The 268,856-nt window shown below is 40.3% G+C and overlaps 4 protein-coding genes across 7 annotated transcripts; 1 reads left to right on the top strand and 3 right to left on the bottom strand.

Moving 5' to 3' along the window:
* Positions 1-42,707: 42,707 nt before the first annotated feature.
* Positions 42,708-66,994, top strand: ALG11 (ALG11 alpha-1,2-mannosyltransferase). 2 transcript variants are annotated; one of them, XM_036250001.1, is made up of 4 exons: positions 42,708-42,789; positions 47,784-48,014; positions 52,556-53,487; positions 66,933-66,994. In XM_036250001.1, the coding sequence occupies exons 1-4, from the start codon at positions 42,746-42,748 to the stop codon at positions 66,971-66,973; spliced, it is 1,248 nt and encodes a 415-aa protein (XP_036105894.1). In that variant the 5' UTR covers positions 42,708-42,745; the 3' UTR covers positions 66,974-66,994. The 2 variants fall into 2 exon arrangements, with proteins under 2 accessions (XP_036105894.1, XP_036105893.1); XM_036250000.1 differs by lacking the exon at positions 66,933-66,994 and adding an exon at positions 56,355-56,713.
* On the bottom strand, positions 65,039-180,295 carry NEK5 (NIMA related kinase 5). The gene is made up of 24 exons (XM_036249999.1): positions 180,245-180,295; positions 173,125-173,263; positions 153,516-153,612; positions 148,782-148,879; positions 144,759-144,842; positions 144,600-144,670; positions 142,705-142,791; positions 134,679-134,733; positions 132,064-132,264; positions 131,903-131,984; positions 130,400-130,533; positions 128,090-128,274; positions 124,910-124,976; positions 123,623-123,736; positions 122,565-122,651; positions 120,944-121,036; positions 118,366-118,446; positions 118,080-118,148; positions 116,062-116,205; positions 105,680-105,803; positions 103,975-104,112; positions 102,863-102,865; positions 80,430-80,541; positions 65,039-65,303 (listed from the first exon to the last, which is right to left on the bottom strand). The coding sequence occupies exons 2-24, from the start codon at positions 173,239-173,241 to the stop codon at positions 65,039-65,041; spliced, it is 2,508 nt and encodes an 835-aa protein (XP_036105892.1). The 5' UTR covers positions 173,242-173,263; positions 180,245-180,295.
* On the bottom strand, positions 180,281-209,150 carry NEK3 (NIMA related kinase 3). Its single transcript, XM_036250002.1, has 15 exons — positions 209,028-209,150; positions 206,771-206,864; positions 206,586-206,683; positions 205,075-205,158; positions 204,521-204,588; positions 204,337-204,423; positions 201,672-201,726; positions 196,211-196,411; positions 189,680-189,752; positions 187,752-187,801; positions 184,419-184,521; positions 183,239-183,381; positions 182,871-183,006; positions 180,780-180,906; positions 180,281-180,371 (listed from the first exon to the last, which is right to left on the bottom strand). Exons 1-15 carry the CDS (start codon positions 209,142-209,144, stop codon positions 180,296-180,298), a joined length of 1,512 nt encoding a protein of 503 aa, XP_036105895.1. The 5' UTR covers positions 209,145-209,150; the 3' UTR covers positions 180,281-180,295.
* Positions 209,151-226,502: 17,352 nt separating this feature from the next.
* CKAP2 (cytoskeleton associated protein 2) lies at positions 226,503-245,621 on the bottom strand. Of its 3 annotated transcripts, none has more exons than XM_036250401.1 (9): positions 245,518-245,613; positions 244,532-244,637; positions 241,285-241,363; positions 240,295-241,169; positions 239,387-239,591; positions 237,855-238,025; positions 236,342-236,411; positions 227,457-227,712; positions 226,503-226,965 (listed from the first exon to the last, which is right to left on the bottom strand). In XM_036250401.1, the coding sequence occupies exons 1-9, from the start codon at positions 245,585-245,587 to the stop codon at positions 226,710-226,712; spliced, it is 2,088 nt and encodes a 695-aa protein (XP_036106294.1). In that variant the 5' UTR covers positions 245,588-245,613; the 3' UTR covers positions 226,503-226,709. The 3 variants fall into 3 exon arrangements, with proteins under 3 accessions (XP_036106294.1, XP_036106293.1, XP_036106292.1); XM_036250400.1 differs by having other exon boundaries at positions 226,504-226,965; positions 241,285-241,360; positions 244,537-244,621; positions 245,518-245,621; XM_036250399.1 differs by having other exon boundaries at positions 226,504-226,965; positions 244,537-244,621; positions 245,518-245,621.
* Positions 245,622-268,856: the final 23,235 nt, after the last annotated feature.

A 268,856-nucleotide genomic window follows, 5' to 3' on the forward strand; every position in this document is an offset into this window, starting at 1 on the left:
GTTACAAGCACAGAACAATCATGCAGGCCTACGACAGGGGCAGTGAGCATAGCAGCCACAGGTGTCCCAAGACAGCCTCCCCCTGCACTGGCCGACACTTAAAACCACCTCCCCACCCCGAATTTGGTCCTTTTAGCTCTAAGTTTAGGGATCCTGCTGCAATGCAAATACAAAAATTAGGTAACACCTTAATTCTGTATGTCCTTCTAGGTGTGTTTGTCTCAATCTTTTAGCAGGGCTTAACTATCCTGAAAAAGCACAGGGTACATCTTCCAAATGCAGACCTTCCAGGCCCAATGGGGTCAGACCACATATGCCAGTGACAAAGACCTGGAATTATGCTCCCTGATTCAGGGCGGCCGAGCTGGGCCAAGAGGGGCAGGAGGGGAAAGCTGGAAGAACAGAAAACTGAATTTAACAAGGAACTTCTCAGTTCTGCCTTCGCCAAGTGTCACAGCCCTTCCATGTTCAGGACAGCTGTAGTTTTATATAAAATTACAAGTGGTCACCAAATTAAATAGACCCATTTTCTTAACGTACTGAGTATAAGTGTAATTTCCTGATTTCTTCTCATAATAATGTCGTCTCAGCCATTCTATTAACGCGACATAATTTTCTTTCACAGGGTCCCAGCCTCAGCACTCCCTTAGCTATAGTTTTTATACCAGTACTATTACATATTTCAGAAATTTGGGAACAGGCCTTTATATATGGTACATGATTCAAAAAGCAAGTCACTTTCCTACACAACCCTACTTATTATCTTCCGAGGACTCCCAGTTACATGGATGGATCTCTGAAACCCCATGCAGAAAATGCATTATCTTTCCAACTTCAGCTTTTGAGCAGCTTAACAAAATGAAAGTTTAGTTTTAAAAGGCTATATAGCCCTGGCCAGTGTGGCTCAGTGATTAGAACATCAGTCCACGAACCAAAGGTTCTCGGGTTCAATTCTCAATCGAGGGTGTGCACCTGGGTCACAGGTTTGATCCTGGCTCCAGCTGGAGTGGGTTTGAGAGGCAACCAATTGATGTGTTTCTCTCACATCCATGTTTCTCTCTTCCCCTCCATCCCTCCCACTATCTCTAAAAAATCAATGGAAAAAATATCCTCAGATGAGGATTAGCAAAAAAAAAGGCAACTCCGTAAATATTGAACCTAATATATCATTCACTGAAAAAAGCAAGGCACAGAAAGAGTATATAGTACTTCAGTCAACTGTTGCTGCATGACAAACCAAATTTAGTAGCTGATAGCAAATGCTCACAGTTTTTCAATTTGGACAGGGCTTGGTATGGAAAGCTCACTCTCTGTGCTGCATGGCATCTTTGGCAGTGGACTGCCCAGGGCTGGAGGTTCTACTTCCAAGAGGGTTCATTCTTCATATGACTGGCAAGTTGATGCTAGCTGCTGTCTGGAAGCTGTCAGCAAGGACCTCAGTTCTCTTCCATGTAGCCCCTCCACTGGCTAGGTTGGGTACACCTCACAATTGGTCGTTTGTGGGTTCTAAGGGGGAGTGTCACAATAGTGAGCATTCCCAGAGAACGGGTCTCGCTGTGCAAGCACACACCAAGCTGTCCTTGCATTATACTTACTAGTTCACCATTGGTCAAATCCAGTCACATGGCCAGGTTCAATCAATATGGGAGGGAATTACATATGGACTTCAAACACAGGGAGGTGTAGTTCATTGGGAGGGCCACCAAAATGAGTCTATCACAGTTTGCTAGCATTATTTGTGTGAAAAAAAAGACTATTATACACACAGATTCTTACATATGCATGGATTATCTCTGGGAGAATATGTAAGAAACCAGTGCAGAGTTTGAGGAGGATTGGGTAGCTGGAGGGATCAATGACTGGGGTACAAGTTTGGGAAATAAGAATTACTCTTCATTGTACAACTTACTGCGTAATGTGTTGCCAAGTTCTAATAATTAATTTAAAAATTAAGATAAAATAACATGAGCATAAAGGAGATCCAGAACAGTGACTTGATTGTAATTGGTATTACTTAAATATTTGTTTAACTGAAAAAGATGAGGGAAAAACTAAGAAAATATGCAAGGATATTCACTTTAATATATTATCTTAGTAAGCGGAAATTGCCTCCTTATAATAAGACATATCTCTCAACCACCCAGTCTGTTGGAAAAATAAATCCCTACCCAACTTCATTTTCTTGGTCTTAGTTCTAGCTACAATTCACCAATCCCAAATCATGATGCTGGCTCTTAATCCCTGGATTACTGATTCTACATTTCTGCCAAAAGTGTAGGAAGCTATTTGTTTGTAGCAAACAATACCCAGAGGCCCCATTTCCTGACAGGCAGGTTTCTAAGGACAAGCAGTTATGAAGGACAAAGCTTTGCAAATAACCAACTTTACAAAACACCAGAGTATCCACAGGTTTATGAGCAAGCTCCTAATAGTTGTCAGGTGTTTGGATAGTTCATAAGTGTACACACATGGTGTGTGTGTGTGTGCGTGTGCACTTTTATTCCACTCTGAAGATAACCTTTGCTGGTGAAAAAACTCTCATGTAATGAGTTCTAACAAACAAGTCTAGGTGTAAGGTGTCTTCAAACAATCATGGACTTTGGAGAGTGGGCCCAGGGTACAAAGTCTATGTCCAGGTGCGGCAGGTTAGTAAGAAGCTAGGAAAATTCCTTGGCAAGTGGAATGGGGAAACTGAGACAGACAGCTGAATAAACTGGCCGAACAATTTACAGACAGAGACATAAGGTCACACCCTAGAGATGACATCGAGGCCTCAGTTGTATTTTAGCTCCAGGAGGCGCCGCTGCCGACCTCAGGACTAGCTGCATACATTAATGAATCCTGCCCTGGCACCTACCAATCAGTGGAGACCCTGAAAGAACTCTCCTGGAAAGCTGATGAATATTCTGCTGAGACTCTCCCCTGACACCTCCTCTAAGATCTCCACACTTAAAAATTTTTTTTTAGGATGGAGAATCCCTTGAGGCTTGCAACCAGGGCAACAATGGGCAAAGGCAGTTCACTCCAGGCAAACCCCTTGAACCTTCCGCAAGGCCTCCTTCTCTCTAACTCTGAGCCAAAGCAGCCCAGCCTGGGCTCATTCCCCCGCCCTTCCTTGTTTCACTGCCCCAAGCTTTAATAGACGTCCTCTAAAATTCACCCGGACTCTGGTGAAACTTCCTGCACGAAGTCAAGAACCCACACACACTACCGGCTGGCCCTAGGCAGACCCCTCGGGCAAGGTCTCCTTTCCGGTAACACAGGGAAAACCTGTGGAAGCCTTAGTGTTGTTCAGTTCTCACTAAATTATATACTCCTTGAACACAAACACCTGGGACTTCTGCAGGCCCAGCACCAGTTTGGGGAAGAACTTTTGCTAGCTTTTGAATTTTTAATAAACTATTAGTATGATGGGCATTAGGATTAGAAGGGACTAGAAACACAAGAGGAGAGAGGGATTTCACAGAGGAAAATCCAAAATGAATTTCTATTCTTTGCTACCTCTCAAGGCACCCAGGTCACACAGAATTTGCTGAGAGTGCCAGGTCTTTTTAAAAAAAAAAAAAACATAGGTAAAGGAATATAAAGTGTTGATTCACCAAGATGGGGCCAGGAAAGGAAAATAAGAGCTTCAGAAAGGCCAATCTGGTATGAATAAACTGGAAATGGGGTGGCATGTTTTGATGAAAGTTTTCAAAGCCAGGCTGAAATTAAAAAGCCCAGAAATGACATGCCTTATAAAAAAGAACTATGATTACAAATCAAAGAGCAAAACTACCACGTGTACAATGGGAGAACCACTAGCCACTTTTGAGAGTTCTAGTTGCACCTGGACCCCCATCACCCTTAGGTAGAGTACCACTTGCCCATCTATCCTTGAGACATCTTTTACTTTGAAGGATATGTAACACCCTTAACCACTATAAGCCAAAAATGTTATGCATGTGTGCAATTTTTCTAATACATAACCTCCATCCCACACAACTCTATATTCCTAAACTTTTTTTTTTCAATCCTTACCCAAAGACATTTTTCCATTTATCTTCAGATAGAGTAGGAAGCAGGGAGAGAGAGACAGACAGAGAGAGAACCATCAATGTGAGAGGGACACATTGACTGGTTGCCTCCAACACGACCCCAACCAGGGCCAGAGATGAACCACAACCAAGGTATGTGACCCTGCCCAGATCGAACCCTCGACTCACTTGTCCGCGGGCCGACACTCTAACCACTGAACAACCGGCCAGGGCTATATTCCTAAACTTTCACTAATTCAAAATACAAAAAAAGTCCTGATTTTTTTATATGTACACAGACACAATGATAGCAAATAGTTAATGATTCTCAGTGTTATTCTATGAGGATGACATTCTATATCCCTAATACTCAAGTAGGTATTCTTATCACCATTTTACTGTTGAAACAGACTCAGAGATTTATCCAAGGCTACAAATCCATTTAAATAACAGAGCTGAGATTAAAATCCAGCTCAAAAGTCTAGCAGGCTCTATTTTTTTTAAAACAACTTTTTGGTACATGCCCCTAGCAGGAACCGAACCTGGGACTCTGGTCCGCAGGCCAATGCTCCAACCGGTGAGCCAAACCAACTAGGGCTAAAACAACTTTTGAGGTTACTTTTTCTTTTTAGCCATGTTAGTTATAGGAAGAGACCACAATGCAGAAAAGCAGGATGAAAGAAACGAAAAAATAGCCTAAAGAGCAGTACAGTTAATGTAGTAGGGAGCTAAGGGTGTGGCCAGAACCATTGAGCCCAGCTGCCTGAGGCAAAGCCTGGCCTTAGTCCCTTAGTATCTGTCACCCCTGGCTATCTCTAGCACTTCAGAAAAACTACAGCAGAGTATCAGTACTCTTTCTGCTTTCTTCAATATTTCTAACTCCAAATACACTCAAGGCAACCACACTTAGGAGGAGGCAGGACACAAGCAGAGGTGGCAATGGTTACGGGACCCTGTATATCCTCCTGAATACACGTGACATAATCCCTGCATGGCTCTATTGTTATCTGATAATTCAATGGACATCAGATATTCATAGAGGAGGAAGGACCATAAAAGACTATTTGAAAAGATCATACCCTGCCGGGCTGGTGCCACTCAGTGGCTTGAGCATCCTCCGTGGATTGAGAGGTTCTGGTTCAATTTCCAGTCAGGGCACATGGCCGGGTTTGGGGCTCGATCCCCAGTAGGGGGCGTGCAGGAGGCAGCCCAGTAATGTTTCTCTCTCTCCCTAAAAAAAAAAAAAAAATCAATAAATTTTTTTTTTTTAAAAATAAAAGAAAAAGATTGTACCCAACCAGGCAGCTGGGTGTCATCTCTAAAACTCCCTCTGAGGGAAATTAATGTCCCCATGTTACACCTTTATGCATACAGACTTACAAGAGTTTATACTTACATAATACATAAAATTGCAGATATTTATGAGTAAGCTATGAAATTCTGATTTTTTTACTATCTGTATATACAGGGTGGGGCAAAAGTAGGTTTATAGTTGGTAATAATACAGTAATTAATAAATAGAAATACAAGAATAAACTCTGGCCCTGGCCAGTTTGTCTCAGGTTCGATTCTAAGTCAAGGGTACATACTTGGGTTGGAGGTTCAATCGCTAGCCCCAGGTTCGATTCCAGGTCAAGGGTACATACTTGGGTTGCAGGTCTGATCCCTCGCCCCAGTCAGGGTCATGTGGGAGGGAACCAATAGATATGTCTCTCTCACAATGATGTTTCTCCCTCTCTCCCCATCTCTCTCCTCCACCCTCCCTCCCTTCCACTCTATCTAAAACTCAATGGAGCCCTAGCCGGTTTGGCTCAGCAGTTAGAGCGTCAGCCGGCAGGACAAAGATTATCGGTATCGATTCTGGCCAAGGGCACGTACCTCAGTGGCAGTTCAGTCCCTGGCCCTGGTCTGGATGTGTGGGAGGCAGCCTATCGAGGTGTCTCTTTCGCGTCGATGTCTCTCTCTCTCTCCCTCTCTTCCTCTCTCTCCCTCCTTCCCCCTCTGTCTGAAGATAAATGGAAAAATATCCTCAATGAGGATTAAACAATAAATAAAATAAAACTCAATGGAAAAAAAATCCTTGGGTGAGGATTAACCAAAAAAATATATATATAAACGCTGTGTTTCATGTTCTCATCATTGTAAACCTATTTTTTTTTGCCCCATCCACCCTGTATTTTCCAATTTTTAAAATTTAAATTAAACAGGTATGACTTTCATACCAGAAAACAAATGTGGTTTTCCAGTGTATCTAAGGCAAGGAAGAAAATGTTTTTTTAAACCATACTAATATAAGCAAGAATAATATTAGTTATTGTCATAAAGGTGACAACAATGAACTGATGACACAGACTTGTACACACCATTATACAATGAAGGACATTTCCATGTATGTCTGTTTAAATATGTCTTTCCTACTTGTAAATTTCTTGAGGGTATGTCTGACAGTCTTGGGTGTGAGTAAATCTGAGCTCAGTTTCCTCAGGTGTAAAATGGGGTAATGATGCCCTCCCTGTAGGGAGTTTTGTAGGGAGGCCTAAAAGCTAAGGGGAGTTAAAAAGGCTAACATCATACATATTTGAAAATGAGTGACTATGAAGACAAACATGGTCTCATTTGATTTTTAAAAGCAGCTCAGGGAGGTAGGCAGAGAACTTATTTTCTACAATTTTACTGATGAGGAACACTAATCATTAAAAAATAGTGTCCATTTCCCCCACCCCCACTTTAACCCCTTCAAACTGTTCTTTAACATGGTTTCACAAAGGTCCAGAAAGCTTCCAATGATTATAAATTTTAGCTACTAAAAAAAACAAACTAACCAAACCTTAGGCATTAATTCAAACAGAGATGAGGGTCCACTATGTGCCTGGGCTGTATGCAGAACAACCTGCTCTCTGCCCTTGAGGCCCAACCCCAGCCCTGCTGCTGACCGTACACTTTCTGGAAACGTCTACACATGACCAGTTGTAGCCTGCAAGAAAAAACATTAACCCTGCCCTGGCCACCGTGGCTCAATGGTTAGAGCATCAGCCAGTGTTTCTCTTTCCCACTTTCTCCCCTGCCCTCCTTCCCTTCCACTCTCTAAAAATCAATGGTGAGGATTAAAGAGGAAAAAAAAGAATGAAAGAAAGAAAAAACAACAGTAACTGGATTCAGCAAATCCACTATTTGCCCAGGAGAAAAAAAGTAAGTAAACAAACCTCAATACATATATACAAACATATTGTTTTCCACATAAAACAAAATAAAATTTAGACATTTACAAACTGTAAGATCTCTCCCACGAAGCACTTCACAATCTTACCTCAGAAACCTATTCGCACTCTCATTTCACCATTTTTCTATCAACCGTTTCAGAGAATTCCACTACTTTTAACATATATGTATCATAACATTGTTTCATCAGACTTTTATCAATCAACAGCATTTTTTTCCTGCTTCAGAATCTTCTCTGATAACACTCTATATTATATTCAAGGCTCTCCCAGAGAAAGAAAACTGTTTTTTCTTTATTGAGTTTAGAGAGAGGAAGGGAGAGAGAGAGAGATAGAAACATAGACGAGAGAGAACATCGACTGGCCACCTCCTGCTTGTCCCCCACTGGGGATCAGGCCCACAACCTGGGCATGTTCCCTGACCCAACATCAAACCGGCAACCTCTGAGCCACACTGGCCAGGCCAAACAAAGAAATTTTAGCCCTGGATGGTGTGGCTCAGCAGTAGAGCGTCAGCCCGCAGACCAACGAGTTGCAGGTTCGATTCTGGCCAAGGGCACGTGCCTCGGTTGCAGTTCATTCCTGGCCCGTGTGAGAGGCAACCAGTCAATGTGTCCCTCTCACGTTGATATCTCTCTCTCTCTCCCCCCCCCCCCCTTTTTACTCCCTCTCACTCCCTCCTGCTCTATCTGAAGATAAACAGAAAAATATCCTCAGGTGAGGATAAAAAAACAAAAAAAAGAAATTTTAAATGGGTCTGACACTATTAAGCAACTGTCAGTATCTTGGAATCTTTTTTACATTTGAAAAAAATAGTTTAAGTCAGAAGCATAGGATCATAATTTCCTAATGCCATTTCCCAGAATTATGAAAAGATTACAATCTAAAAGACCTACATTAGACACATGCAATATTATCACTGGTTAGAAGAAATGTCACACCAATGATATTAATTAAGGTAATTCACATCTTTACATTATATGACAGAAGTCACTGATTTGAGATTATTTCTGTTATTATTATTATTGAAAAAATTTCATATGGTTGCCAGATTTGATGAAATAATGCAGTTAGTATTTTATTTTATCACACAAAAATGTACACTACTGTGGCTAATGAATGAAGCGGTTTATGCCTAGAATTATAGGTATGACCAGCTATACATTAAAATATATATATTCCTTTGAAAGACTTAAGTATAAACCTAATGTTTATAATTTATGCTACTCTGTAAATGCATGTTAGGAAATTCCTACTTAAAATAATCATCAAAAATGAAATGCAAGTGGTTGATAAATCTTTTTAAAAATAATAATATATGCTCAAATAATATTTGACAAGGGAGCCAAGAATACTTGGAGAAAAGGCAGTCCCTTCAATAAAAGGTGCTGGGGAAATAGGATATTTGCATGTAAGAGAATGAAACTAGACCCCTATCTTATACCACTTTCAAAACTGAACTCTAATGGTTTACAGACTTAAATGTAAGAATGGCAACCATAGCACTGCTATAAGGAAACACAGGGAAAAGCTCCTTGACAGGGTCTTGGAGTAATTCTTTTGGGTGTGACACCTGAAGCACAATCGACAAAAAATAAACAAGTGGGACTACATCAAACTAAAAGCTTCTGCAGAGCTAAAGAAACAACAAAATGAAAACAACTGCCCTGGCCAGTTTGGCTCAGCAGTTAGAGCGTCAGCCTGCGGACTGGAGAGTCCCAGTTCAGTTCCCGCTATGGGCAAGTACCTCGGTAGCAGTTTGTCCCCGGCCTCGGTTGGGGTTGTATGGGTGGCAACCAATGTGTCTCTCTCACATCGATGTTTCTCTCTCTCTCTTCCCTTTCCCTCCCACTCTATCTGAAGATAAATGCAAAAATGTCCTCAGGTGAGGATAAAAAAAAAAAAAAGACAACCAACAAAAGGGAAAAAATATTTATAAAACATATATTTGATAAGGGGTTAATATCCAAAATATTTAAAGAATTTGTACAACTCAGTAGCAAACAATCTCACACAAATAATTCAATTTAAAATGGGCAGAGGAACTGAATAGACATGTTTCCAAAGACATACAAATGGTCCATATGTAGGTGTTAAAGATGCTCAACATCACTAATTGTCAGGGAAGGGCAAATGAAAACCGCAAAAATATATCACCTTACACCTATTAGAAAGCCTATTATCAAGAAGATAACAAATGCTAGTGAGGATGTGGAGAAAAGGGAACCTATGCATACTGTTGAGGGGAATGTAAGTTGGTGCAGCCACTATGAAAAACTGTATGGCATTTCCTTAGAAAATTAAAAATAGAACTACCATATGATTCAGCAATCCCACTTCTGGGTATTTATCTGAAGGAAATGAAAACACTATATTGGAGATATATCTGTACCCCCATGTTCACCACAGCATTATTTACAATATCCAAGTCATGGAAACAACCTAAGTGTCCATTGATGGATGAAAGGATAATGAAAAGGTGATACACACACACACATACACACACCCTGAGAGAGAGGAATATTTACTATTCAGCCATAAAAAATAAAATATAAAAAAAATCCAGCCATTTGCAACAACACAGATGGACCTTGAAGGCATTATGCTAAGTAAAATAAGTCAGACAAAGAAGACAAATACTGTATAATCTCACTTATATGTGAAATCTAAATCAAAAAGAAAAAATTAAACTCATAGAAAGAGATGAGATTGTGGTTACCAGAGGCAGCCAGTGGGGGAAAAGGGGAACTGAATGAAGATGGTCCAATGGTACAAACTTCCAATAGTAAGACAAATAAGTACTAGGGATATAATGTACAACATGGTGACTATAGTTAACATTATTACATGTATATATGTAGGCTGTTAAGAGACTAAATCCTGAGTCCTCATCACAAGGAAAGAAAACATTTTTTTTTTCCTTTTTTGTATATCTATATGAGATGATGGATGTTCACTAAACTTATTGTGGTAATCATTTCACAGTATATGTAAGTAAAATCATTATGTTGTACACCTTAAACTTATACAGTACTGCAATTGTATTTCAATAAAAAGAATAATAAAGAAAGAAAAACAAGCAGCAACAACAAAAGAAGTGGTGTGGTTAAAATAATAATAATAATAAATACAAATGTAATAAGATCACTTTGGCAAAATTTAAAGTCTGATACACTTAAGCAAGAGTATAGGGAAAAATAATTCTCAACCACTGTTTCTGGAAAAATAAATTTATACAATCTTCCTGGAGAGCAGTTAAGCAGTATCTATCAAAATATTAAATGTCCATTGCCTTTGCCCCAGTAATTCTACTTCTGAGACTTTCATCATATACATAACTACATAAGAATGTTCATTGTTACATTTGGATACTGAAAACCTGGAAACCATCTAAATATTCTTCTATAGAGAACTGGCTATGTAAAGTATCCATCCAAAAAATTTTATGTAAAGTCTTTTTTTTGACGGCCTGGCCGATGTGACTCAGTTGGTTGGGTGCCCTCCTGTGTACCAAAAGGTTGCTGGTTCGATTCCCCGGTAGGTAGGCAGCCAAACAATGTTCCGCTTTTATATAAATGTTTCTCTTTCCTTTTCCTTTCCCTTCCCTCTCTAAAAATCAATAAAAAAATATATTTTTTAACAGTAAGGTTTAAAAAAATTTACATTTATTGACATGGAAAGATATCCATGACAGATTAAAGGGAGAAAGGTGTAGAAATGTATGAGTATACAGTATACGTACTCTATTTCTCTAGAGGGGAAAACAAATCCACACTAAAAGCTGCTGTGAACTGCATAAAGGCACATTAATCTATCTCTTCACAAAATTTCTCTTAGTTTTGAGGGCTTTAAAAATAACTAACACTAGAGCCCGGCCAGTGTAGCTTAGTGGACTGAGCATGGACTGAGAGGTCCCAGTTCGATTCCCGGTCAGGGCACAGGCCCAAGTTGCAGGCTCAGGCCCCAGTAGGGGTTGTACAGGAGGCAGCCGGTCGATGTTTCTCTCTCACATCGATGTTTCTCTCTCTCTCTCTCTCCCTTCCTCTCTCTCTAAAAATCAATAAAAACATATTTTAAAAAATATATTTAAAAAATAAACAACACCAGAAAAAACAAAAATAACTTATGAAAGTTTTCCTTTGTATCTAACATCTTTTTTCCCTCCCACCTACCTAGGGCAATGAAAAAGACCTCCTAGAGACCATCAGTCCCACTCAGAATTCCTACTAAAAGACATCATTTTTATAAAATGTTACACTGCCTTATTTTTTAATATCACCAGACCTTTGGGTTAACAAAACTTTCACTTTCTTAAAAGCAGCTTCATATTCCAGAAACATTTTCAAAATGTTTTACTGAATCAAAATGTGAAGGTTAACAACATAAGGAACATCTTTGTAAAAAAGAGAGGGGGGAGATCCATTTTTGTCTGATTTGCATTTTGGAAAATGTTTGCTCTACAAAGGCTTATACGATGTCCTAAAAATAAGAAGCAATTAAAGTCAAGATTTATGCACCATCTCTGGAAAATTCACCTTGACTGCTGGGTCTCAATGTGATATTCATACTCTTATCCACCACCCCCAGACCTGCACCCCAGACCCGTCATATGTAAGACATGGAAGAAACGGCCATCTGTAAACTGGATCCAGCCCCCTCTTGACTTGTTAGCCCTTCTCCAATTGTACTGACCTGACTGGAACTGATTTCCTGTGTTCCATTCAAAACCTTCTGGGAAAATTCTCCTTCCTCTGATGGGGGAGAGCCTTCCTCCTCCATAGGCATCGGCCTGTTGGAGGCTCTGGCTCCAGGGCTCCTCCTGAAGGACCACCACTTGTGGACAGACAGCAAAGTCACCTGTGAGTCCTGCAGAGTGGCCAGGAAGGCCTGGTCAGGGCTCGCGGGCAACTCACCTCCAAGCTTTCTCTGTTACTGTGTCTAAGGTCACACCTTCACCTCCACTAAAGCAGTTCACCTTCACCAGTCTACTGGATCACCTTAGATGGAAATGCTTTAAAAGTGTCCCCCTAACTAGCAACGGGAAGGCACCTCCTGTGCCCAGCCCTCAGGTTTCCGCTATGCTCCTGAGCAGCTCAGGACAGGCTGCCGCGAGGCTTCAGTCTGGCAGGCAGCAAGCCTCAGGAATTCGAGCAGACTGCACACTGCTTACATGTTTGCTCATTTATCTCATTCATGACACTGCATTCGGCACTAGGACTCTTTGCACACGGCCCACACACACCCTCATCCATGGCTGCTGGGACACTTGGAGGCAGGTACAGGAGCCCAGGACAATCCTCTCCCAAGGCTGAGCAAGGTTTCCTTTTGGCCATGTGCACCTCCCAAAACCCAGCCTACAGGCAGGGAAGAAAGGCCACTTTTTATTACCAAACTTTCAGCACGTTCTTGGAATAACTTCGCTGCCTCTTCCATAGCTCCAGTGCTGGTGGTGTGCAGATCACCAAGGGAGAGAAGTATTTCCTAGGCAACACGACTTGTATTTTCAAGGCATAAGAAAGTTCCATGTTTCCTGTAGCTTTGTTTTCCTGTTGCTTGGACCAATGAATGGCTTGACTTCAGTAAGAACTGACCGCAGAAACTCACTGGACAACAAGGCTTACCGGTGTTTTGTATGTGGCAGAACAGCCAAGAACTAAGACACAATTCAGGCTTCTCAGGCTACCCTCTGTTCCTCCACAGGATTAAGAGGAGACACGACAGTGTGGTAATCCAGCAGCCTCCTGCTCTGTGAGCAGCACTGCCTCCCTCCCAACCCCCACCCCATCTCACCCCACCCCTTCACAGACAAAGGGAAGAGGTGACCTCATCCCTCCATGGGAAGAACAGCTACACCACCTCCTGGGGCAAGTTCGTGTGGAGTGTCCACATGAGGACTGAATGGAGCTGGTTGGTAAGATAGTCACGCTGTGTCTTCTACATTACTCTTCCCCACACAATGTGCTGCTGGGCAGAAGGAGGAGGGCGTTCCATAGGGGTGTGCTCCCAATGAAGACATTCAGAACACATCCTGTACTGCTCAAGGTCACTAGAGTCTTCCTCTTTTTTTTTTTTTTTTACTATTTTAAAATCATTTTTTATTTATCAGTTATAGTTGACATACAATATTTTATCAGTTTCAGGTGTATACTCCAATGATTAGACATTATAAAACTTATTAAGTGATCATCCTGAAAAATCTCATACCCATCTGACACCATACATAATTATTAGAATACTATTGACTATATTCCCTATGCTGTACTTTAGACCCTCATGGCTACACTATAACTACTAATTTGTACTTCTAAATCCCTTCACCTTTTTCACCCATCCATGCAAATCCCCTCACATCTGGCTACCATCAAAATGCTCTCTGTATCTATGAGTCTGTTTCTATTCTGCTTGTTTATTTGATTTTCAGATCAGTTATTGATAGACATGTATTTATTGACACTTTATTATTCATAGTTTCTATCTTTTTTTTTTCTTCTTCTTCTTCTTAAAGAAGATCCTTTAACATTTCATGCAATACTGGTTTGGTGGTGATGAACTCCTTTCGTTTTTTCTTGTCTGGGAAGCTTTTTAACTGACCTTCAATTCTAAGTGACAGTTTTGCTGGGTAAAGTAATCTTGGTTGTAGGTCTTTGCATTTAATCACTTTCAATATTTCTTGCCACTCCCTTCTGGCCTTCAAAGTTCCTGCTGAGAAATCAGCTGGCAGTCTTATGGGTGCTCCCTTGTAGGTAACTAACTGCTTTTCTCTTGCTGCTTTTAAGATTCTCTCTTTGTCTTTAACCTCTGGCATTTTAGTTATGATGTGTCTTGCTGTGAGCCTCTTTGGATTCATCTTGTTTGGGACTCCTTTGGGTTTCCTGGACCTGTATGTCTATTTCTTTCATCAGGTAAGGGAAATTTTCTGTCATTATTTTTTCAAATAGGTTTTCAATTTCTTGGTCCCATCCTTCTCCTTCTGGCACCCCCATGATGCAAATGTTGGTATGCTTGAAGTTGTCCCAGAGTCTCCTTACACTATCTTCATATTTTTGGATTCTTTTTTTCTTTTTGATGTTCCAATTGGGTGTTTTTTGTTTCCTCAAATTCCAAATCTTTGATTTGGTTCCCGGGGTCCTCTATTCTACTATTGATTCCCTGTGAATTATTCTTCATTTCAGTTAGTGTATCCTTTATTTCTGACTGGTCCTTTTTTGACCCGTCCCGCAGGTCGAGCAACGAGGACTCTAGAGGGGGAGTGAGGATGAGGAGGGACAAGAGACACGAGAAATGGAGACAAGACAGGGCTCTGATCAAGTCTCATTTACTCAGGGGTAATTCACACAATATATAGGGCAAGAAGCACCTGTTGCCAAGCACCAGGCTTGCCCGAAGCAATTCTAGGAAATACTACAAAAGGAACAAAAGGTCGGTAAAGACTGGCTGATGAGTAAATGGTTACTTAGAGAAATGCAAAATACAGAGATAAAGAAATGCAGAATGCAGAGATATCCTGCCTTGGGGCAGGTGATGGCTGAGCAGATTATAACAAAATTGACGCCATGCAAAATGTCTCCCACACTTTTTCATGTTGCTGATGTTCTCACTAAGTCCCTTGAAGTTCTAAGTTCCTTGAGCATCCTTATAACCATTGTTTTGAACTCTGTATCTGATAGTTTGCTTGCTTCCATTTCATTTAGTCCTTTTTCTGGAGATTTCTTGTTTTTTCATGTGTGGCATGTTTCTTTGTGTCTGCATTTTGGCTGTGTTCCTGTGTTTGTTTCTATGTATTAGATAAAGCTGCTATGTCTCCCAGATTTGGTAGAGTGACTTTGTGTGGTAGGGCCCAGTGGCTCAGCCTCCCTAGTCACCTGAGCTGGGCACTTCAGGTACACCCCTGTGTGGGCTGTGTGCACTGTCCTATTGAAATCGAGCCTTGACTGTTGTTGGCATCACTGGGAGGGAATGATATCCAAGCCAACAGCCTGTGAGGACCAGCTGCAACTACAGTGAAAGAGATGCTGTGCCAGGAGCCAACCCTGTGGAGCAGGACTTGCTTCAGTGGGGTTTTGTGCTCACTGAGTCCGTGCTCTGAGCATGTTACTTGTGGAGGTGGTAAGGTTGTAATCTGGCGGGGTCTGAAGCTGATCACAGGGTGCACTGGTTCTGGGTCTCCTGGGAAGTGCAAAATCAGCCACTGCCAGTGCCCTGCCTGGGGCCACCTGGCACTAGCTACAGAGCGATGTGCAGATGGCTGCTACTTGTGTTGGGCTTGGAAGTGCTCAGGACAGACCAAGCTGTGAGCCAAGGCTGGCACCAAGGCAGCCAACCACTAGTGCTGGGCCTGGGGTTGCTTATCGAGACGTATGGGGCACACTGACGCCAGCTGCTATATGTTTGAGAGATTTTAAGGAAAGTCTGAAGCATGAGCTGAGACAGGCCATTCATATGGAAAAGCCACTGGTAACAGCTTGGATGAGCCTGCAAGTTGGGTGGGGTGGGGTCTCAGGGAATCACCAGGGTGGGGAGAAGAGGGTGAGCCAGTTTGATGGAAACTCAGATATGGTGCCTGTCAGTGGGCTCTGTCGGGGGAGGGCTCCACAAAGGAACAATGGTCTCTGCCAGCACTTCTGTCTGGGAGAAATCTGACCCCTGCCCCAGCTCTTGCGCTATTGCCAGAGAAGTTAGTTCCTCCCCATATGTCCCTGGTTCATTTCAAGCTGCTGCTCAGAGTGAGTGAGTCTGAGTAAGCCTGTGTGTGGGTCCTTTAAGAGGAACTGCCTGAAACTCCAGCAGCCTCCCTATCACTCAGCCACAATCCCTGGGACTTCTCTTCCCCGCACTGGAACCATGAAGAGTCTGGTGTGGGGCTGGGACTCCTCACTCCTCAGGAGGACCTCCACAGCCAAGATATCCCTCCTGATTAAAAACTGCCACACAGGCTGAGGGAATAGCCTGTTTCTTGCCTCCTCCCCTCCTACCAGTCTTGATGTGGCTTCTTCTTTAATTCCCTAATTGTAGGACTTCCATTCAGCCAGATTTCAGGTGGTTCTGAATGATGGTTGTTCTGTAATTTAGTTGTAATTTTGATGTGATTATGGGAGAAGGCGAGTACTGCTTTAACCTACCACTGGTCCATTCAACACGGGCCCAGGGTGACTCTTCCATGTTCTCTGCCTCCCATTGACTCCATGGGAATGTGATCACTTGTTTGCTCCACTTCTGGAACACACTCAAGGCAGCCAACTCCAAAATGCGTGTAGGTTGGCTTCCTATCTTCCATGTGGCTCAGCCAAAAAAGAACCTGCCTCCATTTCCAAGAAATGCCATGTAAATCAGTGACCCAAAAGGGATATTTGAAGCTAAGGGTCTCAGGCCCTAATCCCACACAGAAGCCAGCAGAGATGAGCCTGGTGTGTGTGTGTGTGTGTGTGTGTGATTTCTTTCTTGCGATCACTCATCTCCCGCTTGCTTACCTATGACCTTCCTGTTTCCTGATAAGATGTCAGGTTTATGGATGCCTGCTGACCACCTCACATTTCCCTGACTAGGCATAATAAGTAGGTCTTCCAGATACCCGAGTCTTATCTCTTTAAGCACCCGATTTTTTTTAAAAACTGCCACTTTGAGTGGAAACCTCCCCAAAGGTGTCTTTTACCTTTCTAGTGCCTTTTAAAATATGAGTTACTATCCTTATTTCAACTTTTCCTTGGTGATATGATATCATTTTAAATAAAAATGCTTCTTACGTGCTGTAGCCGTGAACACTATAAGGAAAGTATGCTGGCACCATATATCCTAAGTACTTTTGAAGAGTCTATCCTGTGAGCCCTCAGAATTAGGGAAAATAAAAATTCTTTACTGTAAAATACTTTTACTTCTCCTAAATGGTCACTCAGACCCAGAACACATCCAGAAAAAAGGAGGCAGGGGCCAGATTATAAAGGGTATGATGTTTAGACTTTATCCTGTGGACAGTAGAGAATTTTCAGTTTTTAAGCAGAGGATTTACAATATTATATTTGTGATTTAGAAACAACAGTTTGGGCAGGCAGGAGAATGAAAACTCAGGGGAATAGGGATTATAGGGTTATAAGGAGCAAAGAAATTAATAGTAGAGTGGGATTAAACAAATGAGGAGGTCCTCCAGACTCAGCATCAACTGATCACAGCAGGTGACACAAAGAGAGGACCTGAGGATGACAAGGCCATTTCCAGTTTGGCAGAAATGAGGAGAAATGGGGGTGGGGGGCATGTCTGGGGGTGAAAATGGTGGGTTCTTCTTTGTTCACATAGAACCCTACGAGACAGCCAGGGCTCCAGTCACTTTGCCAGGCTTGAGAATCAAATCCAAACTCCTTTCTGGCACCTTCTCCTTTCCTCACATCTGACCACTAGGCTTCCGCCCCCTGCCCATCTAATCCTCCTATCCTTTAAGTCCCGCCTCTTAGAGGCGCCTCCACCCTAACAGGGCTGTCTCCCAGTCTGGACTCCAGTGTTACAAACTTCAAGGCTGCAGGCTAGCAGCCTTTATGGATGCTGGAGGATAAGTCTTCTCCCTCCATTGAAGCTCCCTCAAGATGCCTAGCATGCACCCAGCAGCCGGAACCTGAAAAGCTACCTAGACACTCTCGGTGCTTCTAGTCCCCCTTATCACGATGCAAGGGCAAACTCCAGTCGTCTCCCACATACTCCTCCAAGAACTGCAAGTCTTCAGTGTCTCGTTGCACTAAATTATTTTGCTTCCCACATGTGCAAATTTTATTTTCCAAAATAAAACTCATTTTATTTATCTCCTACCCACCTTCTCAGTCTCTGAAACTTTTCTGTATAAAAATAAAAATCTCTTTGGTGTCCTAAATAATCCTGTTGCCACCTGAGAAGCCTGAGCCTAAGGCAGATGGGCAGCTCATGTTACCATGAACCTCTAGGACAAAGGATTCTATTTGGAGGGGAGGACATCTCATTCAAATACTTCAACACTCACAAATATTACCTGCTCAACCCAGCTAGAGGCTAACACCAGGCAGGGCTTCTCAGAAAACACTGGGCCAGTCCTCCCAAGACAGGCAGAGGAGTCTCGGATCCTGTGACAGGACAGAATGGTAGAACCTGACACTAAGCTGCACGCTGGGAAGCAGTGGCCCAGAAGGTTCCCAGAGAACATGAGCAGTATGAACAGCCCATCCCTTACAACAGGGCAGAATATTAATAAATGAATATAATTTAGAGGCTGAGAGCCAAATATTTAAGTGTTATGCACAAAAGATGATACTTTCTGCACTCAGGAATTTATTAGCAATTTAGGAGAGAGGAACGGTAGAGGACAGTATTAAAATACTGAAAAACCATTCAAACATTAGGTGCTGGGGTATAGGAGGCGCTGCTGCAGGCCAGAGTTACCCTGGAAGACTTGGCAGGTGCAGGGCTGGTGGACCTGGAGTTGTGCGTGGCCCCTCCTTGCACCCCCAGGACCTGGTGACTTCAAGATTGGAACTGTCAGCTCTGCATGCCTTTCACTTGACACGAGTGTGTTATCAGGACATACAGAGCACACCTGGCAAGCTCAGCAGCTGGAGTGTGCTGAAATAAAACTGCACTTGGCTGAACAGCCGAGAGTAAAAAAAAATTCCAATGGTTCTAAATTATGAAGAGACTTGAGAGGTCCACAAAAAGAAACTGAGATCATCAAAGAGTAAAAACCAATGCTGCAATTCCAGTTACTCATGTACATTCAGCCACCTTGGCTGCCCTCTGCAGCTGGTGCCCACCTGGCACAACACCAACATGGTCACATTCCAAGGGCTCCAAACTTGTCTCCCTGCGGGAACAATGAGGAGACGGAACACATCAGGCTGGCTGGCTGTCCATACTGGTGCATGACTACTAATCTGGAGAGGGCCCTGGTGCCACCAGAAGCCCAACTACCTCTGCCTAGTCCTCTTCTCTCTCCTGGACGACAATCCAATGCCTCTCTGCTCCTCAGACCCCCACTCCCCCTACCCCTCAATCTGCCCTGATGAGCCTGCTGTACTGAAATAACAGAAACAACCAGAAGAGCTTGAGCCTGGCCAGTGTGGCTCAATGGATTGGGCGTCATCCCATGGACTGGGAGGTCCGGGTTCAATTCCCAGTCAGGGCACATGCCCGGGTTTTGGGCTCAATCCCTAGGGGGTGTGCAGGAGGTAGCCGATAGATATTTCTCTCTCATTGATGTTTCCATCTCTCTCCGCACCTTCCCCTCTCTAAAAACAAAAGAACAATCAATAAAAACATACCAAAAAAAAAAAAGAGCTGGCAAACATCTCAAACACCACCTGAGTGAGTGTCTCTCATTGCCCAGGGAACTGTCCCTGCTCTCAAAGTCAGTCTCCATGAACCCACCCCTCCTAATTTTCCTCCTGCCCTCCTGAAAGCTCCTTCTCAAGTCTTCACAAGAGCCTTCTAGTCCCCACACCGCTGAGTGGCTCTGGCCCAGCCCTTGGATCTAATTCTTCCCTCTCTATACTAATTCTTTGGTGATCTCCTTCAGTTCAGTAGAAATACCGCCTACAGCCAACTGTTGTAGCTCACTGTCCTTAGAATCCAACTTGTCTTTAAGCTGCCCTAATTAACAACCTCAGAGACGGCAAGATGAACAATGGGGAATGTTATAGAGGGCTTTAGCCCCATAAAAATTAACCAGAGTTTGACCTTCACTGGGAATTTGAAAAGCAACATCTTTCAAGAAAAGGGAGGACAGAAACGGCCCCAAGGCCAGAGTGTCCTGCATGCTCTGTAAAGAAACTGATAGGGAGAAACTGAAGCTCCCTTTACCCCATAAAACTGTAACTGTTCAACATGTGTGTATTGCACCTGACTGACTGCTGATATCCGTCTCGAATTTGTTAGTTTTTAAAACTTGGATAATGGAATGAATAGCAGGACAGATGTATGCTGACCCAGTTTACCCAGTTCCCTTTCGCCTCAGCTCCCTCCCACCTCCGTTCCCTCCTGCTTATCGCTAACTGCCTCCGCTTCTGTACACGCAGCTTGCTTGCTCTGCTAAACTCTTGAATGACCCCTGCCCTATATAAGCAACCTTCCCCCTGAGCTCGGGGCTGCAGTTCTCCTCTGTGTAGGTTGGCTGCAGTCCCTGCGCAGGTAATAAAACATCCCCAAAAACTGAAAAATGGAGTCTGAGTGTGGTCGATCTCCTGGGTTACAACACAACAACTCCCAAACTTCACACTTTTAGACCCAAATGCTTAAACAATGTCTCCTGTTGGATATTTAACATGCATCTTAAACATTAACTTGTCTACAAGTGAGCTCCCAATATTCTACTTCTTCCCTGCTTCTTCTTCATCTTGGGAAATGTTAACTCCTCCCATGCATTTGCCCAGAATAAAAAGTCTTGGATTCATCCTTGATAAGAATCATCTCCTTTCATCCCTGGCCAGTTTGGCTCAGCTGTTAAGAGCATCAGCCTGCGGACTGGAGGGCTGAGGGTCCGATTCCTGGTCAAGGGCATGTACCTGGGTTGCAGGTTCGATCCCTGACCCTGGTCAGGGTTGTGCGGGAGACAACCAATCGATGAGTTTCTCTTACATCAATGTTTCCCTCTCTCTATCCCTCCCTCTCTTCCACTCTATCTAAAAATCAATGGAAAAATACCCCGGGTGAGGATTAACAACAACAAAAAAGGAAACATCTCTTTTCAAACCACATGTAAGTGTCCAGCAAATCTTATCAGTTCTAGCTTCAAAATATATCCAGCATCCAGCCACTTTTCAGTACTTCCACTGTAACAGTGGTCCAAGCCATCAGGACATCTCGCCTGTATTATTAAAATAATCTTCTAAGTGACCCCCTGGCTTCTGCTCTTACCCCTAAAATGTATTCTCAACACAAAAGCCAGAGGAATGCCCTTAAAGAGAAAGTCAGATGAGGACAATCCTCTAAAAACCCTCCAGAGAATGTCCTTATTTTAGAGTTAAACCTAAATTCCTTAAAATGACCTACAGAACCTTATAGAGTCTGGCCCATCATTACCCATCAACCCATCCTCACATTCCTCATCCTCACTCAGCCACTAAAACCATTCTGATCCTGCTGCTCCTGGAACAAAGTAAGGCATGCTCCTGCCTCAGGGTCTTTGTACTAGCTGCTCCCTGGTTTAGAAATATTTTCCCCCCATATGTATCTGGCTCACTTTCTCACCTCCTTGAGGTCTTTGCTCAAATCTCAGTTGCTTCCCCCCAATTATCCTGTTTACATTTCAAAAATTCCCCACTCCTACCCTGGCCAGTTTGGCTCAGCAGTAGAGTCAGCCCTCGGACCAAAGAGTACAGGGTTCGATTCTGGTCAAGGACACATACCTTGGTTGTGGTTTAGTCCCTGGCCCTGGTCAGGGTTATGTGAGAGGCAACCAATCCATGTGTCTCTCTCACGTCTATGTTTCTCTTTCTCTCTCTCTCTCATTCCATCTGAAGATAAAAATGGAAAAGAGTATCCTCCAGTGAGGATTAAAAAAAAAAAAAATTCCCCACTCCCTATTGTATCCTTTCCTGCTTATTTTTCTCCAGAACACTCAACTACCATCTGACACTATATATATTTTACCTATTTGTTTACTGGCTCCCAATTAGGATGTAAGTTTCACTTGTGCAGGAACTGGGTCTATTTCCTTCACTCCCAGCTGTATTCCCAACACTAAAATAGTGCTGATACTTAAGTTTCTCAATAAATACTTATTGATTGAATCAATGACAGAGAATACCCAATGAAAACTTACTTGCTTGCTATGTGACCTGTGCTATAAAACTAAACTTTCAGATAAATATTTAACATTTGGAAAATGCCCCATGCAAAGCTGGCTCTTTCCTCCTCTGCTTCCTCATTCCTTTTTCCCTCCAAGCCAGGAATCTAAGCTCAAATACTGTCAAGAGCAGACACTCTGAATTAAATGACCATAATAGATAAGAACTTATAACAACTTTAATATCGCAACCTGTGACCCAACATTTCTGGATTTTTGCAGCTTGAGCTCTGAAACTGTTTGCAAAGCATGACTTTGCCCTTTTGGGATCCAAAACCCCCTGCAGAACAGGCTGATTGTACTATTTGATAAATCATACCCCTTGTATGGTTGACAATAAATTAACTATCCCTGTACTATAATTGTGTAATCTAAAAAAAAACAACACCTTTTTGTTCTAAAGGTATGGGCTGAAGCTAATGTTTAATCATGTATTTACCCACTGTTCTCATCTTACAACCCCACTTGCTTGACCTCTGAGTCTGCCAAGTGTGTGGTCTTGTTTCCCCTAGAAACCCCTCTCTTTGATCATCAGCTCCCAGCAATCTGTGCCTTTAAAAACCTTGCCCTATCCCTTCCACTTTGGAGCATATTCTTGGTTCATACCAGGGGTTCATTCCCTAGTTTGCAAATCATTATCTGAATAAACTCTTTAATTTCTTAAAAGGATCCTCTGGACTTTACATAGGTTGGGGTAGGGTTTGTGGCCATGTGAAGAGCTCCAGCTCCACCCAACAGAGATAGCTATGCCTGGGTTCCAGCCACTGTTGTCAAATGTCCTAGAGTCACCAGAATTTTGTGGACAAAAAAGGGGTCATACATACTAACCCTGTCAAGCTCAGGGGAGGTCTGCATGGCGAGCCTTACAAACTCAGAGACCTAAAGTAACCACACAGGATGGTCTGGAATGAGAACTTCTTAACGAAAAGGGAGTCATGGTGGGTAGTTATGTCCTAGGCCAGTGTCTTCCTTGACAAAGGTCAATCTTTACCTTAACTGAGCCCTGTCTTTTTGCATCTATGATAACATACATTTGGAATGTCAGAGTAATCCCCCTTTTTCCAGACCCCTTGAGGCATAATCTCCCAACAGACCAAGGAACCTCTCATTGTTATCTTATTGCCCAAATACCATCTCTATGTGCTATAAATGTTAACTGTGAACTATCCTATACCCACCAATGTAAAATAAGTATATGTCTCCTCGCTTTACCCAATATATCTCCTAATTTTATTTATTTATTTTTAAAATATGTTTTTATTTATTTTTTAGAGAGAAGAAGAAGGGAGAGAGAGATAGAAACATCTATGTGAGAAACACCTATTGGCTGCCTCTGTGCCCTGACTGGGAATTGAACCAGGACCTCTCAGTCCATAGGATGACTCTCAATCCACTGAGCTATACAAGCTGGGCAAGTCTTCTAATTTTAAAATGTTGAAAACTGCTGCAAAGTCCTGACCAATTAAATATAAGGAAAAGTTGTATGTCAAGGGTCCTGAGATGGCTCCTTAAAAGAGAGACCGAATAAGCCAGTCAGGAAAAGACAAATACCACATGATCTCACTTATTTGTGGAATATAATGAACAAGGTGGGCTGATGAACGAAACAGACCCAGAGACATAGAGAGGAGTATGGTCCAGACTGACAAACCTCAGAGTAGGGGGGCGGGGGAGAATGGATGAGATGAACCAAAGAACTTATATGGATGTATGCATAACCAATGGACATAGACAACAATGCTGGAGGCTGGGAGGGCGGGATGGGGAGGCGGGTATCTGGGTGGGGGGAACATCTGTAACAAAAATAAATTAATAAAAATTGAAGAAAAAAAGAGAGAGAGAGAGAGACCGAATTTGTCCTTACGCCTTCCTCATTTCTGCTGTGTGCAACACGAATTAGATGGCTAGAGCCCTAGCAGCCATCTTAAGGCCATGAGGTATCAAGATGGAGTTGTGTCCTTGCTAAAGCAGAGAGAGATGAAAGTGGAGGTGCCACATCAGTCTTGGACGCAAACCTCCAGACTTCACCAACAGCCACGTTGTTTGGGGTTTTCTGTTATACACAGCCAAATATAATTTTAAATAATACAAGCTGAATGCAGAGGAGGGGTAGAGACTTCTGGTACAACAATAGGAGTAGCTCTGCAGACCAGGTCCCAGTGAAACTGGTGCAAATTATTCAAAAAAACAAAAACATGGCTATCTCTGGAAATGGTCCTAAAGACATACAGCAAATGACAAAACATTTATTCATGAAAACCTACTACAGTTTGGTAAGAATAAGGCAGGAAAGTAAGAAACTAGGAAAATTCCGTGGCAAGTGGAATGGGAAAACTGAGACAAGATAATTCAACAAGGCCAAAAAATCTGACCAACTTAACAGCCAGCTGGTGAATTGTGAAACCTTATCTTCCCTGACCAAGCATACTTGAAAGCAAATGATTTATACCTCTCCTCTCTAACCAAATAACAGCTTAAATCACCCTGGTCGGCAATTAGGTAACAGAGACACAATTAGTGCCATTTGTCCAAGGACGATGAAGGCAGGGAAACAAATAACAAAACAAAACAACAACAAGAAACTGATTATAGAGCCTGTGGACGAAATGCGGCCACATGCTCACCTGACAGCTCAGGGGAGGCCTGCGTGGCGGCCTTGTAAACTCAGAGACCTAAAGTAACCACAGAGGATGGCCTAAAATTAAAACTTTTTAACTAAAAGCAGTTTATGGCAGGTAGTCATGTCCTAGGCTGGCATCTTCCCTAACAAAGGTCAATCTTTACCTTCACTGAGCCTGTCTATTGCCTTTTTGCATCTACAATAACATATCTTTGGAATGTCAAAGTAATTTTCCTTTACCCGGACCCCTCAAAGCACAGGCAGCACTCTGTGGAGGTCACAAATCCCCTCATTGTTATTGAGTTAATTGTTGACTGTTAACTATCCTGTACCCACCTATGTAAAAGGTATATGTGTCTATCATTTTACTTTTCATCCAATCCCAGAGGTTTGCCCGCTTCGCTTTCTCCCGCCTCCCTAATCTATCACCAACGGATTTTATGTAACTCACTTGCATCTTCTCTTTTGATTATAATGTATAAATAAGGTGCCAAACTGTAATTCTCTGGACCATTATCTCAATCCCTTGAGATTCTGTTTCCCAGCAACTAACATCAGTTTTGAATGAAATAAACTCACAAAAAATCTTCATAGGTTTGATTGTTTCTTACCTTGACTAGCCAGACAGAGCCAAGCTAAAAGTAAAGCAGTGAAACTAACCAGAGAATGACCCCAAACTGCCCTATATGCTCATTTTGATGAATCAACATATTGAAAGACTAATGAATATTCTATTAAGACCCTCCTCTGAGACCTTCCCTCGGATTCCCACCTGCAGAAGGGAGATAAAACCCTCAAGACACAGGATGCCAGCGAGGGCTCTCTCTCTCTTTGGAGCCCACCCATGCCTTTCTTCCCTCTCAGGCGTGCGTCTTTATTTTTCCCTCCTAAACTCTAAGGGTCTCCATGAGACTTGCAACCAGGGAAGCAGCAGGCAGCTGCAGCTTGTCCTGGGTCACCCCTGATCTGTCTCTAAGGCCCCCTTTTCTCCGACTTCCCAGTGAGTTAACAGCAGGTCCACTGTGCTCACCTCTTTCCTATAACATTTCTAGGAGCCAAAGCAAAGCACCACCCAGGCTCTCTCTTGTTGCTTCTTCTACCCTAAGTCCTTCCTTGTTTCACTGTCCCCAGCTTTAATACACGTACTCTCAAAATCACCTGGACTCGTTTTGTGAAATCTTTCCTGCATGAAGTCAAGAACACACACACTACAGGCTAGCCAAAGGCAAACCCACTCCAAGCCCAGTCCCAGTCTGATGACAAGGACAACGACAGTCTTTAACATTTGAACCATGACTCTACTCCCTCCCCTCAGAAATTCCACTCCAGCCCTGGACAAGTAGCTTTGGTTATAGTGTCACCCCAATACGCCAAGGTTGCAGGTTTGATTCTCAGTCAGGGCACATACTAGAATCAATCAATGAATGCAACAAATCAACCTCTCTCTCTCCCTTCCTCTCTCTCTCTCTCTAAAAGCAATTTAAAAAAAGAAAAGAATAAGAAATTCCACTCCAGACTGGTGTTCCCTCTCCCCCCAGCTCCCAGAGGGTTTTCTTCCCATCAACCAATGAATGCATAAGAAAGTGGAACAACACATCAACCTCTCTCCTCCTTCCTCTATCTCTCTAATGTCAATTTTAAAAAAAGAAAAGAATAAGAAATTCCTCTCCCTGTCCCCTCAGCTCCCAGTCAGAGGGCTTTCTTCCCAAGGGGGACAAGACATCAGCATTTCTCATGCTGCCCATCTCATCCTGATGCTAAGGCTCAGTTGCAGGCAAAGCAGCCAGGAGTGGGGCTCCCTTCCTCCATCCAGCCCCACTGGTAGAAAGAAGACAATACCTTGGGCACAGTGCACCAGAATATGGGGTTCGACTGCCCTTGCCTTCTATACAGAGAGGAAAACTGAGCAGAAATGCCAACACCACCCCCTCCCCCAGCACACAGCATCTAAAGTGGGGAGTAACTCTAGAGAGAATTGTGCTATCATCCTCATCCCATCCCTAGAGCCATGGCTCAGCAGAAAGGCAACGGGGAAGAAACTGGTAGACTATAGGCTAAACTACATGCTGCCTAGTTTGCTGGAGTGAACCAGGGAGAAATGACAGCTAGGGAAAGCCCACCTGGGGTCAGAATAAATCTCAAAATACAGATCCCAAATCCTGTCAGATATTTGGATGCATTAGTCTGTGGAGCAATTTCCGCCCCAGGGATGTATTGGAAACAACAGATCAGCATGCAATTAGTGGAGCTTAAAAGCTGCTTGTGGTCAGGAAAAAAGTCAAAAGCAAAATAATGTCATCACAAGGTGACTGTGAGTATACACAAGGCTGTGCCCACTAAGGAGCAACATCAAATCAGTATCAGAGGCTTAATAAGGGAAGGAGATAGATTCTACTAAAGTAACCTAGTCAGTCAATAAACAATAAAAAGCAAATAACAGTAACAAACTCCTTGGTTCTTGGGCAGGTGGGGGTGAGGGAGTAGTGTTAGACAGGACAAGGGTCTCAAGGTCTGGGGTACCTCCTAAATGCTATTCTTGCTAAATGTTAAAAATGTAGCACAGTAATTCACAGATGCAGCTGTAAACAGGATGAGCTTGACAGGAACTCAACCAGGTAAGTGTAGCCAACTGCAAAGAAGAAAGCAACATGTAACTGACCAAACAGTGTGTGTGTGTGTGTGTGTGTGTGTGTGTGTGTGTGTGTAAATATATATATAAGCAATTTTTCCTTGGGAGACAGAGTTTTGGATGTAAATTCTCCATCTCCTTTACTTGCTTCAAGTAAATAAAACCACCTGTGACAACTACATGTCACTCTTGAATGGAACATCTCAAGGGGTTCAGTAACCCCATCTGAGTTTAGTAACAGTAGCAGTACCCAGTTTTTAAATTGTTCAGTTTCTAAAAAAACTTGAGCCCTGGCCGGTTTAGCTCAGCAGTTAGAGGGTCGGCCTGCGGTCCAGAGAGACCCAGGTTCGGTTCCCACTAAGGGCACATACCTTGGTTGCAGTTTGTCCCCGGCCCTGGTTGGGTTGTGTGAGTGGCAACCACTTGATCTGTTCCTTTCACATCGATGTTTCTCTCTCTCTCCCCCTCCCACTCTATCTGAACAACAACAACAACAACAACAAAAATGTCCTCGGGTGAGGATAAAAAAAAAAGTTGAAACATGCAAAAACAAAACAAAACAACAGGAAAGTATGACCCATACACCAAGGGGGCAAAAGCAGTTAAACTGGCTGTGATTGCAACCAGATGTAGGATTTAATATACAAAGACAGAAACCACTAAAACCATTTTAAAGGAAGAGAGGATGACAATGTCACATCAAATATAGAATACCAATAAGGAAATATAAATTATAAAAAAAAGAACCACATGGTAATTCTGGGGTTGAAAAGTACAGTAACTGAAATGAAAAATTCATTAGTGGGATTCAACAGTAAATTCAAACTGACAGAAGATTAGCAAACATGAAGAGAGATCAAAGAGATTATATAATCTAACAGCAGAGAGAGAAAAAGAATAAAGAAAAGGGAAGAGAACCTCATAAAATGTGAGACACAGCTACGCATACCAATATATGTGTAATGGGGATATTAGAAGAAGAAAGGAAAGTGGGAAATACCCCAGTATTGACTGAAAACTTCACAAATTTAGTAAAAACAAAACTACATATCCAGAAAGCTTGATGAACTTTAGATTCAAAAACACAAATAGAGCCTGGCTGGTGTGGCTCAGTGGATTGAGTGTCCTCCCGTGGACTGAGAGATCCTGGTCCGTTCCCAGTCAGGGCACATTCCTGGGTTTCAGGCTTGATCCCCAGTAGGGGGCGTGCAGGAGGCAGCCAATCAATGTTTCTTTCTCCCACTAATGTTTCTCTCTCTTCCTTCCTCTCTCTCTAAAAAATCAATAAAAACATACTTAAAAACACATACACAAACAGACTCAAAATAATTAAGAAAGATATATCACATGTGGGGGTTCAGAACAAGTCTCACCTCAAGATGTTCCCCTGTGGTATGTGGATTGCTATGAGCTAAAAGCAGTTTTAACAGTGGGCTCAAGAGAAACTTCTGCCTCTCCTTTAACTACCTAGAAAAACTTGAATTAGGGGCCTTCCCACAGAAAGAGTTTAGCAATCTTTACCTACCTATATGGCAGAGGAAACTCCTATTTACTAAACATCTGTTCTTCTTATCATCCTACAATGACCCTTTGATGTCCCCAAGGTAACTTACTTCATCCCTAAATCAGAATGTTATATATACCCAAGTTCCCGTTCTGTCTCTGAACCTCTCGTGCGGGGTCTTTGACTCTGTTGTAGGCAGAGTTCCCACATATGTATGTAATTAAACCTGATTATTTTCTCATGCTAAGCTGTCTATGTCTATTTGATTATTAGACCAGCCAAAAGAACCCTGAAAGTAGAGGAAAGTTTCCTCCTCCCCCCCATACCTGCAAACGGCAACTACAAGAAAACTGCTGTGGCTATGATATCAAACAAAATAGACCTGAAAACAAAAAATGTTACCAGAAACAAAGAAGTACACCTTATAATGATGAAAGTCAATCTATCAGAAAGATGTAATAATAATAAGCATACACATCTAATAACAACACAAAAATATATAAAGCAAAAACTGATGAAAAGAAAAAAAAAACAATTCAACAGTAATAGTTAGAGACTTCAATACCCACGTTCAATAATGAACAAAACCCAGGCAGAAGATCAACAAGGAAATATGTGATATTGTGATTCATAATAAGTATATATTTGGTCTTCCATTTCTGGCATAGAGCTCCTAAAACCCTAGGAATTTCTGAGCCAGGAGAGTGACTGAGGTGTTTTTTTGTTATGTTAACGAAGTGACTTTTTAAAAGCCAGTGGCCAATAATTTAATCAATCACACCTTTGCAGCCTCCATAAAAACCCAAAACAACAAGGTTCAGAGAGCTTCCAGTTTGGTGAACATGTACATTCTGGAGAGTGGTTAACCCTGAAAGACCATGGAAGCTTTATGCAGCTTCCCACATAGCTTGACCATCTATCTGGCTGTTCCTGAGTATTATATCCTTTACAAACACACTGGTAATCTAATAAGTAAAATGTTTCTCTGAGTTCCTTGAGCCCCTCTAGCAAACTAATCAAACCCAAGGAGGTCATTGTTGAAACCTACAGCTGGTTAAGTCAGAAAGAAGCACAGGAGACAACCTGGACTTGTGACTGGTGTCTGATGTGGAGGGGGACAGTTTTGTAGAACTGAGCCCTTAACCTGGGGGATCTGATGCTATCTCCAGATAGATAGTGTCAGAATTGAGTTAAATTATAAGGCACCCAGATGGTGTCCGAGAATTACTTGGTGTAAGGAAAAAAAAAACCCACACGTAGCAACTGGTATCAGTATAGCAAAATAGAGGACTTGAACACTGTAAACCAACTAGACATAACTGACACCTACACAGCCCTCCACCTAATAACAGCATGATACACACTCTTTTCAAGTGCACGTGGCATATTCTTTTCAAGTGCACGTGGGATATAACATGCTAGGCCATAAAATAAACCTCAATAAATTTAAAAGAATAGTAATAATGCAAAGTATATTCTCTGACCACAATAGAATCAGAAATCAATAACAGAAAGAAATTTGGGGAACTAACAAATATGTGGAAATTAAACAATGTTACCTTTGTAATTAGCTAGTTATTAATATTAATAATAGGAAGAAGCAAAAGGAGGGCCAAACATTATAAATATGGCTACCTAGGCAGCTTCACCAGGAAGCCCCAGGGAACCACCGAGTCCATTCCATGCAGATCACTAGGGGAAGGAGTCCAACAAAAGGAAGTTGTACACATATGTAGTCAAGTCAGGGTGATGTAGGGAAGGTGCCTATCAGTCAAACCTGGGAACAGAGATTGTGGGCTAGAGGAGGCAGAGCCACTGCAAGCATGTGGAATCTTAGAAGGTTAAAATTTTTCAGACAAAGGAATTTGCTCTCTTAGCACTTGGCTCTCTTGTTCCTCTGGCTTTACTATGCCTGTAATCCCCCCATAGTTAGGTGGCCCTGTGGACCCCAAATGCAATGAACTGATGGACTACAGCTGAGAACACAAATTAAGCTAGCTTGATGCTGGACTGGATTATGCAGACATGGAATGGAAACTCTGGGCAATGGCTTTAATCCTAGCCCTAGCCCTGTTAAAGGCACAGCTGGACTTCTTCCTTGGAAGGATGAAGGGAAATGAGACCTTAGAAACTCAGAGATTTAAGTTCACACAAATAAATGCCACTCATTCTCCTGTGTGAGTCTCAGAAAATTCTTTTTCTTGTGACATCACAAGAAGCCCACTTTGACCAGCAACTGGTGGAGTCGTGGAAAGCTCCCCACCAAGACAAATATACTCCTAAATAACCAATGGGTCAAAGAAGAAATCAAAAGGGATATTAAAATGAGATGAATGAAAAATGAAGACACAATATACCAGTTTATAGGATGCAGCTAAAGTAGTATATAGAGGGAAATTTATAGCTGTAAATGCCTATTTAAAAAAGGATCTCAAATCAATAACCTAACCTTCTGCCTTAAATACTAGAAAAAGAGTGAACTTAAAGCAAACAGAAGTAAAGTATATCAGTGTCCTATGACTACTGTAACAAAATCCCACAAATTGAGTTTTAGAAATTTATTCTCTCACAGTTCTGGAGGCTAGAAATCAAGGTTTTCCTTTTTGGGGTTCTGAAGGAGAATCTGTTCCTTTACTCTCTCCTACATTCCTGGCAATCCTTAGCATTTCTTGCTTTATAGAAGCATCACTACAATCTCTGTTTCTGAAATCATGTGGCTTTTCCTTCTCTGTGTCTTCACATAATATTCTTATAGGAACATCAATGATTGGATTTAGGATCCACCATAATACAGTATGACCTCATTATAATTTAACTAATTAAATCTGCAAAGGCCCAATTTCCTTATAAGATCATATTCACAGGTACCAGGGTTTAAAACTTCAACATATTTTTTAGAAGACAAAATTCAACCCACAAAGAAAATAAAGATTAGTGGGGGATAGGGAGGTGGTGGCTGGTGTGGCTCTGTGGCTAAGCGTCAACCCATGAACCAAAGGATCGTAGGTTCAATTCCTAGTCAAGGGTACGTACCTGGGTTGCATGTTTAACCCCTGGCCCTAGTTGGGGCACATGCAGAAGGCAACCAATCAATGAACCTCTCACACTGATGTTTCTTTCTCTCTCTTCCCTCCCTCCCTTCCACTTTATCTAAAAATCAATGGGAAAAGTATCCTTAGGTGTGGATTAACACACACACACACACACACACACAAAGATTAGGGGGAAAACAGATTAACAAAAATATTTAATTTAAAAAATTAAATAAATAACAATGCATTCAATATCCAAAAAAAAATCCATAAGAAAAAGACATTGTTTGTAGTCCGTGCCCATTGTACAGACAGAAGAGGTTAAACTAATTATTGGGAATAGATGCTGGGTTCTAGTCCAGCTCCATAATGGGCAAGGTGCTTTATGCTTCAATTTTTTCACTGCCTTGAGGACAATGGTGTCCAGCACATGGTAGATGACAAGACATACCATATCAATTGTTTGCTAATATTATAGAGATAAGGAATCTGAAGTGCTTGCAGTGGCTTTTTAAGTTTGAAGAAGCAGAGCTAGGCTTCAATCCCAATTCTGTTTGACATACCACTGCATTTTCCTTCTGTAGGTTTTTCTGCTCTCTATAATGTCAAGAACAGGGGCACAGGAGTCGTCAGCTGTTAACCCTTCCCTTTAGCCATCCCATATTTCTGTAATGTGCCCACTGGGCATTTCTCTGCTTCCCAGGTTCATGTCCTTCAGGGACAAGGAGCAATCTGTGTCAGAAGAATGTGCTTTCCCAACTTGACCTGAGGAGCAAAGAGGATCCACTGGTGAGCCCTTCCTATGGCTGTGGCAGCAGTGGGATCTTCTCACTGAACTTCTAAAACAGGACATGCTACTTGACCACAAAAAAGAAAAAGAAGAAAGAAAAAGACATGGTCCAGAAGGAAACACATTGGGAAATTACTGCAGTGCAATGGGAGATGGACACAGAGGGGGAGCAACATTTTTTTTAAAAAATAGAGTAGAAATGAATGAAATAAAGAATAGAAAAGAAAACAAAACCAAAAGCTGATTCTTTGAGAAGATCAACACAATTGACAAACCATTAGCTAGAAAGAATAAGAAAAAAGAGAGAAGACTCAAATTATTAGTATCAGAAATGAAAGCAGAATTATCATTACTTATATTACAGAAATAAGGAGTATAAAGGAATACTGTGAACAACTGTATGCCAACAATTTAGATACTTAGAAGAAATGGACAAATTCCTAGAAGGACACACACTACCAAAACTGCCTCAAGAAGAAACAGACAATCTGAACTAACCCATAACAAGTAAAGACACTGAGTTAGCAATCAAAATAACTTCCCAAAAGAAAAGTCCAAGTTCAGGTGGCTTCAACAATGGATTCTATCAAACATTTACTAAGAAGAATGCCAATTTTTAATAAAGTCTTCAGAAAAACAGAAGAGAGGGGAGCACTTCTCAACTCATTCTATCAGGCCAGTATCACCCTACACCCAAAGCAGACAATGACATCTCAAGAAAACTACAGAGCAGTGTTTTATAAATATTCAAGCAAATTACAAAATTTCTTAACAAAATAGTAGAAAGCCAAATTCATCAACATATAAAAATATTTTATGCCCAAGTGGGATTTGTCCCAGGAATGCAAGTTTGGTTCAACATCCAAAAACTAAGTAATAGAATACACCATGTCAAAAAACAAAAGACACATAGTCATCTCATTAGACACACACACAAAAAACATTTGACAAAATCCAAAATCCTTTCATGATAAAAACACTCAACAAGCTAGAAATTAGAGGGCAACTATAAAAACTCAACAGCTAACATGGTACTTAATGGTTCAAGGCCAGAAGCTTGCCCCCTAAGATCAGGAATAAGACAAAGATGTCATTTATATGAAATGTTCACAATAAGCAAATCTATAAAGACAGAAAGTAGATTAGAGGTTGCTTAGGCATGGAGGTTGTGGGGAGATGGGGAGTAGTAATTAAGGGATACAGGGTTCCTTTTTCAGGTAATAAACATTCTAAAACTGATTGTGGTGATGACTGCACACATTTGTGAATTGTATGGTATGTGAATTATATCTCGATAAAGCCGGTTTGTTTTTCTAATGTGGTAGACCATTAAAATAAGAATTAGAGAGGATATGCCTTTGGCATTCATGGAAACCTAAACAAGAGGTTTCAGGAAAGTGGTGAAGCAACTGGAAAAAGTGGACAGACTGCTAGTGTATGCCAGGAGACTGCCTGAACAGCAAAAACCCACAAACCACCCAACATCCTTCAAGGAGAATAAACAAACTGCTATATTTCCAAACTGGCTTGATGTACAGCAATCAATCTTAGAAATGTAATGTCTAGTGAGAAAAGCTAGTCCCAGAAGATTAAATACACTATGGTATCATTTTTATTAAGCTCAGAAACAAACACAACTAAATAATGTATTATTCGGGCATTCACATATATGTGATAAGACTTTAGGTTAGAACAAACACAAAATTGAGAATGGTGGTCACCTCCAGAGTGAGTCTTCTACGGTGACGCAAGAAGATGAGGAAGAACAGTGGAAAGATGCCATGGCACTGATGATATTCTCATTCTTGGATCAGGCGGTGTGCTCAAAGACGTTCTCTATTTCATTATGCTTTATTACTGGGGGTGTGTGTGTGGCATATGTTTATATATATTTCCTTTATAGCCAATAAATCAATAAAATAATGAAGGAGAAATCGTAAAATGAATGAGGAGTGGAGACACAAATGCAGAGGTTCTTTCTGGAAAACTAAAGGAGAAGGAGAGGGGAGAAACAGTACAACAGCTACTGGGAGACACGAGGTAGTGGAAGAGACAGTAGAATGAAGACAAATCACGTGGTTTTATAGGCTGAAGGGGAGAAGTCTGAAGAGAGAGGGAAAGATTAGAGGTACAGAGAAGAGAAGAGAGAACCAATAATGGCTCCTGAGCAGGCAGAGAGGAAGGGGAGGGAAAGAAGGACACTAGTAGAAAAGATGACCTTAAACAGAAGGCAGGCCTGAGACTAGAGATAAGGAAGTGAAATTAGTGTGTACATCTAAATGAAAATTGGGGAGAAGGTGGCCAGAGATAGGCAGCAGGTTGAAGAAAATCATACACAATGGTGTCAATTTTCTCACGGGTAAGAATTAAGATCACTGTCGAGAATAAAGGAAGGTAGGAATTGAGCACAGGGCTGGCTACAAGTGGTGATGGTTTGTAAGAGTCACAGAAAGTTGACAAGGAACAAGTGAAAGGCATTTGCACAGACAGTAAGAAACAAGAAATTGCTAACAGTACCAATGACATGAATGCCTGAATTTCCTTAGCAATGCTGTCCCTCTGATGGAAGAGCAGAGAGGCCGTCTGCAGCCCAGATGCTGGCATAGCAGGATGGAAGACACGGGAATCCAGGGGCAGGGAAAAGACAGGCTGGACCAAAGACGTTCATTTTGATTATCTTTGAATTGCAAGAATAAATTTTTTATTTCTAAAAATTAATAACTAGACACAGAAAAAGCAAACAAAAAAGGAAGTTTACAAATATGCTAACAACACTCATCCTAAGAGTGGAAATAAATTTCCCCACTTTGGTCTTTATTTTCAATTTTTTTTTTAAATTAATTAATTAATTTTTGTTACATACAGATGTTTCTCCTTTTTCCCCCACTGATTCCCCCCTCCACTTCCCTCGCCACCCTGTCCCCACCTTTGTTGTCCATGTTCATTGTTCATGCATACATGCATATAAGTTCTGTGGTTTATCTCTCCCCCACCACCTCCTCTTCAGGGGATTGTCAGTCTGTACCCCACTTCCACATCTCTGGGACTACCCTGTTCCTCAGACTGTTATGTTCATTATATTCCACATATAAGTGAGATCATGTGATATTTGTCTTTCTCTGTTTGGCTTGTTTCACTTAGGATAATACTTTCCAGGTCCCTCCACGTCATCTCAAAGGATAAGAGATCTTTCTTTCTTACAGCTGCATAGTACTCCATTGTGTATATGTACCACTGCTTTTTTATCCATTCGTCTATTGATGGACATTTGGGCTGTTTCCAGATCTTAGCTATTATAAATAGTGCTGCTACGAACATGGGGGTACACATATTCTTTCTAATTGGTGTTTCCGGCTTCTTAGGGTATATTCCTAGAAGTGGGATCACTGGGTTAAGTGGCAGTTCAATTTTTAACTTTTTGAGGTAACACCATAGTGTTTTCCACAGTGGCTGCACCAGTCTGCATTCCCACCAGCAGTGTACTAGAGTCCCCTTTTCTCCACACCCTCGCCAACACTTGTTGTTTCATGATTTGCTGATGGCGGCCATTCTAACAGGTGTGAGGTGATACCTCACTGTATTTTCAAATTTCTGTTTTGGAGTTAACTTGCTTTTATAATAATAATTTTTAAAAACAACTTTAAATGTTTCTAATGCCCAATGCAGTGTAATTTTTAGTTTCTGAAGGAAATGAGGCTTCAAAAAACTGCTATACTCTATCTGTCTGCTTGTGTGTGTGTTTTGGTCTTGTCTTCCACGTTAGAGGTTTCTTCAACAGAAACTTTTTTTTTGGTACGTGCCCCTAGTGGGAACCGAACCCGGGACTCTCTGGTCCGCAGGCCGATGCTCCAACCGCTAAGCCAAACCGGCCAGGGCTAAGACTGCTATACTCTAAAAGCACAGGCCCTGCCCTGGCCAGTTTTGCTCAGCGGTTAGAGCATCAGCCTGCAGCTCAGAGAGACCAGGGTTCGGTTCCCGCTAAGGGCACGTACCTCGGTTGCAGTTTGTTCCCAGCCCTGGTTGGGTTGTGCGGGTGGCAGCCACTCGATGTGTCCCTTTCACATCGAAGTTTCTCTCTCTCTCTCTCTCTCTCTCTCTCTCTCTCTCTCTCTCTCATTCCTACTCTATCTGAACAAAAAATGGAAAAATGTCCTCAGGTGAGGATAAAAAAAAAAAAATCAACCAATGAATGCACAAATAAGTGGAACAACAAATCTCTCTCTCTCTAAAATCAGTAAATAAAAATTAAAAAAAAAAAAAGCACAGGCCCAGCCGGTGTGGCTCAGTAGTTGAGCATCAACCCATGCACCAAGAGGTTGCCAGTTAGATTCCCAGTCAGGGCACATGCCCAGGTTGTGGGCCAAATCCCCAGTGGGGGGTATGCAGGAGGCGGCCAATCGATGTTCTCTCTCATCAATGTTTCTCTCTCTCTCCCCCTCTCCCTTCCTCTCTCTCTAAAATCAATAAAGAAAAAAAAATTTTAAAGCACAGATTTCACAATTGCTGCTGTTTTTTAAAGTATTATTTGCTATGTTAGTTACGTCACTCTCTGCTTTGCCTTCTACTTTATCTCAGCAACCTTTGATCTGTTCAGATTTTCTCCTTTAACTTAGTTAAAAAAAAAACAAAAAACCCACAGACATTCCAGAATTTCACTTGGCAATTATTCCAATCATATAGATGAAAATAATACTGGACACATTTGAACATAGACACTTCCTTGATACCTATGCTATGGTATCAGTGAAGGGGAATATATCACTGGGCTATCTCCGTCCTTGCAAAGAACATGTCAGGTAAAGAGGCATTTAAAATCTAGCTCTCTCACCCCCATAGCCTATCACCCAGTTACTCATGTACCAACTGTGCTCTGTGTTAGGACTACCACTGGCCTCTAACACCCTGGACACTGAAGAGGCTAGAGAGCCAACTCTCTATTGAGAAGACAACTAACTCCACGGGGAATAAGGCACAAAAGAATCAACCCCCAGTTCGTTTTTAGGTTTTCCCCCACCTTTGGTCTGATCAGGGTTGGTCACTGTCAAAGGTCTGTAGCAAGTTTCCAGCAGCCCCATTCTCAGTTTACCCTCTTCTTTGAAGGAGTACTTCAGACTGTTTTCCTATGCTCAAACTCTCCAGCCTGTAGGATAAAACCCAAACTCCTGGCCTGAAAAACAGAGCCTTCCACAGTCACTTTTTCAACCTTGTCAAGACACTCATAGCCTCCCATCCTTCCATGCATCTTTCCATTCCCACCCTCTGGGCCTTTGCACATGCTGGTCTCTGCTTGTACCTCCATTCTACTGTGGGCCCAGCCAATGCCTGTTCCTCCTTTAAGATCTCACTCAGGCACGATCTCCTTTTGAAGCTTTTTTGCATCCCTTCCTCCAAGATACGTGAACCAATCATTCATGCCTGTGGGTTCTATAAGGTGTAGACATACCTTTGCTTTAGCACATACAACTGTCAGCTCCAAGAGCATGGGGGCTGACCTCTATTCATTTTTGCATCCCCTGGTAGGCCCAGCACCAGGCACAGAAGGTGCTCCATAATGTTTGTGGACTGAAGGCTGAATGATCCAGGTCATGGACCACGACCCTTTCAGGATCACTGCTGCCCCACGGAGAGGCCAAGAGAAAAAAAAAATAATAGGGGAGTCATACTATAAATCACTCATTCAAGAACAATTATGGTGCATCAATTATGCACTACAGAGCATATTTTTTAAATTATGCAAACCTGGTCCCCACTTTTAAGAAATACAGAGTTAAAAAGAAAAGCTACACTGTATTCAGAAAAGATGGTAAGACCAAATATCAAGTAAGTTAAAATACAGAATTGAGAAAGTCAAGCCTAGCAAGGATCAATCTAAAATCTGTCTCTTATTAGCTGCAGGACTTTGGGCAAGTTACTTACTTTCTCTCTGCCCCAGTTTCCCCATCTATAGAGATGATTAACTCTAACCTCATATTCTCCCACCTCTTCCCTCACTTCCAGCTATTCAGGATTTCTTATTGTTCATCAAACATTCAGGTCACTCCTGACTTAGGACCCTGACATCTTCTGGTTCCTCAACCTGGAACACCTCCCCCAAATCTTAATCACACAGGTTTCTACTCAAATGCTACCTCCTCAAAGAATTTCCTGACTACCTGCTCAAAATAGTACTGCCCTATCCCATGTCATTCCTAATGCCCCACCCTGATTTTTACTTCATAGCACTTATCAGTCCCAGAAATAACATTATAGCATCTCCCCTTATCCAAGACCACCAGTGGATGATTGAAACCTTAGATAGTACTGAACCATATATGTATTATGTGTTTCCTATACATACATAGGTATGGTGAAGTTTATTTATTTTTTTAATCCTCATCCTAGGATACTTTTCCATTTATCTTCAGATATAATGAGAGGGAGGGAGAGAGAGAGAAAAAGAGTAAGAGAGAGAGAGAAAGAGAGAGAGAGAGAGAGAGAGAGAAAGAAACATTGACTGGTTGTCTTCTGCACAACCCAGACCGGGGCTGGGACCAAACCACAACTGAGGTACATCACAACTGAGGTACATGCCCTTGAACGGAATTGTACCCATGACCCTTTGGTCCACGGGCAGATGCTCTAACCACTGAGCGAAACCGGCCAGGGTGAAGTTTAATTTTTAAATTAGGCACAGAAAGAGATTAACAACAATAATAATAAAATAGAACAATTGTACCAATATACTGTAATAAAAGTTATGTGAATGTTCTCTCTCTCTCAAAATATCTTATTGCACTGCATTCAACTCTTCACTTAAAAGGAAGCACTTTAAGACTCCTCTTTTGCGTATCTGAATTGCCATAATCACTACTTTGGTGCTTTGAGTTCATTATTAAGTAAAATAAGGGTTAGTTGAACACAAGCACCAAAAACCAAGACTGCTACTAACTGACAAGTGAGTAAGTAGCAAATATAGCGTGGAGAGGCTGCGTAAAGGGATGATCCATGTCCAGGTGGGAGGAAGCAAGATGGTGTAAGATTTTTGTTTGGTTGGTTTTTGTTTTGTTTTGTTTTGTTTTTTTGGTACGTGCCCCTAGCGGGAACCGAACCCAGGACTCTCTATAGGGTCCACAGGCCGACACTCCAACCCCTGAGCCCAAATGGCCAGGGCAAGATGGTGTAAGATTTTATCACACTACTCAGAAAGGCTCATAATTTAAAAACTTAAAATTACTTCTGGCATTTTCCATTTTATGTTTTTGGACCTCAGTTGACCACAGGTGACCAACTGTGGAAAGTAAAACTGTGGATAAGGGGAGGCTACTGTATTTGTTTACTCTTTTTTCTGTATCTCTTACTAATATATAAACTCCTTGAGGGCAGGGTCTTGGTCTTGGTTGGATCCTCAGTGCTTAGAATTCCTAGTATATAGTAGATACTAAAAACGCATTGATTAACTGGTGACAACATGAAAATAATATCTACATCAAAGGGTTTTGTAAAGATTAAATGAGAGTGTACATAGAGGAAAATAAAATGCCGAGCACACAGTAAGCTCAGTAACGTTAGCTAATACTATTATCAAAGGAATCCAGAAGAGGGTGAGGTCAACATGGGCAGAGGCAGTTACAGAAAATTTCAAGAGGCAGGTCTTAAGCTTGATCTGGAAGGATAAAAATTTTTCTGAAGGGTAGAGAGGTGGGAACACTGTGGAGGTTGGAAAGCTCTCCCACTCTGTACAAGCCACCCCTCCCCCACACATGTTGTCCTCACACCTCCATTAAATGCAGAGTCATTACACTAAGAATCATCTATTTACCAGACAACCTACACAATCATCAATCCACTTCTTTCATTTCTATACCACCAAAGCCAGACAAATTTCACAATAGGACATGCAATAATGTTAAATTTATTTCAGAAATCCATAGAAAAGGCACAGCCTACTCTTTAGATTAGCAAACCAGGCTTAGGTGTCTATCCTAAAGTAATACTCAAGTGTCAGCATTAAAAAGCATGTACATGGATGTCTACTACAGCCTGACTCATGGGTGAAAAAAAAACAGAAGCAACCAGAATGTCCATTCACAGGGAAACAATAAAAACACTATAAGGCATTAATACTGTGTAGAGGTTAAACTGACTATGACAAATGCTTATGTACTAATGTGAAATAATCTCCAAAATATACTGTTACATTAGGGAGGGAAAGATTGGAGAATACACACTATGCGATCTCATTTATATAAAACAAAAATTTTAAAACCACATACACATAAAACCTAAATATTTCTCTATATACATATATACATAATATGTACTTAACCACTGTATTTTCAGCTCTTCAACACCTGAAACTTGGTAAGTTTACAATATTTGCTGAACGAATGAAAACAATGTACATGAATACAGAAGGATTAGAAAATGTATGTGCTTTTCATGCTAAATACGCCTGTACTGTTTGCATTTTAAGAATATTAATGCATTGCCCAGTCCCTGTGGCTCAGTGGATTGAGCGTCATTCCATTGAGAGGTTCCGGTTGGATTTTCGGTGGGGGCACATGCCCAGGCAGCAGGATCATCCCCAGTAGGGGGCGTGCAGGAGGCAGCCAAACGATGTTTCTTTATCCATGTCTCTCTCTTTCTCCCTTCCTTTCTCTCTAAAAAGTTAATTTTTAAAAAGTATTAATGCATTACTTGTATAATTAAAATGAATTAAAAACAGTTCTTTTAAAAAAGTTGCAGGACCTGGATAGACCACAAAGGGGTCTATACACCAACTCTGAATAACTTCTCCAGGTAATTAACTTAGTCTTGAACAATTAGGGCTCTTAAACAGCAACTCAACACTCACTTTACCTCTCCAGCATAAAGATGAATAGAAAAGTGCTGGGTTTTAAATTGTTCCTGAAAAAATCAGTTAATGTAATGGCATGCTCTTTCTAAAGCGTGCTCTTCTTACAAACCAAACTCTTCTGGGGGTCCGGCTCTCGCGCACCGCTTTCCCAGCGAACCCTCAGTAGCTGAGCAAGGAGTGCAGGTGAGCAGGTGGAAAGTCCTCCCGGTAGGTGTGCGCATACAGCGCTGGGGTAAGGAAACTTACCTTTCTACTGGTCCCTTCTCTGGCTGTAATCTGTCTCTCCTGTTCGGGCATCATGTCCCCAGGAAACCAATTTCTTCCGTGATCTGGTCCAGAGCCAAAAGATCACCTGGTTAGTGAAAAAGAAGCGCGGTGTTAAAACCCTGGGAGAAGAGAAGCGGAGTATGGATGGCATTTTTGAGGTTCGGCTCTAATCAGATCTAGGAACTGACCTCAGCATTGTGGACGCGGGGATCGGCTGCCCTCACCCCACCGACTAATTCAAAGTTGGGTGGTACCTCATCCTGGGCCCTTGGGGGAGCAGGCATGAGAGCGAGAGGGGCGGGTGGGCCTCGGACCCTCACCCTCGTCCCGGAGGCCGGCCTGCCGATGCCTCAGGATTATCGGTCGAGACGGGACCCCTAGAGGCGCCCATCCTCCCTCCCGGGTCTCCGCTACCTCGGGCCAGAGGGCTTCGGACTCAGTCTTCAGCTCCGACGCGCGCCGGCGAGGAAAGGAGGGAGAGAAATCGTGCAGACCCGGACGAGAGATGTAAATCCCAGGGCTCGCCCACCGCGGCGGGGGAGGTGAGATGTAGCCGGCGCCCGCGTGGGATCCGCTGTCCAGCTCTGCGCCTGACTTCGGGACACCGCGGTCCCCAGAGGCCGCAGCCGCCTCACTACTGAACTCCGCACCTGGAAAATCGATCCGAGAAGCGCAGGATCCTCCCATTGGTTTCCAACGGGTTGCAGGCTCTGGGCTGGGGGCCAGGAAGGTCCGAGTCGGGGCTTATAGTGGGGGAGGGGGCCAAGGGCGGGAGAATCGGCTGTCCATCACAGGCCACGCCCCCTCCAGCTGCCTCCCACTACAGCCCCGCCCATAAGCCGTGGAACCCATGTACCAAGCCGAAAAATTGTCTACGCCCCAGGAGATGCTATTGGCTGAAAGGCCGTGGGAAGCTACTATCATCAACCAATTGAAATGCAAAGTCGTCCCCGTAAAGGCGGGGAAACACCGCATGCTTCCTCAGCAACCAATAGAGAAGAGAAATAGCGAAACGCTTCCTGAGTTCCGGGGTCGACTGAAGATGGCGGCCGCCGAAAAGGAATGGTGGTTGTGCGAGTTACTGAGGTGAGGAGTCGGTGGTGTGGCCGCGCAGGTTTCTGTAGTATTGCGGTGGTGGTGTCCGCCCCAGAAACTGAAGTTCTCGGGGAAGGGCGAAATTTGTCACGAATCTACGCTATTTTTCTCAAGTTCAGTGAGCGGCTCTTTCACTTAGGTGTCTTCTCGAGGGACTGGAGCCGAGTGGGTTAAAGAATATTCATGCGAAATATTTAAGTTCACAGCCTTTTCTTCGCCTGCCCCACTGTTTGCTGAAGGGTCGAGTTTCCCTCCCTGTTTCATTCAGCTTTTTCTTGCTCTTGTTTGCACTCCTGTTTACCTGCCATAGATTATTCATGTTTCTTCCTTATTTTCCTTATCATTGGGCTACGGGTTGTTTTCCAATATGTTATGTCTGTCTTTTTGGTAGAAGAATCTGGATCTTATTTCTGACTCCATAGTTTCTCCTCTTTCACTCACCAAAACTGTCGTTGTTAACATGTCACTTAAATACAAAGTTTACGTTGAATCCTCTGCATCTTGATCGTCCATTGATTTTTATTTCTGATTAATGTAAGAAGAGTTATATAGAATTATTGCAGTTATCATTATTACATAAGTAATAAATTGTTCCTTATAGAAAAATTAGGAAGTAGATGAGCAAAAATGAAAATACGCCAAGAATGTTACCATCCAGTGATAAGTATTAACATTTTGGTGAAAAAACTCCCACAGGAGTCCTGCAACAGACTCTTTTCCCACAACTGTTGTTGAAGCAATACTGTGTTTTACTTGTCTTGCCCTACACTAATAAAACAGAAAGACCTAGTCTATTCTGACAAGTTCTTATAACACCTACATACAGGGTGTGGGAAAAGTAGGTTTACAGTTTGTATGGAAAAATAATACAATAAATAACAACACAAGAATAAACTCTGTTTTGTGTACTCACAACTCTAAACCTACTTTTGCTCCACCCTTTTAGTTCAGGTTTAAAATGTACAATTAACAAAAGAGCATCCTGCCCTGGCTATGGGCCTGTGGACCAAAGAGCCACGGGTTCAATTTCTGTTGAGGGCACGAATCTTGGTTGCAGTTGGTCCCAGGCCCTGTTGGAGGTCATGTGGGAGGCAACCAATCCATGTGACACATCTATGTTTCTCTCTGTCTCCCTCCCACTCTACCTGAAAGATCAATGAAAAAATATCCTTGTGTGAGGATTTTTTTTTAAAGTAACAAAATAGCATCCTGAATAGCAGTATTTATGTATTCTCTCCAAAATTCAGGTATTGTTAGATATTTTTGTCCCTTCTATTTCAAATTCTATAATGATTTTTTTTAAAACGTTTTAAACAGGAAAGTCTGTTATCAGAGACTTCATATTCTTCCCTGTCATTTGAAATAGCCATTGCTTTGCACATAGTAATGGCTAAGTAAATGTTTGCTGAATGAATGACTAATTTTTCCAGTTTGGTATAGTATCTAGTATCACACAAAAATATCCCCAACTATCAGAGAAGGCTATTAAAATACACTCCCTTTTCCTAGTATGTATCTCAGTGAGTCTGTGTTTACTTTATATACTTCAAATAAAACAACATGTCACTATAGTTTGAATGCCAAAGCAGATACAAGAAGCCACCACTATCTTCTTTAAGCTAGACGTCAAAGAGATTTGCAAAACTAAAAGTGACACCCTTACTAAGTTTCCTTACTAAATACAGGGTTATTTAAAATAAAAATATTATAGGCCCTGGCCGGGTAGCTCAGTGTGTTAAGAGTATCGTCCCTATACACCAGGGTTGTGGGTTTGATCCCCAGTCAGGTCATATACAAGAAGCAACCAACAAATGCAGAAATAAGTGGAACAACAAATAGATGTTTCTCTCTCTCTCTCTCTCCCCCTCTCGCTCCCCCCTCCCCCATCTATCCCTCTTCCTCTCCCCCAAAATCAATAAATAAAAAATTTAAAAATAATAAATTAATATGTTATAGGTTAACATGTAATGGGTTTATCATTTTATTTATTTATTTATTTTCTTTATTGATTTTAGAGAAAGAGGAAGGGAGAAAGAGATAGAAACATCAATGAGAGAGAATATCGATTGGCCGCCTCCTGCATGCCCCCCACTGGGGATTTGGCCCACAACCTGGGCATGTGCCCTGACCAGGAATCAAACCAGCAACCTCTTGGTGCATAGGTCAATGCTCAACTACTGAGCCACACCGGCCGGGCAGACTTGTCATTTTTTAATGAATTCATAAATATTTTTTTAATTCCTCAGCTTTCATTTCTAATATGCTAAATATTGGTAGATATAATCATTTTATTTATCCTCACCCGAGGACGTTTTTTTCCATTATTTTGTTCAGATAGAGTAGGAGGGAGAGAGAGGAAGAGAGAGATAGAGAGAGAGAGAGAGAAACATCAACGTGAAAGGGACACATCGAGTGGATGCCACCCACACGACCAACCAGGACTGGGGACAAACTGTAACCAAGGCATGCGCCCTTAGCGGGAACTGAACCCAGGTCTCTCTGGACCGCAGGCCGATGCTCTAACTGCTGAGCCAAACTGGCCAGGGCAATATAATCATTTTAAACCAGTGGTTCTCAATAGCGGTAATTTTGCCCCTTCGGGACATTTAGCCATGTCTAGAGATAATTTTGATTGGCAGAATGTTACTGGCATCCAGTGGATCAAGGCCAGGAGTATGGCTAAACATCCTATGATGCATAGGACAGCCTTTATAACAAAACGTTACCTGATCTGTAATGCTAAGGTTGGGAAAACCTGATGTAAACAAAAGCTGTAAGGGTCCTCAGTAATTTTTAAGAGTGTAAAGGTGTCCTGATACCAAATCATTTTTTTTAATCCTCACCCAAGAATATAGTTATTCATTTTGAGAGAGAGAGAGAGACACATCGATTGGTTGCCTCCTGTACATGTCTGGACTGGGATAGAACCCACAACCTTTTGGTGGTCAGGACGCTCCAACCAACTAAGCCATCCAGCCAGGGTGAGACCAAATCATTTTAATAAGTTAAATATCTCTTTAAGTAATGAGCTTGATCACAATTAGAAAATCCCACATGAGAAATTTATTTCAAAACTGAGTATCAGCGCCCTGGCCTGATAGCTCAGTTGGTCCGAACATTCTGATAAGCTAAGGTTGCAGGTTCCATGCCAGGGTCAGGGCACATAAAAGAATCAACCAATGAGAACATAAATAAGTGGAACAACAAATTGATCTCTCTCTCTCTCTCTCTCTCTCTCTCCCACCCTCCTTCCCCCTCTCCCTCCCTTCCTTCCTCTCTCTCTCTAAAATCAATCAATAAATAAAATTTTTGATGATTAAATAAAATTGTTTTAAAAACTGAGTAAGATTTATTTCCAAATAATTTGTGTGTTCTCTACTTAACAGACAGTGAAACTATGTAACTGTACAATATATGCCCACATTTGCTTTGGTTATTAAGGAGCCCAGAGCCCAAGTTGCTGTTCCGTACTGTATACAGACTTAGAGCTTGCATATCTATTCCAGCCTGTCTTCTCTTTCCCACAACATACTGTAACTCTGTATTTCCCCTGGTCCCTGACTTTTTATTATTTAAGTTTTAGTATTTTGTTGTTTTTATTACTTACAAACCCCTCAAATCCTTCATAAAGAATAGGCACAAACTCTAAGAGAAAACTATATGGGATATGTGGTGGTGAACAAGCCTTTGCAGAGAGAGCTTCAGCTGACATGGGAATAAATAGCAGAGAACCTTTTAGCAGTGAGTGTGGGAGTGAGTTTACTAATGTGCACGAGGTAGAACATTAGTGGGTTTTTGGCAACTCATTCAGAGGCAAATAAGTGAAGGCAGTGATTTTAAATTTTAGGGTCATGTAAACAAATCAAATGGAGAAATTAAAATTCTGTTTCTCTTACCCCAGATATTGTTCTTGACGTAAAGAGAGAGAATAAAAGTGACGTACTGCCCTGGCTGATGTGGCTCAGTTGATTGGGCAGCGTCCTGTGCATTAAAGGGTTGTTGGTCTGATTCCCAGTCAGGGCACATGTCAGATTTCCAGCTCGAGCCCTGGGTGGGGAATGTGCAGGAGACATCCCATTGAAGTATCAATGTTTCTCTCTCTCCCTCACCTTCCTTTCTTTCTCTCAAAATCAATTTTAAAAAAATATATTTTACAAAAGTGGCTTACACCTGGCCAATATGGCTCAGTGAATTGACCATCATCCCATGGACTGAGGGGTCCTAGTTCGATTCCTGGTCAGGGCACATGCTTGGGTTGCAAGTTCGATCCCCCGTAGGGGGCGTGCAGGAGGCAGTCGATCAATGTTGCTCTCTCTCCCTTCCTCTCTATAAGAAATCAATAAAGGAAAAGAATTTTTTTTAAATGGCTTACTGTCTCACCAAACTTTTAACTAATAGAATTTTCATTATTCAAGAATACATATTCTGCCCAGGACAGTATGGCTGTTGGTTGGGCACCAAAAGGTTGCTGGTTCAGTTCCTGGTAGAGGGTGTGCAGGAGGCAGCCAATGGATGTTTCTCTCTCACATAGATGTTTCTCTCTCCCTCTCCCTTCCTCTCTCTCTGAGAATCACTGAACTATTCTTTTTAAAAAAAGGAAGAAGAAGAAGACATACTTTTGGGAGTTACATATTGTCATTTTGAGGGTCAGATGCTATTGCTAATGTCTTGTTGAGATTAGTAATTAAATCTGTTTTAATCCTTTAACACATATATTGAGTTAGGAGAAAAGTGGCTCAGCATTGATTTTTATCACTAATTAAAAAGAAAAAATGCATTAAATTGCTAACATTACTGTGGATATTGGAATTAAAGAGGTCTTACAGTTTTGTCACTGGATATTTTGTAGCATTCGAATTTTAATAATTGAGTATTTTGTTAGCAGACTTGCAAGGTATAAAAATTTTCTCTGCTACTAATATATAAAGTGGGTATGTAAAGTAGATTTTACTTATATTCATTTTTGCCTTTTCCCTCTTTTTCAGGTTTTTTTATTTGTTATTCTTCCCTGGGCTAATTGTTTGTGGAACTTTATGTTTGTGTTTGGTCTTTATCCTTTGGGGAATCAGAAAACTGCTGCAAAGAAAGAAAAACTCAGCATCATCTGGCAAAAAAGGGAAAAATCAAATAGTGATTGCATTCTTTCACCCGTACTGCAATGCTGGCGGAGGAGGAGAGAGAGTTTTATGGTGTGCATTGAGGGCCCTGCAGAAAAAGTAGGTATGCATCTTCCTTAGCTAATTTGCTATATTAAACATTTTTTAAAAAATCATTACCCAGAATTCATCTTTCTTGAATACCTTATTCATAGCCAGGAATTTATTTTCTGACTGTTCTTCAACAAGGAAATACTTCTCTCGTATGCCAACCTGCCTCACAAGATTGTATTGAATTTTAGTTGCTCTGATGGAAAAATGGAAAGTATCTCCCCTTTTATGGCAGTTTAAACTAGTCATCTTGGGAGAGTGTGTGGAGAAGAAATTGATTAATAAACAGAAAGTACTATAGAACACTTTTAGTCAGTGGTGGTATACCAAAAATAATCTTTATGAAGCATTTATTTTATTCTAATTCTGATACCATTATCAGTTGGATAGTCTTCAGTAAATCACCATCTTAGAAAGAATATAATATTATGCATCATTTAATGTTTCAGGTTTTTTTTCTCCCCACCCCATCCCCAAAATATTTATGATTCCCTTTTAGAAAGGAAAAAGCATAGTAAAATGCAGGTTTCGATATTGTTTTATCATACGTGAAAAACGATTATCCTTCCATGGTTATTATGCTTCATGCCCTCCATCTAGTTCCAAAGCCTTCACAGGTCATTCCCTTAGCTCTACATTTCTTTATTCTTGTTCCATTCTGGCTTCCAGCCACCACCCCTGTATTTCCATCTTCCATAAGTGCCTAAATCCAAAGAATTTTCTTAAATCCCAGCTTAATTCCCACCTCCCTGCAGCCCTACCTACCTTAACCTGTACTATTCTTTTCTTCTCTTAACTCTGTGTATCACCTTTGTCTCTCTAATGAGAGTATCTAACTCTTGAGGGTAGTGGCAAAGTTCTATATCTGTACACATACTCCCTAGCAATCCCTATTATCCCTAACTCACCTACAAGAAAAAAATATCCAGCACATGCCTGGGTTGCGGGCGTGATCCCCAGAGGGGGACATGTGGGAGTCAGCTGATCGGTGTGTCTCTCTCATCTATGTTTCTATCTTTCTCTCCCTCTCCTTTCCTCTATGAAAATATATTTTTTAAAAAAAGAAAAAAATATCCAAATAATTGATTGGTATGACACAGAAGATACTTTTTCATCTTGTTTTTGCCACATTTTGTTTCTCATCTCTCTCTGCTCCTTCACATAGACTGTGCCCCAGCATATTGTACTAGGAGCATCATGCTTTCTCTAGGTTCCTTGCCTTTTCATATAGTGTTCCCTTTTTTCTGAAATAATCTTTTTCCCTTCAATTAATTTTCTACAAGTCTTTCCTGACTCCTCATAAGCTACAGTATACAGTGATACCTCGGTTCTCGAACACCTCAGTTTTCGACCAAATCGGGATTCGAGAAACTTTTGTCTCGGAATCCGAACAAATATTTGGAACTCGAACTTCCGAGATGAGCCGAGTTGAGCCAAATGGCGTTCATTCGGCCCAGCGTGCCTTGCTTGCGTCATCAGTGTGAGTGCAGAGAGAGAGTCACGCTTTCCTATTGGTTTCATTGCTTCGGTTCTCGAACAATTCGGTTCTCGACCGTCCTCCTGGAACGAATTATGTTCGAGAACCGAGGTATCACTGTACTTTGTTTTTTCTTTATTGATTTGAGAGAGAGAGAGAGAGAGAGAAAGGGAGAAGAGAGAGAGATGGAAACGGAAACATCAATGAGAGAGAACATTGATTGGCTACCTCCTACATGTCCCCCACTGAGGATTTGGCTCACAACCTGGGCATGTGCCCTGACCGGGAATTGAACCAGCAACCTCTTGGTGCATGGGTCAACGCTCAACCACTCAGCCACACCAGCTGGGCAGCTATAGTATACTTTTCATTTGATCTAGCAATATTTATTGGGGACCTACTCTGTTTCAGGCACTGTAAAGAGTTGAGAGTAAATGGTGAACAAAATAGAGAAAATCATTCTTGCAGACCTTAAATTTTAGTTAAGACAGACAAAATAGTAACAAGCAAAAAAAAAAAGTCAAATGGTGAGAAGTGCTATATAAGAAATTAAAATAGGCCTGGCTGGTGTGGTTCACTAGTTGAGCATCAACCTATGCGCCAAGAGGTCACCAGGGTGATTCCTGGCCAGGGCACATGCCCAGGTTGTGGGCCCGATCCGCAGTGGGGAGCATGCAGAAGGCGACCAATTGATGTTCTCTCTCACCGATGTTTCTATCTGTCTCTCTCTTTTCCTTTCTCTCTAAAATCAATGAAGAAAAAATATTTTTAAAAAAATTTTTTAAAGAAAATAAAAACAGGATGATATGAGTGTGACTTGATACTTTAGATTGAGCGATTAGGGAAATTCTTTAAGGAGATACTTTTGAATGACAGAAAAAGCTAACATTTGCTGAGCTTTTACTTATATGCCAGGCATTCTTTGAAGAGTATTTTACTTGTGTTAGCTCACTCAATCCTCGTAACCACCTTGTGATCCTCGTTTGACAGACAAGGAAACTGAGTTACTAGAGCCCCTGTTCTAAACCACATGCTATACTGCCTACCTTATGAAAAGACAGAAGATGAGAAAAAAGATTTCAAAGCAGGGGTAACAACTAGAGCAAGTCCCCCTCAGGCTGAGGGAGCCTTGGCTGTTCATAGAAAGGACTGCCAGCTTGGCTGAACCTTGGTGGGCAAGGGGGAAGTAAGAGGAGGTTTTGGAGAGAGGCAGGACCCAGGTTACATATGACTTGAGTGTACAGGGTAAGGAGTTTAGATTTTATTTTAAGTACTGTGGAAAACCATGTGAGGGTTGTCAAAATTTGAAACATCTAAACCTTTAGAGAATTTATGAGTTTATTTCAGTGAAACTGACAACATAAGCTGGGAAGCAAGATGTCAGTTGCTTCCAAGAAATGACAGTTTGCAGCTTCTTTTATGCATTTGGAATTAAGGGAGGACCTTAAGGAAGATTATATGAAGGTGGGAGAAAAGGAGGTACAGGGTAGTTAACAAGATTATATGCTCTCTTGAGGCTGGTTACCCTTTAGAAGAGGGGTCTGAAAAGAAGTATTAACCTAGATGCACAGAAACAATGGACAGGGCTCATTTAAGACAAAGATGAGATTTTTAGTAAAGAAGTTATATGCCTGGGGCATGACTGACTACCCACCATGACCTGTCCAGTTAGGAATTCTTAATCAGATCATCCTGTAAGGTTACTTTCCATAGAACCCCTTTTTCATATATAGCGTTTGAAGCAGAAAGGTGATAACTCTGATTATCTATTGCTTCATAACAAACTACCTCAACATTTAGTGGCTTAAAACAATAATTTATTATTTCTCATAGTTTGGGGGTTGATAGGCCCTGTTTGGAATCCTTCATACTCATATATTATAGTTAAATGGCAGCTGGGGTCGGAGTCATCTGAAGACTTTTTCACTCACATCTGGTACCTTGGCTGAGATGACTGGAACATCTGAGGGCTGTCTGGCATCTTTGTCACCTGCCAGCCTCTCCATGTGACCTCCTTGGGCTTGCACATAACATGTCAGTCTCAGGATAGTTGGACTTCTTATATGACAGCTAACTCCCCTAGAGTGAAATAGAAGCTGTATATCCAGGGTCTAGAAACGAACATTGTTCACTTTATCTATATTTCATTGGTAAAAGCAGTCCCTGAGCCCACTGTTATTCCAAGGGAAGGGACATAAATCCCACCTCTTAATGGAAACTTGTCCAAGACTTTGCAGCTTCTTTAAGCTACCAGAAATAACATTCCTTTTTACATTTAAAAAGCATTGTTCTGGAAGCTGGGAGGGGCTAGAGAGGAGCAGTGAGATGCTCCTCCTCTAGGCTTCCACAGCATGCTGTGGCTGAATTTATCAATACATATCACACGGTTTTGTGGTTTATATATCGTTTCTACACCGGACTGAGCTTTTTGAGGATAAAGACTCATCCTTGAATCCCCAGAATTTAGTAGCTCATACTAGGTAATAAATAACTGTTTTATGACTTAATATTTACAAACATAGTCAGAGGGAGGCCAAAGCATTAAAAGTCATAGTATAGTTTTACATATTTCCATTATAATTATATATCGAATTGCGATGCAGTCACAAGATCTAGCTTTTAAAACCTTTTCACATTTCTCAGATAACATTGAAAAGTGCTTTAGCATTTGCGATTCTATCTAAAGATGTCTTTTGAATTTTAACTCTTATTTATTTTATTAATATTTCATTGCCATTTTTATACTAAGAAAGTTGCCAAAATAAAATTTTTTAATATTTCTTGAAAATGAAAACATCTCATTTATAAATCCTTTTTTGTGTGTGTGTCTGCTCTCTGTGAAACTCTTAATGGAGGAGATAGCAAACAACTAGAAGTCTCTTTTGAAGGACTAACATTTTAGATGTAGGGCAGGAAAGAATGAGGTTAGTAGTCCAAATGCAATGAGTGGAAAACATTTTTTTTTTTTAGTCTAAAAATACATTTCTTACGATTGTGAGAAAAAATATATGCAACTTTTTGCTTGATTTTAACCTAAACTAATGAAATTGTTAACTATTGTATTTTATATTAGGTATCCTGCAGCTGTTTACGTTGTTTATACTGGTGATGTTAATGTTAGCAGTCAACAAATACTAGAAGGTGCTTTCAGAAGATTTAACATCAGATTGATTCACCCAGTGAAGTTTGTTTTCTTAAGGAAACGCTACCTTGTGGAAGATTCACTCTATCCTCACTTCACACTGCTGGGCCAGAGTCTAGGATCCATCTTTCTTGGCTGGGAAGCTCTGATGCAGTGTGTTCCTGATGTTTACATCGATTCAATGGGATATGCATTCACACTTCCTCTGTTTAAGTATTTGGGTGGTTGCCGAGTTGGAAGCTATGTTCATTATCCCACTATTAGCACTGACATGCTCTCTGTAGTGAAGAATCAAAATGTTGGATTTAATAATGCAGCCTTCATTACCAGGAATCCTTTTCTCAGCAAAGTAAAGCTCATCTACTACTATTTATTTGCTTTTATTTACGGACTTGTTGGTTCTTGCAGTGATGTAGTCATGGTCAATTCTTCTTGGACACTAAACCATATTCTCTCACTGTGGAAGGTTGGGCATTGTACTAACATTGTTTATCCACCTTGTGATGTGCAGACATTTCTGGACATTCCCTTACAGGAGAAAAAGATGACCCCAGGACATTTACTGGTTTCTGTTGGCCAGTTCAGGCCTGAAAAGAATCATCCTTTGCAAATCAGAGCCTTTGCTAAATTGTTGAATATGAAGAAGACTGAGTCACTTCCTTCACTTAAACTTGTCCTTATTGGAGGCTGTCGTAACCAAGATGATGAATTCAGGGTAAACCAACTAAGAAGGCTTTCTGAGGAGCTAGGAGTTCAAGAAAATGTGGAATTTAAAATAAATATTCCATTTGATGAATTAAAGAATTACTTGGCTGAAGGAACAATTGGTCTGCATACCATGTGGAATGAGCATTTTGGGATTGGTGAGTTTGTCCTTGAATTTGTTTGATGCTATGAGATACACATTTTAGGTTGTTTTGATAAAATAATAATACTCTGAAAGTTTTTCTATTTCATAAATAAACTCAGATACAGAGGAAGTTCAGTTACACAGTTAAGAGGTAGAGCCCATATTCTAACCCAGATAGTCCCTGCTCTTCACCACATTTTCCGTCTCTACCTACCCCCATCTACATCCTGGTACAGATTCCTGGGCCCTGCCCTAATCCCACATAAGGACCAAGTCAGAATCTCTGGGTGGGGCCCAGGGCTAGGTATTTTGGTCAAACTCCTTAGGGGGTTCTGTTTTGCATCAAAAGCTGAGAACCACTGTCTTCAGGTGATCTTCTCTAATTCTTTGGTTCTTTTATTGATTCTCTTCTTTTTATGGGAATGGCCTCTCCTTTTCTTTCTACCAAATCTCTTTATATGTGTTCAACTTAAATTTCCTTTCCCTAAGTTGAGCCTTATCTATTCCAGTACTAATTGCTCTCTCTTCTCTGATCTTTGTTATGCACACATTTTGGTATAACATCAAGTACTGTTTTGTGTCTGATTTGGTTCAACATATGTCTGAAGTGCCTACTTGTGCCTCATACTGCTTAGGTGTTGGTAAAACAGAAAAACATAAAAGTGAAGTCTCCTACGCTACGGCTGCCATTTCTTTTATACTCTTTTCCATCCCTGGTTAGTAGCACAGTACTAAGGTCAGATGTACAGCAAGAACTTGCTGATGCAAACTTTCTGCATGGAGTCTGACTTCCTGTGCTTCCTTCCACAGATGTTGATTGAGTATTTACTGTGCCAGGCACTGGGGTGGGTGCTGAGAATGACTGTGACATAGGAAACGCTCTTACCTGCAGAGGCTCAAGCTCTGTGAATGATACAAATTAGACAGTCATTAACTGCACAGTGTGCTGAGTGCTATGCTAGGGCAAGTGCAGAATGGTATGAAAGCACCTAAGAACACACCTAACACAGACTCATGGGGTCAGGGAATAATGGCCCAGGAAATGATATGACATGTGGGGATCCGAACAGTAAATAGAAGCTAGTTGTGCAAAAGAGGGAAGGGTAGCCAGCAAAAGGTAGGTACAGTGTGGTGACAGGCATCACAAAAGTAGCATTAGCAGGCACTCTCAAGGAATGGAGTTCACTATGGCTGGAGCATGATGGAGGAGTGGCCTGCGCTGATCACATAGCCATGTTAAGCCAGTGGGAAAAGATAGAAAGATTTTAAGTATTGGATATAAAAGCTTTCTGTGTCCTAAAGTTCACTGTGGCTGCAATATGGGGAATGGATTGGTGAGGTGAGAAGCAGGAAGAGCAAGACTAGAAAGGCAGGAAGATGAGTTGGGCTGCTGCAGCAACCTGGATGAGAGGTGCTGGTACTCTGAACTTGGTAGGCAAACACACCAGAGAGATTCCAAAGAAGGATGGAACAGGACTTGGTGATTAATTGGATGTGTTAAATGAGGGACAAAGAGGAGTAAGAGACAACTGCCTAGGGTTTTTAGTTTGGACAACTGTGTAAATGGTGATGGCTTTCACCTAGAGAGGGAATCCAAGAGGAGAGGCAGTTGATGAGCCAACTTTCGAGCATGTAGAATTTAAATTGTCTGAGGGGTAAGTGCATGTGTACATCCAGCAGGCATTTACATGCATTAGTCTGAGTACAGGAGAGGGATCTGATTTGGGAATACGGATGAGCTGTTTTCCAAGTAGGTACTGCGGGTCCGGTAGATGTGGATAAGATTGCCTAAGGCAGTGGTTCTCAACCTTCCTAATGCCACGATTCTTTAATACAGTTCCTTATGTTGTGGTGACCCCCAACCATAAAATTATTTTCATTGCTACTTCATAACTGTAATTTTGCTACTGTTGTGTCTTAGGCAACCCCTATGAAAGGATCGTTCGACCCCCAAAGGGGTCGCGACCCACAGGTTGAGAGCCACTGGCCTAGAGAAAGTGTGTAGAGAGGCCCGTAGTACGAACTGCTGAGGAACAGTAACAGCTCAGAAATGGGCAGAAGAGGGGCCAGCAAAGGTGAAAAGAAGAAATAGAGGAAGGAAGAAAACCAGTACAGTGCAATGTCTTGTAAATCAAAGGAAGAGTAAGGGCAGCAAGTTCCCATGCTTCCCAGACGCTGGGCCAGATAAGGAAGTCACGGGTAACCAGGGCAGGAGGGTGGGAGCAAGAGCTGAATTGTGGTAAATTGAGCATTGAGTATAGGTGAGCAAGTGGAGTAGTAGCAGTGTTTTTTGTTGTTTGTTTTTCACACAAGGCAAGTAGAGAGGAAGAGGTGGAAAATCCTGGAAGGAGGGGATAAAATTGATTAGATTGAAGTCTCTGAGAAAGTTTAGAGGAATGGTATCCAGCCTTGAACAGAATATTATGGTATAATCTATATTTTTCAAATAAGAATTCAAATTACAACACTAGCAGAAAATGTCTGTCCCATAGAGATTTTACGAGTGTTGAAGAAACTGTTGTAATGATTTCATTTCTTGTCTGTGCATCTAGAATATCAGTTCTGTAGTCAACTAAATTGCTTTCTTAAGGCTTAATTCTCTCTAGAAACATGGTTAAGAAATGCTGGCTAGAGTAACTTGCATCCTCGCCTACATTATTTGGCAGAAACTAACCAAACTTTCATTTAGTTCACTGCTGTTGGGCACACAGTAGTCTCACATTTGCCAGGAATCAGGCAGTTAACGTAATCATAAGCAATAGTATGCCTCACTGAGATGGCTTACTTTTTTCTTTTTTCTCCTAATGCTGTAATTTCATTCTTGTTCTTATGAACATGTTCAAAACCTTTAAAAACAACATGATTTTGTTTTTTCCTCAGGAGTTGTTGAGTGTATGGCTGCTGGCACAGTTGTCCTTGCACACAATTCAGGGGGCCCAAAGCTTGACATTGTCATTCCTCACCAAGGGGAAGTAACTGGATTTCTGGCTGAAAGTGAAGAAGGCTATGCCGAGACAATGGCACATATTCTTTCCATGTCTGAAGAAAAGAGACTCCAAATCAGAAATAATGCCCGTGCATCAGTTAGCAGATTCTCTGATCAGGAGTTTGAACTGACATTCCTGTCATCTGTGGAGAAGTTATTTAAATAATGCCATATCTGTACAAATTTAAGATATTTTATGTAAAATGGGTAAATACCTTCACATGTGAATATTTTTCTAAACTCATTTTCTCTTGTAATAAAGTCAGCCTAAGCAATGCTCTTTAGATATATAAGCAAGGTTATTTATTTCAAGGAAAAAAAGGCAAAATTACCTAAATAGAAAAGGTAACCTTATGTGTTTAAATGTAAAAAATTTAGATTAGTTCTTGGTCTCAAAATATGGATCTGAAAGAAAAAAAGTGAACCATCTTAATTTTGGTATAATCCATATGTTTCAAATCCCATTTGGCAAATCACTTTAGTAACCAGGAAAGAGAATTCCCTTTTAGAAAAAAAGGAAATGTTGAAAGAAAAATGGGTGGCTGATAATTGATTAGTACTTTAGAATTGTTCGACATTTTTGGAACACAGAAAAATTCTGGTACATTTAAATTTTAAACAATATTATAGAAGACCTTTTTTTTAATATGTCTAATGAGTTTCTTAAAAGAAAAAGAAACTTTAAGCAGGCTTAGCCATATTCTAAAAGCATGTCGTCAAGTCCGGCCGGTGTGGCTCACTGGTTGAGCGTTGACCCATGCACCAGTAGGTCACCCGTTCGATTCCCAGTTTTGGGCCCGATCCCCAGTGAGGGACATGCAGGAGGCGGCAGTCAGTGTCCTCTCTCATCGATGTTCCTGTCCCCCTCTCCCTCACCCTACCTCTCTCTCTCAAATCAATAAAGAAAAAAATTTTTTTTTGTACGTGCCCTTGGCGGGAACCAAACCCAGGACTCTCTGGTCCACAGGCCGACACTCCAACCACTGAGCCAAACCAGCCAGGGCAAGAAAAATATTTTTTAAAAATAATAATAAAAATTTTAAAAGTAGCCCTGGCCAGTTTGGCTCAGCGGTTAAAGCGTCGGCCTGCGGTCCGGAGAGACCCGGGTTCGGTTCCCGCTAAGGGCACGTACTTCGGTTACAGTTTGTCCCCGGCCCTGGTTGGTCGTGCGGGTGGCAGCCACTCGATGTGTCCCTTCACATCGATGTTTCTCTCTCTCTCTCCCTTCCTCTCTCTCCCTCCCACTCTATCTGTACAAAAAATGGAAAAATATCCTCGGGTGAGGATAAAAAAAAAAATTTTTTTAAATAAAAGCATGTAGTCAATAAACAAACTGACTATGATTGGTCTGTAGGTGCCCATAGGCACGAAGAGGTCAAGGTACTGCTGGTAATCTTTTCCATGACTAGGTATTTGTGAAAATAGTTTTTTGGCCCTGGCCGGTTTCGCTCAGTGTTTAGAGCATTGGCCTGCGGACCAGAGAGACCCGGATTTGGTTCCCACTAAGGGCATGTACCTCAGTTGCAGTTTGTCCCCGGCCCCGGTTGGGGTCGTGTGGGTGGAACCACTCAATGTTTTTCTTTTTTTCTTCCTTTCTCTCTCCCTCCCACCCTATCTGAAGATAAATGCAAAAAATCCTCGAGTGAGGATAAAAAAAATATAGTTTTTTGTTTAGTGCTGTCAGTACATTTTTATGAGCCTTGCATTATTCTTTAACATTTCCACATCTTAGAGTCAGCTTTAAGTCATTCTGAAGGTCTGAGTAACACCACCACAATTAGTTGTTTTTCTGACAGTGGTGATATAACATACAGATCCATGTGTCCATGTGCAGAGTCCCTATGATCAGCATCATGCATTGCTATATGACAGGGTATAATTCTGAAGAGAGCACTGGGCCTGACCTCAGCTTCATCATTTACAAATGTCTGATCTTTTTATTGTTCTTAATCCTCACCCGAGGATATTTTTTCCTTTAATTTTTTTAGAGAGTAGAAGGGAGGGAGGGAGGGGAAGAGAGAAAGAAATAGTAATGTGAGAGATACATCAATGTTGCCTGCTGCACACAGGATCAAACCTGCAACCTAGGTATGTATCCTTGACTGGGAATCGAACCCACAACCCTTCAGTGCACAGGCCGATGCTCTAACCACTGAGCAACATCAGCCAGGACAAACGTCTGATCTTTTGACACTAAAGCTTTTCTTAATCTTTCTGAGTCTAATCTATAATTCGTCTATAATCTGGACGTGGTAATGCCTGTCCTCACTGCCTTTTCAAGTTCTGATACTAAGATGGAAAGTATGTGAAAATTATAAAAGTTGCCTGGCCACTGTGGCTCAGTGGTTGAGCGTCATCCCATGCACCAAGAGGTCGCCAGTTCGATTCCCAGTCAGGGTACATGCCCAGGTTGTGGGCTTGATCCCCAGTGGGGAGCATGCAGGAGGCGGTCTGTTGATATTTCCTCTTATCGATGTTTCTCTCCCTTCTCTCCCTCTCCCTCTCTAAAATCAATAAAGAAAAAAATTTTAAAAGAAAATTATAATAGTTTAATTAAAGGTAACTGCCCTGGCCAGGTGGCTCAGTTGGAGTGTTGTACTGCACACCAAAAAGTTGCGGGTTCAATCCCCAGTCTGTATGCATATGGGAAGCAATAGTCAAAGTTTCTCACTTTGATGTTTCTCTCTGCCCCCTCTTCCTCTGTCTCTAAAATCAATTAAAAACAAAAAACATATCCTCAGCTGAGAATTAAAAAAAAAAAAAAAAAAAAACAGGAAAAAAGTAGCAATGTATAGTAAATATCTTCTGTAATTCTACCTTTATCACTGCATTAGGACCCTAAGTAGATTCTTGGTTGCTAAGCCAGTAGCTGGGAAATCGGTCTAATTTAGGAGGACTTCTATCCTGAATGACTAGCATGGAAAAGTGAATATATACATTTGTGCAGCATCGAAATAGAGACCTACAATTTACGGCATTTTCTGTGTATATAGTCAGTTCCTTCTAGTTCAGTGACTTGACCTCCTTCCCAGTATGATACCTCTTTGTGTTAGGGGCATGTTAAAGAGGTATGTTTTCCTTTTCAACTTTATCTCCGTTCATCAATCCAGCCATTTTATTATCTACTCCCAGTTATATTGTGATGTGTCTGTAGGCCATCTACTGACATCAGATCAAAAAGCAGCAAAACTGAGTCCCAGGATGTTCTGACACACTAACATAGCTTTGCGTTGGAGATGATTCAATTTAGAAAAGAAAAATGGGTAGAAATTGGAGCTGGAAAGAATGCTACCAATTCCCTAGTACAGTTTCCCTTTATTTTCAACTTTACAATTTAAAGAATTTAGACTTCTTCGGTATCACAAAGCTGTTTCATGACAAAACCGGGACAACTTGGGTGGTCCTAGCCCAGTGCTTTCTCTTACTTAAACCTAGTCTTTGAGGTAAGATTCATACCATTGTCCACTCAGCCTACCCAAAGAAAATCATGAGGCAAAGACAAACCGAAATCGAGCATAAGTATAGGATGTAGTAAAGAAGAAAAGGATTCTGAAATTCCATAAAACATTTTTAAGCTTGTTTCTTCAAAACATTTTTTATCACAAATATTGGAAAATATAATTTGCATATATATTTACTTTCATGTTCCTAATGTGGTATTACTACTTTTCTTTTTCCTGAATGTTTGGTACCATGAAAGTGTCAGAACAATAAGTCAGCTACTGTCTGGAGAAAGTCTGAGTAACTATTCCTATAAGATGTTGCTTTTGAGTGGGCTATGTTTTAAACCCACAACAGTAGTGATTCACATCCATATTTCCAGTTGTGCATGTTCTTTGTATAGTAATCTATTTATATCTAAATGAGATCTAAAGAAGTAATTTTCATTATCTTGAATACTTTTCCTAGTATGGTATGTTTATACCCTGCATGTAGTCTCCCAATTCTGTTTTTTTTATTATCTACTAATATTTCAAGTTTCACATGCCAAGATTTTTTTTTAAGAAAGGGGGAAATAAATTAAGGCAAAACAAAACCATTTTGTTTTTTAAATAACTTTTTAAAATGAATATTTCAGACATACAAAACATTCTGTGAAGCAGAGCTTCATATACTTTATTTTAATAATTTTCAGGGTACTTTACAAAATTATCTTATAGACAAAATTCTGAGATAGGAGCCAGTATGATTACCAATGCTTTCAGAATATTTGTGTTTAAGTATGTAAATGTATCTCAGACTCCAGAACTATGATATAGATAAATAAATGAGAGTGTGTCTGTGCTAAATTTGTTTGCAGGTACAAAAAAAGTTACTATTGAAGGGATTCAGAGCAGAACTCCCCAAAATGTGCTACTTTGGCATGTGAAGTATTTTGAGATGAAGGCATGCCAGACCCTTCAGGCTCAGGAGAAACTTTTACCTATCCCTTAAAGAACTTAAATGTGGGGCCTTGCCCATAATAGGAGTTATCACCAGAAATAACTTCTTATGACCTATCTATAGGGCAGGATAAACTTCCAATTACTAAACATTTGCTCATATGTCCTGCAGATGCTCTCCCCTCTGAAGCCCCTTAGCTCTGAATGCCATGTCTACCTTATTTTCCCTTTTTTGCTTCTGAAACTCTCCTGTATGTAGGGTTCCCATACATACATATGTAATTAAATTTGGTTATTTTCTCATGTTAATCTGTCTCATGTAGATTTAATCATTAGACCAACTGAAAGAACCTTTAAAGGTAAAGTTTTTCTCCCCACACTTGTGTTAAACCACAAGAAATTATGCAAATACTAGAATCAATTATACCCCTGCAATTTACCCTACCCTCTCCCACTGTTCCTATGCTACTTCTTTTTCCACTTCCCCACCCTAAATTTAAGGCCATCTTTGGTGTTGGAGAAGCATCAGCTCTAATGCTGTAGAGCTATGTGCTCAGGTGGACTATATGTAAATGTTACAAGACACTTAGAAGGGAAGTTAAGGCTTGATACACCTATTGGTGTGGCTCAGTGGACTGAGAGTCATCGTCCCATGGACTGAGAGGTCCTGGTTTGATTCCTGGTCAGGGCACATGCCCGATTTCGTGTTTGATCCCCAGTGGGGGACATGTAGGAGGCAGCTGATAGATGTGTTTTTCTCACATTGATGTTTCTCCCTCTCTAAAAAATCAATAAAAACATATTAAAAATAAAGAGTGATCAATTTAATAGCTATCATACATAAAAATGCATTTTTCTAATAAAATTTATTCTAAAAACACATGCAAGTTTGATTAATAGTTTCAATTTAATAGATGCAGCCAAGCCTAAACAGAAAAGTAATCAGAACTGTCTGTAGAACATGCTTTAGGTAGTGCTATGTGTAAGATGGGTAATGTGAATTAGGGGCTGAAGCAGGTATAAAAACCTTGCAGATATGTGTACTTATCACAATGAATGCTAATGTACAGCAAAGAACTCAAAATCTTAGAATGAATGACAATCAGACTTTATGCCTAATACCTAAAGGAGACATTAGCCAAGCATGTTGTCACTGGAGCAAACCTAATAAACTTACCCTTAAATATTGACCTTAAACATTCATTCCTTCTATTCTTCCTGCATACTATAATTGACTGATCTTTGGATTTGGGGGATATTTAGGAACTGTGTTGAATTTCCCATGTTTTCAAATACTGTTCAGACAGAAATGATCACCTAAAGACACCAGCAGATTGGATATGTCTGAACCAGATAATATCCCAAAAGTAAATTAAATATGTATACACTGACCACTAAAAGAGGTGTATAACCCGGCCGGTGTGGCTCAGTGATTGAGCATGGACCCATGCACCAGGAGGTTGCTGGTTCGATTTCCAGTCAGGGGACATGCCCAGGTTGTGGGGCCGATCCCCAGTGGGGGCATTCAAGAGGTGACCAATTGATGTTCTCTCTCATCGGTGTTTCTATCTCTCTCCTTCTTCCTTTCTCTCTCTCTCTCTAAAAAAAGCAATAAAGAAGAAAAAAAATTAAAATAAATAAAAGAGGTGTACAATCATTGATGCTTTAATACCTCAGGATATGTGTTACCTAGTTTGAAATTAACACAATGGTGAGAACATTTTAAATATTCCCAGCTTCATGATGTGACAATACTGAACACTCTCCCTAAAGAAGTAGACTCTAACTCTATATACCAAATTTAAAGAACAGTCCCTCAAACATCACCAGGAAATAAAGGCATTAAAGACTGGAAGCATCCCACAGTTAGAGGCATCCTGCTACATGTGTTCACCACAGTTAATAAAATTATACCAAATGGAAATACTAAGCTGACCTTACAAATAATCTGACGAACTCCTCCTCATCTTTGTTTTCTTGGTTCAGCAATGTATCAATGTGCAATTTTGGTTTTATTTTTATTATAGAGCAGTTATTTCAGGCAGAATTCTACTAAGAAATAGGATAACCCTGCCCAGCTGGTGTGGCTCAGTGGATTGAGCATCACCCCATGGAATGAAGGGTCCTGGTTTGATTTTTGGTCAGGGCACATGCCTGTTTCGGGCTCGATCCCCAGTGGAAGGCATGCAGGAGGCAGTTGATTGATGTTTCTCTCTCACATTGATGTTTTTCTCTCTAAAAAAGCAATAAAAACATTTTTAAAAATGCTGTCTTCCGTAGCAGCAGATTAATCAACAATATCTATTAAGCTCCAAGCACACGTTCAACAATGAGATTGCTACAATCAATACAAAAAAGTTTTGTTTCCTGACAAAAAGTTTACAGTCTTACTGAGGAAATTGTATTAGCATTTATTTACTCATTCAAGCAACATTTTTGGCATTATGCTAAGCACTATACATAAAAAGACTATTTCAAGAATTTATAACCTATACATTTGAAACTATCAGAAAGTAATTCAATAAAACATAATAAAATGATTATTTGGTGTATAATGAAAGACATGCCTTGTTCCTCTTTTGCTCAGTTGCCTTACTCCCATGTCAACATCAGCTTCAAAATAGTGTATTCAATATAACCAGAGATTTCAAAATCACGGTTTTATAAAATGGCAGATTCATTATTTTAAATGAATGAGTTTGTACCAGCTTTCTATCGCTGTCTTAACATGATCACAAACTAAGTTAAAACAACACACATTTATTATCTTAGAGTTCTGTAAGTCAGAAGTCTAAAGTGCAATGGACACAGAATAGTGTAGCGAAGGCAGGGGCGGGGCACAGAGGAGGGGATCATTGGGGGAAAGAAAGGGGCACATATGTAATATTTTCAGCAATAAAGATAAACTTTTAAAAGTCTGAAGTGGCGCCTGGCCAGTGTGGCTCAGTGGTTGAGCATCAACCCATGCACCAAGAGGTTGCCAGTTCAATTCCCAGTCAGGGGACATGCCCAGGTTGTGGGCCAAATCCCCAGTGGGGGCATGGAGGAGGTGGCCAATCAGTGTTCTCTCTCATCAGTTTCTATCTATCATCTATCTATCTATCTATCTATCTATCTATCTATCTATCATCTATCTATCTATCATCTATCTCCCTCTACCTTCCTCTCTTTCTAAAAATCAATAAAGAAAAAATAAAAAAATGTTTTAAAAAGTCTGAAGTGGATTTCACTGGACTAAATCAAGGTGTCAAAAGGGCTTTGGGCCCTGGCCAGTTTGGCTCAGAGTGCCACAAAAAAAAATAATTAATTAATTAATTTTTTTTAAAAAAGGCTTTGGCCATGTCCTCTGTCTTCAAAGACAGCAGCATCAGGCCATCTCCCTCTCTGGTGCCATCTCTCTGATTCTACTGTCTCCTTCTTCCACTTTTAAAGACTCTTTTGGCCCTGGCTGGTTTGGCTCAGCGGTTGGAGCATCAGCCTGCGGACCAGAGAGTCCCGGGTTTGGTTCCCGCTAGGGGCATGTACCAAAAAATAAATAAAAATAAAATAAAGACTCTTGTGATTATATTGGGCCCACCTGGGGCCCAATGATAACCTCCCTATTTTAAGGTCAGCTGATTAACAACCTCAATTCCATCTGCGAATTTAATTCCCCTTTGCATTTAAAATAATATATTCACATTTGGGAAGGAAGGAGGCACATTACTATGCATATCACATATACTATCTGAAAGATTTCTTAATAGAGGTTTTAAACAAAATATTAATTTCTACACACAAATTTTAGTTTTGCCCTGGCCAGTTTGGCTCAGCAGTTAGAGCGTCGGCCTGTGGACCAGAGAGGCCTGGGTTTGGTTTCCGCTAAGGGCACATACCTCGGTTGCAGTTTGTCTCTGTACCAGTTGGGGTGTGTGAGTGGCAACCAGTCGATGTGTCTCTCTCGCATCGATATTTCTCTCTTTCTCTTCCTCCCTCTCTTCCTCCTGCTCTGTCTGAAGATAAATGCAAAAATGTCCTCAGGTGAGGATAAAAATAAAAAATAAAATTAGTTCTGTTGTCTAAATTTAGAGAGAAAAATTAGTAAATCCTTGGGATTACTGGAAAAGCCTTATAATAAATGAGTATTTATGACTTGTACCCAAAAAGATACTACAGTTAATAGATACTAACTTACTGCTTAAGAAAAAGTACAATAATCACACTTGTGTATTTTGACTGGTTGTTGATGTTCCTTGGTCTTCATCAACAATAAAAAGTTTGCCTTTAGATGGAATAGAAATATTCTCCAAACCACCATTCAATTCTACATATTTCTGCATGCTTATCCCTTCTCCTAACTTTTCAGTGTCCTTAGAGGAACTGGAAGACTCTTCTTTTTTTTCCTTCTCTTTGGAAGTAGTGAGTTTTTCCAGGGATTCTACTACTTTGCTTCTCAACTCATCTTCAGATTCTTCAAAATTTCTGAAATAATAAACAGTAAAAATCAACTTCACGATATCAAAACACTGAAGAATACAATTGAAAATTAGTTTCCCTTCTAATGATCCACTCCTACTTCAGCAATACGAAAGCTGCATTTTCACCTAGGTAATAAATTATTTATCATACCAGTCTGGTTTTTCTAAGAAAGATAACCAATGTTAGGAGAATCAGTATTCTGACTGGCTGGACTTGTTTTCAACAAGCTTTATTATATTATTAATACCCATCTACTCTAATGTGTAAAAAGAGAAGCAAGAAGACAACAAAGAAAAAATATGCCATATATTGAGCACTCATTATATGCCAGTCACTGACCTAGAGCACTTTACACATACTCTGTTTCATCTAATGCTAACACAACTTGCAGCAGACATTGTCATCATCAATTTATAAAGAGTCGGGGCTCACAGAAGTAAAAAAAAAAAGTGCCCAAGGTCTCTCAGCTACTAATTAGTAGGAGTAGGAATTGAAATTATGTCTAAGACTGCAACACTGATACTTTAGAAGGGAAGAAGGCAACAGACTAAGAAAACCATTCTCAAAGATCATTAATATTTAAGTGGTGAAGAAGATTGACGAAAAACTTGTAAAAGCCAAGAATGTTTATCATGGAAGCCAAGCCAAGCCAGTGTGGCTCAGTGGTTGAGCATTGACCCATACACCAAGAGGTCACCCATTCGATTCCGGTCAGGGCACATGCCCAGGTCGTGGGCCTGATCCCCAGTGGGGGACATGCAGGAGGCGGCCAATCGATGTTCTCTCTCATCGATGTTTCTGTTCCTCTCCCTCTCCCTTCCTCTCTCTCTAAAATAAAATTTTTAAAAAAATTATAATGGAAGCCAAGAAACAGAGACTTTCCAGAAAGAGGGAACAGCAAAATAGAATGAGACTGAGAAATGACGATCCGATTTGGCAATGTCAAGATAATAAATGACTGCTGTGCTATGTGGCAGGAGCCATCAAGAAAGCAATAAGCTCTGGCTGGTTTGGCTCAGCGGTTAGAGCGTTGGCCTGCGGTCCAAAGAGACCCGGGTTCGGTTCCCGCTAAGGGTGCGTACCTCGGTTGCAGTTTGTCCCCAGCCCCGGTTGGTTGTGCGGGTGGCAGCCACTCGATGTGTCCCTTTCACGTCGATGTTTCTCTCTCTCTTTCTCTCTCTCTTCCTCTCTCTGTCTCTCTCTCTCCCACTCTATCTGAACAAAAAATGGAAAAATGTCCTTGGGTGAGGATTAAAAAAAAAAAGAAAGAAAGAAAGCAATAAGAGGTAAGAAGGCGGTAACAATGAGCTTAAACTCCATGAGGAGGAGCCTAGTTCTGCAAGGACAGTCTCATCTCCACAACATGGGGAGGAGTGGGAGGTTTTTTTTGGTGTTTATCAAAACGAGAGAGATTTGGGGATGTTTATATGCTGAGAGAAAGTAGGTAATAGACAATGAAAATATACAAAAAGGTCACTAAGGAAAAGGCTAGAAAAGGAAACAGTTTTTCCTCTAAGAAGGAAGACAGGAGAGAGAAGATAAGTGCTCATGTGAAGGCAGAGAAGTTATACAACTAGACGATTGAGATGATTCCACCAATAAACCACATACTGTACTATCTCTGTTAATTAGGAGGCACAGCAAGGTGGATGGGGATAAATGCGAAGTGCTGACGCTTTGGAAGGAAGCTGACCACTCATAGGATTACTAGATATTACAGAGGTCTGCAGTAATACTGGACATCACAAATTTGGTGTGGACCACGAATTACAGCTCTCATTTGTTAAGCTATCTTTATTGAGGTATATGGTTACACAGAACAAGGATGTGTCTAGGTGTGAATTTCTTTTCATTGTTCCTGCTTGGTTATTGTTTTATTTCCCAGATATGATGATTTATGCCTTTCAATAATTATAAAAAGTTCACAGCTATAATTGCTTTGAATGTTGCATTTCCCTATTTTCTCCTTCTGGAAATCTTTTTAGATATATATTGGAACTTCATGCCTCTTAACTCCTCTTTCACATTTTCTACCTTTTTGGTTCTCAGGTATATCTTCCAGTTACTAATTCCTTTGTTAACTGTACCTATTCTGTTTTTTATTTTCATTTTTTTATTTATTAATTTGTTTTTGTTACAGATGTTTCTCATTTCCCCCCCATTAACACCCTCCTCCCCTTCCCCCCAGCCCTATCCCCAGCTTTTTTGTCTATGTTCACTGGTCATGCATACATGCTTGTAAGTTCTGTGGTTTATCTTTTTGCCCCTCAAGCCCCCCTCCTCTAAGGCTTGTCAGTCTGTACCCCACCTCTATGTCTCTGGGTTAATTTTTTTCATCAGTTTGTTTAGTTCAATACATTCCACAAATAAGTGAGCTCATGTGATATTTGTCTTTCTCTGCTTGGCTTGTTTTGCTTAGCATAATACTCTCCAGGTCCTTCCATGCCATCTCAAAGGATAAGAGATCTTGCCCTGGCCGGTTTGGCTCAGCGGTTAGAGCGTCGGCCTGCGTCCTGAGAGACCCGGGTTCGGTTCCTGCTAAGGGCGCGTACCTCGGTTGCAGTTTGTCCCCGGCCCTGGTCGGTTGTGCAAGTGGCAACCACTCGATGTGTTCCTTTCACATCGATGTTTCTCTCTCTCTCTCTGTTCCTTTCTCTCCCTCCCACTCTACCTGAACAAAAAATGGAAAAATGTCCTCGGGTGAGGATAAAAAAAAAGGATAAGAGATCTTTCTTTTTTACAGCTGCATATTATTCCATTGTATACATGTACCACAGCTTTTTTATTCACTCATCTACTGATGGACACTTGGGTTGTTTCCAGATCTTAGCTATTGTAAATAGTGCTGCTATGAACATGGGGGTACATATATACTTTCTGATTAGTGTTTCATGTTTCTTAGGGTATATTCCTAGAAGTGGGATCACTGGATCAAATGGAAGTTTAATTTTTAATTTTTTGAGGTAACACCATAGTGTTTTCCATAGTGGCTGCACCAGTCTGCATTCCCACCAGCAGTGTACTAGAGTCCCCTTTTCTCCTCACCCTCACCAACACTTATTTGATGATTTGTTGATGGTGGCCATTCTGACAGGTGTGAGGTGATACCTCATTGTTGTTTTAATTGGCATCTCTCTGCTGATTAGTGATGTTGAGCATTTCTTCATATGTCTCTTGGCCATTTGTATGCCCTCTTTGGAGAAGTGTCTATTTAGGTCCTCTGCCCAATATTTAATTGGGTTCTTTGTCTTCCTTTTGTTGAGTTGTATGAGCACTCTATATATTTTGGAAATTAACCCCTTATCTGATGCATCATTGGTGACTATGGTCTCGCATATACTGAGATCCCTTTCTGTTTTGATGGTTGTTTCTTTTGCTGTTCAGAAGATTTTTAGTTTGATGTAGTCCCATGTGTTCATTTTTTTCTTTGTTTCTCTTGCCTTAGGTGTTGTATCAGTGAAAATTCTGCTGCACATGATGTCTGAGATTTTGTTGTCTGCATTTTCTTCTAAAATTTTTATGGATTCACTAGTTACATTTACATCTTTTATTCATTTTGAGTTTATTCTCATGTATGGTGTAAGTTGGTGTTCTAGATTTTTTTTTTGCAAGTAGCTGTTCAATTTTCCCAACCCCATTTATTGAAAAGACTGTCTTGAATCCACTGTATGCTCTTGCCATCTCTGTCAAATATTAATTGAGCATACTGTCTTGGATCAATTTCTGGGTTCTCTATTCTGTTTCATTGATCTGTATGCCCATTCTTGTGCCAGTACCAGGCTTTTTTTATTATAGTGGTTTTGTAGTATAACCTGAAATCTGGTAATGTGATCCCTCCTACTTTGTTCTTCTTTTTCAAGACTGCTGTGGCTATTCGGGGTCTTTTTTGGTTCCATATAAGCTTTTGGAGTGTTTGTTCTACTTGTGTTAAGTATGTCGTTGGTATTTTGATGGGTATTGCATTGAATTTATAGATTGCTTTGGGTAGTACTGACATTTTAATGATGTTAATTCTTCCAATCCATGAACAAGGTATGTGCTTCCACTTTTTTATATCTTCCTCTATTTCTTTTTTCAATGACCTGTAGTTTTCTGTGAAGAGATCCTTTTCTTCTGTGGTTAAATTTATTCCTAGGTATCTTAATTTTTTTTTTGCTGCGATGGTAAATGGGATTGTTTTTTAGTTTCTCTTTCTGTGATTTCATCATTGGTGTATAAGAATGCCGTCGATTTCTTGACATTGATTTTGTATCCTGCTACTCTGCCAAATTCATTTATTAAGTCTAGTAGATATTTGATGGAGTCTTTAGGGTTTTCTATGTACAATGTCATATCATCTTCAAATAATGACAGTTTCACTACCTCCTTTCCAATTTGAATCCCCTTTATTTTTTCTTCATGTCTAAGTGCTGTGGCTAAGACTTTCAGTACTATGTTAAATAAGAGTGGCAAAAGTGGGCATCCCTGTCTTGTTCCCGTTCTTAAGGGGAATGCTTTTAGTTTTTGCCCATTGAGTATGATGTTGGCTGTAGGTTTTTTATATATGGCCTTTATTACATTAAGATATGATCCCCTATTCCTACATTGCTGACTGTTTTTATCAGAAATTAGTGCTGGATTTTGTCGAATTCTTTTTCAGCATGTATTGATATGATCGTATGGTTTTTATCTTTTCTTTTGTATATGTGGTATATCACATTTATTAATTTGTGAATATCGTACCATCCTGCCATGCCTGGGATAAAACCCACTTGGTCATGGCGAGTAATTTTTTTGATGTATTGCTGGATTCGATTTGCTAATATTTTGTTAAGGATTTTGGCATCTGTGTTCATCAAGGATATTGGCCTGTAGTTTTTGTTCTTTGTAGTGTCTTTATCTGGTTTTGGAATTAGGATTGTGCTGGCCTCATAAAATGAGTTTGGAAGTGTTCCGTCTTCTTGGATTTTTTGGAATAGTTTTAGGAGAATGGGTATTAGATTTTTTCTTTGAATGTTCAGTAAAACTCCCCTGTGAAGCCCTCTGAGCCTGGGCTTTTGTTTGCTGGGAGGTTCTTAATTACATCTTCAATTTTCATTGTTGTTATCGGTCTGTTCAAGTTTTCTATCTCTTCCTGGTTCAGTTTTGGGAGGCTGTGTGTTTCTAGAAATTTGTCCATTTCTCCTAGATTGTCCAATTTGTTGGCATATAATTGTTCATGGTATGTTTTGATGATCCTTTGTATTTCTGTGATGTCAGTTGTTACTTCTCCTCTTTCATTTCTGATTTTGTTTATTTGGTTTCTCTCTGTTTGTTTCTTGGTGAGTCTGGCTAAAGGTCTATCAATCTTGTTTATCTTTTCAAAGAACCAGCTTTTTTGTTTCATTGATCTTTTGAATTGTTTTTTTAGTTTCTAGGTCATTTATTTCTGCTCTGACCTTTACTATTTCCTTCCTCCTACTAGCTCTGGGTTTTTCTTTTTGTTTACTTTCTAGTTCTTTATGTTGTAGGGTTATAAAATCAACGATAAATTTTTCTTGTTTCTTGAAGTAGGCCTGTAGTGCTATGAAATTCCCTCTCAGGACTACTTTCGCTGTGTCCCATAGAATTTGTGTTGTTGTGTGTTCATTTTCATTGGTTTCCAGGAATTTTTAAATATCTTTCTTGATCTCATTAGTAACCCATTTGTTGTTTAATAACATGCTATTTGATCTCAAAAATGTTTGAATGTTTTTGTGTGTTTTTTTATTGTAATTGAGTTCTAGTTTCATGCTACTGTGATCTGAGAAGATGCTTAATATGATTTCAATTTTCTTAAATTTGTAGAGACCTGCTTTGTGTCCTAACATGTAGTCTCTCTTTGAGAATGACCCATGTGCACTTGAGAAGGATGTATATTCTGCAGCTTTGGGGTGAAATGTTCTGTAAATATCAATGAAGTCCAACCGATCTACTTTGTCTTGTTAGGACTTTATGTCCTTGTTAATTTTTTTCTAGAAGATCTATCCAGTGGTGTCAATGGCATGTTAAAGTCACCCACTATAATCGTGTTGCTACTGATCTCTCCCTTAAAGTCCTCCAGAAGTTTTTAAATATATTTTGGTGCTCCCGTATTTGGTGCATATATGTTTACCAGGGTTATATCCTCTTGTTGGGTTGATCCTTTTAATATTATGTAGTAACTTTCTCTGTCTCTTATTATGGCCCTTGTTTTGAAATCCATCTTGTCAAATATGAGTATTGCTACACCAGCTTTTTTTTCATTTCCATTTGCTTGGAAATTTTTTTTTCATCCCTTCACTTTCATCCTGTGTGAGTCTTTTGTTGTGAGGTGGGTCTCTTGTAGATAACCTATATATGGGTTGTGTTTTCTTATTCAATCAGCTACCCTATGTCTTTTGATTGGAGCATTTAAGCCACTCACATTTAAGGTAATTATTGATAGATAGTTATTAGTTTCCATTTTAATTTTATGCCTGTGTTCCTCTCTCTCTCTCTCTCTCTCTCTCTCTCTCTCTCTCTCTCTCTCTCTTTCTCTGTTTCTTTTTCTTACAACAGTCCCTTCAGCATTACTTGGAGTGCTGGTTTGGTGGTGGTAAATTCCTTTAGCTTTTTTTCTTTTACCCATGAAGCTCTTTATTTATCCTTCAATTGTGAGTGATATACTTGCTGGATAGAGTAGTCTTGGATTCAGACCCTTGCCTTGCATTACACTTGCAGTACACTTCATGCCACTCCCTTGTGGCCTGCATCGTTTCTATTGAGAAATCAGCTGACAGTCTAATGGGAGCTCCCTTGTTGGTAACTTTCTGTCTCTCTCTTGTTTCCTTTAAGATTCTTTCTTTGTCTTTAATGTTTGCCATTTTTATTATGATGTGTCTAGCTGTGGGTCTTCTGGGGTTCATCTTGCTTGGGACTCTCTGTTTTTCCTGGACTTGTTGACTTTTTATTTCACCAGTTTAGGGATGTTTTCTGTCATTATTTCTTCAAACAGCCTCCCTATTCCTTTCTCTGATTCTTCTCCTTCCAGTACCCCTATAATGCGAATGTTGTTATGTTTTGTATTGTCCCACAGCTCCCTTAAACTTTCCTCCTGCTTTAAAATTTTTTTTCCCATTTGCTTCTCTATTTGAGTATTTTTCTCTACCTTGTCTTCTAAGTTGCTGGATTGGTCTTCAGCTTCTAATCTACCATTGAACCCTTGTAAGGCATTTTTCATAACTGCAATGTCATTCTTTATTTCCTCTTGGTTTTTATGCATAGCTTCACCCTCTTTTTTTAAGCTGAAGTAGTTCCCAGTGAGCTCTTCATAGTTCTTAAGTTGCTTGTAGTTCTCACCAAATTTTTTGAGCACCCTTAAAATGATTGCTTTGAATTCTTTATCTGACAAGTTGCTGTCTTCCATTTCCTATAGTTCCTTTTCTGGTGATTCCTCATTTTCTTTCCTTTGGGTGTTGTTTCTTTGTCTCCCCATTTTAGCCGTCTGGTAGCTCTATACCCGTTGAGGGATGTTTGGATGTGTATGCAGCTCACTGTATATTAAATAAGGCTACTGTGCCTCCCAGACTGTTTTGTTGCATGTCACCTCTTGCCTGCTGTGGATCCTGGAGGACTGATTACTGGGGGCTGGTATTGGTGTGTCCTGGTAGGTGCTGCAGCTGGATCACGTGGGCCACTCTGGAGCTGTGTTCCTAGCTGGTCAATGGTGCCATCTATAGCTGTATAGCTCAGGCCCTGTTGGAGTCTCGTTCCTTACCCATACTGTGGGCAGCTGGATCACACGGTCCCTTTGGAGACCTGACTCCACACCTATCTTGTGAGCAGCTGGGTCGCACAGGTCTCTCTGGTGCCCCAGCACCCCACAGGTCCCGCGGGCAGCTGGATTGCACTGGTCCCTCTTGGGCTCTGGCTTCCCACCACTCTTGTGGGCAGCTGGGTAGCACAGACCTCTGTGGAGCCCCAGGTCCTGTGGCTGGCAGCTAGGGAGTGCTGCTGCCCCATGAGGCTCAACTTCTGCTCAGCTTTTGCTGTAGTTTTTGGGGATGGGTGTCAGCTGCTGGTCTGTGCTTCTGTTGCCTGGGGATGGGTATCTGCTCCCCAGCCTCTGTTGCTGGGGGTATATCTTGACTCTGATCGGGCTGCTACCATAGGGGATGGTGCTGGGCTCCAGGCTGTCTGTGGCTTCCATGACCAGCACCTTGGGAGCTCCATTACTGTGCACCAATCTGTGTTGACACAGTGTCCACTGGTCCGATGGTGCCAGGTGCGCTGGTGGGCTCAGGTTGCTGGGCCCTAGCTGCTCCCACTGTCTCCTCACAGGGAAGACCCGGGATCTTCCAAAATGGTGGGACCTCCCCAGGGTGCAGGGAGAAGCACCCTGAAGGGCCGCTCACCGTGGTAGCCGGCTGCTCCCGTCCACAGCACAGGAGCCTTCTGCTCCGGGGCTCTGCACTGCTCGGGTTTGGTCGTCCACACTCACGTCCACTCACACTCTCTCACACACTCACCCTCCCTCCGGTCCTGCCCACCACCATCTTTTCTCCTATTCTGTTTTTTAAACTGTCCATCGAATTTTAATTTCTACTGGTAGATTTTCTCACTTCCCGAAGCTCTATTTGGCTATCAAATTTGCCTACTCTTTTTGATGGATCTGCTTTTTCTCATGTTTTCATTTATTTTAAATAAATAATTTTAAATATACATTATTATACAAATATTAAATATTTCTAAGATAATTATATTATCCAAAGTTCATTAAGGTCTAATTCAGCCATTTTCTATGTGCTATGTCATAGTGGATTCTGTTTTTACTTTATTTTAAATATGTTTTTATTTAATTTTTGTTTTTACAGACAGAAACATTGATGTGAGAGAGACACATGGATTGTCTGCCTCCTGCACGCCCCCTACTGGGGATCGAGCCAGCTACCCGGGCTTGTGCCCTGACTGGGAATTGAACCAGAATGTCTCAGTCCACGGGACGGCGCTCGATCCACTGAGCCACACTGACCAGGCTGGATTCTGTTTTTAAATTTTTGTGAGTAATCATCAGCAGTGCTTTAATGAGAAAACTCAGTGTCACATGTTCTGAAGTTTTAACTCTCTAGCGTTTTTTGTTTTTTCCTCAGCCAAGGATATTTTTCCATTTATCTTCAAATAGAGTCGGAGGGAGGAAGGGGTAGAGAGAGAGAGACATTGATGTGAGAGAAACGCATCAACTGGTTGCCTCTTGCACAACCCCGACCAGGGCCAGCGACCAATCTGAAACCAAGGTGCTTGCCCTTGACTAGAATCGAACCTGTGACTCTTTGGTCTGAGTGTTGACACTCTAACCGCGGAGCCAAAAAGACCAGGGCCACTTTTTTTTTAAAATGGAGTTTGGGAGTTTGGGATTGAAGATTATGGATGTGAATTTTGGATATAAGAAGAAAATAACTCTCCAATGTTTTTATATTTACTTCTTCTAGAGATCCCAGAGTATTGTGATCCCTCACTGTAAATTTTCTTTTCTTTTCTTTATTGATTTTAGGGAGAGAGGAAGGGACAGGGAGAGAGAGATGGGAACATCAATGAGAGAGAACATCGATTGGCCACCTCCTACATGCCCCCCACTGGGGATCAGGCCCACAACCTGGGCATGTGCACTGACTGGGAATCGAACTGGCAACCTCTTGGTGCATGAGTTGATGCTCAACCACTCAGCCACACCGGCTGGGCCCTCACTGTGAATTTTAATGTTTATTTCTCAACACACATGTTTCTAGACCATCAAGTATTATAAATTCAAACTCCAAACCAGAGTGTAGACAAATCCATCATTATAAATTTCTCAGGAAGAATTTTTCTCCCAGAGACTGAACCAACACAGACAAGCTATATTAGTGGAAATTTTTCTGAACAATAGTTTCAATAGATCACAGTGGGGAGGAGGATTTTGACAAAATTCTTAAAGTAAGTATGCTCGAAGAGATAAATTAAAGCACAGTACTCATTTTTTAATGTTTTTAAAGTAAGGGAAATTATGCAATAATGAAACAAGAACACATAAATATAAAAAATTATAAATCTTAGACATGAAATAGATCATAACAAATAAAAAACTTAATAGATACCCAGATAGGACTGAAAAGCAATATTCAAAAATTAACCTCAAATGGAACAAAGAGAAGAAGAAAAATATGAAAGTGCAATTAGATGTTACTGGGGACAAATTGAGAAGCTCTAGAGTATATCTAATTAGAGAACCAAAATAGAGGGAACAAAAAAATCAGTATTAGGAGATATAATACATAAAAATTTTCCAAAACTAAATAAATTAGAACTAAAGTTCTCAAATAAAGTGAAATTGTTAAGGGGACTTCTTTAAGAAGAAGGAAAAAAGATTTAAAAATATGAATGATCAAATAGCAATAACTGCATACTTATTAATAATTACTTTAAATGTAAATGGATTAAATGCTCCAATCAAAAGACATAGGGTAGCTAAATATATAAGAAGACAAGACCCATACATATGCTGCCTACAAGAGACCCACTTCAAATCAAAAGACACTCACAGACTAAAAGTAAAGGGATGAAAAAGATATTTCATGCAAATGGAAACAAAAAAACAAGATGGGGTACTTATATCAGACAATATAGACTTTAAAGACTATATAACAGGAGACAAAGAAAGACCCAGCAATTTCGCATCTAGGTATTTATCCGAAGATGCCTAGAGCACTGATTTGAGGAGTTGTGCACAACCCGATATTCTCTGCAGCAGTTTATAGTACTCGATATGTGGAGGCAACCCGGGTGTCAAATGGATGGAGAAGTTGTGAGATACACACACACACACACACACACACACACACACACACACACACACATATGTATGTATATATCTCTTTTTGTGGCAAAACAATATTCCATCATTAAAAGGAATGAGATCTTGCCATTTGCAACAGCATGGATAGACCTAGGTGGTGTTATGTTAAGTGACCAAAGACAGGCAAAGAAAGAGAAATACCATATAATTTCACTTATATGTGGAATCTAAATAACAAAATAAACAAGCAGAACAGAAACAAACTTACAGAGAACAAATGATGGATACCAGATGGGAAGTGGTTGGAGAGATGGGTAAAAGAATTAAGAAGTACAATTTGCCAGTTATAAAATTAGTCACAGGGATGTAAAGTACATCATAGGAAATATAGTGAATAATGTAATTAACTATGTATAGTGTCAGATGGCTACTAGACTTATCAGGGTGACCCTTCATAAAGTATATAAATGTCCAATCACTATGTTATACACCTGAAACTAATATAACATTGCATGTCAATTGTAATTGAAAACATTTTAATTATTTTTTAAATTGACTTGAAAGAAAGAGAGAGGAAGGGAGAGAAATAAAAAAAACATTGATTTATTGTTCTACTTATTTATACATTCATTGGTTGATTCTTGTATGTACCTTGACTGGGGATCAAACCTGCAACCTTGGCATAATGGGATGATACTCTAACTAATTGATCTATCCAGCTAGGGCTAAAAATTATTATTTTTAATTAAATTAATAAAAAAATATAGCCCTGGCCGGTTTGGCTCAGCGGATAGAGCATCAGCCTGCGGTCCAGAGCGACCCAGGTTCGGTTCCCGCTAAGGGCACGTACCTCGGTTGCAGTTTGTCCCCGGCCCTGGTTGGTCGTGTGGGTGACAGCCACTCAATGTGTCCCTTTCATGTCGATGTTTCTCTCTTTCTCTCTCTTCCTTCTCCCTCCCACTCTACCTGAACAAAAAATGGAAAAAAATGTCCTCAGGTGAGGATAAAAAAAAAAGAGAGAGAGAGAGAGTAAGAAAATATTGACAAGGTATATATCTGACAAAGGACTGTAGCAAGGATATATTTAAAAAATGCCTATAACTAAAAAACTACAAAGACACCATGTACCCCCTTTAAATTAGTTTAAAAAAATTTTAAACTGACCATAGCAAGTGTTGGTAAAGACGTAGAGCAAATAGAACTCCTACACACTGTTCATGGGAATGAAAAATGTCACCACACTTTGAAAAATAGTTTGGCATTTCTTAAAAAGTTAAACATTCACATACCATACAATTCAGTCATTGTATTCCATTCCATTCCTAGTTACTGATTCATAAGAAATTAAAGTTTATGTCTACACAAAGACACATACATTAATATTCATAACAGCTTTACAATAGCCTAAGACAAAGCAACCCAAATGCCCATCAACAGGTGAATGTATAAATCAGTGTGGTATATCCATATAATAGAATACTACTTAGCAGTAAAAAGAATGAACTATTGATATATGTAACAACATGGATGAATCTCAAAATTATTCTAAACCAGTAAAGTTTCTAGGAAGCTTAAGGGTGTTGTCATTCAGTAGGCTAAGCAAAAGCTCAAGATTGAGAATAGCTTATCTCAGAAAGATTTGTGGGGCTGGCCTTTGTCTAATGAAGTAAATCCAAGTAAGATTTGCAGAGACCCATAAGATTTCTGAGGAGGATATATATGCACAAACATAGCCAGGTTGCACCAAAAGGGACAGAGACTGTGCTAAATGAAAAGAGGCTGCTGGACTCTCCACAATTCTACAGGGAGGAAGCAGGATGAGAAAATCTTCCTTCTTCCCTCCCTCCCTTTTTTCCTTTCTTCCTTCCCTCCTTTATTTTCTAGACAGATTGATTCTAATGTTTACATATAATGTTTATATATACAAGACTAACCAGGAAAATCCTGAAAAATGAACTGTTTAGGGAAACCAGACCCCCAAAATGATAATCCATAGTATAAATAATACATTTATAATATAACAATTAGATTGCTAAGAATATAAATTGGATTCAAATGCATATATAAATGTAGTAGACCATCAACACCAAATCTTGATTTTCAATAAATGGTATTGTAATAGTAAGGACTTATTTGGGGAAAAAATTAAGTTGGAGCCACACTTTACAGTGTAATATGAATAAAATTTGAGATGAATAAAATAGTTTACTAAATAGAAAATTAAATATAAAAATTCTTTAAAAAATTCTAATATCACTTTTTATTAAATAACTGATAAACCTAACTAGATAAAAATAAGAAATTCCTACATGGCACAAGCCACTGTAAATAAAATCAAAAGGCAAACAAAACACTGGGGGAAATATTTTTGAATCATATTACAGATAAAAGACTAATTTCTCTAAAATAAAAAACGTTCCACAGCCCTGACCAGTTTTGCTCAATGGTTAAAGCATCGGCCCTTGGACCAAAGAGTCACGGGTTTGATTCCGGTCAAGGGCACATACCTCAGTTGTGGCTCAGTCTCTGGCCCTGGTCAGCAGGGTCGTGTAGAAGGCAACCAATCGATGTGTTCCTCTCACATCCATGTTTCTCTCTCTTTCTCTCTCTCTCTCTCCCTCCCTCCCTCCCTTCTTCCCTCCCTCCCACTATATCTGAAGATAAATGGAAAAATATCCTTGGATGAAGATTATTTAAAAAGTTCCACAAATCATTACAATGTCAATAGCCTACATTTTTTTTTAAATGGCTAAGGCCATTTAATAAATTTGTTCCCCCAGGAGGAAGTAAAGATGGGCATTAAGCACATGTGAAGACAATGACATTCATAAAAGGAAAGCTAATTAAAACTAACCTGAGCCCTGGATAGTTTGGCTCAGTGGTTGGAGCGTCCCAGGTTCGGTTCCCACTAGGGGCACATACAAAAAACAAAACAAAACAAAAAAAACTAGTCTGAGATGTCATTTTTTTAACCTATTAATTGTGTAATGATCCATAAGTCTGGTAACACACAGAGCAACAAAATGTGTGAGGAAATAGGCACTTCCATGTATCGGTGGAAGTGTTCATTGGTGCAACTTCTGCGAAGGGCAAAATTTCAAATGTACATACTCATAACCCAATAATTTGCTGGTCTGGGAATTTAAAAAATATATATATAACTATTTGTATATGATGATATGCATTCAAGATACATTGCTTAGAGAAAAATAGGAAGTTTCACAATATTATGTACATTATGAAACTGTTTTCATTAAAAAAAAGAATACACATATATACAAGATATACATATTTTCTTACATTTTAATAGACTTCCTCAGAAGTATGCACAACAAGATGAAATTGATGACTCTGGGAAGAGGAACTGTGTGGCTGAGGTAGAGATAGCAGGAAGACTGTGAAAAGAGTATACCTTTTGAATTTGGAACTACATGAATATTTTACCTATTTTTAAAGTAAATTATAATAAAACTTTAAAAATTCAAAGGACTCCAAATAAGAGAGTTCAGTAAAATCAAAGGATACAATATCAATAGTGTTCTATACACTAGTAGTAGCCAAACTGAAAACACAGAAGAAAAACTACGCCATTAATAATGGCAACAATTAAGTGGCACCTATACCATGAAGAAAACTACAAAAATACTGAAGAATATAAAAAAAAGAGGTAACAAATGGAGAGCTATACCATATTCACAGGTGTTAAGATTTACCATCACAGCCCAGCCAGTGTGGCTCAGTGGATTGAGCGTTGTCCCACAGGCTGAGAGGTCCTGGTTCAATTCCCAGTCAGGGCACATGCCAGGGTTTCGGGCTCCATCCCCAGTAGGGGTCGTGCAGGAGGCAGGCAATTGATGTTTCTCTCTCACATCAATGTTTCTATCTCTCACTCTAAAAAATAAAAACATATTTTTTAAAAATAAGATTTATAATCACAAAGATGTCAATTCCCATAAATTAACAAATGTAATGTCATTCTCATCAGAATCCCAACAAAATTTTCATGACACTTGACAAGAGAATGCAAAGATGTATATGTTGAGTAAAGGGCAACAACAGCTAAGATAAGTTTAAAGAAAAAGATGTGGAGACTAGAAGAAGGTGGGGACTAGCCCAACTAGATATCAAAAGCTATGATAAAGCCAAAGTAATTAAAACAGAACATTGATGTAGAGATAGAGAACAATGCCATTGGAAACTAATGGAGAGCCCAGAAACAAACCCAAAAATACAGTAAAACTTGATCTCCTTTGCTAGGTCTCTGAGGCTATCTTCTATGTCTTGGCAATAGCATTTGAACTTTCTAATTTCATTTAAGCATCTGGATATGACCTACTTACGTATCATCATCATCAGATCTTGGTTCTGGTTGTTCCTCATCTACTTCAATGCCAGAGGCTACTTCGACCTTCCCCTGATTTTCCTCAGGAAGCCATTGTTTTAATGTTCCCACTGTTAAAGAAATGACAGAACAATTAAAGCATTCCAATCTATATACCTGCTGGAGAGGTATGTACCAAAAATCCTATAATGAACATCAAACATAATGATAAAAATTTGAAAGGTTTTAAAACAAGACAAGGATGATAACTGACACCCCAATTATTTTCAGAATTCTATTGAAGCTATTAGGCAACACAATAAGACAAGAAAAATGAGAGGAATAAGGATCAGTGACAAAGAGGCAAAATACTCCCACTTTGGGGGTAGATGCTTTGATTGTATAAAAAAAAAATGTTTTAATCTTGTGTTGTAAAACCTTAAGAACTACCAACATTATTGTACTGCCCTATTCTTCACTGTTTCTAGAAAATGAGTATCCAGCTCATTGTTAGTCTTAATCATTAATATTTGAAAAGAAAACTCAAAGCACACACACATACACACACACACCTTTCTTTTTCTGTGGCAGGGATAAATTTATTGTTGGTATTTAAAATGTACTTTTTTTGCTCAAAGAATGCACCACTCAACTTTTTATTCATAAGCTAATGTTTTTAAAGTTATATTTAGAGTTTTTCTTTTTTGAAGCTACATTTGAAAATGATAGAATAAGAAAGTTTTAAGTAGCTACCACTTTTTATTCATTATAATGGCTCTTTTGAAAGTTCACAAACACAGCTAAGAATTCTTGCATAGACAGTTTGTGATGCTCAAGAGCCTAAAGCTATTTTCTCTGGTGCAGCTTCCACGGCACATGTTTGTTTTAGCATATTCTGGTGACTTGGTATATTTCATAGTGGCTAGAAATTAAAGATAAATAAATAAATAAATAAAATGTAGTTTTTTTCTCTTGGGACAAAGATCAGACTGAAAATAGTACAATAGTTTGTTTCCTTATAGCAATGCAGCATCCCCTCAACAACTCTAAGATTCCACTAATTATAAGATGTACTTCTATTTTATATACCAATAGCAAAGGAGATGTTCCTAATAAAATGACACAGTGTTTTTTTACCCTTAAAATTTATATTTTACAAAACTTCTGGTTAAGATGGCGGCATAGGTAAACATGATATCGCCTCCTCCCACAACCACATCAACCAGAACAAAAATCACTCAGAACCGCCTGAAATCGCGCTGAATGGAAGTCCTACAACTACGAAATTAAAGAAGCTGTCACATGGAGACTGGTAGGAGGAGAGGGGGGCAGATGGGCTGGTCCCACGCCCACGGATAGTGGATAAAAATCAGGAGGGACACCTTGGCTGGGAAGGTCCTCCCTGAGAAGTGAGGGGTCCCCGTTCCACACCAGGTTCCCAGCTCAGGATTCCAGTGCCAGGAAGAGAAGTCCCCATAACCTCTGGCTGAAAAATCAGTGGGAACTGAGGCTGAGGGAGACTGCGGCTTCTGGAGCCCCAGGCAGCTCCTCTTAAAGGGCTTGCACATGGACTTACTTGGACTCACTCCCTCCAGGCTCCAGGGTGGGGGAGGCAGGTTGAAAGGCACCAGAGACACACAGGAAAGAGTTGTTTGGCATGCAGGCGAGGGTTGGAAAGGCAGCTTTCCCCCAGAAAGACCTGCTGTCAGAGACCATTGTTCCTTTGGTGAGCCCTTCTCCCATGGGACCAGCAGATGGCCCCCATATCTGGGACTCCAGCAACCTGGTTCACACTGTTTGCCCCACCCTGGTGATTCCCTGAGGCCCTGCTCACCCAACTTTCAGGCCTACCCAGGCTATTTCCAGTGGCTTTACCATAGGATAAGCCTGTTTTGGCTCCTGCTTCAGATTTCTCTCAAACAAGCAGCTTCTGCCCTCAGTGAGCGCCATACTTCTCACTAAGTGGTCCCAGGCCTGGCACTAGAAGCAGCCAGGCTTGGTTCACAGCTTGGCTTTGCCTGGACACCTCTAAACCCAGCATAAGAAGCCAGCTAAAGCCATCTAAATCCATCAGCAAATCACTTTATAAGTTATGCCTGTGGCCCCAGGTAGAACACAGGCAGTGGCTGACCTTGCCCCAGAGTCAGCACACCCAGTGGACACCTTCAGAACATGTCTAAGCACCACCACCCAACCACCTCCACAAGTGACACACTCAAGGAATGGACTCAGTGAGTACCAGAGCTCTGCCGAAGTAAATCTTGTTCTGTGGTGGGCCCCTGCACAGCTGATCATCCACGGTATCAGAGGTTGGTTGTCAGTGGGCACAGCCAGTCCTTGCAACTTATCAACCTGAGTAAATTCCTCCCATTGATGTGCCAAAAACAATCAAGACTCATTTACAACAAAAAAGTATAAAGTCCACACAAGGAGTGCACCTTGAGGGCCCAGCTGGGGTGATCAGGAAGGCTGTGCCACTGGACCCTACAAGACACCTACTATAACAGGCCACCTTAGGAAGCCTAGGAGACATAGAAACTCTACCCGATACATAGAAACAAACACAGGGAGGCAGCCAAAATGAGGAGACAAAGAAACATGTCCCAAATGAAAGAATAGAACAAAACTGCAGGAGAAGAACTAAATGAAATGGAGAGAAGCAATCTAACAGATGTGGAGTTCAAAACTGCTTTTAAGGATGCTCAGTGAACTTAGTGAGAATTTCAAGGAACTTCATGAGAATGTCAAGGAAATTAATGAGGACCTCAAGAGCATGATAAAGGACCAGTCAGAAATGAAGGATGCACTAACTGAAATAAAGAATAATTTACAGGGAATCAATAGTAGTTAGTGTAGGTGAAGCCAAGCAACAAACCATCAATTGGGAATATAAGGACGCAAAAAACACCTAATCAGAATAACAAAAAGAAAAAAGAACCCCCCAAAATAAGGATAGTATAAAGAGCCTCTGGGACCACTTCAAGTGTACCAACATTTGCATCATGGTAGTGCCAGAAGGAGAAGACAGAATGCAAGAAATTGAAAACATATTTGAAACAATAATGACAGAAAACTTCCCTAATTTGGTGAAGGAAACAGAAATACAAGTCCATGAAGCACAGAGTCTTAAACAAGATGAAACCAAAGAGGTCCACACCAAGACACATCATCATCAAAATGCCAAAGGTTAAAGACAAAGAGAGAATCTTAAAAGCAGCAAGAGAAAAGCAGTTAGTTACCTACAATGGAGCTCCCATAAGACTGTCAGCTGATTTCTCAAAAGAAACTTTGCAGGCCAGAAGGGAGTAGCAAGAAATATTTAAAGTGATGAAAAGCAAGGGCCTACAACCAAGATTACTCTATCCTGCAAAGTTATTTAGAATTGATGGCCATATAGTTTTCCAGACAAGAAAAAGCTAAAGGAGTTCATCACCACCAAACCAGTATTATATGAAATATTAACAGGTCTTTTTGAAGAAGAAGAAGATAAAAAAATATAAACAAGCCCTGGCCAGTTTGGCTCAGTGGTTAGAGCATTGGCCTGCAGTCCAGAGAGACCCAGGTTTGGTTCCTGCTAAGGGCGTGTACCTCGGTTGCAGTTTGTCCCCGGCCCTGGTTGGATCGTGTAGGAGGCAGCCACTCGATGTGTCCCTTTAACGTCGATGTTTCTCTCTCTCTCTCCCTCCCACTCTATCTGAGGATAAAAAAAATATATATATGAACAATAAAATGTCAATAAATACATATCTATCAACAATTGAATCTATAAACAAAATGAACAAGCAGAACAGAAACAGACTCATAAATACAGAGAACTTTTTATTGGTTGTCAGATGGAAGAGGGGTTGGGGAGATGGGTGAAAAAGATGAAGACATGAGAAAGTACAAATGGGCGTGGCCAGTGTGGCTCAGTGGTTGAGCATTGACCCATGCACCAAGAGGCTGCCAATTCGATTCCCGGTCAGAGCACATGCCCAGGTTGTGGGCCCACTCCCCAGTGAGGGGCATGTTCTCTCTCATTGATGTTTCTATCTCTCTCTCCCTCTTCATTTCTCTCTAAAAATCAATAAAGAAAAAAAAACATTTTTTTAAATAAATAAAAGTACAAATGGGTTGTTAGACTGACAAACCTTAAAGGGAAGGGGAGAGGTGGGGTGGAAAGAGAGAAACCAAAGAACTTATATGCATTTATGCATAACCAATAAACAAGACAATAGTGTGGAAAAGGCAGGATGGGGGCAGGACTGGGGAGGACAGGGTCCAGGGGGGAAAAAGGAGGGACATCTGTAATACATTTAACAATAAAGATATATTTTAGAAGAAAAAATTTATATTTTACAGATATAAATTATAATAAGAATCTTTTAGTCCTTGTTATGTGTATATTTTTTCATCTTACATTACTTTTTTATACTCATAAAAAGGAAAATATAAGTAAAATTATTGGATAAGGTATAATTAAATTTCCTTGCATTCAGAGTCTTACACCTCTGAATTATTTCTTCTTTTACATATCAGTTAAACTTTTATGGATCCTGATTCAAAGAGATCATAATAAAACAATTAGACAAAGAATGTTGAATGACTTTTTAAGAAATTGATGTCTGTGGGTTGTTTTGTTTTTATTATGGTAAAAAATACATAACATAAATTTACCCACTCAATTTTAATTGACTTATTTATTTTTATTTTATCATTTTTTATTTATTTATTTGTTATTCCTCACCTGAGTATCTTTTTCCATTGATTTTTAGATAGAGTGAAAGGGAGGGAGGGAGGGAAAGAGACACAGAGAGAAACATCCATATGAGAGAGACATGTCAATTGGTTGTCTCCCACATGACCCCGACCAGGGCCTGGGATCAAACCTGCAACCCAGGTACGTGTCTTTGACCAGGAATTGAACCTGAGACCCTTTGGTCTATGGGCCAAGGCTCTAACCAATGAGCAAATCCAGCCAGGGCAACCCACCCAATTTCTAAGTTAACAACACAGTGTTATTCAATATATGCATATTGTTGTACCATCTTACATGACTGACACTTTATTCCCTTTGAACAATAATTCCCCATTTTTCCCTCCCTTCAGCCCTTGGAAACCACCATTCTACTTTCTGTTTCCAAGAATTTGACTATTTTAGATATCACATATAAGTGGAATCATGCAATATTGGTCATTTTGTGATTAATTTTACTTAGCATAATGTTCTGATGTTTCATCCATGTTGTAGCATGTGACGGGATTTTCTTTTCTTTTTTATTATTAGTTTATTTTTGTTACAAGTGTTTCTTCTTTTTCCCTCTTGACATCCTCCTCCAAATCCCACCTCCCACATTGCCCCCAACATTATTGTCCATGTCCATTGGTTACGCATACAGGCATATAAGTTGTTTGGTTTATCTCTCCCCACCTCCTGTTCTGAGGTTTGTCAGTCTGTACCCTACTACTATGTCTCCGGGTCTATTTTGTTCATTAGCTTATTTTGTTTATTATATTCCGCAAATAAGTGAGATCATGTGATATTTGTCTTTCTCTGATTGGTTAGCATAATATTCTCCAGGTCCCTCCATGTCATCTCAAAGGATAAGAAATCTTTCTTTCTTACAGCTGCTTAGTGTTCCATTGTGTATATGTACAACAGCTTTTTTATCCACTCATCTATTGATGGGCACTTGGGCTATTTCCAGATTTAAGCAATTGTAAATAGTGCTGCTATGAACATAGAGGTACATATATTCTTTCAGATTGGTGTTTCAGGCTTCTTAGGATATATTGCTAGAAGTGGGATCACTGGGTCAGATGGCAGTTCAATTTTTAATTTTTTGAGGAAACACCATATTGTTTTCTACAGTGGCTGCACCAGTCTGCATTCCCCCTAGCAGTGTACTAGAGTCCCCTTTTCTCCATACCCTCGCCAACACTTGTTGTTTTATGAATTGTTAATGGCAGCCATTCTGACAGGTGTGAGGTGATACATCATAGTCGTTTTAATTTGCATCTCTCTAATGATTAGTGATGTTGAGCATTTTTTTCATATGTCTCTGCCATTTGTATGTCCTGATTGGAGAGGCGTTTCTTTAGGTCCTCTGCCCATTTTTTAATTGGATTCTTTGTCTTCCTTTTGTTGAGTTTTATGAGTATTCAATACATTTTGGAAATTATCCCCTTATCTGATGTATCACTGGCAATTATGCTCTCCCATATAGTGAGTTACCTTTCCATTTTGATGCTTGTTTCTTTTGCTATACAGAAGCTTCTTAGCTTGATGTAGTCCTTTGTATTAATGTTTTCCTTTGTTTTTCTTGCCTTAGGCATTGTATCAGTAAAAATTCTGCTGCGTGTGATGTCTGAAATTTTGTTGCCTACACTTTCTTCTAGGATTTTTATGAATTCATGAGTCACATTTAAATCTGTTATCCATTTTGAGTTTATTCTTGTGTATGGTGTAAGTTGGTGGTCTAGCTTCAATTTTTTGCATGTAGCTGTCCAATTTTCCCAACACCATTTATTAAAGAAGCTGTTTTACTCCATTGTAAGCTCTTGCCACCTTTGTCAAATATTAATTGAGCATAATGTCTTCAGTCAATTTCTGGGTTCTCTATTCTGTTCCATTGATCTATATGCCTGTCCTTGTGCCAGTATCAGGCTGTTTTGATTACAATGGCTTTGTAGTATTTCCTGATATCTGGTATAGCGATCCCTCCTACTTCGTTATTCTTTTTCAAGATTGCTGTGGCTATTTGGGTTTTTTTTTTAGTTCCATATAAACTTCTGGAGTATTTGTTCTAGTTCCATGAAATATGTCATTGGTATATTAATGGGGATTGTGTTGAATCTATAGATTGCTTTGGGCAGTATGGACATTTAAATGATGTTACTTCTTCCAATCCATGGACAAGGTTATGCTTTCACTTTTGTATATCTTCCTCTATTTGTTTTTTTTAATATCTTGCAGTTTTCTGAAAACAGGTCCTTTACTTATTCACTTAGGTTTATACCTAGGTATCTTTTTCCTTTCTTTCTTTCTTTTTTTTTTTTCTGCAATGATAAATGGGATTTTTTAGTGTTTCTTTCTGTGAGTTCATCATTTGTATATAAGAATGCCATCAATTTCTCTCTGTTAATTTTGTATCCTGCAACTTTGCCAAATTCATTTATTAAATCTAATAGATTTTTTGCCCTGGCCAGTGTGGCTCAGCTGTAGAGCGTCGGCTGTGGACCAATGAGTCATGGGGTCAATTCCGGCCAAGAGCACACACCGCGGTTGCGGTTTGTCCCGGGCCTGGTCAGGGTCATGCGGGAGGCAACCAATCGATGTGTCACTTTCACATTGATGTTTCTCTCTCTCCCTTTCCCTCCCTTTATCACCCTCCCACTCTATCGAAAGATAAACAGAAGAATATCCTTGGGTGAGGATTAAAAAACAATAATAATCATAATGATAAATCCAGATTTTTTATGGAGTCTTTAGGATTTTCTATGTACAGTATCATGTCATCTGCAAATAATGACAGTTTCACTTCCCCCTTTTCCAACTGGATCCCTTTTACTTTTCCTTCTTGTCTAATTGCTGTGGCTAAGACTTCCAGTACTATGTTTAATAAGAGTGACAAAAGTGGGCATCCCTGTCTTGTTCCTGTGCTTAAGGGAAATGCTTTTCGTTTTCGCCCATTGAGTATGATGTTGACTGTAGGTTTTTCATATATAGCATTTATTTATTTACTTATCCTCCCCCGAGGAATTTTTCCATTTTTTTTTTTGTTCAGACAGAGTGGGAGGGAGAGAGAGAGAAACATCGACCGGAAAGGGACACATTGAGTGGCGGCTGCCTCCTGCACGACCCAACCAGGGCCAGCGACAAACTGCAACCGAGGTACATGCCCTTAGTGGGAACCGAACCCAGGCCTCTCTGGACCGCGGGCCAACGCTCTAACCGCTGAGTAAACCGGCCAGGGCCATAGATGGCTTTTATTATGTCAAGATATGATCCTCCTATTCCCACATTGCTGAGTGTTTTTATCAGAAATGGATGCTGGATTTTATTAAATGTTTTTTCAGTGTCTATTGATATGATCATATGGTTTTTATCTTTCATTTTGTTTGTGTGGTATATCACATTTATTGATTTGTGAATATTGTACCAGCCTTGCATCTCTGGGATGAATCCCACTTGGTCATTGTGAATCATTTTGTAATATATTGCTGGATCTGATTGGCTAATATTTAGTTCAGGATTTTGGCATCTATATTCATCAGAAATATCGACCTGTAGTATTTTTTTTTCTTTGTAGTGTCCCTTTCTGGTTTTGAAATTAGAATTATGCTGTCCTCATAAAATGTGTTTGGAAGTCTTCCTTCTTTTTGGATTTTTTGGAATAGTTTGAGGAGAATGGGTGTTAGATCTTCTTTGAATATTTCGTAAAACTCCCCTGAAGCTGTCTGAGCCTGGCTTTTGTTTGCTGGGAGTTTCTTGAACACATCTTGATTTCCTTATTGTTATTGGTCTGTTCAAGGTTTCTATCTCTTCCTGGTTCAGTTTTGGAAGACTGTACAGTTTCTAGAAATTTGTCCATTTTGCCTAGATTGTCCAATTTGTTGGTGTATAATTGTTCATAGTATTTTTAGTGATCCTTGTAATTTTTGGTGTCAGTGTTACTTCTCCTCTTTTGTTTCTTATTTTGTTTATTTGAGTCCTCTCTTTTTGTTTCTTGGTGAGTCTGGCTAAGGATCCATCAATCTTGTTTATCTTTTCAAAGAACCAGCTCTTTGTTTCATTGATCTTTTGAAATTTTTTTAGTTTCTGTGTCGTTTATTTCTGCTTTGACCTTTACTATTTCTCTCCTTCTACTTGGTCTGTTTTTGCTTGTTTGTTTGTTTACTTTCTAGTTCTTTAAGTTGTAGGGTTATAAAGTTAATGATAAATTTTTCTTCTTTCTTGAGGTAGGCCTGTAGTGCTATGAACTTCCCACTCAGGACTGCTTTCACTGTGTCCCATAGATTTTGTGTTGTGTGTTAATTTTCATTGGGTTCCAGGAAGTTTTTAATATCTTCCTTGATCTCCTTGGTAACCCATTCATTGTTCAATAACATGGTATTTAGCCTCCATGTGTTTGAATGTTTTTGTGTGTCTTTGTTGTAATTGATTTCTAGTTTCATGCCACTGTGATCTGAGAAGATGCTTGATATGATTTCAGTCTTCTTAAACTTGTAGAAACTTAGTTTGTGTCCTAACATGGGGTCTATATTTAAGAATTCCTCATGTGCACTTGTGAAAAATGTAAATTCTGCAGTTTTGGGGTGTAATTCACTGTGGATATCTATTAAGTCCATTTGATTTAGTGCATCATTTAGAGTCTCTGTTTCCTAGCTAGTTGTTTTGTCTAGAGGATCTATCCAGTAATGTCAGCAGGGTGTTGAAGTCTCCTGCTATGATTGTATTGCTATTGATTTCTCCTTTGAAGTCATCCTGAAGTTTTTAAATATATTTTGGTGGTCCTATGTTGGGTACATATATGTTTACCAAGGTTATATCTTCCTGTTGGATAGAGCCTTTCATATTATGTAGTGGCCTTCTTGTCTCTAGTTATGTCCTTCATTTTGAAATCTATTTTATTGGATATGAGTATTGCTACCCCAGCTTTCTTTTCCTTTCCATTTGTTTGGAAGATTTTTTTCCATCTCTTCACTTTCAACCTATGTGAGTCTTTTGTTGCGAGGTGGGTCTCTTGTAAACAACATATCGATGAGTCATGCTTTCTTATCCAATCAGCTACTCTGTGTCTTTTTATTGGAGCACTCAGTCCATTTACATTTAAGGTGATTATTGATGTGTACTTATTTATTGCCATTTTTGTTTAGTGTGGTTATATTTTTCTTACTGTTTCTTCTACTAATTACAACAGTCCTTTTAACATTACTTGCAGTGCTGGTTTGGTGCTAATATATTCCCTTAGCCTTTTTTGGTCTGGGAAGCTCTTTATTTGACGTTCTATTTTGAATGACAGCCTTGTTGGGTAGAGTAGTCTTGGATTCAGATCCTTGTTTTTCATGACCTTGAGTACCTCATGCTGTTCCCTTCTGTCCTGATGTGTATCTGTTGAGAAATCAGCTGAGAGCCTTATGGGGGTTCCTTTGTAGGTAACCTGTTGCTTATTTCTTGCTGCTTTTAGGATTCTCTCTTTGTCTTTAATTATTTTGCATTTTAATTGCTATGTGTCTTGGTGTGAGACTGTTTGGTTTTTTCTTACTTGGGGCTCTCTGTGCTTCTTGAACTTGAATGCCTTCTTCCTTCATCAAATTAGGGAAGTTTTCTGTCACTATTTCTTCAAATATGTTCTCATTCAAATATTGCTCATTTTCTTCTTCGGGGACTCCTATGATACGAATATTACTACGTTTCCAGTTGTCTCACAGTTCTCTTAAGCTGTCTTCCTGTCTTTTAATCATTTTTTCCTTTTGGTTTTCTGATTGGTTGATTTTTTTCTACCCTGTCTTCTAATTCACTGATCTGGTCCTCAGCTTCCTCTATTCTGCTGTTTAGACCTTCCAATGTGTTCTTTATTTTTGATATGTCATTCTTGATTTCTTCTTGGTGGTTTTTAATTTCCAATTGGTTGATTTTCAACATCTCTATGTCCTTACTCATGATATTGAGCTTCCTCAAGTTTGTGGTTCTGAATTCTAGCTCTGTTAACTTGTTGAACTGCTCCACATTTATCTCATCTTCGATAGAGGTCTCTTGTTCTTTCATTTGGCTTTTGTTTCTGTATTTCACCATTTTGGCTATCACAGTGGGCTTTGGAGCCAGCCAAATTTTCCATATGGGTGTTGATGTTCTGTTGTTTGTGGCTCCCTTTCCTGGCTTTGGATGAGCAAGGGAGGACCCATGTTAAACACAACTGTCAAGTCTTACTTTCCTGGTTAGAGTTGCTAGCCCAGTCATGGTACAGTTATCCTCTAGATTTTTGCCTGGAGGCTATCAGTAGCAGTTACTTGAAGAGCCTTGGGTTCTCAGTTGAATGAAAAACTCCCTCAGATGCTGAGCATAAGGGGTGGGGCAGATGCTGGTTGTTAGTGAACCTCAATTTGCATTTCAATGGCCCACCTGGGTGAGGTTGAATCTCTGAGGGGGGAGCCACCGCCTCTCCATAGACCCCGGCGAAGGAGTAAGATGGCCACCGTCCTGCGTGGCTGCAACTCAACAAAAGCTCTGAGCCCCCTCCAAATCCCGAGTGTCCCCACACAGTTCCAGTCCAGTCGGCCCTCCCTCTGCTGGAGCCCAAGGTGAGTGGCTGTGGCTATTTCAGCATCTGTTCCAGCTCTGGGCTGTGGAGCTGCTTGGGAGTGTAACCCAAGGGCGCTGCTCACAGCTAAGGCCGCTGCTGTCTGTGGGCTCCCAGCCCCCCTCTCACGCCTCCCCAATCATACCAGGATCGAGTCAGTGTCCCTGGTTATATGATCCTCGCAAGCTGCTTTTTTGTTGCTTTTTCCCATCGATTTGTCTTTATTTTAGTTGTAATTCCAGTTTGGACCTGGGAGGCAGTCTGTGTAGCTTCCGTTCACTCCGCCGCCATTTTGGAATTCTGATTTGGTGTTTTTTAAAGCCCCTGCTTTCTCAGCACAAAGTGCACTCAGCTAATGCAGCTCTCCACTGCTGTCCGTGGCTCCCAGCCAGCCCTTGCATGCCTCCACATTAACTTCCAGGTTCTATTTGGCGTCCTCTTTTTGTCCCTGGTTGTATGGGTTCTCTCTAGCTGCTTTTCAGTTGATTTTCCCTAAAGATTTGTCTTTATTGTAGTTGTGATTCCATTTTGGTCCTGGGAGACGGTCTGTGTAGCTTCCATTCATCTGGTGCCATTTTCCTTTATTCGGATTTGTTTTTTTTCCCCCAAGGCTGAATTGCATTTAACTGTATATGTACACCACATTTTCTTTATCCATTCATCTATTAATAAGCATTTAGATTGTTTCCACTTCTTGGCTATTAGGAATAATGCTACAATGTACATGGGTGTGCAAAAATATCTCTTTGAGATTGTTTTCAATTCTTTTGGATATATACCCAGAAGTAGAATTGCTGGATCATATGGTAGTACTATTTCTATTTATTTATTTATTTATTTATTTATTTATTTATTTATTTATTTATTTATTATTCATTCATTTATTTATTGTTAGGAACCTCCACACTGTTTTCTATAATAGCAGCACTATTTTATTTTATTTTTTTTTATTTCATTTTTACTTTTTGGAGGAATACCAAATTACCTCTTTGAAGTAATAGTACAAATGAAAGAATGTAAGGTTTATTTGTACAAGTAATAGAAAAGGTAAAGGTAACTCCAACATGTGCGTACTGCTTTGATGACCAGGAAGTCACCCCTGTGGCTGTGAAAAGCCAGCCTAACGCTTAGCTTTCATGACTGTCTCCCAGGGTGTGCTTGTCAAGGAGATACTCTGCCAAGCCAGACTGGGCAGGGGAGAGGGCATCTTGTACATGTTGGTTACATGGTCACACAATTCTTTGCTAGGTTTCACCTCCTTATTAAGGTAATGAGTCTCAATGAAGTCACACAAACAGGGGTCATTTTTGTCAGTGGCCAGTTTGTTCATGTCCAGTAGTGACTGAGTCTCACTTTTTCCCAAGTGTAATGCAGATCCCATGGCATTCAGTCCAGTCTCCCAGTCATCACAGTCTGGATTTTTTATATCCCGAAGGAAAATTCAGCCACCTTGTTGTTGGCTCTGCAGCTTCATCGGTTTCTCAGCATGTTCTCTCCTCTCCTCATGAGATTGGTAAAGAAAATATTTGGCAAAGTTATTCAAAGCCACATCATTACTATCAAAGTAGGAAGACAGAAACAGGTAGACATAGGAAGCACAGAGCTCCAGGTTGATCTGGTGGTTGATGGTGGCTTCCGGGTCCTGGTGGTAGTTCTGGTTTACCTGTGAGGGGGACACAGTCATCAAGGCAGGTGGATGAGGTGAGACAGCAGCAGAAGCAGCTGCTGAGTGTGCTGGGACAGCAGCCCTGGACTCTTAGGGCACCTGAGGGCTCTATGGAAGGCTGGGTTTGAGCGGCTGGCTGGGATGGTGGAAGAATACCGGTTCAGTCCAAGCACTGTTGCAGCAGGGAACCCCAATGACTCTCAGTGAAGATTGTATGGCTGCACTATTTTACTATTTCACCAACAGCACATACATAAGGTTTTCAATTATTCTACATCCTTGCCAACAGTTATTCTATTCTGGTTTTGACAGCAGCCATCTGAATAGGTGTGAGGTGATATCTCTTTGTGGTTTTGACTTAAATTTCCCTGATGATTAGTGATATTGAGCATCTTTTCATATGCTTGTCATTGATGTCTGTTTCTTTTTTCTACCTAATTTAAACCTGGTTGCAATCAAGAGCATTATTGAGACAGATTTTCTTAAAAGAATCCACAGAAGAACTATAAGAATTCACAAAAACGGAAAGTGCTAGTTTCCTAAGTGGCTTTAAAATGATGTAAAACTAGACTACTTTTAACTGCCACTTTGGGAATCTTGCTAAGTATGTCTACATTAGTTAGCTTTTGCAGAATAATAAACCACTACATAACTTAGTGGCTTATATTAAGGTTACAATTCTGCAGGTAGGCAACTTGGGCTGGGTTCAGTTGGTTGGCTCTTCTGGTATCAGCTGGGCCCATTCATGCATCTGCAGTCACTTGCCAGGCCAGCTGGTCTAGTCTGGCGTCATTTGGATGGCTTGTCTTTCTGTTCCACATGGTCTCTCATTACCCAGAAGGCCAACCCATGCTGGTTGAGAGCTGGATAGGGTTTCAAAAGCAAAGAGCATAAGTTCCTTGAATACTCAGACTTGGTATACCACCACTTTCATTACATTCTGCTTACCAAAGAAAATCACACCCTGGCCGGTTTGGCTCATCGGTTAGAGCATCGGCCTGTTGTCTGGAGAGACCCAGGTTCGGTTCCCACTAAGGGCACATACCTCGGTTGCAGTTTGTCCCCGGCCCTGGATGGGTTGTGTGGGTGGCAACCACTTGATGTGTCCCTTTCACGTTGATGTTTCTCTCTCTCTCTCTCCCTCCCACTCTATCTGAACAAAATATCAAAAAAAAAAAAAAATGTCCTCAGGTGAGGATGAAAAAAAAAAGCAAAAAGGGAAAGAAGATCACAAGGCCAGTTGTAATGAAATAGAAGAGGGGAAAAAATGTTAATGATGGAGGAGCTGCAAAGTCCTATGGATATAGGGAAGAGTTGATGGACTGTGCTCATTTTTGTAATCTACCATAATCTACCTCCCTCACATGCACTCTACAACCATCTGGTTGGTAAGGGTCAAAAGAATGTTTCATTTTAGTCTCCATGAAAAAAACCGTTACCCACTGACACCCATTGTATCAATTTTAATATTTACTGAAGCCCAGACAATAATATGTCAGAACTACTGCCTGGCCTACAGTGACTATAAAGCACCATTGACTGTATGCTGCATCCCAATATCAGAAACATTAAAAGGGGAAAGAGGCTGAATATGCATTCTCAGAATTGGTAAATTTAGGGAAACTGAGGCACAGAAGGGTTAAATGACTGGCCTAAGATCACATGGTAAGCAGTTGCAACCTGAATCAAAACCAGTATTGTTGGCCACTATTTTAAAAGCTGTAACTTATTAAGTACCTACTCAGGCAACTTACTAAACACTTTACATACAATATCCTTTGCAGTTGGTACCACCTTAATTCTGATTTTACAAAGGAGGACACTGAAGAAAGATTAGTTATCCTTTTTTTTCTTTTTAATCCTCACTCAAGAATATTTTTCTATTTATTTACTGATAGAGTGGGAGGGAGAGAGAAGGACAGAAGGAGAGAAGGAGAGAGAGAGAGAAACATCGACGTGAGAGGGACATATCAACTGGTTGCCTCCTGCACGACCCAAACCAGGGCTGGGGATGAACCGCAACCGAGGTACGTGCCCTTGACCGAAATCAAACCCATGACTCACTGGTTCGGGGCTGATGTTTTACCGCTAAACCAAACTGGCCAGAGCAAGATTGGTTATCTTATTGGGAGTATCAGAGCCAGAAATTATACCAGGTCTGTCTAGGTATAGAACGCATTCTTAACCATTATTCAATGCTGCCTGGCAATATACTACAGAGAGAATCTGATGTAAAAATAATCTTTATATATTCCTAATGCAAATGTAAACGTTTAGATTTTTTTTTTTGCCTTGTTTCCTCTTTATTAGCACAATACACCCTTCAAACATTTTTACAGGGGAAATTTTTACTATCACAGTATAAACAAAATCCTAAAAGAAAAATCAAACAATGATATGGGTATAGGGAATTATGTTTATGTATTAATAAAGAAGAAATAGCCTAGGAATGAATCTAAGTATATATAAGGATAAAGTAAAATGAATTTTGAGCCAATATGAAAATTTATTAGTCAATAAAGAGGTTTGGAAAGTTGGCAGTTTGGAGGAAAAATTAAAGCTAGTTCCTACAGTGCTGGCTGGTTTGACTCAGCGGTTAGAGTGTCAGCCTGCAGTCCAGAGAGACCCGGGTTCGGTTCCCGCTAAGGACACGTACCTCTGTTGCAGTTTGTCCCCGACCCTGGTTGGTCGTGCGGGAGGCAGCCACTCGATGTGTCCCTTTCACATCGATGTTTCTCTCTCTCTCTCTTCCTCCCACTCTATCTGAACAAAAGATGGAAAAATGTCCTTGGGTGAAGATAAAAAAAAAAAAGCTAGTTCCTACATTATACTATATACCAAAATAAATACAAATCACTATCATGAACAAAGGGGTGGGGAGAGAGAGCTGTGTTAATTTAAAAGAGACTTAAGTAAAATATTAATCGCGTGAAATACTGATCCTTGAGAGGATACTGCTTTGGACTATCATATGTCAAAACTATTTTTGGCACAACCGGGAAATTAGAACGTGGCCTGGGTATCAAGTGAGATGGAATGTACGGATAGAAGATGTTATGGCCCAATTTGGAAAAATACTGTTACATGTGTATTTTCTGCCACAGTAATGTTCTAAATATGTCAATCATGTCAAGTTTATTAATTCTGTTGTTCAAAGCTTCTCCATTCTGTCTGCCCTGGTGGGGTAGTTAGGTTGGTTAGAGGGTTGTCCCATACACCAAGCTTGTGGGTTTGATCCCTGGTCAGGGCACATACAAGAATCAACTAATGAATGCACAAATAAATGGAACAACAAATCGATGTTTCTCTACATATATATCTCTAAAAATCAATAAATATAAACACATTTTTTAAAATCTTCTATATCCTTAATGATTTTGTCTTTTCATTCACTACTGAGAAAGGTATGTTACATTTACCTTACCCACTAAGTGGTGGATTTGTCTATTTCTCCTATTAGATCTATCAACTTTTGCTTTATATATTTTGACACTACGTTATTAAGTACATACAAATTTAAGATCATTATATCTTTCTGATGTATTCACACTTATTTTATTATGAAAAGTTTTTCTTTATAGCTATGCTACTTGCCTTAAAATGAAGTTTTCTTGCCTGGCTGGTGTGTGCTCAGTGGATGTGGACTGAGCATTGTTCCATGGACTGAGAGGTTCCAGCTAGATTCCCAGTCAGGGCACATGCCTGGGTTGTGGGCTCGATACCCAGAAGGGGCGTGCAGGAGGCAGCCGATTGATGTTTCTCTCTCATATCACTGTTTCTCTCTCTCTCCCTTCCTCTCTCGCTAAAAAAATCAATAAAAATGTATTATTTTTTTAATGAAGTTTTTTTAGTTAATGTTTCCATGTTATATTTTTCCATCTATTTACCTTCCATTTTCTGTATATTTATATTTAAAGAGTGTCTTTTTAAAGCAGCATATAGTTGGGTCTTGTTGTTTTTTTTAAATCTAGTCTGAAACTCTGTCTTTCGATTGAAGTCTCTAGTCTATACACATTTAATGTAATTTTTAAATATACTTGAGTTTAAATCTATCATCTTAATATTTGTTTTCTATTTGACCCATCAATCCCATCTCCCTTTTTCTCTTTCTTCCCACTTTTTGGATTTATTATAATCTCAATTTTTTCTTCAGTCTGTATTATTTTATTGTAATATGATGTTTACCCCACATATTACCAAATGCATTCTTAAATTTTAAAGTATAATATAACTTTTGCCACTTCCCGGTGTATAAATGTAAAATATTATAACTACATTTACTACCTCCAAATTTATATCCTATGTCAGTTATGTATAATCCTCTCTCTATTTCCATCATTGAAAGTAAATTAACTCATTTGGTATATTTTCACATGGACAGTTTTACATTAGGCATAGATTAGAAATTTATTTAAGATGTTGGGGTTTGAAATAGAAATTTCTTACCCTGGCCGGTTTAGCTCAGCAGTTAGAACTTCGGCCTGCGGTCCGGAGAGACCCAGATTCAGTTCCCGCTAAGGGCACGTACCTCGGTTGCAGTTTGTCCCTGGCCTTGGTTGGGTGGTGTGGGTGGCAACCACTGGATGTGTCCCTTTCACGTTGATGTTTCTCTCTCTCTCTCTCCCTCCCACTCTATCTGAATAAAAATATGAAAAAAATGTCCTCGGGTGAGGATAAAAAAAGAAATTTCTTTTCCAAAGGTGAAATTAACACAAAGTGTGATGATTTTTTTTTTGTAAACTATTATGTGACCATCCATGTACACACCTACAAGAGGAAATTTCACCACTCTGTAATTAAATGTTTGCCTTTCCCCCCCAATCCTCACCTGAGGATATTTTTTCCATTGATTTTTTTAGAGAGAGTGAGAGGGAGGAAGAGAGAAACAGCGATGTGAGAGACTCATCAATTAGTTGCCTCCCACATGCACCCCAACCAGGGCCAAGGATCAAACCTGCAACCCAGGTACATGCCCTTGACTAGGAATAAAACCCACAACCCTTTGGTGCACAGGATCAACACTCTAACCACACCGGCCAGGGCATGTTTACCTATTTTTTAAAAATATGTTGTTACTGATTTTTAGAGAGAGAGGAGGAGAGAGGGGGAGAGAGATAGAAACATCAATGAGAGAGAAACATTGATTGGCTGCCTCCTGCATGCCCCCTACTAAAGATTGAACCCACAACCTGGGCATGTGCCCTGACTAAGAATCAAACTCATGACCTCTTGGTCAAGGCTCAGCCACTGAGCCACACCACTGGGGCATCTATTATTTATTTATTTTTTTAATCCTCACCTGAGGATATTTTTTCCATTTATCGTTAGATAGAGTTGGGGTGGAGAGAGGGAAACATTGATGTGAAAGAGACACATCAACTGGCTGCTTCCCGCACGACCCCGACCAGGGCTGGGGACGAACTGCAACCAAGGTACGTGCCCTTGTCCAGAACTGAACCCACGACTCTTTGGTCTGTGGGCCGGCACTCTAACCACTGAGCCAAACAGGCCAGGGCTGGGGCATCTATTTTTTAATTTTTTTTTTTTTATCCTCACCCAAGGACAGTTTTGCATTTATCTTCATCTTCAGAGAGAGCGGGAGGGAGGGAGGGAGGAAGAGAGAGAGAAACATCGATGTGAGAGACACATTGACTGGTTGCCACCCGCACGACCCCAACTGGGGCCAGGCACAAACTGCAACCGATGTACATGCCCTCAACAGGAACCAAACTTGGGACTCTCTGGTCTGCAGGCTGACGCTCTAACCACTGAGCCAAACAGGCCAGGGCTGGGGCATCTATTTTTAATCAACATAAGTTTCATCCGAAACCATAGCCCATATTATTTCCTAAAGCACATCAAATTGATGAGGTAGATTGATACATCTCATCTACGAGGTAGTCTGACTAATTAGAAGCAGCATAAGTATTCATTCCACTTGGTCTGGGAAGCTGATGGTCTTGTTTTCCTTTTTCAGGAAGATAATTTTAGGAGACTCTTGTTCTTGTTAAACAGAATTGAAGAAAGAATGAATGGCTAACTATAGAAATGTAAATCAGCTATTATTAGGACTTGCAACTTTGATGTTACCAAGGCAACTATGTGGCCTGAGAACTTGTACAAGAAAAATGGAGGTTACCTTCCCACCAAAGATTCCTTAGAGTAGTTAAACTATAAACAAAGTTACCTACCTGAATTAATTACACACATGTAAAAAACATACTTGTCCTTATTTAAGTAGTATAGCTTTTGCTTGTGAGATTTATTCCAAAGGATTTTAGAAAGTCTTGCTATTTAAACTTCTAAAATTAGGACCAATTAACATGTACTTGAAAAAGCCTCAAATATTTTTTTTAATCCTCACCCACAGATATGTTTATTATCTTTAGAGAAAGAGGAAGGGGGAGAGAGAGCAAGAAAGAAACACTGATGTAAGAGAAAAACATCAATCAGCTGCCTCCTGTCCACGCCCTGACTAGGGATTGAACCCACAACCTTTCTTTTGGAGCCACATGGCCAGGGTGAAAAGGCATATTTTTATTTTGTTTTTTTAGATCCTCAGCTAAAGCTATTTTTTCAATTTTTCTTCAGATAGAATGGGAAGGAGGGAGAGAGAGAGAAAGAAACATCAATGTGAGAGAGAGACATCGACTGGGTGCTTCCCGCACAACCCTGACCAGGGCTGGGTATGAACTGTAACCGAGGTACGTGCCCTTGGCTGGAATTGAACCCACAACTCTTTGTTCTGTGGGCCGACACTCTAACTGCTGATCCAAACTAGCCAGGGCTGTAAGAATTATTTTTAATGTAATTCCCCTATCCAACTTGATAGCAATACAAATATTGGCAATCACATGCCTTTGCATCAAGTAATACACTAAAAGTGTTCTATGGTGCCTTGGCCAGTTCACTCAGTGGTTTGAGTATCAACCCATAAACCTAAAGGTCTCGGGTTAGATTTCTGGTCAAGGGCATATACCTGGGTTGCAGATTCAGTCCCTGGCCCCAGTGGAGTGGTGCAGGAGACAACCAATTGATGTTTCTCTCTCTCTCTCTCTCTCTCTCTCCCCCTCCCACTCTCTCTATCTCTATAAAACATATAAAAAACATATAAAACTTTTATATATTACAAAAGTGTTCTGTGGCTGTGAGCCCATTCACTATGGCCACCTAGTGAGTTCTAGGCACTAAAGAGCAGACACTGGGGGCAGAGAGGCGAAGTGGGGTGGTGCGCAGGACGAAGCTCTCACAAGTCTAGTGAGGAAGAAAGATGTTAAACAAAAAATTAAAGTGACCTTTCTTGTTATAACTAGAGAATTAGTGTCCTGTGGAATATCAAGCAGGGGAACCAAGCCTAGAGGATTGCAAGGGCTGCAAGGAACACATGCCCGGTGCTCTCTCACCCCTAGGGCAGCAGTACACAGGCAGTTTCATTGAGATCCAGGTTATAGCAATGACAGAACGTTCACAATAAAATCACTACTGCATCTGTTTATGACCTGCAGTTGAATAAGTGTCCGTATTTCATGCATTTAACAAATGTCTGAGTGTGATGAACTGAAGTGTGAGACTGAATGAACGTGAAATCGTCAGAGGCAGCTAACAGAGAAGACAGTTGATAAACTTAAGGACTTATTAAAATTTTTTTGGATTAAAGAGAAGCATATTAATCAAGTTGCAGGCTCTTTCACTCATTCACATTCAAAAATAATTAATAATTGCCCTGGCCGGTTTGGCTCAGCGGTTGGAGTGTCAGCCTTCGGACCAAAGAGTCCTGGGTTTGGTTCCCACTAGGGACACATACCAAAAAAAATAAATAAATAAGAATCTACTGTATTCCAGACCCCTTTCACAGTCCTATCTGGCGGTATAGTGAAAAGTAGGAAGGGAAGGGTAACTTGCCAATAAAACATAATGACACATAAATTTAATTTCTTTACATTTAAAATAAAACATAATGACAGAAATGGGCACGAGGTTGCACCAGAGTGCAATATTGCAGGAGAGATTATTCTGGCAAAGGGAGGAAGGCATTCATTCTAAACGGAGGGAGGAATATTTGCTAATAGAGAAGAGCTGGTAGCTTTGGCATTGGGAGGGGCCTTCTGCTCTTTAAGGCGCTCAGAGTCTGCAGAGCCTGGAATTTATCCTGAGGGTAAGGGGGGTATATTTTGCAGGATTTTAAGCTAAGACATGATCCATTTAGGAGGGTTATATGGCAAGGGTGCAGAGGGTGAGCTGAAGGAAGAAAAGATGACAAGGGACAGGAAGTCAAAATTGCTGCACGGATAGGAAAGATGAGATGAGGCCATTAGAGTTAGAGGCTGAAAGAGCAAAGCAGAGCTGGAGTGGGAGGGGAAGTCAGCAGGTTACCAAAGAAAACATCTGCACTTTGCTCTAACTGCCGCCTCTTTCTAATCCCACTTGTTAGATAAATTGCCTGTGTATGCCTAATGTAAAACTTTCCATGGGAAAATACAAGTTCGTGCATTAACTAATTTGGCATAATAGATCAAAAGAAGAGTGTTCTGCGACTCTCTCCAAGAATGAGAGGGGAGAACATAAGAAGACACCATAGCCACCAAGTATGTCTCCATCTCAGTGCCACGGAAAATGGGAAGCATCCTCCCACTGGCCTGGAGCCCTAGTCTTTGGTTTCCAGACCCAGCCAGGCCTGTTCAATGCTTCCTCTGGCCCCCTCCAGCCCTATCCTTAGAGACAACACTTTGATCCCAGGACATAAGGGAAGGGAGTACATAAGCAGACAATGAACAGGCAGCTTGGACTTTGGAGGCACTGCTCTTTCCTCTGCAGTTTCAAACAGTAGTATGTCTGTCAGCTGGGATAAGCCATAACAGTGAGCCCCAGATTTTGGTCAGACAGGTTTCCTCAGTCTCCAACACAGGCCTGTATCTCCGCAAGGCTCCCCACCTGCAGTGTCCTTTCTTCTTGTCTGTCAAATCTTGTACATTGTTTAAGATCTCAGTTTTTATGTAGATTTCACAAAGATTTGGGCTTCGCAAGCTGGTAGATCCACTCTTCATTAATAATCAGGTAACTCTTGCATTATGTTTAGTGTTGTATACATTTCTGTGTTGTTCTTTAACTTCATAAGCATTTACTAGCCTCCCTTACTATCTGGTTTGTTTCTGTGTCTCCTTGCTACCTGAAGCTTGCATTTCTGCAACACCAGGCCCCAGACTTCACACCAGAGAAAATGGCCCCTTGTTTGCTACCTGCCTGCCTGCAATGGCTTCTCTTGTAACAGTTCACACCTGCATACCCGATAGAGGACAAATTCCCAGTGATAGGAATTCCCTCAAGATTTAGAAAACGATGATTGATTTCCTTAAATTAAACACAAGAATACACTTGCTAAAAATGGGGGGCAAAAACCCAAGAGCCAAAACACTATACATATTAAGATATATTTTTGTTGCCCATAGGATCATAATTGAGTCTGCTGAAAAGAAACTGACTCTGTCAGGCAAAGCTAAGCAATACTCGCTCATCATCTACAAAGCTGCTAGTCCTCCTTAATCAACTTTTCATCAATTGTCAATTGATCACTGAAAGGACAGAAAACAGGCCTCTCTTTCTTCCTTGTGGCCTTTCCACAGGTTATGAGAAGCACCTGTAATTAAACCCCGAGACAGCTGGCTCCTCTGATAGAAACAGCTCCTCTGCTCAGAGCAGGACAAGATAAGGCTGCACTCTTGCTCCCTGCTCCTCCCTGCTGTTTTAACAGCTTCAGGATGATTTGCACTCAAGTTGTCTCTGGTTAGTGAGAGGATCCCTCCTCCTCTATCCCCCATCTCTCCCCCTCCCCTTCATACAGGCCTCTCCTTTGAACTCTTCATAACTTTTGTTCTAAGCTTGTTTTACAGGCTTGGGAAATTGCAGATAAGATATGTCTTCAATACATCTGCCTTACCACCTCCTGGAAAACAAACTAACTTTTCAAGGTAACTCCTGGCATCTGGTTACAGCTAACTTAACACAACCCCCTCCCTTCCTTGTCACTTAGCAAGCCACTTTAAAAGTGTAAGCCACTTTTTTTTTCTTTATTGATTTTAGAGAGATAAGAAGAGAGAGGGAGAGAGAGACAGAAACATTGATGAGAGAGAACATCAATTGGCTGCCTCCTGCATGCCCCCACTGGGGATTGGGCCCACAACCTGGGCATATACCTTGACTGGAATCGAACCAGCAACCTCTTGGTGCATGGGTCAATGCTCAACCACTGAGCCACACCAGCTGGGCCAAGCCACTCTGTCTTCACCGTCCTATATTGTCTTATCAAGACTTGGCCCTTTCCTCCCTTGGAAAGTAAATGTCCTCCCTGCACTTCTTCTTGGGAATTCTTTCATGGCCTGCATCACTGGCCAAATCCTAACAATCACATTAAAATCACCCCACTCTTCCCCAAAGTTCAAGTCTTTTGTTAATGGCATCTGGAACATGCTTGTACAAAGCAAATTAGCTTCTGAAAAGGCTTAGACACCCTCCCAATTCTTTCTCTAGGCCAAAGGTATTTTTATCCCCTTTCTGCATCTACGAGTCTTTGACAGAATTCCCCAGGGGACTGGTTATGTTCTTAAAAGTAAACTACATACCAAATTCCCCTTCTTTGGCAAAAAATGAGCTACATGTTAGATGTGCTGTTGCCCAAACACTTATTATAGTTGCTGGAGCTTCATGCTGCCGCTGTTTCCTATTTTCTGGAATGCCATTGATCACCCTCGCTTGGTCATCTGAAGAGGAGACTATGTTACTAAAAATGCCTCTTCATTTGAGTTTTTATAAAATCACAGAATGTTAGAACCTTGGAGGTGAACTCATCCCAGCACTCATTAATAGTAAGAAAAGTTTAGTAACCTATTTTCATATAGATGATAGGTAGGAGAGTCACTTTTTGCTCTGTTAACTGTCTATTTTGGTGTGTTAAAATTTCTATTCTATTTGCTTATTTGAAATTAGGTTTCCCCTTTTATTGACTTAGAATTGATTAAATTGTACTACATTTGCAAGCCTTTTTTTGCAAGTTTGATGAGTTCAGCATTTTGTAATAGTATAAATATGTCAGTTCATACACTTATAATTACTAATTTCAGTGATATACTTACATACTTCAACTTATAACATGGTTATAAATTTTAGCTCTCCCCAGCCCCATGTTATCAAGAGGAACACAGGAAATAAGTAATAAAAATCTTCACTATCTCATCTATAAAGGTAACACCTGGATGTTGCTGTAAGCCTCTCCTAAGGAAAGACTATGCCAGAACTCAAATGTAAATGAAGGAATTTAGATAGAAAGTTTTATCACATACTAAACATTCCTAACATTTAAATAACATACTGAGCCCTGGCCAGTTTGGTTCAGCAGTTAAAGCATCAGACCAAGGACTAAAGGGTCAAGGATTCAATTCCCAGTCAAGAGCACATACCTGGGTTGCAGGTTGGTCTCCCAGCCCCTCGTCAGTGTCATGCCAGAGGCAGCCAATTCATGTGTCTCTTTCACATAGATGTTTCTCTCTCTCTCTCTCCCTCCATCCCTTCCACTCTATCTAAAAATCAATGAAAAAAATATCCTCAGGTGGGAATTAACAAAAAAATAATAAATAACTAAGTAACACATTGTTTTACAAAGCAATTTTAAATGTTATCTTTGCACTACTACTTCTCTACATCTTGTGGGATAGCTATTATTTTAATTCCAATTTTATTGATTTAAAAAACTGACCCTTCAAAAAATTGTAACAAAGTTATTGGGCTAGCATTTGAAGGCAAATCAAGTCAACTGCTCTTTCTTGTATATTCTCTCTCACTGTGAGGAAGGAGGAATATTGGATCCTTTACATTCTCATAGCAATGGTAGTCAATTGTCTAGGATAATAAACAGGCAAGTTTCTCTAGAGGTAGGGGAGGAACCTATACAGTATCTTTGGAAGGTACTTGATGGCAAATCTACAGGGATTGTACTGAAAAGTGAGAACTATCAGGTCATGGTGAGCACTAGCTGCATCTGGGGCTTTGGTGTCCTCTTGCTGGCGATTTATGATGACTGGTCTAAATTCGCCCTCCGGCCCAGCCATCGTGGCTCAGTGGATTGAGTGTCCTCCCATGGACTGAGAGGTCCTGGTTCAATGCCTGGTCAGGGCATATGCCCAGGTTTCAGGCTCAATCCAGTAGGGGGCGTGCAGGAGGCAGCCTATCAATGTTCTTTCTCACATTGATGTTTCTATCTCTCTCTCCCTTCCTCTCTCCTCTCTAAAAAGTCAATAAAAACATATTTTAAAAATAAATAAATAAACTCACCCTCAGGCCTGGTGGAGCAGGTGGAGATGACATCAACCGCTGCCATCATCTGCAGCAGAGTCTGAGGAGCTCCAGCATCCCACTGTCTCCTGTTTTCTGAAGCAGCAGCATCCTGAATGAACAACTCTAGGTATAAGAAAATAACTCGTTAATTTAAAAGCAGCCAAAGTGTGGCTAATTTCAACAAACAGTTCTCAGGAAACCTGGAGGCAGCCCGTAAGCTAGTACATTCAAAAACAGAGAAATCACCATTGCCATTCTAATATAGACTGCTATAGACTAAATGTTTGTGTTTCCCCCCCAAAATGCGTATGTTGAAACCTGATCCTCAATGTGATGGTATTAGGAGGTGGAACCTTTGGGAGGTGTTTAGGTCATGAGAGTGGAGCCCTCGTAAACAAAATTTGTGCCATTATAAAAGAGACCCTAGAGAGCTCCTTTACCCTTTATGCTATGTGTGGATATAGCAAAAAGATGGAATTGGGCCTTCACCAATCACCAAATCTACCAGCACCATGACCTTAGACTTTCCGCCTCCAGAACTGTGAAATAAATTTTGTTTATAGCCACCCAGTTCATGGTATTTTGCTACAGCAGCCTGGACTGACTAAAGCATAGATCATATTTATAAGGCAAAATTATAAACAGGTTTAAAATTGTTTCACTTTTACTAATAACATTTGATTGACTAGCCAATATATCTAAATGTTAAAGAAACATTAGTGACATGAATAGACAAATTCCTTGAGGCATTTATGAGAACGTTTACTTTACTCAGTTTTTAGGAAATGCACTCTGTTCCATTATCTCAATTTAAAAAATAACTTGTGTTAACCTTTTCTTTATTTATTCCCATAGTTCATTCTAGGAAATGTAACAATCAAATTAGTAAAAGATAATAAAAATTACCCATAATCCCACTGTCCAGAAACTATTGAAAGTTTAAAAGTTTCCCCCTGCATGTGGTTCTTGCTTTGTTTTGAAACAAAAAACACACCCTTTCACAACTTGCTGTTTTCAATGAGCACTTAGCAACGTATCATATCCAGACTGTTAAATATTCTTCTATGCAATCATTTTAGAGCAAACATAGTGTTCTCTCACATGTAATAATTTAACTAACTTTTTTTTTGCTGGATTTTTAGGTTGCTAGAGATTTTTCACTATTATAAATAATACTAAAATGACCCTGGGAGGTTTGGCTCAGCAGTTACAGTGGTAGCCTGTGGACCAAAGGGTCATGGGTTCAATTCCTGGTCAGGGCCATGTATCTCTCTCACATCGATGCTTCTCTCTCCCTTGTTTCCACTCTATCTAAAAATCAATGTAAATATATCCTCAGGTGAGGATTAACAACAAAAATTATTTTAATGAAAATAATACTATAATGATCTGATTTGTACCTAAATTTTTTGTGGACATTTGTGATTATTTACCTTAGGTAAACCATTGAAAATGACAATTTTAGCCTGGCTGGTGTGGCTCAGTGGATTGAGTGATGTCCCATGCACTGAGAGGTCCTGGTTCGATTCCCAGTCAGGCAGGGCACTTGCAGACCAACAAAGGGAAATATTTGCAATACATATTACAGTCAACGGTTTAACTTATATGTATTTTTTTTTAAACAGGAAATAGAGATGGTCAATAAGCATATGGAAAAATTGTTCAGCCTGATAATAATCAGGAATGCAGTCTACTTTTTTTATTTTCCATTAATTTTTAGATAAAGTAGAAGAAAGAGAGGGAGACAGAGAGAGAAACCTCGATGTGAGAGAGTCACATTGATTGGTTGCCTCCTGTACAACCCCAACTGGAACCTGCAACCCAAGGACATTCCCTTGACCAGGAACCAAACCTTTGACCTTCAGTCCTTGGGCCAACGTTGTAACCATTGAACCAAACTTGATAGGGCCAGCTTACCTGTTTTTTTTTTTTTTTTAAAGGGCAGCTATGTCTTTTGAGACATATAACCCACTCTCTTCTCTTCCCAGCAAACATGCAAAGAGTAACCTTTGAATACACCCTTTTCACTGAACTGCTTTCATTGAGTAGCACTAAGGGCTCCTGTTGGCCAAATCCCTGCTGTTGCGCAACCTGCTTCACTTGGCCTTTCTCTTCCAGTTCATGCTGCCAACCCCCTTACCTCCTTCTAGCCCAGGCTTAGGTCTTATGCTTTTTTTTTTTTTTTTACAAATTGAAGGTTTCTGCCAACCCTCAATCTAGCAAGCCTATTGGCACCATTTTCCAACAGCATTTGCTCACTGCATGTCTATGTGTCGGTAATTCACACAATATTTTGAACTTTTTCATTATTATTTGTTATGGTGATCTGTAATCATAACTTAAAAAAATGGAAGTGTAGTTGGTTTACAATATTATATTAGTTTCAGGTGTATAATATAGTGATTCAACATTTATAAACCTTAAAATGTGATCACCACACTAAGTAATCATCGGTTATCACGCAAACTTACAATATTATTGTATTCAGTGATCTTTGATGTTACTATTGTAGTTGTTTTGTAGTGCCACAAATTGTACCCAGATAAAGATGTGAACTTAATCAATAAATGTAGTATGTGTTCTGACTACTACACCTGACTGGTCATTCCCCCATCTCTCTCCCTCTCCTCAGGCCTCCCTATTCCCTGAGACACATCACTGAAATTAGGCCAATTAATAACCCTACAATGGCCTCTAGTGTTCAGGTGTAAGACTTGCCTATCTCCCACTTTAAATCAACAGCTAAAAATGACTAAGCTTAGTGAGGAAGACATGTCAAAAGCCAAGGTAGGCCAAAACTAGGCCTCTTATACCAAACAATTAGCCAAGTTATGATTGCAAAAGAAAAGTTCTTGAAGGAAATTAAAAGTGTTACTCAGAGAACACATGAATGATAAGAAACAGCCTTATTGCTGATGTGGAGAAAGTTTTAGTGGTCTGGATAGAAGATCAGCTATAACATTCCCTTAAGCCAAAGCCAAATCCAGAGCAAGGACCTAATGCTCTTCAATTCTACAAAGGCTGAGAGAGGGGAAGAAACTGCAGAAGAAAAGTCTGAAGCTAGCAGAGGTCGGTTCGTCCGGTATAAGGAAAGACGCCACCTTCATAGCATGAAAGTGCCAGGTGAAGCAGACTGATGTAGAAGCTGCAGCAAGTTATCCAGAATTCTAGTTAAGGTAATCAATGAAGGTGGCTACCCTAAGCAACAGATTTTCAATGTAGACTGAAAAGAAGACAAAACAAAACAAATCAATAAACAAAAAACAGCAAATGGCGTTGATGTTGTCCAGAGAACAATCTAAAATGGAGCTGGGAGATCTCTAGAAAACCTAGCTAACTCACTCCCTCCAAGTGAAACTGAACTTTTGAACTGGACTAAACCTCAACAGCTACATTCTGATACAGTTCCTGGAACTGGCTATGCACCACTAAACTCTATTAAAAAGTAAAGTTTTTACCTAGCAACAGACATAAGCAATTGATCACATACATATGAGTCATAGTATGAGTCTACTTGTCAGCAGCAACCACAGCTCTTTCAAAACAAATTTAGGTAATCCTTTTATTTTTTTATTAAAAAAATTTTTTTAAATCCTTCAGAGTTAAACACGTGCGAAGTTCTGGTGCCTTCAGAAAGGTTTGGGGGTACTCTGGCAAAGACAGCATGACACTGGGGGAACTGAATCTCTCCCAGCCTCAGGCGCCCCAATGCCAATGGGCTGGCCAAGGCCTGCAAGGTGCACCACCTTGCAGGCTAGGCGGTTTCCCTTTTCTACACTACCTGCCTGCAGAGCCCAGCCATTCCTACTGTTTCTTTAAGACAGCCTGCGCCAGGTCAGTGGAGAGGGAGCCTGTGGTTGCTGAGCCTTGGCGGACGTGGCTTCCGCGTGGAACTTTCCCCGCTTCCCCTCTCTCTTGATGTCGGTGCTTGGCATTCCCACCTGAGGCCCCAGTGAAACTGAGATGTTGTTTTAACTTCTCAGGTCGTTGCTAGTCTTCAACGCACTGTTACTCCTAATGCAGCCAGAAAAGTGCCAGGCACTCCTGAAACATCTGTAAACGCTGACATCTTGAACAATCATGATTAAGCCCAAATATTTATGAGGAGTTTATTGTGTGCAAGCCGTGTGGTAGGAGCTGGGATGGATATACAGACAAGGCTGGCTCCTCGCCTTGACAGGGCTTTTAGTCTGGGCGTACGCACTGTATTCAGACGCGCAGACAGGGGAACTTAGGGTCGGTGCAGCACCCAGAGCGGCCCCTCTCAAATGTACTCAGGGACTTGCAGCACCTGGGACACTGGGACACGGTAGAAATGCAAATTCTCGGGACTCCCAGACCTACTGCATCCGGAGCTCCGGGGGGTGGGGGGGGGTGGGGCCGAGCAATCTGGTTTTAACAAGCCCTCCAGGTGACAGGGTGCTCACTTAAGCTGGAGAACCTCTCTTGTGCAGGGAGGATGAGGTTTGCACTCCCTCGTTAGCAGTGAGGCTTTGGCCAAGAAATTGTGGGAAGCTCAGCTGGGGTGGGAGGAGGACAGGGAGGGCAGTGGGGATCGGGGAAACTGGCCTTCACCAGGTGAGGAGGACAAGGGGAATCACCAGCCCTCTGTCCTCCTCAACAGGGCATCCATCGGGTCAGAGGCCGAATTTCTCAGCGGGCTGGACCCCTGGGCTCGACCCGATTCGGGGAGGTCAGAAAGGCAGGCGTTTCTGATCTCGCCCACCCTGATATGAACGCTGTAAACCCTGGGTTCAGGCCACCTCTGTCTCTTTGAGGCTGCCTGCCTTTGGGGCACTCTAGCCTTCCCCGGCCTCGATTTCCCCAATCTCGCGGGATCGCTGCGGCTCAGATGAGGCTGGAATCTGGAGAGGCGCCTAGGAAGCTCCAGACCCCTTTCCGGCCCTGCTCAGGACAGTGTTCCATAGGGAGTTCCTCTCGGGAAGGGTCCGCGGCTGAGCGAGAGTGGACTCGGGCACGCGCTGGGAGGGGCTGCGGATCTGGCGCTGGCGCGGTTCCGAGAGCACTCCACGTACGGGGACGGGGCATGCGAGCCGGGGGTGAGGTCCATCTCCAGGCTTTTCAACAAAGCCTCCGGGAAGTATCCAGCGAACAACACGAGTGTGTCTGTCTGTAAAGCTAATCAGCTGCACAGGGAACTGAGCGTGGGGACTTGGACCGAGGGGCCTTCCCTACGCGCCCGGTCCCTAAACGCCCAGCGGTGCACAGGCGGTCCGCGCACAGGAGCGCAGAGCACACAGCAACCCACATGGCGTGGGGAAATAATCCTTTTATTAAAAAAAAATTTTTATCCTCATCCGAGGACTTTTTTTTTTTTTCAGATAGAGTGGGAGGGAGAGAGAGGAAGAGAGAAAGAAAGAAACATCGAGGTGAAAGGGACACATCTAATGGCTGCCTCCCCCACAACCCAACCAGGGCAAGGGACAAACTGCAACCGAGGTACATGCCCTTAGCGGGAACGAACCGGGTCTCTCTGGACCGCAGGTGGACGCTCTAACCGCTGAGCCAAACCGGCCAGGGCAGGTGATCCTTTTAAAAGCCCCCCATTTTTCTGTCCTTATAAACTCTGACCTTTCTTTTCTCCTACCATTGGAACAGAGTTGGGAGTTTCTACCCAAATGTGTGTCTCCTGGATTACAACTCCTAAAAAAGACCCCCAGATAAAGCTTTTGTTTGCCTTGCAGTTCTTAGTTAAAATTGACTGACAAGACAAAAGAGCTTTATATTGGAAGAAGATTCCATCTAGGAGTTTTATAGCTAGAGAGAAGTCAATGCCTCAAAGGACAGGCTGACTTCTCTTGTTAGAGGCTAACACAGCTGGTGACTAGGTTGAAGCATTCAATGCCCATTTACCATTCCAAAAATCCTAGGGCCCTTAAGAATTATGCTAAACATACTCTGCCTGTGCTCTATAAATACAGCAACAAAGCCTGATGACAACACATCTGTTTACAACATGGTGGACAGAATATTTTAAGTTCGATATTGAAACTTACTGCACAGAAAAAAAGATTTCTTTCAAAATATTACTGCTCATTGATTACACACCTGTCACCCAAGAGTTCTGATGGAGATTTATGAGATTAGTGTTGTTTTCATGCCAGCTAACACAACATCCATTCTGCAATCCATGCATTAAGGAGTAATTTTTACTTTCAAGACTTATTATTTAAGAAATACATTTCATAAAGCTATAGCTGCCATAAACAGCAATTCCTTTGCTAGATCTGGGCAAAGTAAACTGAAAACCTTCTGGAAGGAATTCACCATTCAAGATACCATTAAAAACATTTGTGATTCATGGGAAAATGTCAAAATATCAACATTAACAGGAGTTTGGAAGAGGTTGATTTCAACAATTATGGATGACTTCAAGGCTTTAGTGGAAGAAGTATCTGCACATGTCATAGAAATAGCAAGAGAACTAGAATTAGAAGTGGAACCTGAAGATGTGACTGAACTGCTGCAATCTCATGATAAAATGTTAATGGATAAGAAGTTGCTTCTTATGGATGAGCAAAGAAAGCGGTTTCTTGAGACGGAATCCACTGCTGCTAATGAAGATGCTGCAAAGACTATTGAAATGACAACACAAGATCTAGAATATCACATAAACTTAGTTGATGATAAAGCAGCAGCAGGGTCTGAGAGGATTGACTCCATTTTTTTTTTTTTTTTGGTTAATCCTCCCCCAAAGATATTTTTTCTATTGATTTTCAGGTAGAGTGGAAGAGAAGGGAGGAGGAAGGGAGAGAGACATGGATGTGAGAGAGACACATTGACTGGTTGTCTCCCGCATGGCCCTGACTAGGGCTGGGTTTTGAACCTGCAACCCAGATATGTGCCCTTGACTGGGAATTGAACCAGAGATCCTTCAGTCCATGGGCTGATGCTCTAATCGCTGAGCCAAACTGGCGAGGGCTGACTCCAATTTTGAGCTAAGTTCTATGGTGGGTAAAATACTATCAAATAGCACTGCATGATACAGAGAAATTACTTGTGAAAGAAAGTGTCCACCAATATAGCACATTTCACTGTTGTCTTATTTTAAGAAACTGCCACAGTTACCCCAGTCTTCAACAATCACCATTGTGATCAATCAGTAGCCATCAATACTGAGGCAAGACCCTCCACCAACAAAAGGATTATGCCTTGCTGAAGGCTCAGATGATGGTTAGCATATTTTAGCAATAAAGTATTTTTAATTAAGTATGTACTGTACATTGTTTTTAGGCACAATGCTATTGCACACTCAAAAACTACAAATAGAGTGTAAGCCTAAGTTCTATATTCACTGAGAAACCAAACAATTCTTGTGACTCACTTTATTGTACTATTTATTATATTGCTGTGCTCTGGAACTGAACCCACAATATTTCTGTATATGCCTATTTGATTCGTGTCAGTTTCAGTCACATGAACTAGAAAACTAGGAGGCTATTTGACCATCTCCTCCTTCTCAAGCCCCCAACTCTGTGGTTCCCACTCCGTGTCTATTCTCACTGCTCTGGTCTGTGCACCTTTCTTTTTCTTCCTGGACTCTTCAGGTTCCTTCAGCCCCACCCCTCCACACCCTCCTTCACACTGCAGCCAGGTGATCTTTCTCCATTACAAAGGACTTAATTTGCTTTAACTGAAAGTCATCACAAAAGATAAAGCCCAAGCTCTTTGGCATGCCAAGCTATACAGGAGTGGGTACCTCTGTGAGTCTCCAGCCAACATGCACTCTAGCAATGATTAGCATTTTGGACTCAGAACACCTATTTGTACCTCCTTTCTTTGGCTCATGACCCCTCTGTGACTGTTTTGTGTGTTTTTCCCAAGCTTTTTTTTTTTATTTAAATTTTTTTATTAATTTATTTTTGTTCCAGATGTTTCTCCTTTCCCCCATTGACACCCTCCTTGTCATCCCCCTCCCCCATCCGCAGCACTGTTGTCTATGTACATGATTACGCATACAGGCATATAAGTTCTGTGGTTTATCTCTTCCCTCTCCCCACCCCATTCCCCTCTTCTGAGGTTTGTCAGTCAGTACCCTACTTCTATGTCTCTGGGTCTATTTTGTTTATCAGCTTGTTTTGTTCATTATGTTCCACAAATAAGTGAGATCATGTGATATTTGTCTTCTCTGACTGGCTTGTTTCACTTAGTATAATACTCTCCAGGTCCCTCCATGTCATCACAAAGGGTAAGAGATCTTTCTTTCTTACAGCTGCATAGTGTTCTATTGAGTATAGGTACCACAGCTTTTTTTATCCATTTATCTACTGATGGACACTTGGGCTGATTCCAGATCTTAGCAATTGTAAGTAATGCTACTATGAACATAGGGGTACATACATTCTTTATGATTGGTGTTTCAGGCTTCTTAGAGTGAAACTCCTAGAAGTGGGATTACTGGGTCAAATGGCAATTCAATTTTTAACTTTCTGAGGAAACATCATAGTGTTTTCCATAGTGACTGCACCAGTCTGCATTCCCACCAGCAGTGTACTAGAGTCCCCTTTTCTCCACACCCTCACCAGCACTTGTTTGATGATTTGTTGATGGTAGCCATTCTGACAGTTGTGAGGTGATATCTCATAGTCATTTTAATTTGCATCTCTCTGATGATTAATGACTGTTGAGCATTTTTTCATGTCTCTTGGCCATTTGTATGTCCTATTTGGAGAGGTGTTTCTTTAGGTCCTCTGCCCATTTTTTAATTGGGTTCTTTGTCTTCCTTATGTTGAGTTTTATGAGTACTCAATATATTTTCGAAATTAACCCCTTATCTCATGTATCATTGGAGATTATGCTCTCCCATACGGTAGGTTCCCTTTCCATTTGGATGGTTGTTTCTTTTGCTGTATGGAAGCTTTTTAGTTTGATGTAGTCCCATGTGTTCATTTTTCCCTTTGTTTCTCTTGCCTTAGGTGATGTATCAGTGAAAATTTTGCTGCGTATGATGTCTGAAATTTTGTTGCCTACATTTTCTTCAAGGATTTTTATGGATTCACAAGTCACATTTAAGTATTTTATCCATTTTGAGTTTATTCTTGTGTATGGTATGAGTTGGTGGTCTAGCTTCATATTTTTGCATGTAGCTGTCCAATTTTCCCAACACCATTTATTGAAGAGGCTGTCTTTACTCCACTGTATGCTCTTGCCGCCTTTGTCAAATATTAATTAAGCATAATGACTTGGGTCCATTTCTGGGTTCTCTGTTCTATTCCATTATCTATATGCCTGTTCTTGTGCCAGCACCTCTGTGACTTTTAGGTCTCATTCACCTTTGAGATTCCCCACCACCTAGCACAGTCTGCGGCACAATGGAGATTATCAAGAAGAAGCCCGCTAAATTGAATTAAGATTTTTCCATATGGAAATGAGACAAAATGTATTATTCTAGGAAGTGTAAGTTGAGCCAAACTAGGATGTGTAAATGCTCACATAGTTATGCACAGATCCCAACATTGGTAGAAGGAAAAAGGGGGTGCTGGGGTAGGAAAAGTGGGTCACCATAGGATCAGGCCAGATGTGATACTATGTGGAACTGAGTGTACCCTACATGCATTATCAAAACAAAAAAGTATTTTGAGAAGGGTAATCATATGGTAAAGTAACTAGCAATCACTTAGAGAATGAAAGGGAAATAAATAATAAAGAAAAGGAGGACACATAGGCAATTCAGTGAGGGGAAGAGAAAGGGAAAATAAAGGAATAACATGTATTACGCACCTAGCATGTGCCAGATTATGTACCAAATTTCACTTTAGTCCTCACAGTAAGCCTGTGTGGCAGGTACCTCATCCCTGGTCCTCGGAATGCAGAGGGTTTAAGGAACTGGTGAGAGGACACACAAGTAGAAAGCGGCAGTGCCAGCTGGGATTCCGCTTGTCTCCAAAGCCCACGCATTTTCTACCACACACACGGCTCAGAGATGACGGGGCCCCAGACGAGCAGTGGAGAGGATGAAGGAGGAGCAACTCACCAGAGACATCTCAGAGTAGAAAACACCCTGGGCAGCAGGAACTGTCAGCCTGGGGACAGCGGTACACAGTAAAGGATCACAGAAGGTAATGCGCATACACATGCTGAGTTTGAGATGCTAGTGGGATTTGCGCAGGGAGCTTTCCAGCAGAGGAGAAAAGCGGATGCACGTGGAGCTGCTGGCTGGGAGAGCTGGAGCCGAGGAAGGAGGTGAAACTGCCCAAGAGACCAGCGCCGAGTCTCAGAAGTCCTGACCCCATGAGGTGGGCAAAGACTGCACAGCCAGGTCTCTGCCCAGCTCAGGGAAAGCAGGGGGCAGGTGACAGGGGAGCTGCAGGAAGAGTTTGAGATGGATGCTAATAAAACAGTTCCTTCTCACCTACGACTTTGAAGGTGCACATACCTGCTTCTGGGCAACAGAGTTTTTCAAATGCTTCATCTGTATAATCCTCATGCTCCTTTATACATTTATTTTCTTTAAGCTTCATGCCATCTTCAAAGGTCAAAGTTTCATTTAGTATGTCCACGGCCTAGAGCCATTCCATAGTGTTTCAAGAGACATAAGCCATATTTTGAAAAAAAAACAAAAACAAAATTTTTATGTTCCCAGTAATAACATTTACCAAGATATAAGGCAAATATTTCATATATCTATAGAAAATAAATCAGTCAAGTTTTAAAAGTGGAACTGTGTTAAAACAAAATAGAAACAGAATGTTTTCATTTTTTTCTCAATTGTGACAAGCACTGATCATATGGCAACTTCTATCCAGACTTCCTGTCTTCACTACTATTCTACGGCAGTTTATTTTACAGAATTCTCATGGTTATCTGCTCCACACCCTTTTTAAGTATACAACATTCCTGTTTGGGTCCCTAAAACTGCTCCTAATACATACTCCATAATCAATAAAAAAATGATCAGTATGTTTCAAGCATATCAAAGTACAGTCTATTTAATAAAGGATGAACGCTCTGGTAGATAAACTTTTTTGACGCGTTTTTTAATTTTTGACGCTTTTTTTATTCTAGCAGGCCAGCATGAGCGCCTCACTCACAGAAGCACTGTGGGTGTATCACTCCTCAGCTTCCACCCCAGAAACAGTCCCCATATCTGCTCCCCTCTAATGCTCACAGACCTCGGATACGTAGAGGCATAATGGTTGAGTAGAGGTGAGTGCTAATTACCCCCATTCTAATGAAGTCCTTATGCAGCAAAATACTAGTAAAACTCTGAAAGACAGGTGGAGCCCAGAGGCTGTTCAGAGCAGTAAAAATATTCAGCATGATATCACAATGGTGCATACATGCTTCTACACATTTATCCAAACCCATAGCATGTATAACCCCAAGAGTGAAACCTAATGTGAACTATAGGCTTTGGGTGACTATGAGTCACCATAGGTTACTCAGTTGTAACCAATGTTCCCCTCTTTGGGGATGCTGATGGCCGGGGAGGCTGTGCATGTGTGGGGGCAGGGATATGTCGGAAATCTCTGTCTGTACCTCCACTCAACTTTGCCATGACTGCTCTAAAACATGGAAGCCTATTAAAAACCAAAACCAAAAAAACTGGTCCTTCACCACACACACACAAGTCTGAAAGAAATTAAAATATTAAAAATTTTAAGCTAAGAACATAAAAGAAAGAAATTGGCCATCAGGTATGATATAGAACATATATACATGTACTTAATATTTGGTAATTTAAAAGGCAAAATGAGAGAAGGTAAAATGGAAACACAAATCAGTTCATTTTGATATTAGCAGGTCTAGTAAAAAGTGGGAATAAAAGAGATGTTGAACTCAAGTAATAAAATGAGGTTTGAATTTACTGTAATTATGTATTTATCGCTGTATTAATGAGAGCCAAAATGCAAAATTGAGCTTTACCCAAAGGCCAGTCTTCTATTTTAATTTGGCTATAATTAAAAGTTAATATAGGAAAATAGATACTTCATAAAAGAAAAATAAATTAGCCCAGCAGGTGTGGCTCAGTGGATTGATCATCATCCCATGGACTGAGAGGTCCCAGTTCAATTCCCAGTCAGGGCACATGCCCAGGTTGTGGGCTCGATCCCCAGTAGGGGGCATGCAGGAGGCAGCTGATCGATGTTTCTCTTTCACATCGATGTTTCTATCTCTCCCTTCCTCTACCTCTAAAATAATCAATAAAAACATATTTTTAAAAATTAAATTAAAATAATCCATTTAAGGGAATAACCTCAATTTAAAAAAGAATGGGAGGATGAAGTATTTTGGAAAACCTATTTGAACACCAGAGATCCTTCCAGGAAGATTTAAGAAAATTCCCTTTGCCCTATGAAAAAAATTTCATGAAACGTGCTACCAAGACACTCATTTTCTCAAGCCTACTAATAAAAATATATACATAATGACATACCTCTTCCTCTTGGAGAGTACTTTCATCAGAAGTACATTTGTCTAAATTAATTTCAAACTTTACCCCTTTCTAGAAGCAAGAAAAAATATCTTAGTTCAGCAATCCAATAAACACCTTCAAATTCAACATTATAGATACTTAAAACCAATAGTTTAGCATTACAAAATACAGCACTTCCTAAACTAGTAGGAGGAAACACCTTGTAGGCAAACCAGATTGTAAGGTAGGGACTGCCCCGCCACCAGCCAGCTTCTTAATAGGAAACCAAAGACAAACTGTTGATTACCTTAGCTTTATATTTTTGTTCTGGAATTTTACTTTCCTGTATCTTCTGAAGTCTAATTTGTTTCAAGTCTCTTTCGATACCCTGAAAGTTTAGAGAAAAATTCAAATATAACACTTAATATTGATCAAACTATTATATTTTCACACCCTCTGAAATCACAACATGGTATGCTTACATTATTTGATTTCTGGATTAAATTGATGAATCATTTGATAATAAAAACATGTCTTTACTAATAATTCACTAAAACTTGGGGAGAGTGTCCATTAACTCAAAATATTAATACACAACACTGGCATTGCAATGGGTACAGTTCTACAATGTAACAATGCTTATCACTCTAGTCCAGTCCAATACAACCTAATTTAATTCAAAAATGTAATTTTGACTACAGGATCCTTTCCTTAGGAGATTTATGATCTTAATCGGGAAATCAGGAAAAGTACAGAGCTCATTACAGTATAAAGGAAGAAGGCTCTAAACCTTGACAAGAATTTCACAGAAACAGCTGAAAGATTAACTTTATATGCTGAGCTTTTCCCTGGACCCTCTGCCTCTTTCTTCCTCAATACAGAAGGTCTAAATAATTCCTATGGATTTAAGAGCTATCTTTACGCAATGCCTCTTAAACATGTATCTTCAGGTTTGATCTGTCCTCCCCTCTGAACTTCAGACTTAGATATTCATCTGCCTACTTAGTATCATCTTCACTTCAATATTCATTCCATAAATTCCTATTGAGCACCCTCTATGGCCAGACACTGTCCAACAAGCTAGTGCAGTGAGTGTGACCGAAGGTCCCTGCTGACAGAACTTACTGGAGTAAGGTAGGTAGTAAATGAATTTACAGAGTAACAACATAATTTCAGAAAGTGTTAAGTGCCATAAAGGAAATAAAATAGGGCATGGCATAGAGTAGGGGGAGAGAGTAATGCAGGAAAATAATATTTGGTATTTGCTTTAAGCCCTGGAATGATGGTGGCCTTGGCCTGGGGTCTGGGGAAATCAATTCCGTCAGAGGGAGCAGCAGGGCAAAGGAACCAAAGCAGGGATGCCATCTCAGACTTTCTCTAGTCAACATGTCCTGTGGGAACATTTTTGTTTTTTAAGATTATTTATTTATTTATTTATTTTTAGAGAGAGAGGAGAGAGACATCAATGTGAGAGTGAGACATAAATCAGCTGCCTCCCACATGCCCCACATTGGGGATCGAGCCCATAACCTGGACATGTGCCCTGACCAGGAATCGAACTGGGACCTCTCAGTCCATGGGACGACGCTCAGCCCACTGAGCCACAGTGGCAGAGCCAAAGGGAACCTTTGATAGTCCGCCAACGTAAGTTCACTCCCCACTCTTCCCCATCATAGGAAATGGTACTATCCCTTTCAAGCCAAAAATTTATTACTCTCCTCAGTGTCTTTATTTTTGTTGTTGTTGTTTATCCTCACCTGAGAATATTTTTCCATTAATTTTTAGATAGAGTGGAAGGAAGGAAGGGGGAAGAGAGAGAGAGAAACACTGATGTGAGAGAGGCACATTGATTGGTTGCCTCCCACATGACCAGGCCAGGAATCAAACCTGTGACCCTTCAGTCCACAAGCCAACGCTCTAACTGCTGAGCCAAACCAGCCAGGGTTCTGTGTGTGTGTGTGTGTGTGTGTGTGTGCACGTGCGTGAGTTTAATGCTCTCTTCTCTTCACCATTGTACAGTAGGTCTCCATCATCTCTTCCTTAGAATCAATTACTGCTTCATCTGGATTGCCACAGCCTTTGCATAAACTTCACATAAAGCATGTGTCAGTTTGAATCATTTTTAGTTGTTTGCCCTCCTACTTTGGGAAAGGTGTTTTTCTGCCTTGAAATATTATGAACTCTGAAACAGGACTATGATTTTATATCTTACTTATATTTGTGAAATCGATTGTCTTATTGGATTGTGTAGTCTGGTTGTCTCAATTGTACAAGTATCATATTGCTTTACTTTCCTTAAAATACAACTATATTAGATTCCTAAGCCCCATCCACCTCACTGGGTGCAAATTCAACCTCAGTCCACTTTAGATCTCTCTGGCATCATGTGAAGGTCCCCGGGTTTTTCTCAAAGGAATACATTCAAGGAGGCCTTTTGCCTTCACTCAACACTGGTTTTTCTCACCTGCCCTTCCTCAAGCCCCGAGACACCTTGAAGATAAAGGTAAAAGATGAAGACGAAGAAGAAAACAACAACCTATCTCAAGAGCCACTTCACGGTTCAGCTCTGACCAGTTCCCTGCTCCCAAAAATGTAAAGTTGAAACAGAAGAGAAGTTAACCATCAGATTTCCTGACCAATGTGTCAGATCCTGACTCAAATACCATGCAGAGGGCGGAACTGTCATATGTTCATGAGAGCAGTTCTGAAAGTTGGTTGCATGCTCACCAGTCAGCTTCTGCAAACAGGTTGCCTGGGCCCTGCCCCAGTCTAGGAATTGGAGTTGAACAATATTTTTCCACATGATTGTACTGCACTCTGAAGGGTAAGAACAGTGGGCTAGGAAAAACTCCCTGGGAAACATATAGACATCCAATAACCATCACCTGCACAGTTGCTTCTTCCTCGGGTGTCTCTTGATAGATGGGCAGGTTCCTTTTTTTTACCAGGTAGGTTTTATGACTTATTTTTGAGTCTTCCTTTAACACAAATTATACACAGTCAACAAGATAGATTCTGCATCAGTTCTAAAGGCCATTTAATTTAACCCTTGGCCAGAGTTTAAATGGGATCTAGTGAGCAAATGCTTTCCACCTGCTGTTCCAGAGATGTGCAATGGCAGTGGCCGGATAGAGCTCTCTCATGGCCCCTTTCCCCCCTCGCTGCCTCGGTATCCCCAGTTCCCCGAGTGCTTCTTTCACGGTCTCTCTAGAAATGTCCACTCTCCATCTTTCCTCAAGTTGGGTTTCCCATCGCAAACCTACTTTAAAAATAAAGCTGATGACAGTACCCAGTCTCTGCTCTGCAGAGAACCACCTCCAACCCACCCTCCCAGCACAGACAGTCTTCCATCTGAACCTATGTGTGTACTTTCAGAATGATCCCCTCCTTAGCCCTGCCTCTCTGAACTCAACTCCTTCTCAGACCCAATTTAGGCTCCACCTTGCTTCTTTCATAAAGACCCTCACCCTTACAGCCTTACTCCCAGGCGCTTAAAGAACTTAACTATATTCAGTCCACTTCAAAAATTGCTTTAAACATGTGTGTCTTATTTTTCTAACTATTTATGAGTAGAAGAGCATATGCTAGAAAGCATAGAGGTTTTAGAACCAGGTATTTATTTAGTCTTCCTCGTGTGGATGAGTTGCTGAACTTCTCTGTATCGGGAGTAAATGAGACAAAGCATGTGAAGCTCTAGTACATACAACTGAATTGTAGCATATGCTCACTGCACCTATATTAATTCATCTACAGGCACTTGGGGGTGGAGGTGATGGGGAAAGAGAAAAGATCAAGTTCAGCAAGCAGTGTGGACAGTTTGCTCCGTGAGGGCGCAGCCCAAGTGCCAGTACAACGGGAACCCAGCTGTGTCTTGTCTGGTCGCACGGGCCTCTCAGAGGAGGAGCATTCCAGGCACAGAGGATGTCTCTAGTATTTAAATATCACGTGTTTTTTATATAACAGGGTCTCCAAACACAGGCCAGCTATTTCATTAGGAGTCCTACTAAAAAAGCGGTGACCTAAAAGGTAGAAGAATGAGTTTCCAATGTGATGCCTTTAAGCAATTTTCTATCTTAATGACACTCCAATGTTGCCTTACACGAAATGTAGAATCTTACCCTTGTGTATGAGACTATACCAACAGTTGAATTCAGTAAATGCTGGTGTTTTTCCCCACCTTATGGGCATGATTTACTTAATGCATCTAATCCAGTTCTGATGTAGTATGACTGCTCAGTCAATAGTTATCGACTGATTCAGGAGAAAGACACTCAACAAGCGTTTTTCGTAATCACCATTCCTGCAAATGTCAGACACCTCATCAGCTGTAAGCCTCAAGTAAACAACAAAGCAAAGCTTCAATTAGATCTGACAACCTTCCTATTTAAAAAAGAGTTTGCATGATAAAGTTATCTTTCCTATGAGATCACTACTTTTTAATACCTGCTCAATTTAGTTAGCTCTAAATCAATAGTGCGTTTCCTTTAGGAGAATAAACATATTTACCTCCAGTTCACTCCCAATCTTCTTCCTAATTCCCTTCATGTCATTGTGGTACTGTTGGCGAATCTCCTCTAACTGCTTCCAATATTCCTGGAAAGCAATTCCAGTCCAAAAAATGTTAATGTCTGTGAATAACTTGACAAAACAATCTCTATACAGCCTACACTTTTCAAATGTGTGACATATAATCAGAATTAGAAAACCTGTTGCTCCTAAAGATGATAACCACCTTACTCTCGGCTGTGGTACTGTCATACAGTTTCATATATAATCTCAAATGTGTTTATGACATACAATTTCTATATGTATCCTACTTTTATACATAATCCTGTTACAGGTAGAATTTTTTTCCCCTCAGAACAGATATTTTGGAGTCTTAATGCCCAGTACCTCAGAACGTGACCTTATTTGGAGAGCGTGGCTGCAGATGTAAGTAGCTAAGCTAAGATGTGGTCACACTGGAGTAGAGTGTGCCCCTGGTCCACATGACTGGTGCCCTTTAAAGACCATGGCCATGTGAAGACAGAAACACACAGGGAGAACACCATGTGACGATGGCAGAGAACACAGATATGCAGCTATAAGCCCAGGATTGCCAAAGATTGCTGACAAACCGCCGGAAGCTAGGAAGAGGCCGAGAAAGGCGCCCCTATAGGTTCCTGTGGGAGCTTGGCCCTGCCACCCCTTGATTTTGGATGTCTAGCCTCCAGAACTGTGATATAATAAATTTCTGTTGTATTAAACCACCCATTTTTCTGTACTTCAAGGCAGCCTAGGTAACAAATACAAATTTCAAAACTGTTGATGATGGCAGTTAATTTATCAATCCAGAGTAAGACGCCTTATGAACTTAGCTATGTTGCATTCTCACAGAGGTGAGACATATATCTCTGTATCCCCTAAAACCCCAGAATGGTGCTTCCCACAAGTGTGTCCAACAAGTATCTGTGCAACAAGCTCTCCCAGGTGTATTCTGTAGACACTAAAAGAAACACCCTATTACAGCACAAAAGACGACGATATAAGTACAAGGGTGACCCGGCAATGAGACTGTCTTTAACCTGTTCCTTCATTTTGTTTCTCCTGAAGGGCAGCTCCTGGAATCTAGGTTCTTCTCCATTACTTCTTAGCCCTTGTCTCTGGTGATTTAGCTCAGCAGAAGATGGACGAAGACCCTATTATTTGAATGAAATAATTTATAATAAAACATACTTGCACTAGAAAACATTCTGATCTGACCTTGACCTCTTCCTTTAAATAAAAATTATATCACCAATTAAACTCAGTATTATGGAGTTTTTTAGAGTGAGCAGTACATTTTCTTAAGTACAAAACATTAAAAAAATTAAAGAAAAGTAATAAAACCATTTGTGTTGTTTACCGAAAGCAATCAATATGAGATACCTAGATTCGTTTTCTGGACTGGAAAATTATAATTGTTGAATTAAAATTCAGTAAAAGTTTAGCAACCCCTGGAGCATGACATTAGCTTGGGGGAATAGAACTGGAGCTTTTCACAAGTTCAAAGTAAGAGCAACACAAATACGATGCTATCCTGCCTCTCTCTACCCCCAAATTTTGACACTATACTTAATGGTAAAGGTTAACTTTCAATTCAAATAAAAAACAACTGTTGCCCTGGCCGGTTTGGCTCAGTGGTTAGAGCATTGGCCTGTGGTCCAGAGAGACTCACGTTCAGTTCCCGCTAAGGGCGCGTACCTCGGTTGCAGTTTGTCCCCGGCCCTGGTCGGGTCATGTAGGAGGCAGCCACTCGATGTGCCCCTTTCATGTCGATGTTTCTCTCTCTCTCTCTCTTCCTCTCTCTCCCTCCCACTCCATCTGACAAAAAAAAAAAAAAAAAAGGAAAAATGTCCTTGGGTGAGGATTAAAAAAAAAAAAAACAGGGGAAGGGGGGAATCAGTGGGGGGAAAAGGAGAAACATCTGTAACAAAAATAAATTAAAAAAAACAAACTGTCACTTTTTAAAAATGTGTAGAATTCTAATAACATAGAATCAAGGAATTAATTGCAGCACTGAAGGAGAACTTGAAGCTCATCTCCTCCAAAACTATCATTTATAGAACAGAAAATTGAGGCCCAGAGAGGTTGCAAGACCTGCCTAAGATCACATAGCAAGTGATAGAGCCAGGGAAGAAGCCAGGATCCCCAGACCCTGATTCAAGCCTATTCCCATTATTCTTCTTTAAGCTATTAAAAACGAAGGAAGGTGGAGGGTAGTCTTGATCTTCTATATGAAATGAACCTTGACTTAAGGATCCATGGATATTTGTAAACAGAGACACTATTAGGAAATTCCTGATGTGTCTTATAGTTGATATTTTACTCACCAATTGTCTTTCTACTTTCAACTTATATTGCTGAGCTTCAAATTTCCTCTGAAGATATTCAGCAGGCCTTAGAAAACAAAAATGTTCAGCTTGAGTAGAAATTTTAACTAGTCTTAGTCACCAATTTGACAAGTAGATTTTTAGCTTAAAAATGAGATTCACAATTCACCTGTGACTTGGAAGTCCTGAGTTCAAGAGGTAGCTCAAAGTTTCAGAATGTATACATTGCAAAAGATCTTTGGAATCCAGAAGAAAAGGAGATAAAGAGAATAGTAACAACTGGGGATACAGGAGAGACTAAAACAGAAAAATATTCTGATCCAGGAAGACTTCCACAGTCCATAACATGTTGGAAAGAAAAAACAACCCACCTCAGAATCTTCCTATGTCCTGTGCAGGTCTCTAATCTACAGCCTTGTCCCTCATTTTGACTGATGGCTGCTGATCTGTTCCCTGCACCACCCTCTGAGCATCTTGAGAGCAGCACAGAGTCCCATCAGTTCACCTCTACCCCTCATGCTGGCATACAAATGCTGCATGAATGAAAAATGAGGCTTTAGCTGTCTCCTCACAATGTTTAAGGTATTTTCCAACTCACTTCTGGTCAAAACATTATACCTATATTCTTTATAGATTTGTTGTCTTTTTTGCAGAATTTCCAGCTAAGAATTTCTGTAATTACTGATTACTAAGTAAAATCTGCCATATTTCAGATCATAGTGAGAACTATATGATGAAGTTCTTTGGAATACCAGTAAATTCTAGGGCTCCAAAGACAACCATTGTTTCAGAAATAACTCCTTTAGGGACATCACGATGCGTAGACTCCAGCTTATGAAGAGTCAAAGTAACAAGTCAGTCCTTTAGAAATATGACAAAATGGCAGGCTTGTTAAGGTCTCTGGGCCTTAGTTCCTCATATAAAATGATGCAATACTATTTCAGAGGGGTTGATATGAGGATGAGAGGAAATTAGGTCTGTTCAGGTGCCTGGCCAGTGTCTAACACATACAGTAGGTTAACTTGCACTTTCATGTCTCTCAGAAATCTAAGTGATGGGCATAACAATATCTCCATGAGAAAAACTATTCAGTCTCCCAGGGGCTGTCCAAAATACATTGTCTGTATTTCTCTCTCTGTCTCTTCTCTCTCTATCTCTGTTTCTGTCTCTGTCTCTGACACATACACACAGACCCCAACCCTATACAGATTCCTCTTTCTCCAGACAAGTATATCAACACTTGATTCCCATGGAATCAGAGCTCAGATAAAGAGAAAACTGGAGCCCTGGCCAATTTGGCTCAGCAGTTAGAGCGTCGGCCAGCGGACCGGAGAGTCCTGGGTTCGGTTCCCACTAAGGGCATGTACCTCGGTTGCAGTTTGTCCCGGGCCCTGGTTGGGGTTGTGTGGGTGGCAACCAGTCGATGTGTGTCTCTCTCTCTTTCTCCCTCTCTCCCTCCAGCTCTATCTGAAGATAAATTCAAAAATGTCCTCAGGTGAGGATAAAAAAAAAGAGAAAATGGCGGTGAGAGCTTAGAAGAACAATGAAGAGGAGGGGGTTACTAGTAAAGTCATCAGAGGGGCATTCTGGAATACTGTAGGATGGAGCCTATGATGGGCAGCAGTATTCAGAAAATAGAAGGACCTTTCTACCATGTTATGTGGGAGTTTGGGAGACAAAACCATCTATTATAAAAATAATTGATAGTTTGACAGTTCTTATATCTAGACAGGGTGGAAGACGTTTCCCTGTGGCTGAGAAAGGGCAAGAGATATTGTGGCTGCATTTATGTAAAATACTTATTAGTCGAGTCCTATATGAATATTATAATTTGAACTAGTGGGACACACAACTTTTGATAATCATGGAGGTCATTGAAAATGTGTTAAGAAGATGGATAAAACTACAATGGCACGTAAATAAAACATCTCCCTTCCCCATGGCTAATCTTTTCATGAGCTATCTGATGGGCATACCATCACATAGTCTCTCATATTTTTCATTTCAACAGTAAATAATAACCACAGTCACCAAAAGTTAGCAAATCCTTGCCCTTGAAAGGAAAAATGTGGTGGCAAAAACATTTTTTTAAAAATGACTCAGACCTAGTTCTTCAGGATTGTGGATGGATGTCAAGCATTCTGAACACAGGAACACTGACAATGGTGTGAAATACACAACAGAAAATATTGTAGATACACAGAAATTTGTTATGGAGTAAACTTTTTGAAAGTCTGCCATAACAGTAGTTTAATTACATTATATTATTTTTAATACATCCATATTCTGAAAAATCTCAAGAATATAAATGCTGAATAAAATATATATCACTTTCAAATATGTTTCAAATGATTATTTCATTATCATTCAATTATTAATGATAAATATTAATAAGCTCTTTGGAAAATGATACATATGCAACTATCTTCATAAGTCTCAGGAATGACATTTACTACAAAGAAGAAAACATATTTAAAAAATCAAGAGTATGAATCTGTGCCCATAGTTAAATGGCTCTATGAATAAAAATATAAGCTACATCAAACTTGAGATGAAAAAGGGTCAGGGAATTATTAGTGTATAAGTTATAGAAATGTCTAATCATTATGTAGTACACTTGAAATTAATATAATATTATATGTCAACTGTAATTGAAAAAAATTTAATAAAAATTAAAAAATAAATAAAAAGGTTTGCCCTGCTGGTGTTGCCCAGTGGATAGAGTGGTGGCCTGTGCACTGAAGGGTCACAGGTTTGATTCCCGGTCCAGGGCATGCACGTGGGTTGCAGGTTTAATCTCTGGCCCTGGTTGGGGCATGAGTGGGAGGCAACTGATCAATGTCTCTCTCACATTGATATTTCTTTCTCTCTCTCTCTTTCTCTCTCTCTCTTTCTCTCTCTCTCTCTCTCTCTCTCTCTCTCTCTCTCTCCCTCCCTAGCTCCCTCCTTTCTACTCTCTCTAAAAATCAGTGGAAAAAAATATCCTCAGGTGAGGATTAACAAAAACAAAAAAAAGTAAAAAAGGGTCAAGTGAACTGTGAATTAAGTATTTGAAATGAAGAGTTCAGAAGTTCTCTGATTATTTATTTTAGGAGAATTTGGAAGGATTGCAGAGTAAAGAATGTTCATATATCAACATGTTTTCAGAGGACCAAAGTTTAAATTAGACAGTCACATTACCATTGACCTGGTGATTGACTGTGGCTTTCTTCCTGATTAAAATTCTCCTTAACTCTAGTATCTTTATGAGGAACACAGTGGTAACTTGGCTCATGGTATCTCTTCCTCAGCAAGTCAAGTTGAGCATAGTAATAATCATAATGGCCACACACTCCAGCATGTTTGGGCCTTTCTACCATTTGCATCTGAGGGATTAATAAGAGACAAGAATTTTTAAAAACACAAATCTATAATAATTGACAGTCTGATAGTGACCATAGCTAAGACAAGGCATTGAAGGTATATTTTTGCCATTTTTGGTCTAGAATTGTTTTCAGATTAAAATACTTTTAGAACCTCCATGCCCCAGGAGGTTGCCGGTTCGGTTCCCAGTTGGGGCACATGCCCAGGTTGTGGGCCAAGTCCCAGGTAGGGGGCATGCAGGAGTTGGCCAATCGATGTTCTCTCTCCCTCTTTCTTCTCCTCTCTCTAAAATCAATAAGGGGAAAAAAAGTTTTTAAAGAATCTTCAAAACCTAGAATTAAAAATGATATTATATAGCCAGTGGAGGCAGATCTCAGGTTCCTTGGGACTTTTGCTGACCTGTCCTGTGCCCAGAGGTAGTAAAAGCTAGCCTTGGTGCACAACTCGATCCCTTCCATGCATACCCAGGCCCAACAGAGTGAGCCAAAACTGTGGATCTCTTTGTAACTCCAAACAAGTGACCCAGGACCAGTTACAGGCAGTGTCTGACATTGGCCTACACCAGAGACTCTCCTACAAGACCTCAGAACTAATACACCCAGTGGCCAGCTTTAGACAACATCAGACCAGGATCCAATTAGCTTCACAAGTGGCATATCCAAAGGGAGATCTCAACAGGTGCCAGACCCTGCTGAAGCAAATGCTGCTCCATGTGGCCAGAACCTACATAGCAGCACACACACTGCAGTTGGGGATAATCATCAACAGTCAACAAGCCTCAAGGTCAACCCCACACATGAATGGCTATTGGCATTCAAGACTTAATTACAATAGGAGGGTCCAAATAACCCACACAAGAGATAGTCCTGGAGCACCCAGTACAAGTAATCAAGGAGAATGCACCACTGGGTCCCACAGGACACCTATTAGATAAGGCCAGCCCACTAAGACTGGGAGTCATGGAAAATCTACCTAATACAATACCCAAGATCTGGAAGCAGCCCAAGTGTCCATCAGTAGATGAGTGGATAAAAAAGCTGTGGTACAGCCCAGCTGGTGTGGCTCACTGGTTGGGCATCAACCCATGTACCAAGAGGTCACTGGTTCGATTCCTGGTCAGGGCACATGCCCAGGTTGTGGGCCAAATCCCCAGTGGGTTTTTTTTCTCTCTTACAGGTCTGCTACAGAGTATTCTAAATCACAACAAGGTTTTAAAATTCCTTTAATAAAGTTAAGCTACATTCTATCAAAATGGATAGCAATAATTTAGTAGTTTCAAAAATCTATTTATACACCAACACATTTTCTAAAAAGTGTGTATGTCAAGTAAACACTTAGTAAATGTACTTGAAAATGGTCCTCTAATTAGACCATGAGTCTTCTTTTTTTTTTTTCCATGAGCCTTCTTTAAACATACAATTCTTCAATTAAAAGACAAAAGCTATTTTATTATTTAAATATTTTTATTTTTTATTTTTAAATTTTTATTTGAGAGAGAGAAATATTGATTTGTTGTTCCACTCATCCATGCACTCATTGGTTGATTCCCTCTTGTATGTGCCCTGACCCAGGACTGAACCCACAACCTTGGGGCATTGGGAGGATGCTCCAACCAACTGAGTTACCCAGCAGGACTAGCCATTTTACTTTTTATATACCTGCAGCATTTCATTAGCATGAACTAAAAGATTCAACACTCTGCGAAAGTGTATTCAAATAACTACACATAAACAATCTCTAAGAAAAAAATCAATGATTATATAATAAAAGATTCTCAATGATATATAACATGTCAGACTTAAGAGTATGAAATGCATAGTTTCTGCTGCTATGCTACTCACTTGTTTTATATGGAAAACTTTATTTAAATAAGTTAAAAAAATTTTAGTTATAAAAAGAAAACTTTAATGTATAGAATACTGATAAGAAAATATCACATTGTTTTAAAAAGTCTAACAACTAGAAGTTGTCCAATGAAGTACCACTCTAATGCTCATTACAGAAAGATTTTATTATAAGTATAAAACTAGTGGATTCCAAACTAATGAGCTTGTACCACATAAACATGTATAGGATATACCATCTGCTAAAAAAAAAAAGCAGAAAAAAGGATTTAGTGTAACTTACAGATATGGGCTTCTGGGCTCCAGCTGGTGGTCTCCATTCATTTCTGTATATTATATCCTTCCTTCTAATTGGCACTGATATTCTTGATCTTGGTAGGAACTTCCCCTGGAATCTCATTTTCTGTATTTTACAATCTTATTTAACCAAAATAAAACAACTTCAATTTTTAATTCTTTTTCACATCTTTAATATTGATGCTTGTGTGAGTATAAACATACAGGGCATTTCATAGCACAGTAAGTTTACTTTACCCAGAGACATTTATTCCCAGTGAGAGAAGTACTGATGAAAAATTATTACGCATTTTCTTTGAATGGAGAAAACCACTGTTCCAGTGTCCCTTTACATATTCCTAGTAATATATAATATTACTTTTTAAAAAAATTAAAATTAATGTCAACATTTATAGAAACAATATTCATAAGATAATGGCACAAGTAATTAAACGCAATCATCAGAGCTTGGATTATCAGGCCACACCATCCACGTCACATTGTTGTTTGAAATGTATGAATAGGTCTTCTAATATGTTTTCTCTGTCACCATCAAAATATGTTCTTGTTTTCCCATCTTTCCTATATTGCAGATGTGGACAAGGCACTTTCTCTCATCCTGTACTTACCTACTTTCTAAAAATTCTCAATCTAAACCAACACATAATAGCACCAAATCCAATTAAACGGGGTCAAAGGGGTAATTCATTCACTTTCCTTTTATAGCTTCCCTCAATTTTAGTTCCTCTACCACAGCGGATAGTATTTCCCTATCACTGATTCCTTAGAGAGGTTTTCTACTCCTCCTCATCCTTTAAGTTCAGACATTTGGTTATAGCTCAATCCTGCTCCCCTTACTTTCACACCATCAATTGAATTAGTCATATTCCTTCTTTAATCTCTCTCTCTCTCTTTCACTCACACACACACACACACACACACACACACAGCACTTCATCATATTATCAGCTGATTCCTGGCACTAAAATGTTTTCTACTTATCATTACCATAAAGTATCTTTGGGGGTCACATAGTTATGGTTCTCTCCAAGATCTTAACTTCCAGCTCCAATGGGACTTTCCAAGAGAATTCGTAATTGCAAGCCCATCCTCTCCATTTCAAAAAAAATTTTTTTTTTCATTTAATCATCTCATGTCTGTCTGTGAACCCTCTCTTACTCTCTATACCTTCCCTACATAAATGTTAAGTTTGGATTCTGCCTCTTCAAACATCCTTTCATTAGCATATCCACTGTTCCGTGACATTTTCCTGACCAATGAGAAGAGAGAGAGGAGATGACTCCTCCAGGTCATACATGAGCTAGATGTAGGCACACCAACCACTGGACAAGACGATTTTTTCCCCTGTATATATTGCTCATATTTTTTTTAATGTCCACATTCATATTCGGTGAAATTTCCCTGCTAATATTGTCAGCCATCTAGTATAACTCATTATGTGAGACACATGTAATAAATGTTCTTGATTGCATAGTTAAATCATTCTTACCTTGGACCATCTTCCCAGCAGACTGAGAAGCTGATGATCTTGCTTTATGTATTAGGGTGTGATTGAATTCTTCCTGAATGACCTAAAACCAAACACAGGTGTCAAGGGCCCACTAACCAAAACCTCTGTCAAAATCCAGACACAATCACCTCAGAACTCACCTCAGGAGTCAAGAATTTGGCAATAAGATTCTCTAAAAAGGGCCTTTTCAAAATTGAATTAATAGATGGCCGATCTTGGGGAGATACTTTAAAGAGCTGTGATATCAAGGACTGCAGGTCAGAGGAAAACCTTGGAGACACTGGGGCAACATGTGCCTGACAAATCTTCAGAGCCAGCTGGTGTAAACTGTTACCCTCAAACTGAAAGGACATGCAACAATAAGACTCAATTAGAAAACAATTCAATACTACTATTTAAAGTCATATCAGGAAACAAAACAAAGTTTTAAAATTCAGTTAGCAGCACCATGGTCCACCCTAAATTGTTTTTATCAACTAATATATCATGAGTAGATATTTAGGCAGTAATTCAATGCGATGCCATGTTATTTAAAACAATATAGTTTGGTTTTAATTTTTCTTATTATCAAATGATATTTAAGCATTCTAGAAAACTGAAAGGTATAGGAAATTATAAATTGACAGGGAATATACGTATAATTCCACCCATAGGTATATTTCCTCCTAGTCTTTTTAAAAATATAATGTTTATTTTATAGAGTGAATGGCATAACAATATAAAATTTTACATCTGGCTTTTTAAATTAACATAACACAAATATTTCCACAAAAATTCTTCATAAACCAGAAAATCTTCCATTTTATGAATAATCAGTTATTTACACTCACAGCCATGTGCTAAGAATGTGTCAGTTGCCCTGGCAGGTTTAGCTAAGTGGTTAGAGCGTCGGCCCGCGGAACAAAGACTCATGGGTTCAGTTCTGGTCAAATGTAGAAAAGAGTTAACACAGCAGGCCTGTGAAAGCTATCATTAAATTTATGGCCTTTGGCTGATGTCTGGAAACTTAAATTTCAGGAGAGTTCCCACCATTCCCTAAATGTTCAGAGTGGCTCTCTTTGCCTACACTGTTTATGTAAACAGTATGTTTATGATGAACACCTGCTTTCTTCCTAGGAGTCTGGCAGTCTGGCACTTGCCAGGCAGAGGGTGCCTACATGACCAATCTGCAAAAAAAACCGGGGCACTGGGTCTCAGAGGAGCATCTCTGGTATGCACTATTTCACACGTGCTGTCACAACTTACTGCTGGAGGAATGAGCGCATCCTGTATGACTCCTGGGAGAGGCACTTGGAAGCTTGAGCCTAATTTCCTACAGACTTCACTCCATGCACCTTTTTCCTTTGCTGATTATATATATATTCACACAGTTTATTTATTTATTCTCACCTAAGGGTACATTTAGAAAGAGGAAGGGAGAGAGAGAGAGAGAGAAAGAGAGAGAAACACTGAGCAGTTGCCTCCCGTACATGCCCTTGACCAGGGATTGAACCCACATTCTAGGTATGTACCCTGACTGGGAATCAAACCCGAAACCTTTTGGTGTACGGGACAATGCTCCAACCAACTGAGCCCCCCAGTCGGGGATTACAGAGTTTATTTTTATTTTTTGTTAATCCTCACCCAAGGATATTTTTTTCAGTGAATTTTAGACAGAGTGGAGGGTGGTAGGGAGAGAAAGAGAAAAACATCAATGTGAGAAAGACACATTGATTGATTGCCTGCCGCATGCACCCCAACCAGAGCAGGGATCGAATCTGAGTTGTAGGTATGTACCCTTGACTAGGAATCGAATCCTTGACCCTTCAGTGTGTGGGCCACTTGGACCACTGAGCCACACTGGACAGGGCAGTTAATTTTATTTTTTGTTCATCCTCATCAAGGACATTTTTCCATTGATTTCTTAGGTACAGTGGAAGGGAGTGAGGGAGAGAGAGAGAAACATCAATGTGAGAGAGACACATCAATTACTTGCCTCCCGCACCACCTCAGTTGGGGTTGGGGATCAAACCTGCAACCCAGGTACATGCCCTTGACCAGGAATAAACCCTTGACCCTTAGGTCTGGGGTCAATACACTAACTGCTGAGCCAAACTGGCCAGGGCAGAACACAGTTTATTTTATTATTATTGTTTTTTTAATCCTCAACTGAGGATATTTTTGCATTTATCTTCAAACAGAACGGGAGGAAGAGAGAGAAACATCGATGTGAGAGAGACACATGGAGTGGTTGCAATCCACACGACCCCAACTGGGGCTGGGGATAAGCCCAGTTTATTTTTAAGGCAAATATGTTACATATACTATCCTCCAACTTGGAATTTTTACTTTACAATATTAGCTTGGACAGCTTTCCATGTCCGCATATATAGATCTATTGTTCTTCTGAATAGCTTGTCCACATAATTTTTTTTTTTTTTAAGAGAGAGAGAAACATTGATGTGAGAGAGACACATCGACTGGCCACAACCCCAGCAGGGGCCAGGGACAAACTGCAACTGAAGTACGTGCCTTCAGCGGGAACCAAACCCGGGACTCTCCGGTCTGGGGGCCAATGCTCTAACTGCTGAGCCAAACAGTCCAGGGCCACATAATTTTTTAAAAAATATTTTTCTTCCATCACTATTTATCCCTCCTTTCCCACACAGTTTTTAACAATTGAATCATATCAAATATTGACTTTTTTCTCTCAGAAGTTAATATAATTTATATAGTTTATATAATATAATATTAATCTGATGATTCACATACTTACAGGATGCTTGAGTGTGCAGAGTTCATATAAAACACAGCCAAGAGACCAAATATCCCTGGAGGAGATAAGAGTTCACATGCCAAAACATATTCATAATTTTTAATAAAAGCATACCCTTACAGGGCTTTCTACCTGTGTATCTTTACACTTTTATACAGGCTGACTAGTTCTTTGAAATGTTTCAGATACATTATCAATTCTTTTCTTACTAACATAAGAGGTATGATACAAACAATGTATAGTTTGTCAGAATCCTGACAGAGAAAAGGTACACAAACTTGCTACCATCCGATAGCTCAATATTTACCTCAACATCATGTGCTGAAGGAAAATGCGTACGAAATTTTGAGCATTTGGTGGAGGGAGGCAGGACTCAAATACGAATTTGTTTGGATTCAATCAAAATTTTGGTTGAATTAGCAAGGTATACTCCACTCGGGCTACTGACGAAGCAAGGTACATGAAGTGATGAACAGTAAACTTGGGAAGTGTTCACAACATATGATGAGAGACTTGCTCTTTAGTGCTTAGTGTTCATATGTGGTTGGTTTAAAAGGAGTCACCTCATAGAACAAAGAGCATAAATTTAAGAGACCAGAAAAACGTGTAATGAGAATTCGAGGAAGTTAGAAAGTGAGACAGGCCCATGAGCCAGCACAAGTGGAATGGGGAAACTGAGACAGACAGCTGAACAAACTGGCCGAGCAGCTGACAGGGACGCAGAAGGTCACCTCTCTGGAGATAACATGTCAGCCTCAGTCGTATCTCAGCTCTAGGCCCAGAAAAGCAAGCAAAACCAGGCCGGTGACGCCAGGACACGCTGCAGTGACCGATGACCCCCTGCCCTGGCACTGACCTTAACCCTGAAAAAGCACAGCTAGAAAACTGATGAATATTCTGCTGAAACCATCCCTGAGACCTTCCCTGAGACTCCCACCTGTGAGAGAGAGAACAATCTCAAGGCAAAGAGCCCAGCACTGTGCTCTCCCTCTGGGAAGCAGCCTGGACCGGTCCCTTTCCTCTCTTCTTCCCCGTGTACACAATCTCCTAGACTCTGGGGTCCCCACCAGGGGAACAAAGGGCAGCGGCAGCTCATTCCAGGCTAATCCCCTGAACCTGTCCCCAGGACCCTCTTTTCTCTGACTTCCCAGACAGCTCAGGCAGCCCCGCCTGGGCGCTCCTGTGGCTTCTGTGCTGGGCCCTTCCTCCTTTCGGTGTCCCCAGCTTTAATAAGTGTTCCCCTATAGTCACCTGGACTCATGTTGTGAAATTTTTCCTCCACAAAGTCAAGAACCCACACACTACCGGCTGGGCCTAGGCCGACCTGCTCAGGGCCAGGTCCCCTGTCAGGTTACAAAGGCAATTAAAGAGTCAAAACAGGAAGGACCCAGGGAAGTGAGGTAAAGGGCTCCACTCTTTCTCAACACTTCCTGTGTGAGTGGGAGGAGCAGAGAGATATGTACTAAAGGGTTGAGCACAAAACAGGTAGGAAACAACTAGTTTCTAGACTTTTTCTAGACACTCACTGACGACTTTCCACCACCACCACACAGAATGTTGTCTTTACCTGGTCTTGTGTAAGCCCAGGACAAGTGGAATAGGGAAGCTGAGACAGTCAGATACACAGCACTTTGCAGCCACCTAGTAAATCCTATCTTCCCTAAACCAGGGACACTTCAGAGGAAATGGTTTGTACTTCTCCCCAAATAGAGGGTAAATAGTTTAAATCACCCCAGTCAGGGAGACAGCAGCAGAAATCCAGTTAGTGCCATCTGCCAACCACACCAAGGACAGATGAAGTTAAGAGAATATAAAAGGGGGTACATTTGTAATAGTTTCAACAATAAAGATTTTTAAAAAGAAAAAGAGAAAAGAATAAACCTGGCCGTGGCCAGTTTGCTCAGTGGTTAGAGCGTCAGCCCACACACCAAAGGGTCACAGGTTTGATTTTCAGTCAAGTGCACATACCTGGGTTGCAGGTTCAACTTCCAGCCCTGTCCCAGGCATGTGCAGGAAGCAACCAATCAATGTGTCTCTCTCACATCAATGTTTCTCTCTCTCTCTCCCCTCCCACCTTGCACTCTCTCTAAAAATCAATGGTAAAAATATCCTCAGGTGAGGATTAACAAAAGAGAGAGATAATAAACCTCATTTTGGCACATCAGCATAAAGCTGATAAATATTCTATTGAAATCCTTCCCTAAGACCTTCCTTAACCGCCCAGCCTTTAAAACCCCTGAAAACAAAGGTCCCTCCCAGGAGCACACTCTGCCTCCCCACAACACCCCAACCCCCACCCCAAGGCACACTTCTCCTAAACTCTAAGGGACCCCAGGAGACTTGCAACCAGGGCAACAATGGACAATGGAAGTTCATCCCAGGCAAACCCCCTACACCTGTCCCCAAGGCCCCTTTTCTCTGACTTCTTAGTGAGCCTAGCAGTCCAGCCTAGGCTAATTTCCCCAGCCTTTTCTTGTTTCACTGTTCCCAGCTTTAATAAACAGCCCCTCAAATTCACCTGGACTTGTGAAGCTTTTACTGCAGGAAGTTGAGAACCCACACACTACCGGCTGGCCCTAGGCAGACCGCTCAGGGCCAGTCCCCTTTCCCATAACAACAGAGTGCTCTTAGCTGCCAGTGTGGTAAATTCATGTGCCTAAAAAGGTCCTGTGGATGAAAAGGGGCCACATACTAAACCTGACAAGCTCAGGGGAGGCCTGCATGGCGTCTTACAAACTCAGAGACCAAAAGTAACCACAAAGGATGGTGTGAAATTAAAAATTTTCAACTAAAAGCAGTCTATGGTGGGTAGTCATGTTCTAGGCTAGAACATTCCCAGACAAAAGTCATTCTTTACTTTAACTGAGCTGTCGACTGTCTTTTGCATCAACCATAACATACCTTTATGATGTCAGGGTAACTTCCCTTTTCCTGGGCCCCTCCCAAGACCTCAGTGTTATTGTTATTGTGTTACTTGTTGAAGGTTAACTATTCTATACCCACTTATATAAAAGATGTGTATGTCTATCATTTTACTTTTCAACCAATCCCCAAGGTCCCCACCCCCTCACCCTCCTTTGCTTTCTCCTGCCTCCCTAATCTATCACCAATGGATTTCATGTAACCCACTTACATCTTCTCTTTTGATTGAAATGTATAAAATAAGATGCAAGACTACCATTCTCTGGAGCATTTTCTCAATCTCTTGAGATCATGCTTCCCAGCAATGGTCATCAGTTTGACTCGAATAAACTCATAAAATTTCTCTACAGGTTTAAATGTTTCTTATATTGACAGTCTGCAGAGAATAAAGCCACCTGGGGCTGGGTGGGACTTTTGCATACCTCATGCCTATATGTGGGAAGGACCATGGTGAACCTGGGAATGGTTTCCTGGTCTAGAGGAGGCAGTTGATTATTGCTGAAACCTAATTATCAGAAGGACAAATCAACATATTTGAACGTTGACACAAATTCTTAAAAAACAGGACGAGGAGATGAAACAGTGCTGCTAACCTAGGGCTCTTGGCCCACAGCAGCACGGAACTGCCCTGGGCAGCCTGCACAGCCCGACACCAGCTGCATTCCTGCACATCTGGAACCAAACCCCTCTGGTGCCAGGGGAGAGCTATAGCAAACAAACAAAACAAACAGAAATGTTTACTATTCTTTTTGTAAATTTTTACCAACTGGGCTTTACATTCCATTTATCGTTCAAAGTCAAACAGCTTAGGTATTTTCCTAAACAAATGGACAATTAACTCCTGTGCCAGCATGTTTATAACCCCATAATTGATGATTGGTAAATTACTGTGCTGCTCCATAACTGATGATTGGGAAAGTCACTGTGTGCCCTCTAGCTGAACCTGTTTAGTTAAAATAACCTCAGTAAATTGGAATACTCCCTGAACCAATAAATTGTTGGGAGCCAGCTACGTGCCTGACAGTGTCTGACAGAGTCCACGGAGCCTGGAGGTCTTGAGTCAGAGACCCGACCTTTCCCACAATCTCAAGGAATCAGGCTTGCATTGTGTTTGTGCAGCTCGGGGCTAAGTGTGACCTAGTGTACCTGGGTGTTCCTGGGTGTGCCTGGGTGATCCTGTTATCCGCAAGGCAAACTGATTCTGTACAGCATTGCTGTGGCCCTGGGCATTACATCAAGAAGATCCTATTTTCTGTAAGGTATAAAAGGCAGGTAATGAAGCATGTCGGGGCTGATTCCGAAGACTCTGTCACAGGGATCAGATGCCAGCTGGCTAACAAACGGCTCTTATTCGGACTTCAGTTTCTAGTGGTCTTTCTTTGACTCTGTCACACCACAACATTTGGAGGCCCCAGGGCTGGTCTCTAAGAACTCAGGATCAGTGGCCGGTCAGCTTTGCTATTTGGCTTTAATTTGGCTCTGGTGGTCTCTCGCGTCTCTCACGCCACAACACTCCCAAAAGGAATTCAGTCTTCCTGCTAGTCCCACTGGTTCAAACGGCAGCCAAGTTTTGAAAAGTGAACCCCCCCTTTACATGGAAGTAAAATCTACCTCATCTCCACTATGTATATTAATATTACTCTTGAGAACTAGGCTCTGGTATCACATACATAAAAACTATCTGGGTTTTGAAGGTGGAGGACACCTTAATGATCCCCTAGCCAACACTCTTGCTGTTATAGGTAGGAGAACTGAGGCTCACAGAGGTTAACTGCGATGGTCAAGCTGGTGACAGCTAAGTGTGGGGAAGTGAAAGTGGTAGGAGAGAATAATAGAGAACTGATCATAGTGGAGTGCTAGCCATAGTTATAAGACATGTTAAACATCCTTGCTCTGTTAATCGTGATGGCTTTGTTCTGATGAAAGAAAGCCCATTCTGACCTGGCTGGCAATTGTACGCCCTGGGAGTTTACCTCAGAAATGCTGTCCACTCTCCTTATCTGAGAACAGGGGAAAACTGCTCAACACCATGGAAAGACTAACAACCTTGGAGCCCTGGAGGCAGACAACCCTTCTTAGCCCCCAGCTCACATTCCTCAGCCCTATTACTTCCCAATTTCTGTAATCTGTAACCACTTATCCACTGTTATTCCTCATGCCTGTAATCTGTAACTATTTTGTTTTACCCACTGTTATTTCTTTTTGCCTACCTGCCCTTCCCTACATTGCTACCCAATATAAGCGACTGACTACTGAGGGAGTGCAGAGCAGATTTTACTGGATGACCCACTGCTCTCCCGTACTGCCAGCAATATCAGAATAATGGTTCATATAAGATCCAACCTGGTCTCTGCTTAATTGGCTCAAGTAGTGACAGGCAACCTGGACCCATTCATGGTTCTTTCAGCTGATCTAATAATCTACATGAGGCAAATTAACTAGAGAAATAGCCTAATTTAATTAATATTAAATGGGATTAATATTGATAAATATGTATTAAATATAATACATATGGGAACCCTCCATACATGAGAAGTTCAGAGACAGAAAAGGAAAATGAGGTGTGTATGCATTCTGAGCTAAGGAGGAGGTACAGTACCCTGAGACTTCAGAGGGAAGGAAAGTCACTGCAGGATAGTAAGAACTGATTTTGAGTAATTAGAAGTTGGCCCTGCCCTATAGATAGGTTAACCCCTAATTTAAATTTTTCTAGGTAATTAAGGGGGAGCATATGTTTCTCTTGAGCCCAAAGGGTCTTGGCTGCCTTTAGCTCAAAAATAATCCACATACTGTACCACAGAAGCACATCTTGGGGTAACTCATTTTGAACTCCTACGTAGGACTAGGATTCTGAGCTCCTAATCTAGTGCTCTGTCCCCAGACCACATTGCCTTCCACCTTGCCCAACTACAACACTTTCCTGCAGTAAAGTAAATAGTGCTTATGTTGGTGGTGGCAAGAACAGCACCTGTGGGGTCAGACTAGACCTGGGTTCAGCAACCTCAGTACTTCAGTTCCGGCTAGGAAAGAATTCAAAGTCAAGACTCAAATTATAAGAGAACATTTATTTAGAAAAATCACAGAAGAAGAAGAAATATTTTGTAAAAGAAATGGGCTTAGGAAACAAGTTATAGAGGCAAATGAAGACCCTTGAAGCTTAGAAGTGAGGAAGGAAAAGGTGAGGTGTCTGGGGAGATGGAAAGGGGACAGGCTCGGGCATGATCTGGGGCAGAAGAGGCAACTGGGTCCTCCATCCTGAGGGTTTTTTTTTTTTTTAATCCTCAGGGGAGGATATGGGGATGTGCTTAGGGAAAGGGAAAAACCTTGATGTGAGAGAGAGAAAAAAATCAATCTACTGGGGATTGAACCCTCACCCCAAGTATGTGCCCTGAATAGGAATCAAACCAGCAACCCTTTGGTGCAACACTCAACCAGCTGAGCCACTCTAGCCAGGTTTTCCTAAGGATTTTAAGGGTCAAGATTTTAGGGGAGGTACCAGGGGAAGATCTCAATAGAATATTCAGCAGCTTTCCAGGTGTGTCCTTTCAGGGTTGGGGTCTCCACTGACTGACTGATCTGGTTAGTGCCAGGGTAGGGTGTCATTAGTCAGTGCAACTGGTCCTGAGGTCAACTGTGGTGTTGCTTGTCTGGTTTTGCTGCTTTTCTGAGCCTGGAGCTGAAATACAACTGAGACCTAGATGTTATCCCTAGGGAGGAAAGGCCAGGGGTCCAAACCACATGACCAGCGACATGGTAGCTAAGGAAAAGTCACTCTGGGAATGCAGTCCCACCCTACAATTGTCCTTTGCTAGCTGTCCTTTTACCTTCTGCACCTAGCCCATCATCCTTGCTCTGCCCCTGTCTAACTGCCTACCACACTTAGAAGGTATTGAGCTGGGGAAGAGGTCAGAACAAGCAGCCCTAAGTGGATTTGGCGGTATGCAGATTACTTTGAGCTAAAGGCAACTTCAGACACAGGCTCAAGAGAAACTCCTGCCCCTCCCTTAACTACCTAGAACTTAAATTAGGAGCCTAGCCTATAATAAACTATTATCAGAGATAACTTCTTTTGACCTATGTATAGGACAAGACAAACTTTTATTCACTAAACATCTGCTCTTCTTCTGTCCTGCAATGACCCTTTGCAGCCCCCAGGCGCCTTACTTCCTCCCTGGCTCAGTGTCTTCTGTGCCCATGTTCGCCCTGCCTCTGACTCTCTCCTGCATGTGGGGTCTCTGACTGTCTCGTGGATGTGGAGTACCCATACATATGGATGTATTAAATTTGTTTCTTTTTTTTTATTGATTGATTTTTAGACAGAGGGGAAGAGAGACAGAGAAACATTGATTTGTTGTTTATGCATTCGTTGGTTGATTCACTTATTTATGCATTCATTGGTTGATTCTTGTATGCCTGCCTAGGGATCCAATTTGAAACCTTGGCTGTTTGGGGCGATGCTCTAAACAAGTGAGCTGCCCCATCAGGGCCTTGTTATTTTCTCTTACTAATCTGTCTATTTGATTATTAAACCAACTAGAAGAATTTTGAGAGCAGAGGAAAGTTTGTTTCTCCCCCACAACATGAAAATCTTGTATAAAGATGGACGTCACAATGACCTCAATATTCTTTTTTTTTTTTATCCTCACCGGAGGACATTTTTGCATTTACCTTCAGACAGAGCAGGAGGGAGAGAGGGAGAAAGAGAGAGAGAGAGAAACATTGATGTGAGAGACACATCGACTGGTTGCCACCCTCATGATCCCAACCAGAGCCGGGCACAAATTGCAACCAAGGTACGTGCCCTTAGTGGAACCGAACCTGGGACTCTCTGGACCGCGGGCTGACACTCTAACTGCTGAGCCAAACCGGCCAGGGCACAATGGCCACAATTTTCAACAGTATCCTTTCTCTCACTTGCATCTTTAAATAAAGGGAATTTGATTATTTCTAAATAAGTTCAAAAGCTTCTGGGAACACTGAAGTGGCCAGAGGCAGTCACTGGGATACTCATTCCACACATAAAGAAAATAAAATTACAAAAGTACCATAAGAGAGAATCCATTAGATTTTACTGAGACTTTCAAACCAATAGTCAGCCACTCACGTTTTATTGTTGTAGGGTTTATTCTGACAGATCTCTGGAGACAGGTAGTAAGGAGTTCCAACACAAGTTTGAGCAAGTTCCATGGAACTAGTAAATTATATTAATAGTAAAATAACATGGTTTATTATTGAAGCAAGAAAAGGCTTAAGATATAAACATGCAAGAAAAAGTATAAAAAGTGAATAATAAAATTTGATGCAGCTCGACTGGTGTGGCTCAGTGGTTGAGCATCGACCCACGCACTAAGAGGTCACCGGTTCAATTCCTGGTCAGGGCACATGCTCATGTTGTGGGCCAAATCTCTAGTGTGGGGCATGCTGGAGGCGGCCAATCGATGTTCTCTCTCTCTGATTGATGTTTCTCTCTCTAAAATCAATAAATAAAATTTTTAAAAAATTTTTGATGTATGCACATACTAAAATAAAGAAAAATATTGTACCTTGATAATACAAATAGTTGACTTTTAAACTTATAATTCACCTCTCAAAAATATACACATAAAAAAGTGACATGGTTTAAAGCCTCCACAAAGATTTACAATTGTTATATTACCCAGATGTCAGATGGTTCCCCCCTTTCCAATTATCAAAGTAATACAATCTCTTGATTTAAATTTGGAAAATACAAAGGTGAATAAAGAAGAAAAAAATTGCCCTGGCTGGTTTGGCTCAGTGGTTAGAGCATCGGCCTGCGGTCCAGAGAGACCCGGGTTCGGTTCCCGCTAAGGGCATGTACCTCGGTTGCAGTTTGTCCCCGGCCCTGGTTGGTCGTGCGGGTGGCAGCCACTCGATGTGTCCCTTTCACGTCAATGTTTCTCTCTCTCTCTCTCTTCCTCTCTCTCCCTCCCACTCTATCTGTGCAAAAAAAATGGAAAAAACATGTCCTCGGGTGAGGATAAAAAAAAAAAAAAAGAAGAAAAAAATTATTCATAATCTTACCACCCAAAAACAATTACATTATTGTTAAAATTATGACATATATCTCCTTCCTGTCTTTTCCCATGCATATTTTTCACAATACTATGATCACAGTATATTTACAATTCAGAATTGCATTTTTTTTTAACCTGATATAACAAATATTTTCTCACATCAAGAAGTCTTCAAAATCATGAATGTTAGTGGCTATATAATATTCAGGTACTGGCTATGCCAAGTTCTATTACACTTAACCATTTCCCAATTATTAGGCATTTAAATTACTCCAAATTTCACATTATCCCCTTAGAACAAATTCCCCAAAATAGAACACTTAAAAATCTGTTGATATTACCACCAAATTGTCTTCCAAAACAGTTACACCAACATATTCTCCCCAGCGTTTGTGAATTTGTCCGTTTCACTAAATTCTCATTAGCTTTATGCATATTAAAATTATATCATCTGATAAGCTTATATCACACTATATGACATTGCCACCATCATTATATTATGCCAAGATTTATCTCCAAATTTTAACCTCAGACAAAACACCATCTGCATGATGTTTTTCATCTGAATGATTTAATGGATTTATATAAATAGTTATCTAAAATTATTTGGAAACCAAGCCTTTGATACTTTCTTAACTTATTATATTTAATATATATATATATATATATATATTTGGCTGCTACAAATAGAAAAAAAATGATTTAAAAAAGTACTTACTTGTGCCCGGCTGGTGTGGCTTAGTGGTTGAGCGTGGACCCATGTACCAAAAAGTCACTGGTTTGATTCCCAGTCAGGGCACATGCCCAGGTTGTGGGCCAGATCCCCAGTGGGGAACATGCAGGAGGCAGCCAATCAATGTTCTCTCTCACTGATGTTTCTATCTCTCTCTCCCTCACCCTTCCTATCTCTCTAAAAATTAATAAAGAAAAAATATTTTTTAATAAAAAAATAAAAACTACTTACTTGTTCAGGACTCTTGCTATACCAAAGTCCCCAAGCTTGGCAACCACTCCATTCTCGCTAAGAAAAATGTTCTGTAAATAGAGAAAATGTTATGTTGTTTGAGAGATTTCAAGAAAACAAAAGATCAGTTCTGTCTTTGTTCTCTGTCTGTACTGTTACCTGTGTTTTTATGTCCCTGTGTAAGATCTTCCTGTCGTGAATATGTTTTAGTCCTAGAGAAATCTGCACAAACCAACTCAGAATCTGTAAAGGAAATATAAACAAGACTTGTAAACAGTCCAGTGGTCACTGAAGTATCTTCATGATAATATGCAAAAAAAGGGAACCAGCATATTTGTGTATGTGTATTTATATGAATTAAGCTAATAAATATATTACCTAGAAAAATGGAGGTGCAAAAAGCAATCAATTAAAGTGAACTCCACATACACAAAAGACAAAGAAAAGCAAAAGAGAGAGGGAGGCAGTTCATAATTGTCTTTTTTCTTAACACTAGGCTGCTAACCGCATCAGGGTAGTGGACACACGGCCCTGTTTCTTGATAACCATGGCGTCACTGTGTTTTCCTTTTCAGTGGAAGGAGGATGCCAAGAGCATAGAGAGAAAGAGGAACGAATGAATAATATGTGAGATTACTAAAATTTTTAATGAAATAACAAAATACAGGTTGGTACATAATATAAAAACAAAAAAATGTTACTTTTAAACTTTTTATTGATTGATTTTATAGAGAGTAATGGAGAGGTAGAGAGAGATAGGAACATCGATGAGAGAGAATATCGATGGGCTGCCTCCTACATGCCCCCCGCTGAGGATTTGGCCCACAACCTGGGCATGTGCCCTGACCAGGAATTGAACTGGCGACCTCTTGGTGCATGGGTCCACACTCAACCACTGAGCCACACCAGCCGGGCACTTTTAAGCTTTTTAAAGATTCATTTTCTTAGTCATGATTTTATTTACTTTAGCTGGTCCTGAGCCTCTTTAGTAAAATGTGTCCTATACCTATAGAGATTTATTTAAACTATTCTAAAATTTCATTCGTTCATTGTTTACCAAATTATACAGGAAAAGAACAATAGAAAGATAGCTACATTCCAGATACTACAATTCAGTTGTAATTTTAGTTTTCACCCAGCAAGGAGAAATATAGTTCAAACTTTTGTTAGGAAAAGTATTTTTTTATTAAATGTGGGAAAATGCCTGGCTGGTGTGGCTCAGTGGATTGAGCATTGTCCCATGGACTGAAAGGTTCCAGTTCAATTCCTGGTCAGGGCACATGCCCAGGTTGTGGGCTTGAACTCCAGTGGGGGGCATGCAGAGACAGCTGAATGATATTTTGTTTTCACACTTCGATGTTCCTCTCTCTCTCTCTCTCTCTCTCTCTCTCTCTCTCTCTCTCTCTCTCTCTAAAAATTAAATTAAAAAAGAAAGAAAGCTGCCGGGCCATTACTGGGCACTGCCTGAGGCAGTGACCTTTCCCATCAACCACCCAGGCCTGATTCGGATTCCTTTCCATACACACACAACCATCTCCAGCAGGAGTTCAACTCCCAAGAGGTTTCCAAAGGAAGCTCAGGGTATAGAAGGAAAATGTGTTTGTGGAAAGAGAAAATAGAAACTCAGGCCATTATTCATCACATTTTTGCTCCTGTCTCTTAATAAGCAATGAAACTAAACAGCCCTTGTTAAGAAGAGCTTCTGTCCTCCCTAGCAGAGTGGGATAGCTATTTTATTTTATGTTTACATCGATGTGAGAGAGACACAACTGAGGTATGTGCCCTTGACTGCGAATCAAACCCATTACTCTTCCATTTGCAGGCCGATGCTCTAACCACTGAACACCACCCAGGGCTGGAATGGCTATTTTAACACAGAGCACCAAAAGGTAAAAGGAAGAAGGGTGAACCTATAAATATGTCACATTAAAAATGGCTGAGAAACATCCACATTCAGATGTTTTTCAGCTGTGAACATTTATCTCAGGGGCATCCTACTTGAGATTGTCCAAAAATAAGACACTATCTTTTCTCAAGCAAATTTCATTCTCAAAAAGAGATTAAATTTAAGTTCAATTGTAAAGATGTTCTGGACTAAATACTGATCATTATCTTGTGGTTTGTATTTTTTTTAACTCATCTTTATTGTTGAATGTGTTATAGATGTCCCCCTTTTTTCCCCATTGACATCCTCCTTCCCAATCCCACCCCCCTCCTGACTTCCCTACACTATTGTCCATGTCCATTGGTTATGCATATATGCATAGAAATTCTTTGGTTTATCTCATTCCCCCTCTCCTCGCCCTCCCCCCTTCCCTTTGAGGTTCATCAGTCTAACAAGAAATTTTTACCTCTTAATTCCTTCATCTTTGTCACCCATTGCTCCAGCCCCCACCCATCTGGCAAGAAACAAAAAGTTCTCTATGAGTCTGTTTCTGTTCTGCCTGCTTATTTTGTGTGTAGATTCAATTGTTGATAGATATGTATTAATTGCCATTTTATAGTTCATATTTTTGTTCTTCTCCTTCAAGAAGACTCTTCAACATTTCATATAATCCTGGTTTGCTGGTGATGAACTCCTTTAGTTTTTTCTTGTTGGGAACCTCTTGATATGTCCATCGATTCTAAATGATAGCTTTGCAGGATAGAGTAATTTTGATTGTAGGTTGTTGCTTTTCATCACTTTGAATATTTCTTGCCACTCCCTTCTGGCCTACAAAGTTTCTTTTGAGAAATCAGCTGACAGTGTTATGGGAGCTCCTTTATAGGTAACGAACTGCTTTTCTCTTGATACTTTTAAGATTCTCTCTTTGGCCTTGGCTGGTTTGGCTCAGCAGTTAGAGCATCTGCCTGCAGACCAGAGAATCTCGGGTTTGGTTCCTGCTAGGGGCATGTAGAAAAAAAAAAAAAAAATCCTCTCTTTGTCTTTAACCTTCGGCATTTTGATGATGATGTGTCTTAGTGTGGACCTCTTTGGGTTCATCTTGTTTGGGTCTCTCTTTGCTTCCTGGACTTGTATGTCTGTTTCCTTCACCAAATTAGGGAAGTTTTCTGTCATTATTATTTGAAATAGGTTTTCAATTTCTTGCTCTCTCTCTTCTCCTTCTGGCACCCATATGATGTGAATGTTGGCATGTTTGAAGTTGTCCCAGAGGCTCCTTACACTATCTTCATTTTTCTGGATTTTTTTTTCTTTTTGCTGTTCTGATTGGGTGTTTTTTGCTTCCTTATATTCCAAATCGATGGTTTGCTTCTTGGCTTTACCTACTCTACTATTGATTCCTTATAAATTATTCTTTATTTCAGTTGTTGCATCCTTCATTTCTGACTGGGCTTTTTTTATGTTGTTGATGATTTCACTACATTCCTTGGAGGTCTCTTTAAGTTCCTTGAAGGTCTCACTAAGTTCCCTGAATGTCTCGCTAAATTTCTTGAGCAATCCTTTAACCAGGGTTTTGAACTCTGCATCTGATTGATTGCTTATCTCCATTTTGTTTAGTTCTGTTCCTGGAGTTTTGTTCTTTTCTTTCATTTGAGACATTTCTTTGTTTCCTCATTTTGGCTGCTTCCCTGTATTTGTTTCTATGTAGTAGGTAGAGTTGTGATGTCTCCTGGGCTTTGTAGGGTGGCCTATTATTGTAGGTGTCCTGTAGGATCCAGTGGCACAGCCTCCCTGATCACACTAGCTGGGCCTTGAGGTGCACCCCTAGTGTGGACTGTACACCCTTCTGTTGTAATTGAGTCTTGATTGCTGTTGGCATGTCAATGGGAGGGATTTACTCAGACTAATCAGCTGTAAGGACTGGCTGTGCCCACTGACCACTGGCCGAGGTGTCCCTTCTGATTTTTATCCACCACTCGTGGGTGTGGGACCAGCCTGTACGTTCCTCTGCCCCTCCTACCAGTCTTGATGTGGCTTCTTTTTTAATTTCGTAGTTGTAGGACTTCCATTCAGCTCGATGTTTGTTGGTTCTGAATGATGGTTGTGCTGTAGCTTAGTTGTAATTTTGATGTGGTTGTGGGAGCAGATGATACCACATTTACCTAGACTGCCATCTTGACTGGTTAGTGTGGTTTGTATTCTTTACCAGAAGTCATGTTTCATCTAAACAGTCTACTACTTATGGCATTAAAATTTAATGTTCCCCATATAAATTAAAAGGCAAATTAGAAGTGTTTTTACCTGATCTTCACTAAATAACACTCCCCGTTGTCTATTGATTCTTTTCATGAGATCCCCTCCATCACAATACTCCATCACAATAAACAGCCTGGTGTCCTCTGTAAGAAAAGCATCATTTGGTTCTGGAAGCATTTCAGATATTTACTACTCATTTGCCTTTCAAGTTCCAGAGGATAGAGAATATAACAACAAAAAAAAGTTATACACACATACATATCCACATATATTTGTGTGTGTATATATACGGTCAGAATCAAGGTGGACCGAATTCTAATCTCACTTCACCACTTACATTTCTTAGCTCTGCGACTCTCAGCAAGTTATTTTAATTTCTCTGTTTCTCATTACAGATGTAAAATGGATATAATAATAATATGGACATAATCTCCTCTTAAGATTGTTGTAATAATTAATTGAGTTAATCCATGTCAGATGCTTAGAACAGTGCTTGCACATAATGACAGTTAATGAATGTTAGCTATTATTATTAATACATTCTTGCAAGAGATTAGAAATCTGCTGTAAAATAGCATCTTTGAGTCTTTCCCAACATCCTAGGAAGAAAAAATAGACCCTTTTTGAATTTGTGTATAAACTTTTATTTATATGACAGTTATTCAACCATATTATTAAGTACAATAAATAATTGTACGTAACTGACCTCTGCCTGACCTACTCACTAGATTAATGGGCACACTCCATCCAGTCTGTTTGCCCATTCAAGGTTACTGCTGGTGACTATTAGACTGTAGTACCTCTGCTCCCACTGATTCTTACCAAGATCATTGTGCTTTTTCCAAAATCTGTGTATACCAATTATACTTGTACTATAATTATTCATAACTAATGAAATATGAATAAGAAACAAAAGATGTGGTCATTTCTACAAAAACTATATTGAATGCTTTGGAGGACTCTGTAAAAGTGAATAGCTTAAAAAAGTCATTGACTTAAATGTTGGATGGGACAAGTGGAAAATAACCAGGAAAGCTTTATAAAGGATTGTGCACTCAGAGTATCTGTAAATTCTTACTGGACTCCTAAAGAAGAGAAATAGAAAAGTATAAGTAAGGGCAGCCTATGTAAAAATGAATGTTCAGTGTTCAGTCAGAGGACTCATAATGTGCTCTGGCCTCATGCCTTTGCAGTGGCTGTTCTTCTTGCCTAAACAGCTCTTCTCTAGACATTATTAGCATGACTGTTCAAGTCTTTGCTCAAATGTCACCTTCCAAATAAGGCCTATCCTGACCATCCTATTTAAAACTGTTCCCTCCACTCTTTACTCACCCTATTTTGTTTTTCCACACCACTTATCACCTTCTAACATACTATCTAAATTGTATTTATTTATTTATTTATTTATTTTTTATTTTTTATCCTCACCCGAGGACATTTTCTTTTTTGCATTTATCCTGAGGGAGAGAGGGAGAAAGAGACAGAGAGAGAGAGAGAGAGAGAGAGAGAGAGAGAGAAACATCGATGTGAGAGAGACACATTGAGTGGTTGCCACCCACGCGACCCCAACCAGGACCAGGGACAAACTGCAACCGAGGTATGTGCCCTTAGCGGGAACCGAATCCGGGTCTCTCTGGTCCTCAGGCCGATGCTCTAACCACTGAGCAAAACTGGCCAGGGCTAAATTGTATTCATTATCTTTACACTTATTGTCTGCTTTCCCCACCCTTTCCCCTAAAACATAAACTGTGGTTGTAGCAAGAAGGTTCTAAGATTGCCCCAGTGCACACACCTTGCATAACTTCTTCCCCTTGAGAAAGGACAGAACCCGTAAATATAATGAGGTATCACTCCCAGGATTATGTTAGGTTAACAAAGGGGATTTTGCTGATGTAATAAAAGTTACTAATGAGCTGATTTTGAGTTAAAAAAAATGACATTATCCAGGTGGGCCTGACTTAATCACAGGGGCCACTTAAATCTGGGTGCAGAGGTCATTCCAAGCAAGAGAGGGCACCTGGCAGGAAAGAGAACTTGGCCTCAAGAAGCAGAGAACCCCAGCTAACAGCCAGCAAAAATGTAGACACCTCAGTCCCACAATTGCAAATAAATGAAGCCTACCAACCACTTGAATAAGCGTGGAAGAGAACTGAGGGCCTCAGATGAGATGGCAGTCCCAATGGACATCTGGATTTCAACCATGTGAGACCCTGAGCAGAGATTCCACCTAAGCCAAGCTCAGACTTCTGACCTAGAGAAACTGGATGATGCTAAGTGGGTGTTGGCTCAGGCCACTAAATTTGTGATTGTTGTTATGCAGCAGCAGCAAACAATAGTGTAGAAATATTTGCCTATTTTGTTCACTGAGTTATATTCTCAAGACCTAGAACATGCCTGGCATAGGAATAGGTACTTGATAAATATTTACTGAAGGAATTTAAGTGGAATTAATTTAGCCTTAGAAACATCTCACCACATTCTCCTTATTTTTCACATGTTGCTTCAAACCTGTAAAACTTTCATACTCTCTATAGACAAATATTTCATGAACTAGAGCTGAATTCTATCCAGAAATCAGTTGTCTGAGGTTAGGTGCTATAAGAACTTCTGCGGTTTTCAGATAAGCTTGGGGTTTCAAGTCCCTACAATCTTCCAGGAAAATTCAAAAACATCACAAGCGCTCTAGTTTTTTCTAAACACAGGGGTGCTCTAATTAACAACAATGACAACAAAAAACTATCATATGAAAATCTAAACTTATAATATAAACAAACTCAGCAGAGGTTCTCTATACTGAAAAAAAATGACCTCTAATTTTATAACAGTATCCAGGAAAATAATGTCCTCAAATATCCATTTTACATGGTATAAAGACATACTCTAATCTACTAAAGTGGTCCAGTTCATGCACTCATTCAGCAAACATATGTTGAGCACCTACTACGTGCTAGATGCTAAGGCTCAAAAGGTGAGCAAAAGAATCCATTAACTTTACTCTAAAAGGGAGACAAATATCAAACCAATTCATTATTGCTTATATAAATAGACATATGCATACAAGTACAAAGTGCTAGGCAAATTAAAGGGGGTTATAATTTGAATTGTGATCTCAGAGAAGGCCTGAGGATGAGTAGGAGGTAACCAGATGGAGGGAGTCACAATAATAACCCAAAGAATGAGGAAAATAAAGATTGTCTTATGGTGTTGTTATTAGGAATCAATGAACAGGAATGTAGGCACTTTACTTGGTCGCTGCCCCTTCAAAGTTTTTGATACAACTGAATCCTCTGTTCATGTGTACTGCTCAGCTCCCAGGAAGACCTCAGAAAAGTTCTATGAGTTCTTTTATTTTATTATTATTATTTCATTAATCCTCACCTGAGGATATTTTTCCATTAATTTTTAGATAGAGTGGAAAGGAAGGAGGGGGAGGGAGAGAGAGAAAGATCAATGTGAGAGAGACACATCAACTGGTTGCCTCCACATGACCCTGAACCGGGGCCAGGGATCGAACCTGCAACCCAGGTATTTGCCCTTGACTGGGGATTGAATCTTTGACCCTTTGGTCGTTGGGCCGATGCTCTAACCATTAAGCCAAACCGGCCAGGGCTAAGAGTTATACTGGGTAGATGAAAAGGGCTGCACACAGAGAACTACTTTGAATGCTGTGGTTTTCATTTATAAGAAACACAGTGCCCTGCACAGTGTAAAAGCTCAAAATATAGTGTCTATATTTATTTACTGATTTTTTAGCCCCTGATGGTGCTTAAAGATATCTAGGTAACATTGCTCCTCCATTCCTTATGATCTGTGAATCTGAGCACTGAATGCCCATGGGGAACTTGGGCATGCACAGCCCTCTCACAGCATATAAACACCTGACATACTGTATGTGTTTATTGTCCCTCCCCGCTAGACTTCAGGGTCCATGTTCACCTGCTTTGTTCACTGCTCTGTTCTTGGCACCTAGAACAATGCCTGGCATATAATTTGTTAAGTGAATGAATGATTTCTGACCACTGTTCTTTTCATGTTTATTTGATTGCTTGTTTTGTTCCTACCTTTGCAATTGCATGATGAATGGAGATAGAATAGATCTTGTATTCAAGTATGCAAGTGGAGGGATTGCCTCCTTACAGTTTTCCCCTCTGTTTTAGCCATTTGCTTGGCTATGGTACATGACTGCTGCTTCTCTGTAAGAAGACACCCATTGCCACAGGGCATTCAGGGCCTCATGTGGGCAAACTATACTCTCCCTGCACTGTTCCATTATCAAGGTTAGCTACATGCTGCTTTGCAACAGGAATGTGAGCCCATAAGGAAAACAAGAGCCCTGTCACATCCTAGCAGGGCTCTGAGACCGATAGTGTGGTGGACGCTTGTGTCTTGCCCTTTTCTTTTGTTCATAACAGTATGCTCCATATCTGGGGTGTTCCTTCAGCCTGGATCCCAGACTTAAGAACCCAGTCCACCCACAGCCAGTATGGAAGGAGTGAGAAATAGATGCGTACAATTGTAGGCCACAGAAATTTGGGTGCTGTTACTGCAGCAAAGCTAATACAACAATTATTAACTGTCTGAGGGAGTAAGAATTAAGGAGGTGGAAAAACTTAGGAAAGCTGTCTATAAAAATTCACTAGAAAAGAAATGACAATTTAAATAAATGGAAAAATGAGTCCATTAACAAAACCTTATCACAATTCTCAGGAACATATCTTTTACAGAAGTCTACCTGCTGATACTTTATTAAAATACTTAAAGAACGCTAGAAAGTCAAACCTTGAAATGAACTGAAGAAGGTTACAATGTTCGGATGTTTCATCTTTGCCAGAAGAATGACTTCTTTCTTTGAAGCTTCTTTTTCTTGGATGGGCATCTAAATTGCATTAAGAGACAGAATAGTCTGCAAAGGTAAGCTGCTTTCAAGAACATGCTTCCTGCTCACTCCTATTGTAACAATGGGGAACTGTAACCCAACCCATCATTCATTGACATTGTCTTTGTAAATGCTGATTCTGGCTAATGTGTAGCTTGTAGATAAACAGCATGTTTGTATAAGAATCCTAGGAATTAACTTCAGGAGATACTGACTCCAACCTTCAGTCATCTCAGTTTCTGGAGATTTGCTGACCTTCAACCACAGTCACTGGAATGTAAAATACAGCTTAAGGAATATAGTCAATAATATTGTAATAACTATGTATGCTGTCAGGTTGGAACTAGACTTATAGGGTGATTACTCTGTAAGTTATATAAATGTCTAGCCACTACACTATATACCTGAAACTCATATATTACATGTCAACTGTAACTGAAAAATAAAAAATGTTTTTAAAAAGTTCAGTTGAGCCCAGCTGGTGTGGCTCCATGGCTGAGTGTCACACCATGCGACAAGAGGTCGCTGGTTTGATTCCCAGTCAGGGCACATGCCCAGATTGTGGGCTTGATCCCCAGTAGGAAGCATGCAGGAGGCGGCCAATAGATGTTCTCTCTCATCGATGTTTCTATCTCTCTATCCCTCTCCCTTCCTCTCTCTCTCTAATATCAATAAAGAAAAAAAAAACATTTTAAAAAGTTCATTTGGGTTGGTGATACTGTATTAATTATTTAGGTATCTAGAGGAAAGTTACTTTAATATTTATCTTTCAGCAACAAAGGAATTATCTATAAAAATGCAATGGTTCAGCAGCAATCACCGCTGAGAAGAAATAAATAAAATCTGAAATATAAAAATGTATCATATAGTACATAAATTAGATCAGCAAACATCTTTATTAAGATTATCACGTGCCCTGGCCAATTTGGCTCAGCGGTTAGAGTGTTGGCCTACAGACCAGAGAGACCTGGGTTCGGTTCCCAATAAGGGCACGTACCTCAGTTGTAGTTTGTCCCTGGAACTGGGGTGGAGTGGTGGCAGACAGTCTATGTGTCTCTTTCATGCCAATGTTTCTCCCTCTCTCTTCCTCCCTCTCTCCCTCCCGCTCTATCTGAAGATAAATGCAAAAATGTCCTCTGACGAGGATTAAAAACAAAAAGATTACCATGTTTGCCTAGCCGGTGTGACTCAGTGTGGTCCCATGAACTGAGAGGTCCCAGTTCCATTCTTGGTCAGGGCACACGCCCAGGTTGTGAGCTCGATCCCCAGTAGGGGGCGTGCAGGAGGCAGCCAATTATGTAGCTCTCTCACATCGATGTTTCTATCTCTCTCTCCCTTCTCTCTCTAAAGAATCAATAAAAACATATTTTAAAAAAATTAACATTCTCAATCTCAGCTATACTGCCCTCCTAGCTATGTATATTTCTGTAAGTTATTTAACCCTCCAAGCTTAAGTATTTTCACACCAATTTAAATTGTATTGACAGTACATAGAAGTTTCAAAACAAAAATTACTGTATTACTCCTACCAGACTGATAGATTTAACTCCTTAAAAAATTTTTAACCACTATTTTTCATAAAAATATTATAAACAAAATTAAAAGCAAACATAAGTTAGGTAAAAACATACTTGCAATATATTTGAAGATTTGTATTTGTAATAGGTAAAGAATTCTGGCAATTAATCATTAATTCTGGCAAACACCAATAGAAATATGGTAAAATGCGTGAATAGGCAACTAGCAAAAATAAAAATGGCTGATAAACAAAAAAATTCAGCCTCACTCAGTAATTAAAAAATAAAAGCTAAAACAAAATTGATATAATATTTTATCTGTGAAATTGGCAAAGACAGTAAGAATGTTTATACCCACTGTTAGCCAGAATGCAGCAAAATGGACATATATATACAGATTAGTAAAATCTGAGAAGGCAATTTTACAATATGATACATTTTAAAATACTCTTATTTAAAACAATTATAATTAATTAATTAAAAAATAAAATAAAATGCTCCCAATTTTGTTATTGTTGTTTATCCTCACCCAAGGATATTTTTTTCATTAATTTTTCAGAGAGTGGAAGGGAGGAGGAGACAGAGAAACAGAAAGAGACAGAGAGAAACATGGATGTGAGAGAGACACATCAATTGGTTTGCCTTCTGCATGTGCCCCAACCAGGGCTGGGGATGGAACCTGCAACCCAGGTATGTGCCCTTGACTTGGAATCAAACCTGTGACCCTTTGGTGCATGGGTCCATAATCTAACCACTGTGCCACACCAGCCAGGCATGCTCCTAAATTTTTATAAAATATTTTTCTTTATTGATTTTAGAGAGAGGAGAGGAGAGGAGAGGGAGAGAGGGATAGAAACATTGATGAATGAGAACATTGACTAGACACCTCCTGCATGTCCCCTACTGGGGATCAAGCCCACAACCTGGGCATGTGCCCTGACTGGGAATCGAACCGGCGACCTCTTGTTGCATGGGTCAATGCTCAACCACTGGTCACATCGGCCAGGCAGCATGCTCCCATTTTTGACTTATTAATTATTTGAGAAATTTCTCCAAAGAAAATAATCAGAAATATGCCCAAGAATCCTAATACAAAAGCCATCATTAATGTATTTTATTATTAGTTCTTAATTACTCTAAATATACATGCTTGTGATTATAAAAAATAGTTATAGACAGAAAGAAGTATATAAGATAAATGTGGAACTTCCCCTTTTCCTCTTCACCCATTCCATGCATTCTTATTTTTTAGAGGTAATTGCTGTTAATTGTCAGACCCTATACACACACACACACACACATATATATGTATATATGTATATATATATATATATATAGAGAGAGAGAGAGAGAGATCATTTGTACATATAAAATGTTACTCAATCATAACAAAAACATCAAACAACATAATATCTGAAAAAAAGAGAGTTAGATAAATTAAAGTATTTTTAACCTGAAGTCATACTATGCAGTCATTAAAAATCAAGAGCGGCAATCTGCTATCATGGAAAGAGCAGAGGGAGAGTAAGGACGTGCTGGTTACTGCACACCTTTGAGCACATGACTTGACCTCTCTGAGCCTAGCTTTTTCACCTGTGCAATGAGGGTAATGACTCTGCCTTTTAGGACTGTTGGGAGGATTAAAGAAGTTGATACACGTTGTGTAAAACACTCAGGATGGCATAACATACCATGGGCACTCAGTAAGTGGTAACATTATCATTATTATTGTGAACATTTAATATTATCACATGAGAACATTTTATTATATGAAAACATTGAATGACATTGAGCCAGGATAGTAAGAAACTAGTAGAATAGGGAAACTGAGACAAGATAATTAAACAAGGCCAAACAATTTGACCAATTTATAGCCAGCTAGTGAATTGCAAAGCCTTAACTTCTCTGACCAAGGACACTTGATGGCAACTGGTTTATACCCTCCTCTCTAACCAGAGAATAAACAGCTTAAATCACTCTGGTTGGGAGGTAGGTTACAGAGCCATTTGTCTAGCCAAACCCAAGGACAGATGAAGTCAGGGGAACAAATAACAAAAAAACCCAGTTAGAGCCACATAGACCCAAGATAAAAGTAAAGCAGTGATGCTGCCCAGAAAATGATCCCAAACTCCCCTATATACTCATTTTAATGAATCAACAGAAGGACACCCCTGGAAAACTAATAAATATTCTGTTAAGACCCTCCACACAGACCTCCCCTGGGATTCCCACCCACAAAAAAACAGATAAGAACCCACAAGACAAAGACCAGTGCAGGCTTTCTCTGGAGCACATCCATGTCTTTTCTTAGGCATGAACTTTTTACTTTCTCCTAAAATCCAAGGGTCCCCACAAGACTTGCAACCAGGGGAGCAGTGGGCAGCAGCTGGGATTACCCCCTGAAACTGTCTCCACATCCCCCTTTGCTCTGACTTTCCAGTGAGCTAAAAGTAGCCCCGTCTTGGACCCCTTCCTTCCTGTAACGTTTCCTGGAGCCAATGCAGAGCACCACCTTGGCTCTTTCCTGTTGCTTCTTCTACTCTAAGTCCTGTCTTTGTGTCACTGTCCCCAGCTTTTATAGACATACTCTCAAAATCACCTGGGCTTGTATTGTGAAATCTTTCATGTACAAAGTCAGGAACCCACACACTCCAGGCCGGCCCGAGGCAGACGGGCTCACTGCCCAGTCTCTGTCCCTGACAACATGAGAAAGTATTCACAATAGTATTTGCTACATGTAAAAAGCTGCTATAAAAGAGTATATCCACCACAACACCAATCATTCGAATAACTTATAGAGTAGTACATTTATGCATTAAAATTAGCCTGGAGAACAATTCACAATAATGGTACTAGTGAGTAAGAGAGAGCTTATAAGTGATTTTTATTTTCCTCTAAATGGTCTTTTTTTCCCTATTAATTCTTTTCAAAATTTCTATCTTTATAATCAAGAAAACAACACTTTTATGTGGCAAGAAATAAAAAATAATGGTTGGATGATGATAGAAAATATTAAATTTTTGGTTTCTGGTCAAGATTGCAGAATAGGTATGAGCTGGTACAACCCACATGTAGCAGTTAAAAATCTGGGAGGTACCCTGCCCGGTTTGGCTCAGTAGTTAGAGCATCGGTCTATGGACCAAAAAATCTCAGGTTCAATTCTAGTCAAAGCACGTGCCTCAGCTGTGGTTTGATCCCTGACCCTGGTCAGGGTCATGCAGGAGGCAACCAATAGATGTGTCTCACATTGATGTTTCTCTCTCTCTCTCTGTCTCCCACACCCCCACCCCGCTTCAGAAAGCCAAAGGAAAAATATCCTTGGGTGAAGATTTATTTTTTAAAAAAATGCCCTGGCCAGTTTGGCTCAGTGGTTAGACCATCAGTGTGTGGTCCCAAGAGACCTGGGTTCGGTTCCCATTAAGGGCACATACTTCAGTTGCAGTTTGTCCTCGGCCCTGGTTGGTTTGTGCAGGTGGCAGCCACTCGATGTGTCCCTTTCACGTCTATGTTTCTCTATCTCTCTCTTCCTCTCTCTCCCTCCCACTCTATCTGAACAAAAAAATGGAAAAATGTCCTTGGGTGAGGATTAAAAAAAAATTCTGGGACGGATATCTCAGATGCTGAGTTTCTCTCCGAGGAGTGAGGGGTCCCAGAGCCACAACAGGCTCCCCAGTCCATGGTTCCAGTCCCGGGAAGAGAAATCCTCATAACTTCTGGTTGTGAAAACCAGTGGAGATTGTGGCTAAGTGAGACAGAGAGCTTCTTGAGTCCCAGGCGTTCCTTTTAAAGGGCCCACGCATAGACTCACTCGTTTATGGACTCACTCACTCTGAGATCCTGCACTGAGGTGGCAGCCTGAAAGCTGCCAGGGCCATATGGGGAGGAACTGAATTGCTCGGCTTCAGAGTGAAGGCTGGAGTAGTAGCTCTCTCCCAGACATAAGTGCTAGCAGAGGATATTGTTCCCGTGTTGAGCCCTTCCCCCACCCAGCGTGCAGGTGCGGGCAGGTACCTTGTCTGAGTTTCTGCTAACCTGGCTAACACACTTCATCCCATGCTGGTGATTCCCTGATACCCAGCCTCACCAAACTTTTGGGACAACCCAAGCCGCTTCCAGTGACTTTTCCATTCAGTCTGTCTTGGCACATGCCTTGGACTTTCCTAAAATTTCTCAAAGGTTTACAAACCTCAAAGAAGCAGTATTGGCCTCTGTGTGTCCCATACCTCTTGCTAGGCAGCTCCAAGCCTGGCACTAATGGCAGCCAGCCTCAGTTTGCCGTTTAGCCTCTCCCAGGCACCTCCAAGCCCAGCGCAAGTGGCAACCATTTGCAGATCACTTTGTTGCTCATACCAAGTGGCCCCAGGCAGGGTACACGCAGCTGCTGACCTTGGTCTGTACCAGAGCCCCTCCCAAAAGACCTCAGAACCAAAACACCTGATAGCCAGCATCAGCCCACTCAATCACCTCCACAAATGACATACTCACAACTGTCACCAGATACCTGCTAAACCAAATCCTGCTCCATAGGGTCAGCCCAAGCACAACAGCTACTCTGCTGTAGTCAGGGCCAGTCCTTGGAACCAACCAACCTGAGGATCAATGCCTCCCATTGACACACCAACAGTAATCAGGGAGAGCATGCAAGGGACACACCGAAGCAGCCAGCTCAGGTGGCCAGGAAGTCTGTCTTTTAGGCTTCACAGACACCTAGTACATAAGGCCACTCTACCTTAGATATATAAACAAACATAGGGAGGAAGCCAAAATGAAGAGACAAATAAACATATCCTAAAATGTAGAACAGAACAAAACTCCAGAAAAAGAACTCAACAAAATGAAGACAAACAATGTACCAGATGCAGAGTTCAAAACATTGGTTATTAGGATGCTCAACGATCTCAGTGAACACTTCAACGAAGAGATAGGAAGCAGTAAAATGGATATAGAACACATAAAAAGAACCAGTCAGAAATAAAGAACAAAATAATTGAAATGAAGAATATATTAGAAGAAATTGACAGATTAGATGAAGCAGATGATCAAATCAGTGATTTGGAGAATAAGGTAGCAGCAAAAATAAAAACAAGTTTTTAAATGGGCATAGTTTAAGAAACCTCTGGGACAATATCAAGTGTACCAACGTTCACATCATAGAAGTACCAGAAGGAGAAGAAAGAGAGGAAGGAATTAAAAACCTATTTAAATAAATAATGATGCACCCTGACTGGTGTGGCTCAGTTGGTTGAGCATCATCCCACACACCAAGAGGTAGCCAGATTGACTCCAATCAGGACACGTTTCCAGGTTGCAGTCTCGATCCCCAGTAGGGTAGTGTGGGAGGCAGACAATCGATATTTCTTTCTCATTGATGTTTCTCTCTCACCCTTCCTTTCTCTCTAAAATCAATAAAAACATAATAAAGGGGAAAAAAATTACCTTTAAAAAAATGAAGGAATGATGAAAAACTTCCCTAACCAGGTGAAGGAAATAGACATACAAGCCCAGAAAGTATTCAGCCTCAAACAAGATGAACCCAAAAGGCCCACACCAAGACACATCATAATTAAAGTCCCAATGGTTAAAGATAGAGAGAAAATCATAAAAGCAGCAAGAGAAAATCAATTAGTTACCTACTAGGGAGCTCCCATAAGACTGTCAGATGATTTCTCAACAGAGACTTTGCAGGCCAGAAGGGAATGGCACAAAATATTCAAAGTGATGAAAAGCAAGGAGCTACAACCAACATCACCCTACCCAGCAAAGCTGTCATTTAGAATCAAAGGAGATACAGAGCTTCCCAGACAAGAAAAAGCTAAAGGAGTTCATCACCATCAAACCAGTATTACAAAATAATGTTAAAGAGACTACTTGAAGAAGAAAGCCCAGCCGGCGTGGCTCAGTGGTTGAGCATCGACCCATGCACCAAGAGGCTGCTGGTTCGACTCCTCATCAGGGCACATGCTCAGGTTGTGGGCCCGATGCCCACATCTCTCACTGATGTTTCTCTATCTCTCTCCCTCTCCATTCCTCTCTCTTTAAAAATCAATTAAAAACTTTTTTTAAATTCTAAAATGTTAAGAAAAGAAAAAAATCAAAATATGAATAATAAAATGTCAATAACTACAACTTATCAATAATTACTTTATTTGTTTTTTGTTTTTTTTTTAATCCTCACCTGAGGACACTTTTCCATTTTTTGCACAGACAGAGTGGGAGGGAGAGAGAGAAAGGGAGAGAGAGTGAGAAACATCGACGTGAAGGGACACATCGAGTGGCTGCCACCCGCACGACCAACCAGGGCCGGGGACAAACTGCAACCGAAGTACGTGCCCTTAGCGGGAACCGAAACCGGGTCTCTCCGGACCGCAGGCAGACGCTCTAACCGCTGAGCCAAACTGGCCAGGGCTATCAATAATTACTTTAAATGTAAATAGATTAAATACTCCAATAAAAAGATATATGGTGTCTCAACAGATAAGAAAACAAGACCCTTACATATGCTGCCTACAAGAGACTAATTCCTGATCAAAAGACTGAAAGTAAACGGATGGAAAAATATTTTATGAAAATGGAAACAAACAAACAAAAAAGCTGTGGTAGCAATATTTATATAAGACAAAATAGACTTTAAAACAAAGGCTATAAACAAGAGACAAAGAAGAACCCAACAATTCCACTTCTGGATATTTATCCAAAGAAATCCAAAACAGTAACACAAAAGGGCATATGCATCCATATGTTCGTTACAGCATTGTTTACAATAGTTAAGATATGGAAGCAACCTGTGTCCATCAATTGATGAATGGATAAATAAGTGGGACATATACCAATAGAATATTATGCAGCCATAAAAAAGGAATGAAACCTTGCCATCTGCAACAGTGGATGAATCTAGAGGGTATTATGCTAAGTAAAATAAGTTAGACAGAGAAAAACAAATACCATATTATTTCACTTATATGGGAATACAAAATACAAAACCAACTAATAAACAAGCTCATAGATATAGAGAACATTTTGATGGTTGCCAGATGAAAGTGGGTTGAGGGGGATGGGTGAAGGGATTAAGAAGTACAAATTGGTAGTTACAAAATTGTCATGGAGATGTAAAATACAGCATAGGGAACATAGTTAATAATATTCTAATAACTATGAAGGGTGTTACATGGGTACCAAATTGATGTAGGGGAATCACTTAGTAAGTTGCATAAATGTCTAGTCACTGGGTTGTACATTTGAAACTAATATAATATTGTATGTCAACTGTAATTTAAAAATAAAAAATATTTTTTTTTAAAAAGGAGTAAAGCCCTGGACGGTTTTGCTCAGTGGTTAGAGCGTAGGCTATGGTCCAATGAGTCGCAGGTTTGATTCTGGCCAAGGGCTTGTACCTTGGTTGCAGTTCGTCCCGGCCCTGGTCAGGGTTGTGCGAGAGGCAACCTGTTGATGTGTCCCTCTCACTTCGATGTTTCTCTCTTTCTCTCTCTCTCTCTCTTTCCCTCACACTCTATCTGAAGATAATCGAAAAATATAAATTGTTTCCCAAACCTAATACTAAATACTAATACATGTTTAAATGGGAAAAAAAAGATAGAAAATATTAGTGTTTTGGTACTTGTAACAAAAAAAAGCAACTTAAGTTCTGGGTTCTAGAGTTTACTGGGTAGAGAGGCACTAGAGAATTAAGAACTGTAAGTTTCTCAAGAAAAGAAGTAATGAAAAACTGCATTAGAGTAGAAAGGAAGAATGAAGTAATAAATAGTAACACTGTGACACAGATGTGGCTGGGCAAACTTGATAACATAAACAAGTATGGAAAAGGGAGAATAATGCCCTGGCTGGTTTGGCTCAGCGGTTAGAATGCTGGCCAGGGGACCAGAGAGTCCTGGGTTCGGTTTCCGATAAGGGCATGTACCTCGGTTGAAGTCTGTCCCCAGCCCCGGTTGGGGTTGTGTGGGTGGCAACCAGTCGATGTGTCTCTCTCACATCGATGTTTCTCTCTCTCTCTCTCTTCCTCACTCTCTCCCTCCTGTTCTATCTGAAAAAAAAAGGGGGGGGAGAATAATGAGGCCTACTATAACATTCTACTTATTTATGGTATGGAGATAAAGGTTGTTCATGAGTAAAAGGATGAAAAAAAAATCAGTGCTATATTAGAAAAATATAATAAACTTTTGATGATCTATATTAAAGAATTAGAGAGATACTATGAAATGCACATATATATATTTACTCAGGTTTTGTTAGATAGGACAAGGGTCTCAAAGTCTGGACAGTTCTTACCAAATGCTATTCTTGCTGAATGTTAAAATACAGCACACAGTATTTTGCAGCTGCAATTTTACTGGAACCCAACAGGTAAATGTAGTCAACTACCAAAAAGATATCAACCTATAATTGACTAAATAGTATACATAAACAATGGTTAAGCCTCTTCCAGAAGGCAAAGCTTTGGATGTGAACCCATCTCCTTTATTTGCTGCAAATAAGTAAAACTACCTAAGGACAACTACGTCTTATTCTTGAATTCAGCACTCCAAGAGGCAAACCCCTTGAATTTGGGTAACAGATTCACCTCCCAATTAGTTTTTTATTTTTTTAAATTAAAACACTTTTATACTAATAGTATTCATGTAATTAAACAAATTAGAATATACTTTCAAGAGTTTTCTTTGTTAAACTCTGTCATCACTGAAGTTTAATTTGGCCAATACAAATCTATTAACAAGTTTAATTATGAAGTGAAATAGTCTTAAGTATGATGTATGGTACACCTGTATATAAATGAACATGGACAGCAAAAGGATACTACTATGGGAGCTGTACTGGAAGATTTATGAAAGCATGTAAAATTGCACATAAAACTTTGTTATTAGTGACTATACTAAATTTACTGTGCGTAATGAATAAATGTAATTAGTCTAGTCAAAGTTACTTTGGTTTAAATGTCTAAACAATGTCTCTCTTATTTTAATATGCCATTTGTATTATTGATGGGGTATTCTTGTATTGAAGAAGCTATTGTCAATATGTGATTTTATTTTATAGAATCAGCTAATATGACATGTCAACTTTTATAATATTTAGATAATTCTAACAACCATATATTTGACAATTTATTAAATGTTTTGCATTGGAAAAATGATTTTATTCTTCTTAAATATGCACTAGCTTAACAATTGAGCTCAAAGTATCTATCTACTGAATCATTTATCCAGTAAGAATTTACTGAATACCTGCTGATGTAAAGCATTATCAGGTGCTGTATGGAATATCAAGATGTATGAGACATGGATTCTGCCTGCAAAGAACACACGATTTAAGAAGGGGAAGAAAACACAAAATAAATAGCAACAGCACATCAAAGTAGAAAGCAATCAGTAATATAACAGCAGTACAAATAAAAAGCTATGGAGTTTACAGAGAAAGAAAGATTAGTATTTAGAGTGGGGAGACCCTGGAAAGTATCCTGGAGCTCAGGCTTGAACAAGTGGGACCCTGATAGCTGGAGATGGGCAGGCAAAGACCTTCTTTAAAGTAGAGCCCCATGCAAGAGCACAGAGGCAGGAGTGGAAAGGATTTGTATGTGAGAAAACATAAAGGTATAAGTGGACATCCCTGTCTTGCTGTTCTCAAGGAAAACACTTTTATTTTTTGCCCACTGAGTATGATGTTGGCTGTAGGTTTGTCATATATGGCCTTTATTATGAGGTATGATCCTTCTGTTCCCATTTTGCTGAGAATTTTTATAAAAAATGGGTGCTGGATTTTGTCAAATGCTTTTTCTGCATCTACCAATATAGTCATATGATTTTTATCTTTCATGTTGTTTATGTGGTATATCACATTTATTGATTTGCAAATATTGTAGTCTTGCATCCCTGGGATAAATCCCACTTGGTCATGGTGAATAATATTTTAAATATATTGCTGGATCCAGTCTGCTAATATTTTGTTGAGGATTTTGGCATAGATGTTCACCATGGATACTGGCCTGTAATTTTCTTTCTTTGTGATGTCTTTATCTGGTCTTGGAATTAGGCTAATGATGGCCTCATGAAAAGAGCTTGGAAGTCTTTCTGTCTCTTGAATTTTTTGGAATAGTTTGAGGAGGAGAGGTGTTAGTTCTTCTTTGAATGTTTGGTAAAACACCCCTGTGAAGCTGTCCAGAACAAGACAAGGATATCTGCTTTCACCACTCTTGTTCAACGTAGTGCTGGAAGTCTTAGCCACAGCAATCAGACAAAAAGAAAAACTAAAAGGCATCCAAACTGGAAAGGAGGAAGTGAAACTGACATTATTCATAGATGACACGATATTGTACATAGACAACCCTAAAGACTCCACCAAAAATCAACTAGATTTAATAAATAAATTCAGCAAAGTAGCAGGATACAAAATTAACATCCAGAAATTGACGGCAGTTGTTGTTGTTAAAATCCTCACCTGCGCCCTGGTCAGTTTGGCTCACAGGTTGGAGTGTCGGCCCATGGACTAAAGAGTCACGGGTTCGATTCCAGTCAAGGGGCACATACCTCAGTTGCAATTCAGTTCCCAGCTCTGGTCAGGGTTCTGCAGGATGCAACCAGTCTGTGTGTCCCTCTCACATCAATGTTTCTTCCTCTCTCCCTATCCCCAGCACCCCCTCCCCCCACTGTATCTGAAGATATATGGAAAAAATATCCTCAGGTGAGGATTAAAAATAATAACAATAATAATGAAATTTTCACCTGAGGCCCCGGCCAGTTTTGCTCAGTGTTTAGAGAGTTGGCCCCAAGACCCAAGACCCTCAGGTTCAATTCCAGTCAATGGAACGTACCTTTGTTGTGGTTTGGTCCCCAGCACTGGTCAGGGTCGTGCGGAAGGCAACCAATCGATTTGTCTCTCTCACATCAATGTTTCTCTTTCTCCCACTCTATCTGATAAATGGAAAAATAACCTCAGATGAGGAATCCTCACCTGAGGTTATTTTTCCATTGAATTTCTTTTCTTTTCTTTTTTTTTCAGATAGAGTGGAAGGGAGGGAGGGAGGGAGACAGAGAAACATTGATGTGAGAGAGATACATCAATTGGCTGCCTCCCCCATAACCCTGACTGAGGCCAGGGATCAAACCTGCAACCCAGGTATGTGTCCTTGACCAGGAATCAAACTTATGACCCTTCAGTCCATGGGCCAATGCTCTAACTGCAAAGCCAAACTGACCAGGGATTTATGGAATTTTTATATAGCAATAATGAACTCTCCAAAAGAGAAACTATAAAAACAATCCCATTTACAATTGCACCAAAAAAAGTTATGATACCTAGGAATCAACTTAAACAAGGAGGTAAAAGACCTGTTCTCAGAAAACTACAGGACTTTGAAAAAAGAAATAGAGGAAGATATACAAAAGTGAAAGTATATACCATGTTCATGGACTGGAAGAATTAACATAATTAAAATGTCCATATTGCCCAAAGCAATCTATAGATTCAACATAATCCCTATTAAAATACCAATGACATATTTCATAGATCTAGAACAAACTCTCCAAAAATTTATATGGAATCAAGAAAGACCCCCAAATAGCCACAGCTATCTTGAGAAAGAAGAACAAAGTGGGTGGGATCACAATACCAGACGTCTATATTACAAAGCCACTGTAATAAAAACAACTTGGTACTGGTATAAGAGTAGGTATGTACATCAATGGAATAGAATAGAGAGCCCATAAATCGATCCAAGTTATTATGCTCAAATAATATTTGACAAAGAAAGCAAGATCATACAATGGAAAAAAGACTGTCTCTTCAATAAATTTTATTGGGAAAACTGGACAGGAACATGCAAAAACATGAAACTAGACCACCAATTTATACCATACACAAGAATAAACTCAAAATGGATAAAAGACTTAAATGTAAGTCATGAAACCATAAATATATTAGAAGAAAACACGATCAGCAAAATGTCAGACATCTCACATATCAGAATTTTCACCGATACATCGCTTAGAGCAAGAGAAACAAAGAAAAGAATAAACAAATGGGACTACATCAAAATAAAAAGCTTCTGCACAGCAAAAGAAACCAGCATCAAAATGAAAAGAGAACCCACTTTATGAGAGAACATATTTGCCAAAGATATAATGGATAAGGGGTTAATTTCCAAAACATATAAAATACTCATACAACGCAACACAAGGAAGACAAACAAAAAAGCATTCGACAAAATCCAGCATCCATTTCTGATAAAAATGCTCAGCAATCTGGGAAAAGAGGGATCATATCTCAACATAATAAAGGTCATATATGAAAGACCTACAGCCAACATCATACTCAATGGGCAAAAATTAAAAGCATTTCCCTTGCCCTGGCCAGTTTGGCTCAGCGGTTAGAGCGTCGGTCTGCGGTCTGGAGAGACCCGGGTTCGGTTCCCGCTAAGGGCACGTACTTCGGTTGCAGTTTGTCCCCGGCCTGGTTGGTCGTGCGGGTGGCAGCCACTCGATGTGTCCCTTCACATCGATGTTTCTCTCTCTCTCTCCCTTCCTCTCTCTCCCTCCCACTCTATCTGTACAAAAAATGGAAAAATATCCTCGGGTGAGGATAAAAAAAACAAACAAACAAAAAAAAAAAACATTTGCCCTGGCCGGTTTGGCTCAGCGGTTAGAGCGTTGGCCTGCGGTCCCAAGAGACCCGGGTTCGGTTCCCGCTAAGGGCATGTACCTCGGTTGCAGTTTGTCCCCGGCCCTGGTCGGTTGTGCGGGTGGCAGCCACTCGATGTGTCCCTTTCACGTCGATGTTTCTCTCTCTCTCTCTGTTCCTCTCTCTCCCTCCCACTCTACCTGAACAAAAAGTGGAAAAATGTCCTCGGGTGAGGATAAAAAAAAAAAAAAAAAAAAAAGCATTTCCCTTAAGAACAGGAACAAGACAAGGATGCCCACTTTTGCCACTCTTATTTAACATAGTACTGGAAATCTTAGCCACAGCAATCAGACAGGAAGAAAAAATAAAAGGGATCCACATTGGAAAGGAGGAAATGACACTGTCATTATTCGCAAATGACACGCTACTATACATAGAAAACACCAAAGACTCCATCAAAAACTTACTAGACTTAATCAATGAATTTGGCAAAGTAGCAGGATACAAAATTAATGTCAAGAAATCGATGGCATTCTTATACACCAATGATGAACTCACAGAAAGAAAAACTAAAAAAAAAATCCCATTTACCATCGCGGCAAAAAAATTAAGGTACCTAGGAATAAACTTAACCAAAAAATATAGGACCTATTCGCAGAAAACTACAGGTCATTGAAAAAAGAAATAGAGGAAGATATAAAAAAGTAGAAGCACATATAGGACCTATTCGCAGAAAACTACAGGTCATTGAAAAAAGAAATAGAGGAAGATATAAAAAAGTAGAAGAAGTTCATGGATTAGAAGAATCAACATCATTAAAATGTCCATACTACCCAAAGCAATCTATAGATTCAATGCAATCCCCATCAAAATATCAACAGCATACTTCACAGAACTAGAACTAATATTTCAAAAGTTTATATGGAACCAAAAAAGACCTTGAATAACCACAGCAACCTTGAAAAAGAAGAACAAAGTTGGAGGGATCACATTACCAGATTTCAGGTTATACTACAAAGCCACTGTAATCAAAACAGACTGGTACTGGCACAAGAACAGGCATATAGACCAGTGGAACAGAACAGAGAACCCAGAAATGGACCCAAGGCAATATTCTCAATTAATATTTGACAAAGGTGGCAAGAGCATACAGTGGAGTAAAGACAGCCTTTTTAATAAATGGTGTTGGGAAAATTGGACAGCTACATGAAAAAAAAAAAAAAAATGAAATTAGACCATCAACTTACACCATACACAAGAATAAACTCAAAATGGATAACAGACTTAAATGTGACTCAAGAATCCATAAAAATCCTAGAAGAAAATGTAGGCAACAAAATTTCAGACATCATACGCAGCAGAATTTTTACTGATACATCACCTAAGGCAACAGAAACAAAGGAGAAAATGAACACATGGGACTACATCAAACTCAAAAGCTTCTGCACAGCAAAAGATACAATTATCAAAATGGAAAGGCAACCCACTGTATGGGAGAGCATCATTGCCAATGATATATCAGATAAGGGGTTAATTTCCAATATATAGAGAGTGCTCATACAACTCAACAAAAGGAAGACAAAAAACCCAATTAAAAAATGGGCAGACGAACTAAATAGACACCTCTCCAAACAGGACATACAAATGGCTGAGAGACATATGAAGAAATGCTCAACATCACTAATCATCAGAGAGATGCAAATTAAAACAACAATGAGGTATCACCTCACACCTGTCAGAATGGCCACCATCAACAAATCATCAACCAACAAGTGTTGGCGAGGGTATGGTGAAAAGGGGACTCTAGTACACTGTTGGTGGGAAAGTAGACTGGTGCAGCCACTATGGAAAACACTATGGTGTTACCTCAAAAAATTAAAAATTGAACTTCCATTTGACCCAGTGATCCCACTTCTAGGAATATACCCTAAGAAGCCTGAAACACCACTCAGAAAGAATATATGTACCCCATGTTCATATCAGCCCCATTTACAATAGCTAAGATCTGGAAACAGCCCAAATGTCCATCAGTAGATGAATGCATGAAAAAGCAGTGGTACATATACACAATTGGGTACTATGCAGTGATAAGAAAGATCTCTTATCCTTTGAGACGACATGGAAGGACCTGGAAAGTATTATCCTAAGCGAAACTAGCCATACAGAGAAAGACAAGTATCATATGATTTCACTTATTTGTGGAATATAATGAACATTAACAGTCTGAGGAATGGTGTAGTCCCAGAGACAAGGAAGCGGGGTACAGACTGACAATCCCCAGAAGAGAGGTTAGTGGGGGAGAGATAAACCACAGAACTTATATGCATGTATGTATGAGCAATGGACATGGACAACAAAGCTGGGGACAGGGCAGGGAGGGAGGAGAAGGGGGGAATAAGTGGGGGCAAAAGGAGAAATAACTGTAATAAAAATAAATTAATTAATTAATAATAATAAAAAAGAATATCTTGGTGAGATAAACCAAAGACCTTATATGCATGTATGTGTAACCAGTGGACATAGATAACAATAATGCTGTGGGGGGTGGGGGGGCACAAGGTCGGGAGAGGGTTTCTAGGGTGGGGGGAAAGGAGAAACATCTGAAACAAAAATAAATTAATAAAAATTGCAAAAAAAAAAAAAGGAAGACAATCCAATTAAAAATGGGCAGAGATATTAGGTAAAAAAAAGAAAAACAAAAAAACAAAAAAAAAGGGGCAGAGGACCTGAATAGACAATTCTCCAAAGAGGACATACCAACAGTCAAGAGACATATGAAGAAATGCTCAACATCACTAATCATCAGAGAGATGCAAATTAAAACAACAATGAGGTCTCACCTTACACCTGCCAGAATGACTGCCATCAACAAATCATCAAACAACAAGTGCTAGACAGGATGTGGAGAAAAGGGTACCCTAGTACACTGTTGGTGGGAATGCAGACTGGTGCAGCCACTATGGAAAACAGTATGGAGTTTCCTCAAAAAAATTAATAATGGAACTGCCATTTGACCTAGTGATTCCACTTCTAGGAGTATATCCTAAGAAGCCTGAAACACTAATCAAGAAGAATACATGCACCTCTATGTTCATAGCAGAGCTACGTACAATAGCTGAGATCTGGAAACAGCCCAAGTGTCCATCAGTAGATGAGTAGATATAAAAGCTATGGTACATGTACACAATGGAATACTAAGCCACTGTAAAAACGAAGGATCTCTTACCCTTGAGACAGCATAGAAGGACATGGAAAATATTATTCCAAGTGAAATAAGCCAGTCAGAGAAAGACAAATATCACATGATCTCACTTATATGTAGACTCTAATGAAGAAAATAAGCTTACGAACAAAATAGATCCAGAGACATGGAAGTAGGGAATAGACTGAGGAAACTCAGAAGAAAGGTGTTGTGGCACGAGAGAACCAAGAGACCACCAGAGCCAAAGTAAAGCCAAATAGAGAGCAAAGCCAACCCGAGTTCTTGGAGATCAGCCCTGGGGCCTCCAAATATTGTGGTGCGACAGAGTCAAAGAAAGACCATCAGAAATTGAAGTCCAAATAGAAGCCGTTCATTAGCCGGCCCGCGTCTGATTCCGAACACCCCTGTGACAGAGTCTTCGGAATCAGCCCCGACACGCTTCATTACCTGCCTTTTATACCTTACAGCAAATAGGATCTTCTTGATGTAATGCCCAGGGCCACAGCAATGCTGTATAGAATTAGTTTGCCTTGCGGATAACAGGATCACCCAGGCACACCTAGGTATTTCAGGTATTTCAAGGTACATTGGGTCACACTTAGCCCCGAGCTGCACAAACACAATGCAAGCCTGATTCCTTGAGATTGTGGGAAAGGTCGGGTCTCTGACTCAAGACCTCCAGGCTCCGTGGACTCTGTCAGGCACTGTCAGGCACATAGCTGGCTCCCAACAATTTATTGGTTCAGGGAGTATTCCAATTTACTGAAGTTATTTAGACTAAACAGGTTCAGCTAGAGGGCACACAGTGACTTTCCCAATCATCAGTTATGGAGCAGCACAGTAATTTACCAATCATCAGTTATGGGGTTATAAACATGCCAGCACAAGGGGAGCAAGGGTCGGGAGATACATATGCATATATGCATAACCAATGAACACAAATAATAGTGCGGTGAAGGCGGAGGTGGGGAGTAGAAAGAAGGGGGTCAGTAGGAGAAAAAAGTAGGGACACCTGTAATACTTTCAACAATAAAGATAAATTTTAAATGGAAAAAAAAATAGCCCTGGCCAGTTTGGCTCAGCAGTTAGAACATCATATCGAGGACTGAAGAGTTGTGGGTTCAATTCCCAGTCAAGGGCATGTATCTGGGTTGCAGGTTCAATCCCTGACCCCAGCAGGGGTCGTGCGGGAGGCAACCAATCGATGTCTCTCTCTCACATCAGTTTCTCTCTCTCTCCCCTTTCCTCCCTTCCACTCTTTCTAAAAATCAATGGAAAAATATCCTCAGGTGAGGATAAAAAAATATAAATAAATAAGTAAATAAATAAAATAATAAAAAAAGTAAATGGGAAAGAATGAGCACTGGCCAGACCCCCATGGGGGAAGAACTCCCTCCACTGTTAACACCCGTAGAGGTATGGAGTTTGTTTTACTGTTTTATTACCCCACTTTTATATATCCAATTCTACTAAATCAATCCAGAAAATGTAAGTATAAAAGATGGATGTCAAATCCAACATACATGAGGTAGGTTGATTGACAAAATTCCTAATAATGCCAGTGACTATTATTCCCAGTTAAAATTTTTTTTAATTTAAAAAATCAATAAAAACATATTTAGAAAAAGAAAATAAACCAGTAAATGTTCATTCACTTCCCCAGTCGCATTAGCCATATTTCAAGTACTCCATGGCTACATATGACTACATCATATGGCTACCTCTTCAACAACAAAAAAAAGAAAGAAAAGAAAGCAGGTGGTGTGATAAGGAGTGACTGAGGTTCAGTTTTGGGAAGGTCCTTGTGGAGGTGACCTGAGGAAGATAAGGCAGTCAGAAAAGTGCACCACCCTAGGGAAAAACAGAAAAGTCAGCCATAGAGGAGGGCAGGGTCTCACAGGCCTCGCAGGCCACTCTAGGGAGTGCCATAGGAGCCAGAGGGATACGAATTCTTTTCTTTTTATTCTTTCCTTTTTCTTAAAATAAGATTATTGGTTGCTGTTTGGAAAATGGATTTAGGAGGCTGAGTGAACAAGAGTCAACTCATTCATACTTGTCAAAACAAAACAAAACAATACAAAACAAAATGTGTTCCCTTTTCATACTGGATTAAAAGCCAGCTGAATATACCACTGAATATGAATAAGAATTTGAACTTCTTCATTTTACCTTTGCAAAATTGATCTCTTTTATAACACAGTGCTTGCTATCCAGTTTTCCTTTGGCCAAGTATGCTTTCCCAAAGGCACCTTCCCCAATGGCCTTAATCACATCATATTTATCCATGGTTTCCAAAACATAAAGGTTCCTGAAATTAGAGAAATAAAATTTAATTGCACACTTTTCATAAAAGTTAATAAAGTTAGAAAATTGATCACTAAGATTAAAAGAACTCATTTTGCTAAAACTTTCCTTCAGATCTCAATCAAGACAGAGTCAAATAACTCTTCTGGATAGGCTCCGAGATCACACTTGGGTTGTAGTTCTGCTCTGGTACACTATAGTGCTGTGATCCCGGGCATTGACACCTCTATAACGCAGTAATGTCCTTGTGCCAGTGTAGTTTTACAAGCCAACCTTTCTCAGTGGTAAAATACTGCCCCCTAGGGGACATTTCGGAACTCTATAGAGTTGTGGGGTTTTTTGTTTTTCCTGTTTTCGGCAGAGACGGAGAGGCACTTCGGTATTTAGAAGCACTTAAGGCGTGGGATACTAAGATTCCAGGATATAAGGGACCGTAGGCACAATAACGGATTGTCGCACGGCCCTACAACATTGGAGTCTCCCACACATTCATGTCCATGGAAAAATCCGTTTATCTGCTGCTAGAACCCAACTCTATTTTACATCTTAATTCAAAGTAATTTTTACACAGTTTTAATTAACAATTTTCGAGGGATGCAACAACTGTAAAATAAGGCTTGTCTGAATTTTGTTTTGTTTGGAACTTGACCGAGAACTGTTCACCATTTTTGGAAAGTCACGCCTCCACCTTCTCCTGGTAGCTGAAACCGGCAGTCGGGCGACTCCTGGCAGGGTGTGGGCACCTGGCTACACAGCACTCGGAGCACTACCAAACATCTACAGATGGAAATACTTTATTATAAACTGTCTCCCCTTCATAAAACAGTTAAGGCATAATGCTGGCTTTTATTTGTTTGTTTTCTTTATTGATTTTAGAAAGAGGGAGAGGGAGAAAGAGATAGAAACATCAATATGAGAGAGAAGATCGATTGGCCGCCTCCTGCATGCCCCTGACCGGGAACTGGGCCCAGAACCGGGGCATGTGCCCTGACTGGGAATGGAACTGTCCACCTCTTGGTGCATGGGTCCAGGCTCAACCACTGAGCCACACCGCTGGGCAAAAGGCTGGCTTTTAATGGACTGAGTGGACAGGTTGTGTTTTTATTTTTTCTTTTTAACAAATTTTAAAGTTGGTTTTTAGAGATTGAGAGGAGGGGAAAGAGAGGGGGACGAGAGGGTGGGGGGCTGGCTGTCTCCCGCAAGCATCCCAACCTGGGATCCAACCCGAAACCTGGATGTGTGCCCTGACCAGGAATCAAACCCTCCACCTTTTGGTGTAGGGGAGGACGCCCAACCACACCAACCAGGTTAGTTAGTTTCTGAGTAATTTGTATCAGAGTAGGAAGGGCGTAGATTGGATGGGATGGACTGTGCACCAGCTCTGCACCCAAAGGAGGCTGCGGACACCCCAGTTTTGAGGGAAGCAGATAGGGGATCGAAACTCAAGGGCAGCACGCGGGAACTAACGGACCCCGACCCTCCCAAGGTGGAACCGGGGAGTGAAAGTTCCAGATTTGGGGCAGAATTGTTCTCCCTTAGAAACACTCGGAAAGGAAGTGCGTAGGCTGCGCACTGCCATGGAGACAGACGCACAGGAGACTGTTCCTCTGCCGCCTGGGTCTCCCGGGGTGTGGGCTCCGTCCTTTACCCTGGGGATCCCAGAGCCCTAGGGAGCAGCTTGGGAAAAGAGCAAGGGTGGTCCACCCGCTGCATACCTGCTCCAACGGCTCCACGGGCGAGAGAAGCCTCCCGGTGCACCTGCGTCCCGCAGCCGCCTCGCCTCCAGGCCGCCAGGGCGGAGCCGTGCGGGGGAACCTGGGCGGGGCGCGGGACCCGAGCCGGGAGAGGACCGGTCCACACCCGGCACCGGCACCGGGAGAGGGGTCAGAGGCCAGGGCGTTTGGAGACCCGGCGGTGTCACCTCCCGTTGCCTTGGGTCGGAACTCCTTTGCTAACTCAGCAAGCTCACCGCTCCCGTTGTTTGTGGCGTACCAGCAGCTTTGCATATATTATCTCATTTGCAACAATCCAGCAAGGTAGTAGACTCCCAGTTCTACAAATGAGCTAAACTGAGACTGTTAAGTTTCTTGTGCAGGGTCTCAAATACTAAGAGATGGACACTTGGCTGTGTATATGGCATCAGCGCAATTGGATGTCTAGGCATATTTTGTTTATGTTTATTAAACTTAATAAGTATGACAGGTGTTTCATTTGGTTGTGGGGCAGTGTTCTTAGATACTGTCTTCTCCTCATGATCCAACTTTTCAGCTTTGTGGTGATACTGTTTTTGCAAGGAATGGTAGGAATCATTCTCACCGCTGAAATTAGTGGATGGTGTTGTTTTTTTGGTTCCAAATTTTTATTTCTGCATTAGCCATGGAGGGACAACTTCTGGTAGCACATATCCTTCTGCTGTTATATGGAGTCTCTGCTTTAATTTCTGTTTCCTTAAAAATATGTGTTTTTTTGTTTTTTGTTTTTTTAGAGAGAGAGGAAGGGTGGGGGGAGAGAGAGAGAGAGAGAGAGAGAGAGAGAGGGAGAAGGCACCTGGCAGGTGTGACTCAGTAACTGAGCAACGACCCATGCACCAAGAGGTCGCTGATTCGATTCCTGGTCAGGGCACATGCCCAGGCTGTGGGCCAAATCCCCAGTGGGGGGCATGCAGGAGGCGGCCAGTGTTCTCTCTCATCAATGTTTCTCTCTGTCTCTCCCTCCCTTTTCCTCTCTCTCTAAAAATCAATAAAGAAAAAAACATTGATGTGAGAGAGAAACATCAATCGGTTTCCTCGAGTACATACTCTGACCAGGGATCAAACCTCCAACATGGGCATGTGCCCTGACCAGGAATCCAACCAGTGACCTTTTGGTGTACGAGACAATGCTTAACCAACTGAGGCGCACTGGCCAGGGCTAATTTCCTTTTTTTAAAAAAATTGAATTTATCTAGGATACAAACATAATTGGGCCAAATACACAGAGGACTTTGAACTCTTAAATTGGACCAGCAAACTGCTACAGTGCAACTCTCATGCAGATCTAACATTTGACTATTGGAACAATTGAAGTAAAGATGTATTTTTTGTTCATTTTTATAGAACTTTTGAATACTATATTGAATTTGTATAGAGAGGTGTTATTAGACAGCCACTTGAATTAGAGGGAGCAGGCTGTCCCCAACCTTGATTCTTGTCTTATATAAATTTATATGAGAGGTCTTGATTGCATTGTGATAAAGTGAATTTATTAAAAAATTAAAGCATGCTCATTTATTAAAGAAGCAGGACAAGCATATCTATACATCTGGCTTATGAAAATGGAAATTAATTTTCCCCTGGATCATAGGCTTTTTATTGGGTTAAAATTACTAGTAGTACACAATTGATCAAAATAAAATAAATTACATTGATAAATACTAATTAATTATAAAAAGTAAAATTGTATCAGAAAGTCATCTCTTAAAGACCTGAATGGGCTTTCTTCTTCCTCCCTCCCAATTAGTTCAGTTAGTATCTATAGAAGAATGCTAACTTTTTGCTGGAATAGACAAGATTTAATATTCTCTTGTTTTTCTCTCTTTAAAGCTGTAAGTGCTGAGAAACAGCATTCATATAAGTAAATGAAATTGGAAGTTTTGTTAAAAGAGTCCCTCAATTCTTGCCTACTTGTATATCATGACTCATATAGTAATCTATCACTAAAAATGGTTTATAACCATTGAGTCTCTTGAAATTTTACTTTATTTTATCCTCACCCGAGGACGTTTTTGCATTCATCTTCAGATAGAGAGCAAGGGAGAGAGGGAGGGAGAGAGAAACATCGATGTGAGAGAGACACATCGACTGGCTGCCACCCACATGACCCCCACTGGGGCGGGGACAAACTGCAACCGAGGTACATGCCCTTAGCGGGAACCAAACCTGGGACTCTCTATTCTGAGGGCCGACGCTCTAACCGCTGAGCCAAACCGGCCAGGGCTTGAAATTTTATTAAAAGCAAAACCCTGACCCAGCCCATGTGGCTCAGTGCTTGAACGAACTGAGAGGTCCCCGTTCAATTCCCAGTCAGGGCACATGCCTGGGCTGCAGGCTCCATCTCCAGTAGGGGGTGTGCAGGAGGCAGCCAATATCATTGATGTCTCTCTCTCACACTGATGTTTCTCTCTCTCTTTCTCTTCCTCTCTCTCTAAAATCAGTAAAATATATTTTTTAAAAAAGTAAAACCCTGCAAGCCATCTGATTTCAAAAGGATTTGTCATTCAATCAAGACACATTCAGTCTCTCAATAACTATACATAATTCCAAGTTCCCTTTGTTTGATGGTTTGGAAATGTTTACAATAAGATTTAAGATGACTAAGAGGTATAGATATAGTACTTATGGAAGCTGAGTATCTGCAATATCCTTAAAACTATCCCTGCCTACCTTATTCTTGAAGCCTTTAGGAATGGTGAAAAAAAGGAAGAGCTAGCCTAAGTAACTTTGAGAAATGATGTTTTGACTGGAATGGTAAGGTTAAAGAACGATACATAAAATCTATTTTAGTTGGTAAATTTGTTTCTCACAGGGGTGTGAGTTAATTTGGAAACTGCTTTACATGTATACTGATGTTGAACAACTAAGTGGATGCTGGATGGTACACGCCAGGTTTCTTGCTGTCAAACGCAGAAGTTACAGAAAAGCAAGGGGGGAAGGCTAGAATGAACCCTGTGGTACAGGATTAGAGTCAACACATCAGTATAAACTGATGCTTAGCTTAATATGCATACAGATAAAGAAATGACTAGAGAGATGTGAGTATATATACACATGATAATATATATATATAATTTCCTGGCTCTTTCTGCTGAGGGCCTAGAAGCAATGACACCCCTGTAGCAACAAGCACACCCAGCACTCAGATATTGGTTTCTAAACAATGAAAGAAACGAGGACTCGTTGAAGAAATGGCTGATTCTGGGGCTGGTGTAGAGAAGATAAAAGATAAGTCCAGACCATCTTCTTATAGTGCCAGAAAGCAAGGAGGTGCTCAAAACATAAAAAGATGAGGGCATCTCCAAGGGACAAAGGAGTCAACCTGAAACAACTCCCAATGGCCAAAGCTAGAACAATTTAAGCAGCAGAATGACTTAGTATTGGATCACACCCTGCCCCCCATTCAGGAGGTGGAGCTTAATTTCCCGCCACTTGAGTACCGGCTAGATGTAGTGGTTGGCTTAGAGTGAACAGATAATGGAAATGGAAAATTAGTAACAAGTCATGTTACCACATTCTCCCTGATATGATGTGATGGGAAGAGCAATTCACTTTGGTATTCTTCCCCCAAACCCTTAAGCTCAGTCTCATTATGAGAAAAACATCAGACAAACTCAAATTGAGGAACATTCTACAAAATACCTAACCAGTACTCCTCAAAAATCTCAAGGTCCTGAAAAATAAGGAAAGACAGAGACAGTCAGAGAGCAGAGGAGACTAAGGCTGACTAAATGTTTATATAAACTGGGGAGGGGTGTGTGTGTGAAGGTCTGTAGTAGTTTTTGTACATTAAGATAAAATATGTTTAGCCCTGGTCGGTTTGGTTCAACAGTTAGAGCGTCCGCCCTTGGACTGAAGAGTCGCAGGTTCAATTCTGCTCAAGGGCACGTACCTCAGTTGAGATTAGGTCCCCAGCCCTGGTTGGGTTGTGCAGGAGCCAACCAATCAATGTGTTTCTCTCACTTCGATGTTTCTCTCTCTCCCTCTCCCACTCTATCTGAAGATAAATGGAAAAATACCCTCAGGTGAGGATAAACAAACAAACAAAAAGAATAAAAAAAGTTCAAATCTTTTAAAAAATGTTTTATTGATTTGAGAGAGAGGAAGGGAGAGGGAGATAGAAACATCAAGGAGAGAGAAACACTGATAGGCAACTTCCTGCACGCTCCCTACTGGGGATCTAGTCCACAACCCGGGCATGTGCTCTGACTGGGAATCAAACCTGCGACCTCTCAGTGCATAGGACAACACTGAGTGACACTGGCCAGAGCAAAATGTTTACATCTTTAGAAGCTCTTTGTATTCCGTATTTCAGCAGATCCTTATTAATGATCCTACTGTATTTTCACAACTGTTTTCCTCCTATTCTTCACTGAGGATTGTTCCCTACATCAGGTCAGGTTTATGCTATTCCCACACTTGCCCCTGTGGGATCCCCTGGGAGGAGGTTGTTTATTCTTTAGTAAATATTCTCACCTCACTAACAGAGCACGAATTTAATGACAGGATCCAGCACAGTGTGTCATGGTGACCATATATGGTGGGATACTATCATCTATATTAGTTTCATTGCATTCTAATTTCTGATACTTTCCATACTGATTCCTTACTGTTGGCTCTATTCCTTTCTCGTGTACAGGGCTGACTTCTGAGAAGATATGCAGCCTATCCCACTCTTCCCAGGGTGGGTCCTCTGACCTGGGCCCTTCTGTGTATTCTGTGAGGGGCTGTATTTAAGGACACCTGGTAGTCAGTAAAGATCACTGAAGATCATTGATCACTACCCAGAGATAGGTCTTATTGAAAAACTGCACACATTATTATGTTATAATTAAATATATTTAGATTCTCAAATCTTTAGGAAATGTAAAAAGGGTTACATAGTAATAAAAAGAAATCATGACAATGCAAATAATATTAGGGGCTGTTCTCATGCTCCCCAGTCAGCATCCCAGTGAGATAGATATTATTATCCTCAGGTTACAGTTGAGGAAATTCGGACCCAAAGAGTTTAAAGTAATTTCCCACAATCACACACAATGAGCATCTAATTTCTGTTCTCTTTGACTGCAGGGCCCAAAGTTTACTTCTCCTTTGAGTTCAAAAACTCACAAGAGTTGTAGATTTTTTAAACTAATCAGGAACAATTTTAAATATTCAAAGTCCACCCCTTCTGTTTCCAAGGGAAAATATACATTCTGTTAGCTAATACTATTCAAACATAAATTCCTCACTTTAAACAACTACTCAGTGTGACTAAGGAACGTTTCCTTGGGCATCAGCCGTCAGACGCTTCCCTGCCAGCCAGCTCTCTGCTTCAGTTCTGACACCCAGTCGTAGTTGTCGTCTTCCTCAAAGTCCCTGTGAGAAAATGAGATGAATATTAAGCCTCCAAATTAGAAGTATGGTATTTGTTGATGGGTTCAAAACAGAACACCATAACAATATTTACATTTTTAAAAAACCAGCTCCTGAAGAGAGAAAAAAATTGTTAGTTCTTCCAAAAGAACACCTTTTTCACTCTTTCTGTAATATTTTCAATAAACATGTAATATAGTAAAAAATAAGTCCAAGCTGAACAACTTTAAACACATGGCTCAGCCAGGAATTCAGTAATTGCCATCACACATTACCTATCTTAGACAAAAGATCAAATTATGTTCATTTATGATGTAAACCTCCTATTAAACCTGACATTATTAAGGTATAATTTAAGACACACACACAAACACACACACACTAAAGCTTTCTAGGTATATCATAACGTACGTGTCTTCCTCATCCAGTCTAGGTTCGATTCTCTCTGGATCCAAAATGACAGCATCGTAACCTCCGTCAACACTGTCTGATGTTTCTGTTTCTTCAGACAAGGGACCTTTCAAGAACCCTTCTGAACCTTCAGAGGAATATTAACAGAAATCATGTGAATTTAAACGGCATTCATTTCCTGCATGTTGAACTAAAATCCTCCAAAAGCTTGTTGGCTAATTGAGGACGACACCCTGTTCTATGTCTTCTGCAGTGCATCCCCACATTACCCACCTGATTTCTGGCATAAAATAGGCCCAGTAAGCATCAGTATGTATATTAAATTTAAATACATTACTTTCTTGCCCTGGCCTGTTTGGTTCAGCGGTCAGAGAGTCGGCCTGCAGAAAAATGAGTTGTGGGTTCGATTTTGGTCAAGGGCACATTCCTTGGTTGCGGTTTGTCCCCAGCCTGGTCAGGTCGTGCAGGAGGCAACCAGTCAATATGTCTCCCTCACATCGATGTTTCTCTCTCTCCCTCCCTCCCTCCAACTCTATTTAATGATAAATAGAAAAATATCTTCGAGTGAGGATTAAAAAAAAAAACTACTACTTTCTTGCCCTGCTTGGTGTGGTTCAGTGGTTAGAGCATCAGCCCTCACACTGAAGGGTCATAGTTTGATTCCCGATCAAGGGCATGTAACTGAGTTGCAGGTTCCATCCCTGGCCCTGGCTGAGGCATGAGTGGGAGTTAACCAATCAGTGTGTCTCTCTCACATCGATGTTTCTCAGTCTTTCTCTCTCTCTCCACATCCCTCCCTCCCTTCTGCTCCCTCTAAAAAAAAACAATGAAAAAAATATCCTTGGTTGAAGATTAACAACTACAACAAAAAAAATACTACTTTCTTGGCCCTGGCCGGGTAGTTCAGTTGATTAGAGCATCATCCCAACACACCAAGGTTGCAGGTTTGATCCTTAGGGTATATACAAGAATCAACCAATGAATGAATAAACCAGCAAATGGATGTTTCACACTCTCTCTCTCAAATCTATAAATAAAAAAAAATTTTTAATACTACTTTCTTCTGTCCTGGCTGGTTTGGCTTGGTTGTTGGAGTGTCAGCACTTGGACCAAAGAGTCACAGGTTTGATTCTGGTCGAGGGCACGTACCTCAGTTGTAGTTAGTCCCTGGCCCTGGTCGGGATCGTGCAGGAGGCAACCAGTGGATGCGCCTCTCTCACATCGATTTCTCTCTCTCTCTCTCTCTCCCTCCCACTCACTCTATCTGAAGATAAATGGAAAAATATCCTCAGGTAAGGATTAAAAAAAAAAAATACTACTCTCTCCAAAAGAAAAGTTCAGAATACAGTTAAAACTCTCATATACAAAAATTTATATTAAAGCATTAAAAGTTATCTTTGGATAGTCAGATTACAGTTTCACTGTTACCAAGTCTGGACTGTAAAGTCACCAGTATACCTGCATAAATTAAAAAAAAAACAAAAAAAAAAACAAGCTACTCTGCAAAGAAAGAAGTCATGATTATTTTTTTTTTCTTATGTTTTTATTGAGTTTTTTTAGAGAGAGAGAGAGAAATATTGATCAGCTGCCTCCTGCACACCCCCTACTGGTTATTGAGCTCGAAACCTGGGCATGTGCCCTGACCAGGAATCAAACTGGGACCTCTCAGTCCATCGGATGCTCAATCCACTGAGCACACTGGCCAGGCTAATCACATGATTATTAAAATAAGCAAACAAATGAGCAAATAGGAGTACTGTAATTCTATGGGAAATTTTCATTATAGCTTAAGACTATCTAGAAAAGTCAAGAAAACCTATAAATAAAATGCTATGAGTTATTTTATAGCTTGAAAATCAAAGGGTTTCTGGGAGGTGAAAATGGGGAGTTACTGTTTAAAGGGCACAGAGTCTGTTTTGGAAGATGGGACAGTTCTGGAGACAATGGTGGCGACGGCTGCTCGACAGTGTGAATGAGCTTGAGGCCCCTGAACTGTACACTTAAAACTGTTCAGAATTGTACGTTATGTATATTTTACCTCAATTAAAAAAAAGGGGGGGGTTCAATGGTTACGTAACAAACATAAATCACCTGGTCTATATATTGTGTATGTTTGAAATGCCAAGCTGAGATCAGCATTCTTAAGGATGTTCAACAAGGTTTCAGGCGTCTCTTTGAGCCACTGCTTACGAGTATTATTTCCACTGTACTGTATTACAGAACCACCAATTGTGAAAAGATAAAAAATAGGGCCAAATAAAAAATATTTTCAGCACATTATCTTCCAGATCATATTTCAAGAAAAATTAATTATATTTTACTCTCTACTAAAATCTATTTCATTCACCTGTGTGACACCTAATATCCTTCACAGAGTGTCATTTAAAAAAATCTATAGCCCATGAAACAACTATTTAGAAAATGTCCCACAACAGTAATACTCAGCCTGACTACCGACCTCTGCCTTCCTCTGCGGATGAGCTGGAGGTGAGCAGGGCTGTGTCCTCCAGGGCCGCAAGCGCTGCGGTGGGTGCACCCTTCTCCCACTGTCGCCGGACAGCACTCGGCGGGCTGGCTCTCCTTGGGTGGACTGACTCACCAACTGGTTTTCAAATGTAAAAAAGAACTGCTGAGCACATTCTTTTCATTTATTTATCTATATCCAGACATGTATTTCTCTAACAACAAATATTTCTTTTCTCTTTCAAACTCTAACATGTTCTTCAAGTCTAAGTAGTAAAGGAAGTGAAAAAACAAATCCAGATGAAAAAGTAAAACAAATCATTAAGGTTCATTCGTTCATTCATTCATTCATTTTTATCCTCACCTGAGGACATTTTTCCATTTTTTGTTCAGATAGAGGGGAAGGGGGGGGAGAGAGAGAGAGAGAGAGAGAGAGAGAGAGAGAGAGAGAAACATCGACGTGAAAGGGACACATCGAGTGGTCGCCACCCACACGACCATCCAGGGTCGGGGACAAACTGCAACCGAGGTACATGCCCTTAGCGGGAACCAAACCCGGGTGTCTCTGGACCACAGGCCGATGCTCTAACCGCTGAGCCAAACCAGCCAGGGCCATTAAGGTACATTTTTAAAAAACAATATGCACAGCCCTGGCTGGTTTGGCTCTGCGGTTGGAGCATCAGCCTGCAGACCAATGAGTCACGGGTTCGATCCTGGTGAAGGGTATGTACCTTGGTTGTGGTTTGTCCCTGGCCCTGGTCGGGTTGTGCGGGAGACAACCAGTCGACATGTCTCTCTCTCTCCCACTCTATCTGAAGATAAATAGAAAAAATATCTTCGGGTAAGGATTAAAATAAAGTATATATTTACATAATACACGCTGTACAAGAATGAAGCCTTGAGAAGACAGATACACACTGAATGTCATGCTTTTCATGGTGGAGAGCATAACAAATATTAGTTTTTCTAAAGGCTAATAATTTATTTATTAATAAACACTATTCTCTCTTTTTTTATGGATAAGACATTTCTGAAATAAATTACTGGATAAGCAAACAAAAATCTGCATGTGTCCACATGTTTATGACACCTCTGATCTAGGAAGGCAACAATGGGCACTCCTCCTCCACTTCCCAGCCCCTCCTTTACACAGTGGTAAGAATCCGAAGAATGTACCTTTCTCTTCTCTGTTTATTCTCCTCAATGCACTTGCAACTGAATTTTCATTAATTCTTTCTAAATCAGGGTGGCTGCACTTTCTACCTTGTTCTTCCCTTTGCTTTAAAAGAGATTAAAAATACAGATTAAACAATGCTTGAATTGCTATAAAAAGGTAAACAACTATACAAAGTCATCTATTTTAATTTTAAATAAAGATGAATAAATTAAAGACAGTAATAATTATAGAACCCTACACATAAGTGTATATTAATATCCATATACATCATACATATGCATATTAAAAATAATACATTCATATATGTATATTAAGTCAGACATTACTAGTTATAAATATCATTCAATGCAAATATGAAGAGGTATACACACATGCACACAAAATGATAGGTATTTGAGAATTGTTGTTTTTTTTTAAGTCTTTTTTAAACATGTTTTTATTGCCCTGGTCGGTTTGGCTCAGCGTCTAGAGCGTCAGCCCACGAACCAAAGAGTTGCAGGTTTGAATCTGATCAAGGGCACGTACCTCAGTTACGGTTTGGTCCCTGACCCTGGTCGAGTGGTAAGGGAGGCAACCAGTTGATGTGTTTCTCTCACATCAATGTTTCTCTCTCCCTCCCACTCTATCTGAAGATAAATGAAAAAAGTGTCCTCAGGTGAGTGTTTAAAATATAAAATAAAATGTTTTATTGATTTTTTAGAGAGAGGAAAGGAAAGAGGAAGAAAGTGAGACATCAATATGAGAGAAGCATTGATTGGTTGCCGCCTGTACAGCACCCAACCTGATCAGGAATTGAACTAGTGACCTTTTGGTGCACAGGATGATGCTCAACCAACTGAGCCACTCTGGCCAGGGCTTGAAAGGTCTTCGCAGAGGAAATAATAAAAAATTTTAATATGGTTTGCTATATTGGGCTTTTAATACTGGAAATATCAAAATGAGATATTTTATAAAGTTGCTATATATGGCTAAAATGTTCCCACTTAATTCAGTATTTTTCCAAATTATCTAAGCTTTTGATTTCATGAAGTATAGCAACGTACTATCTAGTCTTTAAATCTGCATGTATTTTGAGAAGGAATATATATCCAGTGCCTTGACAGTCTCCAACACATAGGTCTTCAATGATTTGTTGAATGAGTCAATAAATTAAACAGTAGGCTGTAGCTGGCACTTTGTTTTCATTTTTTTTGTACAGTGGTTCTCAAACTTCTCTCCCCACACATCCAGGGGGTATGACTTCAAAGGTCCCTCCCATAGAAGGATGTCAAAACATTGGCAAGGTGGTTGCAATGAGCAGTTTGTAAAAGCTGCTAGGGCCCCTGGTCAGTGTTGCTCAGTGGTTACAGAACTGCTATGTACTGAATGGTGGCAGGTTTGATTCCTGGTCAAGGGCATGTATCTGGGTCACAGGTTTGATCCCCAGGAGGCAACCAATCAAGATGTGTCTCTCTCACATAGATGTTTCTCTCTCCTCCTCACTTCTACTCTCTCTAAACATCAATGGAAAAAATATCCTTGGATGAGGATACCCACCTTCCATCTCTACTGAGAGTCACTCCCAAACATACAGCTGCATCCAACACCACTCCTGGCCCAGCGCCACTCAGCTCTGCCTACACGCCCATCACACCTTGTGGGCCTGCCCAGGACTGTCTTTATCCCTCAATTCTTCTGTTACTTGACTTACTTTATGGCTCTTTCTCCATTATGCTTACATATTATACCCTTTTCATTTTGTGAAAACACCCTGACTTATACCTACTCTAGGTGGTATTAAAATCACAGTGGTGGCTGCCTGGGATGAGAGCCAGGGTCATCTACAAAGGGCCCCAAGAAAACTTTCTAGGGACATGGGATTTCTTTTCTTTTTATAATTTTTTTTTTTTCTTTATTGAGTTTACAGAGAGGAAGGGAGAGGGAGAAAGAGAGACAGAAACACTGATGAGAGAGAACATCGATTGGCCGCCTCCTGCATGCCCCATACTGGGGATTTGGCCCACAACCTGGGCATGTGCCTTGACCAGGAATTAAACTGGCGAACTCTTGGTACATGGGTCTATGATCAATCACTGAGCCACACCAACTGGGCGACAGTGATTTCTTTACCTTGATTGTGGGTGGTTCTTATATGACTGTACAAAATTATCAAAGTTCATGACATTGTATGCAAAAAATAAGTAAATGTTATTGCATGTAAATTATGCTTCAACAAAGCTGGAAAAAATAGTATTACCATGCAAAGGAACAAAAGAGTACAGAGGCAGGATTTATTCCATTTGTAGCAACATAATGGTGGGATGTTGTTATTATTTACAATCTAAGTTTCATTAAAAAATGTACAAGTTTAATTACTGGCATATTCCATAAATAGAATAATTTGTTGTTAGTACATTTTTCCCTTTTTGAGTTAAGGGATTGATTAAAATGCTAAAGAAAGCAAAAAATCATCAGTGGGACATGATTCACTGAGAGGGCTGTTACTGTGCACGACTTTATTGCAGCTTTAGTGTGAAGCTGCCTAGGGCTAACAAGACAAACGGGACCCTGACTGCCAGGCTAAAAAATGTCAACTTGCTTCATGGGATAATGGGGAGGTACTAAAAGCTTTTGAACAGAAAAATGTCAATATCAAAATAGTGATCTAAAAAAGAAAGAAATTCTGATACATGATATAGCATGGATGAAACTTTACAATATTATGCTAAGTAGAAGAAGCCAGACATAAAAGAACAAATATTGTATGATTCCATGTACATGAAATATCTAGAATAGGCAAATTACGTCATAGAGACAGAAAGTAAAATAGAGACTCCCAGGGACTAGGGTGGGTCTGGGGGTGAGGAAGGAAGGGGGAGTTATTATTTAATGGGTACAGAGTTTCTGTCTGGAATGATGAAAAAGTATTGGAAACATAATGGTGATGGTTACACAATTCTGTGAATGTAATTAATGCCACTGAATTGTATTCGTGAAAGTGGATAAAATGGTAAATTTTATGTTATATATATTTTACCACAATAAAAACAAACCAAGAGCCAGGCTAAAACAAGATTTTCATGACTGAAAGTTGGACAAAGTTATCTCACATCTATATTGAAACCACTTGTCATCAATAATTAAAAATGAAAAAGCAAACAAAATAAATGGTGATCTAAAGTGTCTCAGCAGGCAATACAGGGCAATAGCTATCAATCACTTCACGTGCCAAAAGATTGCAAACTATTAAACTGGAGGGTCCAGGTCACAGTCTTCCAAATATCCCACAACACCAGATGGTACCAGGTATCCAGCAAATGACTCTTTTATAAATTTAATTTTAAAACACTTACTACTGTGCTTGCTTCTTTCTCCAAAGCAATCCTGATTCTGCTGGAGTCTGCTTAAAGAGAAAAAAGAAAAAGAGAAAGGGTGTAAAGGCTCACATTAATAGCTTCTAAGTGATGTGCATAAAGCCTGAAGAACAAAGTTTTTAAAGTCAAAGAACCAAAGCAGTAGGCAGACTGGTGATTATCAAGCTTTAGCCATCTAGTAATACAGCTCACCTGTTTTTCACTGTTTTATTTCTAAAGTTAACATCTGAAAGTTGACATCTCTATTTACTTATGCCAACCCATTTAGGCTCTAGGAGGTAACATACTCTGCATACTCAGAAGGTCATTATCACCTTCAGCCCAAGCTAGCCATCAAGTCTGTGCTTCTGCTGACAGTTGTGATAGCAGGTGAAACAGGTGTCCCTCAAGGGACCAGCAGCAGGGAGAGAGCACTGGCAACTGGTCCATTTTTAAGGACAGCTCCTTCCTGGATTTCCTCTGGCAGAGGCCTGTGGCCATGTTCCTCATGCATTCAACACTTCAGTAACTTCCATTGAACATCTAATAATGACAGGCACTGAGGACACAACAGTGAGCAAATGAGACACAGTCCCTGCCCTGACATAGCTTTCCCTGTTCTGGTCTGGCTACAGAAGATGGGAGATGCCACCAGACATATGGCCCTGACATGGTGGCACCTCTGCTGGCTTATTTCTCTCTTTTTAGAAATTGTGAAACTATATGTTTCCAAATTATCCAGAAACTTTTCTTAGACTGCTTTTGTTGTGGTTGTTGCCCAGCATTTTAAAACTAATTTCCTCCTATCCTGGGATGTGAACAAAAGTTATAAAACAGCACCTCAGTAAAATTAACACCGAGACAGACTGCTGCAGCCAACTGGCTACCGCATAAGTGATGGAGAAAAGGCTGAATTATAAAGCGGAAGGGTTTACGTTGCTAGAAGGGTTTATAGTCTTATAAAAATAACATTTAAAATTTAACTTTAAGAGAACAGTAGTTTCCAAAGTGTTTCCTTTTTAGCATCTGACACTAAGATAAGGGGCACGAACAGCAGTGGCTTTGCAGCACATCCTAGAGTGGATGAACTACATGTCTTAACTCCTCTCTCATTCTAGTCAGATCTGTTATCTTTGAAGATCTGAGTCACTAATGACAAGAGAAAAAAAACAGCTTTGAAAAAATTAAGAGATGACAATTTCCAAAGGGACAATAAATTACATTTAAAATTTTCTCAGGATTTACTATAGATGTATGAAAATATTCAGCAGCTATTATGTTAACAGTTCCAACCTTTGTAAAGGCTTGTTTTTATTTTCATTTTCTTTTTTAAAGATTTTTAAAATAATGTTTTTATTGATTTCTTAGAGAGAGAGGAAGAGAGAGAGAAATAGAAACATCAATCGGCTGCCTCCTGCATGCCCCCTACTGGGGATCGAGCACACAACCTGGGCATGTGCCCTGACCAGGAATTAAACTGGGACCTCTCAGTCCATGGGATGACGTTCAATCCACTGAGCCACACAGGTTGGGCTATAGAGGCTTCTTTGTTTACTAACTGGTTCTTTGGGAACTTGGGGATACAGTTTCTGATACCATTAACATTATATTTTCATGGTTAAATTCTTAGGCTATCCCACAGAAGCTTTCTACCTTACCCATAACAAACCAGACTAAATGTGGTACTAATGATTATACAGAGAACAATCTTTGCATCACTAAAATCTCCAAACTAAGCTTTCTGATCCCTGGCATACTAAATATATAAGATCCAGTACAGAATTATGTCTTAAGTAATAGAAAGAATATTTTGATCTAAAGAGTATCTCTGAAAAACGTTTCTAATAACTTGAAAATTAAATTATCTTTTTTTGTTACACTACATTTAGAAAGAACACTTAAAAAAATAAGCTTTCCAAAATTCTTACCCTTTTTTCTTGGTGTACTATGTTTAGATTTTCTGGTTTCTTCTAATACCTGCTCACCATATTCTGTGATGATCTAAAAAGTTAAAGCAGAGAATTTGAAGATATGCAATACACTTTTCTTTAGACACTGTCATGTCATTTAATTATCAACATTCTTCCCCTAAATAAGATTCAATGTTGAAAAGTAAAAATGCCATTTGAAAATATATATAATTTAGATACACAGACAAACAGACACTTATGTATGTCTACAAAAAGATCTGGGCCCTGGCCAGGTAGCTCAGTTGGTTAGGGTGTTGTGCCCATTCGTCAAAGTTTCAGGTTCTATCCCCAGTCAGGGGACATACAGAAAGTGACTAATGAATTTGTAAATAAGTGAAACAACAAATCGATGTCTTCCTCTCTCTCCCCCTCCATTCCTCTCTCTCTAAAATCAATTTAAAAAGAAAAAAAAAACATCTGAAAGGATATACAAAAATTACACCTGTAGGTGAACGGAAGCTACACAGACCGTCTCCCAGAACCAAACTGGAATTATAACTATAACACAGACAAATCGATGGGAAAAAGCAACAGAAAAGCAGCTTGCGAGGACCATATAACGAGGGACACTGACTCCATCCCGGTAGGCTTGCGAAGGCAGGAGACGGGGCTGGGAGCCCGCGGTCGGCAGCTCCACAGCGGCCTTAGCTGGGAGCAGCGCCCTTGGGTTACACTCCCAGGCGGCTCCACAGCGCAGAGCCAGGACAGAGGCTAAAACAGCCACAGCCACTCACCTTGGGCTCCGGCAGAGGGAGGGCAGACTGGACTGGAACTGTGTGGGGACACTTGGGATTTGGAGGGCACCCAGAGCTTTTGCTGAGTGCAGCCACGCAGGACGGTGGCCACATTGCTCCTTCCCAGGGCTCTGGGGAGAGGCAGCAGCCCCTCCCTCAGGGATCCAACCCCACCCTGTGGGCCATTGAAGTGCTAATTGAGGCTCACTAACAACCAGCATCTGCCCCACCCTCGTGAAAGCCCCTTGTGCTGAGCACCTGAGGGAGTATTTCAATCAACTGACAACCCAAAACTCATCAAGTAACCTCGACTGCTAGCCGCCAGGCAAAAAGCTAGAGGATAACAGTACCTTTCCTGGGCTGGCAACTTTAACCAGGAAAGTAAGACTTGACAGTGGTGTTTAACGTGGGTCCTCCCTCGCTCATCTAAACACAGGAGAGGGAGCCACAAACAGCAGAACACCAACACCCACAGGGAGAACTTGACAGGCTCCAAAGCCCACAGTGATAGCCAAAATGGTGAAACACAGAAACAGAAGCCAAATGAAAGAGCAAGACACCTCCACTGAAGATGAGATCAATGTGGAGCAATTAGGCATGTTAACAGAGCTAGAATTCAGAGCCATGATCTTGAGGAAGCTGAACAGCATGAGTAAGGACATAGAGACACTGAAAATAAGCCAACTGTAAATTAAAAACCATCAAGAAGAGATAAAAAATGACATATCAGAAATAAAAAACACATTGGAAGGTTTAAAAAGCAGAGTAGAGGAAGCTGAGGACCGGATCATTGAATTAGAAGACAGGGTAGAAAAAATCAACCAATCAGAAAAACAAAAGGAAAAAACTATTAAAAACCAGGAAGACAGCTTAAGAGAACTGTGGGGCAACTGGAAATGTAATAATATTCGCATCATAGGAGTCCCCGAAGAGGAAGAAAACGGGCAAGGGATAGAGAATATATTAAAAAAAATAGTGACAGAAAACTTCCCTAATTTGGTGAAGGAAGAAGGCATTCAAGTTCAAGAAGCACAGAGAGTCCCAAATAAGAAGAACCCAAACAGGCCAACACCAAGACACATAGCAATTAAAATGCCACAAATTAAAGACAAAGAGAGAATCCTAAAAGCAGCAAAAGATAAGCAACAGGTTACCTACAAAGGAAACCCCATAAGGCTCTCAGCTGACTTCTCACAAGAAACACTACAGGCCAGAAGGGAATGGCATGAAGTAATCAAAGTCATGAAAAACAAGAAGCTGCATCCAAGACTACTCTACCCAGCAAGGCTATCATTCAAAATAGAAGGTCAAATAAAGAGCTTCCCAGACAAAAGAAGGCTAAGGGAATACATTAGCACCAAACCAGCACTGCAAGAAATGTTAAACGGACTGCTATAATTAGCAGTAGAAATGGGCAAAAAAATAGAACCACACTAAACAAAAATGGCAATAAATAAGTACATATCAATAATCACCTTAAATGTAAATGGATTGAATGCTCCCATAAAAAGACACAGAGTAGCTGATTGGATAAGAAAGTATGACTCATCTATATGTTGTTTACAAGAGACCCAACTCACAACAAAAGACTCACATAGGTTGAAAGTGAAGGGATGGAAAAAATTTTCCAAGCAAATGGAAAGCAAAAAAAAGCAGGGGTAGCAATTCTCATATCTGATAAAATAGATTTCAAAATGAAGACCATAACTAGAGACAAAGAAGGCCACTACATAATATTGAAAGGATCTATCTAACAGAAGATATAACCCTGATAAACATATATGCACCCAATATAGGAGCACCAAAATATATTAAAAATCTTCTGGAGGACTTCCAAGGAGAAATCGACAACAATACAATCATAGCAGGGGACTTCAACACCCCGCTGACAGCACTGGATAGATCCTCTAGGCAAAAAATTAGCAAGGAAACAGAGACTCTAAATGAAGCACTAGACCAAATGGATTTAATAGATATCTACAGAGAATTACACCCCAAAACTACAGAATACACATTCTTCTCAAGTGCACATGGGACATTCTCAAAGATAGACCACATGATAGGACACAAACTAAATCTCTACAAGTTCAAAAAGATTGAAATCATATCAAGTATCTTCTCAGATCACAATGGCATGAAACTAGAAATCAATTGCAACAAGAACATGCAAAGACATTTCAACACATGGAGGCTAAATAGCATGTTATTAAACAATGAATGGGTCACCGAGGAGATCAAAGAAGAAATTAAAAACTTTTTGGAAACCAATGAAAATGAACACACAACAACACAAAATCTATGGGATGCAGCGAAAGCATTTCTGAGAGGGAAGTTCATAGCACTACAGGCCTACCTCAAAAAACAAGAAAAATTTCTAATTGACTGTCTAACCTCACAACTTAAAGAATTAGAAAGCAAACAAAAAGAAAACCCCAGAGCAAGTAGAAGGAAGGAAATAGTAAAGATCAGAGCAGAAATAAATGACATAGACACCAAAAAAACAATTCAAAGGATCAATTAAACAAAGAGCTGGTTTTTCAAAAAGATAAACAAGATTGATGGACCCTTAGCTAGACTCACCAAGAAACAAAGAGAGAGAACCCAAATACACAAAATCAGAAATGAAAGAGGAGAAGTAACAACTGACACCACGGAAATACAAAAGATCGTTAACAATTACTATGAACAACTATATGGCAACAAATTCAAAAATCTAAGTGAAATGGACAAATTTCTAGAAACACACGACTCCCAAAACTGGACCCGGAAGAGATAGAAAACTTGAACAGACCAATAACAACTAAGGAAATTGAAGAGGTAATCAAGACTCTCCCAGCAAACAAAAGCCCAGGCCTGGAAGGCTTCACAGGGGAGTTTTACCGAACATTCAAAAAAGAACTAACACCGATTCTCCACAAACTATTTCAAAAAATTCAAGAAGAAGGAAGACTTCCAAACACGTTCTATGAGGCCAGCATAATTCTAATTTCAAAACCAGAAAAAGACACTACAAAGAAAGAAAACTACAGGCCAATATCCCTGATGAACATAGATGCCAAAATCCTGAACAAAATATTAGCAAATCGGATCCAGAAATACATCAAAAAAAGTATTCACCATGACCAAGTGGGATTCATTCCAGGGATGCAAGGCTGGTACAATATTCGCAAATCAATAAATGTGATACACCACATAAACAAAATGAAGAATAAAAACCACATGATCATATCAATAGATGCTGCAAAGCATTCGACAAAATCCAGCATCCATTTCTGATAAAAATGCTCAGCAATGTGGGAAAAGAGGGATCATATCTCGACATAATAAAGGACATATATGAAAGACCTACAGCCAACATCAAACTCAATGGACAGAAACTAAAAACATTTCCATTAAGAACAGGAACAAGACAGGGATGTCCATTTTCGCCACTCTTATTTAACATTGTACTGGAAGTCTTAGCCACAGCAATCAGATATGAAGAAAAAATAACAGGGATCCAAATTGGAAAGGAGGAAGTAAAACTGTCATTATTTGCAGATGACATGATATTATACATAGAAAACCCTAAAGACCCCATCAAAAATCTACTAGACTTAATACATAAATTTGGCAAAGTAGCAGGATACAAAATTAAGGTCAAGAAATCGACGGCATTCTTGTACACCAATGATGAACTCACAGAAAGAGAAACTGAAAAAACAATCCCATTTACCATCGCACCAAAAAAATTAAGATACCTAGGAATAAACTTAACCAAAGAAGTAAAGGACCTATTTGCAGAAAACTACAGGTCATTGAAAAAAGAAATAGAGGAAGATATAAGAAAGTGGAAGCACATACCCGGTTCATGGATTGGAATAATTAACATCATTAAAATGTCCATACTACCCAAAGCAATCTATAGATTCAATGCAATCCCCATCAAAATACCAACGACATATTTCATAGAACTAGAACAAATACTTCAAAAGTTCATATGGAACCAAAAAGATCCCGAATAGCCACAGCAATCTTGAAAAAGAAGAACAAAGTAGGTGGGATCACAATACCAGATATCAGGTTATACTACAAAGCGACTGTAACCAAAACAGCCTGGTACTGGCACAAGAACAGGCATATAGACCAGTGGAACAGAACTGAAAACCCAGAAATGGACCCAAAGCAATACGCTCAATTAATATTTGACAAAGGTGGCAAGAGCATACAGCAGAGTAAAGGCAGCCACTTTAATAAATGGATTTGGGAAAATTGGACAGCTACATGCAAAAAAATGAAACTAAACCATCAACTTACACCATACACAAAAATAAACTCAAAATGGATAAAAGACTTAAATGTGACCTGTGAATCCATAAAAATTCTAGAAGAAAATGTAGGCAACAAAATTTCGGACATCATACGGAGCAGAATTTTCACTGATACATCACCTAAGGCAATAGAAACAAAGGAGAAAATGAACACATGGGACTACATCAAACTCAAAAGCTTCTGCACAGCAAAAGAAACAATCATCAAAATGGAAAGGCAACCCACTGTATGGGAGAACATCATTGCCAATGATGTATCAGATAAGGGGTTAATTTCCAATATATATAGAGTGCTCATACAACTCCACAAAAGGAAGACAAAGAACCCAATTAAAATATGGGCAGAGGAGCTGAATAGACACCTCTCCAAACAGGACATACAAATGGCCAAGAGACATATGAAGAAATGCTCGACATCACTAATCATCAGAGAGATGCAAATTAAAACAACAATGAGGTATCACCTCACACCTGTCAGAATGGCCGCCATCAACAAATCATCAAACAACATGTGTTGGCGAGGGTGTGGAGAAAAGGGGACTCTAATACACTGCTGGTGGGAATGCAGACTGGTGCAGCCGCTGTGGAAAGCAATATGGTGTTACCTCAAAAAATTAAAAATTGAACTTCCATTTGACCCAGTGATCCCACTTCTAGGAATATACCCTAAGAAGCCTGAAACACCAATCAGGAAGAATATATGTACCCCCATGTTCATAGCAGCACTATTTATAATAGCTAAGATCTGGAAACAGCCCAAATGTCCATCAGTAGATGAATGGATAAAAAAGCAGTGGTACATATACACAATGGAGTACTATGCAGCGGTAAGAAAGAAAGATCTCTTATCCTTTGAGACGACATGGAGGGACCTGGAAAGTATTATCCTAAGTGAAATAAGTCAAGCAGAAAAAGACAAATACCACATGATCTCACTTATATACGGAATATAATGAACATAACAGTCTGAGGAATACAGTAGACCCAGAAACATGGAAGTAGGGCACAGACTGACATCCCTCAGAAGAGGGGGTGGGGGGGGTGGGAAGAGATAAACCACAGAACTTATATGCATGTATGTATGACCAATGGACATGGATAACTAAGCCGGGGACGGGGCGGGGGTGGGGAGGGCAGGGGGGTGCCAATGGGGTAAAAAAGGTAAAATATCTGTAACAAAAAAATAAATTAAAAAGTAAAAAAAAGAAAGAAAGAAAGAAAGAAATTTTACCACACTATGCACATAAAAAAAAAAAAATTACACCTGTAATTACACTACGGAAATAGCATTGTAGAAGGGAGAAGAGAGGGAAAGGAAGTTTTAACTTTTAATGTTTTTTATATAATTTTACATTTGAATTTTTTCAAGCATGCATAACATGTAATTGTATTTAAAAGATAATAAACACTTGAAAACTGTCCACAGTCAATCCAAAACTCCATACCTCTGGGGTTAAGCACTTCTGGATAAGCCGAGCTAAAGTGCCTCTAGAGAGAAGGGTGGTAGTTGAGGGGCGATGGGAGGGATTCCTTTTAAACATCTGCTTGATTAGATGCTGAAGCTCGTAGGAATAATGAGATGGCAGCGGGCTCAAGGACCCATGACATATTTTGAGGATAAGACTTTTCCAACTATTTGCCTGAAACTAAAAAGTAAAATTAAACTGTAAAAGCAGAAGGAAGGAAGGAGAATGGAAATAAGAATATACCAGCTAAACTGAATTTACAAGAATTATTTTAATTTTATAAATGTTATTTGCTGCTTGGTCATTTTTCTTCCTAGAGGTATTCTTAAGACACTATTCAAAATCTTATGGTGGTTCAGGAGAAAGTAAAAAACTTAAATAGTAAATAGTAAAAAACTTCCCCATCTAGAGAAATCACCATCTATGCTATGAGTACTTTATTACTTATAATAAAAGTTTTTGCAGATATACATTTTAACAGATTTAAAAATCAAAGCAAGCCCAGCCAGTGTGGCTCAGTGGTTGAGCGTCGACCCATGCACCAAGAGGTCACAGGTTGCATTCCCGGTCAGGGCACATGCCCAGGTTGTAGGTCAGATTCCCAGTAGGAGGCATGCAGGAGGCGGCCAATTGATGTTCTCTCTCATCCATGTTTCTATCTCTCTTCCTCTCCCTTGCCCTCTCTCTCTAAAAATCAATAAAGGAAAAAAATAAAGTTAAAAATGTTTAAAAAAAAATCAAAGCAATACATACTTTTTAAAAAGTCAAATCACACTAAGGGTTTACGTAAGTGTAGTATTTGCTTTCTTCACTCCTCCTCAGAAATCCCTAAGCGTGCTTTCTGGCAAAATGCACTTTAGACTTTTCCAGTTTTTTTTCTTATTTTTAATCCTCACCTGAGGATATTTTTCCATTTATCTTCAGATAAAGTTGGAGGGAGAAAGAGAGAGAAAAACACTGATGGGAAAAAGACATATTGACTGGTCACATCCTGTTCAACCCCCCCAGGGCCAGGGACTGAACTGCAACTGTGGTACATGTCCTTGACCAGAATTGAACCTGTGACGCTTTGGTCCCAAGGCTGACGCTCTAACCGCTGAGCCAAACCAGCCAGGGCGACTTTTCCAATTTTAAACATCTATTGCAAAATCCCTTTCACCTTTCATGTCATCAAAGTAGGTTTTAAAATTTGACAATATGCCTAGGCCAGGTGGCTCAGTTGGTTGGTGTGTCGTTCCATACACCAAAAGGTTGTGGGTTCAAGTCCCAGTCAGGGCCGGATCATACAGGAAACAACTGATCAACGTTTTTCTCTCACAGTGATATCTCTGTCTCTCTCTCTCTCCCCCTTCCTGTCTCTCTAAGATGAATAACAATGTATCTTTGGGTGAGGCTTAACAAACAAACAAACTGACAATGGACTAGAATATAAAATGTCATACAAGAATAATATTTTATTTTATTTTTTATATTTTTCTTTGAGGACAGGTGGTAGATCCGCCCTCACTCTGCACCTCTCCCTCCCTCTTCCTCACAGTTATAGAATAACATTTAAAAAGTATTCATTGTATAACAGATATATTAGAATTAACATAAGATTCAGTTTTGTGGCCAGTGTGGCTCAGTGGACTGAGGCATCCTGGTTCAATTCCCAGTCAGGGCACATACCCAGGTTTCAGGCTCGATCCCCAGAAGGGGATGTTTCTCTCTCACACTGATGTTTCAATCTCTCTCTCCTTTCCTCTCTCTCTAAAAAATAAAAATAAATAAAAAATAAACATAAGACTCAGCCTTGATAATACTTATGTAAGAACATATTGGCATTCTGCCTTGGAAGTGCATTACCCTGTTAGTAAAATATACAAATGCAGATATAAAAAAGGAAAAATCAACATATTACAAAGAAAAAGTTCAGGTAATGAAAAATAAAATCGAATCTGCTTTCCCTTAGGCATTTTAACTACTGTACCAAGTTTTACTGCATTTTCTAAAGGCTTGAGAACTACTTTTGCCTTAAAGCAGATGAGAGAACAAACTATACACCAAATATTCAGGGCACTATATTCCTTAATACTTATCTTGCTAGAAAAAATAACATATATATGAAAGTTTACAAAAAAGTCATAATCAGAGAAATAAAGAACATAGTCACAAATAAGATAATGAAATTTAAAAAATTTAAAAAGTAATTTTATTTGTGTACAACAGTGGTTCTCCACTTGGGCCACACATTAGAATCACCTTTTAAAAAATACTAATATCTATGAACTCCTACGTTCATAACAGCACTATTTACAATAGCCAAGATTTGGAAGCAGCCCAAGTGCCCACCAGTAGATGAGTGGATAAAAAAACTGTGGTACATATACACAATGGAATACTACTCAGCCATAAAAACAAAGGAAATCTTACCCTTTGTGACAGAATGGATGGACCTGGAGAACATTATGCCAAGTGAAATAAGCCAATCAGAGAAAGACAAGTAGCATGTGATCTCACTAATATGTGGAATCTAATGAACAAAATAAACTAACAAACAAAATACAAACCGACTCATAGATACAGAGAACAGACTGACAGCTGTCAGAAGGGAGAGGAAGGTAGCGGGGTTGGGTAAAAAGGTGATGGGATTACACAAAAAACAAACAAAAGCCTCATAGAAAACAGCATGGTGACTACCAGAGGGAAAGGGGGGCAGGGAGAGGTAGGAGAGGGTACAAGGGAGATAAATAGTGATAGAAGATTTGACTTAGGGTGATGAACATACAATATACAGATAATGTATTATAGAATTGTACCCCTGAAACCTGTATAATTGTATTAACCAATGTCACCTCAATAAATTCAATTAAAAATAAAAGTACTACTGTCCAGGATACCCTCAGAGATTTTAATTCAATTAGTCTGGTGTGGCCTTTAAAAAATTAGTATTTTTTAAAGTTTCCCAAGTTGTTCTAATTATGCAGCTGGCATTACAAGCCACTTATATTCAAGGAAGACAACTTCTCATTAACAGTGCATGCCTTCAGCTTGAGTTACTTTCATCTAGTGGTGGTGAAGGATTTTTCTCAAATATTCACTCTCAAGCTGTATGAATCAGGGGTGGGGAACCTTTCTTCTGCCAAGGGCCATTTGGATATTTATAACATCATTCTTGGGCCATACCAAATTATCAACCTAAAAAGTAGCCTGCTATATTTTGTCAGGCTAATCTAGTGAGGCGTGTGATGTTAGCTGGTATTGATTTTGCCAGCCTTAAACGGCCTGCAGGCTTGACGTTCCCCACCCCTGCTACATGCTCTCAAGCACATCTGTGAAAATGCTTGCTAGATTAAAATGCTTTTAATCTGTGCCCAAAGAACATAACTTATTTCTATGCAAAGCTAAGACCTAATAAACAACTTGTGTAATAAACAACTGCTGAGCAAGCAGCGCATGTTATTTAACCTCTTTTTTGTTGAATTATTTCTTAAAATTATTTCTTTTATTTTATTAGAAATAAAATGGCTCAGTGGTAAGAATCAACCCATGCACCAGGAGGTGGCTGGTTCGATTCCCGGTCAGGGCACATGCCCGGGTTGGGGGCCCAGTCCTCGGTGGAGGCTTGTGGGAGGCAGCCAATCGATGTTCTCTCTCATCAATGTTTCTATCTTTCTCTCCCTCTCCCTTCTTCTCTCTCTAAAAGCAATAAAGAAAAAAAAAATCTTGAAAAATATATAATATAATAGGGCAAAGTTTATTTTCTCATAATAATTCAGTTAGAGAAGAAACTCACATAATAAGTGAAATCTAGCCTTGGTCAGTTTGGCTCCGCAATTAGAGCGTAGCCCTTGGACTGAAAAGTCTTGGGTTCGATTCCCAGTCAAGGGCATGTACCTCAGTTGCAGGTTCATCCCTGGTTCATCCCCAGCCTTGGTCGGGGCTCATGCAGGGGGCAACCAATCGATGTGTCTCTCTCACATGGATGTTTCCTTCTGTCTCTGTCTCCCTCCCTCCCTCCCATTCTATCTAAAAATAAGTAGAAAAATATCCTCAGGTGAGGTATTAAAAAAAAAAAATGGTACTGCCACTGGAAAACAGTTTGGTGGTTCCTTAAAAAGCTAAATTTACAATTACCATATAACCCAGCAATTCCACTCTTAGGTATATACCCAAAGCACTTAGAAACAGGGATTTTAATAGATACTTGTATACTCATGTTCATAGCAGCATTATTAACAATGGCCAGAAGGTGGAAAGAACCCAAATGTCCATCAATAGATGAATGGATAAACAAAATACAGTATAAACATACAATAGAATATTATCTAGTCATAAAAAGGAATGAAGTTCTGACACATGCTACCACATGATGAACCTTTAAAATCTTATGCAATGTGAAGTAAGCCATATACAAAAGAAAACAATATTGCATAATTCCACTTATATGAAATATCTAAACTATGCAAATTCATAGAAACAGAAAGTGGATTACAAGGCTTGGGTGAGAGGGCAATGAGAAGCTATTATTTAATGGGTACAGAGTTCCTGTTTGGGATGATGGAAAAGTTTTGCAAATAGATAGTAGTGATGGCTGTACAACAGTATGAACTAATTAATGCCACTGAATCATACATTAAAAAATGGTTAAAATGATGCCCTGACTGGTTTGGCTCAACGGTTAGTGTTGGTCCACAGACCAAAGAGTCACGGGTTGAATTCCTGTCACGGGCACATACCTCGGTTGTGGTTCGTCCCCAGTATTGATCGGGGTCATGCAGAAGGCAACCAATGTGTCTCTCTCGAATCCATATTTCTCTCTCTCTCTCTCTCTCTACTCCTCCCTCCCACTCTATCTGAAGATAACTGAAAAAATATCCTCAAATGAGGATTTAAAAAAAAGAAAAAAGGTTAAAATGAGCCTGGCCAGTGTGGCTCAGTGTGGCTCACTGGACTGAGTGTCATCCCATGGACTGAGAGGTCCTGGTTCGATTCCCAGTCAGGGCACATGCCCGGGTTGTGGGCTCAATCCCTAGTGGGTGGGGTGTGCAGGAGGTAATCAATCGATGTTTCTATCTCTCTCTCTCTAAAAAAAAATCAATAAAACATTTTTTAAGATGGTTAAAATGGTAAATTTTAGGTTACATATATTTTGCCTAAATAAAACTAAGAATAGCAAAAGGAAGAGGGGGAGGGAGAAAGCAGGAAAGAAGGGAGAGGGCAAGGAAGGGAGGGAGGGAGGGAAGCTAGATATCAAAATAAAAAAACTAAATAATGGAAATTTCCTATTAGTATATGCTACAAAAGCAACTCAAGGCAAAGATGACAGCAATAGAAACATGAAACTTTTATAATGAATTCATTCTAGGGAAGCAAACTGCCTACTGGACTTTGGTACCTGACTTATCACTTGGCCAGATATAACAAGGGGCTGCCTTTCCATTTTGCCCACCACACTTACTGGATGCTTCAGGGTACAGAGTTCATACAGAATGCATCCCAAGGACCAGATGTCACTGGAAACAAAGAAGTAATGTGGGTTATAAGTGAGCATATGAAAAAAATATATACTTTCCAATATTAAAAAATAAAAAATTACCATTAATAAAAACAGATATTGCAAGTAATTCCTAGCTATCAAAAGTAAAATATATGGCACTGGTCAGTCTGGCTCAGCGGTTAGAACGTTGGCCTGCGGTCCAGAGAGACCCGGGTTTGGTTCCCACTAAGGACACGTACCTTGGTTGCGGTTTGTCCCCAGCTCTGGCTGGGTCGTGCAGGTGGCAGCCACTCAATGTGTCCCTTTCACGTCAATGTTTCTCTCTCTCTCCCTCCCACTCTATCTGAACAAAAAATGGAAAAATGTCCTCAGGTGAAGATAAAAACAAAAAAGAAGCAAATAAACAAAAAAAATTGAACAATAAAAATAACAACCCAGCTTAAAAAAAAAAAGTAAAATATATATGGTAAGTTTTAATATGTGGGTAGTTACTAACAGTAATGCTCACAAATTCTCTGCTCCCCAAGCTCTGCCTCTCCAACTCAGGGTGGCTCAGGTACCATTTCAGCAGTATTCGGTGAAAGACGGGACCTTTGTGGACTCCAGTGATTACAGGTAAAAGGAGGACTTCAGATGTCATCCCGTGAGCTTAAACCCAGATCATCCAAGCACATCAGGCCTTTGATCACACCTCCTGCTGGCCATCAATCTACCTTGGGCACAGTTTGTGCCCTGCTGAATGGCTCTAAGGGACAGTGTTCTTCCTTATCATAAACCAAAACATGTCTCCTTGGGAAGAGAACAAGACTCTTCAGCAGAAGAGAGTTCTATAATTTGCCCTAAACATTCACTCTTCTTCATCATTCTTATCTTCCAGATGTTTATAGAAGATACTCTTTTTATTTTAACTAATGGTTTTTAGCAACTGTTTCCCCCAAATTTAAATTTTTTAAAGTTTGAAACCTAAAGAAAAGTTACAAATGCCCATATACTCCTTCCTTGTTTCCCCCAGTCATTAACATCTGCCAGGTTTGCATGCTGGTTCCCTCCTCCATCTCTAGTACAAGCTCTTGGGGAACAGCTGCAGACATCACTACACCCCAAACACATGGGCATGTATCTCCTAAGAGCAAGGACACTCTCCCTCATAGACACAATGCCATTATCACATCCAAGGAGTTTAACCTGAGTCCAATAATATACTCTAATATTTCTGTGAAACTGAAATCTTCCCAATTGTCCCGGTAAGTCCCTTTATAGCTGTTTTGTCACCAGTTCAGTCAACTTTACTCTTAAGGAACCTATTTAGTATGGATGATCATACCCTCTTCAGAAAGCAACTTGACAGAAGGTAACAAAAGCCTTTTAGTGTTTCTGCTTCTAGGAATTCATGCCACGAATGTATACAGAACAACAGATTTATACACAAAAGGTACATTAATCACAACATTCTTTTTTTTTTATCCTCACCCGAGGACATTTTTTTCCATTTTTTGTTCAGATAGAGTGGGAGGGAGAGTGAGGAAGAGAGGAAGAAAGAGAGAGAGAGAGAGAGAGAGAGAGAGAGAGAGAGAGAGGGAGAGAAACATCGACGTGAAAGGGACACATCGAGTGGTTGCCACCCGCACAATCAACCAGGGCCGGGGAAAAACTGCAACCGATGTACCCGATGTACGCTCCCTTCACAGGAACCAAACCCGGGTCTCTCTGGAACGCAGATCGACGCTCTAACCACTGAGCAACACCAGCCAGAGCATTCACAACATTCTTTATAACACTGAAAATGGCAAACAATGCCCTGGCTGGTGTGGCTCAGTGGGTTGGTCATCATGCCCTGCACTGAAAGGTTGTTGGTTGGATTCCTGGTGAGGGCACATGCCTGGGTTGAAGGCTCGATGCCCAGTAGGGAGCATGGAGGAGGCAGCCGATTAATGTGCTCTCATACGGATGTTTCTCTCCCTTCCTCACTCTCTACAAATCAATAAACTATTCTTTCAAGAAAAAAAGACTCCAAAAATGTTATTAACAGCTGTGAAAAAGTGGGTGATTGCCATTTCCTTTCTTGTACATCTCCGTATTTCCAATGCTCCCCTTCCCACCCACTCATTCAACAGGCACATTACATTCAGCAAAAGGTTTAAGTTTCAAATCATAAGGTCTTCATACTATCTTCTTGTAATCTATTAACCTATTAGTCAAGTGCTTATTATCTAGTCCTATAAATGTTAACTCAATGACATAATCCAGTGGTTCCTAAATTTTGCTACACATGGAATCACTTGGTGATCCTGGAAACTACTGAGAACTGCTTCTCATCCCAGACAGTCTCATTTAACTGGGATGACTGTAACCTGTACTTTGCAATTTTTAAAAATGGGAACAGCAAAGTTTGAGAGCCAGTGGTATAATTCACACTGTCCCTAGAGATGACCAGCCTTTCTTTCAGCATTTACATTTAGTTCCTCTTAACACTGATTACAGCAGTTAGAAAACTATGATTTTATCTAGAAGCCTAGGAACTCAGATTTGTTTCAGGTATATATTTTTAAAAAATCAAACTTCATTTGTAGGCTACAATGCCTGTCACCAAACAGTCACCCTTGCACCGAGTAAGTACATCACCTACCTTTTATTGTTATAAGGCATATTTTCCCAAATTTCCGGGGGCACATAGTAAGGTGTTCCCACATAAGTACAAGCAAACGCCATGGGACTAAAACCACAGAAAGGCAAAGAATGAGTACAGAGCATTCCCGAATAACAGATGTTTGGATCACTCACTCTTACTACTACAGCACAGATATACATACTTGGAGAGAAGACGGGCAGATCCAAAATCTCCCAGTTTTACTTTTCCATTTTGGGTGAGGAAGATATTCTACATTAAACAAAAAAGAAGAGCTCAGATTTTGTCTTCCATCATTCAAACATAAGGCAGAGGTCTCCAGAGAAGCTGGCTCTCAAAGCCTGCTGATGATAGAGATTAAGGGCAGAAATACTTGAAATGCTGATAGCCAAGTCCCCAAATGAAACACAAAAAACAAGATAGACTCTTGACAGCTATACATCCCCCAGCTTGGGAATTCAGGATGACTGCTTAGAAACCTAACAACCAAGCTCCAGATTGTATCAGCAGACCCTGATCGACTAACTGGGAACCTGTTGGTATAACTCCATGTGGCAGGCCCAGCACTCAGTCATTTTCCATCTGAGAATACATGGTCTTAGTAAGCAGTCACTGAGAGAGCCTGAAAAATATTAACATATACTACTAAATAAAAATGTCCCAAAAGGAAATAGAATAACACAGGAAAAATACTAATTGAAGTAGGTTTTTTTGGTCCCAAAAGTGTATTTCACTTACCTTGGATTTGATATCTCTATGTAACACATGTTTCTTGTGAATGTGATTTACTCCAAGGCACAGTTGTGCAAACCAATGAAGTATCTGTAAGAAAAACGCATGCAAATCTGCAAGAACGCAAAAACTGGTTCATGTTAACCCAAAATGCCAGACAATCGTCGCTAGGCCTTAGTTTTACATAATGTAAACAGAGAACTCCTAAAAATGACATAGTTCAACTAAGATACAGTGTTGTCTGGAAATAGTCAGAAAAGCTGCGAATCCATGTTTCATCATATTATGTGTGATCCAAATAGCAATTTATTTTAATAAAACTCCCACTATATTTTTCTTATATTCAACTAAATAAAAGTATTTCTTAAATACACATACAAAGGTAGTTTACCACTTAGAAATAGATATGCTACAATTTTATAGTGCAATCACTACATCAGATTTTCATTTCCCTCTTCAGAATATTCTTATATTAACATTAAAATATTTAATTATATTGTCAACAATCCTTTGAGGTCAGTAATCAGCTTACAAATCCCAGTTAATAGCACCCAGAATTTCCAGGTGCCTGCAACTGAATGTCAAACTAAACTTTTTCTTTATGCTATGGAGAGTCACCCATTTGAAGTCAAGGTTGACCTCCTATGGAAGCCATATTTTAAACAAAACAACTTTTGCCCTGGCCAGCTTGGCTCAGCGGTTAGAGCATCGGCCTGCGGTCCGGAGAGACCCGGGTTCGGTTCCCGCTAAGGGCACGTACTTCGGTTGCAGTTTGTCCCTGGCCTTGGTTGGTCGTGCGGGTGGCAGCCACTCGATGTGTCCCTTCACGTCGATGTTTCTCACTCTCTCTCCCTTCCTCTCTCTCCCTCCCACTCTATCTGTACAAAAAATGGAAAATTTCCTCGGGTGAGGATTAAAAAAATAAATAAAAATAAACAAAACAACTTTTAAGTAAAAATACTCATATGAATACAGTTTTATAACATGTTATACCCTAAAACAAACTAAACTCCATTAGTTTCCTTAATTGAGTCACTAAAATAATATTAGTATGCAATTTTCCATGAAAAAAGGTAGTAGTACTAGACCTAAAGAAATATGCCAAACTTTAGAAGAAAAAAGATTTGAGAATAGGTAATCCCAAAAAACAAAAATGTGGGCTCACTTTTTTCATGATCTAGAAATACAAAATAAATCCATCTGTCTCTAAAGTTTAAATACAACAAAAATAAAAAATTTAAATCTCCAGTACAAAATATGACAATTAATACAATTTTGAAATGTTCTAAACATGGAAGTTTTATTCCTTGATATGTTATAAATATATCCAGTTTACTTCCTAAGATCATCTCAGGCAGCCACATCCTGACAACAGTTAGCACAGATACAGAAACAAGACCTTTCTAACTAATGTGTCAAGTAATCACAGATATCAATGCTTTTATTTTAGCTTACACAGATTTTATGAGGCAAGTTCTTCTAAATCTTGAGTGAAACTATGTAAGTTAGTCTCTTACCTTATCTTCAGGAAACAACTTCCCTTTCTGATGTTTAATCTTTTGCATTAAGTCCCCTCCATCACAATATTCCATCGCAATATAGAGATGTCCTTCAGCTTAAACAAAGGTAAAACTCTTTACAAAAGCGTGGTGACCATAAATCAAATTCAGAAAAGCATGTATCTGGGGGAATTCATATTTACCTTCAAATGATTCTTCAAAGGCAACAATATTGGGGTGTTTCATTTTGGCTAACAAAACAGCCTCCTTCCTAGAATTCTGTGTACCAGAGAAAGACTAGAAGATTTTAAATAAATGTAAATGTAATACTTCATTTGAAAGTAGACAGTTTCACAATGATACAGTAGAGTTCATATGATACTCCAATGCCAGACACAGTTTCAGAGCACTGCACTTTGACCCAACTTAAGTCTATCAAATACTAAAAGTGGTGATTTTTCAACTATGGCTATATTTTGCATGCTTAAGCTGATATATCCTAACAAGTATAGAATATAAACTAGTTTTTTGTAAATATTTTTATTGATTTTTTAGAGAAAGGAAAGGAGGAGATATAGAAACATCGATGAGCCCTGGCCGGTTTGGTTCAGCAGTTAGAGCATTGGCCTGCGGTCCAGAGAGACCCGGGTTCTGTTCCTGCTAAGGGCATGTACCTCGGTTGCAGTTTGTCACCGGCCCTGGTTGGGTCGTACGGGTGGCAACCACTTGATGTGTCCCTTTCACATCGATGATTCTCTCTCTCTCTCTCTTCCTCGCTCTCCCTCCCACTCTATCTGAACAAAAAGTGGAAAAAATGTTCTCAGGTGAGGATTAAAAATAAAAAGAAACATCGATGAGAGAGAGGCATCAATATCAATCAGCTGCCTCCTGCACACCCCCTATAGGGGATCGAGCCCAAAACTCAGGCATGTGCCTGACTGGGAATTGAACCAGAGACCTCTTGGTGCATAGGTCGATGCTCAACCACTAAGCCACACCATCTGGGCAGAATGTAAACTAGTTTTTACATCAGCCTAAGCATAACCTGATTTGGAGAGCCAGTATGCCATTAACAATAGTATATAGCCTTAAAGCAAAAACAGAGATTTCATGTTTTAACTGTCTGCATTACTTTGTCCACTGGCCCAGATTAAAAAGAATATACTGGTGTATTACTACAGCATAGATGGACAAAGACCATGTGCAAAAAAAGGTTCCAAAACTGTTTATTCCCTAACTTACTCTTTGAGGATAAAATACTGAATGACTTACCTTAAAATTAAGAAACAAAGGTTCTCAAATCAGCAACAATAGCACCAACTGGTAACTTGTTAAAAATGAAAATTCACAGGCCCACCCAGACCTCCTCAAGCAGAAATTAGGGGGCGAGGCTCAGCAATCGTGTGTTAACAACCCCTCCAGGTGATTCTGATGTCCACTCAGTTTGAGAATCAATAAACAAGATCAAGAAGGAATGAGGGAGCCCTGGCCAGCGTGGCTCAGTGAATAGAGCATCAAACCGCACACTGGAGGGTCTTGGGTTTGATTCCTGGTCAAGGTTATGTATCTGGGTTGCAAGTTCGATCCCAGGCCTCCGTCCCAGCCATGTGGGAGGTAACGAATCGATGTGTCTATCTTACACTGATGTTTCTCTCTCTTTCTCCTCCTCTCCCCTCCCTTCTACAGACTCTAAAAGTCAATGGAAAAAATAGAGGATTAACAAAAAAGAAAAAGAATGCAGTGGGGGGAAAATAGCACTTGGGATTTTTTTTTTTAATTGATTTTTTTTTTGCGGGGGGGGGGGCATTGATTTGTTGTTCCACTTATGTATGCATTCACTGGTTGATTCTTGTATGTGCCCCGACAGGGGATTGAGCCTGCATCCTTTGTATATTGGGACAATGATCTAACCAATTAAGCTACCAGGCTAGGGCCTGGGATTTTATTAAAATGCACTTTTTAAAAATTGATCAAAACAGTATTAAGCAGGCTCCATGGCATGGATTCTTCCATATGCAACTATGATACACAGTTATAGTGATAAATCATCACCTTCCTCATCATATAGGGGAATAAAACCTATAAACTGAACCACAGAATAGGTTCCCTGATACCAAAGGTTAGCATTTTAGGTCTTTACTCTTTGTATTTTTGTGTTTCTTTTTCATCAATATTGCATCTGAGTTGTTTTTAGCAAACACCTCCTACACCCTTAAGTATACCTAATTAGAAATTATTACAAATTATTCTCATTGAAATAAATAGCAATCGTCACATTTGACTATTTTTCTTCCTTTTAGTTAATTACAATATCCTAAGAACCACATCAAGACCTTGTAAATCTATGAGTCATTACATCTTTTGCACTGAGGAGCAATTCCATGTTAAATCTCAAGAACTTGTTCTCTTATACAAATTGCATATACACTTTCAATATGCGCTAATTTCTTTAGCAGTGACCTTGGGAAGCCTTATTTCCTTCATGGCGAACATCCGATTGCTGCTTTCCTGCTGAACCAAAAGGACTCTGCCAAAGGAGCCCTCCCCGATCACTCTCAGGACTGTGTAACCATCCATGCTGGGCACCCCACGAAGCCTGGCTCCACTCCCACAGTCTCCAGGGGCTCTCCCAAACTATATTCAAAAACAGAAACATCTGAGAATTACATTTATTACGAAAAGGCAGAATTCAAAGTAGCTCTAATCACCATGACAGGACAACAGCAACTTACTCCTTTATTTTTTCAACAGTATGACACTGAGCACCTGCACCAGATTTTATAATCCTGCGCAAATCTCTTATCATCCCTGCCATTGCAGACGCCCCAGTGCAGAACTCAACAAATGTAGGGTAGTGAGTCTTATAGATAGAGCTATGCTGGCAATCCAGCAGAAATATCCGGGGGTTATTGTTTGATTTTTCTGGCCGTGGGAATTTCACAGGGATGGGAGAGGCATGTTGAGTTGGAGGTGCCTGGCACTAAACAGAGGTATTAAACAGTCTTTGAACTTCAGTCTCCCCTCTTGTACTTACAGAATAAAGCAGCTAGTTGGATTGATTAATACATAAAAAATAATGAATAGAAAAGTCCTAATACTTTAGTACCTAAGAACCCCCAAATAAAGGGCAGTGATTATTATCACTGAAACCTTAGAATAGTGATCCATTTTTTTTTTCATTACAGATAAAACACTAGATGAATTTACTTCATTTTCAGAAAGCTTACTTGTTTTATTTTATTTTTAAAAATCACACCACAAGGAATTATGAGGCACAGAGAGCAAAGCAGGTAAAGCAAATATCACTAACCAAAACCTATAGCCACATGTAAAACTTCATTTGTATTCCTGTTTAGAATTACCAGGAAACTCAAGAAATGATTTCTCCATACAACTCAATAATATGCATTGTCTTCAAGACAACTTTTCAAGAACAATTAGGTCTTTCTGTGTAGTCAGGGACCTGACAGAAAAAAAGTTCTTTGTCACTATTGGAAGTGATCCCTGGTATTTATTACACAATTTAACAGGGATGCCAAGTTTTCCCATATTCCTATTCTTTTTTCTTCGGGGTCTTTGTTCTATGTAATGGACAGCACCTAATAAACACAGCAACCACTGACTGTTCTCGGCCGAAAACCACCTTTGGTCCTCTCTGCCCACACTTGCCATTCATTACTCAATATCACACCCCTACGATCATTAAGAGACGTGTATATATTCTGAACGTGACAAAGTGTCCCTTTGCGTGCCTATGCCAAACAAAAACTAGTAAAGTGATTTGCAAATGCCGGCAGTGGGATCTCCGGTGAGATACAGGTGAGGCTGAGAAGGAGCGCGCGGGGCTGACGGCACCATGGAGGAGGCCACTCGGTTCACCCGCGACCAAACCCTTGCTCCCGGGGACCCCGCTCCCCCGGCAGCCCCCCACCTGCGCCACACCCAGGGTGGGAGACGCGGGAGCGCGGCCAGGCCGGGGACGCAGCTGGGGCGCCGCTCCTCCAGCGTCTGGAGCGCGTCCCCCACCCCCCCACCCCCGGACCCTGCGTGGGCGCCTCCCACCCCCTCACCCCGCGAGGGCGCCCCCGCTCGCGGGCCCCAGACCGCGGCACCCGCCGCCGCAGTTCTCCCACCACAGGCGGCCTGCGGGACCAGACCGCTCACCTGCTCCTCGGCCGCGCCTGGCGCGCTTCCGCGGGGCGGGCCGTCCGGTGGGGTCCTTGCCGCCGAGGACGCCGGGCGGGTGGGAGGTCTGTTCTCGGAGTAGGTGGGACTACGGAAGGCGCCTTAAGCCTGGTTCCTTGTGGCTCTAGAACAGTGCCAGTAGTATGAAGGGAAAAGTGTTCCCCAGCAACTTCAATTTTGTCTCCAGTTTAAGAGAATAGCCCACGTATATAAATTTCAGGGCACAGCACTCAGCTCAAGGGCTGTGACCTTCGGCAAGTGTGGAGGGCAGAACAGTGTCCCCCAGAGATGTCCACATACCACTCCCTGGAATTTGAGCATATACTAGTTAAGTTACAGGGCAAAGTGGAATTAAGCTTGCAGATAGAATTAAGGTTGCCAACCAGCTAATTTTAAAATATGAACATTGTCCGGCCGTGTGGCTCAGTGGATTGAGCTTGCTCCATGAACTGAGAGGTCCCCATTGGGTTGGATTCCGGGTTAGGGCACATGCCCAGCTGGCAAATTCCAACCCCAGTAATGGCTGCGGGAGGCAGTGGATCAATGTTTCAATCTCACATCCATGTTTCTCTCTCTAAAAAATAAAAAAAATAATAAAAAAAACTTATTTGGCCCTGGCCAGTTTGGCTCAAGATTAGAGCACTGGTGGGCAGACCAGAGAGTCCTGAGTTCAGTTCCTGCTAAGGGCAGGTACCTTGGTTGCAGTTCCTCCCTGGCCCTGGTTGGGGTTGTGTGAGTGGCAACCAATCCATGTCTCTCTCTCACATCCATGTTTCTCTCTCTCTCTCTCCCTTCTTCCCTCTCTCCCTCCTGTTGTATCTGAAGATAACTGCAAAAATGTCCTTGGGTGAGGATTAAAAAAAGTTTTTTTCTTAATATTTAAAAGAAAATATGAAGATTATTTTAGATTATCCTGGTGGGCCCCATGTAATCTCAAAAGCTCTTTAAAATGTGTGGACCAAAAAGGGGCTTGACAAGCTCATGGGAGACCCACATGGCAGGCCTGGCAAACTTAGAGACCAAAAGTAACTGCATAGGATGGTCTTAACATAAACATTTGTAACTAAAAGCGAGTCATGGTGGGTTAGTCACATCCTAGGCCTGTAGCTTCCTTGACAACAGTCAGTCTTTACCTTAAGTGAGCCTATCTGTTGTCTTTTTGCATCTAAGATAACATACCTGTGGAGTGTCAGAGTAATTCCCTATTTTTGGATTCCTCAGGCTATACCCACAGCACTAGAACATGAGACCACAGAACTCGTCATTGTTATCTTGTTGCCTAAATACCATCTCTATGTGCTATAAATGCTAATTCTTAACTATCCTTTACCCACCAGTGTAAAAGAAGTATTTGTCTCTCCATTTTACTCTTTACTCTCAGAGATTTCCCTGCTTTGCTTTCTTGTGCCTCCCTAATCTACCACCAATGAATTTCATGTAATCCTCTTTACATCACCCCCTTTTATACTTATGTATAAAACAAGCTGCAAAACTGCCATTCTCTGGAGCGTTTTCTCAATCCGTTGAGATTTTGCTTCCTGACAGTTATCATCAGTTGGCTCAAATAAACTTATAAAAATTCTCTACAGGTTTGGACATTTCTTACGTTGACAAGTGGAAGAGAGGGACAGAAGTGAAAGACAGAGTCAGAGTAACATTGAAGATGCTGGTGGCTTCAAGAACCTGGAAAAAGCCAAGAAACAAACTCCCCCCTTGAGCTTTCAGAAGAAACACAATCCTGTTGATATCTTCATTTTGGTCCAGCGAGATCTGTTTCAGACTTCAGATCACCAGAAGATAATAAATTGTGTTGTTTTCAGCCACTATGTTTATGTCAATTTGTTACAGCAGCAATCAAAATGAATGCAGCAAGTAACTAAACCTCTCTACCTCAAAGGATTATTGTGAAGATTAAAATATATTAGAATATATAGTAAAATTATATATTGGAATATGTCTATTAGAATATATTAGAATAATGAATGTCTGGTTATACTTGTAAATACTAAACATGCAAGAGTTAATATAGGATTATTCCATAGTGTAGTGATAAGAGTAGGAGTATAATGTTCTGAAGCGTCAACACTGGCAACTCTTGCTCTGCTGGCTTTCTTTGTATGCAATAAAAAAGACTGGTTTTAATGGGGGAAAACAAATACAAAACTACTATACATGCCTATACCCAGAATACTGCTACAGTTTAAATTTTCATGAACTACTGCTCTTGCAGATTGAGCAACAGGCGCAGACCTCAACTACCTTATACTGTATTCATCACAGCATTGGAGAAAAGTTGATAAAAGTGCCCAACTCTTTTCTTTCCTTGCCAGTGTCCACAGACATTGTTCCATTAGTGTATTAGTCTGCTAGGCCTGCCATAACAAAGTATCACAAACTAGGTGGCTTAAACAGCAGAAATTTATTGTCTCACAGTTCTGGAGGCTAGAAGTCCAAAATAATGCAGTCAGCAGGACTGTTTCTGAGGACCGGAAGGGACCTGTTCCAGGCAGACCTGGGGTGCAGGTCTTCTTTAGCATGTAGAATGCTGTCTTTTCTGTGTCCCTTCACATTGTCTTCCCAGTCATATTGGATTAGGAGCCAACAGTAAGCCAATATGCTCTCATCTTAATTTATTGCATATACAATGACCTTATTTCCAAATAAGATCACATTCTGAGATACTGGGGGTTAAGACTCCAACATATCTTTTTGGGTTGACACAATTTGACCCATAATAATCAGCAAGCATAGACAGATGAGAATGGTTAAGTGAGCATATTGAGAACATATCTGGCCTCTTTTCTCTAACAGCTATAGGCAAGTGAGGATCCCATCTAGGGGAGCTTCTGAACTGGGTAGCAGTCGAAAATAATAAAATATTATTACCCTAGCTAGTGTGGCTCAGCAGTTAGAGAGTTGGCCCACAGACCAACGGGTCTCAGGTTCAATTCCTGGTCAAGGGCATGTACCTGGGTGGCTGGTTCAATTCCTGACCCTAGTTGGGAGTCGTGTGGGAGGCAGACAATTGATGCGTCTCTCTCACATCTATGTTTCTCTCTCTCTCTCCTTTCCTCCCTCCCTCTCTCTCTGAAACTCAGTGGAGAAGTAGACTTGGATGAGGCTTAACAACAACCAAAATGTTATTATTATAGATGACATATACAAATTACTAAGGGCTAGGCACTGTTTTAAGTGAGTGTGTATATATATATATATATGTGTATATATATATATATATATATATATATATACATATATATAGTACTTAGAATAGGACTAGATAAATGTTAGCTATTAACTCATTTAATTTTTGAAATAACCCTAAAGATAGGTACAATTATTATCTCTGAGGCACAGAGAAGTTAAGTTAGTTGTCTCAGTTACCACAGCTAATAAGTGGTAGAGCTAGAATTCGAATCTAGACAATATGGCTCCACAGTCTGATTACACTACAATAATGTAAGAGAGGTGTTGTAATAGTAAACTGTCGGACACTGACTGAGTCTGAAGAGGGCCCATTGGATTTAGCAACAGAAAATCCTGGGTGGTCTTGAAGAGAGTAGTTTACAATGATGCGATGAAGGAGAAACCAAATCGCAGTCGTTGAAGTGGGATGGTGAGAAGAACCAAAGAGTGTAAGATACTTTAAAAAACCTTAGCCATAAAAGGAAGGAGAGAGGGTGATAACTATGGGTAGAGGGAAATACAGATTATGCAAGTATTTTTTAATGGGGAAATTGTAGATATATTTGTATGTTGAGGGATAATAAACCAATGGAAGGAAAGTGAGACTGAAAATACTAAAGGCAGAAGGGCCCAGGATGATCTAATTGAGACTGAAGCATTCAGAAACAAATACAGCGAATAATTAAACCTCTCTATTTAAGAGCCCAGTAAGAGGATCAGCCTTGGACTAGATGTCAAATCTGCTTCTGAGACCAGAAGAAGAAATAAGGATGGGTATGGATGTAGACAATATTAAACAAGGAGAACAAATCTTGAGAACTTTGAAAATCTTGAGAATCTTGAAACTTAATTATCTCCATGAAATAGAAACTTAAGTCATCTATAGAGTTTGGGTATTGGGACAAAAACTTCTAATAGGAAAGCTTATGTAATCAAGATCTTTATATTTGTTTATAAATTGTATATAGTAAAATTCTGAGTAGTGAAGTTTTTATTATTGTTGTTGGAATACAGGAAGAAGCTAATGAGGACAAAGGCTACTGAGTAGCTCAAAGGTGATGCCAAAGCATAGCTGTGTAATCATCTCTAGCACTGAAAAGTTTGGATTATTCTAAAATTGAGATCATGCGATTCCGAAAAGGCAGCAGGGCGAATGGAAGCTACACAGACCGTCTCCGAGGACCAAACTGGAATTACAACCAAAATAAAGACAAATTGTCGGGAAAAGGCAACAGAAAAGCAGCTTGCAAGGATCATATAACCAGGGACACTGACTCAATCCTGATAGGACTGCGGAGGCAAGAGAGGAGAGCTGGGACCCCACAGACAACAGCGGTCTTAGCTGTGAGCAGTTCCCTCTTTGGTTACACTACCAAGCAGCTCCACAGCACAGAGCTGGGATAGATGCAGAAATAGCCACAACCACTCACCTTGGGCTCCAGCAGAGGGAGGGCGGACTGGACTGGAACTGTGTGGGGACACACGGGATTTGAAGGGCACTCAGAGCTTTTGCTGAGTTGCAGCCACACAGGACGGTGGCCATCTTACTCCTTCCCAGGGCTCTGGGGAGAGGCTGTGACCTCTTCCTTAGAGATTCAACCACACCCAGGTGGGCCATGGAAATGCAAATTGAGGCTCATTAACAACCAGCATCTGCCCCACCCTCGGAAAATCCCCTTACACTGAGCACCTGAGGGAATTTTTCATACAACTGAGAACCCAAGGATCTTCAAATAACTGCTACTGATAGCCTCCAGGCAAAAAGCTAGAGGATAACTAAACCATTCCTGGGCTGGCAACTCTAACCAGGAAAATAAGACTTGACAATGGTGTTTAACATGGGTCCTCCCTCACTGATCCAAACCCAGGACAGGGAGCCACAAACGACAGAACACCAACACCCACAAAAAAAATTTTGGCAGGCTCCAAACACCCCTGTGATAGCCAAAATGGTGAAACAAAGAAACAAAAGCCAAATGAAATAACAATAGACCTCTACTAAAGATGAGATAAATGAGGAGCAGTTAAGCAAGTTAACAGAGCAAGAATTCAGAGCCATGATCTTGAGGAAGCTCAACAGCATGAGTAAGGACATGAGCACCATGAGTAAAGATATAGAAATGTTGAAAATCAACAAACTGGAAATTAAAAACCACCAAGAAGAAATGAAGAATGACATATCAGAAAAAAAGAACATATTGGAAGGTCTAAACAACAAAGTATAGGAAGCGGCGGACCAGGTCAGTTAATTAGAAGACAGGGTAGTAAAAATCAACCAATCAGAAAACCAAAAGGAAAAAACAATTAAAAAACAGGAAGACGGCTTAAGAGAACTGTGGAACAACTGAAAACATAATAATATTTGCATCATAGGAGTCCCCGAAGAGGAAGAAAATGGGCAAGGGTTAGAGAATATATTTGAAGAAATAGTGACAGAAAACTTCCCTAATATGGTGAAGGAAGAAGGCATTCAAGTTAAAGAAGCACAGAAAACCCCGAGTAAGAAGAACCCAAACAGGCCCACATCAAGACACATAGTAATTAAAATGCCAAAAAATAAAGACAAAGACCGAATTCTAAAAGCAGCAAGAGATAAGCAACAGGTTACCTACAAAGGAAAACTCATAGGCTCTCAGCTGACTTCTCACAAGAAACACTACAGACCAGAGGGGAACGACATGAAGTAATGAAGGTCATGAAAAACAAGGATCTGAATTGAAGACGACTCCACCCAGCAAGGCTATCACTCGAAATAGAAGGTCAAATAAAGAGCTTCCCAGACCAAAAAAAGGCTAAGGGAATACATTAGCACCAAACCAGCACTGCAAGAAATGTTAAAAGGACTGCTGTAATTAGTAAAAGAAATAGGAAGAAAAATATAACCACACTTAACAAAAATGGCAATAAATAAGTAATATCAATAATCACCTTAAATGTAAATGGATTGAATGCTCCCATAAAAAGACACAGCTTGGCCCTGGCTGGTTTGGCTCAGCGGTTGGAGCGTCGGCCTGCGGTACAGAGAGACCCGGGTTCGGTTCCCGCTAAGGGCACGTACCTCGGTTGCAATTTGTCCCCGGCCCTGGTTGGTCGTGCGGGTGGCAGCCACTCGATGTGTCCCTTCACGTCGATGTTTCTCTCTCTCTCTCACTTCCTCTCTCTCCCTCCCGCTCTATCTGAACAAAAAATGGAAAAATGTCCTCGGGTGAGGATTAAAAAGAAAAAGACACAGCATGTGCTGATTGGATAAGAAAGCATGACTCACATATATGTTGTTTACAAGAGACAAACCTCACAACAAAAGACTCACATAGGTTGAAAGGAAAAGGAAGGGATGGAAAAAAATCTTCCAAACAATCAAAAAGGAAAAAAAAGCTAAGGTAGCAATACTCATATCTGATAAAGTAGATTTCAAAATGAAGGCCATAACTAGAGACAAAAAAGGTCACTACATAATATTGAAAGGATCTATTCCACAGGAAGATATAACCTTGATAAACAAATATGCACGCAACATAGGAGCACCAAAATATATTAAAAATCTTCTGGAGGACTTCAAAGGAGAAATCGACAGCAATACAATCATGCAGGGGACTTCAACACCCCATTGACACCACTGGATAGATCCTCTAGACAAAAAATTAACAAGGAAACATAGACTCTAAATGACACACTAGACCAAATGGATTTAATAAACATCTACAGAGAATTACACCCCAAAACTACAGAATTCACATTCTTCTCAAGTGCACATGGGACATTCTCAAAGAAAGACCACATATTAGGACACAAACTAAGTCTCTACAAGTTCAGGAAGATTGAAATCATATCAAGAATCTTCTCAGATCACAATGGCATGCAACTAGAAATCAATTGCAACAAGAGCATGCAAAGACATTTGAACACATGGAAGCTAAATAGCATGTTATTAAACAATGAATGGGTTACCGAGGAGATCAAGGAAGAAATTAAAAACTTCCTGGAAACCAATGAAAATGAACACACTACAACACAAAATCTATGGAACACAGTGAAAGCAGTTCTGAGAGGGAAGTTCATAGCAATATAGGCCTACCTCAAAAAACAAGAAAAATCTCTAATAGACTATCTAACCTCACAATTTAAAGAACTAGAGAGCAAACAAACAAACACAAAAACTCAGAGCAAGTAGAAGGAAGGAAATAGTAAAGATCAGAGCAGAAATAAATGACATGGAGACCAAAAAAAAAAAAAATTCAAAGAATCAGTGAAACAAAAAGCTGGTTTTTCGAAAAGATAAACAAGATTGCTGGACCCTTAGCTAGACTCACCAAGAAACAAAGAGAGAGAACCAAATACACAAAATCAGAAATAAAAAAGGAGACGTAACAACTGACACCACAGAAATACAAAAGATCGTTAACAACTACTATGAACAATTATATGGCAACAAATGCGACAATCTATAGAGAAATGGACAAATTTCTAGAAACACATAGTCTCCCAAAACTGGACCGGGAAGAGATAGAAAATTTGAACAGACCAATAACAACTAAAGAAATTGAAGAGGTAATCAAGACTCTCTCAGCAAACAAAAGCCCAGTCCCAGATGGCTTCACAGGGGTTTTACTGATCATTCAAAAAAGAACTAACACCATTTTCCTCAAACTATTTCAAAAAATTCAAGAAGGAGGAAGACTTCCAAACTCGTCTTATGAGGCCAGCATAATTTTAATTCCAAAATCAGAAAAAGACACTACAAAGAAAGAAAACTACAGGCCAATATCCCTGATGAACATAGATGCCAAAATACTGAACAAAATACTAGCAAATCAGATCCACCAATACATCAAAAAAATTATTCACCAGGGATGCAAGGCTGGTACAATATTCGAAAATCAATAACTGTGATACACCACATAAATAAAATGAAGAATAAAAACCACATGATCATATCAATAGATGCTGAAAAAGCATTCGACAAAATCCAGCTTCTGTTTCTGATAAAAATGTTCAGCATTGTGGGAATATAGGGATCATATCTCAACATAATAAAGGCCATATATGAAAGACCTACTGCCAACATCACACTTAATGGTCAAAAATTAAAAGCGTTTTCCTTAAGAACAGAAACAAGACAGGGATGCCCACTTTCACCACTCTTATTTAACATAGTACTGGAAGTCTTAGCCACAGCAATCAGACATGAAGAAAACATAAAAGGGATCCAAATTGGAAAGGAGGAAGTGAAACTGTCATTATTTGCAGATGACATGATATTAAACATAGAAAACCCTAAAGACGCCATCAAAAATCTACTAGACTTAATAAATAAATTTGGCAAAGTAGCAGGATACAAAATTAATGTCAGGAAATTGACGGCATTCTTGTACACCAATGATGAACTCACAGAAAGAGAAACTGAAAAAACAATCTCATTTACCATCGCGGCCAAAAAATTAAGATACCTAGGAATAAACTTAACCAAAGAAGTAAAGGGCCTATTTGCAGAAAACTACAGGACATTGGAAAAAGAAATAGAGGAAGATATAAAAACGTGGAAGCACATACCTTGCTCATGAATTGGAAGAATTAACATAATTAAAATGTCCGTATTACCCAAAGCAATCTAAGATTCAATGCACTCCCCATCAAAATACTGACATATTTCACAGAACTAGAACAAATACTTCAAAAGTTTATATGGAACCAAAAAAGACCCTGAATAGCCACAGCAATCTTGAAAAAGAAGGACAAAGTAGGTGGGATCACAATACCGGATATCAGGTTATACTACAAAGCTACTATAATCACAACAGTCTGGTACTTGCACAAGAACAGGCATATAGACCAGTGGAACAGAACTGAGAACCCAGAAATGGACCCAAGATATTATGCTCAATTAATATTGGACAAAAGGAGGTTAGAGCATACAATGGAGTAAACAGCCTCTTTAATAAATGGTGTTGGGAAAATTGGACAGCTTCATGCAAAGAAATGAAACTAGACCATAACTTACACCATACACAAAAATAAACTCAAAAGGGATAAAAGACTTAAATGTGACTCGTGAATCCATAAAAATCCTAGAAGAAAATGTAGGCAACAAAATTTTGAACATCATACGCAACAGAATTAAAACAACAATATGGTATCAACTCACACCTGTCAGAATGGCCGCCATGAACAAATCATCAAACAAGTGTTGGCGAGGGTGTGGAGAAAAGGGGACTCTAGTACACTGCTGGTGGGAATGCAGACTGGTGCAGCCACTATGGAAAACACTATGGTGTTTCCTAAAAAAATTAAAAATTGAACTTCCATTTGACCCAGTGATCCCACTTCTAAGAATATACCCTAAGAAGCCTGAAACACTAATCAGAAAGAATACATGTACCCCCATGTTTTTAGCAGCACTATTTATAATAGTCTAGACTTTCACCATCCAGTATGTTGCCACTAGACATGTGTGGCTCTTGAGCACTGGAAAGATGACTAGTGTGAATAAAAATGTGCTGTAATGTAAACTATATAAAGGATTTTTAAGACTTTGTATACAAAAAAGTAAAATACTTCATTAATAGTTTTGTATTCTGATTAATGCTGAACTGATATTTTAAATATATTGGGTTAAATAACATATATTATGAAAATTAATTGTACCTGTTTCTTTTTACTTTTTAAAACCATAGCTACAAGAATATTTCAAATTACATATGTAACTTGCAATATTTCTATTTCTACTGCTGGTCTAAAAAGTCATGATGTAGAAAAAAGGAGAATTTGATGAGCCAGAGGTCTGAATGAAGTACAAGGTTATGTAGAGAGGAAAGAAGGGAGGAAGAAAGCTGGCCAGAGAGTAGTTGTGAAGAGAACAGGATCATAGCATCTTAAGATTTCAGAAGTGGAGCAGTTCTTGGAACGCTGAAGTCTATGATTTTTTTGGTATTACATCAAGTCCCTCTGAGCTTGCACATATAAACTCCCATTACAGGGGTTAGACACATCATGAATAGTGAGCTTATAGGTTATGAGATCATAAGGTTATAGTGAGAGAAATTATACGTGATGCCCACTTTCATGGTCTATACTTGTACCAAGAATCAAGATCAAGGGAGCTTTTGCCACTCTGCTCCATGGGAGGTTTCTGTCCTCTCTGAGCTCGCCTTAGGACACCTGAGTTATTGATTGACAGGTGTACCAGCCCAGTCAAACTCCCCACCTAGCACTGTCCCGGGAGTGGGTTGCACCTGGCCAGGGCAGCCAAGCACTTGGCGCCAGAAGTGAGAGCCCCTCGGGGTTTGCCCTCCCACTCCCGCCTCACTGGGTCAGTGAAAAAAGGGTAAGAGTAGTGGTGTTTCACCCAGCCCCGCAAGGCTGGAGGAACCCACCCTGCCTTCTGGAATACACGGAAGGGCTCTGGGGTTTATGTTAGGAGAGGAAGCAGATTCTTGGAAGAAACAAAGTAAAGAATGAGAGTGACTGGCGGGCAGAGAAGGAGTAAAGGTTAAAGCAGCATGGAGTTTAGATAGAATGTCCTGCCCTAACAAGGGAGTGGGGCAGGCTGGTAGCACTAAAACAGGGTGGAGAAAGACACAAGGGCCTAAAGAAAAGTGAGTGTCTGGGTTGCCCTGGGTTGTGGTATTTGACCGTCAATTCCCACAACAGAGCTAGAAGAGGTCCCCTGAACTCTGGGAGGGCAGAGTAGATTGCCCGGTATAGATTAAAAATGGAATTGGCCTACCTGCTGTCATCAGAGTTGCCCAAGGTTCGGAGTTCGAGATGACAGTCAGGGCGTCTGTTCCTGGGCACCTTCAGTCTTCAGCCTTGAGGCCAATCTGATCAAGGCCTGGATTGTCCATTCCTCCAGCCCAAGGAGGGGATGAGCACCGACTCTGTGCAGTCTGCCCGCAGTCCGACTTCCAGTGGGGTCCTCCACACTGAGAACATGGCTCAGGCGGTGGTCAGGGATTGGGGCATTGCCTCACCCGGTGGCCAGTCTGATTGCATTTAAAGCAGGGACACTCCGCTGATTCTGGTGGGTGCCCTTCTTCTGTCCCCTGAAGGGGGTTTGCTGACCCCTTTGATTAGTGGGGGCTCTGATGGCAGAGGCAAGCATTTGGAATTCTGCTCTTCTTTGCTGTTTAGCCTCTTCATCACGATTATTAAAAACGTTAAAGGCTAGATTTAGAAGTTCCCACTGAGGAGTTTGAGGGTCATCTTCCAGTTTTTGTAACTTCCTCCTAATGTCTGGGGCCGACTGAGAGATAAATCTCAGGTTTAGAATGACAGTCCCTCTGGGCTAGTAGCCTGTATATGGCGGGATAGAAAGGTTGCAGGGTTTTCACTCCTTTCCTGGACTATTTCAGAGTTTTTCATAGCTAACAGCCTTGTGTGAGGCTTTTTAAGTCCCTCAAGGAGACATATCATATGGTCCCTGGCTTTCCTACCTGCCCCACTGTCCTGATAATTACATCTGGGGTCTTGGCTAAGGACTGCTTCAGCTCCTACGGGGTTAATGGGGGCCTGTCACCTCAGAGCATCAGCATGGCCCTGGGCATTAACCCAGACTTGATTTTTATCTTCCGGATTAAGGGTGGAAGAGTGAATAACATGACTATCATTCCAAGTTAGATCATAGGACTGAGTAAGGTACTTGAATTCCTGAGTATAATTGGTGGGATCCTCAATAAAGAATATTAATCTTTTATTTATTTGGGACAAGTCTGAGAGAGAGAGAAGGGGACATGAACTCTGATAATCCCTTCAGCTCCTGCTGCTTCCCTCAGGGGACATTCTAAAATGGGGACTGAGGTAGGGGACGGATAGGGGCCAAAGATGGTTACCAATCACGTGTGTGAGGGAGTTGTTTGCAGTGGTAGAGGAGTCAGAGTCAGAGTAGGAGTTTCAGGGTAGGGTGGGGACCCACAGTAGGGGCTGGAGGAGGAGGCCCTGCCCAGGGGCTGAGGGAGAAGGAGGAAACAGAAGTTAGCGAGCCATCTTCAGAGGGAGGTTTGGGAGGATAGAGTGGAGCAGGAAGATTTGGGAGAGAGAGTAAGAATCACATAAAGAGGGGTGTGATCTGAGTGCAAAGGGACTTGGATGTAAAGAACCTCAGACCATTTTCCTTGCCTTCAACAGAAATTGTCTAGGTCAGTGAGAATGTTGAAAGTGCCGTTCTCAGGCTGTTGTGACCCATTGTCCAGTTTGTACTGAGGCCATGCAGTGTCAAGGTAAAAAATGAGTCACTTGGGACATAAGTCCTGAGGGAACCCTAGGGTCCGTAGATTTTTAAGGAGACATCTTAGGGGTGTTCTACAAGGGATAGAAGATTGAGTGTTTCCCATGTTGCAGTGTGAGATGTCTCAGCCTATCAGCCTGACAGATACACTAGTGGAAGAAGATGTGCCCCCTTCTCCTCTAGAGCAGAGAGATGTGCAACTCACCTATATCAGGCGTCCCTAGATATATGGTGAGCTGAGGGAACCTGGTTCCCGAGTTCCTGAGGAGCATGTCCTGACCAGCGCTGGATTTCAGGATGGACAATCACACAGACGTGACCGAGAGACCTGATAATCTTATGTCCCAGATTGGGGGATAACAGGACAGCCCGGAGAATCAGACCGGTAGGCAAAAAATACTCACCAGTGAATTAGTGTCCGGTGCTGATGATGCTAAATCGGCAGGAAAGTTGGAAGTCTGGTATCTGGCTGAGTATGTGATCAATTCTGGTCCGAAAGGAGGACCAGAGAACTCTGAGGGCCCTCAGTTGCCCCTTTTGCGGGATCCTCACAGACCTCCTGGGTTTCAGCACCAAATAAAAGATCTGAGCTGGCGGGGGATCAGATCCACAACTCAAGGCCAATGTAGAGCAAAATGATTTGATTGCATGCACCTGGGTGCAGGTGGGCTGAGCTGAAAAGGGGTCAGCCCCGAATAACAGTTGAGGTGTAGGTTACATACTCTTAGCTTCTGGCAGTTCCTGCTGATGTACTCTGCCTGGCCCATTGTCCACTTTGCATTTGGACTGGTCTGGTATCTTGCCCTGCATCTACTGAATGATTCATTGCCTTGCGGATAATCCAGATAATCTACACTCAACAGAAAGCTGAGCAAAGGTCATGTAAGCAACGCATTTTTCAGTTTCTGCCTTTTGCAAACTTTTACCTTTACCCTTTAAAACATTACTAACCCTTTAAATACCATTTTGTAATCTACAGTTATGTGAACTTCAGTTTTGATTTGATGTGCCTTTAAATCTTAATTAACTTATTTCACTGTAATAAAACCTTATAGGAATACTTTCAGATTAAGTTCATGAGCAGTAAACTGAAGCTCTCAAACTTGAATGACACCTTGGTCACAAAAGTCTAGCTTCACATCCATTTTCTCACAGAATATTGAAGATCTGAGTAACTGGCCTGACTGCTGATGTCTTCCTTGTACCTAGGGGTGGAACTCATCCTGCTGAGTACTGCTGAAGTCTGTGCTCTACTACACCCTTCCATGTTCAAGATTCCTTTGTAAGGGTCTTGCTTTAGCCTAAGGGGAAAATGCCTTTTACATTTCCTTCTAAATGTATTTACTTACATTTAACTATTTATTCTATCTGGAACTTATTTTTGCAAGTGGTGGAGAGACTGGAATTACTTGTTCTCAAAATGGATGTCTGAATCACAGCCATTTTCTCTACTGTATTGAAACAAAATTTATCATTTACTGAATTCCCATTTAGTCTTTTTTTTTATTGTTGTTACTCCTTACCCAAAGACATCCCCCGCCCCCCCCTGCCTTTTTTTTTAAGAGAGTGGAAGGGAGGGGCAGGGAGAAAGAAACATTGATGTGAGAGAGACACATTGATTAGTTGCCTCTCGAACGACCCTGACCAGGACTGGGTATCAAACCTGCAACCAAGGCATATGCCCTCAGATGGGAATTGAACCTGTGACCCTTCGGTTTGTGGGCTTATGCTCTAACTACTGAGCTAAACTGGCCAGGGCCCCATGTAATCTTAATGTTACATTGATCTATGTCAATGAAAAGTTCCTTAACTTAGTCAATTAGGGGAAAAAAAACAAGTTGCAGAACCATACTTGAGATACATGTGTTTATGTATTTATGTCCATGTATATGTAAATATGCCGTACTTGGATTTAACAGGACGATATTTGGTTACGCAACTGATAAAGGAAAACCCCAGGCAGGAGTCTGCTTTTCCCTGGGTAGTTACTTCATTGTTCTGTTAACTGGTGACCTTTGCTACCCAATCTTTATAATGGTCACCCACATATTTGGTCATGCCTCATATTTACATATTTCAGGTATAACTACACAGAAAAGACTCTCAGTCCTGATTCCGAGTACCTATGAAAAGGATATTGATAGTCCAGCTTGGGTCAATTGTCCATTTTGGCCAGTCAACCACAGGGATAGGCCGATAACATGGTACTGAATGACCAGAGGGGATTATCTCCACTTTATTCTTCAGAAAGATGAGGTTCAACTAAGTAACTCCATGGTCACATAACTTAAGAAAAGAAAGGAGCAGAGAATATAGGTCTGTAGAGCTTCAAAGCTCATGCACCATGGAGATATTTAGCTTGGAACAAACCTAGGTCAGGCACATAACTGTTCTTAAGCATCTGTAAAGCAGTTAGACCTGTATCTGTAAATGTTAGAAATAGGACTAAGATAGGTTTCCCCTCAGTTGAGGGGGGAAAAAAACCCCACTATGAAACTTGTCCAAACATAGAACAGTTTATCTCAAGTTCTCTTTTACAGAGCTATTTTAAACTATGCTATATGACCAAATGAACCTTATGTTAGATATTTAAAAGTTCAGAGTGTAAGCCAGCTTGAAGTTTATTTTAAAATGGTACATTTTGTATCACTTGTACAAAGTAGGAAGAGAACAGATTAAAGAATTAGGTGCAATTTTAGAGAAGTAGATTATTTTTAAAAAGAAAATAACCATTAAGCACATACTTATTTTAAATGTTGAAAACCTCAAGTCAAACCCCACTATAATGTATTTCCAAAGGCGAGGTTTGAATTTATTCACTATGGTAAAACTACATTTTATATTTGTTGAAATAAATGGCACTAAAACATCATTACATAGATATTTAAATTTATTGTTTACATATTAGGCAGTTTAAAAAAGAACAAAAATCCTACTCTCTGGAACATGAGAAGACAATGGAAAGTAGTTATACAAATGGAATACATGAACATAAATGAGCCCATGTATGTGATTTTTAGCCACATTCATATTATAGTTTTAAAATGATCTAATCTCTTACAATAACCAATTACTTATTTGAAAACGTGGAATTGGTAGAGGATATATGCCATTTAAAGACGTAAACAATTTTATTAGTGGTATTTGTGTTTGTGGGAAGAGAACTGTTTACAGTATATAACTATCATATTTCAGGGGACATGATTTAGCAGTTATTGTATTACAAAGCAAGTTTAAGTATTATTTATTTTAGAAATATCACCAAAACTAGAGTGACATTTATAATTATACTAAAAGGACATAGTAAATTAGTTGACAAAATTTACCATCTTAGAGAAAATCTTAGTCTGTTGAGATAGACAAAATAGCATTTAGCTTTCTGACACACAGAAGGCAACACATGCTATTATGTAAATGTTAGTAAAAGAGTTCACTGCCATGAATACTTAGGTAACTTGGCCAACTCCTGAACTAAGAAACATATGTAGCCACAACAAACAAACAAACAAAACACCCCAGGAATAATAAAAACCTTATTTCTTATCATAGTTTTATTTATCTTCTGTTGTTTCAGGCTCCAAATACATCCGGCACAATGCTGCATTAGGGCGGCATATAAAAGCATCAGTCTCATCCCCCAACTCTGTTAGCTGTTCCAATGAAGACACACAAGGATAATGGTCTTTTAACATATCCGGCAATTTAGAAGTCTTGTCTTGAAGTCGTCGAGAACGTCTAACTGGTGTCAGAAACTTTAGCTCTTTAAATGTAGAATTTATTTCATCAAACTGCATTTTCTTTTTTACACTAAAATAACAAAAAAGAAACCCACAAAATTATTCCCAGAATTAAAAAACATGTTAACATTTTTACTTTGTATTTTGATGCTACTTATCATACCATAACTTGTGTGTTATAGACATGTGACTGTTTTAGACACAGGCTTCTTGAAATAAGGAACTTACTCTTCTCTCAATTTTGTTACAACTTGTACATAGTAGATACTTGAGTATCTGTAGCATTTGCTAGTTGTTGAATTCCAAAACCTACTTTTATCAATAATACACCATCAGCAATTAAAATGATGTAAAAATTTTCTTTTTCAAAATGGCAACATTTAGGGAAAAGCAAGCAAATGCAGTATTTAAAAGGTGATGTCCCAATGATACTGATTTGTTTGAAACCTTTCTGTTAACAAACAGTTCTAATCAGAAGCTATCTTAAAGATTTTAAAACACCGTATTTATTATCCCTAAGCATAAAAACAAATCACAGCACATTACTTTTAAAAAGCTTACCTTTGCAAGTATGGTGTAGTAGACACATTGTATTTAATTACGCAACCCTCCTTAGTTTCTGTGTTGGGGGTTTTAACATCATTGGTTGGATCTTTTGTTTTGTGAACTTGCTCTTTTTCACAATCTTGAAATATCACATTTCTATTTTGTTTACTTTCCATTTCAGGTTTTCCTGACTCTGGACTAACACCAATATCTTCAATATTGACTTCTTGGATTTGTTTTTCGGTTGCACAAGCCTCCTCAACATTTTCTCCTATAAAAATATATTTATAGGTTATGATTAAAATCAGAAGTCATTAAAGATATTCACAGTGAACCCTGTTTTCAAAATAAAAGAACGAAGCCATCTCCTAACCATTACTTTTCCTAAGGAAATATTGCTGACAACTATTTAACAATATTTATTAACACCTATGTGACAGGGATTATAGATACAAATACAAGAATGAAATCATCCCTGTCCTTTAAGAAGTCCACATTCCGCCCTGACTGCTCAGTTGGTTGGGCATTGTCCCATGCACTGAAAGGTTCCTGGTTTGATTCCCAGGCAGGGCACATGCTGGATCCCCAGTAGAGGGCATGCAGGAGGCAGTCAATGGATGTTTCTCTCTCATTTCTCTCTCTAAAAATAAATTAAAAAAATGTTTTTTTCACATTCCATGCTTGAAAATAATTATAAAACAAGAAATTGAGATGAGGACCCATAAAAGGGAATAACTTAGCTTGTGGGACAGGGAGATGGCTAGGGAAAGTATCATGAGTGACATTTATGCTGCATCTTGAAAAATCTGTACTTGACAAGACCAAGGAAGAGGATCTTGGTGTGAAAAAAAAAAAAGATCCATCAAGACAACATTAAAGGGCCAGTGTGCTTAGAATGTAAAGTAAGGAGAAAGGTCAGTGGGGAGGTGATGAGTTCAGATAAGTAGAAAGGGTCTAGACTATAATGAACTTCATGTGCAAGAATTTGGTAATAAAAAAATTCACCAGAGAGACAGAGACACATTATGATAAAGGATGATTTAGAATGGCAGGGAACGAAAACTTAATAGTGTGTGATGGTAAGACAAAGCTGTTGTAACAGTCTCAGCAGGGTGGCAGAGGCAGGCGATAAGAAGGAAGAGCCTGAGTTAAGAGTTATTTCTGAGTTAGGAGTTAATAAATAAATGAATGCATGTGTATGTCTAAATGAGTGTATGTATTAGGGGCATCCATTGAAAAATTTCTTGCTCTGGAGTCTTTAATGACAGAGGAAGAATTTTTTTTCTTTTTTCTTTTATTTTTTGGGAGGAAGAGATGGTGGTATGGAGAAGCAGTGGGAAAAGACAAAGTTAAAAATACATATTAGACAGAAGATGGCAGTGGGCAGGACTGGAGCGAGGGTGAGTGTGTGAGTGTGAGCGTGAATGGATGTGAGTGTGGACGGGCAACATTGAACAGTGCAGAAACGTAGGGCAGAGGGTTCCTGTGCTTTGGAAGGGAGCAGTTGGCTGCCGGTAAGTGGCTCGTCAGCAAGCTTCTCCCTGCAGAGCCGGGAGGCCCTGCCATTTTGGAAGATCCCTGGTCTTCTCTGGGAGAAGGCAGTGGGAAGCAGTTAGGGCTAACTGACCTGAGTCCACCAGAATGTCTTGCACCATCGAACCAGGGGACCCCACTGAGTCAACACGGATCAGCGCACAGTAGCGGAGCTATCAAGGTGCCTGCTGCAGTAGCTGCAACTGGCCAGGAGCCGAACACCATCCCCCACAGCAGAAGCCTGATAGGAGCCCAACACCTTCCCCCATAGCAGCAGCACTAGGTGGGAGTGGAGCCCCACCCCGACAGCAGCAGAGGCTCTGGAACAAACATCCATCCCCAGGCAGCAGCAGCACAGATTGGCAGCTGAGACCCATCCCCAGCGGCATCAGCAGAGACTGATTAGGAGTGGTGCTCCAGCCCAAGCAGCAGCAAGACTCCGGTAGCTGAAACCTACCTGTGACAACTGCAGCAGCAGATTTGGAGTAGAATCCCTCCCCCAACAGGAGCAAAATCTCAAGAGCAGAGCACCCTCAGCCTCCACAGCACCAGAAGATTGGGAGCTAACACTCATCCCCAAAAGCGACTGATCAGGAGCTGAGCCCCACGAGGCAGCAGGTACCCCGGCAGCACACCAGCGGAACCCACACACCCCAGCAAAGCACCAGATGGACCCATGCAACCCAGCAGCACCCCAGCGGGAACCACACACCCCCAGTAGGGAACCCGTGAGACCCACGCACCCTAGTAGTGTACCAGCTGGATCCATGCACCCCAGGCAGCAGCAGCAGCAGCAGCAGCAGTACAGATCAGCAGCTGAGACCCACCCCCAGCAGCATAAGCAGAGGCTGATCAGGAGCGGTGCCTCTGACCAAGCAGCAGCAAGACTGGGGCAGCCAAGACCGGCATGACAGACCAACACACCAGCCACCAGTTGTCAGTCCTCCAGGTCTCACAGCAGGCAAATACCAAAACAGTCTGGGAGGTATAACAGCCTTATTTGATATACACCAACCTGCCTACACATTCCAACACCCATCATCAGGCCTAGAACTATCAGACTGCTAAAATGGTGAGACAAAGAAACAACACCCAAATGAAAAAAAAGGAGGAATCACCAGAAAAGGAACTACAGGAAATGGAAGAAAGCAATTTATCAGATAAAGAATTCAAAGCAATGATTTTAAGGGTGCTCAAACAATTTAGTGAGAACTACAAGCAACTTAATAAGAATTATGAAGAGCTCAATGGGAACTACATCAGCTTTAAAAAAGAGGTAGAAGCTATGAATAAAAGTCATGAGGAAATAAAGAATGACATAACTGTTATCAAAAATACTTTACAAGGATTCAACAGTAGATTAGAAGAAACTAAAGACCAAATCAGTGAGTTAGAAGACAAGGTAGAACAAAACACCCAAATAGAGAAGCTAATGGGAAAAAAAACTTAAAAAGCAGGGGAGTTTAAGGAAGCTTCGAGACAATACCAAACGTAACAACATTTGTATCATAGGGGTACCAGAAGGAGAAGAATCAGAGAAAAGAATAGAAAACCTGTTTGAAAAAATAATGATAGAAAACTTCCCTAAACTGGTGAAGGAAAAAGTCACACAAGTCCAGGAAACACAGAGTCCCAAGCAAGACGAACTCCAGAAGACCTGCAGCTGAGACCCATACCCATAATAAAAATGGCAAACATTAAAGACAAAGAAAGAATCTTAAAGGAAATAAGAGACAGAAAGTTACCTACAAGAGAGCTCCCATTAGACTGTCAGTTGATTTCTCAATAGAAACGCTGCAGGCCAGAAGGGAGTGGCATGAAGTATACAAAATAATGCAAGGCAAGGGTCTGAATCCAAGACTACTCTATCCAGCAAGGCTATCATTCAAAATTGAAGGAGAAATAAAGAGCTTCACAGACAAAAAAAGAGAAAAGCTAAAGGAACTTACCACCACCAAACCAGCACTGCAGGGGGGGGGGGGAGAGGAAGAGGAGGAGGAGGAGGAAGAGGAAGAAGAGGAGGAAGAGGAAGAAGAGGAAGAGGAGGAAGAGGAGGAGGAAGAAGAGGAAGAAGAAGAGGAGGAGGAGGAAGAAGAAGAGGAGGAAGAGGAAGAAGAAAGAGAGAGAGAGAGAGGGAGAGAGAGAGAGAGAGAGAAAGAGAAAGAAACACAGGCATAAAATAAAAATGGCCACTAATAAGTATCTGTCAATAATAACCTTAAATGTAAATGGCTTAAATGCTCAAAAGACATAGGGTAGCTGATGGGATAAGAACACACAACCCCATATATATGCTGTCTACAAGAGACCCACCTCACAACAAAAGATAAAAGGATAAAAGTGAAAGGATAGAAAAAAAAATTTCCAAGCAAATGAAACTGAAAAAACAAAACAAAACTGGTCTACCGATACTCATTTCTGATAAGATAGACCTCAAAACAAGGACCATAAGCCCTGGCCGGTTTGGCTCAGCAGTTAGAGCTTCAGCCTGCAGTCCAGAGAGAACGGGGTTCGGTTCCCGCTAAGGACATGTACCTCGGTTGCAGTTTGTCCCTGGCCCTGGTTGGGTTGTGAGGGTGGCAACCACTCGATGTGTCCCTTTCATGTCGATGTTTCTCTCTCTCTCTCTCTTCCTCCCACTCTATCTTAACAAAATATCAAAAAAAGAAAAAGAAAAACAAGGACCATAATACAAGACAAAGAAGGTCATTACATAATATTAAAAGGATCAATCCAACAAGAGGATATAACCCTGGTAAACATATATGCAACAAATATGGGAGCACCAAAATATATTAAAAAAAACTTCTGAAGGACTTCAAGGGAAAGATCAATAGCAATAAAATCACAGTAGGTGACTTTAACACCCCACTGACACCACTGAATAGATCTTCTAGACAAAAAAATAACAGGGACACAGAGTCCTTAAATGACGAACTAGATCAGCTGGACTTAATTGACATTTACAGAACATTTCGCCCCAAAGCTGCAGCATATACATTCTTCTCCAGTGCACACAGGACAGTCTCAAAGATAGACCACATTTTAGGACACAAATTAAGTCTCTACAAGTTCAAGAAGATTGAAATCATATCAAGCATCTTCTCAGATCACAATGGCATGAAACTAGAAATCAATTACAACAAAAACATTCAAACACTTGGAGGCTAAATAGCATGTTATTAAAAAACAAATGGGTTACCAAGGAGATCAAGGAAGATATTAAAAACTTCCTGGAAAACAATGAAAATGAACACGCAACACAAAATCTATGGGATGCAGCGAAAGCAGTCCTGAGAGGGAAGTTCATAGTACTATAGGCCTACCTCAAGAAACAAGAAAAATTCCTAATTGACTTTCTAACCCTACAACTTAAAGAACTAGAATGTAAACAAAAAGAAAACCCCAGAGCAAGTAGAAGAAAAGAAATACTAAAGGTCAGAGCAGAAATAAATGACATAGACCAAAAAAAACAAAAAAAAAAAAACAAAAAAAAATTCAAAAGATCAATGAAACAAAGAGCTGGTTCTTTGAAAAGATAAACAAGATCGATGGACCCTTAGCTAGACTCACCAAGAAACAAAAAGAGAGGACCCAAATAAACAAAATCAGAAATGAAAGAGAAGTAACAACTGACACCACAGAAATACAAAGGATTGTTAAAACACACTATGAACAATTATATGCCAACAAATTGGACAATCTAGGCAAAATGGACAAATTTCTAGAAACACACAGTCTCCCAAAACTGAACTGGGAAGAGATAAAAAAAACTTAAACAGACCAATAACAACTAAGGGAATTGAAGATGTAATCAAGAAACTCCCAGCAAACAAAAGCCCAAGCCCACATAGCTTCTCTGGGGAAATCTACCGATCATTCAAAGAAGATCTAACACCCATTTTCCTTAAACTATTCCAAAAAATCTAAGAAGACAGAAGACGTCCAAACTCATTTTATGAGGCCAGCATAATCCTAATTCCAAAACCGGATAAAGACACTACAAAGAAAGAAAACTACAGGCCAATATTCCTGATTAACACAGATGCCAAAATACTTAACAAAATATTAGCAAATTGGATCCAGCCATACATAAAAAACATTATTCATCATGACCTAGTGGGATTCATCCCAGGGATGCAAGGCTGGTACAATATTTGCCAATTAATAAATGTGATACACCACATAAACAAAATGAAAAATAAAAACCATATGATCTTATCGATAGATGCTAAAAAAAGCATTAGACAAAATCCAGCACCCATTTCTGATAAAAGCACTCAGCAATGTGGGAATAGAGGGATCAAAATTTTCACTAACAGAATGCCTAAGGCAAGAGAAACAAAGGAAAAAAATGAACACAGGGAGCTACATCAAACTAAAGAGCTTCTGCACAGCAAAAGAACCAACCATCAAAATGGAAAGGGAACCTAGTATATGGGAGAACATAACTGCCAATGATACATCAAACATGGGGCTAATTTCCAAAATATTACTCATACAACTCAACAAAAGACAAAGAACCCAATTAAAAAATGGGCAGAGGACCTAAATAGACACCTCTCCAAACAGAGCATACAGATGGCCAAGAGACATATGAGAAAATGCTCAATGGCACTGAGAGCGATGCAAATTAAAACAATTATGAGGTATCACCTCACACCTGTTAGAATGGCTGCCATCAACAAATCATGAAACAAGTGCTGGAGAGGGTATGGAGAAAAGGGGACTCTAGTACACTGCTGGTGGAAATGCAGACTGGTGCAGCCACTATGGAAAACAATATGGTGTTACCTCAAAACATTAAAAATGGAACTGCCATTTGACCCAGTGATCCCACTTCTAGGAATATATCCTAAGAAGCCTAAAACTCCAATCAGAAAGAATATATGTACCCCCTATGTTCATAGCAACACTATTTACAATTGCTAAGATCTGCAAACAATCCAAGTGTCCATCAATAGATGAATGGATAAAAAAGCTGTGGTACATACACACAGTGGAATACTTTGCAGTTGTAAGAAAGAAAGATCTCTTATCCTTTGAGATGACACGAAGGGACCTGGAGTATTATGCTAAGTGAAACAAGCCAATCAGAGAAAGACAAATGTCACATGATCTCACTTATTTGTGGAATATAATGAACAAAACAAACTGACAAACAAAACAGACCTGGGAAAATAGAAGTAGGATACAGACTGACAAACCTCAGAAGAGGGGGTGGGAGGGGTGGGGCCGGGGAGGGAACTTATATGCCTGTATGCGTAATCATGGACATAGAGAACAATGCTGGGGACAGGGCATGGTGGGGGGGAGGTGCAGATCAAAAGAGGATGTCAATGGGGGAAAAAGTAGAAACATCTGTAACATAAAAAAACATGTTAGATGTATAATACTTGTGAGACATCTGGTAAGTCCATCAAGCTGAGAAAACCTCTAGATTTGATTAGATACTATCAGAGATTTTTACTCAGAGATGTTTTAGTTAGTGGGGAGAGAGAGACTATGGATTCTTTAATGCAAAAAATATTTAAGTGCCTAAGTTATGCTGGGCACTGCATTGGCACTGAGGATACAATATGAGGAAGATCAGACATCATCCTTGTCCATTAAGTTTATAGTTTAAGAGACAGAGAGAAACAAGTAAGCAATCAAGTGCATTAATTATTGCACAGAGAAAAAAATAGACAGCATAAAAATGGTGCATTTAATCTAGCTGAATGGGGGGAATAAAGAGGCTATCAGGGAAGGCTACTCCCAAGAATTACATTTGAACTGAGGTCTAAAAGATAAGGAGAAATTTGTAAAAGTAGGACATTGGCTTGGATAGACCCAGATACAAGATAGGTAACATAGCCACTTCCAGAAAATAAAAAAAGCAAAGAAATTCAGGAATGTGAAGGAGTAGAAGTGATATGAGGCTGGAGTCACGAATTTAAGCAGATAAGTGACAGGGCATTTCAACTGCAGTATTGAGAATGGATTAGAGCAAAAGTAGAGAAGCAGGCAAGTTAGAAGACTACTGATATAGTCCTAAGAGGTGTAAGTGATCTTGACTATAGTTATAAGAGTAAGCATGAAGAAAAATAGATACATTTTAAGAGATGCCTACAAAGTTAAACTGAATTTGATTGGCTGAGGAACAGGGATGGGGATGTGAGAAAGTGGGAGTGAAATATAATCCTAAAGTTTCTGGTGTGGAGAACTGGATAGTATGTTATTGAGAAAGGGAACCAAAGAAAGATAAAGTTTAGAGGAAAATTATGTGTTCAAGAGTAGAAATGTGGGACTGAGGTATGAGACATAAGTGGTACTCGTCTCTCTTATTATTTGTCTTCTGTTTCCCAATGCTATTTATATTAATTTGTAAAACTGATTTATCTAGTGATTACATATCTCAGAAAGCCAAGAGTTTATTGATAGCATTTCTTTTTCCATCAAAAGACAAATAGTCTACCTGCTAGAAAAGATTCCACTAACTAGTGATATTCTATTATGGAAAAATAAGACAGAAAACTGAAGATTTCAATACTGTTTTCTTTTTCTATGTATCTCTAGAGCCAGTAAGAATTATGAGAACAACTTTTTCTTTTTGTAAAATATGTTTTTTATTCATTTTAGAGAGAGAAGAAGGGAGGGGAAAGAGAGAGAGAACACCTATGTGAAAGAAAAACATTAATCAGCTGCCTCCTACTCTCCCCTGATGGGGATCTAGTCCACAATCCAGGCATGTGCTCTGACCTGGAATTGAACCAGTGATCTCTTGGTGCCTGGGACCATGCTCAACCAACTAAAAAACAACTGCTAGGATGGGGGCTTTTAAAATGAAATACTTATGTACACTTTGCTGTATTTAGCATGTAAGACACAGGATTGTTATTTTTTTATTAACTTTAAAAAACAAAGGTATACAGCAGAATGATTCAGTATTTGAATACAAAATGATCAACACAATAAGTCTAGTTTACATCTGTCTCCATACATAGTTACAAATTTATTTTTCTTCTTGTGATGAAAACTTTTAAGATCTACTCTCTTAGCAACTTTCAAATATGCAATATAGTAGGTATTAACTCTAGTTACCATGCATTACATCCCCATGGCTAATTTATTTTATAACTGGAAGTTTATACCTTTGGACCCTCTTCACCCATTTTGCCAGGTTGGGTTATTATTCTTAAACTTCTCTAAAAATTAAATATTCTTTATACTACACAAAGCTATTGAATCTCAGAGGTACGTCAATAGAAGTATGAGGAAAGATCAACCTACATATTCAAAAAATTAAAAATGATAAAAGGAAAATAATTCAGCAAAGAAATTTAATAAAGCCACAATTCACCTGAAGGAAACAAAAAGAAACTTACCAAATTTAACTTTTTCTTGACTCTTCTTTGTTAGAATATCTACAATTGCATGTCGCATTTCTTCAATAGGCTTAATTTTTTTTAATGAAGAAAGCAGATGCATGTAAGTTTTATATTTTCAGATTTTATATGTTGTTCAAGTTGAAAGTATTAAATCCAGTGATTAAATCTTTTATTTTAAAAGAAGGCAGTGGTTCTTAGACCACTTATATTGCACTTGTTTGAAAGAACAGAATTTCATCAGTTTAAAAATCCCTCCTCCTAATAGTTTTTCTTAAGGCTTTGGTAACTATTACTGCTTGCCTAATATGAACAAAATTTGTAAACAAGTAGCAAATTAACATTATTAATATTTACTGAAGAGCTGATTACATTTAAGTTTACTTATGTTTATAGTAAGTTTACTCCTTTTCTCCTTTACAAGTACATGGTTATATTTTTGTTTCACATGGTATTAAATGCATCTTTGAACTGCTCAAGGTTAAAAAATTCACCAGTTCACTAAGAGTCCATTATATGCCAGATACTATGAGCACTTCCCATGTTCCTTTGAATTACCGTGCCTGCTAATGCAACATATTCAAGATATTATATAAAAAGGATGCTCTGGCTCATATTCTTAGTTCTAGAACTTAGTACTGAACTACTCATCCATCCTGCTTTCAATTTTCTTGGCTAATTTTGAATCTTGTTTTCCAATTTCTGCTTTAGTGTCACATCTTTCTCTTACACTATGGCTTTCTATGTGAACCCTTAGCTCCAGTTACATATCCTAGTTATACTGCCATAAGCCGCCTTAAATAATATCCCTTCTGGTTCAGTGTAGTAGTGACCTAACACTGCCTTCTAGGTACGATTCCATCAAATACAATTATCCTTCAGCAAAGTGCTTTACACATAATAACCACTGAGAGAATATCTACTGAATACTTGATTTCTGATTCAGGTAAAAGGTAAATAGCATTTGCTGGCTTTGCCGAGATTATTATGAATAGAACTTTCTTAAGGAAAGGCTAAATAAAAGAATTTTAAAAAATTCTTTGCAATCTCCAAGAACACGTTTTTGAGAAAGTTGGTCAAAAGGAAATACATTTTAGGAACATTTGCCCATAAAAACAACCCCCCCCCCCAAAAAAAACAAACTAAGCAAAAAGCCGCAAGATACAATTTATAAATAAATTTTAATATTAAAATTCAATTTCCCATATTTCTCAACTAGGGAATGTGCAAAATGACAAGATGTGATTAAATATTTCCCTCAGCAAGTTTCATTAATTGTGCATTTCACAGCTTATAGTATATCTATTTTCTAAGGTCTGATTATCCCTAGTATGTGAGCAAATTTTAGAAGGTTGAGAAACAGTTTTTATAATATGCAATTCTTATGGACTTTAAACATTCATTACTTCTATATATATAACCACAATTTTATTAAGTTATGCTGTGATGTATCCCTAATAATTCTGAACAATTTACACTGTGATTAATAAAAACCAGTAAGTTTTAATCTCACCTGAGCTCCTGCCAGAATGGCCTTTTCATAGATTGAGATAATATTTTCAATAGAAGTTGTGAGTGGTTCAACACGTGCAAGGCATATCCAATATTTAACAAGTTTTTTGGCATCTGGAATATTTTTAACCAGGTCATTCAGTGTGTCCAATACTTCTTCTTTTGGGCACCCCTAAAATATCAGGAAATAAAGTGAGTGATACCTTTTAGCCTAGAAAGTATGAACAGTTAAGCAAGCTCACTATAATGAAGATCAGCGAGAGAAAAAGTAGATAGGAAATTATTCATAAAACTATTCCCTATTACCCTCTTTACTCCAAACTTATTTTGAATGGCTAGTATGAAGCATATAAATACTAAGTACAAGGTACAAGAAAATAATATATTAGTTGAAAAAAACATTAGCAAAAAATGACTAACACTCTACTTGGTCTTGATATTTATCCTCTTATCTTTTATACTGTAAATTCCATTTGTTAATAATTAGATTATTTATTGTATATACCAAATGTTTATAAGTGAAAATAGCTTGCAGGTTTTAAAATTATATTTGTCAGGTTTTGATATTAAGGTTAAAATGAATCTGTAATAGTTTATGTAAGAGTTATATATGGTTAAGTAGTAAGGCTGGTGCGGCTCAGTGGTTGAGTGTTGACCCATGCACCAAGAGGTCTCCAGTTCGATTCCCAGTCAGGGCACATGGCCAGGTTGTGGGCCAGTCCCCCAGTTGGGGGCATGTTGGAGGCGGCCAATAGATGTTCTTACTCATCGATGTTTCTGTCTCTCTTTCCCTCTCCCTTCCTCTCTCTCTAAAATCAATAAAGAAAAAAAATTAAAAAAAAAAAAAAAAGCAGCAAGGCAGAAAAATTCCATAGTATCTATCAATAAAAACCCCAGCTGAGCAGAAATAAGAAATGACTCCCTTTCCCTGATTGTAATTTTCACTGGTCCTCAGACCTACGAAATGTTTAAAGATGCTCATGAAGACTACAGTAAGGTTTGAAATCATACTCTGTATATTCAGTCTAGTTCAGGAACTTAGACAATAGTATATAACCAAGGCAAGATTAAAGAATAGTCAGGAAATAAAGAAATCATTCTGGAGTTAATTATTATAGTCTGTCAAATTTTGGTTCAAACAATAAAATTACAATATGTTCAAGACCATAATGATGTTGGTTGAGATTAACAGGAATGTTTGCAAATATTTTAATCAACTTGAATTTAACCTGTGATAATAATGACTCACTAATTTATATTACTATTCTTTGGTAAATTATTAACATCATAGAGAAATACAATATTTATAAGTCAAGTAAAAAACAAATCTATCCTTTTGATATATTTCTATGAACTTAATGAAAATGCAGTCCATTAAAGGCTAAAGAGAAATAATCTCACAATTAAGTCTACATAACACCACTCACACATTACTTGGTCAAAAAAGACTGGCAATGTAATTAATGGGATAATATTTATGAAGGTATTTTGCAAACAATAAACTACTACACAAATATAAGATAAAGACACTACCTCATTAATCAGGTTTAGGCATTCAGTAAATGTCTTGTTTACTTTTTCAGTAAATAATCTTTGTTCATCTTCTTCTGCCATGGTAGTCCAAAAAGATCCAACTGGTTTTTCATTTTGTTCTTCAGGTTCAGGTTGGGTAACTACTGAGCTAGGAGGCCTTTTCAGCATTCTTCCTTTGCTAGCTCTCCACTCACTCAGACGAACTCTATAATTAGAAGCAGTACGTTACTGTGATATTGCTGACAGCATTGTTAAATAGAGAAAAAATTAAAAAATATTTCAAGTCTTTAAGTAGTTCCATGATAGTTGCAATACATAGTTCACAAATTGAAGGAAAAAAATTTAAACCTATCAATGTTAATTATACAGTCAAAGACACAGAATGCTTTTTCTTTTAATCCTCATTCGAGGACATTTTTGCATTTATCTTCAAATAGAGAGGGAGGGAGAGAGGGAGGAAGAGAGAGAGAGAGAGAGAGAGAGAAACATTGATGTGAGAGAGACACATTCAGTGGTTGCCACCCACACGACCCCAACTGGGGCTGGGGACAAACTGCAACCGAGGTACGTGCCCCTAGTGGGAACCAAACCAGGTACTCTCTGGTCCGAGGGCTGATGCTCTCATTGCTGAGCCAAACTGGCCAGGGCAATAATGCATTTTTAAATGGATAGGTTATAAAATACTTCCCAATTTTATTAAGAATTTTAATGTATGTCACACAAAACAACCTAATAAAACACACTCAAACACAATAACTCAGGTCACACTGTTCCACAGTATAAATTTGTCTGCACATGACACTACATAATACACACATACAAAATCTTAATATATTCAAAAAAATTATAAACCAAATTCACAAATGGTACTCTGTTGAAAATTAAAATAATGAGTTACATCTACTTACTTTCTATCTTCTGCAGTTTCTTTGGTCTGAGCCCATCTACTATCAATAGTTGCTTTTGCTATTGTATGTCTGCGTTGGTCAATGGTTTTTGACTTTTCTATCAGTTTGGTATTAGAAGATGAAGCAGGCCTGACTGTCATTTCAGATGTGATGCTCCTTGATATTGTCTTATTTCTTTTCACTTCCTGAGAAGAGCTGTTTTTGACACTAGATAAAACTGTCTTTAATTGCAGTAATTCTTTCTCATGAGATCCTTTCCGAATTGTAACATTGGCAGAGGTTCTATTGATGCCTTGTTTCAGGGAGTCCTGGGTATTATGAGTATTATTGTGATGACTTCTAATAGGAGGACGTAAAAGTTGTTTGTTTTGAGATGTAGTCCTCACAAATTTAGTGGTGTTCACATTTGAGGTTCTGTGACATTCCACTGTTATACTGCTAATGTTTATAGGCTGAGGTTTTGTGGCTTTAGAGATAGTAGTTGAAAGTTTCTTTGTTGTTGAAGAACTCTCATCTTTGACTTGTATAGGTTTTCTAAATGAATTAACCTTAGATTGCACAATTTGGCCACGATAAGATCCAAGCACAGGTTTCTTGAGCATGTTAGCATCTTGCTTTGATTTTTCTGTAGTCACTTGTTTCTTTTTATTATTGTTTTTAATGTGAAATGCTTGGCTTAATGTCATACGATGACCTTGGGGGTCATCTTTAATTGGTAACAGCTGCAGAGTTTGATTATTCTCTTCCAGATTATGTGTATCAGTTGCTATAGTTGAATTGGTTAATTCATTAGATGGTTTTAATGGAATACAATTTTTTCCCATTGTTATGTTATTTTCGCTCCTTGTAATTCTATGAACATTTTCTTTATCAGCCTAAAAGAGTTATTTGAGACAAATCAGTTTTTCAGAACTCATTTCTTTCAGAAAGAGTTTAGAAAAGGGAAAGGGGGGAAAAGGGACAGTTTTTAGGACTATGACCGTATCTTACCATTTTTGTCTTAAGTTTCAGAACTTTTGTCTCTTCCTGGACCTGACCCTCAGATGTCATCACTCCCTTGTTTCTACTACTTCAAAAACAAAACAAAACAAAACAAAAAAACATTTTTAAACCCCATATCAGAGATTTCCTTTTTGAGGGAAGGGATAAAAGAACATTAACAATTACCTGATTTCATAATTTTAAATTAAGGTAAGATATTTTCTTAAAAGTCTTAACACCCTCTCCCCATAGAATATGTAAACACTTGATAATCTCATTTTAAACCATCCTGTCTTAGGCATTCAAACAAATCTTAAAAAAACTTTATTAAAGCAACACTTTCTTTGGTTAGTTTTCATTTTAAGTACTCGGTAACAGACTTACATCGAAAAAAATTAAAAACAGTCTTCTCAAAAGAACCCAAAATTTTCTATATACACATTTATAGCTTAATTTATTAATATTGATTTTAGTTTCTAGATGGCATTGCATTTAGAATACACATCCAAAGAATCCCTCCTCAAGAATTCGATTTAAACTCCTTTTTACATATATAGACTGGCTAGTATCGGCTGTAAGAATCTTTTAGCAAGTGAAGAAATGAAAAAACAGGGTCAGTTAGATGCCACTGACTAAGAGCTCAAGTTCAGAGATGTCAAAATATGGGAAAAATGTACATTTTGGCATAAACAAATTGGTTGCTAGGTTGACAAACCTCAAAGAGAAGGGGGTTGGGGGTGGAAAGAAATAAACCAAAGAACTTATATGCATAATCAATGGACACAGACAACAGTGTGGGAAAAGCAAGAGGAGGGCGGGAGTAGGGAGGAAGGGGACAATGGGGGAAAAATGAGGAACATCTGTAATACATTCAACAATAAAGATTAAAAAATAAAATAAAAGTTCCTGGTTGGCATAAAAAAAAAAAAAAGTAAGTTACACGGATGTCATGTACAGCACAAGAAATACAGTTAATATAATTGTGACAACTTTGTATGGTGACAGATGATAACTAGAGTCATCGTGATCATTTCATAATGTATAAAAATACTGAATCATTATGTTGTACATCTGAAACTATTATTGTATGTCAACTATAACTTGATTATTTTTTAAAAGGGAAAAGATAAATAAAATGATTAAACCTTTAAAAATAATCTCAGGACATAAGGAGAATCTACCTTACTCATTTGTCCAGTGTGGAGACTTAAATGAAAATATATAATTCTATTCTATCTTGTTATGATAAAATTGCCCTCAGAAGAGTTATCTTAAACAGAGGAGTGTTAAAATACCCACACTAAAGATTGTAAAAAGCCCTGGCCAGTTTGGCTCAGCGGTTAGAGCGTCGTCCTGCGGTCCTGAGAGACCCGGGTTCGGTTCCCACTAAGGGCACGTACCTCAGTTGCAGTTTGTCCCCGGCCCTGATTGGTTGTGCGGGTGGCAGCCACTTGATGTGTTCCTTTCACATCGATGTTTCTCTCTCTCTCTGTTCCTCTCTCTTCCTCCCACTCTACCTGAACAAAAAATGGAAAAATGTCCTCGGGTGAGGATAAAAAAAAAAAAAAAAAAAGATTGTAAAAAAATGTTTAAATTTGAAAAGCTGCAAGTCTGATTGGTTGTCTATTTAATTTGTTGCTCAAGTAATTTTTAAACTGGCACTTGTTTTCCAAAACGAGTAAATACAGTATTTGTGAGGTTTCTTGGTAAAGCCAGAAGAGTTTTAGAATTTTCTTCTGATTGTATATAGGAGCATTATAAACCCCATGACCCAGTGGGATTCCTTATTTAAGTAAGTGAGTCACTGTCTTATTTGCATTAATATCCTCCTTGCCTATTCTCTAGTAATCTCATTCCACTCCCAGGTTTTTTTTTTTATTTTGTTTCATTTTTACTTAAAAAAAAAATTTTTTTTTTTTCCTAGCCACTCCTAGGTTTTAAATAGATATTTATTGTCTATACACACAGACAATTTCCAAGTTTATACATCCAGTCCCAATCTCATCCCCAAACTTCAGACACATAACTATCTGGCATCTCCACTTCGATGCCTTATTCGTACCTCAAACTTAACATGGTCAAACAGAACCCCTAACTCCCCCCATTTTAATACATGCTATCACTATCGACTCAGTTATTCAAATCAAAAGCCTAAGATCATTTTTTGTTTGTTTGTTTTAAACAAGGAACTGTAGGATTTAGGAAAATATTTATTCCAAAGTATTTCCAAACATTTAGGAGAACCACCTCCCAAAGAATAATACTTCCCCGCCACCCCAAACAAAGATTCTGACTAGAAGCTTGCTAAATTATACAAAGACTTGACCTTTGTAGCACTGTACAAACCATAAATCAATATTTTGATAAAAACACAATTTTGTTTTAAAATTGTTTCCTCTTAGTGTATGAATTAATTTACACAGGAAATGATCATCTAATGCTGTACACTCCAATAAGGTAGCCACTAAGCCACATGTGACTACTGGGCACTTATTATGTGGCTAGTCCAAACTGAGATATGCTGAAAGTGTAAAATACACACCAAATTTTGAAAACTTAGTACCAAAAAGAATGTAATATACCTTAAAAATGTTAAATCATTACATGTGAGAATGACAACACAGGATATGTTGCATTAAACAAAATGTTATTAAAATTCATTTCACCTTAGCCTGTCCAGGTGGCTCAGTGGACTGAGTGTGGTCCCACGAACTGAGAGGTCCCAGTTGTGGATTCCGGGTTAGAACACATGCCCGGGTTGAGGGCTGATCCCCAGTAGGGGGCGCGCAGGAAGCAGCCAATGAATGTTTCTCACATTGATGTTTCTCTTCCTCACCCCTCCCCAAATCAATGAAAAGAAAAAACATTTTAAAATTAATTTCACCTTAAAAAAAATCTTTAAATGTGGCTACCAGAAAAATGTTAGTTACACATGTGGCTCACGTTACATTTTTATTGGAAAGTGTTGATGCACTTTTTAAAAAAAATTCTCACCAGAGGATTTTCCCACTTATCTTCAGGTAGAGTGGGAGGGAGGGCGGGAGAGAGAGGAACATCCGTGAGAGAGATACATCGATTGGCCCACACGCACATGCCCCGGCCCAGGGCGGGGCCGAATCACAAGGGAGGTAATGTGCCCTTGGGCGAACTCGAACCCGAGACTCTCGTCTGCGGGCCGACGCTCTATCCACTGAGCAACACCAGCCAGGGCTGATGTACGTTTTACCGATAGAAAATTAAATAAAAAAAATTTGACCTCACCTGGAGAATATCTGATTTTCCTGTTTGTATGCAAAAAAAGTTTTTCTTTTTAACATATGCTCCTTGAGTTTTTGTTTTCTTTGCTCTAAATAATAAAAGAGCTGTAAGTCAACATTAGTTACAATGATAACACCAAATAAATATTGACTAAATGAAAATTTTAATTCGACAAATGTCCTACTTAACATCACATCTTGTAGGTAACAGAAAATTGCCCAATTCAGTATTGCCTTTGGAAAATAATCTAATTTTTCCGAGACTGTTACTACATGGTCCCACAAACACTCTGCACAAGAATCCCATTATCTCCTGTTTTAAAGTGGAAGATCTGGTGAACATCATTCTCAACATATGGCTGCTGAAAGGCAAGTTTTAGGAAACCAAGTGGTAGGAGATGAAGACACTAGACTCCAAGTTCTAATTTACCAGAACCGAGTTGGATGATAATTTCTTTGTTCTGTTTTCCCATGTAGGAAAAAGAAATAATGATATTACTTCTGAAGACGCAGCCAACCAGGAATTCCAGGACGTCGAGGCGTTAAACCTGGGGGGCAGCAGATGCGGCAACCCCAGATGCCCAGAAATTCGATCCCATCTCAGGTGCGAATGCCCTGCGCAGACGCTTCCGGTTCTCCCCGCGGACGCAGCCGGACCCCGCGGGCCCGGCCCCCAACGCCGGTTCCGTCCTGGGCCCCATACGCGCCGCCTCGAAATACAGTCCCGGGCGGTGGGCCAGCGGGATACGCACGGCCAGAAACGACTGCACGCGAGGAGCTCAACCCGCACTACCGCCACGCAGCGGGCACCACTCGGTCAAGAGTGCCGCCGCGAGAGGCCCGGGGACGCCTGCGGGGTCTCACACCCCTCGTCAGGGCGGAGGCTGGTCTGCGGGCCCGGGCCTGACCGTTGGGCCAGAGCCATCCACCCCCCACCCCGGCTGCCTCAGTCCCCCGGCGCGGATATCGCCCCCGCGGCCCTCACCTCTGAACGCGGCCTGGGCCCTCTGACTCGGGGGAAGCTGCAGGTAGCGTGGATCCACTGGGGTGCTCATCGCAGTGAGTAGGCGGACGCGTCTCCTCTTTGACCGCTTCGCAGTCCCTCAAACGCAAACCTACGCACACCGCGCTCGGCGGCAGGGGCTCGGTCTTCAGATGGCGCGGCTGCCGCCTCCGCCCATTGGTGCCGGCGAGAATTGAATGGACCAATGGGCTCAGAGGGCGGAGTCTGGGCTACGGTTGCTGGGGCGGGTGTTGTGTTTACCAGTTTGTGCTAGGGCTGCCCTTGGCTGAGTCCCAGGTTTTCAAACCAAAGCAGTGCTCTTTGTCTTGGACTTGTAAGAGGGAAGGAGTCGGCCTAGCAGGTAGGACTAGTCTTCAGAAGCCCACAGCCCATCAGGGAAAGCAGACGGGAAAAGTGGTGTTTGGCTGCACTTCTAATGGAACATGGGCGTGTTCGCAGAGGAGGTGGACGAGGACCGAAGCACAGACTGTCTCACCAGAGCCTGTGTATTTCGCTTTCACAAATATTATTTACTTCATGGCCGCACCCCAGCTCTGATGAGGGGACAGGCTCAGAAGTTGTTTGTTCACAAAGTTTGCAAAGGGGAACTGAAATTAGGATGTAAATTATTTTGTACTATGCAATCATCAGATGCAAAAAAAAAGAAAGGGAAAGGGATAAAATGAGGATGGATCCTTTCCTTATAATCCCCCCGTAACGTTAAAATAGCATTTGTTGTAGACATTTTGGGTGCGCTTTTAAGTTTGTTGCCATAATTTTTTAGTTCCCATAAAAAAATATCTATCACCTTCATAAAAGCCTAGCAAACACCCAGTCCACAAAAAAAATAATTCAGCTAGAAAAGTTTTGGGAGTGGGAGTGAGTGAGAGTTAGGGAGTTTTGTCTGAGCTGTGCCTTTCTGGTTTTAAGCATTGGATTCATAGCCTTTCTCCACCTTGCCTGATTACTGCATGAAGGCTGGGCTGAACTATTTCAGCCGGTTTTTTTTTTTCTCATCTGAGGACATTTTTGCATTTATCTTCACATAGAGTGGGAGGGAGAGAGGGAGGAAGAGAGAGAGAGAGAAACATCAATGTGAGAGAGACACATCAAGTGGCTGCCACCCACATGATCCCAACCAGGGCCGGGGACAAACTGTAACTGAGGTACGTGCCCTTCGTGGGAACCGAACCCAGGACTCTCCGGTCCGTAGGCCAATGCTCTAACCGCTGAGCAAAACCGGCCAGGGCTCAGCTGGGTTTTAGGCATGGAGACAGATATGGGAGGAGGCAATTTCCACCTTCCTTGCCCAGAGTCAGAGGGCCTCCACAGCTGGCTCTCAACCATGGATACTTTTTCTTGTCTTTGCCTTTTTTCTTCAGGCATCTTATGGTAGCATTGTGCTAATGAGGGATATTCTATAGTTTTTTTCTTGATAAAATGTCCCATTTTTAATGTAACTTTGCCTATACCTAAGGACAATTCTGGGAGAACTAACTATTAAACAGTGCTCATCACCATACCTAAGATATGTTTACATACTACTGTTAATATTGTTGATTATTTACTAAAATTTGATCAGACAGGTTGGATAACCAAGGATTCCCAGTAAGGGACAGCAAACAGTTTAACAAACTGCAACAGTTAAAAACTGACTCAAGAACCTCCAAAGCATTATGTTAAATGAAAGAAGCCAGCCACTAAAGGTTGCACAAATATGATTCCATTTATATCAAATATCCAGAATAGATACATTCATAGAAATATAACACAGATCGGTGTTTTGCCAGGGGCTGGGGTAGAGGGGAATGGGAAGAGACCACTTAACAGATCAGGGGTTTTACTTCGATGGAAATAGTTTAGAACTAGATAGAAGTAATGGTTGTACAACATTGTGAATGTATTAATGCCACTGAGCTGTTCACTTTAAAATGGTTAATTTTATGTTATGTGAATTTCAGTATATATAATTTTAATCCTCACCTGATGACACTTAGAGGAAGGGGGAGAGAGAGAGAAACATTAATATGGGAAAGAAACATGGATCGTTTGCCTTCTGTATGTGCCGGACCAGAGATTAAACTGCAACCCGGGTATGTGCCCTGAATGGGAATTGAACTGGCAACCTTTCAGCACCCAGGATGACCCTCAACTAACAGCTATTCTGGTGGGCATAGTTGGGGGGGCGGGAAGTGACTCAAAGAAAGCTGGATGTCTCAATAGGCTGAGATGGTGAGTAGGAAAACCTACAAAACTGCTAGGTTTTCCAACATTACAATCCTCCTCTAAGCTCCAGGCTCACCTATTCCTAGAAGGGTATTTTTTTTTTTATCCTCACCCGGGGACATTTTCCCAGTTTTTGTTCAGACGGAGTGGGGGCAGGGGGCAGAGAGAGGAAGAGAGAGAGAGAGAAACATCGAAAGGTACACATCAAGTGGCTGCCACCCGCACGACCCAATCAGGGCTGGGGACAAACTGCAACCAAGGTACGTGCCCATAGTGGGAACCGAACCTGGGTCTCTCTGGACCGTAGGTCAACACTCTAACCACTGAACCAAACCAGCCAGGGCAGAAGGGTATCTTTTTAAAGACATCCTCCCACAATTCCACAGATGTTGGAAGGAAGGCAGACTGTTTCCTAAAAGATCCAAAGAGAAGACTTCCAGTACAGGTCTTCACCATCACAGCTGACCATGAAACTATAGTACTGTAGCCACCTGGAGTATCGATGATCAGGTTTAGTTATTCCTCCTGTGGTCATGTGAAATAGGAAAGCACCTGTGAGAGAACAGAGCAACACAATCCAAGGGATAGATAACAACAGGGACTGAATGAGGACACGAATTCCATGGAGGAAGGAACCTCAAGAAAGAGGACATGGCCGAATGTTGGGTGCTAAAGAGGTCAGGTAGGATTGGGACTGAAAAGAACTCTTGGATTCAGAAGCTAGAAGGCTCTGGCAAAATCATTCAGTGGAAAGTACAAAATATTGCTCAGAGAAATTAAAACTCTAAATAAACGAAGTGGAGAATCTGCATATGGATTGGAAGACCCTATATTAAGATGTCTATTCTCTCCAAGTCGATCTATTGACTCTCATCCAAATAAAAATCCTAGAAGGCTTTTCTATTGAAATTGACATTGGATTCTAAAATTTAAAAGGAAATATAAATGATCTAAAGAGGAAGAACAATTTTATTTATTTATTTATTTATTTTATTTTTTTTAAGATACATCTGCCCTGGCTGGATTGGCTCAGCGGTTAGAGCGTCGGCCTGCGGTCCGGAGAGACCCGGGTTTGGTTCCCGCTAAGGGCACATACTTCGGTTGTAGTTTGTCCCCGGCCCTGGTTGGTCGTGCGGGTGGCAGCCACTCGATGTGTCCCTTTCACGTCGATGTTTCTCTCTCTCTCTCTTTCTCTCTCTCCCTCCCACTCTATCTGTACAAAAAATGGAAAAATGTCCTCAGGTGAGGATAAAAAAAAAAAGAAAGAAACATCTGCTGGCCTCCCTTCCAGAGACATTAGATGTAGTTGTGGGCCTAAATCAGGCCCTCATCAACTTAAGTGATGTGTACAACTTATTTAATTAATTAATTAATTAATTTATTTATTTATTTATTTTTAACTTATCTTTATTGTTGAATGTATTACACATGTTCCTCCTTTTTCCCCTATTGGACCCCCTCCTCCCCATTCCCGCCCCCCTCCTGCCTTTCCCCACACTGTGTCTGTGTCCATTTGTTATGAATATATACATATAAGTTCTTTGGTTTATTTCCTCCCACTCCCCTTCCCTTTCAGGTTTTTCAGTCTAACAACCAATTTGTACTTTTTTTTTTTATCCTCACCCGAGGACATTTTTGCATTTATCTTTAGATAGAGTGGGAGGGAGAGAGGGGGGAAGAGAGAGTGAGAAACATCAACGTGAGAGAGCCACATCGACTGGTTGCCACCCACATGACCCCAACCGGGGCCGGGGATCAACTGCGACTGAGGTACGTGCCCTTAGCAGGAACCGAACCACAGACTCTCTGGTCCACAGGCCAGATGCTCTAACAGCTGAGCCAAACCGGCCAGGGTGGAAGAACAATTTTAAAACAGAACAAAGTTGGAAGACTAACACTATCTGATTTCAAAATGTATTCTAAAGCCATAGTAATCAAGACAGCATGACACTGGTGTACAGAACAACAAATCAGTGGAATACAATAGAGATCCAGAAATACAGGCTGGGACAAAAGTAGGTTTACAGTTGTGAGTACAGGAAACACAGAGTTTATTCTTGTATTATTATTTATTAATTCTGTTTCCATGCAAACAACTGTAAACTTACTTTTGCCCCACTGTATACTCAAGCGTCTATGGTCAATTGGTTTTCTACCGAGTTTTTAAGACAATTCAGTAGAGGAGAAGGAAGGTAATCTTCCCAAAAATGGTGTTGGGACAACTGGCTATGCACATACCAAAGATTAAGCAGCCCTGGCTAGAGCATCTCAGTGGTTAGAGACTCGGCTCAAGGACCAAAGGGTCTCAGGTTTGATTCCCGATCAAAGGCAAGTAGCTGCGCTGCAGGTTCAGTTCCCAACCCTGGTCCGGTCACATGCAGGAGGCAACCAATCGATGTGTCTCTCTCATATAGATATTTATCTTTCTCTTCCTTCCCTCCCTCCTCCCGTTGTCTCTAAAAAAGTCAATGGAAAAATATCCTTGGGTGAGGATTAAAAAGAACAAAAAGATTAAGCAGAAAGTAACCAATTCTCCATCAACTGATGAATGTATAAATAAAATGGTTATAGAGTCGTACAACTGGCTACAACTCAGTGATAAAAAGGGACAAAATACTGAAAAATGCAAAAACTGAACCAGTCATAAAACATGGCATTACATTTAAGCCAAATACAAAGGACTACAATACCTTATGATTCTATTTACATGAAATTCTGGAAAAGGCGTAACTATAGGGATAAGAAGCAGACTAGTGGTTCTTAGAGGCCAAGAACTTGGGGGAGGAAATTAAACACAAAGGGGCCAGAGGAAACTTTTTAGGATGATGAAAATATTCTATATATGATTGTGGATGGAGGGGTGGAGAATGTGTAGCTCATGGGCCATATAAGTCCCGTGGAATCAATACCAGCTAACATCACAGGCCTCACCAAATTAGCCTGACCAAGTATAACAGGCTAATTTTTAAGTTGATAATTAATGTATGCCTAAGAATGATGTTAGAAATATCCAAATGGCCCTTTGCAGAAAAAAGATTCCTCACCAGTCAAAACGCATTAAGTTGCTTATTTAAAATTTTTTATTGTTTGTAAATTATACCTAACTGAATAAAGGAACTTAGAGAGGAAGGAAGGAAGGAAAGAAATTGCTATTTAGTACTCAAATGAGTTTTTGGACAAGGTTCTTAATATGTCAAGAAAGCATTCATTCATCCCTAAGATTTTTTTTTAAAATCCTCACCCAAGGATATTTTTCCATTTATCTTCAGATAGAGTGGTAGGGAGAGAGAGAGAGAAATATTGATATGAGAGAGACACATTGATCGATTGCCTCCAGCAGGAGGCCAACCAGAGCCGGGACCAAACCAAAACCGAAGCATGTGCCCTTGACTGGAATCAAACCTGTGACTCTGGTCCTAGGGTCAACACTAATTGCTGAGTCAAACTGGCTAGGGCAAATTTTTTTTGTTTTTTAATTAGGGGTGTTGAATTGTTTCAAATGTCTTTTTACTGTTCTTTGATGATCATTTGATTTTCTTTTGACCTATTAAATTTTGAATGTAGATATGTTGAATTATATTTGCACTCCTTGGATAAACTCCACTTGAATTGTTTGTTTTTGCAAATACTTTATATAAGATTTTACATTCATATTTATGTATGTTTCTTCTCTATATACTTTCTTATAGTATTTTTGTTGGGTTTTGGAATTAGTTTTTCTGGCTTCATAGAAAGAATTTAGAACCTTTCTTTGTGCTCTGGAGAAGTTTAGGTGGTAAAATAATTATTTGTTCTGTGAAAGTTTTTTCTTTTTTTAATCCTCATCTGAGGGTATTTTTCTATTTATCTTTAGATAGAGTGGAAGGGAGAGAGAGAGAGAGAAACATCGATGTGAGAGTGACACGGCAACTGGTTGCCTCCCACAGACCCCGACCAGGGTTGGGGACAAACCGTAACCGAGGTACATGCCCTTGACTAGAATTGAACCGAGGGCCAATGCTCTAATCACTGAGAAAACTGGCCAGGGCTCTGTCAGAGTTTTGAAGAATTCACTTGTGAAATTATTTGGTCCTCAAGTGTTTGTTTGTTCCTCTTTGATAACGTATTGAGTTTTAGATTTTAAAATTTCTTTTTTGGGGTTAATTTGAATGTTTATATTCTCCAATCACCCATTTCAGTCAAGTTTTCATATTCATTTGTACATGGCTTTGTAAAATGTCTTTTATGAGAACCACACCTGTCGATCCATTCCGTATGAGGTCCTATAAGGCTGACCTGCACAGGTATTGAAGGAATCCCACCTACACTGATCTATAAAGGCAAATGTAATCATAAGACACTTAAGGGAATAATAGTATGTGGAAAGGGAAAAATTCCCCCTTCCTTCCTCTGGTTCTTTTGGATTATTTGATAATCAAATCAACATGAGATAGAATGACAAGCAGAAGTGAAATTTAATTTTGTGCACACAGGAACCCCACATATATGAGAGCGTCAGAGACCTCACATACATGAGAGATTCATAAGCAGAAAGGGAAAATTAGGTATATATGACATTCTGAGCTAGAGATGAGGTAAGACACCTTGGGGCTTCAGAAGTTCATTGCAGAGAGAGCACATGTTCAGTAATTAGTAGTTTGCCCTGCCATGTAGGTGGGTCAAGAAAGGTTATCTCTGAAGACTGATTGTTGCCAGAAGGGAAGGAGGTTACAGGACTATATGAAAAAGGTGAAGGTATTAAGAAGTACAAATTGGTAGTTACAAAATAGTCATGGGGGTATAAAGTACAGCACAGGGAATATAGTGAATAATATTGTGATAACGATGTATGGTGTACTGGAAATGGGGGTACTGGAAATATTGGGAAGAACACTTTAAAAAAAAATGTTTTTCTTTATTAAGTTTAGAGAGAAAGAGAGAGAGAGAAGGAGATAGACATCAATTGACCGCCTCCTGCATGCCCCCAACTGGGGATTTGGCCCACAACCTGGGCATGTGCCCTGACCGGTAATCGAACTGGTGACCTCTTGGTGCATGGATTGGCGCTCAACCAGTGAACCACACAGGCCAGGTGGGAAGAACACTTTGTAAAGTATATGACTGTCTAACCACTATACTGTACATCTGAAACTAGTAACAATATAATATTGAATGTAACTGTAATTGAAATATAAATGTGAAATTAAACAAAAAAAGGAAAGGTTATCTCTGATAGTCTTGTTATGGGCAAGGTCCATAAATTCAAATTCCCCTAGGTAGCTGGGGAGAGGGGCAGAAGTTTCTTTTGAGCCTACAGGGTCTTGGTTGCTTTTAGTCCAAAATAATTTGCATACCATAGAGGCACATCTTGGGGTGACTTGCTAATCTAAAAATAAAAGGCCTTTCAGAGTGAGAGGCAACAGCATTTATTTGAGATCGACAAGAATAGCTGTTTGGGATGCACTGATTCAGGCAGAAGCCCAAATAGTATTCTGATTAGGAGACAAAGGCAAAGGGTATTTATTTACCATCAATAGAAGGAAGGCATTTCTATGGTGCAAATAGCATAGTGATGTTCTAAAGAATGTTTTCAATTTTCAGTCCTATAGTAATCAAGTTGGTAGTCATAATATCTGTATTATTGTTATTGTTAAGAGTTTTATGGACACCTTGTGGCTTTAGGCCCAGTTCAAAGGTAACTTTGCTCTGTTTTAACATGCCAAAGGTTTGAGGCATGAGACAAGTAAGGCAGTTCCTGCTCCATTTTAAAGTGGCTCCATTTATACTGTATTTAACCCCTACAGTTGCTTAAAGGAGAAAGAACAGAGGAATTAGAATAGGAGGTTACTGCAGAGTGAAGAACTCAGGGATGTAATAGAAGAAAACTTTATTAAAAATGTATAATGAGCCCTGGCCGGTTTTGCTCAGTGGTTAGAGCGTTGGCCCTTGGACCAATGAGTCACAGGTTCTATTCCAGTCAAGGGCACGTACCTTGGTTTTGGTTCATCCCCGGGCCTGGTTGGGGTCATGCAAGAGGCAACCAGTCAGTGTGTCTGTCTCACATTGACCTTTCTCTCTCTCATCCTCTCTTACTCTCTCTCCCTCCCTCCCACTTTATCTGAAGAAAAATGGAAAAATATCCTCGGGTGAGGATTAAAAAAAACACCAAACATATATATGTATATATAAAATGAAAACTCTAGTGGATGTAATTAGAACACTCAAGTGTCCCTGGAACTTAAAAATATTCTAGAACTTAAACAAATTCCTAACTTAAAAATTCAATAAAAGAGTTGGAAAAGTGAATGTCACTGTTAAAAACACAATTTCAGTCCCCAAATATATAGAAATTGAAACCAGACCCCCACTGGACACTAATCACATTTCTTTTCCTTGGTGACAGTTTTTTTAAGCATCTTGCATAATAAAAGAGGCCGTTCCCTATCCCTTCTGCATCATCCACTATAACTGGCTAACATCAGCTGAAAATGGTCTAGCCAACCTGAGTTTGTGCAGTTAGCAATTAAATAACTCCAATGTGACCTCAAGAGCTTGGTGAAACCAAAATTTATACTTCCTTGGAACTAAAATTCTCAGACCCATTTTCAAAGCAAGGGGTGCCTGAAACTCTTGCCCAGTTGGAAAGAAAAGCAAACACCACAAGGAATGCGTGACTTCAACCAATCAAACCCTGCTGAATTGGAATCCCTTTGTACTTTCTGTTGCTCTTCCCATATCTCACTTCAATTGGCTAAGTTATGAATCACCCAATCAGATGCTCCTAAATTAGAATTTAAGAATATGTATAACCTCTTATTCTCACCTCCTAAAGTTTGTCTCCAGCCTTGTTAGGGGAGACAGATTTGAGTTCTTGTCATGGAACTGAACCAGAGTTCGTTTGCCTGGGTGCACAAACTGAAAGAAATGTACAAGCAGGAGTTTACAGTGGTGAAAAGAATTAGCTTATTAGGATTGGTGCCAATCTGGAGAGTGGGTGAGTTCATGCCCCAAAATACTCAACTCCCCAGTGGCTTATAGACAAGAGGCTTTATAGAGTAAAAACAATCACAAATCATCATGAGTAAGGGGTTTGGGGTTGTGGGTGAAACTGATTCAAGAGTGAGGTAAGGGGAAGAGTTCTGGTCAAGATAATGATGTAGATAACTCTGCACTTATTTTCCCCAATTATCACATCAAAATTATAACTAAATTATAGAACAATCAACCTAGAGAGAACTATCTGAAGACTAGCTGAATAGAAGTCCTATAACTAAGGATGTAAAGAAGCAGCCACTTTGAGATGAGTTGGAAGGGCAGAGTCGTGAATAGGGCTGGCCCCACCCTGGGTGTGGCGATTAAGAATCAGGAGTGATAGTTCAGCAGCAGAGGTCCTCCTTGAGGAGCAAGGGGTCCCAGCCACACACTCAGCTCCCCATCCCAGAGAAACAGTGCCAGGAAGAGGAGCTCTTTGTACAACATCTGGCTGTGAAAATCAGCAGGGATTCTATTCACTTGACATGGAAGGCTGCTGGAAACCCAGGTGTTTTTTATTTAAAAAGCCCACACACAGACTAACTTACTTGCAGGCACTCACCCTGGGCTCCGGGGAGGGATAGCAGCTGGGGGTGGATCACCAGAGACATCCACGGAAAAACTGAGTTATATGGTTTCAGGGTAAGGGCTGGTGGGACAGCCACCATTGCCTCTGTACTGGGCTCTCCTCCCACACAGCCAAATCTGAATCTGCACTAACCTGGTGAGCACTATTTGCCCCACCCTGGTGACTTCCTGAGACCCTGCCTCACAGAACATGCACACTGCCTGAGGCTCTTTCGGTAGTTGAGCCTTCAGGCAGTGAGCAGGTGGCAGTAGACCTTGGGAGCCCATTTGATGAGTGGCTCAAGGACCCGTACTGGTAGCAGCCAGCCTCAGTTCACAGCATGGCCTCTCCCATACATCTCCAGGCCCAGCATAGGCAGCTACCAACCACATATCACTTTGTAGCCCCTCTGAGGCAGTGCCAAGCCTGTCATAGGCTGAATCTGACTAGCACCAGTACCCCTCCCAAGAGGCCCCATAAACAGAGTCCACACTCAATGACTGGCTTCAGAAACAGAGCACTACCTGATTAGTCTCACAAGGAGCACACCCAAAGGGTGCTCTCAGCAGGCATCAGAGCCTGCTGGGGTGAGTCCTACGCTATGGAATCAGCCCCCCACATAGCAGCTCATATGCTGCGGTTATGGTCAAAACTTACAGCCAGTTAGCCTGAGGCTCAACCCCACCCACTGACATGCCAACAGCAATCAAGGCTCAACCATGACAGAAGGGCACACACAACCCACACAAGGGACACTCCTGGAGCATCCAGCTCAGGTGATCAGGGAGACTGTGCCACTGGGCCCCACAGGACACCTACTACATAAGGCTACCCAGGCAAGATTGGGAGACATATCAGACTTACCTAATAAAGAGAAACAAACACAGAGAGGCAGCCAAAATGAGGAGACAAAGACACATGTCCCAAATGAAACAACAGGAGAAAACTCTAGAAAAAGAACTAAATGAAATGGAGGCAAACAATCCACCAAATACAGAATTCAAAACACTGGTTATCAGGATTCTCAAGAAACTTAGTGAGAACTTCAGTAAAGATATAGTAAGCACAAAAAAGGATATAGAAATAATAAAAAATGAACCAGTCATAAATGAGGAATACAATAACTGAAATAAGGAATATACTACATCATGATAACTGTGCATGCAGCCAGATGGGTACTTGAAGCATCAGGGGGATCACTCTGTAAAGTACATGATTTTCTAACCACTTTTCTGTACATCTGAAAGTAATACAGAATAATACTGAATGTAAACTGTAATTGGAAAAAAAAAAAAAAGAACACTCTAGGAGGAATCAACAGCAGATTAAATAAAGCAGAGGATTGAATCAGTGATTTGGAAGAGTAGCAGAAAACACCCAGTATTACAAGAAATGCTGAAGGGAATTCTTTAAGAAAAAGAAGGGGGGAGGGGATAAATATAAATAATAAAATTACAATAACTCTATACTTTTCAATAATCACTTTAAATGTAAATAGATTAAGTGCTCCATCCAAAAGACCCAGGGTAGATGAATGGGTAAGAAAACAAGGCCAATACATATGCTGTTTACAAGAGAACTATTTTAGAATGGAAGACACACAAAATCTGAAAGTAAAGGGATGGAAAAAGATTTTTTTCACTCAAGTGGAAATGAAAAGAAAAAAAAAAAAAGCTGGGGGAACAATACTTACATAAGATGAAATAGACTTTAAAACAAAGGCTATGCACAGCTCATGTGGCTCAGTGGATTGAGTGTCATCCCATGGACTGAGAGGTGCCGGTTTGATTCCCGGTTGGAGCACATGCTCCGGTTGCGATCTTGATCCCCAGCAGGAGGCAGCCGATCTGTGTTTCTCACGTCTATGTTTCTATCTATCTCTAAAAAATCAATAAAAACATATTAAAAAACAAAACAAAAAACCAAAGGCTATAAGAAGAGACCAAAAAAAGGACACTTCATAATGATAATGGGATCAATCCAACAAAAGGATATAACCCTTGTAAACATTTATGTACCCAATATAGGAACACCTAAATATATAAAGAAAATATTGATGGACATAAAGGGAGAGATCAACAGTAATAAAGTTATAGCAGCAGACTTTAATGTCCCTACTATGTCATCAATGGATAGATATACTAGACAGAAAATCAAAAAGGAAACAGTGGCTTTGAATGACACATTGGACCAGATGGATTTAATTGATATTTTTAGAGCATTTCAGCCCAAACCAGAATATACATTCTTTTCAAGTGCACATGGAACCAACATTATTTATAATAGCCAAGATATGGAAGCAACCATCTAGGTGCCCATCAAAGCATGATTAGATAAAGATGTGTAGTACATATCTACAATGGAATATTATTCGGCCATAAAAAGAATGAAATCTTACCATTTGTGACAACATGGATAGACCTAGAGGGTATTATGCTAAGTGAAATAAGTCAGACAGTGCAAGACAAATACTGTAGGGTTTCACTTATATGTGGAATCAAATGAATAAAATAAATGAATAAACAAAACAGGAACAGACTTATAGATACAGAGAGCAAATTGATGGTTACCAGATGGGAGGGGTAGTCGGGGTTCTGGGTTAAAAAGTTGAAGGGATTAAGCTGTACAAATTTATAGTTACAAAATAGTCATGGGGTTGTAAAGTACAGCATAAGGAAAATAGTCAATAATATTGTAATAACTATGTACGGTTTCAGGTGGGTACTAGACTTACCAAGGGGATTACTTTGTAGATTATATGAATGGCTAACCACTATGCTGTACACCTGAAACTAATATAAAATAATACTGAGTATCAACTGTAATTGAAAAACTTTTTAAAGAGTGGGGTAAAGGCAGTAAATCATTATTTCAGGTCTTCAGTGTCCTCCAGTCTGGTTTCATGATGATGTGGCCAGGGGGTCCTTCCACTTTAGGGCTCAGGAACTGAAATACAACTCAGGCCATGATGTTATCTTGAGCTTAACAAAACCCATATCTTGCGTACATTGGTCAAGCCATTGTTATTATTCTTGCTGCCTAGGGGGTTAATAACTATAAGGGAAAGGGCTAAGGTTTACAGGACATGCTGTGAAGAAATGGAATAGAGTGCTAGGGCTACCATAATAAATCAAAATCACACATTAAATCAAGACCCTCGGTTTTCATTGCAGCTGTGTAAAAACAATTCAGGCCATAAAAATTCATTTGGAAAAAAGAAGTGATTACTTATAACTTTTAATGAACATGGCAACATACTGGAATATGACAAGAAAACGGCACAGATACGCAGGGATAATGCACAATAAGTAGGTCCGCGCTCCTTCCAAGTCCCTCGTAAACTCTGGGTCTGTGCCTCAGCTGGGCAAAGGATGGGGTGGACGTCCCCGCCGGCCATTGGCCGAACGACCGCCAGGGGGCGCTCCAAACACGCCTGCAGGTCCCTGAGTACACTCGGGCCCTCGTACGCCCTAGGGCTCCCGCTTGCCGCTCCCTCCCCTCCCGCCGCCAGGGGGCGCCGCAGGCCGCCCGGTGCTCACTAGCCGCCCTGAGCTGGGGCCGGCGTGGCGGAGACCATGGACCGCTTTGTGTGGACCAGCGGCCTTTTGGAGATCAACGAGACCCTGGTGATCCAGCAGCGCGGGGTGCGCATCTACGACGGCGAGGAGAAGGTAGGCGGCGGCGTGCGGCCCGGCCCGGCCCCGCTCTCGGTCCTCGGCGCGCAGTCGGCGGGCCTGCCCGGCCTCCCCCGCGCCGTCGGCGCCGCCCAGCGCTGCGCAGTGGCTCCGACGCTGCACCGGTGGTTCCGGGCGGGCGCGGAATGGGGCTGCTCCCCGCCGCCCCCGAAGTCCTCCTTAGGGTGGCACCGCTCGCGCGGGCCGAGTGGGGCGCCGGCGGTACGCGTGCGGGGGGCGATCGCGACGGCCTACGCCGTTGCGTGGTCTCACAGCCCGGCCGGCGCAGAGCCGGAGCCCGCCGCCGCCTTTGGAGGCCCCCGCGGGCCGGGTCGCCAAACCCGGGCGGGCCGGCGGTGGGCCCTCGCGGCGCCGCAGGGGTCCCCGCGCGGCCGAGCCGCGGACCGATTGCTCGAGAGGATTTCTGACAAGAGGTCTGTCTGAGACTCCAAAAAGATAAAGGCTGTTTTCTAAGAATTTACTTTAGAGGAGTTTTGAGCGTGTGTTATGTCAAGCGATGCAGTAGGCCTGCCTTGCACTCCAGGCACAACCCTTCGGGGGCGTTTGCAGATTCCGAGAAATAGGTAGCAAGTCTCTGCGGAGACTTCCCAGACCACCAGCTGTCGTGCGGCTCTGCGGGGCGTGTGTGCGTGAGCGGACCAGGGGAGAAATCTCAACACCCCCTTTAGTTCCTAGAAGCTCCCTGCCTCGGGCTCCGTCCTTGCTCTGTTAATGCCACTTCCTCGGACGTCTCCTCCGCCCACACCTCCCGGGGCGCTCGGCCCGCGGCTGCCTCCGCCTGCCCGAGGCCGCGCCCGCGCTCCCGTGGGGCTCCCTGTGCTGTGGTCTCCACGGTCGAGGCAAAGTCTTTTTCTTAAGTAACTTGCTTGGACTTAGCCATTTGCTGCCCTGGGACAAGGCACTTTTATTAACTTGATCTCAAATCGGGTTTGCACTTGGAGTGACAGCTAAGTGTTTCTGTTTTTTTTTTTTTAAACCAAGATAACACCTTTGGAGCTGTTTGATTAATTAATTTTATTTTTTGAGAGCTGTTTTAAATGGGAAGCCTGATTGCCCTCAGGTTGCATGATGCCCCACTCTCAGAACTGAGCGCCGACGAGGGTAGATTGGTCGGAGACTCTTCCAAGCCACAGCCTTCCGGGGCCTGACCCCGCCGGGGCCAGAGATGGAACCTGCAACCCAGGTACCTGCCCTTGACAGGAACTGAACCCGAGACCCTTCCGTCTGTGGGCCGACGCTCGAACCACTGAGCCAAACTGGCCAGAGCTAACTTTAATATATTTAAAACAGTAACAACAACAACAACAACAACAACAAAAAATCAAAACTATTAGTACCTGATTATGAAAAACCATTGTTAAACCAGCAAACTTTTTTTCTTTCATTTTTTTTGCTTCTTGTTTTAGCAGACGAGTAGATAATACGTATCAGGATTTAAAAAAACGTAGTTGCGACCCTTTGATCTAGTCAAGAATTCTTAGTTCTAAACACTTGAGGTGGTGAGGGAGCGGTGCAGGTATCGTGAAATTGAAGTGGAGTTCCAAGACAAGCCAGCTCACCACTGTGGACCCTGGGCTGGAAATAGTCACTTGCCGAGCTGTTATTAGTGTGACTGAGGACCACACTGATTCCTGGGGGAAAGTCCTGTGTCCTGGCTTCCTCCTCTGCTGAAAAGCTTCCAGACCTCACATGGTCTCAAGACTCTAGGAAGCTGCAAGTCAGCCTCCAGATCTGATCAAGTTCCTTTTCCAAATCTTCCATTGGCTCCCTTGGCTGCTTACCCTTCATAGCTGGGAAATCACAACACATTTCCCAGGCAAGTGTGCACATGGCTGTCTAATGGACCAGTTGGACCCTCTTGGAGAGCAGGAAGTATGCCTTACTCATCATTGTATCTTCTGGCTCATTGTGGGTGTGAAATACATTTTTGAAGAAAGTCCTGAATAATGAGAGCACCTATTATGTGCAAGGAGCTTTATATACAATCCCATTTAGTCCTCTCAATGGGCATATGGAGAGGAGTATTTTGCTAAATGAGAAAAACTCTCAGAGAGAAGGTGACTTGCCTAAGATCTACAGTTATCAGGAGAGACAGGAGTTAAATCTCTATTGATCAGACTCCCAAAGTCTGTGCTTTGTTCCCTGTGGTTCCATGCTTCAAAAATATAGCAGTCACCAGTGTCAGACTCTTTATGTAATGTTTAATATAGTTAATCATCCCAAAGATGAGGACACTGAGACCCTCAGCTGATAGTTGAGAAACTGACATGTCCATGGTCACACAATTAGTCATTGGTGGAGCTAGAGTGGACTGTGTTCTTCCCACCAGCCAAGTGCCCCTTGTAAATACATTCTTGCTTGCTTGTTTATACAGGCACAATTTTCATGGGCTCATTATGATTGGATAATTTGTTGTTTTTATAAGCAGTGTAGACAGGTTATTTGTTTTCATTCCCAGAATCTTCTGTAGCCTCAGCTAATTTAAAAAATAATGTAACGTTAGTAGCATCTGAAGTGGCAAGTTGGCAGCATATACTAGAAGATTTAGAAAATACTTCTTTCATCCAGCTATTTCACTTTTAGGAATTTACCCTTGGGAAATAATCAGAGATGCATACAAATATAACAAATGAAGATGCTTGTCTCAGCATTATTATATGCTATATATTATTATGTATAGGGAAAAAATGGAAGCAATCTGAATGTCCACCATAGGGATTGGTTAATTATATATGACATGTCCTAATCAGCGTGAGGAATTGCTAATGATGATAGGCTGCTAAGTGAAGAAAGGAAGTTAAAAAACTAAATATCATGACCTCTTTCTATTTAAAGAGTATACACACGCACACAATATATACATATCACATTCATACACACACTATATATGTATACATGTGTATATACACACACATCTTACTGGTATGATTATGAGCGCTTTCATTTTTTTTATTAGATTAAAAAAATTTTTCTAGATTTTTCAACAGTATGTTATTTTTATAAAGGAAAAATGTTAAGCCCTGGCTGGTTTGGCTCAGCGGTTAGAGCGTCGGCCTGTGGTCCAGAGAGACCCGGGTTCGGTTCCCGCTAAGGCACGTATCTTGGTTGCAATTTTTCCCCGGCCCTGGATGGGTCGTGCGGGTGGCAACCACTCGATGTGTCCCTTTCATGTCGATGTTTCTCTCTTTCTCTCTCTCTCTTCCTCTCTCTCCCTCCCACTCTACCTGAACAAAAAATGGAAAAGTGTACTTGGCTGAGGATAAAAAAAAAAGAAAAATGTTAAAAAAACAAAACAAAATAGGATAAGAACTTATTCATCAAATGCCTAAGTTAGATCTCCTTTTAAATAGTTAAAATTATTCTAGTGGTAGAAGCAAATCAGCCTAAACTTGTCTATCAGGTTTAGTTTACAATCCCTTGGAATCCCTGAAGGGAACTGTTACACAATTTATTCACTTAACAGCAACGTTTTTATTTATTTTTTGACTTGCATATATTTTTAATTATTTATTTATGTATTTATGTATTTATTTATTGATTTTTGAACAGATGTTTCTCCTTTTTTAACCCATTGACAGCCTCCTCCCCATACCACCCGCCCCGTGTCCGGCTTTGTTGTCCATGTCCATTAGTTATGCGTACATGCATATAAGTTCTGTGGTTTATCTCTCCCCCACCACTCCTTCTTCTCGGGATTGTCAGTCTATACCCCATTTCCACATCTCTGGGACTACCCCATTCCTCAGACTGTTATGTTCATTATATTCCACAAATAAGTGAGATCATATGATACTTGTCTTTCTCTGTTTGGCTTGTTTCGCTTAGGATGACACTTTCCAGGTCTCTCCATGTCGTCTCAAAGGATAATAGATCTTTCTTTCTTACAGCTGCATAGTACTCCATTGTGTATGTGTACTACAACTTTTTTATTCATTCGTCTACTGATGGACATTTGGGCTGTTTCCAGATCTTAGCTATTGTAAATAGTGCTGCTACAAACATGGGGGTACATATATTCTTTCTGATTGGTATTTCAGGCTTCTTAGAGTATATTCCTAGAAGTGGGATCACTGGGTCAAATGGCAATTCAATTTTTAATTTTTTGAGGTAACACCATATTGTTTTCCATAGTGGCTGCACCAGTCTGCATTCCCACCAGCAGTGTACTAGAGTCCCCTTTTCTCCACACCCCCACCAACCCTTGTTTGATGATTTGTTGATGGCGGCCATTCTGACAGGTGTGAGGTGATACCTCATTGTTGTTTTAATTGGCATCTCTCTGCTGATTAGTGATGTTGAGCATTTCTTCATATGTCTCTTGGCCGTTTGTATGTCCTGTTTGGAGAGGTGTCTATTTAGGTCCTCTGCCCATTTTTTAATTGTGTTCTTTGTCTTCCTTTTGTTGAGTTGTATGAGTAGTCTATATATTTTGGAAATTAACCCCTTATCTGATGTATCATTGGCAATGATGCTCTCCCATACAGTGGCTTGCCTTTCCATTTTGATAATTGTATCTTTTGCTGTGCAGAAGCTTTTGAGTTTGATGTAGTCCCATGTGTTCATTTTCTCCTTTGTTTCTGTTGCCTTAGGTGTTGTATCACTAAAAATTCTGCTGCGTATGATGTCTGAAATTTTGTTGCCTACATTTTCTTCTAGGATTTTTATGGATTCATGAGTCACATTTAAGTCTTTTATCCATTTTGAGTTCATTTTTGTGTATGGTGTAAGTTGGTGGTCTAGTTTCATTTTTTTGCATGTAGCTGTCCAATTTCCCCAACACCATTTATTAAAGCGGCTGTCTTTACTCCACTGTATGCTCTTGCCACCTTTGTCAAATATTAATTGATTATAATGTCTTGGGTCCATTTCTGGGTTCTCTGTTCTGTCCCACTGGTCTATATGCCTGTTCTTGTGCCAGTACCAGGCTGTTTTGATTACAGTGGCTTTGTAGTATAACCTGAACTCTGATAATGTGATCCTTCCTACTTTGTTCTTTTTCTAGATTGCTGTGGCTATTAGAGGTCTGTTTTGGTTCCATATGAACTTTTGAAGTATTTGTTGTAGTTCTGTGAAATATGTCATTGGTATTTTGATGGGGATTGCATTGAATCTATAGATTGCTTTGGATAATATGGACATTTTAATGATGTTAATTCTTCCAATCCATGAACAAGGTATGTGCTTCCACTTTTTTATATCTTCCTCTATTTCTTTTTTTCAATGACCTGTAGTTTTTTGTGAATAGGTCCTTTATTTCTTTGGTTAAGTTTATTTCTAGGTATCTTACTTTTGTTTGCCAGGATGGTAAATGGGATTGTTTTTCAGTTTCTCTTTCTGTGAGTTCATCATTGGTGTATAAGAATGCTGTCAATTTTTTTTTTTTTTTTTTTTTTTTTATTTTCACCCGAGGACATTTTTCCATTTTTTGTTCAGGTAGAGTGGGAGGGAGAGAGAGGAACAGAGAGAGAGAGAGAAACATCGATGCAAAAGGAACACATCGAGTGGCTGCCACCCACACAACCGACCAGGGCCGGGGACAAACTGCAACCGAGGTACGTGCCCTTACCGAACCCGGGTCTCTCAGGACCGCAGGCCGACGCTCTAACCGCTGAGCCAAACCAGCCAGGGCTGCTGTCAATTTCTTGACATTAATTTTGTATCTTGCTACTTTGCCAAATTCACCTATTAAGTTTAGTAGATTTTTGTTGGAGTCTTTAGGGTTTTCTATGTATAATATCATGTCATCTGCAAATAATGACAGTTTTACTTCCTCCTTTTCAATTTGGATCTATTTTATTTTTTCTTCATGTCTGATTGTTGTGGCTAAGCCTTCCAGTACTATGTTAAATAAGAGTGGCGAAAATGGGCATCCTTGTATTGTTCCTGTTCTTAAAGGAAATGCTTTGAATTTCTGCCCATTGAGTATGATGTTGGTTGTAGGTCTTTCATATATGGCCTTTATTATGTCGAGATATGATCCCTCTATTCCCACATTGCTGAGCGTTTTTATCAGAAATGGATGCTGGATTTTGTCAAATGCTTTTTCAGCATCTATTGGTATGATCATGTGGTTTTATTCTTCATTTTATTTATGTGGTGTATCACATTTATTGATTTGCGAATATTGTACCAGCCTGCATTCCTGGGATGAATCGCCCTTGGTCTTGGTGAATAATTTTTCTGATGTATTGCTGGATCCAATTTGCTAGTATTTTGTTCAGGATTTTGGCATCTATGTTCATCAGGGATATTGGCCTATAATTTTCTTTCTTTGTAGTGTCTTTTTCTGGTTTTGGAATTAGAATTATGCTGGCCTCATAAAACGAGTTTGGAAGTCTTTCTTCTTGAATTTTTGAAATAGTTTGAGGAGAATGGGTTAGTTCTTTTTTTGAATGTTCCGTAAAACCCCCATGAAGCCATCTGGGACTGGGCTTTGGTTTGCTGGGAGAGTCTTGATTACCTTTTCAATATCCTTAGTTGTTATTGGTCTGTTCAAATTTTCTATCTCTTCCCTGTCCAGTTTTGGGAGACTATGTGTTACTAGAAATTTGTCAATTTCATTTAGATTGTCGAATTTGTTGGCATATAATTGTACGTAGTAGTTATTAATGATCTTTAGTATTTCTGTGATGTCAGTTGTTACTTCTCTTTTATTTCTGATTTTGTGTATTTGGGTTCTCTTTCTTTGTTTCTTGGTGAGTCTAGCTAAGGGTTCATCAATCTTGTTTATCTTTTCGAAAATCTAACTCTTTGTTTCATTGATTCTTTGAATTGTTTTTTTGGTCTTTATGTCATTTATTTCTGCTCTGATCTTTACTATTTCCTTCCTTCTACTTTCTTTTTGTTTGCTTTCTAGTTCTTTAAGTTGTGAAGTTATAAAGTCTATTAGACACTTATCCTGTTTCTTGAGGTAGTCTTATAGTGCTATGAACTTCCCTCTCAGAACTGCTTTTGCTGCATCCCATCGATTTTGTGTTGTTGTGTGTTCATTTTCATTGGTTTCCAGGAAGTTTTTTTATTCCTTCCTTATCTCCTCGGTAACCCATTCATTGTTTAATAACATGCTATTTACCTTCCATGTGTTCAAATGTCTTTGCATGTCCTTGTTGCAATTGATTTCTAGTTTAATGCCACTGTGATCTGAGAAGATGCTTGATATGATTTCAATCTTGAACATGTAGAGATTTAGTCTGTGTCCTAACATGTGGTCTATCTTTGAGAATGTCCCATGTGCACTTGAGAAGAATGTGAATTCTGTAGTTTTGGGGTGTAATTCTCTGTAGATGTTTATTAAATCCATTTGGTCTAGTGCTTTATTTAGAGTCTATGTTCCTTGTTAATTTTTTGTCTAGAAGATCTATGTAGTGATGTCAGCGGGGTATTGAAGTCCCCTGCTATGATTGTATTGCTGTTAATTTCTCCTTTGAAGTCCTCCAAAAGATTTTTAATATATGTTGGTGCTCCTAAATTGGGTGCATATATGTTTATCAAGGTTATATTTTTCTGTTGGATAGATCCTTTCAATATTATGTAGTGGGCTTCTTTGTCTTTAGATATTGTCTTCATTTTGAAATCTACTTTGTCAGATATGAGTATTGCTACCCCAGCTTTTTTTGCTTACTGTTTGCTTGAAAGATTTTTTTCCATTCCTTCACTTTCAACCTATGTGAGTCTTTTGTTGTGAGGTGCGTTTCTTGGAAGCAACATATATTTGAGTCATGCTTTCTTATCCAGTCAGCTACTCTGTGCCTTTTTATCGGAGCATTCAGTTCATTTACATTTAAGGTGATTATTCTTCTTCTTATTATTTTTAATATTTTATTTCTTTTTCTTCTTTTTTTTTTATCCTCACCTGAGGACATTTTTTTTTTTTTGATATTTTGTTCAGATAAGAGTGGGAAGAGAGAGAGACAGAGAGAAACATCGATGTGAAAGGGACGCATTGAGTGGTCGCCACCCACACGACCCAACCAGGGCTGGGGACAAACTGCAGCCGAGGTAGGTGCCCTTAGTGGAAACCGAACCTGGGTCTCTCCAGACTGCAGGTCAGTGCTCTAACCGCTGAACCTAAACGGCCAGGGCTTAAGGTAATTATTGATATGTACCTATTTATTGCCATTTTTTGTTTAGTGTGGTTATATTTTTCTTCTTATTTCTTCTACTATTTACAGCAGTCCTTTTAACATTTCTTGCAGTGCTGGTTTGGTGCTAATGTAGTCCCTTAGCCTTTTTTTTTGTCTGGGAAGCTCTTTGTTTGACCTTCTATTTTGAATGATAGTCTTTCTGGCTGGAGTAATCTTGGATTCAGATCCTTGTTTTTCATGACCTTGATTACTTCATGCCATTCCCTTCTGGTCTGTAGTGTTTCTGTTGAGAAGTCAGCTGAGAGCCGTGTGGGGGTTCCTTTGTAGGTAATCTGTTGCTTCTCTCTTTCTCCTTTTAGGATTCTTTCTTTGTCTTTAATTTTTGGCATTTTAATTACTATGTGTCTTGGTGTGGGCCTGTTTGGGTTCTTCTTAGATGGGGCTCTGTGTGCTTTTTGAACATGAATGCCTTCTTTCTTCACCAAATTAGGGAAGTTTTCTGTCACTATTTCTTCAAATATATTCTCTAACCCTTGCTCATTTTCTTCTTCTTTGGCAACTCCTATAATGTGAATAGTGTTACGTTTCCAGTTGTCCCACAGTTCTCTTAAGCTGTCTTCCTGTTTTTTAATCGTTTTCCTTTTGGTTGTCTAATTGGTTGATTTTTACTACCCTGTCTTCTCATTCACTGATCCGGTCCTCAGCTTCCTCTACTTTGCTTTTTAGACCTTCCAATGTGTTCTTTATTTCTGATGTAATTCTTAATTTCTTCTTGGTGGTTTTTAATTTCCAACTGTTTGATTTTCAACATTTCTATGTCTTTACTCATGGTGTTGATGTTCTTACTCATCCTGTTGAGCTTCCTCAAGATCATGGCTCTGAATTCTAACTCTATTAACTTGCTTAACTGCTCCTAATTTATCTCATCTTCGGTAGAGGTCTCTTGTTCTTTCATTGGCTTTTTTTTGTTTGTTTCACCATTTTGGCTATTACATTGGGCTTTGGAGCCTGCCAGATTTTCCCTGTGCGTGTTGATGTTCTGCTGTTTGTGGCTTCCTCCCCTGGGTTTGAACGAGCGAGGGAGGACCCACGTTAAACACCACTGTCAAGTCTTACTTTCCTGGTTAGTGTTGCTAGCCCAGGAATTGTTTAGTTATCCTCTAGCTTTTTGCCTGGAGGCTATCAGTAGTGGTTACTTGAAGAGCCTTGGGTTCTCAGTTGAATGAAAAACTCCCCCAGGTGCTCAGTGTAAGGGGATTTCCTGAGGGTGGGGCAGATGCTGGCTTTTAATGAGCATCAGTTTGCATTTCAATGGCCCACCTGGGTGGGGTTGAACCTCTGAGGGAGGGGCCACTTCATCTCCCTAGAGCGCTTGGAAGGAGTAATATGGCCTCCATCCTGTGTGACTGTAACTCAGCAAAAGCTCTGAGCGCCCTCCAAATCCCAAGTGTCTCCACACAGTTCCAGTCCAGTCTGCCCTCCCTCTGCTGGAACCCAAGGTGAATGGCTGTGGCTATTTTAGCATCTGTCCCGGCTGTGGGCTGTGGAGCCGCTTGGGAGTGTAACCCTGAGGGTGCTGCTCACAGCTAAGGCCGCTGCTGTCTGTGGGCTCCCAGCCCCCCTTTCAGGCCTCTGCAATCCTACCAGGATCAAGTCAGTGTCCCTGGTTATATGATCCTTGCAAGCTGCTTTTCTGTTGCTTTTTTCTGACGATTTATCTTTATTTTAGTTGTAATT

The sequence above is a fragment of the Molossus molossus genome, unplaced genomic scaffold (genome assembly GCF_014108415.1).
Source record: "Molossus molossus isolate mMolMol1 unplaced genomic scaffold, mMolMol1.p scaffold_m16_p_9, whole genome shotgun sequence".
Classification (NCBI taxonomy): Eukaryota; Metazoa; Chordata; class Mammalia; order Chiroptera; family Molossidae; genus Molossus; species Molossus molossus.

What these genes read in the sequence shown, in the direction of transcription:
- ALG11 (XM_036250000.1), top strand. Translation starts at nt 42,746, where the DNA reads ATGGCGGCCGCCGAAAAGGAATGGTGGTTGTGCGAGTTACTGAG. An exon ending in TGGTTGTGCGAGTTACTGAG is followed by an intron (nt 42,790 to 47,783) that starts GTGAGGAGTCGG and finishes CCTCTTTTTCAG; the next exon opens with GTTTTTTTATTTGTTATTCT. An exon ending in GAATGAGCATTTTGGGATTG is followed by an intron (nt 53,488 to 56,354) that starts GTGAGTTTGTCC and finishes TTTTTTCCTCAG; the next exon opens with GAGTTGTTGAGTGTATGGCT.
- NEK5 (XM_036249999.1), bottom strand. Translation starts at nt 173,241, where the DNA reads ATGGATAAATATGATGTGATTAAGGCCATTGGGGAAGGTGCCTTTGGG. An exon ending in CTTCTTCAGTTCATTTCAAG is followed by an intron (nt 148,880 to 153,515) that starts GTTTGACTTTCT and finishes CTTTTCTTACAG; the next exon opens with AGGACACCAGGCTGTTTATT. An exon ending in TCTGCACACTCAAGCATCCT is followed by an intron (nt 132,265 to 134,678) that starts GTAAGTATGTGA and finishes ATGTCCTTTCAG; the next exon opens with TTTGAGGGTAACAGTTTACA.
- NEK3 (XM_036250002.1), bottom strand. Translation starts at nt 209,144, where the DNA reads ATGGATGGTTACACAGTCCTGAGAGTGATCGGGGAGGGCTCCTTTGGC. An exon ending in TCTGTACCCTGAAGCATCCA is followed by an intron (nt 196,412 to 201,671) that starts GTAAGTGTGGTG and finishes TTTACTTTTTAG; the next exon opens with TTTCAGGCAAATAGTTGGAA. An exon ending in AGAAAGAAGCAAGCACAGTA is followed by an intron (nt 184,522 to 187,751) that starts GTAAGTGTTTTA and finishes TCTCTTTTAAAG; the next exon opens with CAAAGGGAAGAACAAGGTAG.
- CKAP2 (XM_036250401.1), bottom strand. Translation starts at nt 245,587, where the DNA reads ATGAGCACCCCAGTGGATCCACGCTACCTGCAGCTTCCCCCGAGTCAG. An exon ending in GCCTAAACCTGATTAATGAG is followed by an intron (nt 238,026 to 239,386) that starts GTAGTGTCTTTA and finishes CTGATATTTTAG; the next exon opens with GGGTGCCCAAAAGAAGAAGT. An exon ending in CCATTCTGGCAGGAGCTCAG is followed by an intron (nt 236,412 to 237,854) that starts GTGAGATTAAAA and finishes AAAAAAATTAAG; the next exon opens with CCTATTGAAGAAATGCGACA.